Genomic DNA, 279,150 nt, shown 5'->3' with positions numbered 1-279,150 from the left:
AGTGTACCTCAGAGAGAGTCAGTGCCTGTGGAAGTTTACCCCATTCAGTGTCAGTGCCTGTGGAAGTGTACCACATTCAGATTCAGTGCCTGTAGAAGTGTACCCCAGTGAGAGTCAGTGCCAGCAGAAGTGTACCCAAGTGAGAGTCAGTGCCTGTGCAAGTTTACCCCTTTCAGACTCAGTGCCTGTGGAAGTTTACCCCATTCAGATTCAGTACCTATGGATGTTTACCCTATTCAGAGTCAGTGCCTGTGGAAGTGTACCCCATTCAGAGTCAGTGCCTTTGGAAGTTTACCTCATTCAGATTCAGTCCCTGTAGAAGTTTACCACATTCAGATTCAGTGCCTGTCGAAGTTTACCCCATTCAGAGTCAGTGCCTGTCGAAGTTTACCCCATTCAGAGTCAGTGCCTTTGGAAGTTTACCCCATTCGGAGTCAGTGCCAGTGGAAGTGTACCCCAGTGAGAGTCAGTGCCTGTGGAAGTTTACCCCATTCAGATTCAGTCCCTGTAGAAGTTTACCACATTCAGATTCAGTGCCTGTCGAAGTTTACCCCATTCAGAGTCAGTGCCTTTGGAAGTTTACCCCATTCGGAGTCAGTGCCAGTGGAAGTGTACCCCAGTGAGAGTCAGTGCCTGTGGAAGTTTACCCCATTCAGATTCAGTACCTGTAGAAGTTTACCACACTCATATTCAGTGCCTGTCTAAGTTTACCCCATTCAGAGTCAGTGCCTGTGGAAGTTTACCCCATTCAGATTCAGTGCCTGTGGAAGTTTACCCCATTCAGATTCAGTACCTGTAGAAGTTTACCACATTCATATTCAGTGCCTGTAGACGTTTACCCCATTCAGAGTCAGTGCCTGTGGAAGTGTACCCCATTCAGATTCAGTGCCTGTGGAAGTGTACCCCAGTGAGAGTCAGTGCCTGTGGTAGTTTACCCCATTCAGAGTCAGTGCCTGCGGAAGTGTGCCCCAGTGAGAGTCAGTGCCTGTGGAAATGTACCCCAGTGAGAGTCAGTGCCTGAAGAAGTGTACCCAAGTGAGAGTCAGTGCCTGTGGAAGTTTACACCATTCAGATTCAGTGCCTGTGGAAGTGTACCCCAGTGAGAGTCAGTGCCTGTGGTAGTTTATTCAGAGTCAGTGCCTGCGGAAGAGTGCCCCTGTGAGAGTCAGTGCCAGTGGAAATGTACCCCTGTGAGAGTCAGTGCCTTTAGAAGTGTACCCCAGTGAGATTCAGTGGCTGGGGAGCGGCTCTCCATTAGGAGTCACTGCCTATGGAAGTGTACCCCACTCAGAGTCAGTGCATGTCGAAATGTACCCCAGTGAGAGTCAGTGCCTGCAGAAGTATACCCAAGTGAGAGTCAGTGCCTGTAGAAGTGTACCCAAGTGAGAGTCAGTGCCTGAAGAAGTGATCCCAAGTGAGAGACGGTGCCTGTGGAAGTTTACCCCATTCAGATTCAGTGCCTGTGGAAGTGTACCCCAGTGAGAGTCAGTGCCTGTGGAAGTGTCCCCCAGTGAGAGTCATTGCCTCTGGAAGTTTACCGCATTCACAGTCAGTACCTGTGGATGTTTACGCCATTCAGATTCAGTGCCTGTGGAAGTGTCCCCCATTCAGAGTCAGTGCCTGTGGAAGTGCACCCCAGTGAGAGTCAGTCCCTGTGGAACTGGACCCGAGTGAGTGTCAATGCCTGTAGGAGTGTACCCCAGTGAGATTCAGTGGCTGGGAAGCGGCTCTCCATTAGGAGTCACTGCCGATGGAAGTGTACCCCACTCAGAGTCAGTGCATGTCGAAATGTACCCCAGTGAGAGTCAGTGCCTGTGGAAATGTACGCCAGTGAGAGTCAGTGCCTGTAGAAGTGCACCCAAGTGAGAGTCAGTGCCTGTGGAAATGCACCCCAGTGAGAGTCAGTGCCTGTGAAAATGTACCCCAGTGAGAGTCAGTGCCTGCAGAAGTGTACCCAAGTGAGGGTCAGTGCCTGTGGAAGTTTACCCCTTTCAGACTCAGTGCCTGTGGAGATTTACCCCATTCAGATTCAGTACCTGTGGAAATTTACCCCATTCAGAGTCAGTGCCTGTGGAAGAGTACCCCAGTGAGAGTCAGTGCCTGTGGAAGTTTACCGCATTCAGAGTCAGTGCCTGTGGAAGAGTACCCCAGTGAGAGTCATTGCCTCTGGAAGTTTACCGCATTCAGAGTCAGTACCTGTGGATGTTTACGCCATTCAGAGACAGTGCGAGTGGAAGTGCACCCCAGTGAGAGTCAGTTCCTGTGGAACTGGACCCGAGTGAGTGTCAGTGCCTGTAGGAGTGTACCCCAGTGAGATTCAGAGGCTGGGAAGCGGCTCTCCATTAGGAGACACTGCCTATGGAAGTGTACCCCACTCAGAGTCAGTGCCTGTGGAAATGTACGCCAGTGAGAGTCAGTGCCTGCAGATGTGCACCCAAGTGAGAGTCAGTGCCTGTGGAAATGCACCCCAGTGAGAGTCAGTGCCTGTGAAAATGTACCCCAGTGAGAGTCAGTGCCTGCACAAGTGTACCCAAGTGAGGGTCAGTGCCTGTGGACGTTTACCCCTTTCAGACTCAGTGCCTGTGGAAGTTTACCCCATTCAGATTCAGTACCTGTGGAAGTTTACCCCATTCAGAGTCAGTGCCTGTGGAAGTGTACCCCAGTGAGAGTCAGTGCCTGTGGAAGTTTACCCCATTCGGAGTCAGTGCCTATGGAAGTGTACACCAGTGAGAGTCAGTGCCTTTGGAAGTTTACCCCATTCAGAGTCAGTGCCAGTGGAAGTGTACCCCCGTGAGAGTCAGTGCCTGTAGACGTTTACCCCATTCAGATTCAGTACCTGTAGAAGTTTACCGCATTCAGATTCAGTGCCTGTCCAATTTTACCCCATTCAGAGTCAGTGCCTGTGGAAGTTTAACCCATTCAGAGTCAGTGCCTGTGGAAGTTTACCCCATTCAGAGTCAGTGCCTGTGGAAGTGTACCCCTTTCAGAGACAGTGCGAGTGGAAGTGCACCCCATTGAGAGTCAGTCCCTTTGGAACTGGACCCGAGTGAGTGTCAGTGCCTGTAGGAGTGTACCCCAGTGAGATTCAGTGGCTGGGAAGCGGCTCTCCATTAGGATTCACTGCCTATGGAAGTGTACCCCACTCAGAGTCAGTGCATGTGGAAATGTACCCCAGTGAGAGTCAGTGCCTGTGAAAATGTACCCCAGTGAGAGTCAGTGCCTGCAGAAGTGTACCCAAGTGAGGGTCAGTGCCTGTGGAAGTTTACCCCTTTCAGACTCATTGCCTGTGGAAGTTTACCCCATTCAGATTCAGTACCTGTGGAAGTTTACCCCATTCAGAGTCAGTGCCTGTGGAAGTGTACCCCAGTGAGAGTCAGTGCCTGTGGAAGTTTACCCCTTTCAGACTCAGTGCCTGTGGAAGTTTACCCCATTCAGATTCAGTACCTGTGGAAGTTTACCCAATTCAGAGTCAGTGCCTATGGAAGTGTACACCAGTGAGAGTCAGTGCCTTTGGAAGTTTACCCCATTCGGAGTCAGTGCCTATGGAAGTGTACACCAGTGAGAGTCAGTGCCTTTGGAAGTTTACCCCATTCGGAGTCAGTGCCAGTGGAAGTGTACCCCAGGGAGAGTCAGTGCCTGTGGAAGTTTACCCCATTCAGATTCAATACCTGTAGAAGTTTACCACATTCAGATTCAGTGCCTGTCGAAGTTTACCCCATTCAGAGTCAGTGCCTGTGGAAGTGTTCCCCATTCAGAGTCAGTGCCTGTGGAGGTTTACCCCATTCAGAGTGAGTGCCTGTGGAAGTGTACCCCATTCAGAGTCAGTGCGAGTGGAAGTGCACCCCAGTGAGAGTCAGTCCCTGTGGAACTGGACCCGAGTGAGTGTCAGTGCCTGTAGGAGTGTACCCCAGTGAGATTCAGTGGTTGGGAAGCGGCTCTCCATTAGGAGTCACTGCCTATGGAAGTGTACCCCACTCAGAGTCAGTGCATGTTGAAATGCACCCCAGTGAGAGTCAGTGCCTGTGGAAATGTACGCCAGTGAGAGTCAGTGCCTGTAGAAGTGTACCCAAGTGAGAGTCAGTGCCTGTGGAAATGCACCCCAGTGAGAGTCAGTGCCTGTGAAAATGTACCCCAGTGAGAGTCAGTGCCTGCAGAAGTGTACCCAAGTGAGGGTCAGTGCCTGTGGAAGTTTACCCCTTTCAGACTCATTGCCTGTGGAAGTTTACCCCATTCAGATTCAGTCCCTGTGGAAGTGTACCCCAGTGAGAGTCAGTGCCTGTGGAAGTTTACCCCATTCGGAGTCAGTGGCTATGGAAGTGTACACCAGTGAGAGTCAGTGCCTTTGGACGTTTACCCCATTCGGAGTCAGTGCCAGTGGAAGTGTACCCCAGGGAGAGTCAGTGCCTGTGGAGGTTTACCCCATTCAGATTCAGTACCTGTAGAAGTTTACCACATTCAGATTCAGTGCCTGTCGAAGTTTGCCCCATTCAGAGTCAGTGCCTGTGGAAGTTTACCCCATTCAGAGTCAGTGCCTGTGGAAGTTTTCCCCATTCAGAGTCAGTGCCTGTGGAAGTGTACCCCATTCAGAGACAGTGCGAGTGGAAGTGCACCCCACTGAGAGTCAGTCCCTTTGGAACTGGACCCGAGTGAGTGTCAGTGCCTGTAGGAGTGTACCCCAGTGAGATTCAGTGGCTGGGAAGCGGCTCTCCATTAGGATTCACTGCCTATGGAAGTGTACCCCACTCAGAGTCAGTGCATGTGGAAATGTACCCCAGTGAGAGTCAGTGCCTGTGGAAATGTACGCCAGTGAGAGTCAGTGCCTGTAGAAGTGTACCCAAGTGAGAGTCAGTGCCTGTGGAAATGCACCCCAGTGAGAGTCAGTGCCTGTGAAAATGTACCCCAGTGAGAGGCAGTGCCTGCAGAAGTGTACCCAAGTGAGGGTCAGTGCCTGTGGAAGTTTACCCCTTTCAGACTCATTTCCTGTGGAAGTTTACCCCATTCAGATTCAGTACCCGTGGAAGTTTACCCCATTCAGAGTCAGTGCCTGTGGAAGTGTACCCCAGTGAGAGTCAGTGCCTGTGGAAGTTTACGCCTTTCAGACTCAGTCCCTGTGGAAGTTTACCCCATTCAGATTCAGTACCTGTGGAAGTTTACCCAATTCAGAGTCAGTGCCTATGGAAGTGTACACCAGTGAGAGTCAGTGCCTGTCGAAGTTTACCCCATTCGGAGTCAGTGCCAGTGGAAGTGGACACCAGTGAGAGTCAGTGCCTTTGGAAGTTTACCCCATTCGGAGTCAGTGCCAGTGGAAGTGTACCCCAGGGAGAGTCAGTGCCTGTGGAAGTTTACCCCATTCAGATTCAGTACCTGTAGAAGTTTACCACATTCAGATTCAGTGCCTGTCGAAGTTTACCCCATTCAGAGTCAGTGCCTGTGGAAGTTTACCCCATTCAGAGTCAGTGCCTGTGGAAGTTTACCCCATTCAGAGTCAGTGCCTGTGGAAGTGTACCCCAGTGAGAGTCATTGCCTCTGGAAGTTTACCGCATTCAGAGTCAGTAACTGTGGATGTTTACGCCATTCAGATTCAGTGCCTGTGGAAGTGTACCCCATTCAGAGTCAGTGCGAGTGGAAGTGCACCCCAGTGAGAGTCAGTCCCTGTGGAACTGGACCCGAGTGAGTGTCAGTGCCTGTAGGAGTGTACCCCAGTGAGATTCAGTGGCTGGGAAGCGGCTCTCCATTAGGAGTCACTGCCTATGGAAGTGTACCCCACTCAGAGTCAGTGCATGTGGAAATGTACCCCAGTGAGAGTCAGTGCCTGTGGAAATGTACGCCAGTGAGAGTCAGTGCCTGTAGAAGTGTACCCAAGTGAGAGTCAGTGCCTGTGGAAATGCACCCCAGTGAGAGTCAGTGCCTGTGAAAATGTACCCCAGTGAGAGTCAGTGCCTGCAGAAGTGTACCCAAGTGAGGGTCAGTGCCTGTGGAAGATTACCCCTTTCAGACTCAGTGCCTGTGGAAGTTTAGTCCATTCAGATTCAGTACCTGTGGAAGTTTACCCCATTCAGAGTCAGTGCCTGTGGAAGTGTACCCCAGTGAGAGTCAGTGCCTGTGGAAGTTTACCCCTTTCAGACTCAGTTCCTGTGGAAGTTTACCCCATTCGGAGTCAGTGCCTATGGAAGTGTACACCAGTGAGAGTCAGTGCCTTTGGAAGTTTACCCCATTCGGAGTCAGTGCCAGTGGAAGTGTACCCCAGTGAGAGTCAGTGCCTGTGGAAGTTTACCCCATTCAGTTTCAGTAACTGTAGAAGTTTACCCCATTCATATTCAGTGCCTGCAGATGATTACCCCATTCAGAGTCAGTGCCTGTGGAAGTGTACCCCATTCAGAGTCAGTGCCTGTGGAAGTTTACCCCATTCAGAGTCAGTGCCTGTGGAAGTGTACCCCATTCAGAGTCAGTGCCTGTGGAAGTTTACCCCATACAGAGTCAGTGCCTGTGTAAGTGTAGCCCAGTGAGATTCAGTGCCTGTGGAAGTGTACCCCAGTGAGAGCCAGTGCCTGAAGACGTTTACCCCAGTGAGAGTCATTGCCTCTAGAAGTTTACGCCATTTAGAATCAGTGCCTGTGGAAGTTTACCCCATTCAGAGTCAGTGCCTGTGGAAGTGTCTCCCAGTGAGCGACAGTGCCTGTGGAAGTGTACCCCAGTGAGAGTTATTGCCTCTGGAAGTGCACCACAGTGAGAGTCACTGCCTGTGGAAGTTTACCCCATTCAGATTCAGTGCCTGTAGAAGTTTACCACATTCAGATTCAGTGCCTGTCGAAGTTTACCACATTCAGAGTCAGTGCCTGTCGAAGTTTACCCCATTCAGAGTCAGTGCCTGTGGAAGTGTACCCCAGTGAGAGTCAGTGCCTGTGGAAGTTTACCCCATTCGGATTCAGTACCTTTAGAAATTTACCACATTCAGATTCAGTGCTGGTCGAAGTTTACCCCATTCAGAGTCAGTGCCTGTGGAAGTTTACCCCATTCAGAGTCAGTGCCTGTGGAAGTGTACCCCAGTGAGAGTCAGTGCCTTTGGAAGTTTACCCCAGTGAGAGTCAGTGCCTGTCGAAGTGTACCCAAGTGAGAGTCAGTGCCTGTGGAACTTTACCCCATTCAGAGTCAGTGCCTGTGGAAGTTTACCCCAGTGAGAGTCAGTGCCTGTGGATGTTTACCCCATTCAACTTCAGTACCTGTAGATGTTAACCCCATTCAGATTCAGTGCCTGTCGAAGTGTACCCCAGTGAGAGTCAGTGCCAGTGGAAATGTACCCCTGTGAGAGTCAGTGCCTGCAGAAGTGTACCCCAGTGAGATTCAGTGGCTGGGGAGCTGCTCTCCATTCGGAGTCACTGCCTATAGAAGTGTATCCCATTCAGAGTCAGTGCATGTGGAAAGGTACACCAGTGAGAGTCAGTGCCAAAGGAAATGTACCCCAGTGAGAGTCAGTGCCTGTGGAAATGTACCCCAGTGAGAGTCAGCGCCTGAAGAAGTTTACCCAAGTGAGAGACAGTGCCTGTGGAAGTTTACCCCATTCAGATTCAGTGACTGTGGAAGTGTACCCCAGTGAGATTCAGTGCCTGTGGAAGAGTACCCCAGTGAGAGTCATTGCCTCTGGAAGTTTACCCCATTCAGATTCAGTGCCTGTGGAAGTGTCCCCCAGTGAGAGTCAGTGCCGGTGCAAGTTTACCCCATTCAGATTCAGTAACTGTAGAAGTTTACCCCATTCATATTCAGTGCCTGTAGACGATTACCCCATCCAGAGTCAGTGCTTGTGGAACTGTACCCCATTCAGAGTCAGTGCCTGTGGAAATGTACCCCAGTGAGAGTCAGTGCCTGTGGAAGTTTACCCCATTCAGTGTCAGTACATGTGGATGTTTATGCCATTCAGATTCAGTGCCTATTGAAGTGTACCCCATTCAGAGTCAGTGCCTGTGGAAGTTAACCCCATTCAGAGTCAGTGCCTGTTGAAGTGCACCCCAGTGAGAGTCAGTGCCTGTAGAAGTTTACCCAAGTGAGAGTCAGTGCCTGTAGAAGTGTACCCCAGTTCGAGTCAGTGCCTAGGGAACGGTATCCAAGTGACAGCTAGAGCCTGTGGGACTGCACCCCAGTGAGAGACAGTGTCTGTGGAAGTGTACCCCAGTCAGAGTCAGTGCCTGTCGAAGTGTACCCCACTGAGAGTTATTGCCTGTGGAACTGTAACCAATTCAGAGTCAGTGCCTGTGGAAGTTTACACATTCAGAGTCAGTGCCTGGGGAAGTTTACCCCATTCAGATTCAGTGCCTGTGGAAGTGTACCCCAGTGAGAGTAAGTGCCTGTGGAAGTTTACCCCATTCAGATTCAGTACCTGTGGAAGTTTACCCCATTCAGAGTCAGTGCCTGTGGAAGTGTACCCCAGTGAGAGTCAGTTCCTGTGGAAGTTTACCCCTTTCAGATTCAGTACCTGTGGAAGTTTACCCAATTCAGAATCAGTGTCTATGGAAGTGTACACCAGTGAGAGTCAGTGCCTTTGGAAGTTTACCCCATTCGGAGTCAGTGCCTATGGAAGTGTACACCAGTGAGAGTCTGTGCCTTTGGAAGTTTACCCCATTCGGAGTCAGTGCCATTGGAAGTGTACCCCAGGGAGAGTCAGTGCCTGTGGAAGTTTACCCCATTCAGATTCAGTACCTGTAAAAGTTTACCACATTCAGATTCAGTGCCTGTCGAAGTTTACCCCATTCAGAGTCAGTGCCTGTGGAAGTGTACCCCATTCAGAGTCAGTGCCTGTGGAAGTGTACCCCATTCAGAGTCAGTGCCTGTGGAAGTTTACCCCATTCAGAGTCAGTGCCTGTGGAAGTGTACCCCATTCAGAGTCAGTGCCTGTGGAAGTTTACCCCATACAGAGTCAGTGCCTGTGTAAGTGTAGCCCAGTGAGATTCAGTGCCTGTGGAAGTGTACCCCAGTGAGAGCCAGTGCCTGAAGACGTTTACCCCAGTGAGAGTCATTGCCTCTAGAAGTTTACGCCATTCAGAATCAGTGCCTGTGGAAGTTTACCCCATTCAGAGTCAGTGCCTGTGGAAGTGTCTCCCAGTGAGCGACAGTGCCTGTGGAAGTGTACCCCAGTGAGAGTTATTGCCTCTGAAAGTGCACCAAAGTGAGAGTCAGTGCCTGTGGAAGTTTACCCCATTCAGATTCAGTGCCTGTAGAAGTTTACCACATTCAGATTCAGTGCCTGTCGAAGTTTACCACATTCAGAGTCAGTGCCTGTCGAAGTTTACCCCATTCAGAGTCAGTGCCTGTGGAAGTGTACCCCAGTGTGAGTCAGTGCTTGTGGAAGTTTACCCCATTCGGATTCAGTACCTTTAGAAGTTTACCACATTCAGATTCAGTGCTGGTCGAATTTTACCCCATTCAGAGTCAGTGCCTGTGGAAGTTTACCCCATTCAGAGTCAGTTCCTGTGGAAGTGTACCCCAGTGAGAGTCAGTGCCTTTGGAAGTTTACCCCAGTGAGAGTCAGTGCCTGTCGAAGTGTACCCAAGTGAGAGTCAGTGCCTGTGGAACTTTACCCCATTCAGAGTCAGTGCCTGTGGAAGTTTACCCCAGTGAGAGTCAGTGCCTGTGGATGTTTACCCCATTCAGCTTCAGTACCTGTAGATGTTAACCCCATTCAGATTCAGTGCCTGTCGAAGTGTACCCCAGTGAGAGTCAGTGCCAGTGGAACTGTACCCCTGTGAGAGTCAGTGCCTGCAGAAGTGTACCCCAGTGAGATTCAGTGGCTGGGGAGCTGCTCTCCATTCGGAGTCACTGCCTATAGAAGTGTATCCCATTCAGAGTCAGTGCATGTGGAAAGGTACACCAGTGAGAGTCAGTGCCAAAGGAAATGTACCCCAGTGAGAGTCAGTGCCTGTGGAAATGTACCCCAGTGAGAGTCAGTGCCTGAAGAAGTTTACCCAAGTGAGAGACAGTGCCTGTGGAAGTTTACCCCATTCAGATTCAGTGCCTGTGGAAGTGTACCCCAGTGAGATTCATTGCCTGTGGAAGAGTACCCCAGTGAGAGTCATTGCCTCTGGAAGTTTACCCCATTCAGATTCAGTGCCTGTGGAAGTGTCCCCCAGTGAGAGTCAGTGCCTGTGCAAGTTTACCCCATTCATATTCAGTGCCTGTAGACGATTACCCCATCCAGAGTCAGTGCTTGTGGAACTGTACCCCATTCAGAGTCAGTGCCTGTGGAAATGTACCCCAGTGAGAGTCAGTGCCTGTGGAAGTTTACCCCATTCAGTGTCAGTACATGTGGATGTTTATGCCATTCAGATTCAGTGCCTGTTGAAGTGTACCCCATTCAGAGTCAGTGCCTGTGGAAGTTAACCCCATTCAGAGTCAGTGCCTGTGGAATTGCACCCCAGTGAGAGTCAGTGCCTATGGAAGTTTACCCCATTCAGTGTCAGTACATGTGGATGTTTATGCCATTCAGATTCAGTGCCTGTTGAAGTGTACCCCATTCAGAGTCAGTGCCTGTGGAAGTTAACCCCATTCAGAGTCAGTGCCTGTTGAAGTGCACCCCAGTGAGAGTCAGTGCCTGTAGAAGTGTACCCCAGTTCGAGTCAGTGCCTAGGGAACGGTATCCAAGTGACAGCTAGAGCCTGTGGGACTGCACCCCAGTGAGAGACAGTGTCTGTGGAAGTGTACCCCAGTCAGAGTCAGTGCCTGTCGAAGTGTACCCCACTGAGAGTTATTGCCTGTGGAACTGTAACCAATTCAGAGTCAGTGCCTGTGGAAGTTTACACATTCAGAGTCAGTGCCTGGGGAAGTTTACCCCATTCAGATTCAGTGCCTGTGGAAGTGTACCCCAGTGAGAGTAAGTGCCTGTGGAAGTTTACCCCATTCAGATTCAGTACCTGTGGAAGTTTACCCCATTCAGAGTCAGTGCCTGTGGAAGTGTACCCCAGTGAGAGTCAGTTCCTGTGGAAGTTTACCCCTTTCAGATTCAGTACCTGTGGAAGTTTACCCAATTCAGAATCAGTGTCTATGGAAGTGTACACCAGTGAGAGTCAGTGCCTTTGGAAGTTTACCCCATTCGGAGTCAGTGCCTATGGAAGTGTACAGCAGTGAGAGTCAGTGCCTTTGGAAGTTTACCCCATTCGGAGTCAGTGCCAGTGGAAGTGTACCCCAGGGAGAGTCAGTGCCTGTGGAAGTTTACCCCATTCAGATTCAGTACCTGTAAAAGTTTACCACATTCAGATTCAGTGCCTGTCGAAGTTTACCCCATTCAGAGTCATTGCCTGTGGAAGTTTACCCCATTCAGAGTCAGTGCCTGTGGAAGTGTACCCCAGTGAGAGTCAGTGCCTTTGGAAGTTTACCCCAGTGAGAGTCAGTGCCTGTCGAAGTGTACCCAAATGAGAGTCAGTGCCTGTGGAAGTTTACCCCATTCATAGTCAGTGCCTTTGGAAGTTTCCCCCAGGAATTGTCAGTGCCTATCGAAGTGTACCCCACTGAGAGTCATTGCCTGTGGATGATTACCCCATTTAGATTCAGTGCATGTGGAAGTGTACCCCAATCAGAGTCAGTGCGTGTGGAGGTTTACCCCATTCCGAGTCAGTACCTGTGGAAGTGTACCTCAGAGAGAGTCAGTGCCTGTGGAAGTTTACCCCATTCAGATTCAGTGCCTGTGGAAGGGTACCCCATTCAGAGACAGTGCGAGTGGAAGTGCACCCCAGTGAGAGTCAGTCCCTGTGGAACTGGACCCGAGTGAGTGTCAGTGCCTGTAGGAGTGTACCCCAGTGAGATTCAGAGGCTGGGAAGCGGCTCTCCATTAGGAGTCACTGCCTATGGAAGTGTACCCCACTCAGAGTCAGTGCCTGTGGAAATGTACGCCAGTGAGAGTCAGTGCCTGTAGAAGTGCACCCAAGTGAGAGTCAGTGCCAGTGGAAATGCACCCCAGTGAGAGTCAGTGCCTGTGAAAATGTACCCCAGTGAGAGTCAGTGCCTGCAGAAGTGTACCCAAGTGAGGGTCAGTGCCTGTGGAAGTTTACCCCATTCAGATTCAGTACCTGTGGAAGTTTACCCCATTCAGAGTCAGTGCCTGTGGAAGTGTACCCCAGTGAGAGTCAGTGCCTGTGGAAGTTTATCCCATTCGGAGTCAGTGGCTATGGAAGTGTACACCAGTGAGAGTCAGTGCCTTTGGACGTTTACCCCATTCGGAGTCAGTGCCTGTGGAAGTTTACCCCATTCAGATTCAGTACCTGTAGAAGTTTACCACATTCAGATTCAGTGCCTGTCGAAGTTTGCCCCATTCAGAGTCAGTGCCTGTGGAAGTTTACCCCATTCAGAGTCAGTGCCTGTGGAAGTTTTCCCCATTCAGAGTCAGTGCCTGTGGAAGTGTACCCCATTCAGAGACAGTGCGAGTGGAAGTGCACCCCACTGAGAGTCAGTCCCTTTGGAACTGGACCCGAGTGAGTGTCAGTGCCTGTAGGAGTGTACCCCAGTGAGATTCAGTGGCTGGGAAGCGGCTCTCCATTAGGATTCACTGCCTATGGAAGTGTACCCCACTCAGAGTCAGTGCATGTGGAAATGTACCCCAGTGAGAGTCAGTGCCTGTGGAAATGTACGCCAGTGAGAGTCAGTGCCTGTAGAAGTGTACCCAAGTGAGAGTCAGTGCCTGTGGAAATGCACCCCAGTGAGAGTCAGTGCCTGTGAAAATGTACCCCAGTGAGAGGCAGTGCCTGCAGAAGTGTACCCAAGTGAGGGTCAGTGCCTGTGGAAGTTTACCCCTTTCAGACTCATTTCCTGTGGAAGTTTACCCCATTCAGATTCAGTACCCGTGGAAGTTTACCCCATTCAGAGTCAGTGCCTGTGGAAGTGTACCCCAGTGAGAGTCAGTGCCTGTGGAAGTTTACGCCTTTCAGACTCAGTCCCTGTGGAAGTTTACCCCATTCAGATTCAGTACCTGTGGAAGTTTACCCAATTCAGAGTCAGTGCCTATGGAAGTGTACACCAGTGAGAGTCAGTGCCTGTCGAAGTTTACCCCATTCGGAGTCAGTGCCAGTGGAAGTGGACACCAGTGAGAGTCAGTGCCTTTGGAAGTTTACCCCATTCGGAGTCAGTGCCAGTGGAAGTGTACCCCAGGGAGAGTCAGTGCCTGTGGAAGTTTACCCCATTCAGATTCAGTACCTGTAGAAGTTTACCACATTCAGATTCAGTGCCTGTCGAAGTTTACCCCATTCAGAGTCAGTGCCTGTGGAAGTGTACCCCAGTGAGAGTCAGTGCCTGTGGAAGTTTACCCAATTCAGATTCAGTACCTTTAGAAGTTTACCACATTCAGATTCAGTGCTGGTCGAAGTTTACCCCATTCAGAGTCAGTGCCTGTGGAAGTTTACCCCATTCAGAGTCAGTGCCTGTGGAAGTGTACCCCAGTGAGAGTCAGTGCCTTTGGAAGTTTACCCCATTCAGATTCAGTACCTTTAGAAGTTTACCACATTCAGATTCAGTGCTGGTCGAAGTTTACCCCATTCAGAGTCAGTGCCTGTGGAAGTTTACCCCATTCAGAGTCAGTGCCTGTGGAAGTGTACCCAAGTGAGAGTCAGTGCCTGTGGAACTTTACCCCATTCAGAGTCAGTGCCTGTGGAAGTTTACCCCAGTGAGAGTCAGTGCCTGTGGATGTTTACCCCATTCAGCTTCAGTACCTGTAGATGTTAACCCCATTCAGATTCAGTGCCTGTCGAAGTGTACCCCAGTGAGAGTCAGTGCCAGTGGAAATGTACCCCTGTGAGAGTCAGTGCCTGCAGAAGTGTACCCCAGTGAGATTCAGTGGCTGGGGAGCTGCTCTCCATTCGGAGTCACTGCCTATAGAAGTGTATCCCATTCAGAGTCAGTGCATGTGGAAAGGTACACCAGTGAGTGTCAGTGCCAAAGGAAATGTACCCCAGTGAGAGTCAGTGCCTGTGGAAATGTACCCCAGTGAGAGTCAGTGCCTGAAGAAGTTTACCCAAGTGAGAGACAGTGCCTGTGGAAGTTTACCCCATTCAGATTCAGTGCCTGTGGAAGTGTACCCCAGTGAGATTCAGTGCCTGTGGAAGAGTACCCCAGTGAGAGTCATTGCCTCTGGAAGTTTACCCCATTCAGATTCAGTGCCTGTGGAAGTGTCCCCCAGTGAGAGTCAGTGCCTGTGCAAGTTTACCCCATTCAGATTCAGTAACTGTAGAAGTTTACCCCATTCATATTCAGTGCCTGTAGACGATTACCCCATCCAGAGTCAGTGCTTGTGGAACTGTACCCCATTCAGAGTCAGTGCCTGTGGAAATGTACCCCAGTGAGAGTCAGTGCCTGTGGAAGTTTACCCCATTCAGTGTCAGTACATGTGGATGTTTATGCCATTCAGATTCAGAGCCTGTTGAAGTGTACCCCATTCAGAGTCAGTGCCTGTGGAAGTTAACCCCATTCAGAGTCAGTGCCTGTGGAATTGCACCCCAGTGAGAGTCAGTGCCTATGGAAGTTTACCCCATTCAGTGTCAGTACATGTGGATGTTTATGCCATTCAGATTCAGTGCCTGTTGAAGTGTACCCCATTCAGAGTCAGTGCCTGTGGAAGTTAACCCCATTCAGAGTCAGTGCCTGTTGAAGTGCACCCCAGTGAGAGTCAGTGCCTGTAGAAGTTTACCCAAGTGAGAGTCAGTGCCTGTAGAAGTGTACCCCAGTTCGAGTCAGTGCCTAGGGAACGGTATCCAAGTGACAGCTAGAGCCTGTGGGACTGCACCCCAGTGAGAGACAGTGTCTGTGGAAGTGTACCCCAGTCAGAGTCAGTGCCTGTCGAAGTGTACCCCACTGAGAGTTATTGCCTGTGGAACTGTAACCAATTCAGAGTCAGTGCCTGTGGAAGTTTACACATTCAGAGTCAGTGCCTGGGGAAGTTTACCCCATTCAGATTCAGTGCCTGTGGAAGTGTACCCCAGTGAGAGTAAGTGCCTGTGGAAGTTTACCCCATTCAGATTCAGTGCCTGTGGAAGTGTACCCCAGTGAGAGTCAGTGCCTGTGGACGTTTACCCCAGTGAGTGTCATTGCCTCTAGAAGTTTACGCCATTCAGAATCAGTGCCTGTGGAAGTTTACCCCATTCAGATTCAGTGCCTGTGGAAGTTTACCCCATTCAGAGTCAGTGCCTGTGGAAGTTTACCCCATTCAGATTCAGTGCCTGTCGAGGTTTACCCCATTCAGAGTCAGTGCCTGTGGAAGTGTACCCCAGTGAGAGTCAGTGCCTGTGGAAGTTTACCCCATTCAGATTCAGTACCTTTAGAAGTTTACCACATTCAGATTCAGTGCTGGTCGAAGTTTACCCCATTCAGAGTCAGTGCCTGTGGAAGTTTACCCCATTCAGAGTCAGTGCCTGTGGAAGTGTACCCCAGTGAGAGTCAGTGCCTTTGGAAGTTTACCCCAGTGAGAGTCAGTGCCTGTCGAAGTGTACCCAAGTGAGAGTCAGTGCCTGTGGAACTTTACCCCATTCAGAGTCAGTGCCTGTGGAAGTTTACCCCAGTGAGTGTCAGTGCCTGTGGCTGTTTACCCCATTCAGCTTCAGTACCTGTAGATATTAACCCCATTCAGATTCAGTGCCTGTCGAAGTGTACCCCAGTGAGAGTCAGTGACAGTGGAAATGTACCCCTGTGAGAGTCAGTGCCTGCAGAAGTGTACCCCAGTGAGATTCAGTGGCTGGGGAGCTGCCCTCCATTCGGAGTCACTGCCTATAGAAGTGTATCCGATTCAGAGTCAGTGCATGTGGAAAGGTACACCAGTGAGAGTCAGTGCCAAAGGAAATGTACCCCAGTGAGAGTCAGTGCCTGTGGAAATGTACCCCAGTGAGAGTCAGTGCCTGAAGAAGTTTACCCAAGTGAGAGACAGTGCCTGTGGAAGTTTACCCCATTCAGATTCAGTGCCTGTGGAAGTGTACCCCAGTGAGATTCAGTGCCTGTGGAAGAGTACCCCAGTGAGAGTCATTGCCTCTGGAAGTTTACCCCATTCAGATTCAGTGCCTGTGGAAGTGTCCCCCTGTGAGAGTCAGTGCCTGTGCAAGTTTACCCCATTCAGATTCAGTAACTGTAGAAGTTTACCCCATTCATATTCAGTGCCTGTAGACGATTACCCCATCCAGAGTCAGTGCTTGTGGAACTGTACCCCATTCAGAGTCAGTGCCTGTGGAAATGTACCCCAGTGAGAGTCAGTGCCTGTGGAAGTTTACCCCATTCAGTGTCAGTACATGTGGATGTTTATGCCATTCAGATTCAGTGCCTGTTGAAGTGTACCCCATTCAGAGTCAGTGCCTGTGGAATTGCACCCCAGTGAGAGTCAGTGCCTATGGAAGTTTACCCCATTCAGTGTCAGTACATGTGGATGTTTATGCCATTCAGATTCAGTGCCTGTTGAAGTGTACCCCATTCAGAGTCAGTGCCTGTGGAAGTTAGCCCCATTCAGAGTCAGTGCCTGTTGAAGTGCACCCCAGTGAGAGTCAGTGCCTGTAGAAGTGTACCCCAGTTCGAGTCAGTTCTAGGGAACGGTATCCAAGTGACAGCTAGAGCCTGTGGGACTGCACCCCAGTGAGAGACAGTGTCTGTGGAAGTGTACCCCAGTCAGAGTCAGTGCCTGTCGAAGTGTACCCCACTGAGAGTTATTGCCTGTGGAACTGTACCCCAGTTCGAGTCAGTTCTAGGGAACGGTATCCAAGTGACAGCTAGAGCCTGTGGGACTGCACCCCAGTGAGAGACAGTGTCTGTGGAAGTTTACCCCATTCAGATTCAGTGCCTGTGGAAGTTTACCCCATTCAGAGTCAGTGCCTGTAGAAGTTTACCCCATTCAGATTCAGTGCCAGTGGAAGTGTCCCCCAGTGAGAGTCAGTGCCTGTGGAAGTTTACCCCATTCAGATTCAGTACCTGTAGAGGTTTACCCCATTCAGAGTCAGTGCCTGTAGAAGTTTACCCCATTCAGAGTCAGTGCCTTTGGAAGTTTAGCCCATTCAGAGTCAATACCTGTGGAAGGGTACCCCAGTTAGAGTCAGTGCCTTTGGAAGTTTACCCCATACAGAGTCAGTGCCTGTGTCAGTGTAGCCCAGTGAGAGTCAGTGCCTGTGGAAGTGTACCCCAGTGAGAGTCAGTGCCTGTGGAAGTTTACCCCATTCAGTTTCATTAACTGTAGAAGTTTACCCCATTCATATTCAGTGCCTGCAGATGATTACCCCATTCAGAGTCAGTGCCTGTGGAAGTGTACCCCATTCAGAGTCAGTGCCTGTGGACGTGTACCCCATTCAGAGTCAGTGCCTGTGGAAGTTTACCCCATTCAGAGTCAGTGCCTGTGGAAGTGTACCCCATTCAGAGTCAGTGCCTGTGGAAGTTTGACCCATTCAGAGTCAGTGCCTGTGGAAGTTTACCCCATACAGAGTCAGTGCCTGCGTAAGTGTAGCCCAGTGAGATTCAGTGCCTGTGGAAGTGTACCCCAGTGAGAGCCAGTGCCTGTGGACGTTTACCCCAGTGAGAGTCATTGCCTCTAGAAGTTTACGCCATTCAGAATCAGTGCCTGTGGAAGTTTACCCCATTCAGATTCAGTGCCTGTGGCAGTGTACCTCATTCAGACTCAGTGCCTGTGGAAGTTTAACCCATTCAGAGTCAGTGCCTGTGGAAGTTTACCCCATTCAGATTCAGTGCCTGTGGAAGTGTCCCCCAGTGAGCGACAGTGCCTCTGGAAGTGTACCCCAGTGAGAGTTATTGCCTCTGGAAGTGCACCACAGTGAGAGTCAGTGCCTGTGGAAGTTTACCCCATTCAGATTCAGTGCCTGTAGAAGTTTACTTCATTCAGATTCAGTGCCTGTCGAAGTTCACCACATTCAGAGTCAGTGCCTGTCGAAGTTTACCCCATTCAGAGTCAGTGCCTGTGGAAGTGTACCCCAGTGAGAGTCAGTGCCTGTGGAAGTTTACCCCATTCAGATTCAGTACCTTTCGAAGTTTACCACATTCAGATTCAGTGCTGGTCGAAGTTTACCCCATTCAGAGTTAGTGCCTGTGGAAGTTTACCCCATTCAGAGTCAGAGCCTGTGGAAGTGTACCTAAGTGAGAGTCAGTTCCTTTGGAAGTTTACCGCAGTGAGAGTCAGTGCCTGTCGAAGTGTACCCAAGTGAGAGTCAGTGCCTGTGGAACTTTACCCCATTCAGAGTCAGTGCCTGTGGAAGTGTACCCCAGTGACAGTCAGTGCGAGTGGAAGTTTATCCCATTCAGATTCAGTGCCTGTCGAAGTTTACCACATTCAGAGTCAGTGCCTGTCGAAGTTTACCCCATTCAGAGTCAGTGCCGGTGGAAGTGTACCCCAGTGAGAGTCAGTGCCTGTGGAAGTTTACCCCATTCAGAGTCAGTGCCTGTGGAAGTGTACCCCATTCAGATTCAGTGCCTGTCGAAGTTTACCACATTCAGAGTCAGTGCCTGTCGAAGTTTACCCCATTCAGAGTCAGTGCCGGTGGAAGTGTACCCCAGTGAGAGTCAGTGCCTGTGGAAGTTTACCCCATTCAGATTCAGTACCTTTAGAAGTTTACCACATTCAGATTCAGTGCTGGTCGAAGTTTACCCCATTCAGAGTCAGTGCCTGTGGAAGTTTACCCCATTCAGAGTCAGTGCCTGTGGAAGTGTACCCCAGTGAGAGTCAGTGCCTTTGGAAGTTTACCCCAGTGAGAGTCAGTGCCTGTCGAAGTGTACCCAAGTGAGAGTCAGTGCCTGTGGAACTTTACCCCATTCAGAGTCAGTGCCTGTGGAAGTTTACCCCAGTGAGAGTCAGTGCCTGTGGATGTTTACCCCATTCAGCTTCAGTACCTGTAGATGTTAACCCCATTCAGATTCAGTGCCTGTCGAAGTGTACCCCAGTGAGAGTCAGTGCCAGTGGAAATGTACCCCTGTGAGAGTCAGTGCCTGCAGAAGTGTACCCCAGTGATATTCAGTGGCTGGGGAGCTGCTCTCCATTCGGAGTCACTGCCTATAGAAGTGTATCCCATTCAGAGTCAGTGCATGTGGAAAGGTACACCAGTGAGAGTCAGTGCCAAAGGAAATGTACCCCAGTGAGAGTCAGTGCCTGTGGAAATGTACCCCAGTGAGAGTCAGTGCCTGAAGAAGTTTACCCAAGTGAGAGACAGTGCCTGTGGAAGTTTACCCCATTCAGATTCAGTGCCTGTGGAAGTGTACCCCAGTGAGATTCAGTGCCTGTGGAAGAGTACCCCAGTGAGAGTCATTGCCTCTGGAAGTTTACCCCATTCAGATTCAGTGCCTGTGGAAGTGTCCACCTTTGAGAGTCAGTGCCTGTGCAAGTTTACCCCATTCAGATTCAGTAACTGTAGAAGTTTACCCCATTCATATTCAGTGCCTGTAGACGATTACCCCATCCAGAGTCAGTGCTTGTGGAACTGGACCCCATTCAGAGTCAGTGCCTGTGGAAATGTACCCCAGTGAGAGTCAGTGCCTGTGGAAGTTTACCCCATTCAGTGTCAGTACATGTGGATGTTTATGCCATTCAGATTCAGTGCCTGTTGAAGTGTACCCCATTCAGAGTCAGTGCCTGTGGAATTGCACCCCAGTGAGAGTCAGTGCCTTTGGAAGTTTACCGCAGTGAGAGTTAGTGCCTGTCGAAGTGTACCCAAGTGAGAGTCAGTGCATGTGGAACTTTACCCCATTCAGAGTCAGTGCCTGTGGAAGTGTACCCCAGTGACAGTCAGTGCGAGTGGAAGTTTATCCCATTCAGATTCAGTGCCTGTGGAATTGTACCCCATTCAGACTCAGTGCCTGTGGAAGTGTACCCCATTCAGAGTCAGTGCCTGTGGAAGTTTACCCCATTCAGAGTCAGTGCCTGTGGAAGTGTACCCCATTCAGATTCAGTGCCTGTAGAAGTTTACCACATTCAGATTCAGTGCCTGTCGAAGTTTACCACATTCAGAGTCAGTGCCTGTCGAAGTTTACCCCATTCAGAGTCAGTGCCTGTGGAAGTGTACGGCAGTGAGAGTCAGTGCCTGTGGAAGTTTACCCCATTCAGATTCAGTACCTTTAGAAGTTTACCACATTCAGATTCAGTGCTGGTCGAAGTTTACCCCATTCAGAGTCAGTGCCTGTGGAAGTTTACCCCATTCAGAGTCAGTGCCTGTGGAAGTGTACCCCAGTGAGAGTCAGTGCCTTTGGAAGTTTACCCCAGTGAGAGTCAGTGCCTGTCGAAGTGTACCCAAGTGAGAGTCAGTGCCTGTGGAACTTTACCCCATTCAGAGTCAGTGCCTGTGGAAGTTTACCCCAGTGAGAGTCAGTGCCTGTGGATGTTTACCCCATTCAGCTTCAGTACCTGTAGATGTTAACCCCATTCAGATTCAGTGCCTGTCGAAGTGTACCCCAGTGAGAGTCAGTGCCAGTGGAAATGTACCCCTGTGAGAGTCAGTGCCTGCAGAAGTGTACCCCAGTGAGATTCAGTGGCTGGGGAGCTGCTCTCCATTCGGAGTCACTGCCTATAGAAGTGTATCCCATTCAGAGTCAGTGCATGTGGAAAGGTACACCAGTGAGAGTCAGTGCCAAAGGAAATGTACCCCAGTGAGAGTCAGTGCCTGTGGAAATGTACCCCAGTGAGAGTCAGTGCCTGAAGAAGTTTACCCAAGTGAGAGACAGTGCCTGTGGAAGTTTACCCCATTCAGATTCAGTGCCTGTGGAAGTGTACCCCAGTGAGATTCAGTGCCTGTGGAAGAGTACCCCAGTGAGAGTCATTGCCTCTGGAAGTTTACCCCATTCATTTTCAGTGCCTGTGGAAGTGTCCCCCTGTGAGAGTCAGTGCCTGTGCAAGTTTACCCCATTCAGATTCAGTAACTGTAGAAGTTTACCCCATTCATATTCAGTGCCTGTAGACGATTACCCCATCCAGAGTCAGTGCTTGTGGAACTGGACCCCATTCAGAGTCAGTGCCTGTGGAAATGTACCCCAGTGAGAGTCAGTGCCTGTGGAAGTTTACCCCATTCAGTGTCAGTACATGTGGATGTTTATGCCATTCAGATTCAGTGCCTGTTGAAGTGTACCCCATTCAGAGTCAGTGCCTGTGGAATTGCACCCCAGTGAGAGTCAGTGCCTATGGAAGTTTACCCCATTCAGTGTCAGTACATGTGGATGTTTATGCCATTCAGATTCAGTGCCTGTTGAAGTGTACCCCATTCAGAGTCAGTGCCTGTGGAAGTTAACCCCATTCAGAGTCAGTGCCTGTTGAAGTGCACCCCAGTGAGAGTCAGTGCCTGTAGAAGTTTACCCAAGTGAGAGTCAGTGCCTGTAGAAGTGTACCCCAGTTCGAGTCAGTGCCTAGGGAACGGTATCCAAGTGACAGCTAGAGCCTGCGGGACTGCACCCCAGTGAGAGACAGTGTCTGTGGAAGTGTACCCCAGTCAGAGTCAGTGCCTGTCGAAGTGTACCCCACTGAGAGTTATTGCCTGTGGAACTGTAACCAATTCAGAGTCAGTGCCTGTGGAAGTGTCCCCCAGTGAGTGTCAGTGCCTGTGGAAGTTTACCCCATTCAGATTCAGTACCTGTAGAGGTTTACCCCATTCAGATGCAGTGCCTGTAGAAGTTTACCCCATTCAGAGTCAGTGCCTGTGTCAGTGTAGCCCAGTGAGAGTCAGTGCCTGTGGAAGTGTAGCCCAGTGAGAGTCAGTGCCTGTGGAAGTTTACCCCATTCAGTTTCATTAACTGTAGAAGTTTACCCCATTCATATTCAGTGCCTGCAGATGATTACCCCATTCAGAGTCAGTGCCTGTGGAAGTGTACCCCATTCAGAGTCAGTGCCTGTGGAAGTTTACCCCATTCAGAGTCAGTGCCTGTGGAAGTGTACCCCATTCAGAGTCAGTGCCTGTGGAAGTTTACCCCATACAGAGTCAGTGCCTGCGTAAGTGTAGCCCAGTGAGATTCAGTGCCTGTGGAAGTGTACCCCAGTGAGAGCCAGTGCCTGTGGACGTTTTCCCCAGTGAGAGTCATTGCCTCTAGAAGTTTACGCCATTCAGAATCAGTGCCTGTGGAAGTTTAACCCATTCAGAGTCAGTGCCTGTGGAAGTTTACCCCATTCAGAGTCAGTGCCTGTGGAAGTGCCCCCCAGTGAGCGACAGTGCCTGTGGAAGTGTACCCCAGTGAGAGTTATTGCCTCTGGAAGTGCACCACAGTGAGAGTCAGTGCCTGTGGAAGTTTACCCCATTCAGATTCAGTGCCTGTAGAAGTTTACCTCATTCAGATTCAGTGCCTGTCGAAGTTTACCACATTCAGAGTCAGTGCCAGTCGAAGTTTACCCCATTCAGAGTCAGTGCCTGTGGAAGTGTACCCCAGTGAGAGTCAGTGCCTGTGGAAGTTTACTCCATTCAGATTCAGTACCTTTAGAAGTTTACCACATTCAGATTCAGTGCTGGTCGAAGTTTACCCCATTCAGAGTCAGTGCCTGTGGAAGTTTACCCCATTCAGAGTCAGAGCCTGTGGAAGTGTACCCCAGTGAGAGTCAGTGCCTTTGGAAGTTTACCGCAGTGAGAGTCAGTGCCTGTCGAAGTGTACCCAAGTGAGAGTCAGTGCCTGTGGAACTTTACCCCATTCAGAGTCAGTGCCTGTGGAAGTGTACCCCAGTGACAGTCAGTGCGAGTGGAAGTTTATCCCATTCAGACTCTGTGCCTGTGGAAGTTTACCCCAGTGAGAGTCAGTGCCTGTGGATGTTTACCCCATTCAGCTTCAGTACCTGTAGATGTTAACCCCATTCAGATTCAGTGCCTGTCGAAGTGTACCCCAGTGAGAGTCAGTGCCAGTGGAAATGTACCCCTGTGAGAGTCAGTGCCTGTAGAAGTGTACCCCAGTGAGATTCAGTGGCTGGGGAGCTGCTCTCCATTCGGAGTCACTGCCTATAGAAGTGTATCCCATTCAGAGTCAGTGCATGTGGAAAGGTACACCAGTGAGTGTCAGTGCCAATGGAAATGTACCCCAGTGAGAGTCAGTGCCTGTGGAAATGTACCCCAGTGAGAGTCAGTGCCTGAAGAAGTTTACCCAAGTGAGAGACAGTGCCTGTCGAAGTTTACCACATTCAGATTCAGTGCCTGTCGAAGAGCACCCCATTCAGAGTCAGTGTCTGTGGAAGTGTACCCCAGTGACAGTCAGTGCCTGTGGAAGTTTACCCCATTCAGAGTCAGTGCCTGTGGAAGTGCACCCAAGTGAGGGTCAGTGCCTGTGGATGTTTACCCCATTCAGATTCAGTGCCTGTGGAAGTGCACCCCAGTGAGAGTAAGTGCCTGTGGAAGTTTACCCCATTCGGATTCAGTGCCAGTGGAAGTGTACCCCAGTGAGAGTCAATGCCTGTGGATGTTTACCCCATTCAGAGTCAGTGCATGTGGAAGTATTCATCAAAGAGAGTCTTGGCCTGAGAAAGTTGACCCCGTTCAGTGTCATTGCCTGCGGAAGTGCATCCCAGTGAGGGTCAGTACCTGTGGAAGAGTACCACAGTGAGAGTCATTGCCTCTGGAAGTTTACCCCATTCAGATTCAGTGCATGTGGAAGTGTCCCCCAGTGAGAGTCAGTGCCTGTGGAAGTTTACCCCATTCAGATTCAGTACCTGTAGAGGTTTACCCCATTCAGATGCAGTGCCTATAGAAGTTTACCCCTTTCAGAGTCAATGCCTTTGGAAGTTTAGCCCATTCAGAGTCAGTACCTGTGGAAGGGTTCCCCAGTGAGAGTCAGTGCCTTTGGAAGTTTACCCCATCCAGAGTCAGTGCCTGTGTAAGTGTAGCCCAGTGAGAGTCAGTGCCTGTGGAAGTTTACCCCATTCAGATTCAGTAACTGTAGAAGTTTACCCCATTCATATTCAGTGCCTGTAGACGATTACCCCATCCTTAGTCAGTGCTTGTGGAACTGTACCCCATTCAGAGTCAGTGCCTGTGGAAATGTACCCCAGTGAGAGTCAGTGCCTGTGGAAATGTACCCCAGTGAGAGTCAGTGCCTGTAGAAGTGTACCCAAGTGAGAGTCAGTGCCTGTGGAAATGTACCCCAGTGAGAGTCAGTGCCTGTGGAAATGTACCCCAGTGAGAGTCAGTCACTGTGGAAATGTACCCCAGTGAGAGTCAATGCCTGTAGAAGTGGACCCCATTCAGAGTCAGTGCCTGTGGAACTTTAACCCATTCAGAGTCAATGCCTGTGGAATTGCACCCCAGTGAGAGTCAGTGCCGATGGAAGTTTACCCCATTCAGTGTCAGTACATGTGGATGTTTATGCCATTCAGATTCAGTGCCTGTTGAAGTGTACCCCATTCAGCGTCAGTGCCTGTGGAAGTTAACCCCATTCAGAGTCAGTGCCTGTGGAAGTTTACCCAAATGAGCGTCAGTGCCTGTAGAAGTGTACCCCAGTTCGAGTCAGTGCCTAGGGAACGGTATCCAAGTGACAGCTAGAGCCTGTGGGACTGCACCCCAGTGAGAGACAGTGTCTGTGGAAGTGTACCCCAGTCAGAGTTAGTGCCTGTCGAAGTGTACCCCACTGAGAGTTATTGCCTGTGGAACTGTAACCAATTCAGAGTCAGTGCCTGTGGAAGTTTACACATTCAGAGTCAGTGCCTGGGGAAGTTTACCCCATTCAGATTCAGTGCCTGTGGAAGTGTACCCCAGTGAGAGTAAGTGCCTGTGGAAGTTTACCCCATTCAGATTCAGTGCCTGTGGAAGTGTACCCCAGTGAGAGTCAGTGCCTGTGGACGTTTACCCCAGTGAGTGTCATTGCCTCTAGAAGTTTACGCCATTCAGAATCAGTGCCTGTGGAAGTTTACCCCATTCAGATTCAGTGCCTGTGGAAGTTTACCCCATTCAGAGTCAGTGCCTGTGGAAGTTTACCCCATTCAGATTCAGTGCCAGTGGAAGTGTCCCCCAGTGAGTGTCAGTGCCTGTGGAAGTTTACCCCATTCAGATTCAGTACCTGTAGTGGTTTACCCCATTCAGATGCAGTGCCTGTAGTAGTTTACCCCATTCAGAGTCAGTGCCTTTGGAAGTTTAGCCCATTCAGAGTCAATACCTGTGGAAGGGTACCCCAGTTAGAGTCAGTGCCTTTGTAAATTTACCCCATACAGAGTCAGTGCCAGTGTAAGTGTAGCCCAGTGAGAGTCAGTGCCTGTGGAAGTGTACCCCAGTGAGAGTCAGTGCCTGTGAAGTTTACCCCATACAGAGTCAGTGCCTGTGTAAGTGTAGCCCAGTGAGATTCAGTGCCTGTGGAAGAGTACCCCAGTGAGAGCCAGTGCCTGTGGACGTTTACCCCAGTGAGAGTCAGTGCCTGTGGAAGTTTACCCCATTCAGATTCAGTGCCTGTAGAAGTTTACCACATTCAGATTCAGTGCCTGTCGAAGTTTACCACATTCAGAGTCAATGCCTGTCGAAGTTTACCCCATTCAGAGTCAGTGCCTGTGGAAGTGTACTCCAGTGAGAGTCAGTGCCTGTGGAAGTTTACCCCATTCAGATTCAGTACCTTTAGAAGTTTACCACATTCAGATTCAGTGCTGGTCGAAGTTTACCCCATTCAGAGTCAGTGCCTGTGGAAGTTTACCCCATTCAGAGTCAGTGCCTGTGGAAGTGTACCCCAGTGAGAGTCAGTGCCTTTGGAAGTTTACCCCAGTGAGAGTCAGTGCCTGTGGAAGTGTACCCAAGTGAGAGTCAGTGCCTGTGGAACTTTACCCCATTCAGACTCTGTGCCTGTGGAAGTGTACCCCAGTGGCAGTCAGTGCCAGTGGAAGTTTATACCATTCAGATTCTGTGCCTGTGGAAGTTTACCCCAGTGAGAGTCAGTGCCTGTGGATGTTTACCCCATTCAGCTTCAGTACCTGTAGATGTTAACCCCACTCAGATTCAGTGCCTGTCGAAGTGTACCCCAGTGAGAGTCAGTGACAGTGGAAATGTACCCCTGTGAGAGTCAGTGCCTGTAGAAGTGTACCACAGTGAGATTCAGTGGCTGGGGAGCTGCTCTCCATTCGGAGTCACTGCCTATAGAAGTGTATCCCATTCAGAGTCAGTGCATGTGGAAAGGTACACCAGTGAGAGTCAGTGCCAATGGAAATGTACCCCAGTGAGAGTCAGTGCCTGTGGAAATGTACCCCAGTGAGAGTCAGTGCCTGAAGACGTTTACCCAAGTGAGAGACAGTGCCTGTGGAAGTTTACCCCATTCAGATTCAGTGCCTGTGGAAGTGCACCCCATTCAGAGTCAGTGGCTGTGGAAGTGTACCCCAGTGACAGTCAGTGCCTGTGGAAGTTTACCCCATTCAGAGTCAGTACCTGTGGAAGTGCACCCAAGTGAGGGTCAGTGCCTGTGGATGTTTACCCCATTCAGAGTCAGTGCCTGTGGAAGTGTACCCCAGTGAGAGTAAGTGCCTGTGGAAGTTTACCCCATTCGGATTCAGTGCCAGTGGAAGTGTACCCCAGTGAGAGTCAATGCCTGTGGATGTTTACCCCATTCAGAGTCAGTGCATGTGGAAGTGTTCACCAAAGAGAGTCTTGGCCTGAGAAAGTTGACCCCATTCAGTGTCATTGCCTGTGGAAGTGCATCCCAGTGAGGGTCAGTGCCTGTGGAAGTTTACCCCATTCAGAGTCAGTGCCTGTGGAAGTGTACCCCAGTGAGATTCAGTGCCTGTGGAAGAGTACCCCAGTGAGAGTCATTGCCTCTGGAAGTTTACCCCTTTCAGATTCAGTACCTGTAGAGGTTTACCCCATTTAGATGCAGTGCCTGTAGAAGTTTACCCCTATCCGAGTCAATGCCTTTGGAAGTTTAGCCCATTCAGAGTCAGTACCTGTGGAAGGGTATCCCAGTGAGAGTCAGTGCCTTTGGAAGTTTACCCCATCCAGAGTCAGTGCCTGTGTAAGTGTAGCCCAGTGAGAGTCAGTGCCTGTGGAAGTTTACCCCATTCAGATTCAGTAACTGTAGAAGTTTACCCCATTCATATTCAGTGCCTGTAGACGATTACCACATCCAGAGTCAGTGCTTGTGGAACTGTACCCCATTCAGAGTGAGTGCCTGTGGAAATATACCCCAGTGAGAGTCAGTGCCTGTGGAAATGTACCCCAGTGAGAGTCAGTGCCTGTAGAAGTGTACCCAAGTGAGAGTCAGTGCCTGTGGAAATGTACCCCAGTGAGAGTCAGTGCCTGTGGAAATGTACCCCAGTGAGAGTCAGTCACTGTGGAAATGTACCCCAGTGAGAGTCAATGCCTGTAGAAGTGGACCCCATTCAGAGTCAGTGCCTGTGGAACTTTACCCCATTCAGAGTCAGTGCCTGTGGAATTGCACCCCAGTGAGAGTCAGTGCCTATGGAAGTTTACCCCATTCAGTATCAGTACATGTGGATGTTTATGCCATTCAGCTTCAGTGCCTGTTGAAGTGTACCCCATTCAGAGTCAGTGCCTGTGGAAGTTAACCCCATTCAGAGTCAGTGCCTGTTGAAGTGCACCCAAGTGAGAGTCAGTGCCTGTGGAAGTTTACCCAAGTGAGAGTCAGTGCCTGTAGAAGTGTACCCCAGTTCGAGACAGTGCCTAGGGAACGGTATCCAAGTGACAGCTAGAGCCTGTGGGACTGCACCCCAGTGAGAGACAGTGTCTGTGGAAGTGTACCCCAGTCAGAGTCAGTGCCTGTCGAAGTGTACCCCACTGAGAGTTATTGCCTGTGGAACTGTAACCAATTCAGAGTCAGTGCCTGTGGAAGTGTACCCCAGTGAGATTCAGTGCCTGTGCAAGAGTACCCCAGTGAGAGTCATTGCCTCTGGAAGTTTACGCCATTCAGAGTCAGTGCCTGTGGAAGTTTACCCCATTCAGATTCAGTGCCTCTGGAACTGTACCCCAGTGAGAGTCATTGCCTGTGGACGCTTACCCCAGTGAGAGACATTGCCTCTAGAAGTTTACGCCATTCAGAATCAGTGCCTGTGGAAGTTTACCCCATTCAGATTCAGTGCCTGTGGAAGTTTACCCCATTCAGATTCAGTGCCTGCGGAAGTGTCCCCCAGTGAGAGTCAGTGCCTGTGGAAGTTTACCCCATTCAGATTCAGTACCTGTAGAGGTTTACCCCATTCAGATGCAGTGCCTGTAGAAGTTTACCCCATTCAGAGTCAATGCCTTTGGAAGTTTTGCCCATTCAGAGTCAGTACCTGTGGAAGGGTACCCCAGTGCGAGTCAGTGCCTTTGGAAGTTTACCCCATCCAGAGTCAGTGCCTGTGTAAGTGTAGCCCAGTGAGAGTCAGTGCCTGTGGAAGTTTACCCCATTCAGATTCAGTAACAGTAGAAGTTTACCCCATTCATATTCAGTGCCTGTAGACGATTACCCCATTCAGAGTCAGAGCTTGTGGAAGTGTACCCCATTCAGAGTCAATGCCTTTGGAAATGTACCCCAGTGAGAGTCAGTGCCTGTGGAAATGTACCCCAGTGAGAGTCAGAGCCTGCAGAAGTGTACCCAAGTGAGAGTCAGTGCCTGTCTAAATGTACCCCACTGAGAGTCAGTGCCTGTGGAAATGTACCCCAGTGAGAGTCAGTCACTGTGGAAATGTACCCCAGTGAGAGTCAATGCCTGTAGAAGTGAACCCCATTCAGAGTCAGTGCCTGTGGAATTTTACCCCATTCAGAGTCAGTGCATGTGGAATTGCACCCCAGTGAGAGTCAGTGCCTATGGAAGTTTACCCCATTCAGTGTCAGTACATGTGGATGTTTACGCCATTCAGAGTCAGTGCCTGTGGAAGTTAACCCCATTCAGAGTCAGTGCCTGTTGAAGTGCACCCCAGTGAGAGTCAGTGCCTGTGGAAGTTTACCCAAGTGAGAGTCAGTGCCTGTAGAAGTGTACCCCAGTTCGAGTCAGTGCCTAGGGAACGGTATCCAAGTGACAGCTAGAGCCTGTGGGACTGCACCCCAGTGAGAGACAGTGTCTGTGGAAGTGTACCCCAGTCAGAGTCAGTGCCTGTCGAAGTGTACCCCACTGAGAGTTATTGCCTGTGGAACTGTAACCAATTCAGAGTCAGTGCCTGGGGAAGTTTACCCCATTCAGATTCAGTGCCTGTGGAAGTGTACCCCAGTGAGAGTAAGTGCCTGTGGAAGTTTACCCCATTCGGATTCAGTGCCAGTCGAAGTGTACCCCAGTGAGAGTCAATGCCTGTGGATGTTTACCCCATTCAGAGTCAGTGCATGTGGAAGTGTTCACCAAAGAGAGTCTTTGCCTGTGGAAGTTGACCCCATTCAGTGTCATTGCCTGTGGAAGTGCATCCCAGTGAGGGTCAGTGCCTGTGGAAGTTTACCCCATTCAGAGTCAGTGCCTCTGGAACTGAACCCCACTGAGAGTCAGTGCCTGTGGACGTTTACCCCAGTGAGAGTCATTGCCTCTAGAAGTTTACGCCATTCAGAATCAGTGCCTGTGGAAGTTTACCCCATTCAGATTCAGTGCCTGTGGAAGATTACCCCATTCAGATTCAGTGCCTGTGGAAGTGTCCCCCAGTGAGAGTCAGTGCCTGTGGAAGTTTACCCCATTCAGATTCAGTACCTGGAGAGGTTTACCCCATTCAGATGCAGTGCCTGTAGAAGTTTACCCCATTCAGATTCAATGCCTTTGGAAGTTTAGCCCATTCAGAGTCAGTACCTGTGGAAGGGTACCCCAGTGAGAGTCAGTGCCTTTGGAAGTTTACCCCATCCAGAGTCAGTGCCTGTGTAAGTGTAGCACAGTGAGAGTCAGTGCCTGTGGAAGTTTACCCCATCCAGAGTCAGTGCCTGTGTAAGTGTAGCCCAGTGAGAGTCAGTGCCTGTGGAAGTTTACCCCATTCAGATTCAGTAACAGTAGAAGTTTACCCCATTCATATTCAGTGCCTGTAGACGATTACCCCATTCAGAGTCAGAGCTTGTGGAAGTGTACCCCATTCAGAGTCAATGCCTTTGGAAATGTACCCCAGTGAGAGTCAGTGCCTGTGGAAATGTACCCCAGTGAGAGTCAGAGCCTGCAGAAGTGTACCCAAGTGAGAGTCAGTGCCTGTCTAAATGTACCCCACTGAGAGTCAGTGCCTGTGGAAATGTACCCCAGTGAGTGTCAGTCACTGTGGAAATGTACCCCAGTGAGAGTCAATGCCTGTAGAAGTGAACCCCATTCAGAGTCAGTGCCTGTGGAATTTTACCCCATTCAGAGTCAGTGCATGTGGAATTGCACCCCAGTGAGAGTCAGTGCCTATGGAAGTTTACCCCATTCAGTGTCAGTACATGTGGATGTTTACGCCATTCAGATTCAGTGCCTGTTGAAGTGTACCCCATTCAGAGTCAGTGCCTGTGGAAGTTTACCCCATCCAGAGTCAGTGCCTGTGTAAGTGTAGCACAGTGAGAGTCAGTGCCTGTGGAAGTTTACCCCATTCAGATTCAGTAACTGTAGAAGTTTACCCCATTCATATTCAGTGCCTGTAGACGATTACCCCATTCAGAGTCAGTGCTTGTGGAAGTTTACCCCATTCAGAGTCAGTGCCTGTGGAAATGTACCCCAGTGAGAGTCAGTGCCTGTGGAAATGTACCCCAGTGAGAGTCAGTGCCTGTAGAAGTGTACACAAGTGAGAGTCAGTGCCTGTGGAAATGTACCCCAGTGAGAGTCAGTGCCTGTGGAAATGTACCCCAGTGAGAGTCAATGCCTGTAGAAGTGTACCCCATTCAGAGTCAGTGCCTGTGGAACTTTACCCCATTCAGAGTCAGTGCCTGTGGAATTGCACCCCAGTGAGAGTCAGTGCCTATAGAAGTTTATCCCATTCAGAGTCAGTGCCTGTGGAAGTGTGCCCCACTGTGAGTCAGTGCCTGTGGAAGTTTACCCCATTCAGATTCAGTACCTGTAGAAGTTTACCCCATTCAGATTCAGTGCCTGCAGAACTTTACACCATTCAGAGTCACTGCCTGTGGAAGTTTACCCCATTCAGAGTCACTACCTGTGGAAGTGTACCCCAGTGAGCGTCAGTGCCTGTATAAGTGTACCCAAGTGAGAGTCAGTCCCTGTAGAAGTTTACCCCAGTTCGAGTCAGTGCCTAGGGAACGCTACCCAAGTGACAGTTAGAGCCTGTGGGTCTGCACCCCAGTGCGAGTCAGTGTGGGTTGAATTGTAACCCAGAGAGAGTCAGTGCTGATAGAAGTGTACCCCAGTGAGAGTCTGTACCTGTGGAAGTGTACCCCAGTGAGAGTCAGTCCCTGTTGAAGTGTACCCCTGTGAGAGTCAGTCCCTGTTGAACTGGACCCGAGAGAGTGTCAGTGCCTGTGGAAGTTTACCCCATTCAGAGTCTGTGTAAGAGTACTCCAGTGAGATTCAGTGCCTGTGAAAGTTTACCCCATTCAGAGTCAGTGCCTGTATAAATGTACCCCAGTGAGAGACAGTGCCTGAGGAAGTGTACCCCAGTCAGAGTCAGTGCCTGTCGAAGTGTACCCCACTGAGAGTCATTGCCTGTGGAATTGTAACCAATTCAGAGTCAGTGCCTGTGGAAGTTTACCCATTCAGAGTCAGTGCCTGGGGAAGTTTAACACATTCAGATTCAGTGCCTGTGGAAGTGTACCCCAGTGAGAGTAAGTGCCTGTGGAAGTTTACCCCATTCGGATTCAGTGCCTGTGGAAGTGTACCACAGTGAGAGTCAATGCCTGTGGATGTTTACCCCATTCAGAGTCAGTGCATGTGGAAGTGTACCCAGGTGAGAGTCAGTGTCTGTGGAACTTTCCCCCATTCAGTGTCATTGCCTGTGGAAGTGCATCCCAGTGAGGGTCAGTGCCTGTGGAAGAGTACCCCAGTGTGAGTCATTGCCTCTGGAAGTTTACGCCATTCAGAGTCAGTGCCTGTGGAAGTTTACCCCATTCAGATTCAATGCCTGTGGAAGTGTACCCCAGTGAGGGTCAGTGCCTGTGGACGTTTACCCCAGTGAGAGTCATTGCCTCTCGAAGTTTCCGCCATTCAGAATCAGTGCCTGTGGAAGTTTACCCCATTCAGATTCATTGCCTGTGGCAGTGTACCTCATTCAGACTCAGTGCCTGGGGAAGTTTACCCCATTCAGAGTCAGTGCCTGTGGAACTTTACCCCATTCAGAGTCAGTGCCTGTGGAAGTGTCCCCCAGTGAGCGACAGTGCCTGTGTAAGTGTACCCCAGTGAGAGTTATTGCCTCTGGAAGTGTACCCCAGTGAGAGTCAGTGCCTGTGGAAGTTTACCCCATTCAGATTCAGTGCCTGTAGAAGTTTACCACATTCAGATTCAGTGCCTGTCGAAGTTTACCCCATTCAGATTCAGTGCCTGTCGAAGTTTACCCCATTCAGAGGCAGTGCCTGTCGATGTTTACCCCATTCAGAGTCAGTGCCTGTGGAAGTGTACCCCACTGAGAGTCAGTGCCTGTGGAAGTTTACCCCATTCAGATTCAGTACCTTTAGAAGTTTACCACATTCAGATTCAGTGCCTGTCGAAGTTTACCCCATTCAGAGTCAGTGCCTGTGGAAGTTTACCCCATTCAGAGTCAGTGCCTGTGGAAGTGTACCCCAGTGAGAGTCAGTGCCTTTGGAAGTTTACCTCAGTGAGAGTCAGTGCCTGTCAAAGTGTACCCAAGTGAGAGTCAGTGCCTGTGGAACATTCCCCCATTCAGAGTCAGTGCCTGTGGAAGTGTACCCCAGTGACAGTCAGTGCCAGTGGAAGTTTATCCCATTCAGAGTCAGTGCCTGTGGAAGTTTACCCCAGTGAGAGTCAGTGCCAGTGGAAATGTACCCCTGTGAGAGTCAGTGCCTGTAGAACTGTACCCCAGTGAGATTCAGTGGCTGGGGAGCGGCTCTCCATTAGGAGTCACTGCCGATAGAAGTGTATCCCATTCAGAGTTAGTGCATGTGGAGAGGTACACCAGTGAGTGTCAGTGCCTGCAGAAGTGTACCCAAGTGAGAGTCAGTGCCTGCAGAAGGGTACCCAAGTGAGAGTCAGTGCCAATGGAAATGTACCCCAGTGAGAGTCCTTGCCTGTGGAAATGTACCCCAGTGAGAGTCAGTGCAATGAAGAAGTTAACCCAAGTGAGAGACAGTGCCTGTGGAAGTTTACCCCATTCAGATTCAGTGCCTGTGGTAGTGTACCCCATTCAGAGTCAGTGCCTGTGGAAGTGCACCCAAGTGAGCGTCAGTGCCTGTGGATGTTTACCCCATTCAGATTCAGTGCCTGTTGAAGTGTACCCCATTCAGAGTCAGTGCCTGTGGAAGTTAACCCCATTCAGATTCAGTGCCTGTTGAAGTGCACCCCAGTGAGAGTCAGTGCCTGTGGAAGTTTACCCAAGTGAGAATCAGTGCCTGTAGAAGAGTACCCCAGTTCGAGTCAGTGCCTAGGGAACGGTATCCAAGTGACAGCTAGAGCCTGTGGGACTGCACCCCAGTGAGAGACAGTGTCTGTGGAAGTGTACCCCAGTCAGAGTCAGTGCCTGTCGAAGTGTACCCGACAGAGAGTTATTGCCTGTGGAACTGTAACCAATTCAGAGTCAGTGCCTGTGGAAGTTTATACATTCAGAGTCAGTGCCTGAGGAAGTTTACCACATTCAGATTCAGTGCCTGTGGAAGTGTACCCCAGTGAGAGTAAGTGCCTGTGGAAGTTTACCCCATTCGGATTCAGTGCCAGTCGAAGTGTACCCCAGTGAGAGTCAATGCCTGTGGATGTTTACACCATTCAGAGTCAGTGCATGCGGAAGTGTTCACCAAAGAGAGTCTTTGCCTGTGGAAGTTGACCCCATTCATTGTCATTGCCTGTGGAAGTGCATCCCAGTGAGGGTCAGTGCCTGTGGAAGTTTAACCCATTCAGATTCATTGCCTGTGGAATGTACCCCAGTGAGAGTAAGTGCCTGTGGAAGTTTACCCCATTCGGATTCAGTGCTAGTCGAAGTGTACCCCAGTGAGAGTCAATGCCTGTGCAAGTTGACGCCATTCAGTGTCATTGCCTGTGGAAGTGCATCCCAGTGAGGGTCAGTGCCTGTGGAAGTGTCCCCCAGTGAGATTCAGTGCCTGTGGAGGAGTACCCCAGTGAGAGTCATTGCCTCTGGACGTTTACGCCATTCAGAGTCAGTGCCTGTGGAAGTTTACCCCATTCAGATTCAGTGCCTCTGGAACTGTACCCCAGTGAGAGTCATTGCCTGTGGACCTTTACCCCAGTGAGAGGCATTGCCTCTAGAGGTTTACGCCATTCAGAATCAGTGCCTGTGGAAGTTTACCCCATTCAGATTCAGTGCCTGTGGAAGTTTACCCCATTCAGAGTCAGTGGCTGTGGAAGTTTACCCCATTCAGATTCAGTACCTGTAGAGGTTTACCCCATTCAGATGCAGTGCCTGTAGAAGTTTACCCCATTCAGAGTCAGTGCCTTTGGAAGATTAGCCCATTCAGAGTCAGTACCTGTGGAAGGGTACCCCAGTGAGAGTCAGTGCGTGTGCAAGTTTACCCCATCCAGAGTGAGTGCCTGTGGACGTGTAGCCCAGTGAGAGTCAGTGCCTGTGGAAGTGTACCCCAGTGAGAGTCAGTGCCTGTGGAAGTTTACCCCATTCAGATTCAGTAACTGTAGAAGTTTACCCCATTCATATTCTGTGCCTGCAGACGATTACCCCATTCAGAGACAGTGCTTGTGGAAGAGTACCCCATTCAGAGTCAGTGCTTGTGGAAATGTACCCCAGTGAGCGTCAGTGCCTGTCGAAGTGTCCCCAAGTGAGAGTCAGTGCCTGTAGAAGTGTACCCAAGTGAGAGTCAGTGCCTGTGGAAATTTACGCAAGTGAGAGTCAGTGCCTGTGGAACTGTTCCTCAGAGAGAGTCAGTGCCAGTAGAAATTTGCCCCATTCAGAGTCAGTGCCTGTGGAAGTGTACTCCAGTGAGAGTCAGTGCCTGTGGATGATTACCCCATTCAGAGTCAGTGCCTGTGGAAGTGTACCCCAGTGAGAGTCAGTGCCTGTGGAAGTTTATCCAGTCAGAGTCAGTGCCTGTCGAAGTTTACCCCACTGAGAGTCATTGCCCGTGGAACTGTAACCAATTCAGAGTCAGTGCCTGTGGAACTTTACCCCATTCAGATTCAGTGCCTGTGGATGTGTAGCCCAGTGAGAGTAAATGCCTGTGGAAGTTTCCCCCATTCAGATTCAGTGCCTGTGGAAGTGTGCCCCAGTGAGAGTCAGTGCCTGTGGAAGATTATGCCATTCAGATTCAGTGCCTGTGGAAGTGTACTCCTGTGAGAGTCAATGCCTGTGTAAGTTTACCACATTCAGAGTCAGTGAATGTGGAAATGTACCCCAGTGAGAGTCTTTGCCTGTGGAAATGTGCGCCAGTGAGAGTCAGTGCCTGTAGAAGTGTACCCAAGTGAGAATCAGTGCCTGTGGAAATGCACCCCAGTGAGTGTCAGTGCCTGTGAAAATGTTCCCCAGTGAGACTCAGTGCCTCTGGAAGTGTACCCCAGTGAGAGTCAGTGCCTGTGGAAGTTTACCCCATTCAGAGTAAGTGCCTCTGGAAGTGTACCCCTCTGAGAGTCAGTGCCTGTGGAAGTGCACCCAAGTGAGGGTCAATGACTGTGGAAGTGTACCCCATTCAGAGTCAGTGGCTGTGGAAGTGTCCCCCTTTGAGAGTCAGTGCCTGTGGGAGTGTCGCCCAGTTAGAGTCATTGCCTCTGGAAGATTTCCCCATTCAGAGTCAGTACCTGTGGATGTCTACCACATTCAGATTCAGTGCCTGTGGAAGTGTACCCCAGTGAGAGTCAGTGCCTGTGGAAGTTTACCCCATTCAGAGTCAGTGCCTGTGAAAGTGTACCCCAGTGAGATTCAGTGCCTGTGGAAGTTTACCCCATTCAGATTCAGTACCTGTCGAAGTTTACCCCATTCAGATTCAGAGCCTGTAGAAGTTAACACCATTCAGAGTCAGTGCCTGTGGACGTTTACACCATTCAGAGTCAGTGCCTGTGGAAGTGTACCCCAGTGAGAGTCAGTGCCTGTGGAAGTGTACCCCAGTGAGAGTCAGTGCCTGTGGAAGTTTAACCCATTCAGAGTCAGTGCCTGTGGAAATGTACCCCAGTGAAAGTCAGTGCCTGTGGAAGTTTAACCCATTCAGAGTCAGTGCCTGTGGAAGTTTAACCCATTCAGAGTCAGTGCCTGTGGAAGTGTACCCCAGTGAAAGTCAGTGCCTGTGGAAGTTTAACCCATTCAGAGTCAGTGCCTGTGGAAGTTTAACCCATTCAGAGTCAGTGCCTGTGGAAGTTTAACCCATTCAGAGTCAGTGCCTGTGGAAATGTACCCCAGTGAAAGTCAGTGCCTGTGGAAGTTTAACCCATTCAGAGTCAGTGCCTGTGGAAGTTTAACCCATTCAGAGTCAGTGCCTGTGGAAGTTTAACCCATTCAGAGTCAGTGCCTGTGGAAGTGTACCCCAGTGAAAGTCAGTGCCTGTGGAAGTTTACCCCATTCAGATTCAGTACCTGTAGAAGTTTACCACATTCAGATTCAGTGCCTGTCGAAGTGTACCCCAGTTAGAGTCAGTGCCTGTGGAAGTTTACCACATTCAGAGTCAGTGCCTGTGGAAATGTACCCCTCTGAGAGTCAGTGCCTGTAGAAGTGTACCCCAGTGAGATTCAGTGGCTGGGAAGCGGCTCACCATTAGGAGTCACTGCCTATGGAACTGTACCCCACTCATAGTCAGTGCATGTGGAAATGTACCCCAGTGAGAGTCTTTGCCTGTGGAAAAGTGCGCCAGTGAGAGTCAGTGCCTGTAGAAGTGTACCCAAGTGAGAGTCAGTGCCTGTGGAAATGCACCCCAGTGAGAGTCAGTGCCTGTGAAAATGTACCCCAGTGAGACTCAGTGCCTCTGGAAGTGTACCCCAGTGAGAGTCAATGCCTGTGGAAGTTTACCCCATTCAGAGTAAGTGCCTCTGGAAGTGTACCCCACTGAGAGTCAGTGCCTGTGGAAGTGCACCCAAGTGAGGGTCAATGCCTGTGGAAGAGTACCCCATTCAGAGTCAGTGGCTGTGGAAGTGTCCTCCTCTGAGAGTCAGTGCCTGTGGTAGTGTACCCCAGTTAGAGTCATTGCCTCTGGAAGATTTCCCCATTCAGATTCAGTACCTGTGGATGTTTACCCCACCGTAGTCAGTGCCTGTGGAAGTTTACCCCATTCAGATTCAGTGCCTGTGGAAGTGTGCCCCAGTGAGAGTCAGTGCCTGTGGAAGTTTACCCCATTCAGAGTCAGTGCCTGTGTAAGTGTACCCCAGTGAGATTCCGTGCCTGTGGAAGTTTACCCCATTCAGATTCAGTACCTGTAGAAGTTTACCCTATTCAGATTCAGAGCCTGTAGAAGTTAACCCCATTCAGAGTCAGTGCCTGTGGACGTTTACACCATTCAGAGTCAGTGCCTGTGTAAGTGTACCCCAGTGAGAGTCAGTGCATGTGGAAGTGTACCCCAGTGAGAGTCAGTGCCTGTGGAAGTTTAACCCATTCAGAGTCAGTGCCTGTGGAAATGTACCCCAGTGAAAGTCAGTGCCTGTGGAAGTTTACCCCATTCAGATTCAGTACCTGTAGAAGTTTACCACATTCAGATTCAGTGCCTGACGAAGTGTACCCCAGTTGGAGTCAGTGCCTGTGCAAGTTTACCCCATTCAGATTCAGTACCTCTAGATGTTTACACCATTCAGATTCAGTGCCTATACAAGTGTACCCCACTCAGAGTCAGTGCATTGTGAAATGTACACCAGTGATTGTCAGTGCCTGTGGAAATGCACCCCAGTGAGAGTCAGTGCCTGCAGAGGTGTACCCAAGTGAGAGTCAGTGCCTGCAGAAGTGTACCCAAGTGAGAGTCAGTGCTTGTGGAAATGTACCCCAGTGAGAGTCAGTGCCTGTGGAAATGTACCCCAGTGAGAGTCAGTGCCTGTGGAAGTGTACCCAAGTGAGAGTCAGTGCCTCTTGAAGTGTACCCAAGTGAGAGTCAGTGCCTGTGGAAATGTACCCCAGTGAGAGTCAGTGCCTGTAGAAGTGTACCCAAGTGAGAGTCAGTGCCTGTGGAAATGTACCCCAGTGAGAGTCAGTGCCTGTGGAAATGTACCCAAGTGAGAGACAGTGCCTGTAGAAGTGTACCCAAGTGAGAGACAGTGCCTGTAGAAGTGTACCCAAGTGAGAATTAGTGCCTGAAGAAGTGTACCCAAGTGAGAATCAGTGCCTGTCGAAGTTTACCCCATTCAGATTCAGTGCCTGTGGAAGTTTACCCCAGTGAGAGTCAGTGCCTGTGGAAGTTTACCACATTCAGAGTCAGTGCTTGTGGAAGTGTGCCCCAGTGAGAGTCAGTGCCTGTGGAAGTTTACCCCATTCAGAGTCAGTGCCTGTGTAAGTGTACCCCAGTGTATTTCAGTGCCTGTGGAAGTTTACCCCATTCAGATTCAGTACCTGTAGAAGTTTACCCCATTCAGATTCAGTGCCTGTGGAAGTTTACCCCATTCAGAGTCAGTGCCTGTGGAAGTGTACCCCAGTGAGAGTCAGTGCCTTTGGTAGTTTTCCCCATTCCGAGTCAGTGCCTGTGCAAGTGTTCCCCAGTGAGAGTCAGTGCCTGTGGAAGTGTACCACAGTGAGAGTCAGTGCCTGTGGAAGTTTAACCCATTCAGAGTCAGTGCCAGTGGAAATGTACCCCAGTGAAAGTCAGTGCCTGTGAAAGTTTTCCCCATTCAGATTCTGTACCTGTAGAAGTTGACCACATTCAGATTCAGTGCTTGTCGAAGTGTACCCCAGTTAGAGTCAGTGCCTGTGGATGTTTTTTCCCCCATTCAGAGTCAGTGCATGTGTAAATGTACCCCAGTGAGATTCAGTGCCTGTGGAAGTGTACCCCAGTGAGAGTCTGTGCCTGTGGAAGTTTACCCCATTCAGAGTCAGTGCCTGTGCAAGTTTACCCCATTCAGATTCATTGCCTACAGAAGTGTACCCCACTCAGAGTCAGTGCATGTGGAAATGTACACCAGTGAGAGTCAGTGCCTGTGGAAATGTTCCCCAGAGTGAGTCAGTTCCTGCAGAAGTGTACCCAAGTGAGAGTCAGTGCCTGTAGAAGTGTACCCAAGTGAGAGTCAGTGCCTGTGGAAATGTACCCCAGTGAGAGTCAGTGCCTGTGGAAATGTACCCCAGTGAGAGTCAGTGCCTGTAGAAGTGTACACAAGTGAGAGTCAGTGCCGGTAGAAGTGTACCCAAGTGAGAGTCAGTGCCTGTGGAAATGTACCCCAGTGAGAGTCAGTGCCTGTAGAAGTGTACCCAAGTGAGAATCAGTGCCTGTGGAAGTTTACCCCATTCAGATTCAGTGCCTGTGGAAGTGTACCCCAGTGAGAGTCAGTGCCTTTGGAAGTTTACGCCATTGAGAGTCAGTGCCTGTGTAAGTGTACCCCAGTGAGATTCAGTGCCTGTGGAAGTGTACCCCAGTGAGAGCCAGTGCCTGTGGAAGTTTACCCCAATCAGATTCAGTGCCTGTGGAAGTGATCCCTGTAAGAGTCAGTGCCTGTGGCATTTACCCCATTCAGAGACAGTGCCTGTCGAAGTTTACCCCATTCAGAGTCAGTGCCTGTGGAAGTTTACCCCATTCAGAGTCAGTGTATGTGGAAGTGTACCCCAGAGAGAGTCAGTGCCTGTGCAAGTTTCCCCCAGTGAGAGTCAGTGCCTGTGGAATTTTAACCCATTCAGAGTCAGTGCCTGTGGAAGTTTACCCCAGTGAGAGTCAGTGCCAGCGGATGTTTACCCCAGTGAGAGTCAGTGCCTGTGGAAGTTTACCCCAGTGAGAGTCAGTGCCTGTGGAAGTTTACCCCATTGAGAGTCAGTGCCGGTGGAAGTTTAACCCTTTCAGTGTCAGTGCCTGTGGAAGTTTACCCCAGTGAGAGTCAGTGCCTGTGGAAGTTTAACGCATTCAGAGTCAGTGCCTGTGGAAGTGTACCGCAGTGAGAGTCATTGCCTGTGGAAGTGCACTCCAGTGAGAGACAGTGCCTGTGGAATTTTATCCCATTCAGAGTCAGTGCCTGTGGAAGTTTACACCATTCAGATTCAGTGCCTGCAGTAGTTTACCCCATTCAGATTCAGTACCTGTAGAAGTTTACACCATTCAGATTCAGTACCTGTAGAAGTTTACCCCATTCAGAGTCAGTGCCTGTGGAAGTTTACCCCATTCAAAGTCAGTGCCTGTGGAAGTGTGCCCCAGTGAGAGTCAGTGCCTTTGGAAGTTTACCCCACTCAGAGTCAGTGCCTGTGTAATTGTACCACAGTGAGAGTCAGTGCCTGTGCAAGTGTACCCCAGTGAGAGTCAGTGCCTGTGGAAGTTTACCCCATTCAGAGTCAGTGCCTGTGGAAGTGTACCCCAGTGAGAGTCAGTGCCTGTGGAAGTTTACCCCATTCAGATTCAGTACCTGTGGATGTTTACCCCATTCAGAGTCAGTGCCTGTAGAAGTTTACACCATTCAGAGTCAGTGCCAGTGGAAGAGTACCCCAGTGAGAGTCAGTGCCTGTGGAAGTGTCCCCCAGTGAGAGTCAATGCCTGTGGAAGAGTACTCCAGTGAGTGAAATTGCCTGTGGAAGTTTACCCCATTCAGAGTCAGTGCCTGTGGAAGTGTAACCCAGTGAGAGTCAGTGCCTGTGGAAGTGTACCCCAGTGAGAGTCAGTGCCTGTGGAAGTTTACCCCAGTCAGTGTCAGTGCCTGTCGAAGTGTACCCCACTGAGAGTCATTGCCTGTGGAAGTTTACCCCATTCAGATTCAGTGCCTGTGGAAGTGTACCCCAGTGAGAGTCAGTGCCTGTGGAAGTTTACCCCATTCAGAGTCAGTGCCTGTGGAAGTTTACCCCATTCAGTGTCAGTGCCTGTGGAAGTGTACCCCACTGAGAGTCATTGCCTTTGGAACTGTAACCAATTCAGAGTCAGTGCCTGTGGAAGTTTACCCCATTCAGTGTCAGTGCCTGTGGAAGTGTACCCCACTGAGAGTCATTGCCTTTGGAACTGTAACCAATTCAGAGTCAGTGCCTGTGGAAGTTTACCCCATTCAGATTCAGTACCTGTAGAAGTTTACCCCATTCAGATTCAGTGCCTGCAGAACTTTACACCATTCAGAGTCACTGCCTGTGGAAGTTTACCCCATTCAGAGTCACTACCTGTGGAAGTGTACCCCAGTGAGCGTCAGTGCCTGTATAAGTGTACCCAAGTGAGAGTCAGTCCCTGTAGAAGTTTACCCCAGTTCGAGTCAGTGCCTAGGGAACGCTACCCAAGTGACAGTTAGAGCCTGTGGGTCTGCACCCCAGTGCGAGTCAGTGTGGGTTGAATTGTAACCCAGAGAGAGTCAGTGCTGATAGAAGTGTACCCCAGTGAGAGTCTGTACCTGTGGAAGTGTACCCCAGTGAGAGTCAGTCCCTGTTGAAGTGTACCCCTGTGAGAGTCAGTCCCTGTTGAACTGGACCCGAGAGAGTGTAAGTGCCTGTGGAAGTTTACCCCATTCAGAGTCTGTGTAAGAGTACTCCAGTGAGATTCAGTGCCTGTGAAAGTTTACCCCATTCAGAGTCAGTGCCTGTATAAATGTACCCCAGTGAGAGACAGTGCCTGAGGAAGTGTACCCCAGTCAGAGTCAGTGCCTGTCGAAGTGTACCCCACTGAGAGTCATTGCCTGTGGAATTGTAACCAATTCAGAGTCAGTGCCTGTGGAAGTTTACCCATTCAGAGTCAGTGCCTGGGGAAGTTTAACACATTCAGATTCAGTGCCTGTGGAAGTGTACCCCAGTGAGAGTAAGTGCCTGTGGAAGTTTACCCCATTCGGATTCAGTGCCTGTGGAAGTGTACCACAGTGAGAGTCAATGCCTGTGGATGTTTACCCCATTCAGAGTCAGTGCATGTGGAAGTGTACCCAGGTGAGAGTCAGTGTCTGTGGAACATTCCCCCATTCAGTGTCATTGCCTGTGGAAGTGCATCCCAGTGAGGGTCAGTGCCTGTGGAAGAGTACCCCAGTGTGAGTCATTGCCTCTGGAAGTTTACGCCATTCAGAGTCAGTGCCTGTGGAAGTTTACCCCATTCAGATTCAATGCCTGTGGAAGTGTACCCCAGTGAGGGTCAGTGCCTGTGGACGTTTACCCCAGTGAGAGTCATTGCCTCTCGAAGTTTCCGCCATTCAGAATCAGTGCCTGTGGAAGTTTACCCCATTCAGATTCATTGCCTGTGGCAGTGTACCTCATTCAGACTCAGTGCCTGGGGAAGTTTACCCCATTCAGAGTCAGTGCCTGTGGAACTTTACCCCATTCAGAGTCAGTGCCTGTGGAAGTGTCCCCCAGTGAGCGACAGTGCCTGTGTAAGTGTACCCCAGTGAGAGTTATTGCCTCTGGAAGTGTACCCCAGTGAGAGTCAGTGCCTGTGGAAGTTTACCCCATTCAGATTCAGTGCCTGTAGAAGTTTACCACATTCAGATTCAGTGCCTGTCGAAGTTTACCCCATTCAGATTCAGTGCCTGTCGAAGTTTACCCCATTCAGAGGCAGTGCCTGTCGATGTTTACCCCATTCAGAGTCAGTGCCTGTGGAAGTGTACCCCACTGAGAGTCAGTGCCTGTGGAAGTTTACCCCATTCAGATTCAGTACCTTTAGAAGTTTACCACATTCAGATTCAGTGCCTGTCGAAGTTTACCCCATTCAGAGTCAGTGCCTGTGGAAGTTTACCCCATTCAGAGTCAGTGCCTGTGGAAGTGTACCCCAGTGAGAGTCAGTGCCTTTGGAAGTTTACCTCAGTGAGAGTCAGTGCCTGTCAAAGTGTACCCAAGTGAGAGTCAGTGCCTGTGGAACTTTCCCCCATTCAGAGTCAGTGCCTGTGGAAGTGTACCCCAGTGACAGTCAGTGCCAGTGGAAGTTTATCCCATTCAGAGTCAGTGCCTGTGGAAGTTTACCCCAGTGAGAGTCAGTGCCAGTGGAAATGTACCCCTGTGAGAGTCAGTGCCTGTAGAACTGTACCCCAGTGAGATTCAGTGGCTGGGGAGCGGCTCTCCATTAGGAGTCACTGCCGATAGAAGTGTATCCCATTCAGAGTTAGTGCATGTGGAGAGGTACACCAGTGAGTGTCAGTGCCTGCAGAAGTGTACCCAAGTGAGAGTCAGTGCCTGCAGAAGGGTACCCAAGTGAGAGTCAGTGCCAATGGAAATGTACCCCAGTGAGAGTCCTTGCCTGTGGAAATGTACCCCAGTGAGAGTCAGTGCAATGAAGAAGTTAACCCAAGTGAGAGACAGTGCCTGTGGAAGTTTACCCCATTCAGATTCAGTGCCTGTGGTAGTGTACCCCATTCAGAGTCAGTGCCTGTGGAAGTGCACCCAAGTGAGCGTCAGTGCCTGTGGATGTTTACCCCATTCAGATTCAGTGCCTGTTGAAGTGTACCCCATTCAGAGTCAGTGCCTGTGGAAGTTAACCCCATTCAGATTCAGTGCCTGTTGAAGTGCACCCCAGTGAGAGTCAGTGCCTGTGGAAGTTTACCCAAGTGAGAATCAGTGCCTGTAGAAGAGTACCCCAGTTCGAGTCAGTGCCTAGGGAACGGTATCCAAGTGACAGCTAGAGCCTGTGGGACTGCACCCCAGTGAGAGACAGTGTCTGTGGAAGTGTACCCCAGTCAGAGTCAGTGCCTGTCGAAGTGTACCCGACAGAGAGTTATTGCCTGTGGAACTGTAACCAATTCAGAGTCAGTGCCTGTGGAAGTTTATACATTCAGAGTCAGTGCCTGAGGAAGTTTACCACATTCAGATTCAGTGCCTGTGGAAGTGTACCCCAGTGAGAGTAAGTGCCTGTGGAAGTTTACCCCATTCGGATTCAGTGCCAGTCGAAGTGCACCCCAGTGAGAGTCAATGCCTGTGGATGTTTACACCATTCAGAGTCAGTGCATGCGGAAGTGTTCACCAAAGAGAGTCTTTGCCTGTGGAAGTTGACCCCATTCATTGTCATTGCCTGTGGAAGTGCATCCCAGTGAGGGTCAGTGCCTGTGGAAGTTTAACCCATTCAGATTCATTGCCTGTGGAATGTACCCCAGTGAGAGTAAGTGCCTGTGGAAGTTTACCCCATTCGGATTCAGTGCCAGTCGAAGTGTACCCCAGTGAGAGTCAATGCCTGTGCAAGTTGACGCCATTCAGTGTCATTGCCTGTGGAAGTGCATCCCAGTGAGGGTCAGTGCCTGTGGAAGTGTCCCCCAGTGAGATTCAGTGCCTGTGGAGGAGTACCCCAGTGAGAGTCATTGCCTCTGGACGTTTACGCCATTCAGAGTCAGTGCCTGTGGAAGTTTACCCCATTCAGATTCAGTGCCTCTGGAACTGTACCCCAGTGAGAGTCATTGCCTGTGGACCTTTACCCCAGTGAGAGGCATTGCCTCTAGAAGTTTACGCCATTCAGAATCAGTGCCTGTGGAAGTTTACCCCATTCAGATTCAGTGCCTGTGGAAGTTTACCCCATTCAGAGTCAGTGGCTGTGGAAGTTTACCCCATTCAGATTCAGTACCTGTAGAGGTTTACCCCATTCAGATGCAGTGCCTGTAGAAGTTTACCCCATTCAGAGTCAGTGCCTTTGGAAGATTAGCCCATTCAGAGTCAGTACCTGTGGAAGGGTACCCCAGTGAGAGTCAGTGCGTGTGCAAGTTTACCCCATCCAGAGTGAGTGCCTGTGGACGTGTAGCCCAGTGAGAGTCAGTGCCTGTGGAAGTGTACCCCAGTGAGAGTCAGTGCCTGTGGAAGTTTACCCCATTCAGATTCAGTAACTGTAGAAGTTTACCCCATTCATATTCTGTGCCTGCAGACGATTACCCCATTCAGAGACAGTGCTTGTGGAAGAGTACCCCATTCAGAGTCAGTGCTTGTGGAAATGTACCCCAGTGAGCGTCAGTGCCTGTCGAAGTGTCCCCAAGTGAGAGTCAGTGCCTGTAGAAGTGTACCCAAGTGAGAGTCAGTGCCTGTGGAAATTTACGCAAGTGAGCTTCAGTGCCTGTGGAACTGTTCCTCAGAGAGAGTCAGTGCCAGTAGAAATTTGCCCCATTCAGAGTCAGTGCCTGTGGAAGTGTACTCCAGTGAGAGTCAGTGCCTGTGGATGATTACCCCATTCAGAGTCAGTGCCTGTGGAAGTGTACCCCAGTGAGAGTCAGTGCCTGTGGAAGTTTATCCAGTCAGAGTCAGTGCCTGTCGAAGTTTACCCCACTGAGAGTCATTGCCCGTGGAACTGTAACCAATTCAGAGTCAGTGCCTGTGGAACTTTACCCCATTCAGATTCAGTGCCTGTGGATGTGTAGCCCAGTGAGAGTAAATGCCTGTGGAAGTTTCCCCCATTCAGATTCAGTGCCTGTGGAAGTGTGCCCCAGTGAGAGTCAGTGCCTGTGGAAGATTATGCCATTCAGATTCAGTGCCTGTGGAAGTGTACTCCTGTGAGAGTCAATGCCTGTGTAAGTTTACCACATTCAGAGTCAGTGAATGTGGAAATGTACCCCAGTGAGAGTCTTTGCCTGTGGAAATGTGCGCCAGTGAGAGTCAGTGCCTGTAGAAGTGTACCCAAGTGAGAATCAGTGCCTGTGGAAATGCACCCCAGTGAGTGTCAGTGCCTGTGAAAATGTTCCCCAGTGAGACTCAGTGCCTCTGGAAGTGTACCCCAGTGAGAGTCAGTGCCTGTGGAAGTTTACCCCATTCAGAGTAAGTGCCTCTGGAAGTGTACCCCTCTGAGAGTCAGTGCCTGTGGAAGTGCACCCAAGTGAGGGTCAATGACTGTGGAAGTGTACCCCATTCAGAGTCAGTGGCTGTGGAAGTGTCCCCCTTTGAGAGTCAGTGCCTGTGGGAGTGTCGCCCAGTTAGAGTCATTGCCTCTGGAAGATTTCCCCATTCAGAGTCAGTACCTGTGGATGTCTACCACATTCAGATTCAGTGCCTGTGGAAGTGTACCCCAGTGAGAGTCAGTGCCTGTGGAAGTTTACCCCATTCAGAGTCAGTGCCTGTGAAAGTGTACCCCAGTGAGATTCAGTGCCTGTGGAAGTTTACCCCATTCAGATTCAGTACCTGTCGAAGTTTACCCCATTCAGATTCAGAGCCTGTAGAAGTTAACACCATTCAGAGTCAGTGCCTGTGGACGTTTACACCATTCAGAGTCAGTGCCTGTGGAAGTGTACCCCAGTGAGAGTCAGTGCCTGTGGAAGTGTACCCCAGTGAGAGTCAGTGCCTGTGGAAGTTTAACCCATTCAGAGTCAGTGCCTGTGGAAATGTACCCCAGTGAAAGTCAGTGCCTGTGGAAGTTTAACCCATTCAGAGTCAGTGCCTGTGGAAGTTTAACCCATTCAGAGTCAGTGCCTGTGGAAGTGTACCCCAGTGAAAGTCAGTGCCTGTGGAAGTTTAACCCATTCAGAGTCAGTGCCTGTGGAAGTTTAACCCATTCAGAGTCAGTGCCTGTGGAAGTTTAACCCATTCAGAGTCAGTGCCTGTGGAAATGTACCCCAGTGAAAGTCAGTGCCTGTGGAAGTTTAACCCATTCAGAGTCAGTGCCTGTGGAAGTTTAACCCATTCAGAGTCAGTGCCTGTGGAAGTTTAACCCATTCAGAGTCAGTGCCTGTGGAAGTGTACCCCAGTGAAAGTCAGTGCCTGTGGAAGTTTACCCCATTCAGATTCAGTACCTGTAGAAGTTTACCACATTCAGATTCAGTGCCTGTCGAAGTGTACCCCAGTTAGAGTCAGTGCCTGTGGATGTTTACCACATTCAGAGTCAGTGCCTGTGGAAATGTACCCCTCTGAGAGTCAGTGCCTGTAGAAGTGTACCCCAGTGAGATTCAGTGGCTGGGAAGCGGCTCACCATTAGGAGTCACTGCCTATGGAACTGTACCCCACTCATAGTCAGTGCATGTGGAAATGTACCCCAGTGAGAGTCTTTGCCTGTGGAAAAGTGCGCCAGTGAGAGTCAGTGCCTGTAGAAGTGTACCCAAGTGAGAGTCAGTGCCTGTGGAAATGCACCCCAGTGAGAGTCAGTGCCTGTGAAAATGTACCCCAGTGAGACTCAGTGCCTCTGGAAGTGTACCCCAGTGAGAGTCAATGCCTGTGGAAGTTTACCCCATTCAGAGTAAGTGCCTCTGGAAGTGTACCCCACTGAGAGTCAGTGCCTGTGGAAGTGCACCCAAGTGAGGGTCAATGCCTGTGGAAGAGTACCCCATTCAGAGTCAGTGGCTGTGGAAGTGTCCTCCTCTGAGAGTCAGTGCCTGTGGTAGTGTACCCCAGTTAGAGTCATTGCCTCTGGAAGATTTCCCCATTCAGATTCAGTACCTGTGGATGTTTACCCCACCGTAGTCAGTGCCTGTGGAAGTTTACCCCATTCAGATTCAGTGCCTGTGGAAGTGTGCCCCAGTGAGAGTCAGTGCCTGTGGAAGTTTACCCCATTCAGAGTCAGTGCCTGTGTAAGTGTACCCCAGTGAGATTCCGTGCCTGTGGAAGTTTACCCCATTCAGATTCAGTACCTGTAGAAGTTTACCCTATTCAGATTCAGAGCCTGTAGAAGTTAACCCCATTCAGAGTCAGTGCCTGTGGACGTTTACACCATTCAGAGTCAGTGCCTGTGTAAGTGTACCCCAGTGAGAGTCAGTGCATGTGGAAGTGTACCCCAGTGAGAGTCAGTGCCTGTGGAAGTTTAACCCATTCAGAGTCAGTGCCTGTGGAAATGTACCCCAGTGAAAGTCAGTGCCTGTGGAAGTTTACCCCATTCAGATTCAGTACCTGTAGAAGTTTACCACATTCAGATTCAGTGCCTGACGAAGTGTACCCCAGTTGGAGTCAGTGCCTGTGCAAGTTTACCCCATTCAGATTCAGTACCTCTAGATGTTTACACCATTCAGATTCAGTGCCTATACAAGTGTACCCCACTCAGAGTCAGTGCATTGTGAAATGTACACCAGTGATTGTCAGTGCCTGTGGAAATGCACCCCAGTGAGAGTCAGTGCCTGCAGAAGTGTACCCAAGTGAGAGTCAGTGCCTGCAGAAGTGTACCCAAGTGAGAGTCAGTGCTTGTGGAAATGTACCCCAGTGAGAGTCAGTGCCTGTGGAAATGTACCCCAGTGAGAGTCAGTGCCTGTGGAAGTGTACCCAAGTGAGAGTCAGTGCCTCTTGAAGTGTACCCAAGTGAGAGTCAGTGCCTGTGGAAATGTACCCCAGTGAGAGTCAGTGCCTGTAGAAGTGTACCCAAGTGAGAGTCAGTGCCTGTGGAAATGTACCCCAGTGAGAGTCAGTGCCTGTGGAAATGTACCCAAGTGAGAGACAGTGCCTGTAGAAGTGTACCCAAGTGAGAGACAGTGCCTGTAGAAGTGTACCCAAGTGAGAATTAGTGCCTGAAGAAGTGTACCCAAGTGAGAATCAGTGCCTGTCGAAGTTTACCCCATTCAGATTCAGTGCCTGTGGAAGTTTACCCCAGTGAGAGTCAGTGCCTGTGGAAGTTTACCACATTCAGAGTCAGTGCTTGTGGAAGTGTGCCCCAGTGAGAGTCAGTGCCTGTGGAAGTTTACCCCATTCAGAGTCAGTGCCTGTGTAAGTGTACCCCAGTGTATTTCAGTGCCTGTGGAAGTTTACCCCATTCAGATTCAGTACCTGTAGAAGTTTACCCCATTCAGATTCAGTGCCTGTGGAAGTTTACCCCATTCAGAGTCAGTGCCTGTGGAAGTGTACCCCAGTGAGAGTCAGTGCCTTTGGTAGTTTTCCCCATTCCGAGTCAGTGCCTGTGCAAGTGTTCCCCAGTGAGAGTCAGTGCCTGTGGAAGTGTACCACAGTGAGAGTCAGTGCCTGTGGAAGTTTAACCCATTCAGAGTCAGTGCCAGTGGAAATGTACCCCAGTGAAAGTCAGTGCCTGTGAAAGTTTTCCCCATTCAGATTCTGTACCTGTAGAAGTTGACCACATTCAGATTCAGTGCTTGTCGAAGTGTACCCCAGTTAGAGTCAGTGCCTGTGGATGTTTTTTCCCCCATTCAGAGTCAGTGCATGTGTAAATGTACCCCAGTGAGATTCAGTGCCTGTGGAAGTGTACCCCAGTGAGAGTCTGTGCCTGTGGAAGTTTACCCCATTCAGAGTCAGTGCCTGTGCAAGTTTACCCCATTCAGATTCATTGCCTACAGAAGTGTACCCCACTCAGAGTCAGTGCATGTGGAAATGTACACCAGTGAGAGTCAGTGCCTGTGGAAATGTTCCCCAGAGTGAGTCAGTTCCTGCAGAAGTGTACCCAAGTGAGAGTCAGTGCCTGTAGAAGTGTACCCAAGTGAGAGTCAGTGCCTGTGGAAATGTACCCCAGTGAGAGTCAGTGCCTGTGGAAATGTACCCCAGTGAGAGTCAGTGCCTGTAGAAGTGTACACAAGTGAGAGTCAGTGCCGGTAGAAGTGTACCCAAGTGAGAGTCAGTGCCTGTGGAAATGTACCCCAGTGAGAGTCAGTGCCTGTAGAAGTGTACCCAAGTGAGAATCAGTGCCTGTGGAAGTTTACCCCATTCAGATTCAGTGCCTGTGGAAGTGTACCCCAGTGAGAGTCAGTGCCTTTGGAAGTTTACGCCATTGAGAGTCAGTGCCTGTGTAAGTGTACCCCAGTGAGATTCAGTGCCTGTGGAAGTGTACCCCAGTGAGAGCCAGTGCCTGTGGAAGTTTACCCCAATCAGATTCAGTGCCTGTGGAAGTGATCCCTGTAAGAGTCAGTGCCTGTGGCATTTACCCCATTCAGAGACAGTGCCTGTCGAAGTTTACCCCATTCAGAGTCAGTGCCTGTGGAAGTTTACCCCATTCAGAGTCAGTGTATGTGGAAGTGTACCCCAGAGAGAGTCAGTGCCTGTGCAAGTTTCCCCCAGTGAGAGTCAGTGCCTGTGGAATTTTAACCCATTCAGAGTCAGTGCCTGTGGAAGTTTACCCCAGTGAGAGTCAGTGCCAGCGGATGTTTACCCCAGTGAGAGTCAGTGCCTGTGGAAGTTTACCCCAGTGAGAGTCAGTGCCTGTGGAAGTTTACCCCATTGAGAGTCAGTGCCGGTGGAAGTTTAACCCTTTCAGTGTCAGTGCCTGTGGAAGTTTACCCCAGTGAGAGTCAGTGCCTGTGGAAGTTTAACGCATTCAGAGTCAGTGCCTGTGGAAGTGTACCGCAGTGAGAGTCATTGCCTGTGGAAGTGCACTCCAGTGAGAGACAGTGCCTGTGGAATTTTATCCCATTCAGAGTCAGTGCCTGTGGAAGTTTACACCATTCAGATTCAGTGCCTGCAGTAGTTTACCCCATTCAGATTCAGTACCTGTAGAAGTTTACACCATTCAGATTCAGTACCTGTAGAAGTTTACCCCATTCAGAGTCAGTGCCTGTGGAAGTTTACCCCATTCAAAGTCAGTGCCTGTGGAAGTGTGCCCCAGTGAGAGTCAGTGCCTTTGGAAGTTTACCCCACTCAGAGTCAGTGCCTGTGTAATTGTACCACAGTGAGAGTCAGTGCCTGTGCAAGTGTACCCCAGTGAGAGTCAGTGCCTGTGGAAGTTTACCCCATTCAGAGTCAGTGCCTGTGGAAGTGTACCCCAGTGAGAGTCAGTGCCTGTGGAAGTTTACCCCATTCAGATTCAGTACCTGTGGATGTTTACCCCATTCAGAGTCAGTGCCTGTAGAAGTTTACACCATTCAGAGTCAGTGCCAGTGGAAGAGTACCCCAGTGAGAGTCAGTGCCTGTGGAAGTGTCCCCCAGTGAGAGTCAATGCCTGTGGAAGAGTACTCCAGTGAGTGAAATTGCCTGTGGAAGTTTACCCCATTCAGAGTCAGTGCCTGTGGAAGTGTAACCCAGTGAGAGTCAGTGCCTGTGGAAGTGTACCCCAGTGAGAGTCAGTGCCTGTGGAAGTTTACCCCAGTCAGTGTCAGTGCCTGTCGAAGTGTACCCCACTGAGAGTCATTGCCTGTGGAAGTTTACCCCATTCAGATTCAGTGCCTGTGGAAGTGTACCCCAGTGAGAGTCAGTGCCTGTGGAAGTTTACCCCATTCAGAGTCAGTGCCTGTGGAAGTTTACCCCATTCAGTGTCAGTGCCTGTGGAAGTGTACCCCACTGAGAGTCATTGCCTTTGGAACTGTAACCAATTCAGAGTCAGTGCCTGTGGAAGTTTACCCCATTCAGTGTCAGTGCCTGTGGAAGTGTACCCCACTGAGAGTCATTGCCTTTGGAACTGTAACCAATTCAGAGTCAGTGCCTGTGGAAGTTTACCCCATTCAGATTCAGTGCCTGTGGAAGTGTAACCCAGTGAGAGTCAGTGCCTGTGGAAGTGTACCCCAGTGAGAGTCAGTGCCTGTGGAAGTTTACCCCAGTCAGTGTCAGTGCCTGTCGAAGTGTACCCCACTGAGAGTCATTGCCTGTGGAAGTTTACCCCATTCAGATTCAGTGCCTGTGGAAGTGTACCCCAGTGAGAGTCAGTGCCTGTGGAAGTTTACCCCATTCAGAGTCAGTGCCTGTGGAAGTTTACCCCATTCAGTGTCAGTGCCTGTGGAAGTGTACCCCACTGAGAGTCATTGCCTTTGGAACTGTAACCAATTCAGAGTCAGTGCCTGTGGAAGTTTACCCCATTCAGTGTCAGTGCCTGTGGAAGTGTACCCCACTGAGAGTCATTGCCTTTGGAACTGTAACCAATTCAGAGTCAGTGCCTGTGGAAGTTTACCCCATTCAGATTCAGTGCCTGTGTAAGTGTACCCCAGTGAGATTCAGTGCCTGTGGAAGTGTACCCCAGTGAGAGCCAGTGCCTGTGGAATTTACGCCCATTCAGATTCAGTGCGTGTGGAAGTGATCCCGGTGAGAGTCAGTGCCTGTGGAATTTACCTCATTCAGAGACAGTGCCTGTCGAAGTTTACCCCATTCAGAGTCAGTGCCTGTGGAAGTTTACCCCATTCAGAGTCAGTGCCTGTGGAAGTGTACCCCAGTGAGAGTCAGTGCCTGTGGAAGTTTACCCCAGTGAGAGTCAGTGCCTGTGGAATTTTAACCCATTCAGAGTCAGTGCCTGTGGAAGTTTCCCCCAGTGAGAGTCAGTGCCTGCGGATGTTTACCCCAGTGAAAGTCAGTGCCTGTGGAAGTTTACCCCATTGAGAGGCAGTGCCGGTGGAAGTTTAATCCTTTCAGTGTCAGTGCCTGTGGAAGTTTACCCCAGTGAGAGTCATTGCCTGTGGAAGTGCACTCCAGTGAGAGACAGTGCCTGTGGAAGTTTATCCCATTCAGAGTCAGTGCCTGTGGAAGTTTACCCCATTAAATTCAGTACCTGTAGAAGTTTACCCCATTCAGATTCAGTACCTGTAGAAGTTTACCCCATTCAGATTCAGTACCTGTAGAAGTTTACACCATTCAGATTCAGTACCTGTAGAAGTTTACCCCATTCAGATTCAGTGCCTGTGGAAATGTGCCCCATTCAGATTCAGAGCCAGGAGAAGTTAACCCCATTCAGAGTCAGTGCCTGTGGAAGTTTACCCCATTCAAAGTCATTGCCTGTGGAAGTGTGCCCCAGTGAGAGTCAGTGCCTTTGGAAGTTTACCCCACTCAGAGTCAGTGCCTGTGTAATTGTAACCCAGTGAGAGTCAGTGCCTGTGCAAGCGTACCCCAGTGAGAGTCAGTGCCTGTGGATGTTTAACCCATTCAGGGACAGTGACTGTGGAAGTGTACCCCAGTGAGAGTCAGTGCCTGTGGATGTTTACCCCATTCAGAGTCAGTGACTGTGGAAGTGTACCCCAGTGAGAGTCAGTGCCTGTGGAAGTTTACCCCATTCAGATTCAGTACCTGTGGAAGTTTACCACATTCAGATTCAGTGCCTGTCGAAGTGTACCCCAGTTAGAGTCATTGCCTGTGGAAGTTTACCCCATTCAGAGTCAGTGCATGTGTAAATGTACCCCAGTGAGAGTCAGTGCCTGTGGAAGTTTACCCCATTCAGAGTCCGTGCCTGTGGAAGTTTACCCCATTCAGATTCAGTACCTCTAGAAGTTTACACCATTCAGATTCAGTGCCTATAGAAGTGTACCCAAGTGAGAGTCAGTGCATATGGAAATGCACCCCAGTGAGAGTCAGTGCCTGTGGAAGTGTACCCCAGTGAGTGTCATTGCCTCTGGAAGTGTACCCCAGTGAGAGTCAGTGCCTGTGGAAGTTTACCCCAGTGAGAGTCAGTGCCTGTGGAATTTTAACCCATTCAGAGTCAGTGCCTGTGGAAGTTTCCCCCAGTGAGAGTCAGTGCCTGTGGATGTTTACCCCAGTGAAAGACAGTGCCTGTGGAAGTTTACCCCAGTGAGAGTCAGTGCCTGTGGAAGTTTACCCCGTTGAGAGGCAGTGCCGGTGGAAGTTTAATCCTTTCAGTGTCAGTGCCTGTGGAAGTTTACCCCACTGAGAGTCAGTGCCTGTGGAAGTTTAACGCATTCAGAGTCATTGCCTGTGGAAGTGCACTCCAGTGAGAGACAGTGCCTGTGGAAGTTTATCCCATTCAGAGTCAGTGCCTGTGGAAGTTTACCCCATTAAATTCAGTACCTGTGGAAGTTTACCCCATTCAGATTCAGTACCTGTAGAAGTTTACACCATTCAGATTCAGTACCTGTAGAAGTTTACCCCATTCAGATTCAGTGCCTGTGGAAATGTACCCCATTCAGATTCAGAGCCAGGAGAAGTTAACCCCATTCAGAGTCAGTGCCTGTGGAAGTTTACCCCATTCAGAGTCATTGCCTGTGGAAGTGTGCCCCAGTGAGAGTCAGTGCCTTTGGAAGTTTACCCCACTCAGAGTCAATGCCTGTGTAATTGTAACCCAGTGAGAGTCAGTGCCTGTGCAAGTGTACCCCAGTGAGAGTCAGTGCCTGTGGATGTTTAACCCATTCAGAGACAGTGACTGTGGAAGTGTACCCCAGTGAGAGTCAGTGCCTGTGGATGTTTACCCCATTCAGAGTCAGTGCCTGTGGAAGTGTACCCCAGTGAGAGTCAGTGCCTGTGGAAGTTTACCCCATTCAGATTCAGTACCTGTGGAAGTTTACCACATTCAGATTCAGTGCCTGTCGAAGTGTACCCCAGTTAGAGTCATTGCCTGTGGAAGTTTACCCCATTCAGAGTCAGTGCATGTGTAAATGTACCCCAGTGAGAGTCAGTGCCTGTGGAAGTTTACCCCATTCAGAGTCCGTGCCTGTGCAACTTTACCCCATTCAGATTCAGTACCTCTAGAAGATTACGCCATTCAGATTCAGTGCCTATAGAAGTTTACCCAAGTGAGAGTCAGTGCATATGGAAATGTAACCAAGTGAGAGTAGTGCCTGTGGAAGTTTACCCCATTCAGATTCAGTACCTCTAGAAGTTTACATCATTCAGATTCAGTGCCGATAGAAGTGTACACAAGTGAGAGTCAGTGCATATGGAAATGTACCCCAGTGAGAGTCAGTGCCTGTGGAAGTGTACCCCAGTGAGTGTCATTGCCTCTGGAAGTGTACCCCAGTGAGAGTCAGTGCCTGTGGAAGTTTACCCCATTCAGAGTCAGTGCCTGTGGAAGTGTACCCCAGTGAGAGTCTGTGCCTTTGGAAGTTTACCCCATTTGGCGTCAGTGCCTGTGGAAGTGTACCCCAGTGAGAGTCAGTGCCTGTAGACGTTTACCCCATTCAGATTCAGTACCTGTGGAGGTTTACCACATTCAGATTCAGTGCCTGTGGAAGTTTACCCCATTCAGAGTCAGTGCCAGGGGAAGTGTACCCCAGTGAGAGTCAGTGCCTTTGGAAGTTTACCCCAGTGAGAGTCAGTGCCTGTCGAAGTGTACCCAAGTGAGAGTCAGTGCCTGTGGAAGTTTACCCCATTCAGAGTCAGTACCTTTGGAATTGTACCCCAGTGACAGTCAGTGCCAGTGGAAGTTTACCCCATTCAGCTTCAGTACCTGTTGATGTTAACCCCATTCAGATTCAGTATCTGTAGAAGTGTACCCCAGTGAGAGTCAGTGCCAGTGGAAATGTACCCCTGTGAGAGTCAGTGCCTGTAGAAGTGTACCCCAGTGAGATTCAGTGGCTGGGGGGCGGCTCTCCATTAGGAGTCAAAGCCTATAGAAGTGTATCCCATTCAGAGTCAGTGCATGTGGAAAGGTACAACAGCGAGAGTCAGTGCCTGCAGAAGTGTACCCAAGTGAGAGTCAGTGCCTGTGGAAGTTTACCCCATTCAGATTCAGTGCCTGCCGTAGTGTACCCAAGTGTGAGTCAGTGCCAATGGAAATGCACCCCAGTGAGAGTCAGTGCCTGTGGAAATGTACCCCAGTGAGAGTCAGTGCCTGAAGAAGTGTACCCAAGTGAGAGTCAGTGCCTCTGGAAGTTTACCCCATTCAGATTCAGTGCCTGTGGAAGTTTAACACATTCAGAGTCAGTGCCTGTGGAAGTGCACCCAAGTGAGGGTCTGTGCCTGTGGATGTTTACCCCATTCTAAGTCAGTGCCTGTGGAAGTGTACCCCAGTGAGAGTCAGTGCCTGTGGAACTGTACCCCGGTGAGAGTCATTGCCTCTGGAAGTTTACCCCATTCAGTGTCAGTACCTGTGGATGTTTACGCCATTCAGATTCAGTGCCTGTTGAAGTGTACCCCATTCAGTCAGTGCCTGTGGAAGTTAACCCCATTCAGAGTCAGTGCCTGTTGAAGTGCACCCCAGTGAGAGTCAGTGCCTGTGGAAGTTTACCCAAGTGAGAGTCAGTGCCTGTGGAAGTGTACCCCAGTTCGAGTCAGTGCCTAGGGAACGGTATCCAAGTGACAGCTAGAGCCTGTGGGACTGCACCCCAGTGAGAGACAGTGCCTGTGGATGTGTACCCCAGTCAGAGTCAGTGCCTGTCGAAGTGTACCCCACTGAGAGTTATTGCCTGTGGAACTGTAACCAATTCAGAGTCAGTGCCTGTGGAAGTGTACCCCAGTGAGAGTAAGTGCCTGTGGAAGTGTACCCCAGTGAGTTTCAGTGCCTGTGGAACTGTAACCAATTCAGAGTCAGTGCCTGTGGAAGTTTACCCCATTCAGAGTCAGTTCCTGGGGAAGTTTACCACATTCAGATTCAGTGCCTGTGGAAGTGTACCCCAGTGAGAGTCAGTGGCTGTGGAATTTACCCCATTCATATTGAGTGCATGTGGAAATGTCCCCCAGTGAGAGTTAGTGCCTGAAGATGTGTACCCAAGTGAGAATCAGTGCCTGTGGAAGTTTACCCCATTCAGAGTCAGTGCCTGTGGAAGTGTACCCCAGTGAAAGTCAGTGCCTTTGGAAGTTAACCCCATATTGAGTCACTGCCTGTGGTAGTGATCCCAGTGAGAGTCAGTGCCTGTGGAATTTCCCCTATTCAGAGACAGTGCCATTCGAAGTTAACCCCATTCAGAGTCAGTGCCTGTGGAAGTTTACCCCATTCAGAGTCAGTGCCTGTGGACGTGTACCCCAGTGAGAGTCAGTGGCTTTGGAAGTTTACCCCATTCAGAGTCAGCGCCTGTGGAAGTGTTCACCAGTGAGAGTCAGTGCCTGTGGAAGTGTACCCCAGTGAGAGCCAGTGCCTGTGGAAGTTTTCCCCAGTGAGAGTCAGTGCCTGTGGAAGTTTACCCCATTCAGATTCGGTACCTGTAGAAGTTTACCACATTCAGATTCAGTGCCTGTGGAAGTTTACCCCATTCAGAGTCATTGCCTTTGGAAGTTTACCCCAGGAAGTGTCAGTGCATATCGAAGTGTACCCCACTGACAGTCATTGCCTGTGGAAGTTTACCCCATTCAGAGTCAGTGCCTGTGGAAGTGTACCCCAGTCAGAGTCAATGCCTGTGGAAGTTTACCCCATTCAGAGTCAGTGCCTGTGGAAGTGTCCCCCAGTCAGAGTCAATGCCTGTGGAAGTTTACCCCATTCAGATTCAGTACCTGTAGAAGTTTACCACATTCAGATTCAGTGCTGTAGAAGTGTACCCCAGTGAGAGTCAGAGCCTGTGGACGATTACCCCATTCAGAGTCTGTGCCTGTGCAAGTATACCCCGGTGAAAGTCAGTGCCTGTGGAAGTTTACCCCATTCAGAGTCAGTGCCTGTGGAAGTATACCCCAGTTAGAGTCAGTGCCAGTGGAAGTGTACCCCAGTGAGAGTCAGTGCCTGTGCAAGTTTAACCCATTCAGAGTCAGTGCCTGTGGAAGTGTACCCCAGTGAGAGTAATTGCCTGTGGAAGTGTACCCCAGTCAGTGTCAGTGCCTGTGGAACTTTACCCCATTCAGATTCAGTACTTGTAGAAGTTTGCACCATTCAGATTCCGTGCCTGAATAAGTGTACCCCAGTGAGAGTCAGTACCTGTATAAATGTACCCCAGTGAGAGTCAGTGCCTGTGGAAATGTACCCCAGTGAGTGTCAGTGCCTGTAGAAGTGTACCCAAGTGAGAGTCAGTGCCTGTGGAAATGTACCCAAGTGAGAGTCAGTGCCTATAGAAGTGTACCCAAGTGAGACTCAGTGCCTGTGGAACTGTCTCTCAGAGAGAGTCAGTGCCAGTAGAAATTTGCCCCAGTTCGAGTCATTGCCCAGGGAACGGTACCCAAGTGATAGTTAGAGCCTGTGGGACTGCACCCCAATGCGAGTCAGTGTGGGTGGAATTTTAACCCAGAGTGAGTCAGTGCCAAAAGAAGTGTAGCCCAGTGAGAGTCTGTACCTGTGGAAGTGTACCCCAGTGAGAGTCAGTCCCTGTAGAAGCGTACCCCTGTGAGAGTCTGTTCCTGTAGAAGTGTACCCAACTGAGAGTCAGTGCCTGTGGAAGTGCACCCCAGTGAGGGTCAGTGCCTGTGGAAGTTTACCCCTTTCAGACTCAGTGCCTGTGGATGTTTACCCAATTCAGAGTCAGTGCCTGTGGAAATTTACCCCATTCAGATTCAGTACTTGTAGAAATTTACACCATTGAGATTCAGTGCCTGAATATATGTACCCCAGTGAGAGTCAGTGCCTGTGGAAATGTACCCCAGTGAGAGTCAGTGCCTGTGGAAATGTACCCCAGTGAGTGTCAGTGCCTGTAGAAGTGTACCCAAGTGAGAGTCAGTGCCTGTGGAAATGTACCCAAGTGAGAGTCAGTGCCTGTGGATCTGTCTCTCAGAGAGAGTCAGTGCCAGTAGAAATTTGCCCTAGTTCGAGTCATTGCCTCGGGAACGGTACCCAAGTGATAGTTGGAGCCTGTGGGACTGCACCCCAGTGCGAGTCAGTGTGGGTGGAATTTTAACCCAGAGTGAGTCAGTGCCTATAGAATTGTAGCCCAGTGAGAGTCTGTACCTGTAGAAAAGTACCCCAGTGAGAGTCAGTCCCTGTAGAAGCGTACCCCAGTCAGAGTCTGTTCCTGTAGAAGTGTACCCCAGTGAGAGTCAGTCCCTGTAGAAGAGCACGCCAGTGAGAGTCAGGGCCTGTGCAAGTTTAACCCATTCACAGTCAGTGCCTGTGGAAGTGTACCCCAGTGAGAGTCATTGCCTGTGGAAGTGTACCCCAGACAGAGTCAGTGCCGGTGGAAGTTTACCCCATTCAGAATCAGTGCCTGTGGAAGTTTCCCCCATTCAGAGTCACTGCTTGTAGAAGTTTACCCCATTCAGAGTCACTGCCTGTGGAAGTGTCACCCAGTGAGAGTCAGTGCCTGTGGAAGTGTACCCCAGTGAGAGTCAGTGCCTGTGGAAGTTTACCCCATTCAGATTCAGTGCCTGTGGAAGTTTACCCCAGTGCGAGTCAGTGCCTGTCGAAATGTACCCCAGTGAGAGTCAGTGCCTGTCGAAGTGTACCCCACTGAGAGTCATTGCCTGTGGAACTGTAACCAATTCAGAGTCAGTGCCTGTGGAAGTTTACCCCATTCAGAGTCAGTTCCTGGGGAAGTTTACCCCATTCAGATTCACTGCCTGTGGAAGTGTACCCCAGTGAGAGGCATTGGCTGTGGAATTTACCCCATTCAGATTCAGTGCATGTGGAAGTGTACCCCAGTGAGAGTCTTTGCCTGTGGAAGTTTACCACATTCAGAGTCAGTGCCTGTGGAAGTGCACCCCAGTGAGGGTCAGTGCCTGTGGAAGTTTACCCCTTTCAGACTCAGTGCCTGTGGATGTTTACCCCATTCAGAGTCAGTGCCTGTGGAAGTGTATCCCAGTGAGAGTCAGTGCCTGTGGAAGTTTACCCCATTCAGATTCAGTACAAGTAGAGGTTTTCCCCATTCAGATTCAGTGCCTGTCGAAGTTTACCCCATTCAGAGTCAGTGCCTGTGGAAGTTTCCCCGATTCAGAGACAGTGCCTGTGGAAGTGTACCCCAGTGAGAGTCAGTGCCTTTGGAAGTTTAGCCCATTCAGAGTCAGTGCCTGTGTAAGTGTACCCCAGTGAGAGTCAGTGCCTGTGGAAGTGTACCCCAGTGAGAGCCAGTGCCTGTGGAAGTTTACCCCATTCAATTCAGTGCCTGCGGAAGTGTACCCCAGTGAGAGTCTGTGCCTGTGGAAGTTTACACCATTCAGAGTCAGTGCCTGTGGAAGTTTACCCCATTCAGAGTCAGTGCCTGTGGAAGTGTCCCCCAGTGAGCGACAGTGCCTGTGGACGTGTACCCCAGTGAGAGCCGTTGCCTCTGGAAGTGTACCCCAGTGAGAGTCAGTGCCTGTGGAAGTTTACCCCATTCAGAGTCAGTGCCTGTGGAAGTGTACCCCAGTGAGAGTCTGTGCCTTTGGAAGTTTACCCCATTCGGAGTCAGTGCCTGTGGAAGTGTACCCCAGTGAGAGTCAGTGCCTGCAGACTTTTACCCCATTCAGATTCTGTACCTGTAGAAGTGTACCCAAGTGAGCGTCAGTGCCAATGGAAATGTACCCCAGTGAGAGTCAGTGCCTGTGGAAATGTACCCCTGTGAGAGTCAGTGCCTGAAGAAGTGTACCCAATTGAGAGTCAGTGCCTGTGGAAGTTTACCACATTCAGATTCAGTGCCTGTGGAAGTTTACCCCATTCAGAGTCAGTGTCTGTGGAAGTGTACCCCAGTGACAGTCAGTGCCTGTGGAAGTTTACCCCATTCAGAGTCAGTGCCTGTGGAAGAGCACCCAAGTGAGGGTCAGTGCCTGTGGATGTTTAAACCATTCTAAGTCAGTGCCTGTGGAAGTGTACCCCAGTGAGAGTCTGTGCCTGTGGAAGTGTACCCCGGTGAGAGTCATTGCCTCTGGAAGTTTACCCCATTCAGTGTCAGTACCTGTGGATGTTTACGCCATTCAGATTCAGTGCCTGTTGAAGTGTACCCCATTCAGAATCAGTGCCTGTGGAAGTTTACCCCATTCAGAGTCAGTGCCTGTTGAAGTGCACCCCAGAGAGAGTCAGTGCCTGTAGATGATTACCCAAGTGAGAGTCAGTGCCTGTAGAAGTGTACCCCAGTTCGAGTCAGTGCCGAGGGAACGGTATCCAAGTGACAGCTAGAGCCTGTGGGACTGCACCCCAGTGAGAGACAGTGTCTGTGGAAGTGTACCCCAGTCAGAGTCAGTGCCTGTCGAAGTGTACCCCACTGAGAGTTATTGCCTGTGGAACTGTAACCAATTCAGAGTCAGTGCCTGTGGAAGTTTACACATTCAGAGTCAGTGCCTGGGGAAGTTTACCCCATTCAGATTCAGTGCCTGTGGAAGTGTACCCCAGTGAGATTCAGGGCCTTTGGAAGTTTACCCCATACAGAGTCAGTGCCTGTGTAAGTTTACCCCAGAGAGAGTAAGTGCCTGTGGAAGTTTACCCCATTCAGAGTCAGTGCCTGTGGAAGAGCACCCAAGTGAGGGTCAGTGCCTGTGGATGTTTAAACCATTCTAAGTCAGTGCCTGTGGAAGTGTACCCCAGTGAGAGTCTGTGCCTGTGGAAGTGTACCCCGGTGAGAGTCATTGCCTCTGGAAGTTTACCCCATTCAGTGTCAGTACCTGTGGATGTTTACGCCATTCAGATTCAGTGCCTGTTGAAGTGTACCCCATTCAGAGTCAGTGCCTGTGGAAGTTTACCCCATTCAGAGTCAGTGCCTGTTGAAGTGCACCCCAGAGAGAGTCAGTGCCTGTGGAAGGGTACCCAAGTGAGAGTCAGTGCCTGTAGAAGTGTACCCCAGTTCGAGTCAGTGCCGAGGGAACGGTATCCAAGTGATAGCTAGAGCCTGTGGGAATGCACCCCAGTGAGAGACAGTGCCTGTGGAAGTGTACCCCAGTCAGAGTCAGTGCCTGTCGAAGTGTACCCCACTGAGAGTTATTGCCTGTGGAACTGTAACCAATTCAGAGTCAGTGCCTGTGGAAGTTTACACATTCAGAGTCAGTGCCTGGGGAAGTTTACCCCATTCAGATTCAGTGCCTGTGGAAGTGTACCCCAGTGAGAGTAAGTGCCTGTGGAAGTTTACCCCATTTGGAATCAGTGCCAGTGGAAGTGTACCCCTGTGAGAATCAATGACTGTGGATGTTTACCCCATTCAGAGTCAGTGCATGTGGAAGTGTGCACCAAAGAGAGTCTTTGCCTGTGGAAGTTGACCCCATTCAATGACATTGCCTGTGGAAGTGCATCCCAGTGAGGGTCAGTGCCTGTGGAAGTTTACCCCATTCAGAGTCAGTGCCTGTGGAAGTGTCCCCCAGAGAGATTCAGTGCCTGTGGAAGAGTGCCCCAGTGAGATTCAGTGCCTGTGGAAGTGTACCCCAGTGAGAGTCATTGCCTCTAGAAGTTTACGCCATTCAGAATCAGTGCCTGTGGATGTTTACCCCATTCAGATTCAGTGCCTGTGGAAGTTTACCCCATTCAGAGTCAGTGCCTGTGGAGGTTTACCCCATTCAGATTCAGTGCCTGTGGAAGTGTCCCCCAGTGAGAGTCAGGGCCTTTGGAAGTTTACCCGAAACAGAGTCAGTGCCTGTGTAAGTGCACCCCAGTGAGAGTAAGTGCCTGTGGAAGTGTACCCCAGTGAGAGTCAGTGCCTGTGGAAGTTTACCCCAGTCAGTGTCAGTGCCTGTCGAAGTGTACCCCTCTGAGAGTCATTGCCTGTGGAAGTTTACCCCATTCAGAGTCAGTGCCTGTGGAAGTGTACCCCAGTGAGAGTCAGTGCCTGTGGAAGTTTACACCATTCAGAGTCACTGCCTGTGGAAGAGCACTCCAGTGAGAGTCAGTGCCTGCGGACGTTTACTCCATTCAGTGTCAGTGCCTGTGGAAGTGTACCCCACTGAGAGTCAGTGCCTGTCGAAGTGTACCCCACTGAGAGTCATTGCCTGTGGAACTGTAACCAATTCAGAGTCAGTGCCTGTGGAAGTTTACCCCATTCAGAGTCAGTTCCTGGGGAAGTTTACCCCATTCAGATTCAGTGCCTGTGGAAGTGTACCCCAGTGAGAGACATTGGCTGTGGAATTTACCCCATTCATATTGAGTGCATTTGGAAGTGTACCTCAGTGAGAGTTAGTGCCAGAAGAAGTGTACCCAAGTGAGAATCAGTGCCTGTGGAAGATTACCCCAGTGAGAGTCAGCGCCTTTGGAAGTTTACCCCATTCAGAGTCAGTGCCTGTGTAAGTGTACCCCAGTGAGAGTCAGTGCCAGTGGAAGTGTACCCCAGTGAGAGTCAGTGCCTGTGTAAGTGTACCCCAGTGAGAGTCAGTGCCAGTGGAAGTGTAGCCCAGTGAGAGCCAGTGCCTGTGGAAGTTTACCCCATTCAGATTCAGTGCCTGTGGAAGTGATCCCAGTGAGAGTCAGTGCCTGTGGAATTTCCCCCATTCAGAGACAGGGCCTGTCGAAGTTTACCCCATTCAGAGCCAGTGCCTGTGGAAGTTTACCCCATTCAGAGTCAGTGCCTGTGGAAGTGTACCCCAGTAAGAGTCAGTGCCTTTGGAAGTTTACCCCATTCAGAGTCAGTGCCTGTGTAAGTGTACCCCAGTGAGAGTCAGTGCCTGTGGAAGTGCACCCCAGTGAGAGTCAGTGCCTTTGGAAGTTTACCCCTTTCAGATTCAGTACCTGTGGAAGTGTACCCCAGTGAGAGCCAGTGCCTGTGGAAGTTTACCCCATTCAGATTCAGTACATTTGGAAGTGTGCCCCAGTGAGAGTCAGTGCCTGTGGAAATTTACCCCATTCAGATTCAGTACCTGTAGAGGATTACCACATTCAGATTCAGTGCCTGTCGAAGTTTACCCCATTCAGAGTCAGTGCCTGTGGAAGTGTAACCCAGTGAGAATGAGTGCCTTTGGAAGTTTACCCCAGTGAGAGTCAGTGCCTGTCGAAGTGTACCCAAGTGAGAGTCAGTGCCTGTGGAAGTTTACCCCATTCAGAGTCATTGCCTTTGGAAGTTTACCCCAGGAAGTGTCAGTGCCTATCGAAGTGTACTCCACAGAGAGTCATTGCCTGTGGATGTTTACCCCATTTAGATTCTTTGCATGTGGAAGTGTACCCCAATCAGAGTCAGTGCGTGTGGAAGTTTACCCCATTCAGAGTCAGTACCTGTGGAATTGTACCTCAGTGAGAGTCAGTGCCTGTGGAAGTTTACCCCATTCAGATTCAGTACCTGCAGAAGTGTACCCCAGTGAGAGTCAGTGCCTGTGGAAGATTACCCCATTCAGAGTCTGTGCCTGTGGAAGTTTACCCCGGTGAGAGTCAGTGCCAGTGGAAGTGTACCCCAGTGAGAGTCAGTGCCTGTGCAAGTTTAACCCATTCAGAGTCAGTGCCTGTGGAAGTGTACCCAGTGAGAATCATTGCCTGTGGAAGTGTACCCCAGTCAGAGTCAGTGCCTGTGGAAGTTTACCCCATTCAGAGTCAGTGCCTGTGGAAGTTTACCCCATTCAGATTCAGTACCTGTAGAGGTTTACACCATTCAGATTCAGTGCCTGAATAAGTGTACCCCAGTGAGAGTCAGTGCCTGTGGAAATGTACCCCAGTGAGAGTCAGTGCCTGTGGAAATGTACCCCAGTGAGTGTCAGTGCCTGTAGAAGTGTACCCAAGTGAGAGTCAGTGCCTGTGGAAATGTACCCAAGTGAGAGTCAGTGCCTATAGAAGTGCACCCAAGTGAGAGTCAGTGCCTGTAGAATTGTACCCAAGTGAGAGTCAGTGCCTGTGGAACTGTACCTCAGAGAGAGTCAGTGCCAGTAGAAATTTGCCCTTGTTCGAGTCATTGCCTAGGGAACGATACCCAAGTGATAGTTAGAGCCTGTGGGACTGCACCCCAGTACAAGTCAGTGTGGGTGGAATTTTAACCCAGAGAGAGTCAGTGCCGATAGAAGTGTAGCCCAGTGAGAGTGTGTAACTGCAGAAGTGTACCCCAGTGACGGTCATTCCCTGTCGAAGCGTACCCCTGTGAGCGTCTGCACCTGTAGAGGTGTACCCCAGTGAGATTCAGTGCCTGTAGAAGTGTACCCCAGTGAGAGTCAGTGCCTGTGGAAGATTACCCCATTCAGAGACTGTGTCTGTGGAAGTTTACCCCGGTGAGAGTCAGTGCCAGTGGAAGTGTACCCCAGTGAGAGTCAGTGCCTGTGCAAGTTTAACCCATTCAGAGTCAGTGCCTGTGGAAGTGTACCCAGTGAGAATCATTGCCTGTGGAAGTGTACCCCAGTCAGAGTCAGTGCCTGTGGAAGTTTACCCCATTCAGAGTCAGTGCCTGTGGAAGTTTACCCCATTCAGATTCAGTACCTGTAGAGGTTTACACCATTCAGATTCAGTGCCTGAATAAGTGTACCCCAGTGAGAGTCAGTGCCTGTGGAAATGTACCCCAGTGAGAGTCAGTGCCTGTGGAAATGTACCCCAGTGAGTGTCAGTGCCTGTAGAAGTGTACCCAAGTGAGAGTCAGTGCCTGTGGAAATGTACCCAAGTGAGAGTCAGTGCCTGTGGAACTGTAGCTCAGAGAGAGTCAGTGCCAGTAGAAATTTGCCCTTGTTCGAGTCATTGCCTAGGGAACGATACCCAAGTGATAGTTAGAGCCTGTGGGACTGCACCCCAGTGCAAGTCAGTGTGGGTGGAATTTTAACCCAGAGAGAGTCAGTGCCGATAGAAGTGTAGCCCAGTGAGAGTGTGTAACTGCAGAAGTGTACCCCAGTGACAGTCATTCCCTGTAGAAGCGTACCCCTGTGAGCGTCTGCACCTGTAGAAGTGTACCCCAGTGAGAGTCAGTCCCTGTAGAAGTGTACCCCAGTGAGAGTCAGGGCCTGTGCAAGTTTAACCCATTCACAGTCAGTGCCTGTGGAAGTGTACCCCAGTGAGAGTCATTGCCTGTGGAAGTGTACCCCAGTCAGAGTCAGTGCCTGTGGAAGTTTACCCCATTCAGAGTCAGTGCCTGTGGAAGTTTACCCCATTCAGAGTCAGTGCCTGTAGAAGTTTACACCATTCAGAGTCAGTGCCTGTGGAAGTGTACCCCAGTGAGAGTCAGTGCCTGTGGAAGTGTCCCCCAGTGAGTGTCAGTGCCTGTGGAAGTGCACTCCAGTGAGAGACAGTGCCTGTGGAAGTTTACCCCTTTCAGAGCAAGTGCCTGTGGAAGTGTAACCCAGTGAGAGTCAGTGCCTGTGGAAGTGTACCCCAGTGAGAGTCAGTGCCTGTGGAATTTTACCCCATTCAGAGTCAGTGCCTGTGGAAGAGCAGTCCAGTGAGAGTCTGTGCCTGTGGAAGTTTACCCCATTCAGTGTCAGTGCCTGTGGAAGTGTACCCCAGTGAGAGTCAGTGCCTGTCGAAGTGTACCCCACGGAGAGTCATTGCCTGTGGAACTGTAACCAATTCAGACTCAGTGCCTGTGGAAGTGCACCCAAGTGAGGGTCAGTGCCTGTGGAACAAAAACAAGAAATGCTGGAATCACTTAGCAGGTCTGGCAGCATCTGTGGAAAGAGAAGCAGAGTTTACGTTTCGGGTCAGTGACCCTTCTTCGGAACTGACAAATATTAGAAAAGTCACAGATTATAAACAAGTGAGGTGGGTTGGGGCAAGAGATAACAAAGGAGAAGGTGCAGATTGGACCAGGCCACATAGCAGACCAAAAGGTCACGGAGAAAAGGCAAACAATATTGCTTTTTCTTTCAACACACCATTAACATATTGTTTGCCTTTTCTCCGTGAACTTTTGGTCAGCTATGAGGCCTGGTCCAATCTGCACCTTCTCCTTTGTTATCTCTTGCCCCACCCCCACCTCACTTGTTTATAATCTGTGACTTTTCTAATATTTGTCAGTTCCGAAGAAGGGTCACTGACCCGAAACGTTAACTCTGCTTCTCTTTCCACAGATGCTGCCAGACCTGCTGACTGATTCCAGTATTTCTTGTTTTTGTTTCAGATTTCCAGCATCCGCAGTATTTTGCTTTTATTTCAGTGCCTGTGGAAGTTTACCCCATTCAGAGTCAGTGCCTGTGGAAGTGTCCCCCAGTGGGAGTCAGTGCCTGTGGAAGTGCACCCCAGTGAGAGCCATTGCCTCTGGAAGTTTACCCCATTCAGAGTCAGTACCTGTGCATGTTTACGCCATTCAGATTCAGTGCCTGTGGAAGTGTACCCCAGTGAGAGTCAGTGCCTGTGGAAGTTTGCCCCATTCAGAGTCAGTGCCTGTGTAAGTGCACCCCAGTGAGAGCCAGGGCCTGTGGAAGTTTACCCCTTTCAGAGTCAGTGCCTGTGGAAGTGTCCCCCAGTGTGAGTGAGTGCCTGTGGAAGTTTACCCCATGCAGATTCAGTACCTGTAGAAGTTTACCCCATTCAGATTCAGTGTCTGTAGAAGATTACCCCTTTCAGAGTCACTGCCTGTGGACGTTTACCCCATTCACTGTCAGTATCTGTGGAAGTTTACCCCAGTGAGAGTCAGTGCCTGTGGAAGTTTAACCCATTCAGAGTCAGTGCGTGTGGAAGTGTACCCCAGTGAGAGTCATTGCCTGTGGAGGTGCACTCCAGTGAGAGACAGTGCCTGTGGAAGTTTACCCCATTCAGAGTCAGTGCCTGTGGACGTTTACCCCATTAAGATTCAGTACCTGTAGAAGTTGACACCATTCAGATTCAGTGCCTGTAGAAGTTTACCCCATTCAGATTCTGTACCTGTTGATGTTTACACCATTCAGATTCAGTACTTGTAGAAGTTAACCCCATTCAGAGTCAGTGCCTGTGGAAGTTTGCCCCATTCAGAGTCAGTGCCTGTGGAAGTGTCCCACAGTGAGAGTCAGTGCCTTTGGAAGTTTACCCCACTCTGAGTCAGTGCCTGTGTAAGTGTACCCCAGTAAGAGTCAGTGCCTGTGGAAGTGTACCCCAGTGAGAGTCAGTGCCTGTGGATGTTTAACCCATTCAGAGACAGTGCCTGTGGAAGTGTACCCCAGTGAGAGTCAGTGCCTGTGGAAGTGTACCCCAGTGAGAGTCAGTGCCTGTGGAAGTTTACCCCATTCAGATTCAGTACCTGCAGAGGTTTACCCCATTCAGATTCAGCGCCTGTGCAAGTGTACCCCATTCAGAGTCAATGCCTGTGGAAGTTTATCCCATTCAGAGTCAGTGCCTGTGGAAGTGTACCCCAGTGAGAGTCAGTTCCTGTGGAAGTTTAGCCCATTTAGAGTCAGTGCCTGTGGAACTTTACCCCAAAGAGAGTCAGTGCCTGTAGAAGTTTACCCCATTCAGCTTCAGTCCCTGTCGAAATTTACACCATTCAGATTCAGTGCCTGTAGAAGTGTACCCAGTGAGAGTCAGTGCCAGTGGAAATGTACCCCTGTGAGAGTCAGGGCCTGGAGAAGTGCACCCTAGTGAGATTCAGCGGTTGTGGAGCGGCTCTCCATTAGGTGCCACTGCCTACAGAAGTGTATCCCATTCAGAGTCAGTGCATGTGGAAAGGTACACCAGTGAGAGTCAGTGCCTGCAGAAGTGTACCCAAGTGAGAGTCAGTGCCTGGAGAAGTGTACCCAAGTGAGAGTCAGTGCCTGAAGAAGTGATCCAAAGTGAGAGTCGGTACCTGTAGAAGTTTGCCCCATTCAGATTCAGTGCCTGTGGAAATGTACCCCAGTGAGATTCAGTGCCTGTGGAAGAGTACCCCAGTGTGAGTCATTGCCTCTGGAAGTTTACGCCATTCAGAGTCAGTGCCTGTGGAAGTGTACCCCAGTGAGAGCCAGTGCCTGTGGACGTTTACCCCAGTAAGAGTCATTGCCTCTAGAAGTTTACGCCATTCAGATTCAGTGCCTGTGGCAGTGTACACCATTCAGACTCAGTGCCTGTGGAAGTTTACCCCATTCAGAGTCAGTGTCTGTGGAAGTTTACCCCAGTGATAGTCAGTGCCTGTGGAAGTTTACCCCATTCAGTGTCAGTGCCTGTGGAAGTTTATGCCAGTGAGAGTCAGTGCCTGTGGAAGTTTTCCCCATTCAGATTTAGTACCTGTATAAGTTTACCCCATTCAGATTCAGTGCCTGCAGAAGTGAACCCCAGTGAGATTCAGTGCCAGTGGAAATGAATCCCTGTGAGAGTCAGTGCCTGTGGAAATGCACTCCAGTGAGAGTCAGAGGCTGCAGAAGTTTACCCAAGTGAGAGTCAATGCCTGCAGAAGTGTACCCAAGTGAGAGTCAGTGCCTGTGGAAATGTACCCCAGTGAGAGTCAGTGCCTGTGGTAGTGTACACCAAAGAGAGTCTTTGCCTGTGGAAGTTGACCCCATTCAGTGTCATTGCCTGTGGAAGTGCATCCCAGTGAGGGTCAGTGCCTGTGGAAGTTTACCCCATTCAGAGTCAGTGCCTGTGGAAGTGTCCCCCAGTGAGATTCAGTGCCTGTGGAAGTGTACCCCAGTGTGAGTCATTGCCTCTGGAAGTTTACGCCATTCAGAGTCAGTGCCTGTGGAAGTTTACCCCATTCAGATTCAGTGCCTGTGGAAGTGTACCCCAGTGAGAGCCAGTGCCTGTGGACGTTTACTCCAGTGAGAGTCATTGCCTTTAGAATTTTACGCCATTCAGAATCAGTGCCTGTGGAAGTTTACCCCATTCAGATTCAGTGCCTGTGGCACTGAACCCCATTCAGACTCAGTGCCTGTGGAAGTTTACCCCATTCAGAGTCATTTCCAGTGGAAGTGTACCCCAGTGAGAGTCAGTGCCTGTGGATGTTTACCCCATTCAGAGTCAGCGCCTGTGGAAGTTTCCCCATTCAGATTCAGTACCTGTGGAAGTGTACCCCAGTGAGAGCCAGTGCCTGTGGACGTTTACTCCAGTGAGAGTCATGCCTTTAGAAGTTTACGCCATTCAGAGTCAGTGCCTGTGGAAGTGTCCCCCAGTGAGATTCAGTGCCTGTGGAAGTGTACCCCAGTGTGAGTCATTGCCTCTGGAAGTTTACGCCATTCAGAGTCAGTGCCTGTGGAAGTTTACCCCATTCAGATTCAGTGCCTGTGGAAGTGTACCCCAGTGAGAGTCAGTGCCTGTGGAAGTGTCCCCCAGTGAGTGTCAGTGCCTGTGGAAGTGCACTCCAGTGAGAGACAGTGCCTGTGGAAGTTTACCCCTTTCAGAGCAAGTGCCTGTGGAAGTGTAACCCAGTGAGAGTCAGTGCCTGTGGAAGTGTACCCCAGTGAGAGTCAGTGCCTGTGGAATTTTACCCCATTCAGAGTCAGTGCCTGTGGAAGAGCAGTCCAGTGAGAGTCTGTGCCTGTGGAAGTTTACCCCATTCAGTGTCAGTGCCTGTGGAAGTGTACCCCAGTGAGAGTCAGTGCCTGTCGAAGTGTACCCCACGGAGAGTCATTGCCTGTGGAACTGTAACCAATTCAGACTCAGTGCCTGTGGAAGTGCACCCAAGTGAGGGTCAGTGCCTGTGGAACAAAAACAAGAAATGCTGGAATCACTTAGCAGGTCTGGCAGCATCTGTGGAAAGAGAAGCAGAGTTTACGTTTCGGGTCAGTGACCCTTCTTCGGAACTGACAAATATTAGAAAAGTCACAGATTATAAACAAGTGAGGTGGGTTGGGGCAAGAGATAACAAAGGAGAAGGTGCAGATTGGACCAGGCCTCATAGCTGACCAAAAGTTCACGGAGAAAAGGCAAACAATATGTTAATGGTGTGTTGAAAGAAAAAGCAATATTGTTTGCCTTTTCTCCGTGACCTTTTGGTCTGCTATGTGGCCTGGTCCAATCTGCACCTTCTCCTTTGTTATCTCTTGCCCCACCCCCACCTCACTTGTTTATAATCTGTGACTTTTCTAATATTTGTCAGTTCCGAAGAAGGGTCGCTGACCCGAAACATTAACTCTGCTTTTCTTTCCACAGATGCTGCCAGACCTGCTGACTGATTCCAGTATTTCTTGTTTTTGTTTCAGATTTCCAGCATCCGCAGTATTTTGCTTTTATTTCAGTGCCTGTGGAAGTTTACCCCATTCAGAGTCAGTGCCTGTGGAAGTGTCCCCCAGTGGGAGTCAGTGCCTGTGGAAGTGCACCCCAGTGAGAGCCATTGCCTCTGGAAGTTTACCCCATTCAGAGTCAGTACCTGTGCATGTTTACGCCATTCAGATTCATTGCCTGTGGAAGTGTACCCCAGTGAGAGTCAGTGCCTGTGGAAGTTTGCCCCATTCAGAGTCAGTGCCTGTGTAAGTGCACCCCAGTGAGAGCCAGGGCCTGTGGAAGTTTACCCCTTTCAGAGTCAGTGCCTGTGGAAGTGTCCCCCAGTGTGAGTGAGTACCTGTGGAAGTTTACCCCATGCAGATTCAGTACCTGTAGAAGTTTACCCCATTCAGATTCAGTGTCTGTAGAAGATTACCCCTTTCAGAGTCACTGCCTGTGGACGTTTACCCCATTCACTTTCAGTATCTGTGGAAGTTTACCCCAGTGAGAGTCAGTGCCTGTGGAAGTTTAACCCATTCAGAGTCAGTGCGTGTGGAAGTGTACCCCAGTGAGAGTCATTGCCTGTGGAGGTGCACTCCAGTGAGAGACAGTGCCTGTGGAAGTTTACCCCATTCAGAGTCAGTGCCTGTGGACGTTTACCCCATTAAGATTCAGTACCTGTAGAAGTTGACAGCATTCAGATTCAGTGCCTGTAGAAGTTTACCCCATTCAGATTCTGTACCTGTTGATGTTTACACCATTCAGATTCAGTACTTGTAGAAGTTAACCCCATTCAGAGTCAGTGCCTGTGGAAGTTCGCCCCATTCAGAGTCAGTGCCTGTGGAAGTGTCCCACAGTGAGAGTCAGTGCCTTTGGAAGTTTGCCCCACTCTGAGTCAGTGCCTGTGTAAGTGTACCCCAGTAAGAGTCAGTGCCTGTGGAAGTGTACCCCAGTGAGAGTCAGTGCCTGTGGATGTTTAACCCATTCAGAGACAGTGCCTGTGGAAGTGTACCCCAGTGAGAGTCAGTGCCTGTGGAAGTTTCCCCCATTCAGAGTCAGTGCCTGTGGAAGTGCACCCCAGTGAGAGTCAGTGCCTGTGGAAGTTTACCCCATTCAGATTCAGTACCTGCAGAGGTTTACCCCATTCAGATTCAGCGCCTGTGCAAGTGTACCCCATTCAGAGTCAATGCCAGTGGAAGTTTATCCCATTCAGAGTCAGTGCCTGTGGAAGTGTACCCCAGTGAGAGTCAGTTCCTGTGGAAGTTTAGCCCATTTAGAGTCAGTGCCTGTGGAACTTTACCCCAAAGAGAGTCAGTGCCTGTAGAAGTTTACCCCATTCAGCTTCAGTCCCTGTCGAAGTTTACACCATTCAGATTCAGTGCCTGTAGAAGTGTACCCAGTGAGAGTCAGTGCCAGTGGAAATGTACCCCTGTGAGAGTCAGGGCCTGGAGAAGTGCACCCCAGTGAGATTCAGCGGTTGTGGAGCGGCTCTCCATTAGGTGCCACTGCCTACAGAAGTGTATCCCATTCAGAGTCAGTGCATGTGGAAAGGTAAACCAGTGAGAGTCAGTGCCTGCAGAAGTGTACCCAAGTGAGAGTCACTGCCTGGAGAAGTGATCCAAAGTGAGAGTCGGTACCTGTAGAAGTTTGCCCCATTCAGATTCAGTGCCTGTGGAAATGTACCCCAGTGAGATTCAGTGCCTGTGGAAGAGTACCCCAGTGTGAGTCATTGCCTCTGGAAGTTTACGCCATTCAGAGTCAGTGCCTGTGGAAGTGTACCCCAGTGAGAGCCAGTGCCTGTGGACGTTTACCCCAGTAAGAGTCATTGCCTCTAGAAGTTTACGCCATTCAGATTCAGTGCCTGTGGCAGAGTACACCATTCAGACTCAGTGCCTGTGGAAGTTTACCCCATTCAGAGTCAGTGTCTGTGGAAGTTTACCCCAGTGATAGTCAGTGCCTGTGGAAGTTTACCCCATTCAGTGTCAGTGCCTGTGGAAGTTTATGCCAGTGAGAGTCAGTGCCTGTGGAAGTTTTCCCCATTCAGATTTAGTACCTGTATAAGTTTACCCCATTCAGATTCAGTGCCTGCAGAAGTGAACCCCAGTGAGATTCAGTGCCAGTGGAAATGAATCCCTGTGAGAGTCAGTGCCTGTGGAAATGCACTCCAGTGAGAGTCAGAGGCTGCAGAAGTTTACCCAAGTGAGAGTCAATGCCTGCAGAAGTGTACCCAAGTGAGAGTCAGTGCCTGTGGAAATGTACCCCAGTGAGAGTCAGTGCCTGTGGTAGTGTACACCAAAGAGAGTCTTTGCCTGTGGAAGTTGACCCCATTCAGTGTCATTGCCTGTGGAAGTGCATCCCAGTGAGGGTCAGTGCCTGTGGAAGTTTACCCCATTCAGAGTCAGTGCCTGTGGAAGTGTCCCCCAGTGAGATTCAGTGCCTGTGGAAGTGTACCCCAGTGTGAGTCATTGCCTCTGGAAGTTTACGCCATTCAGAGTCAGTGCCTGTGGAAGTTTACCCCATTCAGATTCAGTGCCTGTGGAAGTGTACCCCAGTGAGAGCCAGTGCCTGTGGACGTTTACTCCAGTGAGAGTCATTGCCTTTAGAATTTTACGCCATTCAGAATCAGTGCCTGTGGAAGTTTACCCCATTCAGATTCAGTGCCTGTGGCACTGAACCCCATTCAGACTCAGTGCCTGTGGAAGTTTACCCCATTCAGAGTCAGTGATAGTGGAAGTGTACCCCAGTGAGAGTCAGTGCCTGTGGATGTTTACCCCATTCAGAGTCAGTGCCTGTGGAAGTTTTCCCCATTCAGATTCAGTACCTGTATAAGTTTACCCCATTCAGATTCAGTGCCTGTAGAAGTGAACCCCAGTGAGATTCAGTGCCAGTGGAAATGTATCCCTGTGAGAGTCAGTGCCTGTGGAAATGTACTCCAGTGAGAGTCAGAGGCTGCAGAAGTGTACCCAAGTGAGTGTCAATGCCTGCAGAAGTGCACCCAAGTGAGAGACAGTGCCTGTGGAAATGTACCCCAGTGAGAGTCAGTGCCAGTGGAAGTTTACGCCATTCAGATTCAGTGCCTGTGGAAGTGTACCCCAGTGAGAGCCAGTGCCTGTGGACGTTTACTCCAGTGAGAGTCATGCCTTTAGAAGTTTACGCCATTCAGAATCAGTGCCTGTGGAAGTTTACCCCATTCAGAGTCAGTGCCAGTGGAAGTGTACCCCATTGAGAGTCAGTGCCTGTGGAAGTTTACCCCATTCAGAGTCAGTGCCTGTGGAAGTTTACCCCAGTGAGATTCAGTGCCTGTGGATGTTTTCCCCATTCAGATTCAGTACCTGTATAAGTTTACCCCATTCAGATTCAGTGCCTGTAGAAGTGAACCCCAGTGAGATTCAGTGCCAGTGGAAATGTATCCCTGTGAGAGTCAGTGCCTGTGGAAGTTTACGCCATTCAGATTCAGTGCCTGTGGAAGTGTACCCCAGTGATAGCCAGTGCCTGTGAACGTTTACTCCAGTGAGAGTCATGCCTTTAGAAGTTTACGCCATTCAGAATCAGTGCCTGTGGAAGTTTACCCCATTCAGAGTCAGTGCCAGTGGAAGTGTACCCCAGTGAGAGTCAGTGCCTGTGGAAGTTTACCCCATTCAGAGTCAGTGCCTGTGGAAGTTTACCCCAGTGAGATTCAGTGCCTGTGGATGTTTTCCCCATTCAGATTCAGTACCTGTATAAGTTTACCCCATTCAGATTCAGTGCCTGCAGAAGTGAACCCCAGTGAGATTCAGTGCCAGTGGAAATTTATCCCTGTGAGAGTCAGTGCCTGTGGAAATGTACTCCAGTGAGAGTCAGAGGCTGCAGAAGTGTACCCAAGTGAGAGTCAATGCCTGCAGAAGTGCACCCAAGTGAGAGACAGTGCCTGTGGAAATGTACCCCAGTGAGAGTCAGTGCCTGTGGAAGTGTACACCAAAGAGAGTCTTTGCCTGTGGAAGTTGACCCCATTCAGTGTCATTGCCTGTGCAAGTGCATCCCAGTGAGGGTCAGTGCCTGTGGAAGTTTACCCCATTCAGAGTCAGTGCCTGTGGAAGTGTCCCCCAGTGAGATTCTGTGCCTGTGGAAGAGTACCCCAGTGTGAGTCATTGCCTCTGGAAGTTTACGCTATTCAGAGTCAGTGCCTGTGGAAGTTTACCCCATTCAGATTCAGTGCCTGTGGAAGTGTACCCCAGTGAGATTCTGTGCCTGTGGAAGAGTACCCCAGTGTGAGTCATTGCCTCTGGAAGTTTACGCCATTCAGAATCAGTGCCTGTGGAAGTTTACCCCATTCAGATTCATTGCCTATGGCAGTGTACCCCATTCAGACTCAGTGCCTGTGGAAGTTTACCCCATTCAGAGTCAGTGCCAGTGTAAGTGTACCCCAGTGAGAGTCAGTGCCTGTGGAAGTTTACCCCATTCAGAGTCAGTGCCTGTGGAAGTTTACCCCAGTGAGAGTCAGTGCCTGTGGAAGTTTTCCCCATTCAGATTCAGTACCTGTATAAGTTTACCCCATTCAGATTCAGTGCCTGAAGAAGTGAACCCCAGTGAGATTCAGTGCCAGTGGAAATGTATCCCTGTGAGAGTCAGTGCCTGTGGAAATGTACTCCAGTGAGAGTCAGAGGCTGCAGAAGTGTACCCAAGTGAGAGTCAATGCCTGCAGAAGTGCACCCAAGTGAGAGTCAGTGCCTGTGGAAATGTACCCCAGTGAGAGTCAGTGCCTGTGGAAATGTACCCCAGTGAGAGTCAGTGCCTGCAGAAGTGTACCCAAGTGAGAGTCAGTGCCTGTGGAAGTTTACCCCATTCAGATTCAGTGCCTGTGGAAGTTTGCCCCAGTGAGAGTCAGTACCTGTGGAAGTTTACCCCATTCAGATTCAGTACCTGTAGAAGTTTACCCCATTCAGATGCAGTGCCTGTGGAAGTTTGCCCCAGTGAGAGTCAGTACCTGTGGAAGTGTACCCCAGTGAGAGTCAGTGCCTTTGGATGTTTACCCCATACAGAGTCAGTGCCTTTGCAAGTGTACCCCAGTGAGAGTCAGTGCCTGTGGAAGTGTACCCCAGTGAGAGTCATTGCCTGTGGAAGTTTACCCCATTCAGATTCAGAAACTCTAGACGTGATCCCCATTCATATTCAGTGCCTGTAGAAGTTTACCCCATTCAGAGTCAATGCCTGTGGAAGTTTATCCCATTCAGAGTCAGTGCCTGTGGAAGTTTACCCCATTCAGATTCAGTGCCTGTGGAAGTGTACCCCAGTGAGAGCCAGTGCCTGTGGACGTTTACTCCAGTGAGAGTCATTGCCTTTAGAAGTTTACGCCATTCAGAATCAGTGCCTGTGGAAGTTTACCCCATTCAGATTCATTGCCTATGGCAGTGTACCCCATTCAGACTCAGTGCCTGTGGAAGTTTACCCCATTCAGAGTCAGTGCCAGTGTAAGTGTACCCCAGTGAGAGTCAGTGCCTGTGGAAGTTTACCCCATTCAGAGTCAGTGCCTGTGGAAGTTTACCCCAGTGAGAGTCAGTGCCTGTGGAAGTTTTCCCCATTCAGATTCAGTACCTGTATAAGTTTACCCCATTCAGATTCAGTGCCTGAAGAAGTGAACCCCAGTGAGATTCAGTGCCAGTGGAAATGTATCCCTGTGAGAGTCAGTGCCTGTGGAAATGTACTCCAGTGAGAGTCAGAGGCTGCAGAAGTGTACCCAAGTGAGAGTCAATGCCTGCAGAAGTGCACCCAAGTGAGAGTCAGTGCCTGTGGAAATGTACCCCAGTGAGAGTCAGTGCCTGTGGAAATGTACCCAAGTGAGAGTCAGTGCCTGCAGAAGTGTACCCAAGTGAGAATCAGTGCCTGTGGAAGTTTACCCCATTCAGATTCAGTGCTTGTGGAAGTTAGCCCCAGTGAGAGTCAGTAACTGTGGAAGTTTACCCCATTCAGATTCAGTACCTGTAGAAGTTTACCCCATTCAGATGCAGTGCCTGTGGAAGGTTGCCCCAGTGAGAGTCAGTACCTGTGGAAGTGTACCCCAGTGAGAGTCAGTGCCTTTGGATGTTTACCCCATACAGAGTCAGTGCCTGTGCAAGTGTACCCCAGTGAGAGTCAGTGCCTGTGGAAGTGTACCCCAGTGAGAGTCATTGCCTGTGGAAGTTTACCCCATTCAGATTCAGAAACTCTAGACGTTTTCCCCATTCATATTCAGTGCCTGTAGAAGTTTACCCCATTCAGAGTCAATGCCTGTGGAAGTTTATCCCATTCAGAGTCAGTGCCTGTGGAAGTGTACCCCAGTGAGAGTCAGTGCCTGTGGAAGTTTAGCCCATTTAGAGTCAGTGCCTGTGGAACTTTACCCCAAAGAGAGTCAGTGCCTGTAGAAGTTTACCCCATTCAGCTTCAGTCCCTGTCGAAGTTTACACCATTCAGATTCAGTGCCTGTAGAAGTGTACCCAGTGAGAGTCAGTGCCAGTGGAAATGTACCCCTGTGAGAGTCAGGGCCTGTAGAAGTGTACCCCAGTGAGATTCAGCGGTTGTGGAGCGGCTCTCCATTAGGTGCCACTGCCTACAGAAGTGTATCCCATTCAGAGTCAGTGCATGTGGAAAGGTACACCAGTGAGAGTCAGTGCCTGCAGAAGTGTACTCAAGTGAGAGTCAGTGCCTGGAGAAGTGTACCCAAGTGAGAGTCAGTGCCTCAAGAAGTGATCCAAAGTGAGAGTCGGTACCTGTAGAAGTTTACACCATTCAGATTCAGTACCTGTAGAAGTTTACACCATTCATATTCAGTGCCTGTAGAAGTTTACCCCATTCAGAGTCAGTGCCTGTGGAAGTTTACCCCATTCAGAGTCAGTGCCTGTGGAAGTGTCCCCCAGTGAGATTCAGTGCCTGTGGAAGAGTCCCCCAGTGTGAGTCATTGCCTCTGGAGGTTTACGCCATTCAGAGTCAGTGCCTGTGGAAGTGTACCCCAGTGAGAGCCAGTGCCTGTGGACGTTTACCCCAGTAAGAGTCATTGCCTCTAGAAGTTTACGCCATTCAGAATCAGTGCCTGTGGAAGTTTACCCCATTCAGAGTCAGTGTCTGTGGAAGTTTACCCCAGTGATAGTCAGTGCCTGTGGAAGTTTACCCCATTCAGTGTCAGTGCCTGTGGAAGTTTACCCCAGTGAGAGTCAGTGCCTGTGGAAGTTTTCCCCATTCAGATTTAGTACCTGTAGAAGTTTACCCCATTCAGATTCAGTGCCTGCAGAAGTGAACCCCAGTGAGATTCAGTGCCAGTGGAAATGAATCCCTGTGAGAGTCAGTGCCTGTGGAAATGCACTCCAGTGAGAGTCAGAGGCTGCAGAAGTTTACCCAAGTGAGAGTCAATGCCTGCAGAAGTGTACCCAAGTGAGAGTCAGTGCCTGTGGAAATGTACCCCAGTGAGAGTCAGTGCCTGTGGTAGTGTACACCAAAGAGAGTCTTTGCCTGTGGAAGTTGACCCCATTCAGTGTCATTGCCTGTGGAAGTGCATCACAGTGAGGGTCAGTGCCTGTGGAAGTTTACCCCATTCAGAGTCAGTGCCTGTGGAAGTGTCCCCCAGTGAGATTCAGTGCCTGTGGAAGAGTACCACAGTGTGAGTCATTCGCTCTGGAAGTTTACACCATTCAGAGTCAGTGCCTGTGGGAGTTTACCCCATTCAGATTCAGTGCCTGTGGAAGTGTACCCCAGTGAGAGCCAGTGCATGTGGACGTTTACTCCAGTGAGAGTCATTGCCTTTAGAATTTTACGCCATTCAGAATCAGTGCCTGTGGAAGTTTACCCCATTCAGATTCAGTGCCTGTGGCACTGAACCCCATTCAGACTCAGTGCCAGTGGAAGTTTACCCCATTCAGAGTCAGTGCCAGTGGAAGTGTACCCCAGTGAGAGTCAGTGCCTGTGGATGTTTACCCCATTCAGAGTCAGTGCCTGTGGAAGTTTTCCCCATTCAGATTCAGTACCTGTATAAGTTTACCCCATTCAGATTCAGTGCCTGTAGAAGTGAACCCCAGTGAGATTCAGTGCCAGTGGAAATGTATCCCTGTGAGAGTCAGTGCCTGTGGAAATGTACTCCAGTGAGAGTCAGAGGCTGCAGAAGTGTACCCAAGTGAGTGTCAATGCCTGCAGAAGTGCACCCAAGTGAGAGACAGTGCCTGTGGAAATGTACCCCAGTGAGAGTCAGTGCCAGTGGAAGTTTACGCCATTCAGATTCAGTGCCTGTGGAAGTGTACCCCAGTGAGAGCCAGTGCCTGTGGACGTTTACTCCAGTGAGAGTCATGCCTTTAGAGGTTTACGCCATTCAGAATCAGTGCCTGTGGAAGTTTACCCCATTCAGAGTCAGTGCCAGTGGAAGTGTACCCCATTGAGAGTCAGTGCCTGTGGAAGTTTACCCCATTCAGAGTCAGTGCCTGTGGAAGTTTACCCCAGTGAGATTCAGTGCCTGTGGATGTTTTCCCCATTCAGATTCAGTACCTGTATAAGTTTACCCCATTCAGATTCAGTGCCTGTAGAAGTGAACCCCAGTGAGATTCAGTGCCAGTGGAAATGTATCCCTGTGAGAGTCAGTGCCTGTGGAAATGTACTCCAGTGAGAGTCAGAGGCTGCAGAAGTGTACCCAAGTGAGTGTCAATGCCTGCAGAAGTGCACCCAAGTGAGAGACAGTGCCTGTGGAAATGTACCCCAGTGAGAGTCAGTGCCAGTGGAAGTTTACGCCATTCAGATTCAGTGCCTGTGGAAGTGTACCCCAGTGAGAGCCAGTGCCTGTGGACGTTTACTCCAGTGAGAGTCATGCCTTTAGAGGTTTACGCCATTCAGAATCAGTGCCTGTGGAAGTTTACCCCATTCAGAGTCAGTGCCAGTGGAAGTGTACCCCATTGAGAGTCAGTGCCTGTGGAAGTTTACCCCATTCAGAGTCAGTGCCTGTGGAAGTTTACCCCAGTGAGATTCAGTGCCTGTGGATGTTTTCCCCATTCAGATTCAGTACCTGTATAAGTTTACCCCATTCAGATTCAGTGCCTGTAGAAGTGAACCCCAGTGAGATTCAGTGCCAGTGGAAATGTATCCCTGTGAGAGTCAGTGCCTGTGGAAGTTTACGCCATTCAGATTCAGTGCCTGTGGAAGTGTACCCCAGTGAGAGCCAGTGCCTGTGAACGTTTACTCCAGTGAGAGTCATGCCTTTAGACGTTTACGCCATTCAGAATCAGTGCCTGTGGAAGTTTACCCCATTCAGAGTCAGTGCCAGTGGAAGTGTACCCCAGTGAGAGTCAGTGCCTGTGGAAGTTTACCCCATTCAGATTCAGTGCCTGCAGAAGTGAACCCCAGTGAGATTCAGTGCCAGTGGAAATTTATCCCTGTGAGAGTCAGTGCCTGTGGAAATGTACTCCAGTGAGAGTCAGAGGCTGCAGAAGTGTACCCAAGTGAGAGTCAATGCCTGCAGAAGTGCACCCAAGTGAGAGACAGTGCCTGTGGAAATGTACCCCAGTGAGAGTCAGTGCCTGTGGAAGTGTACACCAAAGAGAGTCTTTGCCTGTGGAAGTTGACCCCATTCATGTCATTGCCTGTGCAAGTGCATCCCAGTGAGGGTCAGTGCCTGTGGAAGTTTACCCCATTCAGAGTCAGTGCCTGTGGAAGTGTCCCCCAGTGAGATTCTGTGCCTGTGGAAGAGTACCCCAGTGTGAGTCATTGCCTCTGGAATTTTACGCTATTCAGAGTCAGTGCCTGTGGAAGTTTACCCCATTCAGATTCAGTGCCTGTGGAAGTGTACCCCAGTGAGATTCTGTGCCTGTGGAAGAGTACCCCAGTGTGAGTCATTGCCTCTGGAATTTTACGCCATTCAGAATCAGTGCCTGTGGAAGTTTACCCCAGTGAGATTCATTGCCTATGGCAGTGTACCCCATTCAGACTCAGTGCCTGTGGAAGTTTACCCCATTCAGAGTCAGTGCCAGTGGAAGTGTACCCCAGTGAGAGTCAGTGCCAGTGGAAATTTATCCCTGTGAGAGTCAGTGCCTGTGGAAATGTACTCCAGTGAGAGTCAGAGGCTGCAGAAGTGTACCCAAGTGAGAGTCAATGCCTGCAGAAGTGCACCCAAGTGAGAGACAGTGCCTGTGGAAATGTACCGCAGTGAGAGTCAGTGCCTGTGGAAGTGTACACCAAAGAGAGTCTTTGCCTGTGGAAGTTGACCCCATTCAGTGTCATTGCCTGTGCAAGTGCATCCCAGTGAGGGTCAGTGCCTGTGGAAGTTTACCCCATTCAGAGTCAGTGCCTGTGGAAGTGTCCCCCAGTGAGATTCTGTGCCTGTGGAAGAGTACCCCAGTGTGAGTCATTGCCTCTGGAATTTTACGCTATTCAGAGTCAGTGCCTGTGGAAGTTTACCCCATTCAGATTCAGTGCCTGTGGAAGTGTACCCCAGTGAGATTCTGTGCCTGTGGAAGAGTACCCCAGTGTGAGTCATTGCCTCTGGAAGTTTACGCCATTCAGAATCAGTGCCTGTGGAAGTTTACCCCATTCAGATTCATTGCCTATGGCAGTGTACCCCATTCAGACTCAGTGCCTGTGGAAGTTTACCCCATTCAGAGTCAGTGCCAGTGTAAGTGTACCCCAGTGAGAGTCAGTGCCTGTGGAAGTTTACCCCATTCAGAGTCAGTGCCTGTGGAAGTTTACCCCAGTGAGAGTCAGTGCCTGTGGAAGTTTTCCCCATTCAGATTCAGTACCTGTATAAGTTTACCCCATTCAGATTCAGTGCCTGAAGAAGTGAACCCCAGTGAGATTCAGTGCCAGTGGAAATGTATCCCTGTGAGAGTCAGTGCCTGTGGAAATGTACTCCAGTGAGAGTCAGAGGCTGCAGAAGTGTACCCAAGTGAGAGTCAATGCCTGCAGAAGTGCACCCAAGTGAGAGTCAGTGCCTGTGGAAATGTACCCCAGTGAGAGTCAGTGCCTGTGGAAATGTACCCCAGTGAGAGTCAGTGCCTGCAGAAGTGTACCCAAGTGAGAGTCAGTGCCTGTGGAAGTTTACCCCATTCAGATTCAGTGCCTGTGGAAGTTTGCCCCAGTGAGAGTCAGTACCTGTGGAAGTTTACCCCATTCAGATTCAGTACCTGTAGAAGTTTACCCCATTCAGATGCAGTGCCTGTGGAAGTTTGCCCCAGTGAGAGTCAGTACCTGTGGAAGTGTACCCCAGTGAGAGTCAGTGCCTGCAGAAGTGTACCCAAGTGAGAGTCAGTGCCTGTGGAAGTTTACCCCATTCAGATTCAGTGCCTGTGTAAGTGTACCCCAGTGAGAGTCAGTACCTGTGGAAGTTTACCCCATTCAGATTCAGTACCTGTAGAAGTTTACCCCATTCAGATGCAGTGCCTGTGGAAGTTTGCCCCAGTGAGAGTCAGTACCTGTGGAAGTGTACCCCAGTGAGAGTCAGTGCCTTTGGATGTTTACCCCATACAGAGTCAGTGCCTGTGCAAGTGTACCCCAGTGAGAGTCAGTGCCTGTGGAAGTGTACCCCAGTGAGAGTCATTGCCTGTGGAAGTTTACCCCATTCAGATTCAGAAACTCTAGACGTGATCCCCATTCATATTCAGTGCCTGTAGAAGTTTACCCCATTCAGAGTCAATGCCTGTGGAAGTTTATCCCATTCAGAGTCAGTGCCTGTGGAAGTTTACCCCATTCAGATTCAGTGCCTGTGGAAGTGTACCCCAGTGAGAGCCAGTGCCTGTGGACGTTTACTCCAGTGAGAGTCATTGCCTTTAGAAGTTTACGCCATTCAGAATCAGTGCCTGTGGAAGTTTACCCCATTCAGATTCATTGCCTATGGCAGTGTACCCCATTCAGACTCAGTGCCTGTGGAAGTTTACCCCATTCAGAGTCAGTGCCTGTGGAAGTTTACCCCAGTGAGAGTCAGTGCCTGTGGAAGTTTTCCCCATTCAGATTCAGTACCTGTATAAGTTTACCCCATTCAGATTCAGTGCCTGAAGAAGTGAACCCCAGTGAGATTCAGTGCCAGTGGAAATGTATCCCTGTGAGAGTCAGTGCCTGTGGAAATGTACTCCAGTGAGAGTCAGAGGCTGCAGAAGTGTACCCAAGTGAGAGTCAATGCCTGCAGAAGTGCACCCAAGTGAGAGTCAGTGCCTGTGGAAATGTACCCCAGTGAGAGTCAGTGCCTGTGGAAATGTACCCCAGTGAGAGTCAGTGCCTGCAGAAGTGTACCCAAGTGAGAGTCAGTGCCTGTGGAAGTTTACCCCATTCAGATTCAGTGCCTGTGGAAGTTTGCCCCAGTGAGAGTCAGTACCTGTGGAAGTTTACCCCATTCAGATTCAGTACCTGTAGAAGTTTACCCCATTCAGATGCAGTGCCTGTGGAAGTTTGCCCCAGTGAGAGTCAGTACCTGTGGAAGTGTACCCCAGTGAGAGTCAGTGCCTTTGGATGTTTACCCCATACAGAGTCAGTGCCTGTGCAAGTGTACCCCAGTGAGAGTCAGTGCCTGTGGAAGTGTACCCCAGTGAGAGTCATTGCCTGTGGAAGTTTACCCCATTCAGATTCAGAAACTCTAGACGTTTTCCCCATTCATATTCAGTGCCTGTAGAAGTTTACCCCATTCAGAGTCAATGCCTGTGGAAGTTTATCCCATTCAGAGTCAGTGCCTGTGGAAGTGTACCCCAGTGAGAGTCAGTGCCTGTGGAAGTTTAGCCCATTTAGAGTCAGTGCCTGTGGAACTTTACCCCAAAGAGAGTCAGTGCCTGTAGAAGTTTACCCCATTCAGCTTCAGTCCCTGTCGAAGTTTACACCATTCAGATTCAGTGCCTGTAGAAGTGTACCCAGTGAGAGTCAGTGCCAGTGGAAATGTACCCCTGTGAGAGTCAGGGCCTGTAGAAGTGTACCCCAGTGAGATTCAGCGGTTTGGAGCGGCTCTCCATTAGGTGCCACTGCCTACAGAAGTGTATCCCATTCAGAGTCAGTGCATGTGGAAAGGTACACCAGTGAGAGTCAGTGCCTGCAGAAGTGTACTCAAGTGAGAGTCAGTGCCTGGAGAAGTGTACCCAAGTGAGAGTCAGTGCCTGAAGAAGTGATCCAAAGTGAGAGTCGGTACCTGTAGAAGTTTACACCATTCAGATTCAGTACCTGTAGAAGTTTACACCATTCATATTCAGTGCCTGTAGAAGTTTACCCCATTCAGAGTCAGTGCCTGTGGAAGTTTACCCCATTCAGAGTCAGTGCCTGTGGAAGTGTCCCCCAGTGAGATTCAGTGCCTGTGGAAGAGTCCCCCAGTGTGAGTCATTGCCTCTGGAAGTTTACGCCATTCAGAGTCAGTGCCTGTGGAAGTGTACCCCAGTGAGAGCCAGTGCCTGTGGACGTTTACCCCAGTAAGAGTCATTGCCTCTAGAAGTTTACGCCATTCAGAATCAGTGCCTGTGGAAGTTTACCCCATTCAGAGTCAGTGTCTGTGGAAGTTTACCCCAGTGATAGTCAGTGCCTGTGGAAGTTTACCCCATTCAGTGTCAGTGCCTGTGGAAGTTTACCCCAGTGAGAGTCAGTGCCTGTGGAAGTTTTCCCCATTCAGATTTAGTACCTGTAGAAGTTTACCCCATTCAGATTCAGTGCCTGCAGAAGTGAACCGCAGTGAGATTCAGTGCCAGTGGAAATGAAACCCTGTGAGAGTCAGTGCTGGTGGAAATGCACTCCAGTGAGTGTCAGAGGCTGCAGAAGTTTACCCAAGTGAGAGTCAATGCCTGCAGAAGTGTACCCAAGTGAGAGTCAGTGCCTGTGGAAATGTACCCCAGTGAGAGTCAGTGCCTGTGGTAGTGTACACCAAAGAGAGTCTTTGCCTGTGGAAGTTGACCCCATTCAGTGTCATTGCCTGTGGAAGTGCATCACAGTGAGGGTCAGTGCCTGTGGAAGTTTACCCCATTCAGAGTCAGTGCCTGTGGAAGTGTCCCCCAGTGAGATTCAGTGCCTGTGGAAGTGTACCCCAGTGTGAGTCATTGCCTCTGGAAGTTTACGCCATTCAGAGTCAGTGCCTGTGGAAGTTTACCCCATTCAGATTCAGTGCCTGTGCAAGTGTACCCCAGTGAGAGCCAGTGCCTGTGGACGTTTACTCCAGTGAGAGTCATTGCCTTTAGAATTTTACGCCATTCAGAATCAGTGCCTGTGGAAGTTTACCCCATTCAGAGTCATTGCCAGTGGAAGTGTACCCCAGTGAGAGTCAGTGCCTGTGGAAGTTTCCCCATTCAGATTCAGTACCTGTGGAAGTGTACCCCAGTGAGAGCCAGTGCCTGTGGACGTTTACTCCAGTGAGAGTCATGCCTTTAGAAGTTTACGCCATTCAGAATCAGTGCCTGTGGAAGTTTACCCCATTCAGATTCATTGCCTATGGCAGTGTACCCCATTCAGACTCAGTGCCTGTGGAAGTTTACCCCATTCAGAGTCAGTGCCAGTGTAAGTGTACCCCAGTGAGAGTCAATGCCTGTGGAAGTTTACCCCATTCAGAGTCAGTGCCTGTGGAAGTTTACCCCAGTGAGAGTCAGTGCCTGTGGAAGTTTTCCCCATTCAGATTCAGTACCTGTATAAGTTTACCCCATTCAGATTCAGTGCCTGAAGAAGTGAACCCCAGTGAGATTCAGTGCCAGTGGAAATGTATCCCTGTGAGAGTCAGTGCCTGTGGAAATGTACTCCAGTGAGAGTCAGAGGCTGCAGAAGTGTACCCAAGTGAGAGTCAATGCCTGCAGAAGTGCACCCAAGTGAGAGTCAGTGCCTGTGGAAATGTACCCCAGTGAGAGTCAGTGCCTGTGGAAATGTACCCCAGTGAGAGTCAGTGCCTGCAGAAGTGTACCCAAGTGAGAGTCAGTGCCTGTGGAAGTTTACCCCATTCAGATTCAGTGCCTGTGGAAGTTTGCCCCAGTGAGAGTCAGTACCTGTGGAAGTTTACCCCATTCAGATTCAGTACCTGTAGAAGTTTACCCCATTCAGATGCAGTGCCTGTGGAAGTTTGCCCCAGTGAGAGTCAGTACCTGTGGAAGTGTACCCCAGTGAGAGTCAGTGCCTTTGGATGTTTACCCCATACAGAGTCAGTGCCTGTGCAAGTGTACCCCAGTGAGAGTAGTGCCTGTGGAAGTGTACCCCAGTGAGAGTCAGTGCCTGTGGAAGTTTACGCCATTCAGATTCAGTGCCTGTGGAAGTGTACCCCAGTGAGAGCCAGTGCCTGTGGACGTTTACTCCAGTGAGAGTCATGCCTTTAGAAGTTTACGCCATTCAGAATCAGTGCCTGAGGAAGTTTACCCCATTCAGAGTCAGTGCCAGTGGAAGTGCACCCCAGTGAGAGTCAGTGCCTGTGGAAGTTTACCCCGTTCAGAGTCAGTGCCTGTGGAAGTTTACCCCAGTGAGATTCAGTGCCTGTGGATGTTTTCCCCATTCAGATTCAGTACCTGTATAAGTTTACCCCATTCAGATTCAGTGCCTGTAGAAGTGAACCCCAGTGAGATTCAGTGCCAGTGGAAATGTATCCCTGTGAGAGTCAGTGCCTGTGGAAATGTACTCCAGTGAGAGTCAGAGGCTGCAGAAGTGTACCCAAGTGAGAGTCAATGCCTGCAGAAGTGCACCCAAGTGAGAGACAGTGCCTGTGGAAATGTACCCAGTGAGAGTCAGTGCCTGTGGAAGTGTACACCAAAGAGAGTCTTTGCCTGTGGAAGTTGACCCCATTCAGTGTCATTGTCTGTGCAAGTGCATCCCAGTGAGGGTCAGTGCCTGTGGAAGTTTACCCCATTCAGAGTCAGTGCCTGTGGAAGTGTCCCCCAGTGAGATTCAGAGCCTGTGGAAGAGTACCCCAGTGTGAGTCATTGCCTCTGGAAGTTTACGCTATTCAGAGTCAGTGCCTGTGGAAGTTTACCCCATTCAGATTCAGTGCCTGTGGAAGTGTACCCCAGTGAGAGCCAGTGCCTGTGAACGTTTACTCCAGTGAGAGTCAGTGCCAGTGTAAGTGCACCCCAGTGAGAGTCAGTGCCTGTGGAAGTTTACCCCATTCAGAGTCAGTGCCTGTGGAAGTTTACCCCAGTGCGAGTCAGTGCCTGTGGAAGTTTTCCCCATTCAGATTCAGTACCTGTATAAGTTTACCCCATTCAGATTCAGTGCCTGCAGAAGTGAACCCCAGTGAGATTCAGTGCCAGTGGAAATGTATCCCTGTGAGAGTCAGTGCCTGAGGAAATGTACTCCAGTGAGAGTCAGAGGCTGCAGAAGTGTACCCAAGTGAGAGTCAATGCCTGCAGAAGTGCACCCAAGTGAGAGTCAGTGCCTGTGGAAATGTACCCCAGTGAGAGTCAGTGCCTGTGGAAAAGTACCCCAGTGAGAGTCAGTGCCTGCAGAAGTGTACCCAAGTGAGAGTCAGTGCCTGTGGAAGTTTACCCCATTCAGATTCAGTGCCTGTGGATGTGTCCCCCAGTGAGAGTCAGTGCCTGTGGAAGTTTACCCCATTCAGATTCAGTACCTGTAGAAGTTTACCCCATTCAGATGCAGTGCCTGTGGAAGTTTGCCCCAGTGAGAGTCAGTACCTGTGGAAGTGTACCCCAGTGAGAGTCAGTGTCTTTGGATGTTTACCCCATACAGAGTCAGTGCCTGTGCAAGTGTACCCCAGTGAGAGTCAGTGCCTGTGGAAGTGTACCCCAGTGAGAGTCATTGCCTGTGGAAGTTTACCCCATTCAGATTCAGAAACCCTAGACGTTTTCCCCATTCATATTCAGTGCCTGTAGAAGTTTACCCCATTCAGAGTCAGTGCCTGTGTAAGTGTACCCCATTCAGAGTCAGTGCCTGTGGAAGTTTAACCCATTCAGACTCAGTGCCTGTGGAAGTGAAGCCCAGTGACAGTCAGTGCCTGCAGAAGTTATCCCAGTGAGATTCAGTGGCAGGGGAGCGGCTCTCCATTAGGAGTCACTGCCTATAGAAGTGTACCCCACTCAGAGTCAGTGCATGTGGAAATGTACACCAGTGTGAGTCAGTGCCTGTGGAAATGTACCCGAGTGAGAGTCAGGGCCGGTAGAAGTGTACCCAAGTGAGAGTCAGTGCCTGTAGAAGTGTACCCAATTGAGAGTCAGTGCCAGCAGAAGTGTACCCAAGTGAGAGTCAGTGCATGTGGTAATGTACCCCAGTGAGAGTCAGTGCCTGTGGAAACGTACCCCAGTAAGAGTCTGTGCCTGTAGACGTGTACCCAAGTGAGAGACAGTGCCTGTAGAAGTGTACCCAATTGAGAATCTGTGCCTGTGGAAATGTACACCAGTGAGAGTCAGTGACTGTGGAAATGTACCCCAGTGAGAGTCAATGCCTGCAGAAGTGTACCCAAGTGAGAGTCAGTGCCTCTGGAAGTTTATGCCTTTCAGATTCAGTACCTGTAGAAGTTTACCCCATTCAGTTTCAGTGCCTGTGGAAGTGTACCCCAGTGAGAGTCAGTGCCTGTGGAAGTGTACCCCAGTGAGAGTCAGTGCCTGTGGAAGTTTAACACATTCAGAGTCAGTGCCTGTGGAAGTGTACCCCAGTGAGAGTCATTGCCTGTGGAAGTGTACCCCAGTGAGAGTCAGTGCCTGTGGAAGTTTACACCATTCAGCTTCAGTCCCTGTAGAAGTTTACACCATTCAGATTCAGTGCCTGTAGAAGTGAACCCCAGTGAGATTCAGTGCCAGTGGAAATGTATCCCTGTGAGAGTCAGTGCCTGTAGAAGTGTACCCAAGTGAGATTCAGTGCCTGGGGAGCGGCTCTCCGTTCGGAGTCACTGCCTATAGAAGTGTACCCCATTCAGAGTCAGTGCATGTGGAAAGTTACACCAGTGAGAGTCAGTGCTGGCAGAAGTGTACCCAAGTGAGAGTCGGTGCCTGTGGAAGTTTACCTCATTCAGATTCAGTGCCTGTGGAAGTGCACCCAGTGAGAGTCAGTGCCTGTGGAAGTTTACCCCATTCAAAGTCAGTACCTGTGGAAGTGTCCCCCAGTGAGAGTCAGTGCCTGTGGAAGTTTGCCCCATTCAGAGTCAGTGCCAGTGGAAATGTACCCCTGTGAGAGTCAGTGCCTGTAGAAGTGTACCCCAGTGAGTTTCAGTGGCTGCGGAGCGGCTCTCCATTAGGAGTCACTGCCTATAGAAGTGTACCCCATTCAGAGTCAGTGCATGTGGAAAGTTGCACCAGTGAGAATCAGTGCCTGCAGAAGTGTACCCAGGTGAGAGTCAGTGCCTGCAGAAGTGTACCCCATTCAGAGATAGTGCCTGTGGAAGTTTACCCCATCCAGGGTCAGTACCTGTGGAAGTATCCCCCAGTGAGAATCAGTGCCTGTGGAAGTTTGCCCCATTCAAAGTCAGTGCCTGTGGAAGTGCACCCCAGTGAGAGTCAGTGCCTGTGGAAGTTTAACCCATTCAGAGTCAGTGCCTGTGGAAGTGTACCAGAGTGAGAGTCATTGCCTGTGGAAGTGTACCCCAGTGAGAGTCAGTGCCTGTGGAAGTTTACACCATTCAGCTTCAGTCCCTGTAGAAGTTTACACCATTCAGATTCAGTGCCTGTAGAAGTGTACCCAGTGAGAGTCAGTGCCAGTGGAAATGTACCCCTGTGAGAGTCAGTGCCTGTCGAAGTGTACCCCAGTGAGATTCAGTGGCTGGGGAGCGGCTCTCCATTAGGAGTCACTGCCGATAGAAGTGTACCCCATTCAGAGTCAGTGCATGTGGAAAGTTACACCAGTGAGAGTCAGTGCCTGCAGAAGTGTACCCAAGTGAGAGTCAGTGCCTGTAGAAGTGTACCCAAGTGAGAGTCAGTGCCTGAAGAAGAGATCCCAAGTGAGAGTCGGTGCCTGTGGAAGTTTACCTCATTCAGATTCAGTGCCTGTGGAAGTGTACCCCAGTGAGAGTCAGTGTCTGTGGAAGTTTACCCCATTCAGAGTCAGTACCTGTGGACGTGTCCCCCAGTGAGAGTCAGTGCCTCTAGAAGTTTACGCCATCCAGTGTCAGTACCTGTGGAAGTGTCCCCCAGTGAGAGTCAGTGCCTGTGGAAGTTTGCCCCATTCAGAGTCAGTGCCTGTGGAAGTGCACCCCAGTGAGAGACAGGGCCTGTGGAAGTTTACCCCATTCAGAGTCAGTGCCTGTGGAAGTCTTCCCCAATGTGAGTCAGTGCCTGTGGAAGTTTACCCCATGCAGATTCAGTACCTGTAGAAGTTTACCCCATTCAGATTCAGTGTCTGTAGAAGATAACCCCATTCAGAGTCACTGCCTGTGGAAGTTTACCCCATTCAGATTCAGTGCCTGTAGAAGTGAACCCCAGTGAGATTCAGTGCCAGTGGAAATGTATCCCTGTGAGAGTCAGTGCCTGTGGAAATGTACTCCAGTGAGAGTCAGAGGCTGCAGAAGTGTACCCAAGTGAGAGTCAATGCCTGCAGAAGTGCACCCAAGTGAGAGTCAGTGCCTGTGGAAATGTACCCCAGTGAGAGTCAGTGCCTGTGGAAATGTACCCCAGTGAGAGTCATTGCCTGCAGAAGTGTACCCAAGTGAGAGTCAGTGCCTGTGGAAGTTTACCCCATTCAGATTCAGTGCCTGTGGATGTGTCCCCCAGTGAGAGTCAGTGCCTGTGGAAGTTTACCCCATTCAGATTCAGTACCTGTGGAAGTTTACCCCATTCAGAGTCAGTGCCTGTGGAAGTTTGCCCCAGTGTGAGTCAGTACCTGTGGAAGTGTACCCCAGTGAGAGTCAGTGCCTTTGGATGTTTGCCCCATACAGAGTCAGTGCCTGTGTAAGTGTACCCCAGTGAGAGTCATTGCCTGTGGAAATTTACCCCATTCAGATTCAGAAACTCTAGACGTTGTCCCCATTCATATTCAGTGCCTGTAGAAGTTTACCCCATTCAGAGTCAGTGCCTGTGTAAGTGTACCCCATTCAGAGTCAGTGCCTGTGGAAGTTTAACCCATTCAGAGTCAGTGCCTGTGGAAGTGAAGCCCAGTGACAGTCAGTGCCTGCAGAAGTTACCCCAGTGAGATTCAGTGGCAGGGGAGCGGCTCTCCATTAGGAGTCACTGCCTATAGAAGTGTACCCCACTCAGAGTCAGTGCACGTGGAAATGTACACCAGTGTGAGTCAGTGCCTGTGGAAATGTACCCGAGTGAGAGTCAGGGCCTGCAGAAGTGTACCCAAGTGAGAGTCAGTGCCTGTAGAAGTGTACCCAATTGAGAGTCAGTGCCAGTAGAAGTGTACCCAATTGAGAATCTGTGCCTGTGGAAATGTACACCAGTGAGAGTCAGTGACTGTGGAAATGTACCCCAGTGAGTGTCAATGCCTGTAGAAGTGTACCCAAGTGAGAGTCAGTGCCTGTGGAAGTTTACCCCATTCAGATTCAGTACCTGTAGAAGTTTACCGCATTCAGATGCAGTGCCTGTGGAAGTTTGCCCCAGTGAGAGTCAGTACCTGTGGAAGTGTACCCCAGTGAGAGTCAGTGTCTTTGGATGTTTACCCCATACAGAGTCAGTGCCTGTGCAAGTGTACCCCAGTGAGAGTCAGTGCCTGTGGAAGTGTACCCCAGTGAGAGTCATTGCCTGTGGAAGTTTACCCCATTCAGATTCAGAAACTCTAGACGTTTTCCCCATTCATATTCAGTGCCTGTAGAAGTTTACCCCATTCAGAGTCAGTGCCTGTGTAAGTGTACCCCATTCAGAGTCAGTGCCTGTGGAAGTTTAACCCATTCAGACTCAGTGCCTGTGGAAGTGAAGCCCAGTGACAGTCAGTGCCTGCAGAAGTTATCCCAGTGAGATTCAGTGGCAGGGGAGCGGCTCTCCATTAGGAGTCACTGCCTATAGAAGTGTACCCCACTCAGAGTCAGTGCATGTGGAAATGTACACCAGTGTGAGTCAGTGCCTGTGGAAATGTACCCCAGTGAGAGTCAGGGCCGGTAGAAGTGTACCCAAGTGAGAGTCAGTGCCTGTAGAAGTGTACCCAATTGAGAGTCAGTGCCAGCAGAAGTGTACCCAAGTGAGAGTCAGTGCATGTGGTAATGTACCCCAGTGAGAGTCAGTGCCTGTGGAAACGTACCCCAGTAAGAGTCTGTGCCTGTAGACGTGTACCCAAGTGAGAGACAGTGCCTGTAGAAGTGTACCCAATTGAGAATCTGTGCCTGTGGAAATGTACACCAGTGAGAGTCAGTGACTGTGGAAATGTACCCCAGTGAGAGTCAATGCCTGCAGAAGTGTACCCAAGTGAGAGTCAGTGCCTCTGGAAGTTTATGCCTTTCAGATTCAGTACCTGTAAAAGTTTACCCCATTCAGTTTCAGTGCCTGTGGAAGTGTACCCCAGTGAGAGTCAGTGCCTGTGGAAGTGTACCCCAGTGAGAGTCAGTGCCTGTGGAAGTTTACACCATTCAGCTTCAGTCCCTGTATAAGTTTACCCCATTCAGATTCAGTGCCTGTAGAAGTGAACCCCAGTGAGATTCAGTGCCAGTGGAAATGTATCCCTGTGAGAGTCAGTGCCTGTGGAAATGTACTCCAGTGAGAGTCAGAGGCTGCAGAAGTGTACCCAAGTGAGAGTCAATGCCTGCAGAAGTGCACCCAAGTGAGAGACAGTGCCTGTGGAAATGTACCCAGTGAGAGTCAGTGCCTGTGGAAGTGTACACCAAAGAGAGTCTTTGCCTGTGGAAGTTGACCCCATTCAGTGTCATTGCCTGTGCAAGTGCATCCCAGTGAGGGTCAGTGCCTGTGGAAGTTTACCCCATTCAGAGTCAGTGCCTGTGGAAGTGTCCCCCAGTGAGATTCAGAGCCTGTGGAAGAGTACCCCAGTGTGAGTCATTGCCTCTGGAAGTTTACGCTATTCAGAGTCAGTGCCTGTGGAAGTTTACCCCATTCAGATTCAGTGCCTGTGGAAGTGTACCCCAGTGAGAGCCAGTGCCTGTGAACGTTTACTCCAGTGAGAGTCAGTGCCAGTGTAAGTGCACCCCAGTGAGAGTCAGTGCCTGTGGAAGTTTACCCCATTCAGAGTCAGTGCCTGTGGAAGTTTACCCCAGTGCGAGTCAGTGCCTGTGGAAGTTTTCCCCATTCAGATTCAGTACCTGTACAAGTTTACCCCATTCAGATTCAGTGCCTGCAGAAGTGAACCCCAGTGAGATTCAGTGCCAGTGGAAATGTATCCCTGTGAGAGTCAGTGCCTGAGGAAATGTACTCCAGTGAGAGTCAGAGGCTGCAGAAGTGTACCCAAGTGAGAGTCAATGCCTGCAGAAGTGCACCCAAGTGAGAGTCAGTGCCTGTGGAAATGTACCCCAGTGAGAGTCAGTGCCTGTGGAAAAGTACCCCAGTGAGAGTCAGTGCCTGCAGAAGTGTACCCAAGTGAGAGTCAGTGCCTGTGGAAGTTTACCCCATTCAGATTCAGTGCCTGTGGATGTGTCCCCCAGTGAGAGTCAGTGCCTGTGGAAGTTTACCCCATTCAGATTCAGTACCTGTAGAAGTTTACCCCATTCAGATGCAGTGCCTGTGGAAGTTTGCCCCAGTGAGAGTCAGTACCTGTGGAAGTGTACCCCAGTGAGAGTCAGTGTCTTTGGATGTTTACCCCATACAGAGTCAGTGCCTGTGCAAGTGTACCCCAGTGAGAGTCAGTGCCTGTGGAAGTGTACCCCAGTGAGAGTCATTGCCTGTGGAAGTTTACCCCATTCAGATTCAGAAACTCTAGACGTTTTCCCCATTCATATTCAGTGCCTGTAGAAGTTTACCCCATTCAGAGTCAGTGCCTGTGTAAGTGTACCCCATTCAGAGTCAGTGCCTGTGGAAGTTTAACCCATTCAGACTCAGTGCCTGTGGAAGTGAAGCCCAGTGACAGTCAGTGCCTGCAGAAGTTATCCCAGTGAGATTCAGTGGCAGGGGAGCGGCTCTCCATTAGGAGTCACTGCCTATAGAAGTGTACCCCACTCAGAGTCAGTGCATGTGGAAATGTACACCAGTGTGAGTCAGTGCCTGTGGAAATGTACCCGAGTGAGAGTCAGGGCCGGTAGAAGTGTACCCAAGTGAGAGTCAGTGCCTGTAGAAGTGTACCCAATTGAGAGTCAGTGCCAGCAGAAGTGTACCCAAGTGAGAGTCAGTGCATGTGGTAATGTACCCCAGTGAGAGTCAGTGCCTGTGGAAACGTACCCCAGTAAGAGTCTGTGCCTGTAGACGTGTACCCAAGTGAGAGACAGTGCCTGTAGAAGTGTACCCAATTGAGAATCTGTGCCTGTGGAAATGTACACCAGTGAGAGTCAGTGACTGTGGAAATGTACCCCAGTGAGAGTCAATGCCTGCAGAAGTGTACCCAAGTGAGAGTCAGTGCCTCTGGAAGTTTATGCCTTTCAGATTCAGTACCTGTAGAAGTTTACCCCATTCAGTTTCAGTGCCTGTGGAAGTGTACCCCAGTGAGAGTCAGTGCCTGTGGAAGTGTACCCCAGTGAGAGTCAGTGCCTGTGGAAGTTTAACACATTCAGAGTCAGTGCCTGTGGAAGTGTACCCCAGTGAGAGTCATTGCCTGTGGAAGTGTACCCCAGTGAGAGTCAGTGCCTGTGGAAGTTTACACCATTCAGCTTCAGTCCCTGGAGAAGTTTACACCATTCAGATTCAGTGCCTGTAGAAGTGAACCCCAGTGAGATTCAGTGCCAGTGGAAATGTATCCCTGTGAGAGTCAGTGCCTGTAGAAGTGTACCCAAGTGAGATTCAGTGCCTGGGGAGCGGCTCTCCGTTCGGAGTCACTGCCTATAGAAGTGTACCCCATTCAGAGTCAGTGCATGTGGAAAGTTACACCAGTGAGAGTCAGTGCCGGCAGAAGTGTACCCAAGTGAGAGTCAGTGCCTGTAGAAGTGTACACAAGTGAGAGTCAGTGCCTGAAGAAGAGATCCCAAGTGAGAGTCGGTGCCTGTGGAAGTTTACCTCATTCAGATTCAGTGCCTGTGGAAGTGCACCCCAGTGAGAGTCAGTGCCTGTGGAAGTTTACCCCATTCAAAGTCAGTACCTGTGGAAGTGTCCCCCAGTGAGAGTCAGTGCCTGTGGAAGTTTGCCCCATTCAGAGTCAGTGCCAGTGGAAATGTACCCCTGTGAGAGTCAGTGCCTGTAGAAGTGTACCCCAGTGAGTTTCAGTGGCTGCGGAGCGGCTCTCCATTAGGAGTCACTGCCTATAGAAGTGTACCCCATTCAGAGTCAGTGCATGTGGAAAGTTGCACCAGTGAGAATCAGTGCCTGCAGAAGTGTAGCCAAGTGAGAGTCAGTGCCTGCAGAAGTGTACCCCATTCAGAGATAGTGCCTGTGGAAGTTTACCCCATCCAGGGTCAGTACCTGTGGAAGTATCCCCCAGTGAGAATCAGTGCCTGTGGAAGTTTGCCCCATTCAAAGTCAGTGCCTGTGGAAGTGCACCCCAGTGAGAGTCAGTGCCTGTGGAAGTTTAACCCATTCAGAGTCAGTGCCTGTGGAAGTGTACCAGAGTGAGAGTCATTGCCTGTGGAAGTGTACCCCAGTGAGAGTCAGTGCCTGTGGAAGTTTACACCATTCAGCTTCAGTCCCTGTAGAAGTTTACACCATTCAGATTCAGTGCCTGTAGAAGTGTACCCAGTGAGAGTCAGTGCCAGTGGAAATGTACCCCTGTGAGAGTCAGTGCCTGTCGAAGTGTACCCCAGTGAGATTCAGTGGCTGGGGAGCGGCTCTCCATTAGGAGTCACTGCCGATAGAAGTGTACCCCATTCAGAGTCAGTGCATGTGGAAAGTTACACCTGTGAGAGACAGTGCCTGCAGAAGTGTACCCAAGTGAGAGTCAGTGCCTGTAGAAGTGTACCCAAGTGAGAGTCAGTGCCTGAAGAAGAGATCCCAAGTGAGAGTCGGTGCCTGTGGAAGTTTACCTCATTCAGATTCAGTGCCTGTGGAAGTGTACCCCAGTGAGAGTCAGTGCCTGTGGAAGTTTACCCCATTCAGAGTCAGTACCTGTGGACGTGTCCCCCAGTGAGAGTCAGTGCCTCTAGAAGTTTACGCCATCCAGTGTCAGTACCTGTGGAAGTGTCCCCCAGTGAGAGTCAGTGCCTGTGGAAGTTTGCCCCATTCAGAGTCAGTGCCTGTGGAAGTGCACCCCAGTGAGAGACAGGGCCTGTGGAAGTTTACCCCATTCAGAGTCAGTGCCTGTGGAAGTGTTCCCCAATGTGAGTCAGTGCCTGTGGAAGTTTACCCCACGCAGATTCAGTACCTGTAGAAGTTTACCCCATTCAGATTCAGTGTCTGTAGAAGATTACCCCTTTCAGAGTCACTGCCTGTGGAAGTTTACCCCATTCAGATTCAGTGCCTGCAGAAGTGAACCCCAGTGAGATTCAGTGCCTGTGGAAGTTTACCCCATTCAGATTCAGTGCCTGTGGATGTGTCCCCCAGTGAGAGTCAGTGCCTGTGGAAATGTACTCCAGTGAGAGTCAGAGGCTGCAGAAGTGTACCCAAGTGAGAGTCAATGCCTGCAGAAGTGCACCCAAGTGAGAGTCAGTGCCTGTGGAAATGTACCCCAGTGAGAGTCAGTGCCTGTGGAAATGTACCCCAGTGAGAGTCATTGCCTGCAGAAGTGTACCCAAGTGAGAGTCAGTGCCTGTGGAAGTTTACCCCATTCAGATTCAGTGCCTGTGGATCTGTCCCCCAGTGAGAGTCAGTGCCTGTGGAAGTTTACCCCATTCAGATTCAGTACCTGTGGAAGTTTACCCCATTCAGAGTCAGTGCCTGTGGAAGTTTGCCCCAGTGTGAGTCAGTACCTGTGGAATTGTACCCCAGTGAGAGTCAGTGCCTTTGGATGTTTGCCCCATACAGAGTCAGTGCCTGTGTAAGTGTACCCCTGTGAGAGTCATTGCCTGTAGAAGTTTACCCCATTCAGATTCAGAAACTCTAGACGTTGTCCCCATTCATATTCAGTGCCTGTAGAAGTTTACCCCATTCAGAGTCAGTGCCTGTGTAAGTGTACCCCATTCAGAGTCAGTGCCTGTGGAAGTTTAACCCATTCAGAGTCAGTGCCTGTGGAAGTGAAGCCCAGTGACAGTCAGTGCCTGCAGAAGTTACCCCAGTGAGATTCAGTGGCAGGGGAGCGGCTCTCCATTAGGAGTCACTGCCTATAGAAGTGTACCCCACTCAGAGTCAGTGCATGTGGAAATGTACACCAGTGTGAGTCAGTGCCTGTGGAAATGTACCCGAATGAGAGTCAGGGCCTGCAGAAGTGTACCCAAGTGAGAGTCAGTGCCTGCAGAAGTGTACCCAATTGAGAGTCAGTGCCAGTAGAAGTGTACCCAATTGAGAATCTGTGCCTGTGGAAATGTACACCAGTGAGAGTCAGTGACTGTGGAAATGTACCCCAGTGAGAGTCAATGCCTGTAGAAGTGTACCCAAGTGAGAGTCAGTGCCTCTGGAAGTTTATGCCTTTCAGATTCAGTACTGTAGAAGTTTACCCCATTCAGTTTCAGTGCCTGTGGAAGTGTACCCCAGTGAGAGTCAGTGCCTGTGGAAGTGTACCCCAGTGAGAGTCAGTGCCTGTGGAAGTTTAACACATTCAGAGTCAGTGCCTGTGGAAGTGTACCCCAGTGAGAGTCAGTGCATGTGGTAATGTACCCCAGTGAGAGTCAGTGCCTGTGGAAACGTACCCCAGTAAGAGTCTGTGCCTGTAGACGTGTACCCAAGTGAGAGACAGTGCCTGTAGAAGTGTACCCAATTGAGAATCTGTGCCTGTGGAAATGTACACCAGTGAGAGTCAGTGACTGTGGAAATGTACCCCAGTGAGAGTCAATGCCTGCAGAAGTGTACCCAAGTGAGAGTCAGTGCCTCTGGAAGTTTATGCCTTTCAGATTCAGTACCTGTAGAAGTTTACCCCATTCAGTTTCAGTGCCTGTGGAAGTGTACCCCAGTGAGAGTCAGTGCCTGTGGAAGTGTACCCCAGTGAGAGTCAGTGCCTGTGGAAGTTTAACACATTCAGAGTCAGTGCCTGTGGAAGTGTACCCCAGTGAGAGTCATTGCCTGTGGAAGTGTACCCCAGTGAGAGTCAGTGCCTGTGGAAGTTTACACCATTCAGCTTCAGTCCCTGTAGAAGTTTACACCATTCAGATTCAGTGCCTGTAGAAGTGAACCCCAGTGAGATTCAGTGCCAGTGGAAATGTATCCCTGTGAGAGTCAGTGCCTGTAGAAGTGTACCCAAGTGAGATTCAGTGCCTGGGGAGCGGCTCTCCGTTCGGAGTCACTGCCTATAGAAGTGTACCCCATTCAGAGTCAGTGCATGTGGAAAGTTACACCAGTGAGAGTCAGTGCCGGCAGAAGTGTACCCAAGTGAGAGTCAGTGCCTGTAGAAGTGTACACAAGTGAGAGTCAGTGCCTGAAGAAGAGATCCCAAGTGAGAGTCGGTGCCTGTGGAAGTTTACCTCATTCAGATTCAGTGCCTGTGGAAGTGCACCCCAGTGAGAGTCAGTGCCTGTGGAAGTTTACCCCATTCAAAGTCAGTACCTGTGGAAGTGTCCCCCAGTGAGAGTCAGTGCCTGTGGAAGTTTGCCCCATTCAGAGTCAGTGCCAGTGGAAATGTACCCCAGTGACAGTCAGTGCCTGCAGAAGTTACCCCAGTGAGATTCAGTGGCAGGGGAGCGGCTCTCCATTAGGAGTCACTGCCTATAGAAGTGTACCCCACTCAGAGTCAGTGCATGTGGAAATGTACACCAGTGTGAGTCAGTGCCTGTGGAAATGTACCCGAGTGAGAGTCAGGGCCTGCAGAAGTGTACCCAAGTGAGAGTCAGTGCCTGCAGAAGTGTACCCAATTGAGAGTCAGTGCCAGTAGAAGTGTACCCAATTGAGAATCTGTGCCTGTGGAAATGTACACCAGTGAGAGTCAGTGACTGTGGAAATGTACCCCAGTGAGAGTCAATGCCTGTAGAAGTGTACCCAAGTGAGAGTCAGTGCCTCTGGAAGTTTATGCCTTTCAGATTCAGTACTGTAGAAGTTTACCCCATTCAGTTTCAGTGCCTGTGGAAGTGTACCCCAGTGAGAGTCAGTGCCTGTGGAAGTGTACCCCAGTGAGAGTCAGTGCCTGTGGAATTTTAACACATTCAGAGTCAGTGCCTGTGGAAGTGTACCCCAGTGAGAGTCATTGCCTGTGGAAGTGTACCCCAGTGAGAGTCAGTGCCTGTGGAAGTTTACACCATTCAGCTTCAGTCCCTGTAGAAGTTTACACCATTCAGATTCAGTGCCTGTGGAAGAGTACCCAGTGAGAGTCAGTGCCAGTGGAAATGTACCCCTGTGAGAGTCAGTGCCTGTAGAAGTGTACCCCAGTGAGATTCAGTGGCTGGGGAGCGGCTCTCCGTTAGGAGTCGCTGCCTATAGAAGTGTACCCCATTCAGAGTCAGTGCATGTGGAAAGTTACACCAGTGAGAGTCAGTGCCTGCAGAAGTGTACCCAATTGAGAGTCAGTGCCTGTAGAAGTGTACCCAAGTGAGAGTCAATGCCTGAAGAAGAGATCCCAAGTGAGAGTCGGTGCCTGTGGAAGTTTACCTCATTCAGATTCAGTGCCTGTGGAAGTGTACCCCAGTGAGAGTCAGTGCCTGTGGAAGTTTACCCCATTCAGAGTCAGTACCTGTGGAAGTGTCCCCCAGTGAGAGTCAGTGCCTCTAGAAGTTTACGCCATCCAGAGTCAGTGCCTGTAGAAGTGTACCCCAGTGAGTTTCAGTGGCTGCGGTGCGGCTCTCCATTCGGAGTCACTGCCTATAGAAGTGTACCCCATTCAGAGTCAGTGCATGTGGAAAGTTGCACCAGTGAGAGTCAGTGCCTGCAGAAGTGAACCCAAGTGAGAGTCAGTGCCTGTAGAAGTGTACCCCATTCAGAGACAGTGCCTGTGGAAGTTTACCCAATCCAGGGTCAGTACCTGTGGAAGTATCCCCCAGTGAGAATCAGTGCCTGTGGTAGTTTGCCCCATTCAAAGTCAGTGCCTGTTGAAGTGAACCCCAGTGAGAGTCAGTGCCTGTGAAAATGTCCCCCAGTGAGAGTCAGTGCCTGTGGAAGTTTAACCCATTCAGAGTCAGTGCCTGTGGAAGTGTACCCCAGTGAGAGTCATTGCATATGGAAGTGTACCCAGTGAGAGTCAGTGCCAGTGGAAATGTACCCCTGTGAGAGTCAGTGCCTGTAGAAGTGTACCCCAGTGAGATTCAGTGGCTGGGGAGCGGCTCTCCATTAGGAGTCACTGCCGATAGAAGTGTACCCCATTCAGAGTCAGTGCATGTGGAAAGTTACACCAGTGAAAGTCAGTGCCTGCAGAGGTGTACCCAAGTGAGAGTCAGTGCCTGTAGAAGTGTACGCAAGTGAGAGTCAGAGCCTGCAGAAGAGATCCCAAGTGAGAGTCGGTGCCGGTGGAAGTTTACCTCATTCAAATTCAGTGCCTGTGGAAGTGTACCCCAGTGAGAGTCAGTGCCTGTGGAAGTTTACCCCATTCACAGTCAGTACCTGTGGAAGTGTCCCCCAGTGAGTGTCAGTGCCTCTAGAAGTTTACGCCATCCAGTGTCAGTACCTGTGGAAGTGTCCCCCAGTGAGAGTCAGTGCCTGTGGAAGTTTGCACTATTCAGAGTCCGTGCCTGTGGAAGTGCACCCCAGTGAGAGACAGGGCCTGTGGAAGTTTACCCCATTCAGAGTTAGTGCCTGTGGAAGTGTTCCCCAGAGTGAGTCAGTGCCTGTGGAAGTTTACCCCATGCAGATTCAGTACCTGTAGAAGTTTACCCCATTCAGATTCAGTGTCTGTAGAAGATTACCGCTTTCAGAGTCACTGCCAGTGGAAGTTTACCCCATTCAGTGTCAGTACCTGTGGAAGTGAACCCCAGAGAGACTCAGTGCCTGTGGAAGTTTACCCCAGTGAGAGTCAGTGCCTGTGGAAGTTTACCCCATTCAGAGTCAGTGCCTGTGGAAGTGTACCCCAGTGGGAGTCAGTGCCTGAGGAATTGTACCCCAGTGAGTATCATTGCCTCTGGAAGTTTACCCCATTCAGAGTCAGTACCTGTGGATGTTTACTCCATTCAGAGTCAGTGCATGTGGAAGTGCACCCCAATCAGAGTCAGTGCCTGTGGAAGTTTACCCCATTCAGAGTCAGTGCCTGTGGAAGTGTACCCCAGTGAGAGTCAGCGCCTGTGGAAATTTACCCCATTCAGAGTCAGTAACTGTAGAAGTTTACTACATTCAGATTCAGTGCCTGTGGAAGTGTACCCCAGTGAGAGTCAGTGCCAGTGGAAGATTACCCCATTCAGAGTCAGTGCCTGTGGAAGTGTACCCCGGTGAGAGTCAGTGCCTGTGGAAGTTTACCGCATTCAGAGTCAGTGCCTATGTAATTGTACCGCAGTGAGAGTCAGTGCCAGTGGAAGTGTATGCCGGTGAGATTCAGTGCATGTGCAAGTTTAACCCATTCAGAGTCAGTGCCTGTGGAAGTGTACCCCAGTGAGAGTCATTGCATATGGAAGTGTACCCCAGTGAGAGTCAGTGCCTGTGGAAGTTTGCACCATTCAGCTTCAGTCCCTGTAGACGTTTACACCATTCAGATTCAGTGCCTGTAGAAGTGTACCCAGTGAGAGTCAGTGCCAGTGGAAATGTACCCCTGTGAGAGTCAGTGCCTGTAGAAGTGTACCCCAGTGAGATTCAGTGGCTGGGGAGCGGCTCTCCATTAGGAGTCACTGCCGATAGAAGTGTACCCCATTCAGAGTCAGTGCATGTGGAAAGTTACACCAGTGAAAGTCAGTGCCTGCAGAGGTGTACCCAAGTGAGAGTCAGTGCCTGTAGAAGTGTACGCAAGTGAGAGTCAGAGCCTGCAGAAGAGATCCCAAGTGAGAGTCGGTGCCTGTGGAAGTTTACCTCATTCAAATTCAGTGCCTGTGGAAGTGTACCCCAGTGAGAGTCAGTGCCTGTGGAAGTTTACCCCATTCACAGTCAGTACCTGTGGAAGTGTCCCCCAGTGAGTGTCAGTGCCTCTAGAAGTTTACGCCATCCAGTGTCAGTACCTGTGGAAGTGTCCCCCAGTGAGAGTCAGTGCCTGTGGAAGTTTGCCCCATTCAGAGTCCGTGCCTGTGGAAGTGCACCCCAGTGAGAGACAGGGCCTGTGGAAGTTTACCCCATTCAGAGTTAGTGCCTGTGGAAGTGTTCCCCAGAGTGAGTCAGTGCCTGTGGAAGTTTACCCCATGCAGATTCAGTACCTGTAGAAGTTTACCCCATTCAGATTCAGTGTCTGTAGAAGATTACCGCTTTCAGAGTCACTGCCAGTGGAAGTTTACCCCATTCAGTGTCAGTACCTGTGGAAGTGAACCCCAGAGAGACTCAGTGCCTGTGGAAGTTTACCCCAGTGAGAGTCAGTGCCTGTGGAAGTTTACCCCATTCAGAGTCAGTGCCTGTGGAAGTGTACCCCAGTGGGAGTCAGTGCCTGAGGAATTGTACCCCAGTGAGTATCATTGCCTCTGGAAGTTTACCCCATTCAGAGTCAGTACCTGTGGATGTTTACTCCATTCAGAGTCAGTGCATGTGGAAGTGCACCCCAATCAGAGTCAGTGCCTGTGGAAGTTTACCCCATTCAGAGTCAGTGCCTGTGGAAGTGTACCCCAGTGAGAGTCAGCGCCTGTGGAAATTTACCCCATTCAGAGTCAGTAACTGTAGAAGTTTACCACATTCAGATTCAGTGCCTGTGGAAGTGTACCCCAGTGAGAGTCAGTGCCAGTGGAAGATTACCCCATTCAGAGTCAGTGCCTGTGGAAGTGTACCCCGGTGAGAGTCAGTGCCTGTGGAAGTTTACCGCATTCAGAGTCAGTGCCTATGTAATTGTACCACAGTGAGAGTCAGTGCCAGTGGAAGTGTATGCCGGTGAGATTCAGTGCATGTGCAAGTTTAACCCATTCAGAGTCAGTGCCTGTGGAAGTGTACCCCAGTGAGAGTCAGTGCCTGTGGAAGTGTACCCCAGTCAGAGTCAGTGCCTGTGGAATTTTACTCCATTCAGAGTCAGTGCCTGTGGATGTTTACCCCATTCAGATTCAGTACCTGTATAAATTTACACCATTCAGATTCAGTGCCTGAATAAGTGTACCCAAGTGAGAGTCAGTGCCTCTGGAAATGTACACCAGTGAGAGTCAGTGCCTGTGGAAATGTACCCCAGTGAGAGTCAGTGCCTGTGGAAATGTACCCAAGTGAGAGTCTGTGACTGTGGAAATGTACCACAGTGAGAGTCAGTGCCTGAATAAGTGTACCCAAGTGATAGTCAGTGCCTGTGGAAGTGTACCCAAGTGAGAGTCAGTGCCTGTGGATATGTACCCCAGTGAGAGTCAGTGCCTGTAGAAGTGTACCCAAGTGAGAGTCAGTACCTGTAGAAGTGTACCCAAGTGAGAGTCAGTGCCTATAGAAGTGTATCCGTGAGAGACAGTGCCTGTGGAACTGTACCCCATTGAGAGTCAATGCCTGTGGAACTGTCTCTCAGAGAGAGTCAGTGCCAGTAGAAATTTGCCCCAGTTCGAGACATTGCCTAGGGAACGGTACCCAAGTGATAGTCAGAGCCTGTGGGACTGCACCCCAATGCGAGTCAGTGTGGGTGGAATTTTAACCCAGAGAGAGTCATTGCTTACAGAAGTGTACCCCAGTGAGAGTCTGTACCTGTCGAAGTGTACCCCAGTGAAAGTCAGTCCCTGCAGAAGCGTACCCCTTTGAGAGTCTGTACCTGTAGATGTGTACACAAGTCAGAGTCAGTCCCTGTAGAAGTGTACCCCTGTGAGAGTCAGTCCCTGTGGAACTGGATCCGAGTGAGTGTCAGTGCCTGTGGAAGTTTAACCCTTTCAGAGTCAGTGCCTGTGGAAGTGCACCCCATTCAGAGTCAGTGCCTGTGGAAGTGTACTCCTGTCAGAGACAGTGCCTGTGGAAGTTTACCCCATTCAGAGTCAGTGCCTGAGGAAGTGTACCCCAGTGTGAGTCAGTGCCTGTGGAACTGTACTGCAGTGAGAGTCAGTGCCTGTGGAAGTTTACCACATTCAAACTCAGTGCCTGTGGAAGTGTACCCCATTCAGAGTCGGTGCCTGTGGAAGTGGACTCCAGTAAGAGTCAGTGCCTGTGGAAGTTTATCCCATTCAGTGTCATTGCCTGTGGACGTTTACCCCAGTAAGTGTCATGGCCTATCGAAGTGTACCCCACTGAGAGTCATTGCCTGTGGAAGTTTACCCCATTCAGGGTCATTGCCTTTGGAAGTTTACCCCAGGAAGTGTCAGTGCCTATCGAAGTGCACCCCACTGAGAGTCAGTGCCTGTGGATGTTTACCCCATTCAGATTCAGTGCTTGTGGAAGTGTACCCCAATCAGAGTCAGTGCGTGTGGAAGTTTACCCCATTCAGAGTCAGTACCTGTGGAAGTGTACCTCAGTGAGAGTCAGTGCCTGCGGAAGTTTACCCCATTCAGAGTCAGTGCCTGTGGAAGTATACCCCATTCAGATTCAGTACCTGTAGAAGTTTACCACATTCAGATTCAGTGCCTGTGGAAGTGTACCCCAGTGAGAGTCAGTGCCTGTGGAAGATTACCCCATTCAGAGTCTGTGTCTGTGGTAGTGTACCCCGGTGAGAGTCAGTGCCTGTGGAAGTTTACCCCATTCAGAGTCAGTGCCTATGTAAGTGTACCCCAGTTAGAGTCAGTGCCAGTGGAAGTCTACCCCAGTGAGAGTCAGTGCCTGTGCAAGATTAACCCATTCAGAGTCAGTGTCTGTGGAAGTGTACCCCAGTCAGAGTCAGTGCCATTGGAAGTTTACCCCATTTCGAGTCAGTGCCTGTGGAAATTTACCCCATTCAGATTTAGAGCCTGAATAAGTGTACCCCAGTGAGAGTCAGTGCCTGTGGAACTGTACCCCAGTGAGAGTCAGTGCCTGTGGAAATGTACCCCAGTGAGAGTCAGTGCCTGTAGAAATGTACCCAAAAGAGAGTCAGTGCCTGTGGAAATGTACCCAAGTGAGAGTCAGTGCCTACAGAAGTGTACCCAAGTGAGAGTCAGTGCCTGCAGAAGTGTACCCAAGTGAGAGTCAGTGCCTCTGGAACTGTACCTCAGAGAGAGTCAGTGCCAGTAGAAATTTGCCCCAGTTCGAGTCATTGCCTAGGGAACGGTACCCAAGTGATAGTTAGAGCTTGTGGGACTGCACCCCAGTGCGAGTCAGTGTGGGTGGAATTTTAACCCAGAGAGAGTCAGTGCCTATAGAAGTCTACCCCAGTGAGAGTCTGGACCTGTAGAAGTGTACCCCAGTGAGAGTCAGTCCCTGTAGAAGCATACCCCTGTGAGAGTCTGTACCTGTAGAAGTGTACCCCAGTGAGAGTCAGTCCCTGTAGAAGTGTACCCCAGTGAGAGTCAGGGTCTGTGCAAATTTAACCCATTCAGAGTCAGTGCCAGTGGAAGTGTACCCCAGTGAGAGTCATTGCCAGTGGAAGTGTACCCCAGTCAGAGTCAGTGCCTGTGGAAGTTTACCCCATTCAGAGTCAGTGCCTGTAGAAGGTTACACCATTCAGAGTCAGTGCCTGTGGAAGTGTACCCCAGTGAGAGTCAGTGCCTGTGGAAGTGTCCCCCAGTGAGAGTCAGTGCCTGTGGAAGTTTACCCCATTCAGAGTCAGTGCCTGTGGAAGTGTACCCCAGTGGGAGTCAGTGCCTGAGGAATTGTACCCCAGTGAGTATCATTGCCTCTGGAAGTTTACCCCATTCAGAGTCAGTACCTGTGGATGTTTACTCCATTCAGAGTCAGTGCATGTGGAAGTGCACCCCAATCAGAGTCAGTGCCTGTGGAAGTTTACCCCATTCAGAGTCAGTGCCTGTGGAAGTGTACCCCAGTGAGAGTCAGCGCCTGTGGAAATTTACCCCATTCAGAGTCAGTAACTGTAGAAGTTTACCACATTCAGATTCAGTGCCTGTGGAAGTGTACCCCAGTGAGAGTCAGTGCCAGTGGAAGATTACCCCATTCAGAGTCAGTGCCTGTGGAAGTGTACCCCGGTGAGAGTCAGTGCCTGTGGAAGTTTACCGCATTCAGAGTCAGTGCCTATGTAATTGTACCACAGTGAGAGTCAGTGCCAGTGGAAGTGTATGCCGGTGAGATTCAGTGCATGTGCAAGTTTAACCCATTCAGAGTCAGTGCCTGTGGAAGTGTACCCCAGTGAGAGTCAGTGCCTGTGGAAGTGTACCCCAGTCAGAGTCAGTGCCTGTGGAATTTTACTCCATTCAGAGTCAGTGCCTGTGGATGTTTACCCCATTCAGATTCAGTACCTGTATAAATTTACACCATTCAGATTCAGTGCCTGAATAAGTGTACCCAAGTGAGAGTCAGTGCCTCTGGAAATGTACACCAGTGAGAGTCAGTGCCTGTGGAAATGTACCCCAGTGAGAGTCAGTGCCTGTGGAAATGTACCCAAGTGAGAGTCTGTGACTGTGGAAATGTACCACAGTGAGAGTCAGTGCCTGAATAAGTGTACCCAAGTGATAGTCAGTGCCTGTGGAAGTGTACCCAAGTGAGAGTCAGTGCCTGTGGATATGTACCCCAGTGAGAGTCAGTGCCTGTAGAAGTGTACCCAAGTGAGAGTCAGTACCTGTAGAAGTGTACCCAAGTGAGAGTCAGTGCCTATAGAAGTGTATCCGTGAGAGACAGTGCCTGTGGAACTGTACCCCATTGAGAGTCAATGCCTGTGGAACTGTCTCTCAGAGAGAGTCAGTGCCAGTAGAAATTTGCCCCAGTTCGAGACATTGCCTAGGGAACGGTACCCAAGTGATAGTCAGAGCCTGTGGGACTGCACCCCAATGCGAGTCAGTGTGGGTGGAATTTTAACCCAGAGAGAGTCATTGCTTACAGAAGTGTACCCCAGTGAGAGTCTGTACCTGTCGAAGTGTACCCCAGTGAAAGTCAGTCCCTGCAGAAGCGTACCCCTTTGAGAGTCTGTACCTGTAGATGTGTACACAAGTCAGAGTCAGTCCCTGTAGAAGTGTACCCCTGTGAGAGTCAGTCCCTGTGGAACTGGATCCGAGTGAGTGTCAGTGCCTGTGGAAGTTTAACCCTTTCAGAGTCAGTGCCTGTGGAAGTGCACCCCATTCAGAGTCAGTGCCTGTGGAAGTGTACTCCTGTCAGAGACAGTGCCTGTGGAAGTTTACCCCATTCAGAGTCAGTGCCTGAGGAAGTGTACCCCAGTGTGAGTCAGTGCCTGTGGAACTGTACTGCAGTGAGAGTCAGTGCCTGTGGAAGTTTACCACATTCAAACTCAGTGCCTGTGGAAGTGTACCCCATTCAGAGTCGGTGCCTGTGGAAGTGGACTCCAGTAAGAGTCAGTGCCTGTGGAAGTTTATCCCATTCAGTGTCATTGCCTGTGGACGTTTACCCCAGTAAGTGTCATGGCCTATCGAAGTGTACCCCACTGAGAGTCATTGCCTGTGGAAGTTTACCCCATTCAGGGTCATTGCCTTTGGAAGTTTACCCCAGGAAGTGTCAGTGCCTATCGAAGTGCACCCCACTGAGAGTCAGTGCCTGTGGATGTTTACCCCATTCAGATTCAGTGCTTGTGGAAGTGCACCCCAATCAGAGTCAGTGCGTGTGGAAGTTTACCCCATTCAGAGTCAGTACCTGTGGAAGTGTACCTCAGTGAGAGTCAGTGCCTGCGGAAGTTTACCCCATTCAGAGTCAGTGCCTGTGGAAGTATACCCCATTCAGATTCAGTACCTGTAGAAGTTTACCACATTCAGATTCAGTGCCTGTGGAAGTGTACCCCAGTGAGAGTCAGTGCCTGTGGAAGATTACCCCATTCAGAGTCTGTGTCTGTGGTAGTGTACCCCGGTGAGAGTCAGTGCCTGTGGAAGTTTACCCCATTCAGAGTCAGTGCCTATGTAAGTGTACCCCAGTTAGAGTCAGTGCCAGTGGAAGTCTACCCCAGTGAGAGTCAGTGCCTGTGCAAGATTAACCCATTCAGAGTCAGTGTCTGTGGAAGTGTACCCCAGTCAGAGTCAGTGCCATTGGAAGTTTACCCCATTTCGAGTCAGTGCCTGTGGAAATTTACCCCATTCAGATTTAGAGCCTGAATAAGTGTACCCCAGTGAGAGTCAGTGCCTGTGGAACTGTACCCCAGTGAGAGTCAGTGCCTGTGGAAATGTACCCCAGTGAGAGTCAGTGCCTGTAGAAATGTACCCAAAAGAGAGTCAGTGCCTGTGGAAATGTACCCAAGTGAGAGTCAGTGCCTACAGAAGTGTACCCAAGTGAGAGTCAGTGCCTGCAGAAGTGTACCCAAGTGAGAGTCAGTGCCTCTGGAACTGTACCTCAGAGAGAGTCAGTGCCAGTAGAAATTTGCCCCAGTTCGAGTCATTGCCTAGGGAACGGTACCCAAGTGATAGTTAGAGCTTGTGGGACTGCACCCCAGTGCGAGTCAGTGTGGGTGGAATTTTAACCCAGAGAGAGTCAGTGCCTATAGAAGTCTACCCCAGTGAGAGTCTGGACCTGTAGAAGTGTACCCCAGTGAGAGTCAGTCCCTGTAGAAGCATACCCCTGTGAGAGTCTGTACCTGTAGAAGTGTACCCCAGTGAGAGTCAGTCCCTGTAGAAGTGTACCCCAGTGAGAGTCAGGGTCTGTGCAAATTTAACCCATTCAGAGTCAGTGCCAGTGGAAGTGTACCCCAGTGAGAGTCATTGCCAGTGGAAGTGTACCCCAGTCAGAGTCAGTGCCTGTGGAAGTTTACCCCATTCAGAGTCAGTGCCTGTAGAAGGTTACACCATTCAGAGTCAGTGCCTGTGGAAGTGTACCCCAGTGAGAGTCAGTGCCTGTGGAAGTGTCCCCCAGTGAGAGTCAGTGCCTGTGGAAGTTTACTCCAGTGAGAGACAGTGCCTGTGGAAGTTTACCCCATTCAGAGTCAGTGCCTGTGGAAGTGTAACCCAGTGAGAGTCAGTGCTTGTGGAAGTTTACCCCAGTGAGAGTCAGTGCCTGTGGAAGTTTACCCCAGTCAGTGTCAGTGCCTGTCGAAGTGTACCCCACTGAGAGTCAGGCCCTGTAGAAGTGTACCCCAGTGGGAGTCAGGGCCTGTGGAAGTGCACCCCAGTGAGAGTCAGTGCCTTTGGAAGTTTACCCCATTCAGAGTCAGAGCCTGTGGAAGTGCACTCCAGTGAGAGTCAGTGCCTGTGGAAGTTTACCCCATTCAGTGTCAGTGCCTGTGGAAGTGTACCCCAGAGAGAGTCAGTGCCTGTCGAAGTGTACCCCACTGAGAGTCATTGCCTGTGGAACTGTAACCAATTCAGAGTCAGTGCCTGTGGAAGTTTATCCCATTCAGAGTCAGTTCCTGGGGAAGTTTACCCCATTCAGATTCAGTGCCTGTGGAAGTGTACGCCAGTGAGAGTCAGTGGCTGTTGAATTTACCCCATTCATATTGAGTGCATGTGGAAGTGTACCCCAGTGAGAGTCAATGCCTGTGGAAGTTTACCCCATTCAGATTCAGTGCATGTGGAAGTGTACCCCAGTGAGAGTCTGTGCCTGTGGAAGTTTACCTCATTCAGAGTCAGTGCCTGTGGAAGTGTACCCCAGTGAGAATCAGTGCCTGTGGAAGTTTACCCCATTCAGACTCAGTGCCTGTGGAAGTGTACCCCAGTGAGAGTCAGTGCCTTTGGAAGTTTACCCCATTCAGATTCAGTGCCTTTGGAAGTGTACCCCAGTGAGTGTCAGTGCCTGTGGAAGTTTACCCCATTCAGATTCAGTACCTGTAGAAGTTTACCACATTCAGATTCAGTGCCTGTCGAAGTTTACCCCATTCAGAGTCAGTGCCTGTGGAAGTTTACCCCATTCAGAGTCAGTGCCTGTGGAAGTGTACCCCAGTGAGTGTCGGTGCCTTTGGAAGTTTGCCCCAGTGAGAGTCAGCGCCTGTCGATGTGTACGCAAGTGAGAGTCAGTGACTGTGGAAGTTTACCCCATTCAGAGTCAGTGCCTTTGGAAGTTTACCCCAGGAAGTGTCAGTGCCTATCGAGGTGTACCCCACTGAGAGTCATTGCCTGTGGATGCTTACCCCATTTAGATTCAGTGCATGTGGAACTGTACCCCAATCAGAGTCAGTGCGTGTGGAAGTTTACCCCATTCAGAGTCAGTACCTGTGGAAGAGTACCTCAGTGAGAGTCAGTGCCTGTGGATGTTTACCTCATTCAGAGTCAGTGTCTGTGGAAGTGTACCCCATGAGAGTCAGTGCCATTGGAAGTTTACCCCATTCAGATTCAGTACCTGTAGAAGTGTACCCCAGTGAGATTCAGTGCCTGTGGAAGATTACCCCATTCAGAGTCTGTGCCTGTGGAAGTGTACCCCGGTGAGAGTCAGTGCCTGTGGAAGTTTACCCCATTCAGAGTCAGTGCCTATGTAAGTGTACCCCAGTTAGAGTCAGTGCCCGTCGATGTGTACCCCAGTGAGAGTCAGTGCCAGTGCAAGTTTAACCCATTCAGAATCAGTGCCTGTGGAAGTGTACCCCAGTGAGAGTCATTGCCTGTGGAAGTGTACCCCAGTCAGAGTCAGTGCCAGTGGAAGTTTACCCCATTCAGAGTCAGTGCCTGTGGAAGTTTACCCCATTCAGATTCAGTACCTGTAGAATTTTACACCATTCAGATTCAGTGCCTGAATAAGTGTACCCCAGTGAGCGTCAGTGCCTGTGGAAATGTACCCCAGTGAGAGTCAGTGTCTGTGGAAATGTACCCCAGTGAGAGTCAGTGCCTGTAGAAGTGTACCCAAGTGAAATTCAGTGCCTATAGAAGTGTACCCAAGTGAGAGTCAGTGCCTGTAGAAGTGTACCCAAGTGAGAGTCAGTGCCTGTATAACTGTACCTCAGAGAGAGTCAGCGCCAGTAGAAATTTGACCTGGTTCGAGTCATTGCCTAGGGAACGGTACCCAAGTGATAGTTGGAGCCAGTGGGACTGCACCCCAGTGTGAGTCAGTGTGGGTGGAATTTTAACCCAGAGAGAGTCAGTGCCTATAGAAGTCTACCCCAGTGAGAGTCTGGACCTGTAGAAGTGTACCCCAGTGAGAGTCAGTCCCTGTAGAAGCGTACCCCAGTGAGAGTCTGTAGCTGTAGAAGTGTACCCCAGTGAGAGTCAGTCCCTGTAGAAGCGTACCCCTGTGAGAGTCTGTACCTGTAGAAGTGTACCCCAGTGAGAGTCAGTCCCTGTCGAAGTGTACCCCAGTGAGAGTTAGGGCCTGTGCAAGTTTAACCCATTCAGAGTCAGTGCCTGTGGAAGTGTACCCCAGTGAGAGTCATTTCCTGAGGAAGTGTACCCCAGTCAGAGTCAGTGCCTGTGGAAGTTTACCCCATTCAGAGTCAGTGCCTGTAGACCTTTACACCATTCAGAGTCAGTGCCTGTGGAAGTGTCCCCAGTGAGAGTCAGTGCCTGTGGAAGTGTACGCCAGTGAGAGACAGTGCCTGTGGAAGTTGACCCCATTCAGAGTCAGTGCCTGTGGAAGTGTAACCCAGTGAGAGTCAGTGCCTGTGGAAGTGTACCCCAGTGAGATTCAGTGCCTGTGGAAGTTTACCCCAGTCAGTGTCAGTGCCTGTCGAAGTGTACCCCAGTCAGAGTCAGTGCCTTTGGAAGTTTACCCCATTCAGAGTCAGTGCCTTTGGAAGTGTACCCCAGTGAGAGTCAGTGCCTCTGGAAGTTTACCCCATTCAGATTCAGTACCTGTAGAAGTTTACCACATTCAAATTCAGTGCCTGTCGAAGTTTACCCCATTCAGAGTCAGTGCCTGTGGAAGTTTACCCCATTCAGAGTCAGTGCCTGTGGAAGTGTAACCCAGTGAGTGTCGGTGCCTTTGGAAGTTTGCCCCAGTGAGAGTCAGCGCCTGTCGATGTGTACGCAAGTGAGAGTCAGTGACTGTGGAAGTTTACCCCATTCAGAGTCAGTGCCTTTGGAAGTTTACCCCAGGAAGTGTTAGTGCCTATCGAAGTGTACCCCACTGAGAGTCATTGCCTGTGGATGTTTACCCCATTTAGATTCAGTGCATGTGGAACTGTACCCCAATCAGAGTCAGTGCGTGTGGAAGTTTACCCCATTCAGAGTCAGTACCTGTGGAAGTGTACCTCAGTGAGAGTCAGTGCCTGTGGATGTTTACCCCATTCAGAGGCAGTGTCTGTGGAAGTGTACCCCATGAGAGTCAGTGCCTGTGGAAGTTTACCCCATTCAGATTCAGTACCTGTAGAAGTGTACCCCAGTGAAAGTCAGTGCCTGTGGAAGATTACCCCATTCAGAGTCTGTGCCTGTGGAAGTGTACCCCAGTGAGAGTCAGTGCCTGTGGATGTTTACCCCATTCAGAGTCAGTGCCGATGTAAGTGTACCCCAGTTAGAGTCAGTGCCCGTCGATGTGTACCCTGGTGAGAGTCAGTGCCAGTGCAAGTTTAACCCATTCAGAATCAGTGCCTGTGGAAGTGTACCCCAGTGAGAGTCATTGCCTGTGGAAGTGTACCCCAGTCAGAGTCTTTGCCAGTGGAAGTTTACCCTATTCAGAGTCAGTGCATGTGGAAGTTTATCCCATTCAGATTCAGTACCTGTAGAATTTTACACCATTCAGATTCAGTGCCTGAATAAGTGTACCCCAGTGACAGTCAGTGCTTGTGGAAATGTACACCAGTGAGAGTCAGTGCCTGTGGAAATGTACCCCAGTGAGAGTCAGTGCCTGTAGAAGTGTACCCAAGTGAGATTCAGTGCCTATAGAAGTGTACCCAAGTGAGAGTCAGTGCCTGTAGAAGTGTACCCAAGTGAGAGTCAGTGCCTGTATAACTGTACCTCAGAGAGAGTCAGTGCCAGTAGAAATTTGCCCTAGTTCGTGTCATTGCCGAGGGAACGGTACCCAAGTGATAGTTGGAGCCAGTGGGACTGCACGCCAGTGCGAGTCAGTGTGGGTGGAATTGTAACCCAGAGAGAGAGTCAGTGCCTGTAGAAGTGTACCCCAGTGAGAGTCTGTAGCTCTAGAAGTGTACCCCAGTGAGAGTCAGTCCCTGCAGAAGCGTACCCCTGTGAGAGTCTGTACCTGTAGTAGTGTACCCCAGTGAGAGTCAGTCCCTGTAGAAGTGTACCCCAGTGAGAGTTAGGGCCTGTGCAAGTTTAACCCATTCAGAGTCATTGCCTGTGGAAGTGTACCCCAGTCAGAGTCAGTGCCTGTGGAAGTTTACCCCATGCAGAGTCAGTGCCTGTGGAAGTTTACCCCATTCAGAGTCAGTGCCTGTGGACCTTTACACCATTCAGAGTCAGTGCCTGTGGAAGTGTACCCCAGTGAGAGTCAGTGCCTGTGGAAGTGTCCCCCAGTGAGAGTCAGTGCCTGTGGAAGTGTACTCCAGTGAGAGACAGTGCCTGTGGAAGTTGACCCCATTCAGAGTCAGTGCCTGTGGAAGTGTAACCCAGTGAGAGTCAGCGCCTCTGGAAGTGTACCCCAGTGAGAGTCAGTGCCTGTGGAAGTTTACCCCAGTCAGTGTCAGTGCCTGTCGAATTGTACCCCACTGAGAGTCATTGCCTGTGGAAGTTTACCCCATTCAGAGTCAGTGCCTGTGGAAGTGTACCCCAGTGAGAGTCAGTGCCTGTGGAAGTTTACCCCATTCAGAGTCAGTGCCTGTGCAAGAGCACCCCAGTGAGAGTCAGTGCCTGTGGAAGTTTACCCCATTCAGTGTCAGTGCCTGTGGAAGTGTACCCCAGTGACAGTCAGTGCCTGTCGAAGTGTACCGCACTGAGAGTCATTGCCTGTGGAACTGTAACCAATTCAGAGTCAGTGCCTGTGGAAGTTTACCCCAGTCAGAGTCAGTTCCTGGTGAAGTTTACCCCATTCAAATTCAGTGCCTGTGGAAGTGTACCCCAGTGAGAGTCAGTTTCTGTGGAATTTGCCCCATTCATATTGAGTGCATGTGGAAGTGTACCCCAGTGAGTGTCTGTGCCTGTGGAAGTTTACCTCAATCAGAGTCAGTGCCTGTGGAAGTGCACCCCAGTGAGGGTCAGTGCCTGTGGAAGTTTACCCCTTTCAGACTCAGTACCTGTAGAAGTTTAACACATTCAGATTCAGTGCCTGTCGAAGTTTACCCCATTCAGAGTCAGTGCCTGTGGAAGTTTACCCCATTCAGAGTCCGTGCCTGTGGAAGTGTACCCCAGTGAGAGTCAGTGCCTGTGGAAGTTTACCCCATTCAGATTCAGAACCTGTAGAAGTTTGCCACATTCAGATTCAGTGCCTGTCGAAGTTTACCCCATTCAGAGTCAGTGCCTGTGGAAGTTTACCCCATTCAGAGTCAGTGCCTGTGTAAGTGTACCCCAGTGAGAGTCAGTGCCTGTGGAAGTGTACCCCAGTGAGAGCCAATGCCTGTGGAAGTTTACGCCATTCAGATTCAGTGCCTGTGGAAGTGATCCCAGTGAGAGTCAGTGCCTGTGGAATTTACCCCATTCAGTGTCAGTGCCTGTGGAAGTGTACCCCAGTGAGAGTCTGTGCCTGTGGAAGTTTACACCATTCAGAGTCAGTGCCTGTGGAAGTTTACCCCATTCAGAGTCAGTGCCTGTGGAATTGTCCCCCAGTGAGCGACAGTGCCTGTGGAAGTGTACCCCAGTGAGAGTCATTGCATCTGGAAGTGTACCCCAGTGAGAGTCAGTGCCTGTGGAGGTTTACCCCATTCAGAGTCAGTGCCTGTGGAAGTGTTCCCAAGTGAAAGAATGTGCCTTTGGAAGTTTACCCCATTCGGAGTCAGTGCCTGTGGAAGTGTACCCCAGTGAGAGACAGTGCCTGTAGACGTTTAACCCATTCAGATTCAGTAGCTGTAGAAGTTTAACACATTCAGATTCAGTGCCTGTCGAAGTTTACCCCATTCAGAGTCAGTGCCTGTGGAAGTTTACACCATTCAGAGTCAGTGCCTGTGGAAGTGTACCCCAGTGAGAGACAGTGCCTTTGGAAGTTTACCCCAGTGAGAGTCAGTGCCTGTCGAAGTGTACCCAAGTGAGAGTCAGTGCCTGTGGAAGTTTACCCCAATCAGAGTCAGTGCCTGTGGAATTGTACCCCAGTGACAGTCAGTGCCTGTGGAAGATTATCCCATTCAGAGTCAGTGCCTGTGGAAGTTTACCCCAGTGAGAGTCAGTTCCTGTGGATGTTTACCCCATTCAGCTTCAGTACCTGTCGATGTTAACCCCATTCAGTTTCAGTGCCTGTAGAAGTGTACCCCAGTGAGAGTCAGTGCCAGTGGAAATGTACCCCTGTGAGAGTCAGTGCCTGTAGAAGTGTACCCCAGTGAGATTCAGTGGCTGGGGAGCGGCTCTCCATTAGGAGTCACTGCCTATAGAAGTGTATCCCATTCAGAGTCAGTGCATGTGGAAAGGTACACCAGCGAGAGTCAGTGCCTGCAGAAGTGTACCCAAGTGAGAGTCAGTGCCTGTAGAAGTGTTCCCAAGTGAGAGTCAGTGCCAATGGAAATGTACCCCAGTGAGAGTCATTGCCTGTGGAAATGTACCCCAGTGAGAGTCAGTGCCTGAAGAAGTGTACCCAAGTGAGAGTCAGTGCCTGTGGAAGTTTACCCCATTCAGATTCAGTGCCTGTCGAAGTGTACCCAAGTGATAGTCAGTGCCAATGGAAATGTACCCCAGTGAGAGTCAGTGCCTGTGGAAATGTACCCCAGTGAGAGTCAGTGCCTGAAGAAGTGTACCCAAGTGAGAGTCAGTGCCTGTGGAAGTTTACCCCATTCAGATTCAGTGCCTGTGGAAGTTTACCCCATTCAGAGTCAGTGTCTGTGGATGTGTACCCCAGTGACAGTCAGTGCCTGTGGAAGTTTACCCCATTCAGAGTCAGTGCCTGTGGAAGTGCACCCAAGTGAGGGTCAGTGCCTGTGGATGTTTACCCCATTCTAAGTCAGTGCCTCAGGAAGTGTACCCCAGTGAGAGTCTGTGCCTGTGGAAGTGTACCCCGGTGAGAGTCATTGCCTCTGGAAGTTTACCCCATTCAGTGTCAGAACCTGTGGATGTTTACACCATTCAGATACAGTGCCTGTTGAAGTGTACCCCATTCAGAGTCAGTGCCTGTGGAAGTTTAACCCAGTGAGAGTCATTGCATCTGGAAGTGTACCCCAGTGAGAGTCAGTGCCTGTGGAGGTTTACCCCATTCAGAGTCAGTGCCTGTGGAAGTTTTCCCAAGTGAAAGAATGTGCCTTTGGAAGTTTACCCCATTCGGAGTCAGTGCCTGTGGAAGTGTACCCCAGTGAGAGACAGTGCCTGTAGACGTTTAACCCATTCAGATTCAGTACCTGGAGAAGTTTAACACATTCAGATTCGGTGCCTGTCGAAGTTTACCCCATTCAGAGTCAGTGCCTGTGGAAGTTTACCCCATTCAGAGTCAGTGCCTGTGGAAGTGTACCCCAGTGAGAGTCAGTGCCTTTGGAAGTTTACCCCAGTGAGAGTCAGTGCCTGTCGAAGTGTACCCAAGTGAGAGTCAGTGCCTGTGGAAGTATACACCAATCAGAGTGAGTGTTATTGTGGAATTGTACCCCAGTGACAGTCAGTGCCTGTGGAAGATTATCCCATTCAGAGTCAGTGCCTGTGGAAGTTTACCCCAGTGAGAGTCAGTTCCTGTGGATGTTTACCCCATTCAGCTTCAGTACCTGTAGATGTTAACCCCATTCAGTTTCAGTGCCTGTAGAAGTGTACCCCAGTGAGAGTCAGTGCCAGTGGAAATGTACCCTGTGAGAGTCAGTGCCTGTAGAAGTTTACCCCATTGAGAGTCAGTGCCTGTTGAAGTGCACCCCAGCAAGAGTCAGTGCCTGTGGAAGTTTACCCAAGTGAGAGTCAGTGCCTGTAGAAGTTTACCCCAGTTCGAGTCAGAGCCGAGGGAACGGTATCCAAGAGACAGCTAGAGCCTGTGGGACTGCATCCCAGTGAGAGACAGTGCCTGTGGAAGTGTACCCCAGTCAGAGTCAATGCCTGTCGAAGTGTACCCCACTGAGAGTTATTGGCTGTGGAACTGTAACCAATTCAGAGTCAGTGCCTGTGGAAGTTTACACATTCAGAGTCAGTGCCTGTGGAAGTTGACACATTCAGAGTCAGTGCCTGGGGAAGTTAACCCCATTCAGATTCAGTGCCTGTGGAAGTGTAGCCCAGTGAGAGTCAATGCCGATGGATGTTTACCCCATTCAGAGTCAGTGCATGTGGAAGTGTGCACCAAAGAGAGTCTTTGCCTGTGGAAGTTGACCCCATTCAGTGTCATTGCCTGTGGAAGTGCATCCCAGTGAGGGTCAGTGCCTGTGGAAGTTTACCCCATTCAGAGTCAGTGCCTGTGTAAGTGTCCCCCAGTGAGATTCAGGGCCTATGGAAGACTACCCCAGTTAGAGTCATTGCGTCTGGAAGTTTACGCCATTCAGAGTCAGTGCCTGTGGAAGTTTACCCTATTCAGATTCAGTGCCTGTGGAAGTGTACCCCAGTGAGAGTCAGTGCCTGTGGAAGTTTACCCCATTCAGATTCAGTGCCTGTGGAAGTGTCCCAATGTGAGAGTCAGTGCCTGTGGAAGTTTACCCCATTCAGATTCAGTACCTGTAGAAGTTACCACATTCAGATGCAGTGCCTGCAGAAGTTTACCCCATTCAGAGTCAGTGCCTTTGGATGTTTACCCCATTCAGAGTCAGTACCTGTGGAAGGGTACCCCAGTGAGAGTCAGTGCCTTTGGATGTCTACCCCATACAGAGTCAGTGCCTGTGTAAGTGTACCCCAGTGAGAGTCAGTGCCTGTGGAAGTGTACCCGAGTGAGAGCCAGTGCCTGTGGAAGTTTACCCCATTCAGATTCAGTAACTGAAGAAGTTTACCCCATTCAGAGTCAGTACCTGTGGAAGGGTACCGCAGTGAGTGTCAGTGCCTGTGGAAGATTACCCCATTCAGAGTCAGTGCCTGTGGAATTGTCCCCCAGTGAGATTCAGGGCCTGTGGAAGACTACCCCAGTGAGTGTCATTGCCTCTGGAAGTTTACGCCATTCAGAGTCAGTGCCTGTGGAAGTTTACCCTATTCAGATTCAGTGCCTGTGGAAGTTTACCCCATTCAGAGTCAGTGCCTGTGAAAATGTACCCCAGTGAGAGTCAGTGCCTCTGGAAGTGTACCCCAGTGAGAGTCAGTGCCTGTGGAGGTTTACCCCATTCAGAGTCAGTGCCTCTGGAAGTGTACCCCAGTGAGAGTCAGTGCCTGTGGAAGTGCACCCAAGTGAGGGTCAATGCCTGTGGAGGTGTACCCCATTCAGAGTCAGTGGCTGTGGAAATGTCAGCCTGTGAGAGTCAGTGCCTGTGGGAGTGACCCCAGTTAGAGTCATTGCCTCTGGAAGATTTCCCCATTCAGAGTCATTACCTGTGGATGTTTACCCCATTCATAGTCAGTGCCTGTGGAAGTTTACCCCATTCAGATTCAGTGCCTGTGGAAGTGTACCCCTGTGAGAGTCAGTGCCTGTAGAAGTGTACCCCAGTGAGATTCAGTGGCTGGGAAGCGGCTCACCATTATGAGTCACTGCCTATGGAAGTGTACCCCATTCAGATTCAGTACCTGTAGAAGTTTACCCCAATCAGTGTCAGTGCCTGTGGAAGTTTACCCCATTCAGAGTCAGTGCCTGTGGAATTGTACCCCAGTGAGAGTCTGTGCCTTTGGAAGTTTTCCCCATTCGGAGTCAGTGCCTGTGGAAGTGTCCCCCTGTGAGAGTCAGTGCCTGTGGGAGTGTACCCCAGTTAGTGTCATTGCCTCTGTAAGATTACCCCATTCAGAGTCAGTACATGTGGATGTTTACCCCATTCAGTGTCAGTGCCTGTGGAGGTTTACCCCATTCAGAGTCAGTGCCTGTGGAAGTGTACCCCAGTGAGAGTCAGTGCCTGTGGAAGTTTACCCCATTCAGAGTCAGTTCCTGTGTAAGTGTACCCCAGTGAGATTCAGTGCCTGTGGAATTTTACCCCATTCAGATTCAGTACCTGTAGAAGTTTACCCCATTCAGATTCAGAGCCTGTAGAAGTTAACCCCATTCAGAGTCAGTGCCTGTGTAAGTTTACCCCATTCAGAGTCTGTGCCTGTGGAAGTGTACACCAGTGAGAGTCAGTGCCTTTGGAAGTTTTCCCCATTCCGAATCAGTGCCTGTGTACGTGTACCCCAGTGAGATTCAGTGCCTGTGGAAGTGTACCCCAGTGAAAGTCAGTGCCTGTGGAAGTTTACCCCATTCAGATTCAGTACCTGTCGAAGTTAACCCCATTCAGATTCAGTGCATGTCGAATTGTACCCCAGTTAGAGTCAGTGCCTGTGGAAGTTTACCCCATTCAGAGTCAGATGCATTTGTAAATGTCCCCCGAGGGAGAGTCAGTCCCTGTGGAAGTGTACCCCACTGAGAGTCAGTGCCTGTGGAAGTTTACCCCATTCAGAGTCAGTGCCTCTAGAAGTTTACACCATTCAGAGTCAGTGCCGATAGAACTGTACCCCACTCAGAGTCAGTGCATGTGGAATTGTACACCAATGAGAGTCAATGCCTGTGGAAATGTACCCCAGTGAGAGTCAGCGCCTGCAGAAGTGCACCCAAGTGAGAGTCAGTGCCTGTAGAAGTGTACCCAAGTGAGAGTCAGTGCCTGTGGAAATGTACCCCAGTGACAGTCAGTGCCTGTGGAAATGTACCCGAGTGAGAGTCATTGCCTGAAGAAGTGTAACCCAGTTCGTGTCATTGCCTCTGGAGGTTTACCCCATTCAGAGTCAGTACCTGTGGATGTTTACGCCATTCAGATTCAGTGCCTGTGGAAGTGCACCCCAGTGAGAGTCAGTGCCTGTGGAAGTTTGCCCCATGCAGATTCAGTACCTGTAGAAGTTTACCACATTCAGATTCAGTGTCTGCAGAAGATTAGTCACTGCCTGTGGAAGTTTACCCCATTCAGTGTCAGTACCTGTGGAAGTCTACCCAGTGATAGTCAGTGCCTGTCGAAGTTTACCCCAGTGAGAGTCAGTGCCTGTGGAAGTTTAACCCATTCAGAGTCAGTGCCTGTGGAAGTGTACCCCAGTGAGAGTCACTGCCTGTGGAAGTGCACTCCAGTGAGAGACAGTGTCTGTGGAAGTTTACCCCATTCAGAGTCAGTGCCTGTGGAAGTTTACCCCATTCAGAATCAGGACCTGTAGAAGTTTACACCATTCAGATTCAGTGCCTGTCGAAGATTACCCCATTCAGATTCAGTACCTGTAGAAGTTTACACCATTCAGATTCAGTACCTGTAGAAGTTTACCCCATTCAGATTCATTACCTGTAGAAGTTTACCCCATTCAGATTCAGTACCTGTAGAAGTTTACACCATTCAGATTCAGTACCTGTAGAAGTTTACCCCATTCAGATTCAGACCCAGTAGAAGTTAACCCCATTCAGAGTCAGTACCTGTGGAAGTGTACGCCAGTGAGAGTCAGTGCCTTTGGAAGTTGGCCCCACTCAGAGTCAGTGCCTGTGCAAGTGTACCCCAGTGAGAGTCAGTGCCTGTGGAAGTGTACCCCAGTGAGAGTCAGTGCCAGTGGATGTTTAACCCATTCAGAGACAGTGCCTGTGGAAATTTACCCCATTCAGAGTCAGTGCCTGTGGAAGTGTACCCCAGTGAGAGTCAGTGGCTGTGGAATTTACCCCATTCATATTGAGTGCATGTGGAAGTGTACACCAGTGAGAGTCAATGCCTGTGGAAGTTTACCCCATTCAGATTCAGTGCATGTGGAAGTGTACCCCAGTGAGAGTCTGTTCCTTTGGAAGTTTACCTCATTCAGAGTCAGTGCCTGTGGAAGTGCACCCCAGTGAGGGTCAGTGCCTGTGGAAGTTTACCCCTTTCAGACTCAGTGCCTGTGGAAGTTTACCCCATTCAGATTCAGTACCTGTGGAAGTTTACCCCATTCAGATTCATTACCTGCAGAAGTTTACCACATTCAAATTCAGTACCTGTGGAAGTGTACCCCAGTGAGAGTCAGTGCCTTTGGAAGTTTACCCCAGTGAGAGTCAGTGCCTGTCGAAGTGTACCCAAGTGAGAGTCAGTGCCTGTGGAAGTTTACCCCATTCAGAGTCAGTGCCTTTGGAAGTTTACCCCATGAAGTGTCAGTGCCTATCGAAGTGTACCCCACTGAGAGTCATTGCCTGTGGACGTTTACCCCATACTGAGTCAGTGCCTGTGGAAGTTTACCCCATTCAGAGTCAGTGCATTTGGAAGTTTACCCCAGGAAGTGTCAGTGCCTGTCACAGTGTACCCCACTGAAAGTCATTGCCTGTGGATGTTTACCCCATTCAGATTCAGTGCATGTGGAAATGTACCCCAATCAGAGTCAGTGCATGTGGAAGTTTACCCCATTCAGAGTCAGTACCTGTGGAAGTGTACCTCAGTGTGAGTCAGTGCCTGTGGAAGTTTACACCATTCAGAGTCAGTGTCTGTTCAAGTGTCCCCCAGTGAGCGACAATGCCTGTGGAAGTTTACCCCATTCAGATTCACTACCTGTAGAAGTTTACCACATTCAGATTCAGTGCCTGTCGAAGTTTACCCCAATCAGAGTCAGTGCCTGTGGAAGTTTACCCCATTCAGAGTCAGTGCCTGTGGAATTGTACCCCAGTGAGAGTCTGTGCCTTTGGAAGTTTTCCCCATTCGGAGTCAGTGCCTGTGGATGTGTCCCCCTGTGAGAGTCAGTGACTGTGGGAGTGTACCCCAGTTAGTGTCATTGCCTCTGTAAGATTACCCCATTCAGAGTCAGTACCTGTGGATGTTTACCCCATTCAGTGTCAGTGCCTGTGGAGGTTTACCCCATTCAGAGTCAGTGCCTGTGGAAGTGTACCCCAGTGAGAGTCAGTGCCTGTGGAAGTTTACCCCATTCAGAGTCAGTTCCTGTGTAAGTGTACCCCAGTGAGATTCAGTGCCTGTGGAATTTTACCCCATTCAGATTCAGTACCTGTAGAAGTTTACCCCATTCAGAGTCAGTGCCTGTGTAAGTTTACCCCATTCATAGTCAGTGCCTGTGGAAGTGTACCCCAGTGAGAGTCAGTGCCTTTGGAAGTTTTCCCCATTCCGAATCAGTGCCTGTGTTAGTGTACCCCAGTGAGATTCAGTGCCTGTGGAAGTGTACCCCAGTGAAAGTCAATGCCTGTGGAAGTTTACCCCATTCAGATTCAGTACCTATAGAAGTTAACCCCATTCAGAATCAGTGCATGTCGAAGTGTACCCCAGTTAGAGTCAGTGACTGTGGAAGTTTACCCCATTCAGAGTCAGATGCATTTGTAAATGTCCCCCGAGGAAGAGTCAGTCCCTGTGGAAGTGTACCCCAGTGAAAGTCAGTGCCTGTGGAAGTTTACCCCATTCAGAGTCAGTGCCTCTCGAAGTTTACACCATTCAGATTCAGTGCCTATGGAAGTGTACCCCACTCAGAGTCAGTGCATGTGGAAATGTAGACCAGTGAGAGTCAGTGCCTGCAGAAGTGCACCCAAGTGAGAGTCAGTGCCTGTGGAAATGTACCCCAGTGACAGTCAGTGCCTGTGGAAATGTACCCCAGTGAGAGTCAGTGCCTGAAGAAGTGTAACCCAGTTCGAGTCATTGCCTCTGGAAGTTTACCCCATTCAGAGTCAGTACCTGTGGATGTTTACACCATTCAGATTCAGTGCCTGTGTAAGTGCACCCCAGTGAGAGTCAGTGCCTGTGGAAGTTTCCCCCATACAGATTCAGTACCTGTAGAAGTTTACCCCATTCAGATTCAGTGTCTGTAGAAGATTACCCCTTTCAGAGTCACTGCCTGTGGAAGTTTACCCCATTCAGTGTCAGTACCTGTGGAAGTGTCCCCCAGTGTGAGTCAGTGCCTGAACAAGTTTACATCTTGCAGAATCTGTGCCTGTGGAAGTGTCCCCCAGTGTGAGGCAGTGCCTGTGGAAGTTTACCCCATGCAGATTCAGTACTTGTAGAAGTTTACCCCATTCAGATTCAGTGTCTGGAGAAGATTACCCCTTTCAGAGTCACTGCCTGTGGAAGTTTACCCCATTCAGTGTCAGTACCTGTGGAAGTCTACCCCAGTGATAGTCAGTGCCTGTCGAAGTTTACCCCAGTGAGAGTCAGTGCCTGTGGAAGTTTAACCCATTCAGAGTCAGTGCCTGTGGAAGTGTACCCCAGTGAGAGTCACTGCCTGTGGAAGTGCACTCCAGTGAGAGACAGTGTCTGTGGAAGTTTACCCCATTCAGAGTCAGTGCCTGTGGAAGTTTACCCCATTCAGAATCAGTACCTGTAGAAGTTTACACCATTCAGATTCAGTGCCTGTAGAAGTTTACCCCATTCAGATTCAGTACCTGTAGAAGTTTACACCATTCAGATTCAGTACCTGTAGAAGTTTACCCCATTCAGAGTCAGTGCATGTGGAAGTTTATCACATTCAGAATCAGTGCCTGTGGAAGTGTACCCCAGTGAGAGTCAGTGCCTTTGGAAGTTTACCCCACTCAGTGTCAGTGCCTGTGCAAGTGTCCCCCAGTGAGAGTCAGTGCATGTGGAAAGGTACACCAGTGAGAGTCAGTGCCTGTGGATGTTTACCCCATTCAGCTTCAGTACCTGTAGATGTTAACCCAATTCAGATTCAGTGCCTGTAGAAGTGTACCACAGTGAGAGTCAGTGCAAGTAGAAATGTACCCCTGTGAGAGTCAGTGCCTGTAGAAGTGTACCCCAGTGAGATTCAGTGGCTGGGGAGCGGCTCTCCATTCGGAGTCACTGCCTATAGAAGTGTATCGCATTCAGAGTCAGTGCATGTGGAAAGGTACACCAGTGAGAGTCAGTGCCTGCAGAAGTGTACCCAAGTGAGAGTCAGTGCCTGTCGAAGTGTACCCAAGTGAGAGTCAGTGCCAATGGAAATGTACCCCAGTGCCAGTCATTGCCTGTGAAAATGTACCCCAGTGAGAGTCAGTGCCTGTGGAAGTTTACCCCATTCAGATTCAGTGCCTGTGGAAGTGTACCCCATTCAGAGTCAGTGTCTGTGGAAGTGTACCCCAGTGACAGTCAGTGCCTGTGGAAGTTTACCCCATTCAGAGTCAGTGCCTGTGGAAGTACACCCAAGTGAGGGTCAGTGCCTGTGGTTGTTTACCCCATTCTAAGTCAGTCCCTGTGGAAGTGTACCCCAGTGAGAGTCAGTGCCTGTGGAAGTGTACCCCGGTGAGAGTCATTGCCTCTGGAGGTTTACCCCATTCAGTGTCAGTACCTGTGGATGTTTATGCCATTCAGATTCAGTGCCTGTTGAAGTGTACCCCATTCAGAGTCAGTGCCTGTGGAAGTTTACCCCATTGAGAGTCAGTGCCTGTTGAAGTGCACCCCAGTGAGAGTCAGTGCCTGTGGAAGTTTACCCAAGTGAGAGTCAGTGCCTGTAGAAGTGTACCCCTGTTCGAGTCAGTGCCTCGGGAACGGTATCCAAGTGACAGCTAGAGCCAGTGGGACTGCACCCCAGTGAGAGACAGTGCCTGTGGAAGTGTACCCCAGTCAGAGTCAGTGCCTGTCGAAGTGTACCCCACTGAGAGTTATTGCCTGTGGAACAGTAACCAATTCAGTGTCAGTGCCTGTGGAAGTTTACACATTCGGAGTCAGTGCCTGTGGAAGTTTACCTCATTCAGATTCAGTGCCTGTGGAAGTGTACCCCAGTGAGAGTCAGTGCCTGTGGAAGTTTACCCCATTCGGATTCAGTGCCAGTGGAAGTGGACCCCAGTGAGAGTCAATGCCTGTGGATTTTCACCCCATTCAGAGTCAGTGCATGTGGAAGTGTGCACCAAAGAGAGACTTTGCCTGTGGAAGTTGACCCCATTCAGTGTCATTGCCTGTGGAAGTGCATCCCAGTGAGGGTCAGTGCCTGTGGAAGTTTACCCCATTCAGATTCAGTGCCTGTGAAAGTGTACCGCAGTGAGAGTCAGTGCCTGTTGACGTTTACCCCAGTGAGAGTCATTGCCTCTCGAAGTTTACGCCTTTCAGAATCAGTGCCTGTGGAAGTTTACCCCATTCAGATTCAGTGCCTATGGAAGTTTACCCCATTCAGAGTCAGTGCCTATGGAAGTTTACCCCATTCAGATTCAGTGCCTGTTGAAGTGTCCCCCAGTGAGAGTCAGTGCCTGTGGAAGTTTACCCCATTCAGATTCAGTACCTGGAGAAGTTTACCCCATTCAGATGCCGTGCCTGTAGAAGTTTTCCCCATTCAGAGTCAGTGCCTTTGGAAGATTACCCCATTCAGAGTCAGTACCTGTGGAAGGGTACCCCAGTGAGAGTCAGTGCCTTTGGAAATCTACCCCATACAGAGTCAGTGCCTGTGTAAGTGTACCCCAGTGAGAGTCAGTGCCTGTGGAAGTTTACCCCATTCAGATTCAGTACCTGTAGAAGTTACCCCATTCAGAGTCAGTGCCTGTGGAAGTTTACCCCATTCATAGTCAGTGCCTGTGGAAGTGTACCCCAGTGAGAGTCAGTGCCTTTGGAAGTTTTCCCCATTCCGAATCAGTGCCTGTGTAAGTATACCCCAGTGAGATTCAGTGCCTGTGGAAGTGTACCCCACTGAGAGTCAGTGCCTGTGGAAGTTTAACCCATTCAGAGTCAGTGCCTGTGGAAATGTACCCCAGTGAGAGTCAGTGCCTGCAGAAGTGTACCCAAGTGAGACTCAGTGCCTGTAGAAGTGTACCCAAGTGCGAGTGAGTGCCTGTGGAAATGGACCCCAGTGAGTGTCAGTGCCTGTGGAAATGTACCCCAGTGAGAGTCTGTGCCTGAAGAAGTGTACCCAAGTGAGAATCAGTGTTTGTGGAAGTTTACCCCATTCAGATTCAGTACCTCTAGAAGTGTACCCCACTCAGAGTCAGTGCATGTGGAAATGTACACCAGTGAGATTCAGTGCCTGTGGAAATGTACCCCAGTGAGAGTCAGTGCCTGCAGAAGTGTACCCAAGTGAGAGTCAGTGCCTGTAGAAGTGTACCCAAGTGAGAGCCAGTGCCTGTGGAAATGTACCCAATTGAGAGTCAGTAACTTTGGAAATGTACCCCAGTGAGAGTCAGTGCCTGAAGAAGTGTACCCAAGTGAGAATCAGTGCCTGTGGAAGTTTACCCCATTCAGATACAGAGCCTGTGGAAGTGTACCCCAGTGAGAGTCATTGCCTGTGGAAGTTTACCCCATTCAGAGTCAGTGCCTGTGGAATTGTACCCCAGTGAGAGTCTGTGCCTTTGGAAGTTTTCCCCATTCGGAGTCAGTGCCTGTGGATGTGTCCCCCTGTGAGAGTCAGTGCCTGTGGGAGTGTACCCCAGTTAGTGTCATTGCCTCTGTAAGATTACCCCATTCAGAGTCAGTACCTGTGGATGTTTACCCCATTCAGTGTCAGTGCCTGTGGAGGTTTACCCCATTCAGAGTCAGTGCCTGTGGAAGTGTACCCCAGTGAGAGTCAGTGCCTGTGGAAGTTTACCCCATTCAGAGTCAGTTCCTGTGTAAGTGTACCCCAGTGAGATTCAGTGCCTGTGGAATTTTACCCCATTCAGATTCAGTACCTGTAGAAGTTTACCCCATTCAGAGTCAGTGCCTGTGTAAGTTTACCCCATTCATAGTCAGTGCCTGTGGAAGTGTACCCCAGTGAGAGTCAGTGCCTTTGGAAGTTTTCCCCATTCCGAATCAGTGCCTGTGTACGTGTACCCCATTGAGATTCAGTGCCTGTGGAAGTGTACCCCAGTGAAAGTCAATGCCTGTGGAAGTTTACCCCATTCAGATTCAGTACCTATAGAAGTTAACCCCATTCAGAATCAGTGCATTTCGAAGTGTACCCCAGTTAGAGTCAGTGACTGTGGAAGTTTACCCCATTCAGAGTCAGATGCATTTGTAAATGTCCCCCGAGGAAGAGTCAGTGCCTGTGGAAGTGTACCCCAGTGAGAGTCAGTGCCTGTGGAAGTTTACCCCATTCAGAGTCAGTGCCTCTCGAAGTTTACAGCATTCAGATTCAGTGCCTATAGAAGTGTACCCCACTCAGAGTCAGTGCATGTGGATATGTAGACCAGTGAGAGTAAGTGCCTGCAGAAGTGCACCCAAGTGAGAGTCAGTGCCTGTGGAAATGTACCCCAGTGACAGTCAGTGCCTGTGGAAATGTACCCCAGTGAGAGTCAGTGCCTGAAGAAGTGTAACCCAGTTCGAGTCATTGCCTCTGGAAGTTTACCCCATTCAGAGTCAGTACCTGTGGATGTTTACGCCATTCAGATTCAGTGCCTGTGGAAGTGCACCCCAGTGAGAGTCAGTGCCTGTGGAAGTTTCCCCCATACAGATTCAGTACCTGTAGAAGTTTACCCCATTCAGATTCAGTGTCTGTAGAAGATTACCCCTTTCAGAGTCACTGCCTGTGGAAGTTTACCCCATTCAGTGTCAGTACCTGTGGAAGTGTCCCCCAGTGTGAGTCAGTGCCTGAACAAGTTTACATCTTGCAGAATCAGTGCCTGTGGAAGTGTCGCCCAGTGTGAGTCAGTGCCTGTGGAAGTTTACCCCATGCAGATTCAGTACTTGTAGAAGTTTACCCCATTCAGATTCAGTGTCTGGAGAAGATTACCCCTTTCAGAGTCACTGCCTGTGGAAGCTTACCCCATTCAGTGTCAGTACCTGTGGAAGTCTACCCCAGTGATAGTCAGTGCCTGTCGAAGTTTACCCCAGTGAGAGTCAGTGCCTGTGGAAGTTTAACCCATTCAGAGTCAGTGCCTGTGGAAGTGTACCCCAGTGAGAGTCACTGCCTGTGGAAGTGCACTCCAGTGAGAGACAGTGTCTGTGGAAGTTTACCCCATTCAGAGTCAGTGCCTGTAGAAGTTTACACCATTCAGTTTCAGTGCCTGTAGAAGTTTACCCCATTCAGATTCAGTACCTGCAGAAGTTTACACCATTCAGATTCAGTACCTGTAGAAGTTTACCCCATTCAGAGTCAGTGCCTGTGGAAGTTTATCCCATTCAGAATCAGTGCCTGTGGAAGTGTACCCCAGTGAGAGTCAGTGCCTTTGGAAGTTTTCCCCACTCAGAGTCAGTGCCTGTGCAAGTGCACCCCAGTGAGAGTCAGTGCCTGTGTAAGTGTACCCCAGTGAGAGTCAATGCCTGTGGATGTTTAACCCATTCAGAGACAGTGCCTGTGGAAATTTACCCCATTCAGAGTCAGTGCCTGTGGAAGTTTACCCCATTCAGAGTCAGTGCCTGTGGAAGTGTCCCCCAGTGAGCGACAGTGCCTGTGAAAGTGTACCCCAGTGAGAGTCATTGCCTCTGGAAGTGTACCCCATTAAGAGTCAGAGCCTGTGGAAGTTTACCTCATTGAGACTCAGTGCCTGTGGAAGTGTACACCAGTGAGAGTCTGTGCCTTTGGAAGTTTACCCCATTCGGAGTCAGTGCCTGTCGAAGTGTACCCAAGTGAGATTCAGTGGCTGGGTAGCGGCTCTCCATTAGGAGTCACTGCCGATAGAAGTGTATCCCATTCAGAGTCAGTGCATGTGGAAAGGTACACCAGTGAGAGTCAGTGCCTGTGGATGTTTACCCCATTCAGCTTCAGTACCTGTAGATGTTAACCCAATTCAGATTCAGTGCCTGTAGAAGTGTACCACAGTGAGAGTCAGTGCAAGTAGAAATGTACCCCTATGAGAGTCAGTGCCTGTAGAAGTGTACCCCAGTGAGATTCAGTGGCTGGGGAGCGGCTCTCCATTCGGAGTCACTGCCTATAGAAGTGTATCGCATTCAGAGTCAGTGCATGTGGAAAGGTACACCAGTGAGAGTCAGTGCCTGCAGAAGTGTACCCAAGTGAGAGTCAGTGCCTGTCGAAGTGTACCCAAGTGAGAGTCAGTGCCAATGGAAATGTACCCCAGTGCCAGTCATTGCCTGTGGAAATGTACCCCAGTGAGAGTCAGTGCCTGTGGAAGTTTACCCCATTCAGATTCAGTGCCTGTGGAAGTGTACCCCATTCAGAGTCAGTGTCTGTGGAAGTGTACCCCAGTGACAGTCAGTGCCTGTGGAAGTTTACCCCATTCAGAGTCATTGCCTGTGGAAGTACACCCAAGTGAGGGTCAGTGCCTGTGGATGTTTACCCCATTCTAAGTCAGTCCCTGTGGAAGTGTACCCCAGTGAGAGTCAGTGCCTGTGGAAGTGTACCCCGGTGAGAGTCATTGCCTCTGGAGGTTTACCCCATTCAGTGTCAGTACCTGTGGATGTTTATGCCATTCAGATTCAGTGCCTGTTGAAGTGTACCCCATTCAGAGTCAGTGCCTGTGGAAGTTTACCCCATTGAGAGTCAGTGCCTGTTGAAGTGCACCCCAGTGAGAGTCAGTGCCTGTGGAAGTTTACCCAAGTGAGAGTCAGTGCCTGTAGAAGTGTACCCCTGTTCGAGTCAGTGCCTAGGGAACGGTATCCAAGTGACAGCTAGAGCCAGTGGGACTGCACCCCAGTGAGAGACAGTGCCTGTGGAAGTGTACCCCAGTCAGAGTCAGTGCCTGTCGAAGTGTACCCCACTGAGAGTTATTGCCTGTGGAACAGTAACCAATTCAGTGTCAGTGCCTGTGGAAGTTTACACATTCGGAGTCAGTGCCTGTGGAAGTTTACCTCATTCAGATTCAGTGCCTGTGGAAGTGTACCCCAGTGAGAGTAAGTGCCTGTGGAAGTTTACCCCATTCGGATTCAGTGCCAGTGGAAGTGGACCCCAGTGAGAGTCAATGCCTGTGGATTTTCACCCCATTCAGAGTCAGTGCATGTGGAAGTGTGCACCAAAGAGAGACTTTGCCTGTGGAAGTTGACCCCATTCAGTGTCATTGCCTGTGGAAGTGCATCCCAGTGAGGGTCAGTGCCTGTGGAAGTTTACCCCATTCAGATTCAGTGCCTGTGGAAGTGTACCCCAGTGAGAGTCAGTGCCTGTTGACGTTTACCCCAGTGAGAGTCATTGCCTCTCGAAGTTTACGCCTTTCAGAATCAGTGCCTGTGGAAGTTTACCCCATTCAGATTCAGTGCCTGTGGAAGTTTACCCCATTCAGAGTCAGTGCCTATGGAAGTTTACCCCATTCAGATTCAGTGCCTGTTGAAGTGTCCCCCAGTGAGAGTCAGTGCCTGTGGAAGTTTACCCCATTCAGATTCAGTACCTGGAGAAGTTTACCCCATTCAGATGCCGTGCCTGTAGAAGTTTTCCCCATTCAGAGTCAGTGCCTTTGGAAGATTACCCCATTCAGAGTCAGTACCTGTGGAAGGGTACCACAGTGAGAGTCAGTGCCTTTGGAAATCTACCCCATACAGAGTCAGTGCCTGTGTAAGTGTACCCCAGTGAGAGTCAGTGCCTGTGGAAGTTTACCCCATTCAGATTCAGTACCTGTAGAACTTAACCCCATTCAGAGTCAGTGCCTGTGGAAGTTTACCCCATTCATAGTCAGTGCCTGTGGAAGTGTACCCCAGTGAGAGTCAGTGCCTTTGGAAGTTTTCCCCATTCCGAATCAGTGCCTGTGTAAGTATACCCCAGTGAGATTCAGTGCCTGTGGAAGTGTACCCCACTGAGAGTCAGTGCCTGTGGAAGTTTAACCCATTCAGAGTCAGTGCCTGTGGAAATGTACCCCAGTGAGAGTCAGTGCCTGCAGAAGTGTACCCAAGTGAGAGTCAGTGCCTGTAGAAGTGTACCCAAGTGAGAGCCAGTGCCTGTGGAAATGTACCCAATTGAGAGTCAGTATCTTTGGAAATGTACCCCAGTGAGAGTCAGTGCCTGAAGAAGTGTACCCAAGTGAGAATCAGTGCCTGTGGAAGTTTACCCCATTCAGATACAGAGCCTGTGGAAGTGTACCCCAGTGAGAGTCATTGCCTGTGGAAGTTTACCCCATTCAGAGTCAGTCCCTGTTGAAGTGTGCCCCAGTGAGAGTCAGTGCCTGTGGAAGTATACCTCTTTCAGACTCAGTGTCTGTGGAAGTGCACCCAAGTGAGGGTCAGTGCCTGTGGTACAAAAACAAGAAATGCTGGAATCAGTAAGCAGGTCTGGCAGCATCTTTGGAAAGAGAAGCAGAGTTTACGTTTCGGGTCAGTGACCCTTCTTCGGAACTGACAAATATTGGAAAAGTCACAGATTATAAACAAGTGAGGTGGGGGTGGGGCAAGAGCTAACAAAGGAGCAGGTGCAGATTGGACCAGGCATCATAGCTGACCAAAAGTTCACGGAGAAAAGGCAAACAATATGTTAATGGTGTGTTGAAAGACAAAGCAATATTGTTTGCCTTTTCTCCTTGACCTTTTGGTCTGCTATGTGGCCTGGTCCAATCTGCACCTTCTCCTTTGTTATCTCTTGCCCCACCCCCACCTCACTTGTTTATAATCTGTGACTTTTCTAATATTTGTCACTTCCGAAGAAGGGTCACTGACCCGAAACGTTAACTCTGCTTCTCTTTCCACAGATGCTGCTAGACCTGCTGAGTGAATCCAGCATTTCTTGTTTTTGTTTCAGATTTCCAGCATCCGCAGTATTTTGCTTTTATTTCAGTGCCTGTGTAAGTTTACCCCATTCAGTGTCAGTGCCTGTGGAAGTGTCCCCCAGTGAGAGTCAGTGCCTGTGGTAGTGTACCCCAGTTCGAGTCATTGCCTCTGGAAGTTTACCCCATTCAGAGTCAGTACCTGTGGATGTTTACACCATTCAGATTCAGTCCCTGTGGAAGTGTACCCCAGTGAGAGTCAGTGCCTGTGGATGTTGGCCCCATTCAGAGTCAGTGCCTGTGGAAGTGCCCCCCAGTGAGAGCCAGGGCCGATGGAAGTTTACCCCTTTCAGAATCAGTGCCTGTGGAAATGTCCCCCAGTGTCAGTCAGTGCCTGTGGAAGTTTATCCCATGCAGATTCAGTACCTGTAGAAGTTTACCCCATTCAGATTCAGTGTCTGTAGAAGATTACTCCTTTCAGAGTCACTGCCTGTGGACGTTTACCCCATTCAGTGTCAGTACATGTGGAAGTGCACACCAGTGAGAGTCAGTGCCTGTGGAAGTTTACCCCATTGAGAGAAAGTGCCTGTGGAATTTCAACCCATTCAGAGACAGTGCCTGTGGAAGTTTACCCCAGTGAGAGTCAGTGCCTGTGAAAGTTTACACCATTCAGATTCAGTGCCTGTAGAAGTATACACCATTCAGATTCAGTACCTGTAGAAGTTTACCCCATTCAGATTCGGTGCCTGTGGAAATGTACCCCATTCAGATTCAGAGACAGTAGAAGTTAAACCCATTCAGAGTCAGTGCCTGTGGAATTTCAACCCATTCAGAGACAGTGCCTGTGGAGGTTTACCCCAGTGAGAGTCAGTGCCTGTGAAAGTTTACACCATTCAGATTCAGTGCCTGTAGAAGTTTACCCCATTCAGATTCAGGACGTGAAGAAGTATACACCATTCATATTCAGTACCTGTAGAAGTTTACCCCATTCAGATTCAGTGCCTGTGGAAATGTACCCCATTCAGATTCAGAGACAGTAGAAGTTAAACCCATTCAGAGTCAGTGCCTGTGGAAGTTTACCCCATTCAGAGTCAGTGCCTGTGGAAGTTTACCCCATTCAGAGTCAGTACCTGTGGATGTTTACACCATTCAGATTCAGTGCCTGTGGAAGTGTACCCCATTCAGATTCAGTACCTCTAGAAGTTTACACCATTCAGATTCAGTGCCTAAAGAAGTGTACCCCACTCAGAGTCAGTGCATGTGGAAATGTACACCAGTGAGAGTCAGTGCCTGTGGAAATGTACCCCAGTGAGTGTCAGTGCCTGTGGAAGTGTACCCCTGTGAGAGTCAGTGCCTGTGGAAGTTTACACCATTCAGAGTCAGTGCCTGTGCAAGTTTACCCCATTCAGATTCAGTACCTCTAGAAGTTTACACCATTCAGATTCAGTGCCTAAAGACGTGTACCCCACTCAGAGTCAGTGCATGTGGAAATGTACACCAGTGAGAGTCAGTGCCTGTGGAAATGTACCCCAGTGAGAGTCAGTGCCTGCAGAAGTGTACCCAAGTGATAGTCAGTGCCTGTAGAAGTGTACCCAAGTGAGAGTCAGTGCCTGTGTAAATGTACCCCAGTGAGAGTCAGTGCCTGTGGAAATGTACCCCAGTGATAGTCAGTGCCTGAAGAAGTGTACCCAAGTGAGAATCAGTGCCTGTGGATGTTTACCCCATTCAGATTCAGTGCCTGTGATAGTGTACCCCAGTGAGAGTCAGTGCCTGTGGAAGTTTACCCCATTCAGAGTCAGTGCCTGTGGAAGTGTGCCCCAGTGAGAGTCAGTGCCTGTGGAAGTTTACCCCATTCAGAGTCAGTGCCTGTGGAAGTGCACCCAAGTGAGGGTCAGTGCCTGTGGAACAAAAACAAGAAATGCTGGAATCACTCAGCAGGTCTGGCAGCATCTTTGGAAAGAGAAGCAGAGTTTACGTTTCGGGTCAGTGACCCTTCTTCGGAACTGACAAATATTAGAAAAGTCACAGATTATAAACAGGTGAGGTGGGGGTGAGGCAAGAGATAACAAATGAGCAGGTGCAGGTTGGACCAGGCCGCATAGCTGACCAAAAGTTCACGGAGAAAAGGCAAACAATATGTTAATGGTGTGTTGAAAGACAAAGCAATATTGTTTGCCTTTTCTCCGTGACCTTTTGGTCTGCTATGTGGCCTGGTCCAATCTGCACCTTCTCCATTGTTATCTCTTGCCCCACCCCCACCTCACTTGTTTATAATCTGTGACTTTTCTAATATTTGTCACTTCCGAAGAAGGGTCACTGACCCGAAACGTTAACTCTGCTTCTCTTTCCACAGATGCTGCCAGACCTGCTGAGTGAATCCAGCATTTCTTGTTTTTGTTTCAGATTTCCAGCATCCACAGTATTTTGCTTTTATTTCAGTGCCTGTGTAAGTTTACCCCATTCAGAGTCAGTGCCTGTGGAAGTGTCCCCCAGTGAGAGTCAGTGCCTGTGGTAGTTTACCCAAATCAGAGTCAGTACCTGTGGATGTTTACAACATTCAGATTCAGTCCCTGTGGAAGTGTACCCCAGTGAGAGTCAGTGCATGTGGAAGTTGGCCCCATTCAGTGTCAGTGCCTGTGGAAGTGCCCCCCAGTGAGAGCCAGGGCCGATGGAAGTTTACCCCTTTCAGAATCAGTGCCTGTGGAAATGTCCCCCAGTGTCAGTCAGTGCCTGTGGAAGTTTATCCCATTCAGATTCAGTGTCTGTAGAAGATTACTCCTTTCAGAGTCACTGCCTATGGACGTTTACCCCATTCAGTGTCAGTACCTGTGGAAGTGCACACCAGTGAGAGTCAGTGCCTGTGGAAGTTTACCCCATTGAGAGTCAATGCCTGTGGAATTTCAACCCATTCAGAGACAGTGCCTGTGGAAGTTTACCCCAGTGAGAGTCAGTGCCTGTGAAGGTTTACACCATTCAGATTCAGTGCCTGTAGAAGTTTACCCCATTCAGATTCAGTGCCTGTGGAAATGTACCCCATTCAGATTCAGAGACAGTAGAAGTTAAACCCATTCAGAGTCAGTGCCTGTGGAAGTTTACCCCATTCAGAGTCAGTACCTGTGGATGTTTACACCATTCAGATTCAGTGCCTGTGGAAGTGTACCCCAGTGAGAGTCATTGCCTCTGGAAGTTTACCCCATTCAGAGTCAGTACCTGTGGATGTTTACGCCATTCAGATTCAGTGCCTGTGGAAGTGTACCCCATTCAGATTCAGTACCTCGAGAGGTTTACACCATTCAGATTCAGTGCCTAAAGAAGTGTACCCCACTCAGAGTCAGTGCATGTGGAAATGTACACCAGTGAGAGTCAGTGCCTGTGGAAATGTACCCCAGTGAGTGTCAGTGCCTGTGGAAGTGTACCCCTGTGAGAGTCAGTGCCTGTGGAAGTATACACCACTCAGAGTCAGTGCCTGTGCAAGTTTACCCCATTCAGATTCAGTACCTCTAGAAGTTTACACCATTCAGATTCAGTGCCTGAAGAAGTGTCCCCCACTCAGAGTCAGTGCATGTGGAAATGTACACCAGTGAGAGTCAGTGCCTGTGGAAATGTACCCCAGTGAGAGTCAGTGCCTGCAGAAGTGTACCCAAGTGATAGTCAGTGCCTGTAGAAGTGTACCCAAGTGAGAGTCAGTGCCTGTGGAAATGGACGCCAGTGAGAGTCAGTGCCTGTGGAAATGTACCCCAGTGAGAGTCAGTGCCTGAAGAAGTGTACCCAAGTGAGAATCAGTGCCTGTGGATGTTTACCCCATTCAGATTTAGTGCCTGTGGAAGCGTACCCCAGTGAGAGTCAGTGCCTGTGGAAGTTTACCCCATTCAGAGTCAGTGCCTGTGGAAGTGTGCCCCAGTGAGAGTCAGTGCCTGTGGAAGTTTACCCCATTCAGAGTCAGTGCCTGTGGAAGTGCACCCAAGTGAGGGTCAGTGCCTGTGGAACAAAAACAAGAAATGCTGGAATCACTCAGCAGGTCTGGCAGCATCTTTGGAAAGAGAAGCAGAGTTTACGTTTCGGGTCAGTGACCCTTCTTCGGAACTGACAAATATTAGAAAAGTCACAGATTATAAACAAGTGAGGTGGGGGTGGGGCAAGAGATAACAAATGAGCAGGTGCAGGTTGGACCAGGCCGCATAGCTGACCAAAAGTTCACGGAGAAAAGGCAAACAAGATGTTAATGGTGTGTTGAAAGACAAAGCAATATTGTTTGCCTTTTCTCCGTGACCTTTTGGTCTGCTATGTGGCCTGGTCCAATCTGCACCTTCTCCTTTGTTTATCTCTTGCCCCACCCCCACCTCACTTGTTTATAATCTGTGACTTCTCTAATATTTGTCAGTTCCGAAGAAGGGTCACTGACCCGAAACGTTAACTCTGCTTCTCTTTCCACAGATGGTGCCAGACCTGCTGAGTGATTCCAGCATTTCTTGTTTTTGTTTCAGATTTCCAGCATCCGCAGCATTTTGCTTTTATTTCAGTGCCTGTGGAAGTTTACCCCATTCAGAGTCAGAGCCTGTGAAAGTGACCCCAGTGGGAGTCAGTGCCTGTGGAAGTGTACCCCAGTGAGAGTCATTGCCTCTGGAAGTTTACCCCATTCAGAGTCAGTACCTGTGGATGTTTACGTCATTCAGATTCAGTGCCTGTGGAAGTGTACCCCTGTGAGAGTCAGTGCCTGTGGAAGTTTGCCCCATTCAGAGTCAGTGCCTGTGGAAGTGCACCCCAGTGAGAGTCAGGGCCTGTGGAAGTTTAACCCTTTCAGAGTCAGTGCCTGTGGAAGTGTCCCCCAGTGTGAGTCAGTGCCTGTGGAAGTTTACCCCATGCAGATTCAGTACCTGGAGAAGTTTACCCCATTCAGATTCAGTATCTGTCGAAGATTAACCCTTTCAGAGTCACTGCCTGTGGACGTTTACCCCATTCAGTGTCAGTACCTGTAGAAGTGTACCCCAGTGCGAGTCAGTGCCTGTGGAAGTTTACCCCAGTGAGAGACAGTGCCTGTGGAAGTTTACCCCATTCAGCTTCAGTCCCTGCAGAAGTTTACACCATTCAGATTCAGTGCCTGTAGAAGTGTACCCCTGTGAGAGTCAGTGCCTGTAGAAGTGTACCCCAGTGAGATTCAGTGGCTGGGGAGCGGCTCTCCATTCGGAGTCACTGCCTATAGAAGTGCATCCCATTCAGAGTCAGTGCATGTGGAAAGGTACACCAGTGAGAGTCAGTGCCTGAAGAAGTGATCCCAAGTGAGAGTTGGTGCCTGTGGAAGTTTACCACATTCAGATTCAGTGCCTGTGGAAGTGTACCCCAGTGAGAGTCATTGCCTGTGGAAGTTTACCCCATTCAGAGTCAGTGCCTGTGGAAGTGTACCCCAGTGACAGTCAGTGCCTGTGGTAGTTTACCCCAGTGAGAGTCTGTGCCTGTGGAAGTGCACCCAAGTGAGGGTCAGTGCCTGTGGAAGTTTACACCATTCAGATTCAGTGCCTGTTGAAGTTTACCCCATTCAGATTCAGTACCTGTAGAAGTTTACTCCATTCAGATTCAGTACCTGTAGAAGTTTACCCCATTCAGATTCAGTACCTGCAGAAGTTTACCCCATTCAGATTCAGTGCCTGTGGAAATGTACCCCATTCAGATTCAGAGCCAGTAGAAGTTAACCCCATTCAGAGTCAGTGCCTGTGGAAGTTTACACCATTCAGAGTCAGTGCCTGTGGAAGTGTACCCCAGTGAGAGTCAGTGCCTTTGGAAGTTTACCCCACTCAGATTCAGTGCCTGTGTAAGTGTACCCCAGTGAGAGTCAGTGCCTGTGCAAGTGTACCCCAGTGAGAGTCAGTGCCTGAGAATGTTTAACCCATTCAGAGAGAGTGCCTGTGGAAGTGTACCCCAGTGAGAGTCTGTGCCTGTGGAAGTTTACCCCATTCAGAGTCAGTGCCTGTGGAAGTGTACCCCAGTGAGAGTCAGTGCCTGTGGAGGTTTACCACATTCAGATTCAGTACCTGTAGAAGTTTACCCCATTCAGATTCAGTGCGTGTGGAAGTGTACCCCATTCAGAGTCAGTGCCTGTGGAAGTTTACCCCATTCAGAGTCAGTGCCTGTGGATGTTTACCCCAGTGAGAGTCAGTGCCTGTGGAAGTTTACCCCATTCAGCTTCAGTCCCTGCAGAAGTTTACACCATTCAGATTCAGTGCCTGTAGAAGTGTACCCCTGTGAGAGTCAGTGCCTGTGGAAGTGTACCCCAGTGAGAGTCAGTGCCTGTGGAGGTTTACCACATTCAGATTCAGTACCTGTAGAAGTTTACCCCATCCAGATTCAGTGCGTGTGGAAGTGTACCCCATTCAGAGTCAGTGCCTGTGGAAGTTTACCCCATTCAGAGTCAGTGCCTGTGGAAGTGTACCCCAGTGAGTGTCATTGCCTGTGGAAGTTTACCCCATTTAGAGTCTGTGCCTGTGGAAGTTTACCCCAGTGAGAGTCAGTGCCTGTGGAAGTTTACCCCATTCAGCTTCAGTCCCTGCAGAAGTTTACACCATTCAGATTCAGTGCCTGTAGAAGTGTACCCCTGTGAGAGTCATTGCCTGTAGAAGTGTACCCCAGTGAGATTCAGTGGCTTGGGAGCAGCTCTGCATTCGGAGTCACTGCCTATAGAAGTGCATCCCATTCAGAGTCAGTGCATGTGGAAAGGTACACCAGTGAGAGTCAGTGCCTGAAGAAGTGATCCCAAGTGAGAGTTGGTGCCTGTGGAAGTTTACCACATTCAGATTCAGAGCCTGTGGAATTGTACCCCAGTGAGAGTCATTGCCTGTGGAAGTTTACCCCATTCAGATTCAGTGCCTGTGGAAGTGTACCCCAGTGACAGTCAGTGCCTGTGGAAGTTTACCCCAGTGAGAGTCTGTGCCTGTGGAAGTGCACCCAAGTGAGGGTCAGTGCCTGTGGAAGTTTACACCATTCAGATTCAGTGCCTGTTGAAGTTTACCCCATTCAGATTCAGTACCTGTAGAAGTTTACTCCATTCAGATTCAGTACCTGTAGAAGTTTACCCCATTCAGATTCAGTACCTGTAGAAGTTTACCCCATTCAGATTCAGTGCCTGTGGAAGTTTATCCCATTCAGATTCAGTGCCTCTGGAAGTGTACCCCAGTGAGAGTCAGTGCCTGTGGAAGCGCACCCAAGTGGGGGTCAATGCCGGCAGAAGTGTACCCCATTCGGAGTCAGTGGCAGTGGAAGTGTCCCCCTGTGACAGTCAGTGCCTGTGGGAGTGTTCGCCAGTTATTGTCATTGCCTCTGGAAGATTACCCCATTCAGAGTCAGTACCTGTGGATGTTTACCCCATTCAGTGTCAGTGCCTGTGGAAGTTTACCCCATTCAGAGTCAGTGCCTGTGTAAGTGTACCCCAGTGAGATTCAGTGCCTGTGGATGTTTACCCCATTCAGATTCAGTACCTGTAGAAGTTTACCCCATTCAGATTCAGAGCCTGAAGAAGTTAACCCCATTCAGAGTCAGTGCCTTTGGAAGTTTACCCCATTCATAGTCAGTGCCTGTGGAAGTGTACCCCAGTGAGATTCAGTGCCTGTGGAAGTGTACCCCAGTGAGAGTCAGTGCCTGTGGAATTTCAACCCATTCAGAGACAGTGCCTGTGGAAGTTTACCCCAGTGAGAGTCAGTACCTGTGAAAGTTTACACCATTCAGATTCAGTGCCTGTAGAAGTTTACCCCATTCAGATTCAGGACCTGTAGAAGTATACACCATTCAGATTCAGTACCTGTAGAAGTTTACCCCATTCAGATTCAGTGCCTGTGGAAATGTACCCCATTCAGATTCAGAGACAGTAGAAGTTAAACCCATTCAGAGTCAGTGCCTGTGGAAGTTTACCCCATTCAGAGTCAGTACCTGTGGATGTTTACACCATTCAGATTCAGTGCCTGTGGAAGTGCACCCCAGTGAGAGTCATTGCCTCTGGAAGTTTACCCCATTCAGAGTCAGTACCTGTGGATGTTTACACCATTCAGATTCAGTGCCTGTGGAAGTGTACAACAGTGAGAGTCAGTGCCTGTGGAAGTTTGCCCCATTCAGAGTCAGTGCCTGTGGAAGTGCACCCCAGTGAGAGTCAGGGCCTGTGGAAGGTTACCCCTTTCAGAGTCAGTGCCTGTGGAAGTGTCCCCCCGTGTGAGTCAGTGCCTGTGGAAGTTTACCCCATGCAGATTCAGTACCTGTAGAAGTTTACCCCATTCAGATTCAGTGTCTGTAGAAGATTACCCCTTTCAGAGTCACTGCCTGTGGACGTTTACCCCATTCAGTGTCAGTTCCATGTGGAAGTGTACCCCTGTGAGAGTCAGTGCCTGTGGAAGTTTACCCCAGTGAGAGTCAGTGCCTGTGGAAGTTTAACCCATTCAGAGTCAGTGCCTGTGGAAGTTTTCCCCAGTGAGAGTCAGTGCCTGTGGAAGTTTACACCATTCAGAGTCAGTGCCTGTGGAAGTTTACCCCATTCAGATTCAGTACCTGTAGAAGTTTACACCATTCAGATTCAGTCCCTGTAGAAGTTTACCCCATTCAGATTCAGTGCCTGTGGAAGTTTACCCCATTCAGAGACAGTGCCTATGGAAATGTACCCCATTCAGATTCAGAGACAGTAGAAGTTAAACCCATTCAGAGTCAGTGCCAGTGGAAGTTTACTCCATTCAGAGTCAGTACCTGTGGATGTTTACACCATTCAGATTCAGTGCCTGTGGAAGTGTACCCCAGTGAGAGTCATTGCCTCTGGAAGTTTACCCCATTCAGAGTCAGTACCTGTGGATGTTTACGCCATTCAGATTCAGTGCCTGTGGAAGTGTACCCCATTCAGATTCAGTACCTCTAGAAGTTTACACCATTCAGATTCAGTGCCTAAAGAAGTGTACCCCACTCAGAGTCAGTACATGTGGAAATGTACACCAGTGAGAGTCAGTGCCTGTGGAAATGTACCCCAGTGAGTGTCAGTGCCTGTGGAAGTGTACCCCTGTGAGAGTCAGTGCCTGTGGAAGTATACACCATTCAGAGTCAGTGCCTGTGCAAGTTTACCCCATTCAGATTCAGTACCTCTAGAAGTTTACACCATTCAGATTCAGTGCCTAAAGAAGTGTACCCCACTCAGAGTCAGTACATGTGGAAATGTACACCAGTGAGAGTCAGTGCCTGTGGAAATGTACCCCAGTGAGAGTCAGTGCCTGCAGAAGTGTACCCAAGTGATAGTCAGTGCCTGTAGAAGTGTACCCAAGTGAGAGTCAGTGCCTGTGGAAATGGACCCCAGTGAGAGTCAGTGCCTGTGGAAATGTACCCCAGTGAGAGTCAGTGCCTGAAGAAGTGTACCCAAGTGAGAATCAGTGCCTGTGGATGTTTACCCCATTCAGATTCAGTGCCTGTGGAAGCGTACCCCAGTGAGAGTCAGTGCCTGTGGAAGTTTACCCCATTCAGAGTCAGTGCCTGTGGAAGTGCACCCAAGTGAGGGTCAGTGCCTGTGGAACAAAAACAAGAAATGCTGGAATCACTCAGCAGGTCTGGCAGCATCTTTGGAAAGAGAAGCAGAGTTTACGTTTCAGGTCAGTGACCCTTCTTCGGAACTGACAAATATTAGAAAAGTCACAGATTATAAACAAGTGAGGTGGGGGTGGGGCAAGAGATAACAAATGAGCAGGTGCAGGTTGGACCAGGCCGCATAGCTGACCAAAAGTTCACGGAGAAAAGGCAAACAATATGTTAATGGTGTGTTGAAAGACAAAGCAATATTGTTTGCCTTTTCTCCGTGACCTTTTGGTCTGCTATGTGGCCTGGTCCAATCTGCACCTTCTCCATTGTTATCTCTTGCCCCACCCCCACCTCACTTGTTTATAATCTGTGACTTTTCTAATATTGGTCAGTTCCGAAGAAGGGTCACTGACCCGAAACGTTAACTCTGCTTCTCTTTCCACAGATGGTGCCAGACCTGCTGAGTGATTCCAGCATTTCTTGTTTTTGTTTCAGATTTCCAGCATCCGCAGCATTTTGCTTTTATTTCAGTGCCTGTGGAAGTTTACCCCATTCAGAGTCAGAGCCTGTGAAAGTGACCCCAGTGGGAGTCAGTGCCTGTGGAAGTGTACCCCAGTGAGAGTCATTGCCTCTGGAAGTTTACCCCATTCAGAGTCAGTACCTGTGGATGTTTACGTCTTTCAGATTCAGTGCCTGTGGAAGTGTACCCCTGTGAGAGTCAGTGCCTGTGGAAGTTTGCCCCATTCAGAGTCAGTGCCTGTGGAAGTGCACCCCAGTGAGAGTCAGGGCCTGTGGAAGTTTACCCCTTTCAGAGTCAGTGCCTGTGGAAGTGTACCCCAGTGTGAGTCAGTGCCTGTGGAAGTTTACCCCATGCAGATTCAGTACCTGTAGAAGTTTACCCCATTCAGATTCAGTATCTGTAGAAGAGTAACCCTTTCAGAGTCACTGCCTGTGGACGTTTACCCCATTCAGTGTCAGTACCTGTAGAAGTGTACCCCAGTGCGAGTCAGTGCTGTGGAAGTTTACCCCAGTGAGAGTCAGTGCCTGTGGAAGTTGAACCCATTCAGAGTCAGTGCCTGTGGAAGTTTACCCCAGTGAGAGTCAGTGCCTGTGGAAGTTTACACCATTCAGATTCAGTGCCTGTTGAAGTTTACCCCATTCAGATTCAGTACCTGTAGAAGTTTACTCCATTCAGATTCAGTACCTGTAGAAGTTTACCCCATTCAGATTCAGTACCTGCAGAAGTTTACCCCATTCAGATTCAGTGCTTGTGGAAATGTACGGCATTCAGATTCAGAGCCAGTAGAAGTTAACCCCATTCAGAGTCAGTGCCTGTGGAAGTTTACACCATTCAGAGTCAGTGCCTGTGGAAGTGTACCCCAGTGAGAGTCAGTGCCTTTGGAAGTTTACCCCAGTGAGAGTCATTGCCTCTGTAAGTGTACCCCAGTGAGAGTCAGTGCCTGTGGAAGTGTACCCCAGTGAGAGTCAGTGCCTGAGAATGTTTAACCCATTCAGAGAGAGTGCCTGTGGAAGTGTACCCCAGTGAGAGTCTGTGCCTGTGGAAGTTTACCCCATTCAGAGTCAGTGCCAGTGGAAGTGTACCCCAGTGAGAGTCAGTGCCTGTGGAGGTTTACCACATTCAGATTCAGTACCTGTAGAAGTTTACTCCATCCAGATTCAGTGCGTGTGGAAGTGTACCCCATTCAGAGTCAGTGCCTGTGGAAGTTTACCCCATTCAGAGTCAGTGCCTGTGGAAGTGTCCCCCAGTGAGTGTCATTGCCTGTGGAAGTTTACCCCATTTAGAGTCTGTGCCTGTGGAAGTTTACCCCAGTGAGAGTCAGTGCCTGTGGAATTTTACCCCATTCAGCTTCAGTCCCTGCAGAAGTTTACACCATTCAGATTCAGTGCCTGTAGAAGTGTACCCCTGTGAGAGTCAATGCCTGTAGTAGTGTACCCCAGTGAGATTCAGTGGCTGGGGAGCGGCTCTCCATTCGGAGTCACTGCCTATAGAAGTGCATCCCATTCAGAGTCAGTGCATGTGGAAAGGTACACCAGTGAGAGTCAGTGCCTGAAGAAGTGATCCCAAGTGAGTGTTGGTGCCTGTGGAAGTTTACCACATTCAGATTCAATGCCTGTGGAAGTGTACCCCAGTGAGAATCATTGCCTGTGGAAGTTTACCCCATTCAGAGTCAGTGCCTGTGGAAGTGTACCCCAGTGACAGTCAGTGCCTGTGGAAGTTTACCCCAGTGAGAGTCTGTGCCTGTGGAAGTGCACCCAAGTGAGGGTCAGTGCCTGTGGAAGTTTACACCATTCAGATTCAGTGCCTGTTGAAGTTTACCCCATTCAGATTCAGTACCTGTAGAAGTTTACTCCATTCAGATTCAGTGCCTGTAGAAGTTTACCCCATTCAGATTCAGGACCTGTAGAAGTTTACCCCATTCAGATTCAGTGCGTGTGGAAGTGTACCCTATTCAGAGTCAGTGCCTGTGGAAGTTTACCCCATTCAGAGTCAGTGCCTGTGGAAGTTTACCCCAGTGAGAGTCAGTGCCTGTGGAAGTTTACCCCATTCAGCTTCAGTCCCTGCAGAAGTTTACACCATTCAGATTCAGTGCCTGGAGAAGTGTACCCCTGTGAGAGTCAGTGCCTGTAGAAGTGTACCCCAGTGGGATTCAGTGACTGGGGAGCGGCTCTCCATTCGGAGTCACTGCCTATAGAAGTGCATCCCATTCAGAGTCAGTGCATGTGGAAAGGTACACCAGTGAGAGTCTTTGCCTGAAGAAGTGATCCCAAGTGAGAGTTGGTGCCTGTGGAAGTTTACCACATTCAGATTCAGTGCCTGTGGAAGTGTACCCCAGTGAGAGTCATTGCCTGTGGAAGTTTACCCCATTCAGAGTCAGTGCCTGTGGATGTGTACCCCAGTGACAGTCAGTGCCTGTGGAAGTTTACCACAATCAGCGTCAGTGCCTGTGGAAGTGCACCCAAGTGAGGGTCAGTGCCTGTGGAAATGCACCCCAGTGAGAGTCATTGCCTGTGAAAATGTACCCCAGTGAGTGTCAGTGCCTGCAGAAGTGTACCCAAGTGAGAGTCAGTGCCTGTGGAAGTTTATCCCATTCAGATTCAGTGCCTCTGGAAGTGTACCCCAGTGAGAGTCAGTGCCTGTGGAAGTATACCGCATTCAGAGTCAGTGTCTCTGGAAGTGTACCCCAGTGAGAGTGTGTGCCTGTGGAAGCGCACCCAAGTGGGGGTCAATGCCTGTGGAAGTGTACCCCATTCGGAGTCAGTGGCAGTGTAAGTGTCCCCCTGTGACAGTCAGTGCCTGTGGGAGTGTTCGCCAGTTATTGTCATTGCCTCTGGAAGATTACCCCATTCAGTGTCAGTGCCTGTGGAAGTTTACCGAATTCAGAGTCAGTGCCTGTGTAAGTGTACCCCAGTGAGAGTCAGTGCCTGTGGAAGTATACCGCATTCAGAGTCAGTGTCTCTGGAAGTGTACCCCAGTGAGAGTGTGTGCCTGTGGAAGCGCACCCAAGTGGGGGTCAATGCCTGTGGAAGTGTACCCCATTCGGAGTCAGTGGCAGTGTAAGTGTCCCCCTGTGACAGTCAGTGCCTGTGGGAGTGTTCGCCAGTTATTGTCATTGCCTCTGGAAGATTACCCCATTCAGAGTCAGTACCTGTGGATGTTTACCCCATTCAGTGTCAGTGCCTGTGGAAGTTTACCGAATTCAGAGTCAGTGCCTGTGTAAGTGTACCCCAGTGAGATTCAGTGCCTGTGGAAGTTTACCCCATTCAGATTCAGTACCTGTCGAAGTTTACCCCATTCAGATTCAGAGCCTGAAGATGTTAACCCCATTCAGAGTCAGTGCCTTTGGAAGTTTACCCCATTCATAGTCAGTGCCTGTGGAAGTGTACCCCAGTGAGAGTCAGTGCCTTTTGAAGTTTTCCCCATTCCGAATCAGTGCCTGTGTATGTATACCCCAGTGAGATTCAGTGCCTGTGGAAGTGTACCCCAGTGAGAGTCAGTGCCTGTGGAATTTCAACCCATTCAGAGACAGTGCCTGTGGAAGTTTACCCCAGTGAGAGTCAGTGCCTGTGAAAGTTTACACCATTCAGATTCAGTACCTGTAGAAGTTTACGCCATTCAGATCCAGAACCTGTAGAAGTTTACCCCATTCAGATTCAGTGCCTGTGGAAATGTACCCCATTCAGATTCAGAGACAGTAGAAGTTAAACCCATTCAGAGTCAGTGCCTGTGGAAGTTTACCCCATTCAGAGTCAGTACCTGTGGATGTTTACACCATTCAGATTCAGTGCCTGTGGAAGTGTACCCCAGTGAGAGTCAGTGCCTGTGGAAGTTTGCCCCATTCAGAGTCAGTGCCTGTGGAAGTGCACCCCAGTGAGAGTCAGGGCCTGTGGAAGGTTACCCCTTTCAGAGTCAGTGCCTGTGGAAGTGTCCCCCCGTGTGTGTCAGTGACTGTGGAAGTTTACCCCATGCAGATTCAGTACCTGTAGAAGTTTACCCCATTCAGATTCAGTGTCTGTAGAAGATTACCCCTTTCAGAGTCACTGCCTGTGGACGTTTACCCCATTCAGTGTCAGTTCCATTTGGAAGTGTACCCCTGTGAGAGTCAGTGCCTGTGGAAGTTTACCCCAGTGAGAGTCAGTGCCTGTGGAAGTTTAACCCATTCAGAGTCAGTGCCTGTGGAAGTTTACCCCAGTGAGAGCCAGTGCCTGTGGAAGTTTACACCATTCAGATTCAGTGCCTGTAGAAGTTTACCCCATTCAGATTCAGTACCTGTAGAAGTTTACACCATTCAGATTCAGTGCCTGTAGAAGTTTACCCCATTCAGATTCAGTACCTGTAGAAGTTTACCCCATTCAGATTCAGTGCCTGTAGAAGTTTACCCCATTCAGATTCAGTGCCTGTAGAAGTTTACCCCCTTCAGATTCAGTACCTGTAGAAGTTTACCCCATTCAGAGTCAGTGCCTGTGGAAGTTTACCCCATTCAGAGTCAGTGCCTGTGGAAGTGTACCCCAGTGAGAGTCACTGCATTTGGAAGTTTACCCCACTCAGAGTCAGTGCCTGTGTAAGTGTACCCCAGTGAGAGTCAGTGCCTGTGGAAGTGTACCCCAGTGAAAGTCAGTGCCTGTGGATGTTTAACCCATTCAGAGACAGTGCCTGTGGAAGTGTACCCCAGTGAGAGTCAGTGCCTGTGGAAGTTTACCCCATTCAGAGTCAGTGCCTGTGGAAGTGTACCCCAGTGAGAGTCATTGCCTGTGGAAGTTTACCCCATTTGGAGCCAGTGCCTGTGGAAGTTTACCCCAGTGAGAGTCAGTGCCTGTGGAAGTTTATCCCATTCAGCTTCAGTCCCTGTCGAAGTTTACACCATTCAGATTCTGTGCCTGTCAAAGTGCACCCAGTGAGAGTCAGTGCCAATGAAAATGTACCCCTGTGAGAGTCAGTGCCTGTAGAAGTGTACCCCAGTGAGATTCAGTGCCTGAAGAAGTGATCCCAAGTGAGAGTTGGTGCCTGTGGAAGTTTAGCCCATTCAGATTCAGTGCCTGTGGAAGTGTACCCCAGAGAGAGTCAGTGCCTGTAGAAGTGTACCCATTGAGAGTCAGTGCCAATGGAAATGCACCCCTGTGAGAGTCAGTGCCTGGAGAAGTGTACCCCAGTGAGATTCAGTGGCTGGGGAGCAGCTCTCCATTAGGAGTCACTGCCTATGGAAGTGCATCCCATTCAGATTCAGTGCATGTGGAAAGGTACACCAGTGAGAGTCAGTGCCTGTGGAAGTGTACCCAAGTGAGATTCAGTGCCTGCAGAAGTGTACCCAAGTGAGAGTCAGTGCCTGAAGAAGTGATCCCAAGTGACAGTTGGTGCCTGTGGAAGTTTACCCCATTCAGATTCAGTGCCTGTGGAAGTGTACCCCAGTGAGAGTCAGTGCCTGTGGAAGTTTACCCCATTCAGAGTCAGTGCCTGTGGAAGTGTACCCCAGTGACAGTCAGTGCCTGTGGAAGTTTACCCCATTCAGAGTCAGTGCCTGTGGGAGTGCACCCAAGTGAGGGTCAGTGCCTGTGGAAATGCACCCCAGTGAGAGTCAGTGCCTGTGAAAATGTACCCCAGTGAGAGTCATTGCCTGCAGAAGTGTACCCAAGTGAGAGTCAGTGCCTGTGGAAGTTTACCCCATTCAGATTCAGTGCCTGTGGAAGTGTACCCCAGTGAGAGTCAGTGCCTGTGGAAGTTTACCCCATTCAGAGTCATTGCGTCTGGAAGTGTACCCCAGTGAGAGTCAGTGCCTGTGGAAGTTTACCGCATTCAGAGACAGTGCCTCTGGAAGTGTACCCCAGTGAGAGTGTGTGCCTTTGGAAGTGCACAAATGTGAGAGTCAATGCCTGTGGAAGTGTACCCCATTCGGAGTCAGTGGCAGTGGAAGTGTCCCCCTTTGAGAGTCAGTGCCCGTGGGAGTGTACCCCAGTTAGTGTCATTGCCTCTGGAAGATTACCCCTTTCAGAGTCAGTACCTGTAGAATTTTACCCCATTCAGATTCAGAGCCTGTGGAAGTTAACCGCATTCAGAGTCAGTGCCTGTGGAAGTTTACCCCATTCATAGTCAGTGCCTGTGGAAGTGTACCCCAGTGAGTGTCATTGCCTTTGGAAGTTTTGCCCATTCCGAATCAGTGCCCGTGTAAGTGTACCCCAGTGAGAGTCAGTGCCTGTGGAAGTTTAACCCATTCAGAGTCAGTGCCTGTGGAAGTGTACCCCTGTGAGAGTCAGTGCCTGTAGAAGTGTACCCCAGTGAGATTCAGTGGCTGGGGAGCGGCTCTCCATTCGGAGTCACTGCCTATCGAAGTGCATCCCATTCAGAGTCAGTGCATGTGGAAAGGTACACCAGTGAGAGTCTTTGCCTGAAGAAGTGATCCCAAGTGAGAGTTGGTGCCTGTGGAAGTTTACCACATTCAGATTCAGTGCCTGTGGAAGTGTACCCCAGTGAGAGTCAATGCCTGTGGAAGTTTACCCCATTCAGAGTCAGTGCCTGTGGAAGTGTACCGCAGTGACAGTCATTGCCTGTGGAAGTTTACCACAATCAGAGTCAGTGCCTGTGGAAGTGCACCCAAGTGAGGGTCAGTGCCTGTGGAAATGCACCCCAGTGAGAGTCATTGCCTGTGAAAATGTACCCCAGTGAGAGTCAGTGCCTGCAGACGTGTACCCAAGTGAGAGTCAGTGCCTGTGGAAGTTTATCCCATTCAGATTCAGTGCCTCTGGAAGTGTACCCCAGTGAGAGTCAGTGCCTGTGGAAGTATACCGCATTCAGAGTCAGTGTCTCTGGAAGTGTACCCCAGTGAGAGTGTGTGCCTGTGGAAGCGCACCCAAGTGGGGGTCAATGCCTGTGGAAGTGTACCCCATTCGGAGTCAGTGGCAGTGGAAGTGTCCCCCTGTGACAGTCAGTGCCTGTGGGAGTGTTCGCCAGTTATTGCCATTGCCTCTGGAAGTGTACCCCAGTGAGAGTCAGTGCCTGTGGAGGTTTATCCCATTCAGAGTCAGTGCCTGTGGAAGTGTACCCCAGTGAGCGTCGGTGCCTTTGGAAGTTGACCCCATTCGGAGTCAGTGCCTGTGGAAGTGTACCCCAGTGAGAGTCAGTGCCTGTAGACGTTTACCCCATTCAGATTCAGTACCTGTAGAGGTTTACCACATTCCGATTCAGTGCATGTGGAAGTGTACCCCAGTGAGAGTCTGTGCCTGTGGAAGTTTACCTGATTCAGAGTCTGTGCCTGTGGAAGTGCACCCCAGTAAGGGTCAGTGCCTGAGGAAGTTTACCCCTTTCAGATTCAGTACCTGTGGAAGTTTACCCCATTCAGAGTCAGTGCCTGAGGAAGTTTACCCCATTCAGAGTCAGTACCTGTGGATGTTTACCCCATTCAGTGTCAGTGCCTGTGGAAGTTTACCCCATTCAGAGTCAGTGCCTGTGTAAGTGTACCCCAGTGAGATTCAGTGCCTGTGGAAGTTTACCCCATTCAGATTCAGTACCTGTAGAAGTTTACCCCATTCAGATTCAGAGCCTGAAGAAGTTAACCCCATTCAGAGTCAGTGCCTGTGGAAGTTTACCCCATTCATAGTCAGTGCCTGTGTATGTATACCCCAGTGAGATTCAGTGCCTGTGGAAGTGTACCCCAGTGAGAGTCAGTGCCTGTGGAATTTCAACCCATTCAGAGACAGTGCCTGTGGAAGTTTACCCCAGTGAGAGTCAGTGCCTGTGAAAGTTTACACCATTCAGATTCAGTGCCTGGAGAAGTTTACCCCATTCAGATTCAGGACCTGTAGAAGTATACACCATTCAGATTCAGTACCTGTAGAAGTTTACCCCATTCAGATTCAGTGCCTGTGGAAATGTACCCCATTCAGATTCAGAGACAGTAGAAGTTAAACCCATTCAGAGTCAGTGCCTGTGGAAGTTTACCCCATTCAGAGTCAGTACCTGTGGATGTTTACACCATTCAGATTCAGTGCCTGTGGAAGTGCACCCCAGTGAGAGTCATTGCCTCTGGAAGTTTACCCCATTCAGAGTCAGTACCTGTGGATGTTTACGCCATTCAGATTCAGTGCCTGTGGAAGTGTACCCCAGTGAGAGTCAGTGCCTGTGGAAGTTTGCCCCATTCATGTCAGTGCCTGTGGAAGTGCACCCCAGTGAGAGTCAGGGCCTGTGGAAGGTTACCCCTTTCAGAGTCAGTGCCTGTGGAAGTGTCCCCCCGTGTGAGTCAGTGCCTGTGGAAGTTTACCCCATGCAGATTCAGTACCTGTAGAAGTTTACCCCATTCAGATTCAGTGTCTGTCGAAGATTACCCCGATCAGAGTCACTGCCTGTGGACGTTTACCCCATTCAGTGTCAGTTCCATGTGGAAGTGTACCCCTGTGAGAGTCAGTGCCTGTGGAAGTTTACCCCAGTGAGAGTCAGTGCCTGTGGAAGTTTAACCCATTCAGAGTCAGTGCCTGTGGAAGTTTACCCCAGTGAGAGTCAGTGCCTGTGGAGGTTTGCACCATTCAGATTCAGTGCCTGTAGAAGTTTACCCCATTCAGATTCAGTACCTGTAGAAGTTTACACCATTCAGATTCAGTCCCTGTAGAAGTTTACCCCATTCAGAGTCAGTGCCTGTGGAAGTTTACCCCAGTGAGAGTCAGTGCCTGTGGAAGTTTACACCATTCAGATTCAGTGCCTGTAGAAGTTAACCCCATTCAGAGTCAGTGCCTGTGGAAGTTTACACCATTCAGAGTCAGTGCCTGTGGAAGTGTACCCCAGTGAGAGTCAGTGCCTTTGAAAGTTTACCCCACTCAGAGTCAGTGCCTGTGTAAGTGTACCCCAGTGAGAGTCAGTGCCTGTGGAAGTGTACCCCAGTGAAAGTCAGTGCCTGTGGATGTTTAACCCATTCAGAGACAGTGCCTGTGGAAGTGTACCCCAGTGAGAGTCAGTGCCTGTGGAGGTTTACCCCATTCAGAGTCAGTGCCTGTGGAAGTGTACCCCAGTGAGAGTCAGTGCCTTTGAAAGTTTACCCCAAGTGAGAGTTGGTGCCTGTGGAAGTTTAGCCCATTCAGATTCAGTGCCTGTGGAAGTGTACCCCAGAGAGAGTCAGTGCCTGTAGAAGTGTACCCATTGAGAGTCAGTGCCAATGGAAATGCACCCCTGTGAGAGTCAGTGCCTGGAGAAGTGTACCCCAGTGAGATTCAGTGGCTGGGGAGCAGCTCTCCATTCGGAGTCACTGCCTATAGAAGTGCATCCCATTCAGAGTCAGTGCATGTGGAAAGGTACACCAGTGAGAGTCAGTGCCTGAAGAAGTGATCCCAAGTGAGAGTTGGTGCCTGTGGAAGTTTACCACATTCAGATTCAGTGCCTGTGTAAGTGTACCCCAGTGAGAGTCAGTGCCTTTGGAAGTTTTCCCCATTCCGAATCAGTGCCTGTGTATGTAAACCCCAGTGAGATTCAATGCCTGTGGAAGTGTACCCCAGTGAGAGTCAGTGCCTGTGGAATTTCAACCCATTCAGAGACAGTGCCTGTGGAAGTTTACCCCAGTGAGAGTCAGTGCCTGTGAAAGTTTACACCATTCAGATTCAGTGCCTGTAGAAGTTTACCGCATTCAGATTCAGGACCTGTAGAAGTATACACCATTCAGATTCAGTGCCTGTGGAAATGTACCCCATTCAGATTCAGAGACAGTAGAAGTTAAACCCATTCAGAGTCAGTGCCTGTGGAAGTTTACCCCATTCAGAGTCAGTACCTGTGGATGTTTACACCATTCAGATTCAGTGCCTGTGGAAGTGCACCCCAGTGAGAGTCATTGCCTCTGGAAGTTTACCCCGTTCAGAGTCAGTACCTGTGGATGTTTACGCCATTCAGATTCAGTGCCTGTGGAAGTGTACCCCAGTGAGAGTCAGTGCCTGTGGAAGTTTGCCCCATTCAGAGTCAGTGCCTGTGGAAGTGCACCCCAGTGAGAGTCAGGGCCTGTGGAAGGTTACCCCTTTCAGAGTCAGTGCCTGTGGAAGTGTCCCCCCGTGTGAGTCAGTGCCTGTGGAAGTTTACCCCATGCAGATTCAGTACCTGTAGAAGTTTACCCCATTCAGATTCAGTGTCTGTAGAAGATTACCCCTATCAGTGTCACTGCCTGTGGACGTTTACCCCATTCAGTGTCAGTTCCATGTGGAAGTGTACCCCTGTGAGAGTCAGTGCCTGTGGAAGTTTACCCCAGTGAGAGTCAGTGCCTGTGGAAGTTTAACCCATTCAGAGTCAGTGCCTGTGGAAGTTTACCCCAGTGAGAGTCAGTGCCTGTGGAAGTTTACACCATTCAGATTCAGTGCCTGTAGAAGTTTACCCCATTCAGATTCAGTACCTGTAGAAGTTTACACCATTCAGATTCAGTACCTGTAGAAGTTTACCCCATTCAGATTCAGTGCCTGTGGAAATGTATCCCATTCAGATTCAGAGCCAGCAGAAGTTAACCCCATTCAGAGTCAGTGCCTGTGGAAGTTTACACCCTTCAGAGTCAGTGCCTGTGGAAGTGTACCCCAGTGAGAGTCAGTGCCTGTGGAAGTGTACCCCAGTGAAAGTCAGTGCCTGTGGATGTTTAACCCATTCAGAGACAGTGCCTGTGGAAGTGTACCCCAGTGAGAGTCAGTGCCTGTGGAAGTTTACCCCATTCGGATTCAGTACCTGTAGAGGTTTACCCCATTCAGATTCAGTGCGTGTGGAAGTGTACCCCATTCAGAGTCAGTGCCTGTGGAAGTTTACCCCATTCAGAGTCAGTGCCTGTGGAAGTGTACCCCAGTGAGAGTCATTGCCTGTGGAAGTTTACCCCATTTAGAGCCAGTGCCTGTGGAAGTTTACCCCAGTGAGAGTCAGTGCCTGTGGAAGTTTATCCCATTCAGCTTCAGTCCCTGTCGAAGTTTACACCATTCCGATTCTGTGCCTGTCAAAGTGTACCCAGTGAGAGTCAGTGCCTGTGGATGTTTACCCCATTCAGAGTCGGTTCCTGTGGGAGTGCACCCAAGTGAGGGTCAGTGCCTGTGGAAATGCACCCCAGTGAGAGTCAGTGCCTGTGAAAATGTACCCCAGTGAGAGTCATTGCCTGCAGAAGTGTACCCAAGTGAGAGTCAGTGCCTGTGGAAGTTTACCCCATTCAGATTCAGTGCCTGTGGAAGTGTACCCCAGTGAGAGTCAGTGCCTGTGGAAGTTTACCCCATTCAGAGTCATTGCGATTGGAAGTGTACCCCAGTGAGAGTCAGTGCCTGTGGAAGTTTACCGCATTCAGAGACAGTGCCTCTGGAAGTGTACCCCAGTGAGAGTGTGTGCCTGTGGAAGTGCACAAATGTGAGAGTCAATGCCTGTGGAAGTGTACCCCATTCGGAGTCAGTGGCAGTGGAAGTGTCCCCCTTTGAGAGTCAGTGCCCGTGGGAGTGTACCCCAGTTAGTGTCATTGCCTCTGGAAGATTACCCCTTTCAGAGTCAGTACCTGTAGAATTTTACCCCATTCAGATTCAGAGCCTGTGGAAGTTAACCGCATTCAGAGTCAGTGCCTGTGGAAGTTTACCCCATTCATAGTCAGTGCCTGTGGAAGTGTACCCCAGTGAGTGTCATTGCCTTTGGAAGTTTTGCCCATTCCGAATCAGTGCCCGTGTAAGTGTACCCCAGTGAGAGTCAGTGCCTGTGGAAGTTTAACCCATTCAGAGTCAGTGCCTGTGGAAGTGTACCCCTGTGAGAGTCAGTGCCTGTAGAAGTGTACCCCAGTGAGATTCAGTGGCTGGGGAGCGGCTCTCCATTCGGAGTCACTGCCTATCGAAGTGCATCCCATTCAGAGTCAGTGCATGTGGAAAGGTACACCAGTGAGAGTCAGTGCCTGAAGAAGTGATCCCAAGTGAGAGTTGGTGCCTGTGGAAGTTTACCACATTCAGATTCAGTGCCTGTGGAAGTGTACCCCAGTGAGAGTCATTGCCTGTGGAAGTTTACCCCATTCAGAGTCAGTGCCTGTGGAAGTTTACCACAATCAGAGTCAGTGCCTGTGGAAGTGCACCCAAGTGAGGGTCAGTGCCTGTGGAAATGCACCCCAGTGAGAGTCATTGCCTGTGAAAATGTACCCCAGTGAGAGTCAGTGCCTGCAGACGTGTACCCCAGTGAGAGTCAGTGCCTGTGGAAGTATACCGCATTCAGAGTCAGTGTCTCTGGAAGTGTACCCAGTGAGAGTGTGTGCCTGTGGAAGCGCACCCAAGTGGGGGTCAATGCCTGTGGAAGTGTACCCCATTCGGAGTCAGTGGCAGTGGAAGTGTCCCCCTGTGACAGTCAGTGCCTGTGGGAGTGTTCGCCAGTTATTGTCATTGCCTCTGGAAGATTACCCCATTCAGAGTCAGTACCTGTGGATGTTTACCCCATTCAGTGTCAGTGCCTGTGGAAGTTTACCCCATTCAGAGTCAGTGCCTGTGTAAGTGTACCCCAGTGAGATTCAGTGCCTGTGGAAGTTTACCCCATTCAGATTCAGTACCTGTAGAAGTTTACCCCATTCAGATTCAGAGCCTGAAGAAGTTAACCCCATTCAGAGTCAGTGCCTGTGGAAGTTTACCCCATTCATAGTCAGTGCCTGTGGAAGTTTACCCCATTCAGATTCAGTACCTGTAGAAGGTTACCCCATTCAGATTCAGAGCCTGAAGAAGTTAACCCCATTCAGAGTCAGTGCCTGTGGAAGTTTACCCCATTCATAGTCAGTGCCTGTGGAAGTGTACCCCAGTGAGCGTCAGTGACTTTGGAAGTTTTCCCCATTCCGAATCAGTGCCTGTGTATGTATACCCCAGTGAGATTCAGTGCCTGTGGAAGTGTACCCCAGTGAGAGTCAGTGCCTGTGGAATTTCAACCCATTCAGAGACAGTGCCTGTGGAAGTTTACCCCAGTGAGAGTCAGTGCCTGTGAAAGTTTACACCATTCAGATTCAGTGCCTGGAGAAGTTTACCCCATTCAGATTCAGGACCTGTAGAAGTATACACCATTCAGATTCAGTACCTGTAGAAGTTTACCCCATTCAGATTCAGTGCCTGTGGAAATGTACCCCATTCAGATTCAGAGACAGTAGAAGTTAAACCCATTCAGAGTCAGTGCCTGTGGAAGTTTACCCCATTCAGAGTCAGTACCTGTGGATGTTTACACCATTCAGATTCAGTGCCTGTGGAAGTGCACCCCAGTGAGAGTCATTGCCTCTGGAAGTTTACCCCATTCAGAGTCAGTACCTGTGGATGTTTACGCCATTCAGATTCAGTGCCTGTGGAAGTGTACCCCAGTGAGAGTCAGTGCCTGTGGAAGTATGCCCCATTCAGAGTCAGTGCCTGTGGAAGTGCACCCCAGTGAGAGTCAGGGCCTGTGGAAGGTTACCCCTTTCAGAGTCAGTGCCTGTGGAAGTGTCCCCCCGTGTGAGTCAGTGCCTGTGGAAGTTTACCCCATGCAGATTCAGTACCTGTAGAAGTTTACCCCATTCAGATTCAGTGTCTGTCGAAGATTACCCCGATCAGAGTCACTGCCTGTGGACGTTTACCCCATTCAGTGTCAGTTCCATGTGGAAGTGTACCCCTGTGAGAGTCAGTGCCTGTGGAAGTTTACCCCAGTGAGAGTCAGTGCCTGTGGAAGTTTAACCCATTCAGAGTCAGTGCCTGTGGAAGTTTACCCCAGTGAGAGTCAGTGCCTGTGGAGGTTTGCACCATTCAGATTCAGTGCCTGTAGAAGTTTACCCCATTCAGATTCAGTACCTGTAGAAGTTTACACCATTCAGATTCAGTCCCTGTAGAAGTTTACCCCATTCAGAGTCAGTGCCTGTGGAAGTTTACCCCAGTGAGAGTCAGTGCCTGTGGAAGTTTACACCATTCAGATTCAGTGCCTGTAGAAGTTAACCCCATTCAGAGTCAGTGCCTGTGGAAGTTTACACCATTCAGAGTCAGTGCCTGTGGAAGTGTACCCCAGTGAGAGTCAGTGCCTTTGAAAGTTTACCCCACTCTGAGTCAGTGCCTGTGTAAGTGTACCCCAGTGAGAGTCAGTGCCTGTGGAAGTGTACCCCAGTGAAAGTCAGTGCCTGTGGATGTTTAACCCATTCAGAGACAGTGCCTGTGGAAGTGTACCCCAGTGAGAGTCAGTGCCTGTGGAAGTTTACCCCATTCATAGTCAGTGCCTGTGGAAGTGTACCCCAGTGAGCGTCAGTGACTTTGGAAGTTTTCCCCATTCCGAATCAGTGCCTGTGTATGTATACCCCAGTGAGATTCAGTGCCTGTGGAAGTGTACCCCAGTGAGAGTCAGTGCCTGTGGAATTTCAACCCATTCAGAGACAGTGCCTGTGGAAGTTTACCCCAGTGAGAGTCAGTGCCTGTGAAAGTTTACACCATTCAGATTCAGTGCCTGGAGAAGTTTACCCCATTCAGATTCAGGACCTGTAGAAGTATACACCATTCAGATTCAGTACCTGTAGAAGTTTACCCCATTCAGATTCAGTGCCTGTGGAAATGTACCCCATTCAGATTCAGAGACAGTAGAAGTTAAACCCATTCAGAGTCAGTGCCTGTGGAAGTTTACCCCAGTGAGAGTCAGTGCCTGTGGAAGTTTATCCCATTCAGCTTCAGTCCCTGTCGAAGTTTACACCATTCAGATTCTGTGCCTGTCAAAGTGTACCCAGTGAGAGTCAGTGCCTGTGGATGTTTACCCCATTCAGAGTCGGTGCCTGTGGGAGTGCACCCAAGTGAGGGTCAGTGCCTGTGGAAATGCACCCCAGTGAGAGTCAGTGCCTGTGAAAATGTACCCCAGTGAGAGTCATTGCCTGCAGAAGTGTACCCAAGTGAGAGTCAGTGCCTGTGGAAGTTTACCCCATTCAGATTCAGTGCCTGTGGAAGTGTACCCCAGTGAGAGTCAGTGCCTGTGGAAGTTTACCCCATTCAGAGTCATTGCGTCTGGAAGTGTACCCCAGTGAGAGTCAGTGCCTGTGGAAGTTTACCGCATTCAGAGACAGTGCCTCTGGAAGTGTACCCCAGTGAGAGTGTGTGCCTGTGGAAGTGCACAAATGTGAGAGTCAATGCCTGTGGAAGTGTACCCCATTCGGAGTCAGTGGCAGTGGAAGTGTCCCCCTTTGAGAGTCAGTGCCCGTGGGAGTGTACCCCAGTTAGTGTCATTGCCTCTGGAAGATTACCCCTTTCAGAGTCAGTACCTGTAGAATTTTACCCCATTCAGATTCAGAGCCTGTGGAAGATAACCGCATTCAGAGTCAGTGCCTGTGGAAGTTTACCCCATTCATAGTCAGTGCCTGTGGAAGTGTACCCCAGTGAGTGTCATTGCCTTTGGAAGTTTTGCCCATTCCGAATCAGTGCCCGTGTAAGTGTACCCCAGTGAGAGTCAGTGCCTGTGGAAGTTTAACCCATTCAGAGTCAGTGCCTGTGGAAGTGTACCCCTGTGAGAGTCAGTGCCTGTAGAAGTGTACCCCAGTGAGATTCAGTGGCTGGGGAGCGGCTCTCCATTCGGAGTCACTGCCTATCGAAGTGCATCCCATTCAGAGTCAGTGCATGTGGAAAGGTACACCAGTGAGAGTCAGTGCCTGAAGAAGTGATCCCAAGTGAGAGTTGGTGCCTGTGGAAGTTTACCACATTCAGATTCAGTGCCTGTGGAAGTGTACCCCATTCAGATTCAGAGACAGTAGAAGTTAAACCCATTCAGAGTCAGTGCCTGTGGAAGTTTACCCCATTCAGAGTCAGTACCTGTGGATGTTTACACCATTCAGATTCAGTGCCTGTGGAAGTGCACCCCAGTGAGAGTCATTGCCTCTGGAAGTTTACCCCATTCAGAGTCAGTACCTGTGGATGTTTACGCCATTCAGATTCAGTGCCTGTGGAAGTGTACCCCAGTGAGAGTCAGTGCCTGTGGAAGTTTGCCCCATTCAGAGTCAGTGCCTGTGGAAGTGCACCCCAGTGAGAGTCAGGGCCTGTGGAAGGTTACCCCTTTCAGAGTCAGTGCCTGTGGAAGTGTCCCCCCGTGTGAGTCAGTGCCTGTGGAAGTTTACCCCATGCAGATTCAGTACCTGTAGAAGTTTACCCCATTCAGATTCAGTGTCTGTCGAAGATTACCCCGATCAGAGTCACTGCCTGTGGACGTTTACCCCATTCAGTGTCAGTTCCATGTGGAAGTGTACCCCTGTGAGAGTCAGTGCCTGTGGAAGTTTACCCCAGTGAGAGTCAGTGCCTGTGGAAGTTTAACCCATTCAGAGTCAGTGCCTGTGGAAGTTTACCCCAGTGAGAGTCAGTGCCTGTGGAGGTTTGCACCATTCAGATTCAGTGCCTGTAGAAGTTTACCCCATTCAGATTCAGTACCTGTAGAAGTTTACACCATTCAGATTCAGTCCCTGTAGAAGTTTACCCCATTCAGAGTCAGTGCCTGTGGAAGTTTACCCCAGTGAGAGTCAGTGCCTGTGGAAGTTTACACCATTCAGATTCAGTGCCTGTAGAAGTTAACCCCATTCAGAGTCAGTGCCTGTGGAAGTTTACACCATTCAGAGTCAGTGCCTGTGGAAGTGTACCCCAGTGAGAGTCAGTGCCTTTGAAAGTTTACCCCACTCAGAGTCAGTGCCTGTGTAAGTGTACCCCAGTGAGAGTCAGTGCCTGTGGAAGTGTACCCCAGTGAAAGTCAGTGCCTGTGGATGTTTAACCCATTCAGAGACAGTGCCTGTGGAAGTGTACCCCAGTGAGAGTCAGTGCCTGTGGAAGTTTACCCCATTCATAGTCAGTGCCTGTGGAAGTGTACCCCAGTGAGCGTCAGTGACTTTGGAAGTTTTCCCCATTCCGAATCAGTGCCTGTGTATGTATACCCCAGTGAGATTCAGTGCCTGTGGAAGTGTACCCCAGTGAGAGTCAGTGCCTGTGGAATTTCAACCCATTCAGAGACAGTGCCTGTGGAAGTTTACCCCAGTGAGAGTCAGTGCCTGTGAAAGTTTACACCATTCAGATTCAGTGCCTGGAGAAGTTTACCCCATTCAGATTCAGGACCTGTAGAAGTATACACCATTCAGATTCAGTACCTGTAGAAGTTTACCCCATTCAGATTCAGTGCCTGTGGAAATGTACCCCATTCAGATTCAGAGACAGTGGAAGTTAAACCCATTCAGAGTCAGTGCCTGTGGAAGTTTACCCCATTCAGAGTCAGTACCTGTGGATGTTTACACCATTCAGATTCAGTGCCTGTGGAAGTGCACCCCAGTGAGAGTCATTGCCTCTGGAAGTTTACCCCATTCAGAGTCAGTACCTGTGGATGTGTACCCCAGTGAGAGTCAGTGCCTGTGGAAGTTTGCCCCATTCAGAGTCAGTGCCTGTGGAAGTGCACCCCAGTGAGAGTCAGGGCCTGTGGAAGGTTACCCCTTTCAGAGTCAGTGCCTGTGGAAGTGTCCCCCCGTGTGAGTCAGTGCCTGTGGAAGTTTACCCCATGCAGATTCAGTACCTGTAGAAGTTTACCCCATTCAGATTCAGTGTCTGTCGAAGATTACCCCGATCAGAGTCACTGCCTGTGGACGTTTACCCCATTCAGTGTCAGTTCCATGTGGAAGTGTACCCCTGTGAGAGTCAGTGCCTGTGGAAGTTTACCCCAGTGAGAGTCAGTGCCTGTGGAAGTTTAACCCATTCAGAGTCAGTGCCTGTGGAAGTTTACCCCAGTGAGAGTCAGTGCCTGTGGACGTTTGCACCATTCAGATTCAGTGCCTGTAGACGTTTACCCCATTCAGATTCAGTACCTGTAGAAGTTTACACCATTCAGATTCAGTCCCTGTAGAAGTTTACCCCATTCAGAGTCAGTGCCTGTGAAAGTTTACCCCAGTGAGAGTCAGTGCCTGTGGAAGTTTACACCATTCAGATTCAGTGCCTGTAGAAGTTAACCCCATTCAGAGTCAGTGCCTGTGGAAGTTTACACCATTCAGAGTCAGTGCCTGTGGAAGTGTACCCCAGTGAGAGTCAGTGCCTTTGAAAGTTTACCCCACTCAGAGTCAGTGCCTGTGTAAGTGTACCCCAGTGAGAGTCAGTGCCTGTGGAAGTGTACCCCAGTGAAAGTCAGTGCCTGTGGATGTTTAACCCATTCAGAGACAGTGCCTGTGGAAGTGTACCCCAGTGAGAGTCAGTGCCTGTGGAGGTTTACCCCATTCAGAGTCAGTGCCTGTGGAAGTGTACCCCAGTGAGAGTCAGTGCCTTTGAAAGTTTACCCCAAGTGAGAGTTGGTGCCTGTGGAAGTTTAGCCCATTCAGATTCAGTGCCTGTGGAAGTGTACCCCAGAGAGAGTCAGTGCCTGTAGAAGTGTACCCATTGAGAGTCAGTGCCAATGGAAATGCACCCCTGTGAGAGTCAGTGCCTGGAGAAGTGTACCCCAGTGAGATTCAGTGGCTGGGGAGCAGCTCTCCATTAGGAGTCACTGCCTATAGAAGTGCATCCCATTCAGTGTCAGTGCATGTGGAAAGGTACACCAGTGAGAGTCAGTGCCTGAAGAAGTGATCCCAAGTGAGAGTTGGTGCCTGTGGAAGTTTACCACATTCAGATTCAGTGCCTGTGGAAGTGTACCCCAGTGAGAGTCAGTGCCTTTGGAAGTTTTCCCCATTCCGAATCAGTGCCTGTGTATGTAAACCCCAGTGAGATTCAATGCCTGTGGAAGTTTACCCCAGTGAGAGTCAGTGCTTGTGAAAGTTTACACCATTCAGATTCAGTGCCTGGAGAAGTTTACCCCATTCAGATTCAGGACCTGTAGAAGTATACACCATTCAGATTCAGTACCTGTAGAAGTTTACCCCATTCAGATTCAGTGCCTGTGGAAATGTACCCCATTCAGATTCAGAGACAGTAGAAGTTAAACCCATTCAGAGTCAGTGCCTGTGGAAGTTTACCCCATTCAGAGTCAGTACCTGTGGATGTTTACGCCATTCAGATTCAGTGCCTGTGGAAGTGTACCCCAGTGAGAGTCAGTGCCTGTGGAAGTTTGCCCCATTCAGAGTCAGTGCCTGTGGAAGTGCACCCCAGTGAGAGTCAGGGCCTGTGGAAGGTTACCCCTTTCAGAGTCAGTGCCTGTGGAAGTGTCCCCCCGTGTGAGTCAGTGCCTGTGGAAGTTTACCCCATGCAGATTCAGTACCTGTAGAAGTTTACCCCATTCAGATTCAGTGTCTGTAGAAGATTACCCCTATCAGAGTCACTGCCTGTGGACGTTTACCCCATTCAGTGTCAGTTCCATGTGGAAGTGTACCCCTGTGAGAGTCAGTGCCTGTGGAAGTTTACCCCAGTGAGAGTCAGTGCCTGTGGAAGTTTAACCCATTCAGAGTCAGTGCCTGTGGAAGTTTACCCCAGTGAGAGTCAGTGCCTGTGGAAGTTTACACCATTCAGATTCAGTGCCTGTAGAAGTTTACCCCATTCAGATTCAGTACCTGTAGAAGTTTACACCATTCAGATTCAGTACCTGTAGAAGTTTACCCCATTCAGATTCAGTGCCTGTGGAAATGTATCCCATTCAGATTCAGAGCCAGCAGAAGTTAACCCCATTCAGAGTCAGTGCCTGTGGAAGTTTACACCATTCAGAGTCAGTGCCTGTGGAAGTGTACCCCAGTGAGAGTCAGTGCCTTTGAAAGTTTACCCCACTCAGAGTCAGTGCCTGTGTAAGTGTACCCCAGTGAGAGTCAGTGCCTGTGGAAGTGTACCCCAGTGAAAGTCAGTGCCTGTGGATGTTTAACCCATTCAGAGACAGTGCCTGTGGAAGTTGACCCCAGTGAGAGTCAGTGCCTGTGGAAGTTTACCCCATTCGGATTCAGTACCTGTAGAAGTTTACCCCATTCAGATTCAGTGCGTGTGGAAGTGTACCCCATTCAGAGTCAGTGCCTGTGGAAGTTTACCCCATTCAGAGTCAGTGCCTGTGGAAGTGTACCCCAGTGAGAGTCATTGCCTGTGGAAGTTTACCCCATTTAGAGCCAGTGCCTGTGGAAGTTTACCCCAGTGAGAGTCAGTGCCTGTGGAAGTTTATCCCATTCAGCTTCAGTCCCTGTCGAAGTTTACACCATTCAGATTCTGTGCCTGTCAAAGTGTACCCAGTGAGAGTCAGTGCCAATGAAAATGTACCCCTGTGAGAGTCAGTGCCTGTAGAAGTGTACCCCAGTGAGATTCAGTGCCTGAAGAAGTGATCCCAAGTGAGAGTTGGTGCCTGTGGAAGTTTAGCCCATTCAGATTCAGTGCCTGTGGAAGTGTACCCCAGAGAGAGTCAGTGCCTGTAGAAGTGTACCCATTGAGAGTCAGTGCCAATGGAAATGCACCCCTGTGAGAGTCAGTGCCTGGAGAAGTGTACCCCAGTGAGATTCAGTGGCTGGGGAGCAGCTCTCCATTAGGAGTCACTGCCTATAGAAGTGCATCCCATTCAGAGTCAGTGCATGTGGAAAGGTACACCAGTGAGAGTCAGTGCCTGTGGAAGTGTACCCAAGTGAGATTCAGTGCCTGCAGAAGTGTACCCAAGTGAGAGTCAGTGCCTGAAGAAGTGATCCCAAGTGACAGTTGGTGCCTGTGGAAGTTTACCCCATTCAGATTCAGTGCCTGTGGAAGTGTACCCCAGTGAGAGTCAGTGCCTGTGGAAGTTTACCCCATTCAGAGTCAGTGCCTGTGGAAGTGTACCCCAGTGACAGTCAGTGCCTGTGGAAGTTTACCCCATTCAGAGTCAGTGCCTGTGGGAGTGCACCCAAGTGAGGGTCAGTGCCTGTGGAAATGCACCCCAGTGAGAGTCAGTGCCTGTGAAAATGTACCCCAGTGAGAGTCATTGCCTGCAGAAGTGTACCCAAGTGAGAGTCAGTGCCTGTGGAAGTTTACCCCATTCAGATTCAGTGCCTGTGGAAGTGTACCCCAGTGAGAGTCAGTGCCTGTGGAAGTTTACCCCATTCAGAGTCAGTGCGTCTGGAAGTGTACCCCAGTGAGAGTCAGTGCCTGTGGAAGTTTACCGCATTCAGAGACAGTGCCTCTGGAAGTGTACCCCAGTGAGAGTGTGTGCCTGTGGAAGTGCACAAATGTGAGAGTCAATGCCAGTGGAAGTGTACCCCATTCGGAGTCAGTGGCAGTAGAAGTGTCCCCCTTTGAGAGTCAGTGCCTGTGGGAGTGTACCCCAGTTAGTGTCATTGCCTCTGGAAGATTACCCCTTTCAGAGTAAGTACCTGTAGAATTTTACCCCATTGAGATTCAGAGCCTGTGGAAGTTAACCGCATTCAGAGTCAGTGCCTGTGGAAGTTTACCCCATTCATAGTCAGTGCCTGTGGAAGTGTACCCCAGTGAGTGTCATTGCCTTTGGAAGTTTTGCCCATTCCGAATCAGTGCCCGTGTAAGTATACCCCAGTGAGAGTCAGTGCCTGTGGAAGTTTAACCCATTCAGAGTCAGTGCCTGTGGAAATGTACCCCAGTGAAAGTCAGTGCCAGTGGAAGTTTAACCCATTCAGATTCAGTGTCTGTAGAAGATTACCCCTATCAGAGTCACTGCCTGTGGACGTTTACCCCATTCAGTGTCAGTTCCATGTGGAAGTGTACCCCTGTGAGAGTCAGTGCCTGTGGAAGTTTACCCCAGTGAGAGTCAGTGCCTGTGGAAGTTTAACCCATTCAGAGTCAGTGCCTGTGGAAGTTTACCCCAGTGAGAGTCAGTGCCTGTGGAAGTTTACACCATTCAGATTCAGTGCCTGTAGAAGTTTACCCCATTCAGATTCAGTACCTGTAGAAGTTTACACCATTCAGATTCAGTACCTGTAGAAGTTTACCCCATTCAGATTCAGTGCCTGTGGAAATGTATCCCATTCAGATTCAGAGCCAGCAGAAGTTAACCCCATTCAGAGTCAGTGCCTGTGGAAGTTTACACCATTCAGAGTCAGTGCCTGTGGAAGTGTACCCCAGTGAGAGTCAGTGCCTTTGAAAGTTTACCCCACTCAGAGTCAGTGCCTGTGTAAGTGTACCCCAGTGAGAGTCAGTGCCTGTGGAAGTGTACCCCAGTGAAAGTCAGTGCCTGTGGATGTTTAACCCATTCAGAGACAGTGCCTGTGGAAGTGTACCCCAGTGAGAGTCAGTGCCTGTGGAAGTTTACCCCATTCGGATTCAGTACCTGTAGAAGTTTACCCCATTCAGATTCAGTGCGTGTGGAAGTGTACCCCATTCAGAGTCAGTGCCTGTGGAAGTTTACCCCATTCAGAGTCAGTGCCTGTGGAAGTGTACCCCAGTGAGAGTCATTGCCTGTGGAAGTTTACCCCATTTAGAGCCAGTGCCTGTGGAAGTTTACCCCAGTGAGAGTCAGTGCCTGTGGAAGTTTATCCCATTCAGCTTCAGTCCCTGTCGAAGTTTACACCATTCAGATTCTGTGCCTGTCAAAGTGTACCCAGTGAGAGTCAGTGCCAATGAAAATGTACCCCTGTGAGAGTCAGTGCCTGTAGAAGTGTACCCCAGTGAGATTCAGTGCCTGAAGAAGTGATCCCAAGTGAGAGTTGGTGCCTGTGGAAGTTTAGCCCATTCAGATTCAGTGCCTGTGGAAGTGTACCCCAGAGAGAGTCAGTGCCTGTAGAAGTGTACCCATTGAGAGTCAGTGCCAATGGAAATGCACCCCTGTGAGAGTCAGTGCCTGGAGAAGTGTACCCCAGTGAGATTCAGTGGCTGGGGAGCAGCTCTCCATTAGGAGTCACTGCCTATAGAAGTGCATCCCATTCAGAGTCAGTGCATGTGGAAAGGTACACCAGTGAGAGTCAGTGCCTGTGGAAGTGTACCCAAGTGAGATTCAGTGCCTGCAGAAGTGTACCCAAGTGAGAGTCAGTGCCTGAAGAAGTGATCCCAAGTGACAGTTGGTGCCTGTGGAAGTTTACCCCATTCAGATTCAGTGCCTGTGGAAGTGTACCCCAGTGAGAGTCAGTGCCTGTGGAAGTTTACCCCATTCAGAGTCAGTGCCTGTGGAAGTGTACCCCAGTGACAGTCAGTGCCTGTGGAAGTTTACCCCATTCAGAGTCAGTGCCTGTGGGAGTGCACCCAAGTGAGGGTCAGTGCCTGTGGAAATGCACCCCAGTGAGAGTCAGTGCCTGTGAAAATGTACCCCAGTGAGAGTCATTGCCTGCAGAAGTGTACCCAAGTGAGAGTCAGTGCCTGTGGAAGTTTACCCCATTCAGATTCAGTGCCTGTGGAAGTGTACCCCAGTGAGAGTCAGTGCCTGTGGAAGTTTACCCCATTCAGAGTCAGTGCGTCTGGAAGTGTACCCCAGTGAGAGTCAGTGCCTGTGGAAGTTTACCGCATTCAGAGACAGTGCCTCTGGAAGTTTACCCCAGTGAGAGTGTGTGCCTGTGGAAGTGCACAAATGTGAGAGTCAATGCCTGTGGAAGTGTACCCCATTCGGAGTCAGTGGCAGTGGAAGTGTCCCCCTTTGAGAGTCAGTGCCTGTGGGAGTGTACCCCAGTTAGTGTCATTGCCTCTGGAAGATTACCCCTTTCAGAGTAAGTACCTGTAGAATTTTACCCCATTGAGATTCAGAGCCTGTGGAAGTTAACCGCATTCAGAGTCAGTGCCTGTGGAAGTTTACCCCATTCATAGTCAGTGCCTGTGGAAGTGTACCCCAGTGAGTGTCATTGCCTTTGGAAGTTTTGCCCATTCCGAATCAGTGCCCGTGTAAGTATACCCCAGTGAGAGTCAGTGCCTGTGGAAGTTTAACCCATTCAGAGTCAGTGCCTGTGGAAATGTACCCCAGTGAAAGTCAGTGCCAGTGGAAGTTTAACCCATTCTGATTCAGTACCTGTAGAAGTTAACCCCATTCAGATTCAGTGCATGTCGAGTTGTACCCCAGTTCGAGTCAGTGCCTGTGGAAGTTTACGGCATTCAGAGTCAGTGCATGTGTAAATGTACCCCAGTGAGAGTCAGTGCCTGTGGAAGTGTACCCCAGTGAGAGTCAGTGCCTGTGGAAGTTTTCCCCATTCAGATTCAGTGCCTCTGGAAGTGTACCCCAGTGAGAGTCAGTGCCTGTGGAAGTTTACCGCATTCAGAGACAGTGCCTCTGGAAGTGTACCCCAGTGAGAGTGTGTGCCTGTGGAAGTGCACCCATGTGAGAGTCAATGCCTGTGGAAGTGTACCCCATTCGGAGTCAGTGGCAGTGGAAGTGTCCCCCTTTGAGAGTCAGTGCCTGTGGGAGTGTACCCCAGTTTGTGTCATTGCCTCTGGAAGATTACCTCTTTCAGAGTCAGTACCTGTAGAATTTTACCCCATTCAGATTCAGAGCCTGTAGAAGTTAACCGCATTCAGAGTCAGTGCCTGTGGAAGTTTACCCCATTCATAGTCAGTGCCTGTGGAAGTGTACCCCAGTGAGTGTCATTGCCTTTGGAAGTTTTGCCCATTCCGAATCAGTGCCCGTGTAAGTGTACCCCAGTGAGATTCAGTGCCTGTGGAAGTGTACCCCATTGAGAGTCAGTGCCTGTGGAATTTTAACCCATTCAGAGTCAGTGCCTGTGGAAATGTACCCCAGTGAAAGTCAGTGCCAGTGGAAGTTTAACCCATTCTGATTCAGTACCTGTAGAAGTTAACCCCATTCAGATTCAGTGCATGTCGAAGTGTACCCCAGTTAGAGTCGGTGCCTGTGGAAGTTTACGGCATTCAGAATCAGTGCATGTGTAAGTGTCCCCCAGTGAGAGTCAGTGCCTGTGGAAGTTTACCCCATTCAGAGTCAGTGCCTCTAGAAGTTTACACCATTCAGATTCAGTGCCAATAGAAGTGTACCCCACTCAGAGTCAGTGCATGTGGAAATGTACACCAGTGAGAGTCAGTGCCTGTGGAAATGTACTCCATGTGAGAGTCAGTGCCTGCAGAAGTGTACCCAAGTGAGAGTCAGTGCCTGTGGAAATGTACCCCAGTGAGAGTCAGTGCCAATAGATATGTACCCAAGTGAGAGTCAGTGCCTGAAGAAGTGTACCCAAGTGAGAGTCAGTGCCTGTGGAAGTTTACCCCATTCAGATTCAGTGCCTGTGGAAGTGTACCCCAGTGAGAGTCAGTGCCTGTGTAAGTTTACCCCATTCAGAGTCAGTGCCTGTGGATGTGTGCCCCAGTGAGAGTCAGTGCCTGTGGAAGTTTACCTCATTCAGAGTCAGTGCCTGTGGAAGTGCAGCCAAGTGAGGGTCAGTGCCTGTGGAACAAAAACAAGAAATGCTGGAATCACTCAGCAGGTCTGGCAGCATCTGTGGAAAGAGAAGCAGAGTTAACGTTTCGGGTCAGTGATCCTTCTTCGGAACTGACAAATATTAGAGAAGTCACAGATTATAAACAAGTGAGGTGGGTGTGGGGCAAGAGATAACAAAGGAGAAGGTGCAGATTGGACCAGGCCACATAGCTGACCAAAAGTTCACGGAGAAAAGGCAAACAATATGTTAATGGTGTGTTGAAAGACAAAGCAATATTGTTTGCCTTTTCTCCTTGACCTTTTGGTCAGCTATGTGGCCTGGTCCAATCTGCACCTTCTCCTTTGTTATATCTTGCCCCACCCCCACCTCACTTGTTTATAATCTGTGACTTTTCTAATATTTGTCAGTTCCGAAGAAGGGTCACTGACCCGAAACGTTAACTCTGCTTCTCTTTCCACAGATGGTGCCAGACCTGCTGAGTGATTCCAGCATTTCTTGCTTTTGTTTCAGATTTCCAGCATCCACAGTATTTTGCTTTTATTTCAGTGCCTGTGGAAGTTTACCCCATTCAGAGTCGGTGCCTGTGAAAGTGACCCCAGTGGGAGTCAGTGCCTGTGGAAGTGTACCCCAGTGAGAGTCAGTGCCTGTGGATGTTTGCCCCATTCAGAGTCAGTGCCTGTGGAAGTGCCCCCAGTGAGAGTCAGTGCCTGTGGAAGTTTACCCCATGCAGATTCAGTACCTTTAGAAGTTTACCCCATTCAGATTCAGTGTCTGTAGAAGATTACCCCTTTCAGAGTCACTGCCTGTGGAAGTTTACCCCATTCAGTGTCAGTACCTGTGGAAGTGTACCCCAGTGAGAGTCAGTGCCTGTGGAAGTTTACCCCAGTGAGAGTCAGAGCCTGTGGAAGTTTAACCCATTCAGAGTCAGTGCCTGTGGAAGTGTACCCTAGTGAGAGTCATTGCCTGGGGAAGTGCACTCCAGTGAGAGACAGTGCCTGTGGAAGTTTACCCCATTCAGAGTCAGTGCCTGTGGAAGTTTACCCCATTCGGATTCAGTACCTGTAGAAGTTTACACCATTCAGATTCAGTGGCTGTCGAAGTTTACCTCATTCAGATTCAGTACCTGTAGAAGTTAACCCCATTCAGAGTCAGTGCCTGTGGAAGTTTACCCCATTCAGAGTCAGTGCCTGTGGAAGTGTATGCCAGTGAGAGTCAGTGCCTTTGGAAGTTTACCCCACTCAGAGTCAGTGCCTGTGTAAGTGTACCCCAGTGCGAGTCAGTGTCCGTGGAAGAGTAACCCAGTGAGAGTCAGTGCCTGTGGATGTTTAACCCATTCAGAGACAGTGCCTGTGGAAGTGTACCCCAGTGAGAGTCAGTGCCTGAAGAAGTTTACCCCATTCAGAGTCAGTGCCTGTGGAAGTGTACCCCAGTGAGAGTCAGTGCCTGTGGAAGTTTACCCCATTCAGAGTCAGTGCCTGTGGAAGTGTACCCCAGTGAGAGTCAGTGCCTGTGGAAGTTTACCCTATTCTGATTCAGTACCTGTAGAAGTTTACCCCATTCAGATTCAGTGCTTGTGGATGTGTACCCCATTCAGAGTCAGTGCCTGTGGAAGTTTACCCCATTCAGAGTCAGTGTCTGCGGCAGTGTACCCCAATGAGAGTCAGTGCCTGTGGAAGTTTACCCCAATTAGAGTCAGTGCCTGTGGAAGCTTACCCCAGTGAGAGTCAGTGCCTGTGGAAGTTTACCCTATTCAGCTTCAGTCCCTGTAGATGTTTACACCATTCAGATTCAGTGCCTGTAGAAGTGTACCCCAGTGAGATTCAGTGCCAGTGGAAATGTATCCCTGTGAGAGTCAGTGCCTGTGGAAATGTACTCCAGTGAGAGTCAATGCAGGTGGAAATGTACCCCAGTGGGAGTCAGTGCCTGTAGAAGTGTACCCAAGTGAGAGTCAGTGCCTGTGGAAGTTTACCCCATTCAGCTTCAGTCCCTGTAGAAGTTTACACCATTCAGGCTCAGTGCCTGTAGAAGTGTACCCCAGTGAGATTCAGTGCCAGTGGAAATGTATCCCTGTGAGAGTCAGTGCCTGTGGAAATGTACTCCAGTGAGAGTCAGAGGCTGCAGAAGTTACCCAAGTGAGAGTCAATGCCTGCAGAAGTGTACCCAAGTGAGAGTTAGTGCCTGTGGAAATGTACCCCAGTGAGAGTCAGTGCAGGTGTAAATGTACCCCAGTGGGAGTCAGTGCCTGTAGAAGTGTACCCAAGTGAGAGTCAGTACCTGTGGATGTTTACCCTATTCAGATTTAGTGCCTGTGGATGTGTCCCCCAGTGAGATTCAGTGCCTTTGGAAGTTTACCCCATTCAGATTCAGTACCTGTCGAAGTTTACCCCATTCAGATTCAGTGCGTGTGGAAGTTTACCCCATTCAGAGTCAGTGCCTGTGGAAGTGTACCCCATTCAGATTCAGTACCTGTAGAAGTTTACCCCATTCAGAGTCTGTGCCTGTGGAAGTTTACCCCATTTAGAGTCAGTGCCTGTGGAAGTTTACCCCCGTGAGAGTCAGTGCCTGTGGAAGATAACCCCATTCAGCTTCAGTCCCTGTAGAAGTTTACACGATTCAGATTCAGTGCCTGTATAAGTGTACCCCAGTGAGATTCAGTGCCAGTGGAAATGCATCCCTGTGAGAGTCAGTGCCTGTAGAAGTGTACCCAAGTGAGAGTCAGTGCCTGTGGAAATGTACCCCAGTGGGAGTCAGTGCCTGTAGAAGTGTACCCAAGTGAGATTCAGTGCCTTTGGAAGTTTACCCCATTCAGATTCAGTACCTGTCGAAGTTTACCCCATTCAGATTCAGTGCGTGTGGAAGTTTACCCCATTCAGAGTCAGTGCCTGTGGAAGTGTACCCCATTCAGATTCAGTACCTGTAGAAGTTTACCCCATTCAGAGTCTGTGCCTGTGGAGGTTTACCCCATTTAGAGTCAGTGCCTGTGGAAGTTTACCCCCGTGAGAGTCAGTGCCTGTGGAAGTTTACCCCATTCAGCTTCAGTCCCTGTAGAAGTTTACACCATTCAGATTCAGTGCCTGTATAAGTGTACCCCAGTGAGATTCAGTGCCAGTGGAAATGCATCCCTGTGAGAGTCAGTGCCTGTAGAAGTGTACCCAAGTGAGAGTCAGTGCCTGTGGAAATGTACCCCAGTGGGAGTCAGTGCCTGTAGAAGTGTACCCAAGTGAGAGTCAGTGCCTGTGGAAGTTTACCCCATTCAGATTCAGTACCTGTAGAAGTTTACCCCATTCAGATGCAGTGCCTGTAGAAGTTTACCCCATTCAGAGTCAGTGCCTGTGGAAGTTACCCCTTTCAGAGTCAGTACCTGTGGAAGTGTACCCCAGTGAGAGTCAGTGCCTTTGGAAGTTTACCCCATACAGAGTCAGTGCCTGTGGAAGTTTACCCCATTCAGATTCAGAAACTGTAGACGTTTTCCCCATTCATATTCAGTGCATGGAGAGGTTTACCCCATTCGGAGTCAGTGCCTGTGGAAGTGCACCCCAGTGACAGTCACTGCCTATAGAAGTGTACCCCACTCAGAGTCAGTGCATGTGGAAATTTACCCCAGTGAGAGTCATTGCCTTTGGAAATGTACCCGAGTGAGAGTCAGTGCCTGTGGAAATGTACCCCAGTGAGAGTCAGTGCCTGTAGAAGTGTACCCAAGTGAGAGACAGTGCCTGTAGAAGTGTACCCAATTGAGAATCTGTGCCTGTGGAAATGTACACCAGTGAGAGTCAGTCACTGTGGAAATGTATCCCAGTGAGTGTCAATGCCTGTAGAAGTGTACCCCATTCAGAGTCAGTGCCTGTGGAAGTTTACCCCATTCAGAGTCAGTGCCTGTGGAAGTGTCCCCCAGTGTGAGTCAGTGCCTGTGGAAGTTTACCCCATTCAGATTCAGTACCTGTAGAAGTTTACCCCATTCAGATTCAGTGCCTGCAGAAGTTTACACCATTCAGAGTCACTGCCTGTGGAAGTTTACCCCATTCAGAGTCAGTAATTGTGGAAGTGTACCCCAGTGAGCGTCAGTGCCTGTATAAGTGTACCCCAGTTCGAGTCAGTGCCTATGGAACGGTACCCAAGTGACAGTTAGAGCATGTGGGACTGCACCCCAGTGCGAGTCAGTGTGGGTTGAATTGTAACCCAGAGAGAGTCAGTGCCAATAGAAGTGTACACCAGTGAGAGTCTGTACCTGTGAAAGTGTACCCCAGTGAGAGTCATTCCCTGTGGAACTGGACCCGAGAGAGTGTCAGTGCCTGTGGAAGTTTACCCCATTCAGAGTCAGTGCCTGTGGAAATGTACCCCAGTGAGAGACAGTGCCTGTGGAAGTGTACCCCAGTCAGAGTCAGTGCCTGTCGAAGTGTACCCCACTGAGAGTCATTGCCTGTAGGAACTGTAACCAATTCAGAGTCAGTGCCTGTGGAAGTTTACCCATTCAGAGTCAGTGCCTGGGGAAGTTTAACATATTCAGATTCAGTGCCTGTGGAAGTTTACCCCATTCGGATTCAGTGCCTGTGGAAGTGTACCCCAGTGAGAGTCAATGCCTGTGGATCTTTACCCCATTCAGTGTCAGTGCATGTGGAAGTGTACACCAAAGGGAGTCTTTGCCTGTGGAAGTTGACCCCATTCAGTGTCATTGCCTGTGGAAGTGCATCCCAGAGAGGGTCAGTGCCTGTGGAAGTTTACCCCATTCAGAGTCAGTGCCTGTGGAAGTGTCCCCCAGTGAGATTCAGTGCCTGTGGAAGAGTACCCCAGTGTGAGTCATTGCCTCTGGAAGTTTACGCCATTCAGAGTCAGTGCCTGTGGAAGTTTACCCCATTCAGATTCAGTGCCTGTGGAAGTGTACCCCAGTGAGAGCCAGTGCCTGTGGACGTTTACCCCAGTGAGAGTCATTGCCTCTCGAAGTTTACCCCATTCAGATTCAGGGCCTGTGGCAGTGTACCTGATTCAGACGCAGTGCCTGTGGAAGATTAACCCATTCAGAGTCAGTGCCTGTGGAAGTGTACCCCAGTGAGAGTCAGTGCCTGTGGAAGTTTACACCATTCAGATTCAGTGCCTGTGGAAGTGTACCCCAGTAGAGTCAGTGCCTGTGGAAGTTTACCCCATTCAGAGTCAGTGCCTGTGGAAGTGGAACGCAGTGAGAGTCAGTGCCTTTGGAAGTGTACCCCAGTGAGAGTAAGTGCCTGTGGAAGTGTACCCCAGTCAGAGTCAGTGCCTGTCGATGTGTACCCCACTGAGAGTCATTGCCTGTAGGAACTGTAACCAATTCAGAGTCAGTGCCTGTGGAAGTTTACCCATTCAGAGTCAGTGCCTGGGGAAGTTTAACACATTCAGATTCAGTGCCTGTGGAAGTTTACCCCATTCGGATTCAGTGCCTGTGGAAGTGTACCCCAGTGAGAGTCAATGCCTGTGGATGTTTACCCCATTCAGTGTCAGTGCATGTGGAAGTGTACACCAAAGGGAGTCTTTGCCTGTGGAAGTTGACCCCATTCAGTGTCATTGCCTGTGGAAGTGCATCCCAGAGAGGGTCAGTGCCTGTGGAAGTTTACCCCATTCAGAGTCAGTGCCTGTGGAAGTGTCCCCCAGTGAGATTCTGTGCCTGTGGAAGAGTACCCCAGTGTGAGTCATTGCCTCTGGAAGTTTACGCCATTCAGAGTCAGTGCCTGTGGAAGTTTACCCCATTCAGATTCAGTGCCTGTGGAAGTGTACCCCAGTGAGAGCCAGTGCCTGTGGACGTTTACCCCAGTGAGAGTCATTGCCTCTCGAAGTTTACCCCATTCAGATTCAGGGCCTGTGGCAGTGTACCTGATTCAGACGCAGTGCCTGTGGAAGATTAACCCATTCAGAGTCAGTGCCTGTGGAAGTGTACCCCAGTGAGAGTCAGTGCCTGTGGAAGTTTACCCCATTCAGATTCAGTGCCTGTGGAAGTGTACCCCAGTAGAGTCAGTGCCTGTGGAAGTTTACCCCATTCAGAGTCAGTGCCTGTGGAAGTGGAACGCAGTGAGAGTCAGTGCCTTTGGAAGTGTACCCCAGTGAGAGTAAGTGCCTGTGGAAGTTTACCCCAGTCAGTGTCAGTGCCTGTCGAAGTGTACCCCACTGAGAGTCATTGCCTGTGGAAGTTTACCCCATTCAGAGTCATTGCCTGTGGAAGTGTACCCCAGTGAGGGTCAGTGCCTGTGGAACAAAAAAAAGAAATGCTGGAATCACTCAGCAGGTCTGGCAGCATCTGTGGAAAGAGAAGCAGAGTTAACGGTTCGGGTCAGTGACCCTTCTTTGGAACTGACATATATTAGAGAAGTCACAGATTATAAACAAGTGAGGTGGGGGTGGGGCAAGAGATAACAAAGGAGAAGGTGCAGATTGGACCAGGCCACATAGCTGACCAAAAGTTCACGGAGAAAAGGCCAACAATATGTTAATGGTGTGTTGAAAGACAAAGCAATATTGTTTGCCTTTTCTCCTTGACCTTTTGGTGAGCTATGTGGCCTGGTCCAATCTGCACCTTCTCCTTTGTTTATCTCTTGCCCCACCCCCACCTCACTTGTTTATAATCTGTGACTTCTCTAATATTTGTCAGTTCCGAAGAAGGGTCACTGACCCGAAACGTTAACTCTGCTTCTCTTTCCACAGATGCTGCCAGACCTGCTGAGTGATTCCAGCATTTCTTGTTTTTGTTTCAGATTTCCAGCATCCGCAGCATTTTGCTTTTATTTCAGTGCCTGTGGAAGTTTAACCCATTCAGAGTCAGTGCCTGTGGAAGTGTTCCCCAGTGGGAGTCAGTGCCTGTGGAAGTGTACCCCAGTTCGAGTCATTGCCTCTGGAAGTTTACCCCATTCAGCGTCAGTAATTATGGATGTTTACGCCATTCAGATTCAGTACCTTTGGAAGTGTACCCCAGTGAGAGTCAGTGCCTGTGGATGTTTACCCCAGTGAGAGTCAGTGCCTGTGGAAGTTTAACCCATTCAGAGTCAGTGCCTGTGGAAGTGTTCCCCAGTGGGAGTCAGTGCCAGTGGAAGTGTACCCCAGTGAGAGTCAGTGCCTGTGGAGGTTTACCCCAGTGAGAGTCAGTGCCTGTGGATGTTTAACCCATTCAGAGTCAGTGCCTGTGGAAGTGTACTCCAGTGAGAGTCAGTGCCTGTGGAAGTTTACCCCAGTGAGAGTCAGTGCCTGTGGAAGTTTAACCCATTCAGAGTCAGTGCCCGTGGAAATTTACCCCAGTGAGACAGTGCCTGTGGAAGTTTACCCCATTCAGAGTCAGTGCCTGTGGAAGTTTACACCATTCAGATTCAGTGCCTGTGGAAATGTACCCCATTCAGATTCAGTACCTGTAGAAGTTTACACCATTCAGATTCAGTACCTGTAGAAGTTTACCCCATTCAGATTCAGTGCCTGTGGAAATGTACCCCATTCAGATTCAGTACCTGCAGAAGTTTACACCATTCAGATTCAGTACCTGTAGAAGTTTACCCCATTCAGATTCAGAGCCAGTAGAAGTTAACCCCATTCAGTGTCTGTGCCTGTGGAAGTTCACCACGTTCAGAGTCAGTGCCTGTGGAAGTTTACCCCATTCAGCTTCAGTCCCTGTAGAAGTTTACACCATTCAGATTCAGTGCCTGTATAAGTGTACCCCAGTGAGATTCAGTGCCAGTGGAAATGCATCCCTGTGAGAGTCAGTGCCTGTAGAAGTGGACCCAAGTGAGAGTCAGTGCCTGTGGAAATGTACCCCAGTGGGAGTCAGTGCCTGTAGAAGTGTACCCCAGTTCGAGTCATTGCCTCTGGAAGTTTACCCCATTCAGAGTCAGTAATTATGGATGTTTACGCCATTCAGATTCAGTACCTTTGGAAGTGTACCCCAGTGAGAGTCAGTGCCTGTGGATGTTTACCCCAGTGAGAGTCAGTGCCTGTGGAAGTTTACCCCATTCAGAGTCAGTGCCTGTGGAAGTGTTCCCCAGTGGGAGTCAGTGCCAGTGGAAGTGTACCCCAGTGAGAGTCAGTGCCTGTGGAGGTTTACCCCAGTGAGAGTCAGTGCCTGTGGAAGTTTAACCCATTCAGAGTCAGTGCCTGTGGAAGTGTACTCCAGTGAGAGTCAGTGCCTGTGGAAGTTTACCCCAGTGAGAGTCAGTGCCTGTGGAAGTTTAACCCATTCAGAGTCAGTGCCTGTGGAAGTTTACCCCAGTGAGACAGTGCCTGTGGAAGTTTACCCCATTCAGAGTCAGTGCCTGTGGAAGTTTACACCATTCAGATTCAGTGCCTGTGGAAATGTACCCCATTCAGATTCAGTACCTGTAGAAGTTTACACCATTCAGATTCAGTACCTGTAGAAGTTTACCCCATTCAGATTCAGTGCCTGTGGAAATGTACCCCATTCAGATTCAGTACCTGCAGAAGTTTACACCATTCAGATTCAGTACCTGTAGAAGTTTACCCCATTCAGATTCAGAGCCAGTAGAAGTTAACCCCATTCAGTGTCTGTGCCTGTGGAAGTTCACCACGTTCAGAGTCAGTGCCTGTGGAAGTGTACCCCAGTGAGAGTCAGTGCATTTGGAAGTTTACCCCACTCAGAGTCAGTGCCTGTGGAAGTTTACCCCCGTGAGAGTCAGTGCCTGTGGAAGTTTACCCCATTCAGCTTCAGTCCCTGTAGAAGTTTACACCATTCAGATTCAGTGCCTGTATAAGTGTACCCCAGAGAGATTCAGTGCCAGTGGAAATGCATCCCTGTGAGAGTCAGTGCCTGTAGAAGTGGACCCAAGTGAGAGTCAGTGCCTGTGGAAATGTACCCCAGTGGGAGTCAGTGCCTGTAGAAGTGTAACCAAGTGAGAGTCAGTGCCTGTGGAAGTTTACCCCATTCAGATTCAGTTCCTGTAGAAGTTTACCCCATTCAGATGCAGTGCCTGTAGAAGTTTACCCCATTCAGAGTCAGTGCCTGTGGAAGTTACCCCTTTCAGAGTCAGTACCTGTGGAAGTGTACCCCAGTGGGAGTCAGTGCCTTTGGAAGTTTACCCCATACAGAGTCAGTGCCTGTGGAAGTTTACCCCATTCAGATTCAGAAACTGTAGATGTTTTCCCCATTCATATTCAGTGCCTGGAGAGGTTTACCCCATTCGGAGTCAGTGCCTGTGGAAGTGTACCCCAGTGACAGTCACTGCCTATAGAAGTGGACCCCACTCAGAGACAGTGCATGTGGAAATTTACCCCAGTGAGAGTCATTGCCTTTGGAAATGTACCCGAGTGAGAGTCAGTGCCTGTGGAAATGTACCCCAGTGAGAGTCAGTGCCTGTAGAAGTGTACCCAAGTGAGAGACAGTGCCTGTAGAAGTGTACCCAATTGAGAATCTGTGCCTGTGGAAATGTACACCAGTGAGAGTCAGTCACTGTGGAAATGTATCCCAGTGAGTGTCAATGCCTGTAGAAGTGTACCCCATTCAGAGTCAGTGCCTGTGGAAGTTTACCCCATTCAGAGTCAGTGCCTGTGGAAGTGTCCCCCAGTGTGAGTCAGTGCCTGTGGAAGTTTACCCCATTCAGATTCAGTACCTGTAGAAGTTTACCCCATTCAGATTCAGTGCCTGCAGAAGTTTACACCATTCAGAGTCACTGCCTGTGGAAGTTTACCCCATTCAGAGTCAGTAATTGTGGAAGTGTACCCCAGTGAGCGTCAGTGCCTGTATAAGTGTACCCCAGTTCGAGTCAGTGCCTATGGAACGGTACCCATGTGACAGTTAGAGCATGTGGGACTGCACCCCAGTGCGAGTCAGTGTGGGTTGAATTGTAACCCAGAGAGAGTCAGTGCCAATAGAAGTGTACACCAGTGAGAGTCTGTACCTGTGAAAGTGTACCCCAGTGAGAGTCATTCCCTGTGGAACTGGACCCGAGAGAGTGTCAGTGCCTGTGGAAGTTTACCCCATTCAGAGTCAGTGCCTGTGGAAATGTACCCCAGTGAGAGACAGTGCCTGTGGAAGTGTACCCCAGTCAGAGTCAGTGCCTGTCGAAGTGTACCCCACTGAGAGTCATTGCCTGTAGGAACTGTAACCAATTCAGAGTCAGTGCCTGTGGAAGTTTACCCATTCAGAGTCAGTGCCTGGGGAAGTTTAACACATTCAGATTCAGTGCCTGTGGAAGTTTACCCCATTCGGATTCAGTGCCTGTGGAAGTGTACCCCAGTGAGAGTCAATGCCTGTGGATGTTTACCCCATTCAGTGTCAGTGCATGTGGAAGTGTACACCAAAGGGAGTCTTTGCCTGTGGAAGTTGACCCCATTCAGTGTCATTGCCTGTGGAAGTGCATCCCAGTGAGGGTCAGTGACTGTGGAAGTTTACCCCATTCAGAGTCAGTGCCTGTGGAAGTGTCCCCCAGTGAGATTCAGTGCCTGTGGAAGAGTACCCCAGTGTGAGTCATTGCCTCTGGAAGTTTACGCCATTCAGAGTCAGTGCCTGTGGAAGTTTACCCCATTCAGATTCAGTGCCTGTGGAAGTGTACCCCAGTGAGAGCCAGTGCCTGTGGACGTTTACCCCAGTGAGAGTCATTGCCTCTCGAAGTTTACCCCATTCAGATTCAGGGCCTGTGGCAGTGTACCTGATTCAGACGCAGTGCCTGTGGAAGATTAACCCATTCAGAGTCAGTGCCTGTGGAAGTGTACCCCAGTGAGAGTCAGTGCCTGTGGAAGTTTACCCCATTCAGATTCAGTGCCTGTGGAAGTGTACCCCAGTAGAGTCAGTGCCTGTGGAAGTTTACCCCATTCAGAGTCAGTGCCTGTGGAAGTGGAACGCAGTGAGAGTCAGTGCCTTTGGAAGTGTACCCCAGTGAGAGTAAGTGCCTGTGGAAGTTTACCCCAGTCAGTGTCAGTGCCTGTCGAAGTTTACCCCACTGAGAGTCATTGCCTGTGGAAGTTTACCCCATTCAGAGTCATTGCCTGTGGAAGTGTACCCCAGTGAGGGTCAGTGCCTGTGGAACAAAAACAAGAAATGCTGGAATCACTCAGCAGGTCTGGCAGCATCTGTGGAAAGAGAAGCAGAGTTAACGGTTCGGGTCAGTGACCCTTCTTTGGAACTGACAAATATTAGAGAAGTCACAGATTATAAACAAGTGAGGTGGGGGTGGGGCAAGAGATAACAAAGGAGAAGGTGCAGATTGGACCAGGCCACATAGCTGACCAAAAGTTCACGGAGAAAAGGCCAACAATATGTTAATGGTGTGTTGAAAGACAAAGCAATATTGTTTGCCTTTTCTCCTTGACCTTTTGGTCAGCTATGTGGCCTGGTCCAATCTGCACCTTCTCCTTTGTTTATCTCTTGCCCCACCCCCACCTCACTTGTTTATAATCTGTGCCTTCTCTAATATTTGTCAGTTCCGAAGAAGGGTCACTGACCCGAAACGTTAACTCTGCTTCTCTTTCCACAGATGCTGCCAGACCTGCTGAGTGATTCCAGCATTTCTTGTTTTAGTTTCAGATTTCCAGCATCCGCAGCATTTTGCTTTTATTTCAGTGCCTGTGGAAGTGTTCCCCAGTGGGAGTCAGTGCCTGTGGAAGTGTACCCAAGTTCGAGTCATTGCCTCTGGAAGTTTACCCCATTCAGAGTCAGTAATTATGGATGTTTACGCCATTCAGATTCAGTACCTTTGGAAGTGTACACCAGTGAGAGTCAGTGCCTGTGGATGTTTACCCCAGTGAGAGTCAGTGCCTGTGGAAGTTTACCCCATTCAGAGTCAGTGCCTGTGGAAGTGTTCCCCAGTGGGAGTCAGTGCCAGTGGAAGTGTACCCCAGTGAGAGTCAGTGCCTGTGGAGGTTTACCCCAGTGAGAGTCAGTGCCTGTGGAAGTTTAACCCATTCAGAGTCAGTGCCTGTGGAAGTGTACCCCAGTGAGAGTCAGTGCCTGTGGAAGTTTACCACAGTGAGAGTCAGTGCCTGTGGAAGTTTAACCCATTCAGAGTCAGTGCCTGTGGAAGTTTACCCCAGTGAGACAGTGCCTGTGGAAGTTTACCCCATTCAGAGTCAGTGCCTGTGGAAGTTTACCCCATTCAGATTCAGTGCCTGTGGAAATGTACCCCATTCAGATTCAGTACCTGTAGAAGTTTACAAGTTTACACCATTCAGATTCAGTACCTGTAGAAGTTTACCCCATTCAGATTCAGTGCCTGTGGAAATGTACCCCATTCAGATTCAGTACCTGTAGAAGTTTACACCATTCAGATTCAGTACCTGTAGAAGTTTACCCCATTCAGATTCAGAGCCAGTAGAAGTTAACCACGTTCAGAGTCAGTGCCTGTGGAAGTGTACCCCAGTGAGAGTCAGTGCCTTTGGAAGTTTACCCCACTCAGAGTCAGTGCCTGCGTAAGTTTACCCCAGTGAGAGTCAGTGCCTGTGGAAGTGTACCCCAGTGAGAGTCAGTGCCTTTGGATGTTTAACCCATTCAGAGACAGTGCCTGTGGAAGTGTACCACATTCAGAGTCAGTGCCTGTGGAAGTTTAACCCATTCAGTGTCAGTGCCTGTGGAAGTGTCCCCCAGTGTGCGACAGTGCCCGTGGAAGAGTACCCCAGTGAGTGTCAGTGCCTGTGGAAGTTTACCACATTCAGATTCAGTACCTGTGGAAGTTTACCCCATTCGGTGTCAGTGCCTGTCGAAGTTTACACCATTCGGTGCCAGTGCCTGTGGAAGTTTACCCCATTCAGAGTCAGTGCCTGTGGAAGTGTACCCCAGTGAGAGTCAGTGCCTTTGGAAGTTTACCCCAGTGAGAGTCAGTGCCTGTCGAAGTGTACCCAAGTGAGAGTCAGTGCCTGTGGAAGTGTATCCCATTCAGAGTCAGTGCCTGTGGAAGTGTACCCCATTGACTGTCAGTGCCAGTGGAAGTTTATCCCATTCAGAGTCAGTGCCTGTGGAAGTTTACCCCAGTGAGAGTCAGTGCCTGTGGATGTTTACCCCATTCAGCTTCAGTACCTGTAGATGTTAACCCCATTCAGATTCAGTGCCTGTCGAAGTGTACCCCAGTGAGAGTCAGTGCCAGTGGAAATGTCCCCCTGTGAGAGTCTTTGCCTGTAGAAGTGTACCCCAGTGAGATTCAGTGGCTGGGGAGCGGCTCTCCATTAGGAGTCACTGCCTATAGAAGTGTATCCCATTCAGAGTCAGTGCATGTGGAAAGTCACACCAGCGAGAGTCAGTACCCGTCGAAGTGTACCCATGTGAGAGTCAGTGCCTGTGGAAGTGTACCCCAGTGAGAGTCAGTACCTGTGGAAGTTTACCACAGTGAGAGTCAGTGCCTGTGGAAGTTTAACCCATTCAGAGTCAGTGCCTGTGGAAGTTTACCCCAGTGAGACAGTGCCTGTGGAAGTTTACCCCATTCAGAGTCAGTGCCTGTGGAAGTTGACCCCATTCAGATTCAGTGCCTGTGGAAATGTACCCCATTCAGATTCAGTACCTGTAGAAGTTTACACCATTCAGATTCAGTACCTGTAGAAGTTTACCCCATTCAGATTCAGTGCCTGTGGAAATGTACCCCATTCAGATTCAGAGCCAGTAGAAGTTAACCCCATTCAGAGTCTGTGCCTGTGGAAGTTCACCACGTTCAGAGTCAGTGCCTGTGGAAGTGTACCCCAGTGAGAGTCAGTGCCTTTGGAAGTTTACCCCACTCAGAGTCAGTGCCTGCGTAAGTTTACCCCATTCAGAGACAGTGCCTGTGGAAGTGTACCACATTCAGAGTCAGTGCCTGTGGAAGTTTAACCCATTCAGTGTCAGTGCCTGTGGAAGTGTCCCCCAGTGAGCGACAGTGCCCGTGGAAGAGTGCCCCAGTGAGAGTCATTGCCTCTGGAAGTGTACCCCAGTGAGTGTCAGTGCCTGTGGAAGTTTACCATATTCAGATTCAGTACCTGTAGAAGTTTACCACATTCAGATTCAGTGCTGTCGAAGTTTACCCCAATCAGAGTCAGTGCCTGTGGAAGTTTACCACATTCAGATTCAGTACCTGTGGAAGTTTACCCCATTGGGTGTCAGTGCCTGTCGAAGTTTACCCCATTCAGTGTCAGTGCCTGTGGAAGTTTACCCCATTCAGAGTCAGTGCCTGTGGAAGTGTACCCCAGTGAGAGTCAGTGCCTTTGGACGTTTACCCCAGTGAGAGTCAGTGCCTGTGGATGTTTACCCCATTCAGCTTCAGTACCTGTAGATGTTAACCCCATTCAGATTCAGTGCCTGTCGAAGTGTACCCCAGTGAGAGTCAGTGCCAGTGGAAATGTACCCCTGTGAGAGTCTTTGCCTGTAGAAGTGTACCCCAGTGTGATTCAGTGGCTGGGGAGCGGCTCTCCATTAGGAGTCACTGCCTATAGAAGTGTATCCCATTCAGAGTCAGTGCATGTGGAAAGTCACACCAGCGAGAGTCAGTGCCTGCAGAAGTGTACCCAAGTGAGAGTCAGTGCCTGCAGAAGTGTACCCAAGTGAGAGTCTGTGCCAATGGAAATGTACCCCAGTGAGAGTCAGTGCCTGTGATAATGTACCCCAGTGAGAGTCAGTGCCTGAAGAAGTTTATCCAAGTGAGAGTCAGTACCTGTGGAAGTTTACCCCATTCAGATTCAGTGCCTGTGGAAGTGTACCCCATTCAGAGGCAGTGTCTGTGGAAGTGCACCCCAGTGACAGTCATTGCCTGTGGAAGTTTACCCCATTCAGAGTCAGTGCCTGTGGAATTGCACCCAAGTGAGGGTCAGTGCCTGTGGATGTTTCCCCCATTCTAAGTCAGTGCCTGTGGAAGAGTACCCCAGTGAGAGTCAGTGCCTGTGGAAGTGTACCCCGGTGAGAGTCATTGCCTCTGGAAGTTTACCCCATTCAGTGTCAGTACCTGTGGATGTTTACACCATTCAGATTCAGTGCCTGTTGAAGTGTACCCCATTCAGACTCAGTGCCTGTGGAAGTTAACCCCATTCAGAGTCAGTGCCTGTTGAAGTGCACCCCAGTGAGAGTCAGAGCCTGTGGAAGTTTGCGCAAGTGAGAGTCAGTGCCTGTAGAAGTGTACCCCAGTTCGAGTCAGTGCCTAGGGAACGGTATCCAAGTGACAGCTAGAGCCTGTGGGACTGCACCCCAGTGAGAGACAGTGTCTGTGGAAGTGTACCCAAGTCAGAGTCAGTGCCTGTCGAAGTGTGCCCCACTGAGAGTTATTGCCTGTGGAACTGTAACCAATTCAGAGTCAGTGCCTGTGGAAGTTTACACATTCAGAGTCAGTGCCTGGGGAAGATTACCCCATTCAGATTCAGTGCCTGTGGAAGTGTACCCCAGTGAGAGTAAGTGCCTGTGGAAGTTTACCCCATTCGGGTTCAGTGCCAGTCGAAGTGTACCCCAGTGAGAGTCAATGCCTGTGGATGTTTACCCCATTCAGAGTCAGTGCCTGTGGAAGTTTACCCCAGTGAGAGACAGTGCCTGTGGAAGTTTAACCCATTCAGAGTCAGTGCCTGTGGAAGTGTCCCCCAGTGAGAGTCAGTGCCTGTGGAAGTTTACCCCAGTGAGAGTCACTGCCTGTGGAAGTTTAACCCATTCAGAGTCAGTGCCTGTGGAAGTTTACCCCAGTGAGAGACAGTGCCTGTGGAAGTTTACCCCATTAAGATTCAGTGCCTGTGGAAGTTTACCCCATTCAGATTCAGTGCCTGTGGAAATGTACCCCATTCAGATTCAGTACCTGTAGAAGCCTACCCCATTCAGATTCAGTGCCTGTGGAAGTTTACCCCATTCAGATTCAGTGCCTGTGGAAATGTACCATTTCAGATTCATAGCCAGTAGAAGTTAACCCCATTCAGAGTCAGTGCCTGTGGAAGTGTACCCCAGTGAGAGTCAGTGCCTTTGGAAGTTTACCCCAGTGAGAGTCAGTGCCTGTCGAAGTGTACCCAAGTGAGAGTCAGTGCCTGTGGAAGTGTATCCCATTCAGAGTCAGTGCCTGTGGAAGTGTACCCCATTGACTGTCAGTGCCAGTGGAAGTTTATCCCATTCAGAGTCAGTGCCTGTGGAAGTTTACCCCAGTGAGAGTCAGTGCCTGTGGATGTTTACCCCATTCAGCTTCAGTACCTGTAGATGTTAACCCCATTCAGATTCAGTGCCTGTCGAAGTGTACCCCAGTGAGAGTCAGTGCCAGTGGAAATGTCCCCCTGTGAGAGTCTTTGCCTGTAGAAGTGTACCCCAGTGAGATTCAGTGGCTGGGGAGCGGCTCTCCATTAGGAGTCACTGCCTATAGAAGTGTATCCCATTCAGAGTCAGTGCATGTGGAAAGTCACACCAGCGAGAGTCAGTACCCGTCGAAGTGTACCCATGTGAGAGTCAGTGCCTGTGGAAGTGTACCCCAGTGAGAGTCAGTACCTGTGGAAGTTTACCACAGTGAGAGTCAGTGCCTGTGGAAGTTTAACCCATTCAGAGTCAGTGCCTGTGGAAGTTTACCCCAGTGAGACAGTGCCTGTGGAAGTTTACCCCATTCAGAGTCAGTGCCTGTGGAAGTTGACCCCATTCAGATTCAGTGCCTGTGGAAATGTACCCCATTCAGATTCAGTACCTGTAGAAGTTTACACCATTCAGATTCAGTACCTGTAGAAGTTTACCCCATTCAGATTCAGTGCCTGTGGAAATGTACCCCATTCAGATTCAGAGCCAGTAGAAGTTAACCCCATTCAGAGTCTGTGCCTGTGGAAGTTCACCACGTTCAGAGTCAGTGCCTGTGGAAGTGTACCCCAGTGAGAGTCAGTGCCTTTGGAAGTTTACCCCACTCAGAGTCAGTGCCTGCGTAAGTTTACCCCATTCAGAGACAGTGCCTGTGGAAGTGTACCACATTCAGAGTCAGTGCCTGTGGAAGTTTAACCCATTCAGTGTCAGTGCCTGTGGAAGTGTCCCCCAGTGAGCGACAGTGCCCGTGGAAGAGTGCCCCAGTGAGAGTCATTGCCTCTGGAAGTGTACCCCAGTGAGTGTCAGTGCCTGTGGAAGTTTACCATATTCAGATTCAGTACCTGTAGAAGTTTACCACATTCAGATTCAGTGCTGTCGAAGTTTACCCCAATCAGAGTCAGTGCCTGTGGAAGTTTACCACATTCAGATTCAGTACCTGTGGAAGTTTACCCCATTGGGTGTCAGTGCCTGTCGAAGTTTACCCCATTCAGTGTCAGTGCCTGTGGAAGTTTACCCCATTCAGAGTCAGTGCCTGTGGAAGTGTACCCCAGTGAGAGTCAGTGCCTTTGGACGTTTACCCCAGTGAGAGTCAGTGCCTGTGGATGTTTACCCCATTCAGCTTCAGTACCTGTAGATGTTAACCCCATTCAGATTCAGTGCCTGTCGAAGTGTACCCCAGTGAGAGTCAGTGCCAGTGGAAATGTACCCCTGTGAGAGTCTTTGCCTGTAGAAGTGTACCCCAGTGTGATTCAGTGGCTGGGGAGCGGCTCTCCATTAGGAGTCACTGCCTATAGAAGTGTATCCCATTCAGAGTCAGTGCATGTGGAAAGTCACACCAGCGAGAGTCAGTGCCTGCAGAAGTGTACCCAAGTGAGAGTCAGTGCCTGCAGAAGTGTACCCAAGTGAGAGTCTGTGCCAATGGAAATGTACCCCAGTGAGAGTCAGTGCCTGTGATAATGTACCCCAGTGAGAGTCAGTGCCTGAAGAAGTTTATCCAAGTGAGAGTCAGTACCTGTGGAAGTTTACCCCATTCAGATTCAGTGCCTGTGGAAGTGTACCCCATTCAGAGGCAGTGTCTGTGGAAGTGCACCCCAGTGACAGTCATTGCCTGTGGAAGTTTACCCCATTCAGAGTCAGTGCCTGTGGAATTGCACCCAAGTGAGGGTCAGTGCCTGTGGATGTTTCCCCCATTCTAAGTCAGTGCCTGTGGAAGAGTACCCCAGTGAGAGTCAGTGCCTGTGGAAGTGTACCCCGGTGAGAGTCATTGCCTCTGGAAGTTTACCCCATTCAGTGTCAGTACCTGTGGATGTTTACACCATTCAGATTCAGTGCCTGTTGAAGTGTACCCCATTCAGACTCAGTGCCTGTGGAAGTTAACCCCATTCAGAGTCAGTGCCTGTTGAAGTGCACCCCAGTGAGAGTCAGAGCCTGTGGAAGTTTGCGCAAGTGAGAGTCAGTGCCTGTAGAAGTGTACCCCAGTTCGAGTCAGTGCCTAGGGAACGGTATCCAAGTGACAGCTAGAGCCTGTGGGACTGCACCCCAGTGAGAGACAGTGTCTGTGGAAGTGTACCCAAGTCAGAGTCAGTGCCTGTCGAAGTGTGCCCCACTGAGAGTTATTGCCTGTGGAACTGTAACCAATTCAGAGTCAGTGCCTGTGGAAGTTTACACATTCAGAGTCAGTGCCTGGGGAAGATTACCCCATTCAGATTCAGTGCCTGTGGAAGTGTACCCCAGTGAGAGTAAGTGCCTGTGGAAGTTTACCCCATTCGGGTTCAGTGCCAGTCGAAGTGTACCCCAGTGAGAGTCAATGCCTGTGGATGTTTACCCCATTCAGAGTCAGTGCCTGTGGAAGTTTACCCCAGTGAGAGACAGTGCCTGTGGAAGTTTAACCCATTCAGAGTCAGTGCCTGTGGAAGTGTCCCCCAGTGAGAGTCAGTGCCTGTGGAAGTTTACCCCAGTGAGAGTCACTGCCTGTGGAAGTTTAACCCATTCAGAGTCAGTGCCTGTGGAAGTTTACCCCAGTGAGAGACAGTGCCTGTGGAAGTTTACCCCATTAAGATTCAGTGCCTGTGGAAGTTTACCCCATTCAGATTCAGTGCCTGTGGAAATGTACCCCATTCAGATTCAGTACCTGTAGAAGCCTACCCCATTCAGATTCAGTGCCTGTGGAAGTTTACCCCATTCAGATTCAGTGCCTGTGGAAATGTACCATTTCAGATTCATAGCCAGTAGAAGTTAACCCCATTCAGAGTCAGTGCCTGTGGAAGTGTACCCCAGTGAGAGTCAGTGCCTTTGGAAGTTTACCCCACTCAGAGTCAGTGCCTGTGTAAGTGTACCCCAGTGAGAGTCAGTGCCTGTGGAAGTGTACCCCAGTGAGAGTCAGTGCCTGTGGATGTTTAACCCATTCAGAGACAGTGCCTGTGGATGTGTCCCCCAGTGAGCGACAGTGCCCGTGGAAGAGTGCCCCAGTGAGGGTCATTGCCTCTGGAAGTGTACCCCAGTGAGTGTCAGTGCCTGTGGAAGTTTACCCCATTCAGATTCAGTACCTGTAGAAGTTTACCACATTCAGATTCAGTGCCTGTCGAAGTTTACCCCATTCGGAGACAGTGCCTGTCGAAGTTTACCCCATTTTGACTCAGTGCCTGTTGAAGTGTACCCCAGTGAGAGTCAGTGCCTTTGGAAGTTTACCCCACTCAGAGTCAGTGCCTGTGTATGTTTAACCCATTCAGAGACAGTGCCTGTGGAAGGCTACGAGGCTAGATGGGATTGAGGTTCACAAGGAGGAGGTGCTAGCAATTTTGGAATGTGTGAAAATAGATAACTCCCCTGGGCCAGATGGGATTTATCCTAGGATTCTCTGGGAAGCTGGGGAGGAGATTGCAGAGCCTTTGTCCTTGATCTTTATGTCGTCATTGTCGACAGGAATAGTGCCGGAAGACTGGAGGATTGCAAATGTTGTCCTCTTGTTCAAGAACGGGAGTAGAGACAGCCCTGGTAATTATAGACCTGTGAGCCTTACCTCGGTTGTGGGTAAAATGTTGGAAAAGGTTATAAGAGACAGGATTTATAATCATCTTGAAAAGAATAAGTACATTAGAGATAGTCAGCACGGTTTTGTGACGGGTAGGTCGTGCCTCAGAAACCTTATTGAGTTTTTCGAGAAGGTGACCAAACAGGTGGATGAGGGTAAAGCAGTGGATGTGGTGTATATGGATTTCAGTAAGGCGTTTGATAAGGTTCCCCACGGTAGGCTATTGCAGAAAATATGCAAGTATGGGGTTGAAGGTGATTTCGAGCTTTGGATCAGAAATTGGCTAGCTGAAAGAAGACAGAGGGTGGTGGTTGATGGCAAATGTTCATCCTGGAGTTTAGTTACTAGTGGTGTACCGCAAGGATCTGTTTTGGGGCCACTGCTGTTTGTCATTTTTCTAAATGACCTGGAAGAGGGTGTAGAAGGGTGGGTTAGTAAATTTGCAGATGACACTAAGGTTGGTGGAGTTGTGGATAGTGCCGAAGGATGTTGTCGGGTACAGAGAGACATAGATAGGCTGCAGAGCTGGGCTGAGAGATGGCAAATGGAGTTTAATGCGGAAAAGTGTGAGGTGATTCACTTTGGAAGGAGTAACAGGAATGCAGAGTACTGGGCTAATGGGAGGATTCTTGGTACTGTAGATGAACAGAGAGATCTTGGTGTCCAGGTGCATAAATCCCTGAAGGTTGCTAACCAGGTTAATAGGGCTGTTAAGAAGGCATATGGTGTGTTAGCTTTTATTAGTAGGGGGGTCGAGTTTTGGAGCCACGAGGTCATGCTGCAGCTGTACAAAACTCTGGTGAGACCGCACCTGGAGTATTGCGTGCAGTTCTGGTCACCGCATTATAGGAAGGATGTGGAAGCTATGGAAAGGGTGCAGAGGAGATTTACTAGGATGTTGCCTGGTATGGAGGGAAGGTCTTACGAGGAAAGGCTGAGGGACTTGAGGTTGTTTTCGTTGGAGAGAAGGAGGAGGAGAGGTGATTTAATAGAGACATATAAGATAATCAGAGGGTTAGATAGGGTGGATAGTGAGCGTCTATTTCCTCGGATGATGATGACAAACACGAGGGGACATCGCTTCAAGTTGAGGGGTGATAGATATCGGACAGATGTGAGAGGTAGTTTCTTTACTCAGAGAGTAGTAAGGGCGTGGAATGCCCTGCCTGCAGCAGTAGTAGATTCGCCAACTTTAAGGGCATTTAAGTGGACATTGGATAGACACATGGATGAAAATGGAATAGCGTAGGTCAGATGGTTTCACAGGTCGGCGCAACATCGAGGGCCGAAGGGCCTGTACTGCGCTGTAATGTTCTAAAAATTCTAAACTGTAACCAATTCAGAGTCAGTGCCTGTGGAAGTTTGCACATTCAGAGTCAGTGCCTGGGGAAGTGTAGCCCAGTGAGAGTAAGTGCCTGTGGAAGTTTACCCCATTCGGTGTCAGTGCCTGTGGAAGTGTACCCCACTGAGAGTCAGTGCCTGTGAAAGTTTACCCCATTCAGAGTCAGTGCATGTGGAAGTGTTCACCAAAGAGAGTCTTTGCCTGTGGAAGTTGACCCCATTCAGTGTCATTGCCTGCGGAAGTGCATCCCAGTGAGGGTCAGTGCCTGTGGAAGTTTACCCCATTCAGAGTCAGTGCCTGTGGAGGAGTCCCCCAGTGAGATTCAGTGCCTGTGGAAGAGTACCTCAGTGAGAATCATTGCCTCTGGAATTTTACGCCATTCAGAGTCAGTGCCTGTGGAAGTTTACCCCATTCAGAGTCAGTGCCTGTGGAAGTTTACCCCATTCAGATTCAGTGCCTGTGGAAGTGTCCCCCAGTGAGAGTCAGTGCCTGTGGAAGTTTACCCCATTCAGATTCAGTACCTGTAGAGGTTTACCCCATTCAGATGCAGTGCCTGTAGAAGTTTACCCCATTCAGAGTCAGTGCCTTTGGAAGTTTACCCCATACAGAGTCAATGCCTGTGTAAGTGTAGCCCAGTGAGAGTCAGTGCCTGTGGAAGTGTACCCCAGTGAGAGTCAGTGCCTGTGGAAGTTTACCCCATTCAGATTCATTAACTGTAGAAGTTTACCCCATTCATATTCAGTGCCTGCAGACGATTACCCCATTCAGAGTCAGTGCATGTGGAAGTGTTCACCAAAGAGAGTATTTGCCTGTGGACGTTGACCCCATTCAGTGTCATTGCCTGTGGAAGTGTCCCCCAGTGAGATTCAGTGCCTGTGGAAGAGTACCCCAGTGAGAATCATTGCCTCTGGAAGTTTACGCCATTCAGAGTCAGTGCCTGTGGAAGTTTACCCCATTCAGATTCAGTGCCTGTGGAAGTGTACCCCAGTGAGAGTCAGCGCCTGTGGACGTTTACCCCAGTGAGAGTCATTCCCTCGAGAAGTTTACGCCATTCAGAATCAGTGCCTGTGGAAGTTTACCCCATTCAGATTCGTTGCCTGTGGAAGTGTCCCCCAGTGAGATTCAGTGCCTGTGGAAGTTTTCCCCATTCAGATTCAGTACCTGTAGAGGTTTACCCCATTCAGATGCAGTGCCTGTAGAATTTTACCCCGTTCAGAGTCAGTGCCTTTGAAAGTTTAGCCCATTCAGAGTCAGTACCTGTGGAAGGGTACCCCAGTTAGAGTCAGTGCCTTTGGAAGTTTACCCCAGTGAGAGTCAGTGCCTGTGGAAGTTTACCCCATTCAGATTCAGTAACTGTAGAAGTTTACCCCATTCATATTCAGTGCTTGTAGATGATTACACCATTCAGAGTCAGTCCCTGTGGAAGTGTAACCCACACAGAGTCAGTGCCTGTGGAAGTTTACCCCATTCAGAGTCAGTGCCTGTTGAAATGTACCCCAGTGAGAGTCAGTGCCTGCAGAAGTGTACCCAAGTGAGAGTCAGTGCCTGCAGAAGTGTACCCAAGTGAGAGTCTGTGCCTGTGGAACTGTTCCTCAGAGAGAGTCTGTGCCAGTAGAAATTTGCCCCATTCAGAGTCAGTGCCTGTGGAAGTGTACTCCAGTGAGAGTCAGTGCCGGTGGAGGTTTACCCCATTCAGAGTCAGTGCCTGTGGAAGTGTACCCCAGTGAGAGTCAGTGCCTGTGGAAATTTACCCAGTCTTAGTCAGTGCCTGTGGAACTTTACCACATTCAGATTCAGTGCCTGTGGAAGTGTACCCCAGTGAGAGTAAATGCCTGTGGAAGTTTACCCCATTCAGAATCAGTGCCTGTGGAAGTGTACTGCTGTGAGAGTCAGTGCCTGTGGAAGTTTCCCCCATTCAGATTCAGTGCCTTTGGAAGTGTACCCCAGTGAGAGTCAGTGCCTGTGGAAGATTACGCCATTCAGATTCAGTGCCTGTGGAAGTGTACTCCTGTGAGAGTCAATGCCTGTGGAAGTTTACCACATTCAGAGTCAGTGCCTGTGGAAATGTACCCCTGTGAGAGTCAGTGCCTGTAGAAGTGTACCCCAGTGAGATTCAGTGGCTGGGAAGCTGCTCACCATTAGGAGTCACTGCCGATGGAAGTGTACCCCACTCAGCGTCAGTGCATGTGGAAATGTACCCCAGTGAGAGTCTTTGCCTGTGGAAATGTGCGCCAGTGAGAGTCAGTCCCTGTAGAAGTGTACCCAAGTGAGAGTCAGTGCCTGTGGAAATGCACCCCAGTGAGAGTCAGTGCCTGTGAAAATGTACCCCAGTGAGAGTCAGTGCCTCTGGAAGTGTACCCCAGTGAGAATCAGTGCCTGTGGAAGTTTACCCCATTCAGAGTCAGTGCCTCTGGAAGTGTACCCCACATAGAGTCAGTGCCTGTGGAAGTGCACCCAAGTGAGGGTCAATGCCTGTGGAAGTTTACCCCATTCAGAGTCAGTGCCTGTGTAAGTGTACCCCAGTGAGATTCAGTGCCTGTGGCGGTTTACCCCATTCAGAGTCAGTGCCTGTGGAAGTGTACTTCAGTGAGAGTCATTGCCTTTGGAAGTTTTCCCCATTCCGAGTCAGTGCCTGTGCAAGTGTACCCCAGTGAGAGTCAGTGCCTGTGGAAGTGTACCACAGTGAGAGTCAGTGCCTGTGGAAGTTTAACCCATTCAGAGTCAGTGCCTGTGGAAATGTACCCCAGTGAAAGTCAGTGCCTTTGCAAGTTTACCCCTTTCAGATTCAGTTCCTGTAGAAGTTTACCACATTCAGATTCAGTGCCTGTCGAAGTGTACCCCAGTGAGAGTCAGTGCCTGCAGAATTGTACCCAAGTGAGAGTCAGTGCCTGTGGAAATGTACCCCAGTGTGAGTCAGTGCCTGTGGAAGTGCAACCCAGTGAGAGTCAGTGCCTGTGGAAGTTTACCCCATTCAGAGTCAGTGCCTGTGCAAGTTTACCCCATTCAGAATCAGTACCTCCAGAAGTTTACACCATTCAGATTCAGTGCCTATAGAAGTGTACCCCACTTCGAGTCAGTGCATGTGGAAATGTACACCAGTGAGTGTCAGTGCCTGTGGAAATGTACACCAGTGAGAGTCAGTGCCTGCAGAAGTGTACCCAAGTGAGAGTCAGTGCCTGTAGAAGTGTTCCCCAGTGAGAGTCAGTGCCTGTGGAAATGTACCCCAGTGTGAGTCTTTGCCTGTAGAAGTGTACCCAAGCGAGAGTCAGTGCCTGTCGAAGTGTACCCAAGTGAGAGTCAGTGCCTGTGGAAATGTACCCCAGTGTGAGTCAGTGCCTGCAGAAGTGTGCCCAAGTGAGAGTCAGTGCCTGTGGAAATGTAGCCCAAAGAGAGTCAGCGCCTGTGGAAATGTACCCCAGTGAGAGTCAGTGCCTGTAGAAGTGTACCCAAGTGAGAGTCAGTGCCTGTAGAAGTTTACCCAAGTGAGAATTAGTGCCTGAAGAAGTGTAGCCAAGTGAGAATCAGCGCCTGTCGAAGTTTACCCCATTCAGATGCAGTGCCTGTGTACGTGTCCCCCAGTGAGAGTCAGTGCCTGTGGAAGTTTACCACATTCAGAGTCAGTGCCTATGGAAGTGTGCCCCAGTGAGAGTCAGTGCCTGTGGAAGTTTACCCCATTCAGAGTCAGTGCCTGTGTAAGTGTACCCCAGTGTGATTCAGTGCCTGTGGAAGTTTACCCCATTCAGATTCAGTACCTGTAGAAGTTTACCCCATTCAGATTCAAAGCCTGTAGAAGTTAACCCCATTCAGAGTCAGTGCCTGTGGAAGTTTACCCCATTCAGGGTCAGTGCCTGTGGAAGTGTACCCCAGTGAGAGTCAGTGCCTTTGGAAGTTTTCCCCATTCCGAGTCAGTGCCTGTGGAAGTGCACCCAAGTGAGGGTCAGTGCCTGTGGGAGTGTACCCCATTCAGAGTCAGTGGCTGTGGAAGTGCCCCCCTGTGAGAGTCAGTGCCTGTGGGAGTGTACCCCAGTTAGAGTCATTGCCTCTGGAAGATTTCGCCATTCAGAGTCAGTACCTGTGGATGTTTACCCCATTCATTGTCAGTGCCTGTGGAAGTTTACCCCATTCAGATTCAGTTCCTGTGGAAGTGTACCCCAGTGACAGTCAGTGCCTGTGGAAGTTTACCCCATTCAGAGTCAGTGCCTGTGTAAGTGTACCCCAGTGAGATTCAGTGCCTGTGGAAGTTTACCCCATTCAGAGTCAGTGCCTGTGGAAGTGTACTTCAGTGAGAGTCATTGCCTTTGGAAGTTTTCCCCATTCCGAGTCAGTGCCTGTGGAAGTGTACCACAGTGAGAGTCAGTGCCTGTGGAAGTTTAACCCATTCAGAGTCAGTGCCTGTGGAAATGTACCCCAGTGAAAGTCAGTGCCTTTGCAAGTTTACCCCATTCAGATTCAGTACCTGTAGAAGTTTACCACATTCAGATTCAGTGCCTGTCGAAGTGTACCCCAGTGAGAGTCAGTGGCTGCGGAAGTGCAACCCAGTGAGAGTCAGTGCCTGTGGAAGTTTACCCCATTCAGAGTCAGTGCCTGTGCAAGTTTACCCCATTCAGAATCAGTACCTCTGGAAGTTTACACCATTCAGATTCAGTGCCTATAGAAGTGTACCCCACTTCGAGTCAGTGCATGTGGAAATGTACACCAGTGAGTGTCAGTGCCTGTGGAAATGTACCCCAGTGAGAGTCAGTGCCTGCAGAAGTGTACCCAAGTGAGAGTCAGTGCCTGTAGAAGTGTACCCAAGTGAGAGTCAGTGCCTGTGGAAATGTTCCCCAGTGAGAGTCAGTGCCTGTGGAAATGTACCCCAGTGTGAGTCTTTGCCTGTAGAAGTGTACCCAAGCGAGAGTCAGTGCCTGTAGAAGTGTACCCAAGTGAGAGTCAGTGCCTGTGGAAATGTACCCCAGTGTGAGTCAGTGCCTGTAGAAGTGTGCCCAAGTGAGAGTCAGTGCCTGTGGAAATGTAGCCCAGTGGGAGTCAGCGCCTGTGGAAATGTACCCCAGTGAGAGTCAGTGCCTGTAGAAGTGTACCCAAGTGAGAGTCAGTGCCTGTAGAAGTTAACCCAAGTGAGAATTAGTGCCTGAAGAAATGTAGACAAGTGAGAATCAGCGCCTGTCGAGGTTTACCCCATTCAGATGCAGTGCCTGTGGACGTGTCCCCCAGTGACAGTCAGTGCCTGTGGAAGTTTACCACATTCAGAGTCAGTGCCTGTGGAAGTGTGCCCCAGTGAGAGTCAGTGCCTGTGGAAGTTTACCCCATTCAGAGTCAGTGCCTGTATAAGTGTACCCCAGTGTGATTCAGTGCCTGTGGAAGTTTACCCCATTCAGATTCAGTACCTGTAGAAGTTTACCCCATTCAGATTCAGAGCCTGTAGAAGTTAACCCCATTCAGAGTCAGTGCCTGTGGAAGTTTACCCCATTCATGGTCAGTGCCTGTGGAAGTGTACCCCAGTGAGAGTCAGTGCCTTTGGAAGTTTTCCCCATTCCGAGTCAGTGCCTGTGGAAGTGTACCCCAGTGAGAGTCAGTGCCTGTGGAAGTGTACCCGAGTGAGAGTCAGTGCCTGTGGATGTTTAACCCATTCAGAGTCAGTGCCTGTGGAAATGTACCCCAGTGAATTTCAGTGCCTGTGGAAGTTTACCCCATTCAGATTCAGTACCCGTAGAAGTTTACCACATTCAGATTCAGTGCCTGTCGAAGTGTACCCCAGTTAGATTCAGTGACTGTGGATGTTTACCCCATCCAGAGTCAGTGCATGTGGAAATGTACACCAGTGAGAGTCAGTGCCTGTGGAAATGTACCCCAGTGAGAGTCAGTTCCTGCAGAAGTGTCCCCAAGTGAGAGTCAGTGCCTGCAGATGTGTACCCAAGTGAGAGTCAGTGCCTGTGGAAATGTACCCCAGTGAGAGTCAGTGCCTGTGGAAATGTACCCCAGTGAGAGTCAGTGCCTGTAGAAGGGTACCCAAGTGAGAGTCAGTGCCGGTAGAAGTGTACCCAAGTGAGAGTCAGTGCCTGTGGAAATGTGCCCCAGTGAGAGTCAGTGCCTGAAGAAGTGTACCAAAGTGAGAGTCAGTGCCTGTGGAAATGTACCCCAGTGAGAGTCAGTGCCTGTGGAAATGTACCCCAGTGAGAGTCAGTGCCTGTAGAAGTGTACCCAAGTGAGAGTCAGTGCCTGTCGAAGGTCCCGGAGAAAAGGCAAACAATATGTTAATGGTGTGTCGAAAGACATTGTTTGCCTTTTCTCTGTGACCTTTTGGTCAGCTATGTGGCCTGGTCCAATCTGCACCTTCTCCTTTGTTATCACTTGCCCCACCCCCACCTCACTTGTTTATAATCTGTGACTTTTCTAATATTTGTCAGTTCCGAAGAAGGGTCACTGACCCGAAACGTTAAATCTGCTTCTCTTTCCACAGATGCTGCCAGACCTGCTGAGTGATTCCAGCATTTCTTGTTTTTGTTTCAGATTCCCAGCATCCGCAGTATTTTGCTTTTATGTCAGTGCCTGTGGAAGTTTAACCCATTCAGAGTCTGTGCCTGTGGAAGTGTCCCCCAGTGGGAGTCAGTGCCTGTGGAAGTGTACCCCAGTGAGATTCATTGCCTCTGGAAGTTTACCCTATTCAGAGTCAGTACCTGTGGATGTTTATGCCATTCAGATTCAGTGCCTGTGGAAGTGTACCCCAGTGAGAGTCAGAGCCTGTGGAAGTTTGCCCCATTCAGAGTCAGTGCCTATGGAAGTGCACCCCAGTGAGAGTCTGGGCCTGTGGAATTTTACCCCTTTCAGAGTCAGTGCCTGTGGAAGTGTCACCCAGTGTGAGTCAGTGCCTGTAGAAGTTTACCCCATTCAGATTCAGTGTCTGTAGAAGATTACCACTTTCAGAGTCACTGCCTGTGGACGTTTACCCCATTCAGTGTCAGTACCTGTGGAAGTGTACCCCAGTGAGAGTCAGTGCCTGTGGAAGTTTACCCCAGTGAGAGTCAGTGCCTGTGGAAGTTTAACCCATCCAGAGTCAGTGCCTGTGGAAGTGTTCCCCAGTGAGAGTCATTGCCTGTGGAAGTGCACTCCAGTGAGAGACAGTGCCTGTGGAAGTTTACCCCATTCTGAGTCAGTGCCTGTGGAAGTTTACCCCATTCAGATTCAGTACCTGTAGAAGTTTACACCATTCAGATTCAGTGCCTGTAGAAATTTACCCCATTCAGATCCAGTACCTGTAGAAGTTTACCCCATTCAGAGTCAGTGCCTGTGGAAGTTTACCCCATTCAGATTCAGTACCTGTAGAAGTTTACACCATTCAGATTCAGTGCCTGTAGAAATTTACCCCATTCAGATCCAGTACCTGTAGAAGTTTACCCCATTCAGAGTCAGTGCCTGTGGAAGTGTTCCACAGTGAGTGTCAGTGCCTTTGGAAGTTTACCCCACTCAGAGTCAGTGCCTGTGTAAGTGTCCCCCAGTGAGAGTCAGTGCCTTTGGAAGTGTACCCCAGTGAGAGTCAGTGCCTGAAGAAGTTTTCCCCATTCAGATTCAGTAACTGTAGAAGTTTACCCCATTCATATTCAGTGCTTGTAGACGATTATCCCATTCAGAGTCAGTGCCTGTGGAAGTTTACCCCATTCAGAGTCAGTGCCTGTGGAAGTGTACCACATTCAGAGTCAGTGCCTGTGGTAGTTTACCCCATTCAGAGTCAGTGCCTGTGGAAATGTACCCCAGTGAGAGTCAGTGCCTGTAGAAGTGTACCCAAGTGAGAGTCAGTGCCTGTAGAAGTGTACCCAAGTGAGAGTCAGTGCCAGTGTAAATTTACCCATGTGAGAGTCAGTGCCTGTAGAACTGTTCCTCAGAGAGAGTCAGTGCCAGTAGAAATTTGCCCCATTCAGAGTCAGTGCCTGTGGAACTTACCCCATTCAGATTCAGTGCCTGTGGAAGTGTACCACAGTGAGAGTAAATGCCTGTGGAAGTTTACCCCATTCAGAATCAGTACCTGTGGAAGTGTACTGCTGTGAGAGTCAGTGCCTGTGGACGTATACCCCATTCAGATTCAGTGCCTGTGGAAGTGTACCCCAGTGAGAGTCAGTGCCTGTGGAAGTTTACGCCATTCAGATTCAGTGCCTGTGGAAGTGTACTCCTGTGAGAGTCAATGCCTGTGGAAGTTTACCACATTCAGAGTCAGTGCCTGTGGAAATGTGCCCCTGTGAGAGTCAGTGCATGTGGAAATGTACCCCAGTGAGAGTCTTTGCCTGTGGAAATGTGCGGCAGTGAGAGTCAGTGCCTGTAGAAGTGTACCCAAGTGAGAGTCAGTGCCTGTGGAAATGCACCCCAGTGAGAGTCAGTGCCTGTGAAAATGTACCCCAGTGAGAGTCAGTGCCTCTGGAAGTGTACCCCAGTGAGAGTCAGTGCCTGTGGAGGTTTACCCCATTCAGAGTCAGTGACTCTGGAAGTGTACCCCAGTGAGAGTCAGTGCCTGTGAAAGTGCACCCAAGTGAGGGTCAATGCCTGAGGAAGTGTACCCCATTCAGAGTCAGTGGCTGTGGAAGTGTCCCCCTGTGAGAGTCAGTGCCTGTGGGAGTGTACCCCAGTTAGAGTCATTGCCTCTGAGAGATTTCCCCATTCAGAGTCATTACCTGTGGATGTTTACCCCATTCAGAGTCAGTGCCTGTGGAAGTTTACCCCATTCAGATTCAGTGCCTGTGGAAGTGTAGCCCATTGAGAGTCAGTGCCTGTGGAGGTTTCCCCCATTCAGAGTCAGTGCCTGTGTAAGTGTACCCCAGTGAGATTCAGTGCCTGTGGAAGTTTACCCCATTCAGATTCAGTACCTGTAGAAGTTTACCCCATTCAGATTCAGAGCCTGTAGATGTTAACCCCATTCAGAGTCAGTGCCTGTGGAAGTTTACCCCATTCAGAGACAGTGCCTGTGTAAGTGTACCCCAGTGAGAGTCAGTGCCTGTGGAAGTGTACCCCAATGAGAGTCAGTGCCTGTGGAAGTTTAACCCATTCAGAGTCAGTGCCTGTGGAAATGTACCCCAGTGAAAGTCAGTGCCTGTGGAACTTTACCCCATTCAGATTCAGTACCTGCAGAGGTGTACCACAATCAGATTCAGTGCCTGTCGAAGTGTACCCCAGTTAGAGTCAGTGCCTTTGGAAGTTTACCCCATTCAGAGTCAGTGCATGTGTAAATGTACCCCAGTGAGAGTCAGTGCCTGTGGAAGTGTACCCCAGTGAGAGTCAGTGCCTGTGGAAGTTTACCCCATTCAGAGTCAGTACCTCTAGAAGTTTACACCATTCAGATTTAGTGCCTATAGAAGTTTACCCAAGTGAGAGTCAGTGCCTGTGGAAATGTACCCCAGTGAGAGTCAGTGCCTGTAGAAGTGTACCCAAGTGAGAGTCAGTGCCTGCAGAAGTGTACCCAAGTGAGAGTCAGTGCCTGTGGAAATGTACCCCAGTGAGAGTCAGTGCCTGTGGAAATATACCCCAGTGAGAGTCAGTGCCTGTAGAAGTGTACCCAAGTGAGAGTCAGTGCCTGTAGAAGTGTACCCAAGTGAGAGTCAGTGCCTGTGGAAATGTACGCCAGTGAGAGTCAGTGCCTGTGGAAATGTACCCCAGTGAGAGTCAGTCACTGTGGAAATGTACCCCAGTGAGAGTCAATGCCTGTAGAAGTGTACCCCATTCAGGGTCAGTGCCTGTGGATCTTTAAACCATTCAGAGTCAGTGCCTGTGGAATTGCACCCCAGTGAGAGTCAGTGACTGTGGAAGTTTACCCCATTCAGAGTCAGTGCCTGTGGAAGTGTCCCCCAGTGTGAGTCATTGCCTGTGGAAGTTTACCCCATTCAGATTCAGTACCTGTAGAAGTTTACCCCATTCAGATTCAGTGACTGCAGAACTTTACACCATTCAGAGTCACTGCCTGTGGAAGTTTGCCCCATTCAGAGTCTGTACCTGTGGAAGTGTACCCCAGTGAGCGTCAGTGCCTGTATAAGTGTACCCAAGTGAGAGTCAGTGCCTGTAGAAGTGTACCCCAGTTCGAGTCAGTGCCTAGGGAACGGTACCCAAGTGACAGTTAGAGCGTGTGGGACTGCACCCCAGTGCGAGTCAATGTGGGTTGAATTGTATCCCAGAGAGAGTCAGTGCCGATAGAAGTGTACCCCAGTGAGAGTCTGTACCTGTGGAAGTGTACCCCAGGGAGAGTCAGTCCCTGTAGAAGTGTACCCCTGTGAGAGTCAGTCCCTGTTGAACTGGTCCCCAGAGAGTGTCAGTGCCTGTGGAAGTTTACCCCATTCAGAGTCAGTGCCTGTGTAAGAGTACTCCAGTGAGATTCCGTGCCTATGGAAGTTTACGCCATTCAGAATCAGTGCCTGTGGAAGTTTACCCCATTCAGATTCAGTGCCTGTGGCAGTGTACGTCATTCAGACTCAGTGCCTGTGGAAGTTTACCTCATTCAGAGTCAGTGCCTGTGGAAGTGTACCCCAGTGAGAGTCAGTGCCTGTGGAAGTTTACACCATTCAGAGTCAGTGCCTGTGGAAGTGTGCCCCAGTGAGAGTCAGTGCCTGTGGAAGTTTCCCCCATTCAGAGTCAGTGCCTGTGGAAGTGCACCCAAGTGAGGCTCAGTGCCGGTGGAACAAAAACAAGAAATGCTGGAATCACTCAGCAGGTCTTCCAGCATCTGTGGAAAGGGAAGCTGAGTTTACGTTTCGGGTCAGTGACCCTTCTTCGGAAATGACAAATATTAGAAAAGTCACAGATTATAAGCAAGTGAGGTGAGGGTGGGGCACGAGATTACAAAGGAGCAGGTGCAGATTGGACCAGGCCTCATAGCTAACCAAAAGTTCACGGAGAAAAGGCAAACAATATGTTAATGGTGTGTTGAAAGACAAAGCAATATTGTTTGCCTTTTCTCCGTGACCTTTTGGTCCGCGATGTGGCCTGGTCAAATCTGCACCTTCTCCTTTTTTATTTCTTGCCCCACCCCCATGTCACTTGTTTATAATCTGTGACTTTTCTAATATTTGTCAGTTCCGAAGAAGGGTCACTGACCCGAAACGTTAACTCTGCTTCTCTTTCCACAGATGCTGCCAGACCTGCTGAGTGATTCCAGCATTTCTTGTTTTTGTTTCAGATTTCCAGCATCCGCAGTATTTTGCTTTTATTTCAGTGCCTGTGGAAGTTTACCCCATTCAGAGTCAGTGCCTGTGGAAGTGTCCCCCAGTGGGAGTCAGTGCCTGTGGAAGTGTACCCCAGTGTGAGTCATTGCCTCTGGAAGTTTACCCCATTCAGAGTCAGTACCTGTGGATGTTTACGCCATTCAGATTCAGTGCCTGTGGAAGTGTACCCCAGTGAGAGTCAGTGCCTGTGGAAGTTTGCACCATTCAGAGTCAGTGCCTGTGGAAGTGCACCCCAGTGAGAGTCAGGGCCTGTGGAAGTTTACCCCTTTCAGAGTCAGTGCCTGTGGAAGTGTCCCCCAGTGTGAGTCAGTACCTGCAGAAGTTTACCCCATTCAGATTCAGTGTCTGTAGAAGATTACCAATTTCAGAGTCACTGCTTGTGGACGTTTACCCCATTCAGTGTCAGTACCTGTGGAAGTGTACCCCAGTGAGAGTCAGTGCATGTGGAAATGTACACCAGTGAGAGTCAGTGCCTGTGGAATTGTACCCCAGTGAGAGTCAGTGCCTGCAGAAGTGTACCCAAGTGAGAGTCAGTGCCTGTGGAAATGTACCCCAATGAGAGTCAGTGCCTGCGGAAATGTACCCCAGTGAGAGTCAGTGCCTGTAGAAATGTACCCCAGTGAGAGTCAGGACCTGTGAAAGTTTAACCCTTTCAGAGTCAGTGCCTGTGGAAGTTTACCCCAGTGAGAGTCATTGCCTGTGGAAGTGTTCACCAGTCAGAGTCAGGGCCTGTCGAAGTTTACACCATTCAGAGTCAGTGCCTGTGGAGGTGTATCGGAGTGAGAGTCAGTGCCTGTGGATGTGTCCCCCAGTGAGAGTCAAAGACTGTGGAAGTGTACTCCAGTGAGAGAAATTGCCTGTGGAATGTACCCCATTCAGGGTCAGTGCCTGTGGAAGTGTAACCCAGTGAGAGTCAGTGCCTGTGGAAGTGTACCCCACTGAGAGTCATTGCCTGTGGATGTTTACCCCATTCAGAGTCAGTCCCTGTGGAAGTGTACCTCAGTGAGAGTCAATGTCTGTGGAAGTTTACCCCATTCAGAGTCAGTGCCTGTGGAAGAGCACTCCAGTGAGAGTCAGTGCCTGTGGAAGTTTACCCCATTCAGTGTCAGTGCCTGTGGAAGTGTACCCAAGTGAGAGTCAGTGCCAGTCGAAGTGTACCCCACTGAGATTCATTGCCTTTGGAACAGTAACCAATTCAGAGTCAGTGCCTGTGGAAGATTACCCCATTCAGAGTCAGTTCCTGGGGAAGTTTACCCCATTCAGATTCAGTGCCTGTGGAAGTGTACCCCAGTGAGAGACATTGCCTGAAGAAGTGTACCCAAGTGAGAATCAGTGCCTGTGGAAGTTTACCCCATTCAGATTCAATGCCTGTTGAAGTGTACCCAAGTGAGAGTCAGTGACTTTGGAAGTTTACCCCATTCAGAGTCAGTGCCTGTGTCAGTGTACCCCAGTGAGATTCAGTGCCTGTGGAGGTCTACCCCAGTGAGAGCCAGTGCCTGTGGAAGTTTACCCCATTCAGATTCAGTGCCTGTGGAAGTGATCCCGGTGAGAGTCAGTGCCTGTGGAATTTACCCCATTCAGAGACAGTGCCTGTCGAAGTTTACCCCATTCAGAGTCAGTGCCTGTGGAAGTTTACCCCATTCAGAGTCAGTGCCTGTGGAAGTGTACCCCAGTGAGAGTCAGTGCCTGTGGAAGTATACCCCAGTGAGAGTCAGTGCCTGTGGAAGCTTAACCCGTTCAGAGCCACTGCCTGTGGAAGTTTACCCCAGTGAGAGTCAGTGCCTGCGGATGTTTACCCCAGTGAGAGTCAGTGCCTGTGGAAGTTTACCCCAGTGAGAGTCAGTGCCTGTGGAAGTTTACCCCATTGAGAGTCAGTGCCTGTGGAAGTTTAACCCTTTCAGAGTCAGTGCCTGTGGAAGTTTACCCCAGTGAGAGTCAGTGCCTGTGGAAGTTTAACCCATTCAGAGTCAGTGCCCTTGGAAGTGTACCCCAGTGAGAGTCATCGCCTGTGGAAGTGCACTCCAGTGAGAGACAGTGCCTGTGGAAGTATATCCCATTCAGAGTCAGTGCCTGTGGAAGTTTTCCCCATTAAGATTCAGTACCTGTAGTAGTTTACACCATTCAGATTCAGTACCTGTAGATGTTTACCCCATTCAGATTCATAGCCAGTAGAAGTTAACCCCATTCAGAATCAGTGCCTGTGGAAGTTTACCCCACTCAGAGTCAGTGCCTGTGTAATTGTACCCCAGTGAGAGTCAGTGCCTGTGGCAGTTTACCCCATTCAGAGTCAGTGCCTGTGCAAGTTTACCCCATTCAGATTCAGTACCTCCAGAAGTTTACAACATTCAGATTCAGTGCCTATAGAAGTGTACCCAAGTGAGAGTCAGTGCATGTGGAAATGTACCCCAGTGAGAGTCAGTGCCGGTGGAAGTGTACCCCAGTGAGAGTCATTGCCTCTGGAAGTGTACCCCAGTGAGAGTCAGTGCCTGTGGAAGTTTACCCCATTCAGAGTCAGTGCCTGTGGAAGTGTACCCCAGTGAGAGTCTGTGCCTTTGGAAGTTTACCCCTTTCAGAGTCAGTGCCTGTGGAAGTGTACCCCAGTGAGAGTCAGTGCCTGTAGACGTTTACCCCATTCAGATTCAGTACCTGTAGAAGTTTACCACATTCAGATTCAGTGCCTGTCGAAGTTTACCCCATTCAGAGTCAGTGCCTGTGGAAGTTTACCACATTCAGATTCAGTGCCAGTGGAAGTGTACCCCAGTGAGAGTCAGTGCCTGTGGAAATGTACCCCAGTGAGAGTCAGTGCCTGAAGAAGTGTACCCAAGTGAGAATCAGTGCCTGTGGAAGATTACCCCATTCAGATTCAGTGCCTGTGGAAGTTTTCCCCAGTGAGAGTCAGTGCCTGTGGAAGTTTACCCCATTCAGCTTCAGTCCCTGTCGAAGTTTACACCATTCAGATTCAGTGCCTGCAGAAGTGTACCCAGTGAGAGTCAGTGCCAATGTAAATGTACCCCTGTGAGAGTCAGTGCCGGTAGAAGTCTACCCAAGTGAGAGTCAGTGCCTGTGGAAATGTACCCCAGTGAGAGTCAGTGCCTGAAGAAGTGTACCCAAGTGAGAATCAGTGCCTGTGGAAGTTTACCCCATTTAGAGTCAGTGCCTGTGGAAGTTTACCCCAGTGAGAGTCAGTGCCTGTGGAAGTTTACCCCATTCAGCTTCAGTCCCTGTCGAAGTTTACACCATTCAGATTCAGTGCCTGCAGAAGTGTACCCAGTGAGAGTCAGTGCCAATGGAAATGTACCCCTGTGAGAGTCAGTGCCGGGAGAAGTGTACCCCAGTGAGATTCAGTGGCTGGGGAGCGGCTCTCCATTAGGAGTCACTGCCTATAGAAGTGTATCCCATTCAGTGTCAGTGCATGTGGAAAGGTACACCAGTGAGAGTCAGTGCCTGCAGAAGTGTACCCAAGTGAGAGTCAGTGCCTGTAGAAGTGTACACAAGTGAGAGTCAGTGCCTGTGGAAATGTACCCCAGTGAGAGTCAGTGCCTGTGGAAATGTACCCCCGTGAGAGTCAGTGCCTGCAGAAGTGCACCCAAGTGAGAGTCAGTGCCTGCAGAAGTGTACCCAAGTGAGAGGCAGTGCCTGTGGAAATGTACCCCAGTGAGAGTCAGTGCCTGTGGAAATGTACCCCAGTGAGAGTCAGTGCCTGAAAAAGTGCACCCAATTGAGAATCAGTGCCTGTGGAAGTTTACCCCATTCAGATTCAGTGCCTCAGGAAGTGTGCCCCAGTAAGAGTCAGTGCCTGTGGAAGTTTACCCCATTCAGAGTCAGTGCCTGTGGAAGCATGCCCCAGTGAGATTCAGTGCCTGTGGAAGTTTACCCCATTCAGAATCAGTGCCTGTGGAAGTGCACCCAAGTGAGGGTCAGTGCCTGTGGAGAAAAACAAGAAATGCTGGAATCACTCAGCAGGTCTGGCAGCATCTTTGGAAAGAGAAGCAGAGTTTACGTTTCGGGTCAGTGACCCTTCTTCGGAACTGACAAATATTAGAAAAGTCACAGACTATAAACAAGTGAGGTGGGGGTGGGGCAAGAGACAACAAAGGAGCAGGTGCAGATTGGACCAGGCCTCATAGCTGACCAAAAGTTCACGGAGAAAAGGCAAACAATATGTTAATGGTGTGTTGAAAGACAAAGCAATATTGTTTGCCTTTTCTCCGTCAACTTTTGGTCAGCTTTGAGGCCTGGTCCAATCTGCACCTGCTCCTTTGTTATCTCTTGCCCCACCCCCACCTCACTTGTTTATAATCTGTGACTTTTCCAATATTTGTCAGTTCCGAAGAAGGGTCACAGACCCGAAACGTTAACTCTGCTTCTCTTTCCAAAGATGCTGCCAGACCTGCTGAGTGATTCCAGCATTTCTTGTTTTTGTTTCAGATTTCCAGCATCCGCAGTATTTTGCTTTTATTTCAGTGCCTGTGGAAGTTTACCCCATTCAGAGTCAGTGCCTGTGGAAGTGTCCCCCAGTGGGAGTCAGTGCCTGTGGAAGTGTACCCCAGTGAGTGTCATTGCCTCTGGAAGTTTACCCCATTCAGAGTCAGTACCTGTAGAAGTTTACCCCATTCAGATTCAGTGTCTGTGGAAGTGTACCCCAGTGAGAGTCAGTGCCTGTGGAAGTTTGCCCCATTCAGAGTCAGTGCCTGTGGATGTTTACCCCAGTGAGAGTCAGGGCCTGTCGAAGTTTATCCCTTTCAGAGTCAGTGCCTGTGGAAGTGTCCCCCAGTGTGAGTCAGTGCCTGTGGAAGTTTACCCCATGCAGATTCAGTACCTGTAGAAGTTTACCCCATTCAGATTCAGTGTCTGTAGAAGATTACCACTTTCAGAGTCACTGCCTGTGGACGTTTACCCCATTCAGTGTCAGTACCTGTGGAAGTGTACCCCAGTGAGAGTCAGTGCCTGTGGAAGTTTACCCCAGTGAGAGTCAGTGCCTGTGGAAGTTTAACCCATTCAGAATCAGTGCCTGTGGATGTTTACCCCAGTGCGAGTCAGTGCCTTTGGACGTTTAACCCATTCAGAGTCAGTGCCTGTGGAAGTGTACCCCAGTTTGAGTCATTGCCTGTGGAAGTGCACTCCAGTGAGAGACAGTGCCTGTGGAAGTTTACCCCATTTAGAGACAGTGCCTGTAGAAGTTTACCCCATTAAGATTCAGTACCTGTAGAAGTTTACACCATTCAGATTCAGTGCCTGTAGAAGTTTACCCCATTCAGATTCAGTACCTGTAGAAGTTTACACCATTCAGATTCAGTACCTGTAGAAGTTTACACCATTCAGATTCAGTGCCTGTGGAAATGTACCCCATTCAGATTCAGAACCAGTAGAAGTTAACCCCATTCAGAGTCAGTGCCTGTGGAAATTTTCCCCATTCAGTGTCTGTGCCTGTGGAAGTGTACCCCAGTGAGAGTCAGTGCCTTTGGAAGTTTACCCAACTCAGATTCCGTGCCTGTGTCAGTGTACCCCAGTGAGATTCAGTGCCTGTGGAAGTGTACCCCAGTGAGAGTCAGTGCCTGTGGATGTTTAACCCATTCAGAGACAGTGCCTGTGGAATTGTACCCCAGTGAGAGTCAGTGCCTGTGGAAGTTTACCCCATTCAGAGTCAGTGCCTGCAGAAGTGTACCCAAGTGAGAGTCAGTGCCTGTAGAAGTGTACCCAAGTGAGAGTCTGTGCCTGTGGAAATGTACCCAAGTGAGAGTCAGTAACTGTGGAAATGTACCCCAGTGAGAGTCAGTGCCTGAAGAAGTGTACCCAAGTGGGAATCACTGCCTGTGAACGTTTACCCCATTCAGTGTCAGTTCCATGTGGAAATGTACCCCAGTGAGAGTCAGTGCCTGTGGAAATGTACCCCAGTGAGAGTCAGTGCCTGTAGAAGTGTACCCAAGTGAGAGTCAGTGCCTGTCGAAGGTCCCGGAGAAAAGGCAAACAATATGTTAATGGTGTGTCGAAAGACATTGTTTGCCTTTTCTCTGTGACCTTTTGGTCAGCTATGTGGCCTGGTCCAATCTGCACCTTCTCCTTTGTTATCACTTGCCCCACCCCCACCTCACTTGTTTATAATCTGTGACTTTTCTAATATTTGTCAGTTCCGAAGAAGGGTCACTGACCCGAAACGTTAAATCTGCTTCTCTTTCCACAGATGCTGCCAGACCTGCTGAGTGATTCCAGCATTTCTTGTTTTTGTTTCAGATTCCCAGCATCCGCAGTATTTTGCTTTTATGTCAGTGCCTGTGGAAGTTTAACCCATTCAGAGTCTGTGCCTGTGGAAGTGTCCCCCAGTGGGAGTCAGTGCCTGTGGAAGTGTACCCCAGTGAGAGTCATTGCCTCTGGAAGTTTACCCTATTCAGAGTCAGTACCTGTGGATGTTTATGCCATTCAGATTCAGTGCCTGTGGAAGTGTACCCCAGTGAGAGTCAGTGCCTGTGGAAGTTTGCCCCATTCAGAGTCAGTGCCTATGGAAGTGCACCCCAGTGAGAGTCTGGGCCTGTGGAATTTTACCCCTTTCGGAGTCAGTGCCTGTGGAAGTGTCACCCAGTGTGAGTCAGTGCCTGTAGAAGTTTACCCCATTCAGATTCAGTGTCTGTAGAAGATTACCACTTTCAGAGTCACTGCCTGTGGACGTTTACCCCATTCAGTGTCAGTACCTGTGGAAGTGTACCCCAGTGAGAGTCATTGCCTGTGGAAGTGCACTCCAGTGAGAGACAGTGCCTGTGGAAGTTTACCCCATTCAGAGTCAGTGCCTGTGGAAGTTTACCCCATTCAGATTCAGTACCTGTAGAAGTTTACACCATTCAGATTCAGTGCCTGTAGAAATTTACCCCATTCAGATCCAGTACCTGTAGAAGTTTACCCCATTCAGAGTCAGTGCCTGTGGAAGTTTACCCCATTCAGATTCAGTACCTGTAGAAGTTTACACCATTCAGATTCAGTGCCTGTAGAAATTTACCCCATTCAGATCCAGTACCTGTAGAAGTTTACCCCATTCAGAGTCAGTGCCTGTGGAAGTGTTCCACAGTGAGTGTCAGTGCCTTTGGAAGTTTACCCCACTCAGAGTCAGTGCCTGTGTAAGTGTCCCCCAGTGAGAGTCAGTGCCTTTGGAAGTGTACCCCAGTGAGAGTCAGTGCCTGAAGAAGTTTTCCCCATTCAGATTCAGTAACTGTAGAAGTTTACCCCATTCATATTCAGTGCTTGTAAACGATTATCCTATTCAGAGTCAGTGCCTGTGGAAGTTTACCCCATTCAGAGTCAGTGCCTGTGGAAGTGTACCCCATTCAGAGTCAGTGCCTGTGGTAGTTTACCCCATTCAGAGTCAGTGCCTGTGGAAATGTACCCCAGTGAGAGTCAGTGCCTGTAGAAGTGTACCCAAGTGAGAGTCAGTGCCTGTAGAAGTGTACCCAAGTGAGAGTCAGTGCCAGTGTAAATGTACCCCCGTGAGAGTCAGTGCCTGCAGAAGTGCACCCAAGTGAGAGTCAGTGCCTGCAGAAGTGTACCCAAGTGAGAGGCAGTGCCTGTGGAAATGTACCCCAGTGAGAGTCAGTGCCTGTGGAAATGTACCCCAGTGAGAGTCAGTGCCTGAAAAAGTGCACCCAATTGAGAATCAGTGCCTGTGGAAGTTTACCCCATTCAGATTCAGTGCCTCAGGAAGTGTGCCCCAGTAAGAGTCAGTGCCTGTGGAAGTTTACCCCATTCAGAGTCAGTGCCTGTGGAAGCATGCCCCAGTGAGATTCAGTGCCTGTGGAAGTTTACCCCATTCAGAATCAGTGCCTGTGGAAGTGCACCCAAGTGAGGGTCAGTGCCTGTGGAGAAAAACAAGAAATGCTGGAATCACTCAGCAGGTCTGGCAGCATCTTTGGAAAGAGAAGCAGAGTTTACGTTTCGGGTCAGTGACCCTTCTTCGGAACTGACAAATATTAGAAAAGTCACAGACTATAAACAAGTGAGGTGAGGGTGGGGCAAGAGACAACAAAGGAGCAGGTGCAGATTGGACCAGGCCTCATAGCTGACCAAAAGTTCACGGAGAAAAGGCAAACAATATGTTAATGGTGTGTTGAAAGACAAAGCAATATTGTTTGCCTTTTCTCCGTCAACTTTTGGTCAGCTTTGAGGCCTGGTCCAATCTGCACCTGCTCCTTTGTTATCTCTTGCCCCACCACCACCTCACTTGTTTATAATCTGTGACTTTTCTAATATTTGTCAGTTCCGAAGAAGGGTCACAGACCCGAAACGTGAACTCTGCTTCTCTTTCCAAAGATGCTGCCAGACCTGCTGAGTGATTCCAGCATTTCTTGTTTTTGTTTCAGATTTCCAGCATCCGCAGTATTTTGCTTTTATTTCAGTGCCTGTGGAAGTTTACCCCATTCAGAGTCAGTGCCTGTGGAAGTGTCCCCCAGTGGGAGTCAGTGCCTGTGGAAGTGTACCCCAGTGAGTGTCATTGCCTCTGGAAGTTTACCCCATTCAGAGTCAGTACCTATGGATGTTTACCCCAGTGAGAGTCAGGGCCTGTCGAAGTTTATCCCTTTCAGAGTCAGTGCCTGTGGATGTTTACCCCAGTGAGAGTCAGGGCCTGTCGAAGTTTATCCCTTTCAGAGTCAGTGCCTGTGGAAGTGTACCCCAGTGAGAGTCAGTGCCTGTGGAAGTTTGCTCCATTCAGAGTCAGTGCCTGTGGATGTTTACCCCAGTGAGAGTCAGGGCCTGTCGAAGTTTATCCCTTTCAGAGTCAGTGCCTGTGGAAGTGTCCCCCAGTGTGAGTCAGTGCCTGTGGAAGTTTACCCCATGCAGATTCAGTACCTGTAGAAGTTTACCCCATTCAGATTCAGTGTCTGTAGAAGATTACCACTTTCAGAGTCACTGCCTGTGGACGTTTACCCCATTCAGTGTCAGTACCTGTGGAAGTGTACCCCAGTGAGAGTCAGTGCCTGTGGAAGTTTACCCCAGTGAGAGTCAGTGCCTGTGGAAGTTTAACCCATTCAGAATCAGTGCCTGTGGATGTTTACCCCAGTGCGAGTCAGTGCCTTTGGACGTTTAACCCATTCAGAGTCAGTGCCTGTGGAAGTGTACCCCAGTTTGAGTCATTGCCTGTGGAAGTGCACTCCAGTGAGAGACAGTGCCTGTGGAAGTTTCCCCCATTTAGAGACAGTGCCTGTAGAAGTTTACCCCATTAAGATTCAGTACCTGTAGAAGTTTACACCATTCAGATTCAGTGCCTGTAGAAGTTTACCCCATTCAGATTCAGTACCTGTAGAAGTTTACACCATTCAGATTCAGTACCTGTAGAAGTTTACACCATTCAGATTCAGTGCCTGTGGAAATGTACCCCATTCAGATTCAGAACCAGTAGAAGTTAACCCCATTCAGAGTCAGTGCCTGTGGAAATTTTCCCCATTCAGTGTCTGTGCCTGTGGAAGTGTACCCCAGTGAGAGTCAGTGCCTTTGGAAGTTTACCCAACTCAGAGTCCGTGCCTGTGTCAGTGTACCCCAGTGAGATTCAGTGCCTGTGGAAGTGTACCCCAGTGAGAGTCAGTGCCTGTGGATGTTTAACCCATTCAGAGACAGTGCCTGTGGAATTGTACCCCAGTGAGAGTCAGTGCCTGTGGAAGTTTACCCCATTCAGAGTCAGTGCCTGCAGAAGTGTACCCAAGTGAGAGTCAGTGCCTGTAGAAGTGTACCCAAGTGAGAGTCTGTGCCTGTGGAAATGTACCCAAGTGAGAGTCAGTAACTGTGGAAATGTACCCCAGTGAGAGTCAGTGCCTGAAGAAGTGTACCCAAGTGGGAATCACTGCCTGTGGACGTTTACCCCATTCAGTGTCAGTTCCATGTGGAAATGTACCCCAGTGAGAGTCAGTGCCTGTGGAAATGTACCCCAGTGAGAGTCAGTGCCTGTAGAAGTGTACCCAAGTGAGAGTCAGTGCCTGTCGAAGGTCCCGGAGAAAAGGCAAACAATATGTTAATGGTGTGTCGAAAGACATTGTTTGCCTTTTCTCTGTGACCTTTTGGTCAGCTATGTGGCCTGGTCCAATCTGCACCTTCTCCTTTGTTATCACTTGCACCACCCCCACCTCACTTGTTTATAATCTGTGACTTTTCTAATATTTGTCAGTTCCGAAGAAGGGTCACTGACCCGAAACGTTAAATCTGCTTCTCTTTCCACAGATGCTGCCAGACCTGCTGAGTGATTCCTGCAATTCTTGTTCTTGTTTCAGATTTCCAGCATCCGCAGTATTTTGCTTTTATTTCAGTGCCTGTGGAAGTTTACCCCATTCAGAGTCAGTGCCTGTGGAAGTTTACACCAGTGAGAGTCATTGCCTCTGGAGGTTTACCCCATTCAGAGACAGTACTTGTGGACGTTTACGCCATTCAGATTCAGTGCCTGTGGAAGTGCACCCCATTCAGAGTCAGTACCTGTGGAAGGGTACCCCAGTGAGAGTCAGTGCCTTTGGAAGTTTAAGCCATACAGAGTCAGTGCCTGTGTAAGTGTACCCCAGTGAGAGTCAGTGCCTGTGGAAGTTTACCCCAGTGAGAGTCAGTGCCTGTGGAGGTTTAACCCATTCAGAGTCAGTGCCTGTGGAAGTTTACCCCAGTGAGAGTCATTGCCTGTGGAAGTGCACTCCAGTGAGAGACAGTGCCTGTGGAAGTTTACCCCATTCAGAGTCAGTGCCTGTGGAAGTTTACCCCATTCAGATTCAGTACCTGTAGAAGTTTACACCATTCAGATTCAGTGCCTGTAGAAATTTACCCCATTCAGATCCAGTACCTGTAGAAGTTTACCCCATTCAGAGTCAGTGCCTGTGGAAGTTTACCCCATTCAGATTCAGTACCTGTAGAAGTTTACACCATTCAGATTCAGTGCCTGTAGAAATTTACCCCATTCAGATCCAGTACCTGTAGAAGTTTACCCCATTCAGAGTCAGTGCCTGTGGAAGTGTTCCACAGTGAGTGTCAGTGCCTTTGGAAGTTTACCCCACTCAGAGTCAGTGCCTGTGTAAGTGTCCCCCAGTGAGAGTCAGTGCCTTTGGAAGTGTACCCCAGTGAGAGTCAGTGCCTGAAGAAGTTTTCCCCATTCAGATTCAGTAACTGTAGAAGTTTACCCCAATCATATTCAGTGCTTGTAGACGATTAACCCATTCAGAGTCAGTGCCTGTGGAAGTTTACCCCATTCAGAGTCAGTGCCTGTGGAAGTGTACCCCATTCAGAGTCAGTGCCTGTGGTAGTTTACCCCATTCAGAGTCAGTGCCTGTGGAAATGTACCCCAGTGAGAGTCAGTGCCTGTAGAAGTGTACCCAAGTGAGAGTCAGTGCCTGTAGAAGTGTACCCAAGTGAGAGTCAGTGCCAGTGTAAATGTACCCCCGTGAGAGTCAGTGCCTGCAGAAGTGCACCCAAGTGAGAGTCAGTGCCTGCAGAAGTGTACCCAAGTGAGAGGCAGTGCCTGTGGAAATGTACCCCAGTGAGAGTCAGTGCCTGAAAAAGTGCTCCCAATTGAGAATCAGTGCCTGTGGAAGTTTACCCCATTCAGATTCAGTGCCTCAGGAAGTGTGCCCCAGTAAGAGTCAGTGCCTGTGGAAGTTTACCCCATTCAGAGTCAGTGCCTGTGGAAGCATGCCCCAGTGAGATTCAGTGCCTGTGGAAGTTTACCCCATTCAGAATCAGTGCCTGTGGAAGTGCACCCAAGTGAGGGTCAGTGCCTGTGGAGAAAAACAAGAAATGCTGGAATCACTCAGCAGGTCTGGCAGCATCTTTGGAAAGAGAAGCAGAGTTTACGTTTCGGGTCAGTGACCCTTCTTCGGAACTGACAAATATTAGAAAAGTCACAGACTATAAACAAGTGAGGTGGGGGTGGGGCAAGAGACAACAAAGGAGCAGGTGCAGATTGGACCAGGCCTCATAGCTGACCAAAAGTTCACGGAGAAAAGGCAAACAATATGTTAATGGTGTGTTGAAAGACAAAGCAATATTGTTTGCCTTTTCTCCGTCAACTTTTGGTCAGCTTTGAGGCCTGGTCCAATCTGCACCTGCTCCTTTGTTATCTCTTGCCCCACCCCCACCTCACTTGTTTATAATCTGTGACTTTTCTAATATTTGTCAGTTCCGAAGAAGGGTCACAGACCCGAAACGTTAACTCTGCTTCTCTTTCCAAAGATGCTGCCAGACCTGCTGAGTGATTCCAGCATTTCTTGTTTTTGTTTCAGATTTCCAGCATCCGCAGTATTTTGCTTTTATTTCAGTGCCTGTGGAAGTTTACCCCATTCAGAGTCAGTGCCTGTGGAAGTGTCCCCCAGTGGGAGTCAGTGCCTGTGGAAGTGTACCCCAGTGAGAGTCATTGCCTCTGGAAGTTTACCCTATTCAGAGTCAGTACCTGTGGATGTTTATGCCATTCAGATTCAGTGCCTGTGGAAGTGTACCCCAGTGAGAGTCAGTGCCTGTGGAAGTTTGCCCCATTCAGAGACAGTGCTTATGGAAGTGCACCCCAGTGAGAGTCTGGGCCTGTGGAATTTTACCCCTTTCGGAGTCAGTGCCTGTGGAAGTGTCACCCAGTGTGAGTCAGTGCCTGTAGAAGTTTACCCCATTCAGATTCAGTGTCTGTAGAAGATTACCACTTTCAGAGTCACTGCCTGTGGACGTTTACCCCATTCAGTGTCAGTACCTGTGGAAGTGTACCCCAGTGAGAGTCAGTGCCTGTGGAAGTTTACCCCAGTGAGAGTCAGTGCCTGTGGAGGTTTAACCCATTCAGAGTCATTGCCTGTGGAAGTGCACTCCAGTGAGAGACAGTGCCTGTGGAAGTTTACCCCATTCAGAGTCAGTGCCTGTGGAAGTTTACCCCATTCAGATTCAGTACCTGTAGAAGTTTACACCATTCAGATTCAGTGCCTGTAGAAATTTACCCCATTCAGATCCAGTACCTGTAGAAGTTTACCCCATTCAGAGTCAGTGCCTGTGGAAGTTTACCCCATTCAGATTCAGTACCTGTAGAAGTTTACACCATTCAGATTCAGTGCCTGTAGAAATTTACCCCATTCAGATCCAGTACCTGTAGAAGTTTACCCCATTCAGAGTCAGTGCCTGTGGAAGTGTTCCACAGTGAGTGTCAGTGCCTTTGGAAGTTTACCCCACTCAGAGTCAGTGCCTGTGTAAGTGTCCCCCAGTGAGAGTCAGTGCCTTTGGAAGTGTACCCCAGTGAGAGTCAGTGCCTGAAGAAGTTTTCCCCATTCAGATTCAGTAACTGTAGAAGTTTACCCCATTCATATTCAGTGCTTGTAGACGATTATCCCATTCAGAATCAGTGCCTGTGGAAGTTTACCCCATTCAGAGTCAGTGCCTGTGGAAGTGTACCCCATTCAGAGTCAGTGCCTGTGGTAGTTTACCCCATTCAGAGTCAGTGCCTGTGGAAATGTACCCCAGTGAGAGTCACTGCCTGTAGAAGTGTACCCAAGTGAGAGTCAGTGCCTGTAGAAGTGTACCCAAGTGAGAGTCAGTGCCAGTGTAAATTTACCCATGTGAGAGTCAGTGCCTGTGGAACTGTTCCTCAGAGAGAGTCAGTGCCAGTAGAAATTTGCCCCATTCAGAGTCAGTGCCTGTGGAACTTACCCCATTCAGATTCAGTGCCTGTGGAAGTGTACCACAGTGAGAGTAAATGCCTGTGGAAGTTTACCCCATTCAGAATCAGTACCTGTGGAAGTGTACTGCTGTGAGAGTCAGTGCCTGTGGACGTATACCCCATTCAGATTCAGTGCCTGTGGAAGTGTACCCCAGTGAGAGTCAGTGCCTGTGGAAGTTTACGCCATTCAGATTCAGTGCCTGTGGAAGTGTACTCCTGTGAGAGTCAATGCCTGTGGAAGTTTACCACATTCAGAGTCAGTGCCTGTGGAAATGTGCCCCTGTGAGAGTCAGTGCCTGTAGAAGTGTACCCCAGTGAGATTCAGTGGCTGGGAAGCCGCTCACCATTAGGAGTCACTGCCTATGGAAGTGTACCTCACTCAGAGTCAGTGCATGTGGAAATGTACCCCAGTGAGAGTCTTTGCCTGTGGAAATGTGCGCCAGTGAGAGTCAGTGCCTGTAGAAGTGTACCCAAGTGAGAGTCAGTGCCTGTGGAAATGCACCCCAGTGAGAGTCAGTGCCTGTGAAAATGTACCCCAGTGAGAGTCAGTGCCTCTGGAAGTGTACCCCAGTGAGAGTCAGTGCCTGTGAAAGTGCACCCAAGTGAGGGTCAATGCCTGAGGAAGTGTACCCCATTCAGAGTCAGTGGCTGTGGAAGTGTCCCCCTGTGAGAGTCAGTGCCTGTGGGAGTGTACCCCAGTTAGAGTCATTGCCTCTGGAAGATTTCCCCATTCAGAGTCATTACCTGTGGATGTTTACCCCATTCAGAGTCAGTGTCTGTGGAAGTTTACCCCATTCAGATTCAGTGCCTGTGGAAGTGTAGCCCATTGAGAGTCAGTGCCTGTGGAGGTTTCCCCCATTCAGAGTCAGTGCCTGTGTAAGTGTACCCCAGTGAGATTCAGTGCCTGTGGAAGTTTACCCCATTCAGATTCAGTACCTGTAGAAGTTTACCCCATTCAGATTCAGAGCCTGTAGAAGTTAACCCCATTCAGAGTCAGTGCGTGTGAAGTTTACCCCATTCAGAGACAGTGCCTGTGTAAGTGTACCCCAGTGAGAGTCAGTGCCTGTGGAAGTGTACCCCAATGAGAGTCAGTGCCTGTGGAAGTTTAACCCATTCAGAGTCAGTGCATGTGGAAATGTACCCCAGTGAGAGTCTTTGCCTGTGGAAATGTGCGCCAGTGAGAGTCAGTGCCTGTAGAAGTGGACCCAAGTGAGAGTCAGTGCCTGTGGAAATGCACCCCAGTGAGAGTCAGTGCCTGTGAAAATGTACCCCAGTGAGAGTCAGTGCCTCTGGAAGTGTACCCCAGTGAGAGTCAGTGCCTGTGGAGGTTTACCCCATTCAGAGTCAGTGACTCTGGAAGTGTACCCCAGTGAGAGTCAGTGCCTGTGAAAGTGCACCCAAGTGAGGGTCAATGCCTGAGGAAGTGTACCCCATTCAGAGTCAGTGGCTGTTGAAGTGTCCCCCTGTGAGAGTCAGTGCCTGTGGGAGTGTACCCCAGTTAGAGTCATTGCCTCTGGAAGATTTCCCCATTCAGAGTCATTACCTGTGGATGTTTACCCCATTCAGAGTCAGTGTCTGTGGAAGTTTACCCCATTCAGATTCAGTGCCTGTGGAAGTGTAGCCCATTGAGAGTCAGTGCCTGTGGAGGTTTCCCCCATTCAGAGTCAGTGCCTGTGTAAGTGTACCCCAGTGAGATTCAGTGCCTGTGGAAGTTTACCCCATTCAGATTCAGTACCTGTAGAAGTTTACCCCATTCAGATTCAGAGCCTGTAGAAGTTAACCCCATTCAGAGTCAGTGCGTGTGAAGTTTACCCCATTCAGAGACAGTGCCTGTGTAAGTGTACCCCAGTGAGAGTCAGTGCCTGTGGAAGTGTACCCCAATGAGAGTCAGTGCCTGTGCAAGTTTAACCCATTCAGAGTCAGTGCCTGTGGAAATGTACCCCAGTGAAAGTCAGTGCCTGTGGAACTTTACCCCATTCAGATTCAGTACCTGCAGAGGTGTACCACAATCAGATTCAGTGCCTGTCGAAGTGTACCCCAGTTAGAGTCAGTGCCTTTGGAAGTTTACCCCATTCAGAGTCAGTGCATGTGTAAATGTACCCCAGTGAGAGTCAGTGCCTGTGGAAGTGTACCCCAGTGAGAGTCAGTGCCTGTGGAAGTTTACCCCATTCAGAGTCAGTACCTCTAGAAGTTTACACCATTCAGATTTAGTGCCTATAGAAGTGTACCCAAGTGAGAGTCAGTGCCTGTGGAAATGTACCCCAGTGAGAGTCAGTGCCTGTAGAAGTGTACCCAAGTGAGAGTCAGTGCCTGCAGAAGTGTACCCAAGTGAGAGTCAGTGCCTGTGGAAATGTACCCCAGTGAGAGTCAGTGCCTGTGGAAATATACCCCAGTGAGAGTCAGTGCCTGCAGAAGTGTACCCAAGTGAGAGTCAGTGCCTGTAGAAGTGTACCCAAGTGAGAGTCAGTGCCTGTGGAAATGTACGCCAGTGAGAGTCAGTGCCTGTGGAAATGTGCCCCAGTGAGAGTCAGTCACTGTGAAATGTACCCCAGTGAGAGTCAATGCCTGTAGAAGTGTACCCCATTCAGAGTCAGTGCCTGTGGATCTTTAAACCATTCAGAGTCAGTGCCTGTGGAATTGCACCCCAGTGAGAGTCAGTGACTGTGGAAGTTTACCCCATTCAGAGTCAGTGCCTGTGGAAGTGTCACCCAGTGTGAGTCATTGCCTGTGGAAGTTTACCCCATTCAGATTCAGTACCTGTAGAAGTTTACCCCATTCAGATTCAGTGACTGCAGAATTTTACACCATTCAGAGTCACTGCCTGTGGAAGTTTGCCCCATTCAGAGTCTGTACCTGTGGAAGTGTACCCCAGTGAGCGTCAGTGCCTGTATAAGTGTACCCAAGTGAGAGTCAGTGCCTGTAGAAGTGTACCCCAGTTCGAGTCAGTGCCTAGGGAACGGTACCCAAGTGACAGTTAGAGCGTGTGGGACTGCACCCCAGTGCGAGTCAATGTGGGTTGAATTGTATCCCAGAGAGAGTCAGTGCCGATAGAAGTGTACCCCAGTGAGAGTCTGTACCTGTGGAAGTGTACCCCAGGGAGAGTCTGTCCCTGTAGAAGTGTACCCCTGTGAGAGTCAGTCCCTGTTGAACTGGTCCCGAGAGAGTGTCAGTGCCTGTGGAAGTTTACCCCATTCAGAGTCAGTGCCTCAGTAAGAGTACTCCAGTGAGATTCCGTGCCTGTGGAAGTTTACGCCATTCAGAATCAGTGCCTGTGGAAGTTTACCCCATTCAGATTCAGTGCCTGTGGCAGTGTACGTCATTCAGACTCAGTGCCTGTGGAAGTTTACCTCATTCAGAGTCAGTGCCTGTGGAAGTGTACCCCAGTGAGAGTCAGTGCCTGTGGAAGTTTACACCATTCAGATTCAGTGCCTGTGGAAGTGTACCCCAGTGAGAGTCAGTGTCTGTGGAAGTTTACCCCATTCAGAGTCAGTGCCTGTGGAAGTGTGCCCCAGTGAGAGTCAGTGCCTGTGGAAGTTTACCCCATTCAGAGTCAGTGCCTGTGGAAGTGCACCCAAGTGAGGCTCAGTGCCGGTGGAACAAAAACAAGAAATGCTGGAATCACTCAGCAGGTCTTCCAGCATCTGTGGAAATGGAAGCTGAGTTTACGTTTCGGGTCAGTGACCCTTCTTCGGAAATGACAAATATTAGAAAAGTCACAGATTATAAGCAAGTGAGGTGAGGGTGGGGCACGAGATAACAAAGGAGCAGGTGCAGATTGGACCAGGCCTCATAGCTAACCAAAAGTTCACGGAGAAAAGGCAAACAATATGTTAATGGTGTGTTGAAAGACAAAGCAATATTGTTTGCCTTTTCTCCGTGACCTTTTGGTCCGCGATGTGGCCTGGTCAAATCTGCACCTTCTCCTTTTTTATTTCTTGCCCCACCCCCATGTCACTTGTTTATAATCTGTGACTTTTCTAATATTTGTCAGTTCCGAAGAAGGGTCACTGACCCGAAACGTTAACTCTGCTTCTCTTTCCACAGATGCTGCCAGACCTGCTGAGTGATTCCAGCATTTCTTGTTTTTGTTTCAGATTTCCAGCATCCGCAGTATTTTGCTTTTATTTCAGTGCCTGTGGAAGTTTACCCCATTCAGAGTCAGTGCCTGTGGAAGTGTCCCCCAGTGGGAGTCAGTGCCTGTGGAAGTGTACCCCAGTGTGAGTCATTGCCTCTGGAGGTTTACCCCATTCAGAGTCAGTACCTGTGGATGTTTACGCCATTCAGATTCAGTGCCTGTGGAAGTGTACCCCAGTGAGAGTCAGTGCCTGTGGAAGTTTGCACCATTCAGAGTCAGTGCCTGTGGAAGTGCAGCCCAGTGAGAGTCAGGGCCTGTGGAAGTTTACCCCTTTCAGAGTCAGTGCCTGTGGAAGTGTCCCCCAGTGTGAGTCAGTACCTGCAGAAGTTTACCCATTCAGATTCAGTGTCTGTAGAAGATTACCAATTTCAGAGTCACTGCTTGTGGACGTTTACCCCATTCAGTGTCAGTACCTGTGGAAGTGTACCCCAGTGAGAGTCAGTGCATGTGGAAATGTACACCAGTGAGAGTCAGTGCCTGTGGAATTGTACCCCAGTGAGAGTCAGTGCCTGCAGAAGTGTACCCAAGTGAGAGTCAGTGCCTGTAGAAGTGTACCCAAGTGAGAGTCAGTGCCTGTGGAAATGTACCCCAATGAGAGTCAGTGCCTGCGGAAATGTACCCCAGTGAGAGTCAGTGCCTGAAGAAGTGTACCCAAGTGAGAATCAGTGCCTGTGGAAGTTTACCCCATTCAGATTCAGTGCCTGTAGAAGTGTACCCCAGTGAGAGTCAGTCCCTGTAGAAATGTACCCCAGTGAGAGTCAGGACCTGTGAAAGTTTAACCCATTCAGAGTCAGTGCCTGTGGAAGTTTACCCCAGTGAGAGTCATTGCCTGTGGAAGTGTTCACCAGTCAGAGTCAGGGCCTGTCGAAGTTTACACCATTCAGAGTCAGTGCCTGTGGAGGTGTATTGGAGTGAGAGTCAGTGCCTGTGGATGTGTCCCCCAGTGAGAGTCAAAGACTGTGGAAGTGTATCCCAGTGAGAGAAATTGCCTGTGGAATGTACCCCATTCAGGGTCAGTGCCTGTGGAAGTGTAACCCAGTGAGAGTCAGTGCCTGTGGAAGTGTACCCCACTGAGAGTCATTGCCTGTGGATGTTTACCCCATTCAGAGTCAGTCCCTGTGGAAGTGTACCCCAGTGAGAGTCAATGTCTGTGGAAGTTTACCCCATTCAGAGTCAGTGCCTGTGGAAGTGTACCCCAGTGAGAGTCAGTGCCTGTGGAAATGTACCCCAATGAGAGTCAGTGCCTGCGGAAATGTACCCCAGTGAGAGTCAGTGCCTGAAGAAGTGTACCCAAGTGAGAATCAGTGCCTGTGGAAGTTTACCCCATTCAGATTCAGTGCCTGTAGAAGTGTACCCCAGTGAGAGTCAGTCCCTGTAGAAATGTACCCCAGTGAGAGTCAGGACCTGTGAAAGTTTAACCCATTCAGAGTCAGTGCCTGTGGAAGAGCACTCCAGTGAGAGTCAGTGCCTGTGGAAGTTTACCCCATTCAGTGTCAGTGCCTGTGGAAGTGTACCCAAGTGAGAGTCAGTGCCAGTCGAAGTGTACCCCACTGAGATTCATTGCCTTTGGAACAGTAACCAATTCAGAGTCAGTGCCTGTGGAAGATTACCCCATTCAGAGTCAGTTCCTGGGGAAGTTTACCCCATTCAGATTCAGTGCCTGTGGAAGTGTACCCCAGTGAGAGACATTGCCTGAAGAAGTGTACCCAAGTGAGAATCAGTGCCTGTGGAAGTTTACCCCATTCAGATTCAATGCCTGTTGAAGTGTACCCAAGTGAGAGTCAGTGACTTTGGAAGTTTACCCCATTCAGAGTCAGTGCCTGTGTCAGTGTACCCCAGTGAGATTCAGTGCCTGTGGAGGTGTACCCCAGTGAGAGCCAGTGCCTGTGGAAGTTTACCCCATTCAGATTCAGTGCCTGTGGAAGTGATCCCGGTGAGAGTCAGTGCCTGTGGAATTTACCCCATTCAGAGACAGTGCCTGTCGAAGTTTACCCCATTCAGAGTCAGTGCCTGTGGAAGTTTACCCCATTCAGAGTCAGTGCCTTTGGAAGTGTACCCCAGTGAGAGTCAGTGCCTGTGGAAGTATACCCCAGTGAGAGTCAGTGCCTGTGGAAGCTTAACCCGTTCAGAGTCACTGCCTGTGGATGTTTACCCCAGTGAGAGTCAGTGCCTGCGGATGTTTACCCCAGTGAGAGTCAGTGCCTGTGGAAGTTTACCCCAGTGAGAGTCAGTGCCTGTGGAAGTTTGCCCCATTGAGAGTCAGTGCCTGTGGAAGTTTAACCCTTTCAGAGTCAGTGCCTGTGGAAGTTTACCCCAGTGAGAGTCAGTGCCTGTGGAAGTTTACCCCAGTGAGAGTCAGTGCCTGTGGAAGTTTAACCCATTCAGAGTCAGTGCCCTTGGAAGTGTACCCCAGTGAGAGTCATTGCCTGTGGAAGTGCACTCCAGTGAGAGACAGTGCCTGTGGAAGTATATCCCATTCAGAGTCAGTGCCTGTGGAAGTTTTCCCCATTAAGATTCAGTACCTGTAGAAGTTTACACCATTCATATTCAGTGCCTGTAGTAGTTTACACCATTCAGATTCAGAGCCAGTAGAAGTTAACCCCATTCAGAGTCAGTGCCTGTGGAAGTTTACCCCACTCAGAGTCAGTGCCTGTGTAATTGTACCCCAGTGAGAGTCAGTGCCTGTGGCAGTTTACCCCATTCAGAGTCAGTGCCTGTGCAAGTTTACCCCATTCAGATTCAGTACCTCCAGAAGTTTACACCATTCAGATTCAGTGCCTATAGAAGTGTACCCAAGTGAGAGTCAGTGCATGTGGAAATGTACCCCAGTGAGAGTCAGTGCCGGTGGAAGTGTACCCCAGTGAGAGTCATTGCCTCTGGAAGTGTACCCCAGTGAGAGTCTGTGCCTTTGGAAGTTTACCCCTTTCAGAGTCAGTGCCTGTGGAAGTGTACCCCAGTGAGAGTCAGTGCCTGTAGACGTTTACCCCATTCAGATTCAGTACCTGTAGAAGTTTACCACATTCAGAATCAGTGCCTGTCGAAGTTTACCCCATTCAGAGTCAGTGCCTGTGGAAGTTTACCACATTCAGATTCAGTGCCAGTGGAAGTGTACCCCAGTGAGAGTCAGTGCCTTTGGAAGTTTACCACTTTCAGAGTCAGTGCCTGTGGAAGTGTACCCAAGTGAGAGTCAGTGCCTGTGGAAATGTACCCCAGTGAGAGTCAGTGCCTGAAGAAGTGTACCCAAGTGAGAATCAGTGCCTGTGGAAGTTTACCCCATTCAGATTCAGTGCCTGTGGAAGTTTACCCCAGTGAGAGTCAGTGCCTGTGGAAGTTTACCCCATTCAGCTTCAGTCCCTGTCGAAGTTTACACCATTCAGATTCAGTGCCTGCAGAAGTGTACCCAGTGAGAGTCAGTGCCAATGTAAATGTACCCCTGTGAGAGTCAGTGCCGGTAGAAGTCTACCCAAGTGAGAGTCAGTGCCTGTGGAAATGTACCCCAGTGAGCGTCAGTGCCTGTGGAAATGTACCCCAGTGAGAGTCAGTGCCTGAAGAAGTGTACCCAAGTGAGAATCAGTGCCTGTGGAAGTTTACCCCATTTAGAGTCAGTGCCTGTGGAAGTTTACCCCAGTGAGAGTCAGTGCCTGTGGAAGTTTACCCCATTCAGCTTCAGTCCCTGTCGAAGTTTACACCATTCAGATTCAGTGCCTGCAGAAGTGTACCCAGTGAGAGTCAGTGCCAATGGAAATGTACCCCTGTGAGAGTCAGTGCCGGTAGAAGTGCACCCCAGTGAGATTCAGTGGCTGGGGAGCGGCTCTCCATTAGGAGTCACTGCCTATAGAAGTGTATCCCATTCAGTGTCAGTGCATGTGGAAAGGTACACCAGTGAGAGTCAGTGCCTGCAGAAGTGTACCCAAGTGAGAGTCAGTGCCTGTAGAAGTGTACACAAGTGAGAGTCAGTGCCTGTGGAAATGTACCCCAGTGAGAGTCAGTGCCTGTGGAAATGTACCCCCGTGAGAGTCAGTGCCTGCAGAAGTGCACCCAAGTGAGAGTCAGTGCCTGCAGAAGTGTACCCAAGTGAGAGTCAGTGCCTGTGGAAATGTACCCCAGTGAGAGTCAGTGCCTGTGGAAATGTACCCCAGTGAGAGTCAGTGCCTGAAAAAGTGCACCCAATTGAGAATCAGTGCCTGTGGAAGTTTACCCCATTCAGATTCAGTGCCTCAGGAAGTGTGCCCCAGTAAGAGTCAGTGCCTGTGGAAGTTTACCCCATTCAGAGTCAGTGCCTGTGGAAGCATGCCCCAGTGAGATTCAGTGCCTGTGGAAGTTTACCCCATTCAGAATCAGTGCCTGTGGAAGTGCACCCAAGTGAGGGTCAGTGCCTGTGGAGAAAAACAAGAAATGCTGGAATCACTCAGCAGGTCTGGCAGCATCTTTGGAAAGAGAAGCAGAGTTTACGTTTCGGGTCAGTGACCCTTCTTCGGAACTGACAAATATTAGAAAAGTCACAGATTATAAACAAGTGAGGTGGGGGTGGGGCAAGAGACAACAAAGGAGCAGGTGCAGATTGGACCAGGCCTCAAAGCTGACCAAAAGTTTACGGAGAAAAGGCAAACAATATTGCTTTGTCTTTCAACACACCATTAACATATTGTTTGCCTTTTCTCCGTGAACTTTTGGTCAGCTTTGAGGCCTGGTCCAATCTGCACCTGCTCCTTTGTTATCTCTTGCTCCACCCTCACCTCACTTGTTTATAATCTGTGACTTTTCTAATATTTGTCAGTTCCGAAGAAGGGTCACTGACCCGAAACGTTAACTCTGCTTCTCTTTCCAAAGATGCTGCCAGACCTGCTGAGTGATTCCAGCATTTCTTGTTTTTGTTTCAGATTTCCAGCATCCGCAGTATTTTGCTTTTATTTCAGTGCCTGTGGAAGTGTCCCCCAGTGGGAGTCAGTGCGTGTGGAAGTGTACCCCAGTGAGTGTCATTGCCTCTGGAAGATTACCCCATTCAGAGTCAGTACCTATGGATGTTTACGCCATTCAGATTCAGTGCCTGTGGAAGTGTACCCCAGTGAGAGTCAGTGCCTGTGGATGTTTACCCCAGTGAGAGTCAGGGCCTGTCGAAGTTTATCCCTTTCAGAGTCAGTGGCTGTGGAAGTGTCCCCCAGTGTGAGTCAGTGCCTGTGGAAGTTTACCCCATGCAGATTCAGGACCTGTAGACGTTTACCCCATTCAGATTCAGTGTCTGTAGAAGATTACCACTTTCAGAGTCACTGCCTGTGGACGTTTACCCCATTCAGTGTCAGTACCTGTGGAAGTGTACCCCAGTGAGAGTCAGTGCCTGTGGAAGTTTACCCCAGTGAGAGTCAGTGCCTGTGGAAGTTTAACCCATTCAGAATCAGTGCCTGTGGAAGTTTACCCCAGTGAGAGTCAGTGCCTTTGGACGTTTAACCCATTCAGAGTCAGTGCCTGTGGAAGTGTACCCCAGTTTGAGTCATTGCCTGTGGAAGTGCACTCCAGTGAGAGACAGTGCCTGTGGAAGTTTACCCCATTTAGAGACAGTGCCTGTAGAAGTTTACCCCATTAAGATTCAGTACCTGTAGAAGTTTACACCATTCAGATTCAGTGCCTGTAGAAGTTTACCCCATTCAGATTCAGTACCTGTAGAAGTTTACACCATTCAGATTCAGTACCTGTAGAAGTTTACACCATTCAGATTCAGTGCCTGTGGAAATGTACCCCATTCAGATTCAGAACCAGTAGAAGTTAACCCCATTCAGAGTCAGTGCCTGTGGAAATTTTCCCCATTCAGAGTCTGTGCCTGTGGAAGTGTACCCCAGTGAGAGTCAGTGCCTTTGGAAGTTTACCCAACTCAGAGTCCGTGCCTGTGTAAGTGTACCCCAGTGAGATTCAGTGCCTGTGGAAGTGTACCCCAGTGAGAGTCAGTGCCTGTGGATGTTTAATCCATTCAGAGACAGTGCCTGTGGAAGTGTACCCCAGTGAGAGTCAGTGCCTGTGGAAGTTTATCCCATTCAGAGTCAGTGCCTGCAGAAGTGTACCCAAGTGAGAGTCAGTGCCTGTAGAAGTGTACCCAAGTGAGAGTCTGTGCCTGTGGAAATGTACCCAAGTGAGAGTCAGTAACTGTGGAAATGTACCCCAGTGAGAGTCAGTGCCTGAAGAAGAGTACCCAAGTGAGAATCACTGCCTGTGGAAGTTTACCCCATTCGGATTCAGTGCCTGTGGAAGTGTACCCCAGTGAGAGTCAGTGCCTCTGGAAGTTTACCCCATTCAGAGTCAGTGCCTGTGGAAGTTTACCCCATTCAGAGTCAGTGCCTGTGGAAGTGCACCCAAGTGAGGGTAGGTGCCTGTGGAACAAAAACAAGAAATGCTGGAATAACTCAGCAGGTCTGGCAGCATCTTTGGAAAGAGAAGCAGAGTTTACGTTTCGGGTCAGTGACCCTTCTTTGGAACTGACCAGTATTAGAAAAGTCACAGATTATAAACAAGTGAGGTGGGGGTGGGGCAAGAGATAACAAAGGAGCAGGTGCAGATTGGACCAGGCCTCATAGCTAACCAAAAGTTCACGGAGAAAAGGCAAACAATATGTTAATGGTGTGTTGAAAGACAAAGCAATATTGTTTGCCTTTTCTCCTTGACCTTTTGGTCAGCTATGTGGCCTGGTCCAATCAGCACCTTCTCCTTTGTTATCTCTTGCCCCAACCCCACCTCACTTGTTTATAATCTGTGACTTTTCTATTATTTGTCAGTTCCGAAGAAGGGTCACTGACCCGAAACGTTAACTCTGCTTCTCTTTCCACAGATGCTGCCAGACCTGCTGAGTGATTCCAGCATTTCTTGTTTTTGTTTCAGATTTCCAGCATCCGCAGTATTTTGCTTTTATTTCAGTGCCTGTGGAAGTTTACCCCATTCAGAGTCAGTGCCTGTGGAAGTGTCCCCCAGTGGGAGTCAGTGCCTGTGGAAGTTTACCCCAGTGTGAGTCATTGCCTCTGGAAGTTTACCCCATTCAGAGTCAGTACCTGTGGATGTTTACGCCATTTAGATTCAGTGCCTGTGGAAGTGTACCCCAGTGAGAGTCAGTGCCTGTGGAAGTTTGCCCCATTCAGAGTCAGTGCCTGTGGAAGTGCACCCAAGTGAGAGTCATGGCCTGTGGAAGGTTACCCCTTTCAGAGTCAGTGCCTGTGGAAGTGTCCCCCCGTGTGAGTCAGTGCCTGTGGAAGTTTACCCATGCAGATTCAGTACCTGTAGAAGTTTACCCCATTCAGATTCAGTGTCTGCAGAAGATTACCCCTTTCAGAGTCACTGCCTGTGGGCATTTACCCCATTCAGTGTCAGTTCCATGTGGAAGTGTACCCTGTGAGAGTCAGTGCCTGTGGAAGTTTAACCCAGTGAGAGTCAGTGCCTGTGGAAGTTTAACCCATTCAGAGTCAGTGCCTGTGGAAGTTTACCCCAGTGAGAGTCAGTGCCTGTGGAAGTTTACACCATTCAGATTCAGTGCCTGTAGAAGTTTACCCCATTCAGATTCAGTACCTGTAGAAGTTTACACCATTCAGATTCAGTACCTGTAGAAGTTTACCCCATTCAGATTCAGTGCCTGTGGAAATGTATCCCATTCAGAATCAGAGCCAGTAGAAGTTAACCCCATTCAGAGTCAGTGCCTGTGGAAGTTTACCCCATTCAGAGTCAGTGCCTGTGCAAGTGTACCCCAGTGAGAGTCAGTGCCTTTGGAAGTTTACCCCACTCAGAGTCAGTGCCTGTGTAAGTGTACCCCAGTGAGAGTCAGTGCCTGTGGAAGTGTACCCCAGTGAAAGTCAATGCCTGTGGATGTTTAACCCATTCAGAGACAGTGCCTGTGGAAGTGTACCCCTGTGAGAGTCAGTGCCTGTGGAGGTTTACCCCATTCAGAGTCACTGCCTGTGGAAGTGTTCCCCAGTGAGAGTCAGTGCCTGTGGAAGTTTACCCCATTCGGATTCAGTACCTGTAGAAGTTTACCCCATTCAGATTCAGTGCGTGTGGAAGTGTACCCCATGCAGAGTCAGTGCCTGTGGAAGTTTACCCCATTCAGAGTCTGTGCCTGTGGAAGTGTACCCCAGTGAGAGTCATTGCCTGTGGAAGTTTACCACATTTAGAGTCAGTGCCTGTGGAAGTTTACCCCAGTGAGAGTCAGTGCCTGTTGAAGTTTATCCCATTCAGCTTCAGTCCCTGTCGAAGTTTACACCATTCAGATTCTGTGCCTGTCGAAGTGTACACAGTGAGAGTCAGTGCCAATGGAAATGTACCCCTGTGAGAGTCAGTGCCTGTAGAAGTGTACCCCAGTGAGATTCAGTGCCTGAAGAAGTGATCCCAAGTGAGAGTTGGTGCCTGTGGAAGTTTAGCCCATTCAGATTCAGTGCCTGTGGAAGTGTACCCCAGAGAGAGTCAGTGCCTGTAGAAGTGTACCCATTGAGAGTCAGTGCCAATGGAAATGTCCCCCTGTGAGAGTCAGTGCCTGGAGAAGTGTACCCCAGTGAGATTCAGTGGCTGGGGAGCAGCTCTCCATTAGGAGTCACTGCCTATATAAGTGCATCACTTTCAGAGTCAGTGCATGTGGAAAGGTACACCAGTGAGTGTCAGTGCCTGTGGAAGTGTACCCAAGTGAGATTCAGTACCTGTAGAAGTGTACCCCAGTGAGAGTCATTGCCTGTGGAAGTTTACCCCATTTAGAGTCAGTGCCTGTGGAAGTTTACCCCAGTGAGAGTCAGTGCCTGTGGAAGTTTATCCCATTCAGCTTCAGTCCCTGTCGAAGTTTACACCATTCAGATTCTGTGCCTGTCGAAGTGTACACAGTGAGAGTCAGTGCCAATGGAAATGTACCCCTGTGAGAGTCAGTGCCTGTAGAAGTGTACCCCAGTGAGATTCAGTGCCTGAAGAAGTGATCCCAAGTGAGAGTTGGTGCCTGTGGAAGTTTAGCCCATTCAGATTCAGTGCCTGTGGAAGTGTACCCCAGAGAGAGTCAGTGCCTGTAGAAGTGTACCCATTGAGAGTCAGTGCCAATGGAAATGTCCCCCTGTGAGAGTCAGTGCCTGGAGAAGTGTACCCCAGTGAGATTCAGTGGCTGGGGAGCAGCTCTCCATTAGGAGTCACTGCCTATATAAGTGCATCACTTTCAGAGTCAGTGCATGTGGAAAGGTACACCAGTGAGTGTCAGTGCCTGTGTAAGTGTACCCAAGTGAGATTCAGTACCTGTAGAAGTGTACCCAAGTGAGAGTCAGTGCCTGAAGAAGTGATCCCAAGTGAGAGTTGGTGCCTGTGGAAGTTTACACCATTCAGATTCAGTGCCTATCGAAGTGTACCCCACTCAGAGTCAGTGCATGTGGAAATGTACACCAGTGAGAGTCAGTGCCTGTGGAAATGTACTCCATGTGAGAGTCAGTGCCTGCAGAAGTGTACCCAAGTGAGAGTCAGTGCCTGTGGAAATGTACCCCAGTGAGAGTCAGTGCCTGCAGATATATACCCAAGTGAGAGTCAGTGCCTGTGGAAATGTACCCCAGTGTGAGTCAGTGCCTGTGGAAATGTACCCCAGTGAGAGTCAGTGCATGAAGAAGTGTACCCAAGTGAGAGTCAGTGCCTGTGGAAGTTTACCCCATTCAGATTCAGTGCCTGTGGAAGTGTACCCCAGTGAGAGTCAGTGCCTGAAGAAGTGTACCCAAGTGAGAGTCAGTGCCTGTGGAAGTTTACCCCATTCAGAGTCAGTGCCTGTTAAAGTTTACCCCATTCATAGTCAGTGCCTGTGGAAGTGTACCCCAGTGAGTGTCATTGCCTTTGGAAGTTTTGCCCATTCCGAATCAGTGCCCGTGTAAGTGTACCCCAGTGAGATTCAGTGCCTGTGGAAGTGTACCCCAGTGAGAGTCAGTGCCTGTGGAAGTTTAACCCATTCAGAGTCAGTGCCTGTGGAAATGTACCCCAGTGAAAGTCAGTGCCAGTGGAAGTTTAACCCATTCTGATTCAGTACCTGTAGAAGTTAACCCCATTCAGATTCAGTGCATGTCGAGGTGTACCCCAGTTAGAGTCAGTGCCTGTGGAAGTTTACGGCATTCAGAGTCAGTGCATGTGTAAATGTACCCCAGTGAGAGTCAGTGCCTGTGGAAGTGTACCCCAGTGAGAGTCAGTGCCTGTGGAAGTTTACCCCATTCAGAGTCAGTGCCTCTAGAAGTTTACACCATTCAGATTCAGTGCCTATCGAAGTGTACCCCACTCAGAGTCAGTGCATGTGGAAATGTACACCAGTGAGAGTCAGTGCCTGTGGAAATGTACTCCATGTGAGAGTCAGTGCCTGCAGAAGTGTACCCAAGTGAGAGTCAGTGCCTGTGGAATTGTACCCCAGTGAGAGTCAGTGCCTGTAGATATGTACCCAAGTGAGAGTCAGTGCCTGTGGAAATGTACCCCAGTGTGAGTCAGTGCCTGTGGAAATGTACCCCAGTGAGAGTCAGTGCCTGAAGAAGTGTACCCAAGTGAGAGTCAGTGCCTGTGGAAGTTTACCCCATTCAGATTCAGTGCCTGTGGAAGTGTACCCCAGTGAGAGTCAGTGCCTGTGGAAGTTTACCCCATTCAGAGTCAGTGCCTGTGGAAGTGTACCCCAGTGAGAGTCAGTGCCTGTGGAAGTTTACCCCATTCAGAGTCAGTGCCTGTGGGAGTGCACCCAAGTGAGGGTCAGTGCCTGTGGAAATGCACCCCAGTGAGAGTTAGTGCCTATGAAAATGTACCCCAGTGAGAGTCATTGCCTGCAGAAGTGTACCCCAGTGAGAGTCAGTGCCTGTGGAAGTTTACCGCATTCAGAGACAGTGCCTCTGGAAGTGTACCCCAGTGAGAGTGTGTGCCTGAGGAAGTGCACCCAAGTGAGAGTCAATGCCTGTGGAAGTGTACCCCATTCGGAGTCAGTGGCAGTGGAAGTGCCCCACTTTGAGAGTCAGTGCCTGTGGGAGTGTACCCCAGTTAGTGTCATTGCCTCTGGAAGATTACCCCTTTCAGAGTCAGTACCTGTAGAATTTTACCCCATTCAGATTCAGAGCCTGTGGAAGTTAACCCCATTCAGAGTCAGGGCCTGTGGAAGTTTACCCCATTCATAGTCAGTGCCTGTGGAAGTGTACCCCAGTGAGTGTCATTGCCTTTGGAAGTTTTGCCCATCCTTAATCAGTGCCCGTGTAAGTGTACCCCAGTGAGATTCAGTGCCTGTGGAAGTGTACCCCAGTGAGAGTCAGTGCCTGTGGATGTTTAACCCATTCAGAGTCAGTGCCTGTGGAAATGTACCCCAGTGAAAGTCAGTGTCAGTGGAAGTTTAACCCATTCTGATTCAGTACCTGTAGAAGTTAACCCCATTCAGATTCAGTGCATGTCGAGGTGTACCCCAGTTAGAGTCAGTGCCTGTGGAAGTTTACGGCATTCAGAGTCAGTGCATGTGTAAATGTACACCAGTGAGAGTCAGTGCCTGTGGAAGTTTACCCCATTCAGAGTCAGTGCCTCTAGAAGTTTACACCATTCAGATTCAGTGCCTATAGAAGTGTACCCCACTCAGAGTCAGTGCATGTGGAAATGTACACCAGTGAGAGTCAGTGCCTGTGGAAATGTACTCCATGTGAGAGTCATTGCCTGCAGAAGTGTACCCAAGTGAGAGTCAGTGCCTGTGGAAATGTACCCCAGTGAGAGTCAGTGCCTGTAGATATGTCCCCAAGTGAGAGTCAGTGCCTGTGGAAATGTACCCCAGTGTGAGTCAGTGCCTGTGGAAATGTACCCCAGTGAGAGTCAGTGCCTGAAGAAGTGTACCCAAGTGAGAGTCAGTGCCTGTGGAAGTTTACCCCATTCAGATTCAGTGCCTGTGGAAGTGTACCCCAGTGAGAGTCAGTGCCTGTGGAAGTTTACCCCATTCAGAGTCAGTGCCTGTGGAGGTGTTCCCCAGTGAGAGTCAGTGCCTGTGGAAGTTTACCTCATTCAGAGTCAGTGCCTGTGGAAGTGCAGCCAAGTGAGGGTCAGTGCCTGTGGAACAAAAACAAGAAATGCTGGAATCACTCAGCAGGTCTGGCAGCATCTGTGGAATGAGAAGCAGAGTTTACGTTTCGGGTCAGTGACCCTACTTCGGAACTGACCAATATTAGAGAAGTCACAGATTATAAACAAGTGAGGTGGGGGTGGGGCAAGAGATAACAAAGGAGCAGGTGCAGATTGGACCAGGCCTCATAGCTAACCAAAAGTTTACGGAGAAAAGGCAAACAATATGTTAATGGTGTGTTGAAAGACAAAGCAATATTGTTTGCCTTTTCTCCTTGACCTTTTGGTCAGCTATGTGGCCTGGTCCAATCTGCACCTTCTCCTTTGTTATATCTTGCCCCACCCCCACCTCACTTGTTTATAATCTGTGACTTTTCTAATATCTGTCAGTTCCGAAGAAGGGTCACTGACCCGAAACGTTAACTCTGCTTCTCTTTCCACAGATGCTGCCAGACCTGCTGAGTGATTCCAGCATTTCTTGCTTTTGTTTCAGATTTCCAGCATCCGCAGTATTTTGCTTTTATTTCAGTGCCTGTGGAAGTTTACCCCATTCAGAGTCAGTGCCTGTGGAAGTGTCCCCCAGTGAGAGTCAGTGCCTGTGGAAGTGTACCCCAGTTCGAGTCATTGCCTCTGGAAGTTTACCCCATTCAGAGTCAGCACGTGTGGATGTTTACGCTATTCAGATTCAGTGCCTGTGGAAGTGTACCCCAGTGAGAGTCAGTGCCTGTGGATGTTTGCCCCATTCAGAGACAGTGCCTGTGAAATGTCCCCCAGTGAGAGTCAGTGCCTGTGGAAGTTTACCCCATGCAGATTCAGTACCTTTAGAAGTTTACCCCATTCAGATTCAGTGTCTGTAGAAGATTACCCCTTTCAGAGTCACTGCCTGTGGAAGTTTACCCCATTCAGTGTCAGCACCTGTGGAAGTGTACCCCAGTGAGAGTCAGGGCCTGTGGAAGGTTACCCCTTTCAGAATCAGTGCCTGTGGAAGTGTCCCCCAGTGTGAGTCAGTGCCTGTGGAAGTTTACCCCATGCAGATTCAGTACCTTTAGAAGTTTACCCCATTCAGATTCAGTGTCTGTAGAAGATTACCCCTTTCAGAGTCACTGCCTGTGGAAGTTTACCCCATTCAGTGTCAGCACCTGTGGAAGTGTACCCCAGTGAGAGTCAGAGCCTGTGGAAGTTTAACCCATTCAGAGTCAGTGCCTGTTGAAGTTTACCCCAGTGAGAGTCAGTGCCTGTGGAAGTGTAACCGAGTGAGAGTCATTGCCTGTGGAAGTGCACTCCAGTGAGAGACAGTGCCTGTGGAAGTTTACCCCATTCAGAGTCAGTGCCTGGGGAAGTGTACCCCAGTGAGAGTCAGTGCCTGTGGAAGTTTACCCCATATAGAGTCAGTGCCTGTGGAAGTTTACCCCATTCCGATTCAGTACCTGTAGAAGTTTACACCATTCAGATTCAGTGCCTGTCGAAGTTTACCCCATTCAGATTCAGTACCTGTAGAAGTTTACACCATTCAGATTCAGTGCCTGTGGAAATATACCCCATTCAGATTCAGAGCCAGTAGAAGTTAACCCCATTCAGAGTCAGTGCCTGTGGAAGTTTACCCCATTCAGAGTCAGTGCCCGTGGAAGTGTACCCCAGTGAGAGTCAGTGCCTTTGGAAGTTTACCCCACTCAGAGTCACTGCCTGTGTAAGTGTACCCCAGTGAGAGTCAGTGTCCGTGGAAGTGTAACCCAGTGAGAGTCAGTGCCTGTGGATGTTTAACCCATTCAGAGATAGTGCCTGTGGAAGTTGTCCCCAGTGAGAGTCAGTGCCTGAAGAAGTTTACCCCATTCAGAGTCAGTGCCGGTGGAAGTGTACCCCAGTGAGAGTCAGTGCCTGTGGAAGTTTACCCCATTCAGAGTCAGTGCCTGTGGAAGTGTACCCCATTCAGAGTCAGTGCCTGTGGAAGTTTACCCCATTCAGAGTCAGTGTCTGTGGAAGTGTACCCCAGTGAGAGTCAGTGCCTGTGGAAGTTTACCCCATATAGAGTCAGTGCCTGTGGAAGTTTACCCCAGTGAGAGTCAGTGCCTGTGGAAGTTTACCCCATTCAGCTTCAGTCCCTGTAGAAGTTTACACCATTCAGATTCAGTGCCTGTAGAAGTGTACCCCAGTGAGATTCAGTGCCAGTGGAAATGTATCCCTGTGAGAGTCAGTGCCTGTGGAAATGTACTCCAGTGAGAGTCAGAGGCTGCAGAAGTTACCCAAGTGAGAGTCAATGCCTGCAGAAGTGAACCCAAGTGAGAGTTAGTGCCTGTGGAAATGTACCCCAGTGAGAGTCAGTGCAGGTGGAAATGTACCCCAGTGGGAGTCAGTGCCTGTAGAAGTGTACCCCAGTGAGAGTCAGTGCCTGTGGATGTTTACCCCATTCAGATTCAGTGCCTGTGGATGTGTCCCCCAGTGAGAGTCAGTGCCTTTGGAAGTTTACCCCATTCAGATTCAGTACTTGTAGAAGTTTACCCCATTCAGATTCAGTGCGTAAGGAAGTTTACCCCATTCAGAGTCAGTGACTGTGGAAGTTTACCCCATTCAGAGTCAGTGCCTGTGGAAGTGTACCCCAGTGAGAGTCTGTGCCTGTGGAAGTTTACCCCATTTAGAGTCAGTGCTTGTGGAAGTTTACCCCCGTGAGAGTCAGTGCCTGTGGAAGTTTACCCCATTCAGCTTCAGTCCCTGTAGAAGTTTACACCATTCAGATTCAGTGCCTGCAGCAGTGTACCCCAGTGAGATTCAGTGCCAGTGGAAATGTATCCCTGTGAGAGTCAGTGCCTGTGGAAATGTACTCCAGTGAGAGTCAGAGGCTGCAGAAGTGTACCCAAGTGAGAGTCAATGCCTGCAGAAGTGTACCCAAGTGAGAGTCAGTGCCTGTGGAAATGTACCCCAGTGAGTCAGTGCAGGTGGAAATGTACCCCAGTGGGAGTCAGTGCCTGTAGAAGAGTACCCAAGTGAGAGTCAGTGCCTGTGGAAGTTTACCCCATTCAGATTCAGTACCTGTAGAAGTTTACCCCATTCAGATGCAGTGCCTGTTGAAGTTTACCCCATTCAGAGTCAGTGCCTGTGGAAGTTACCCCTTTCAGAGTCAGTGCCTGTGGAAGTGTACCCCAGTGAGAGTCAGTGCCTTTGGAAGTTTACCCCATACAGAGTCAGTGCCTGTGGAAGTTTACCCCATTCAGATTCAGAAACTGTAGACGTTTTCCCCATTCATATTCAGTGCCTGGAGAGGTTTACCCCATTCAGAGTCAGTGCCTGTGGAAGTGTACCCCAGTGACAGTCAGTGCCTGTGGAAGTGTACCCAAGTGAGAGTCAGTGCCTGTAGAAGTGTACCCAATTGAGAGTCAGTGCCAGTAGAAGTGTGCCCAAGTGAGAGTCAGTGCATGTGGTAATGTACCGCAGTGAGAGTCAGTGCCTGTGGAAATGTACCCCAGTGAGAGTCAGTGCCTGTAGAAGTGTACCCAAGTGAGAGACAGTGCCTGTAGAAGTGGACCCAATTGAGAATCTGTGCCTGTGGAAATGTACACCAGTGAGAGTCAGTCACTGTGGAAATGTACCCCAGTGAGTGTCAATGCCTGTAGAAGTGTACCCCATTCAGAGTCAGTGCCTGTGGAACTTTACCCCATTCAGAGTCAGTGCCTGTGGAATTGCACCCCAGTGAGAGTCAGTGCCTGTGGAAGTTTACCCCATTCAGAGTCAGTGCCTGTGGAAGTGTCCCCCAGTGTGAGTCAGTGCCTGTGGAAGTTTACCCCATTCAGATTCAGTACCTGTGGAAGTTTACCCCATTTAGATACAGTGCCTGCAGAAGTTTACACCATTCAGAGTCACTGCCTGTGGAAGTTTACCCCATTCAGAGTCAGTAATTGTGGAAGTGTACCCCAGTGAGCGTCAGTGCCGGTATAAGTGTACCCCAGTTCGAGTCAGTGCCGATGGAACGGTACCCAAGTGACAGTTAGAGCATGTGGGACTGCACCCCAGTGCGAGTCAGTGTGGGTTGAATTGTAACCCAGAGAGAGTCTGTGCCGATAGAAGTGTACCCCAGTGATAGTCTGTACCTGTGGAAGTGTACCCCAGTGAGAGTCATTCCCTGTGGAACTGGACCCGAGAGAGTGTCAGTGCCTGTGGAAGTTTACCCCATTCAGAGTCAGTGCCTGTGGAAATGTATCCCAGTGAGAGCGAGTGCCTGTGGAAGTGTACCCCAGTCAGAGTCAGTGCCTGTCGAAGTGTACCCCAGTGAGAGTCAATGCCTGTGGATGTTTACCCCATTCAGTGTCAGTGCATGTGGAAGTGTACACCAAAGGGTGTCTTTGCCTGTGGAAGTTGACCCCATTCAGTGTCAGTGCCTGTGGAAGTGCATCCCAGTGAGGGTCAGTGCCTGTGGAAGTTTACCCCATTCAGAGTCAGTGCCTGTGGAAGTGTCCCCCAGTGAGATTCAGTGCCTGTGGAAGAGTACCCCAGTGTGAGTCATTGCCTCTGGAAGTTTACGCCATTCGGAGTCAGTGCCTGTGGAAGTGTACGCCAATGAGAGCCAGTGCCTGTGGACGTTTACCCCAGTGAGAGTCATTGCCTCTCGAAGTTTACCCCATTCAGATTCAGTGCCTGTGGCAGTGTACCTAATTCAGACGCAGTGCCTGTGGAAGATTAACCCATTCAGAGTCAGTGCCTGTGGAATTGTACCCCAGTGAGAGTCAGTGCCTGTGGAAGTTTACCCCATTCAGATTCAGTGCCTGTGGAAGTGTACCCCAGCAGAGTCTGTGCCTGTGGATGTTTACCCCATTCAGAGTCAGTGCCTGTGGAAGTGGAACGCAGTGAGAGTCAGTGCCTGTGGAAGTGTACCCCAGTGAGAGTAAGTGCCTGTGGAAGATTACCCCAGTCAGTGTCAGTGCCTGTCGAAGTGTACCCCAGTGAGGGTCAGTGCCTGTGGAACAAAAACAAGAAATGCTGGAATCATTCAGCAGGTCTGGCAGCATCTGTGGAAAGAGAAGCAGAGTTTACGTTTCGGGTCAGTGACCCTTCTTCGGAACTGACAAATATTAGAAAAGTCACAGATTATAAACAAGTGAGGTGGGGGTGGGGCAAGAGATAACAAGTGAGCAGGTGCAGATTGGACCAGGCCTCATAGCTGACCAAAAGTTCACGGAGAAAAGGCAAACAATATGTTAATGTTGTGTTGAAAGAGAAAGCAATATTGTTTGCCTTTTCTCCGTGACCTTTTGGTCTGCGATGTGGCCTGGTCCAATCTGCACCTTCTCCATTGTTATCTCTTGCCCCACCCCCACCTCACTTGTTTATAATCTGTGACTTTTCTAATATTGGTCAGTTTTGAAGAAGGGTCACTGACCCGAAACATTAACTCTGCTTCTCTTTCCACAGATGCTGCCAGACCTGCTGAGTGATTCCAGCATTTCTTGTTTTTGTTTCAGATTTCCAGCATCCGCAGTATTTTGCTTTTATTTCAGTGCCTGTGGAAGTTTACCCCATTCAGAGTCAGTGCCTGTGAAAGTGTCCCCCAGTGGGAGTCAGTGCCTGTGGAAGTGTACACCAGTGAGAGTCATTGCCTCTGGAAGTTTACTCCATTCAGAGTCAGGACCTGTGGATGTTTACGCCATTCAGTTTCAGTGCCTGTGGAAGTGTACCCCAGTGAGAGTCAGTGCCTTTGGAAGTTTACCCCACTCAGAGTCAGTGCCTGCGTAAGTTTACCCCAGTGAGAGTCAGTGCCTGTGGAAGTGTACCCCAGTGAGAGTCAGTGCCTGTGGAAGTTTACCCCATTCAGATTCAGTGCCTGTCGAAGTGTACCCCAGTGAGGGTCAGTGCCTGTGGAACAAAAACAAGAAATGCTGGAATCATTCAGCAGGTCTGGCAGCATCTGTGGAAAGAGAAGCAGAGTTTACGTTTCGGGTCAGTGACCCTTCTTCGGAACTGACAAATATTAGAAAAGTCACAGATTATAAACAAGTGAGGTGGGGGTGGGGCAAGAGATAACAAGTGAGCAGGTGCAGATTGGACCAGGCCTCATAGCTGACCAAAAGTTCACGGAGAAAAGGCAAACAATATGTTAATGTTGTGTTGAAAGAGAAAGCAATATTGTTTGCCTTTTCTCCGTGACCTTTTGGTCTGCGATGTGGCCTGGTCCAATCTGCACCTTCTCCATTGTTATCTCTTGCCCCACCCCCACCTCACTTGTTTATAATCTGTGACTTTTCTAATATTGGTCAGTTTTGAAGAAGGGTCACTGACCCGAAACATTAACTCTGCTTCTCTTTCCACAGATGCTGCCAGACCTGCTGAGTGATTCCAGCATTTCTTGTTTTTGTTTCAGATTTCCAGCATCCGCAGTATTTTGCTTTTATTTCAGTGCCTGTGGAAGTTTACCCCATTCAGAGTCAGTGCCTGTGAAAGTGTCCCCCAGTGGGAGTCAGTGCCTGTGGAAGTGTACACCAGTGAGAGTCATTGCCTCTGGAAGTTTACCCCATTCAGAGTCAGGACCTGTGGATGTTTACGCCATTCAGTTTCAGTGCCTGTGGAAGTGTACCCCAGTGAGAGTCAGTGCCTTTGGAAGTTTACCCCACTCAGAGTCAGTGCCTGCGTAAGTTTACCCCAGTGAGAGTCAGTGCCTGTGGAAGTGTACCCCAGTGAGAGTCAGTGCCTGTGGATGTTTAACCCATTCAGAGACAGTGCCTGTGGAAGTGTACCACATTCAGAGTCAGTGCCTGTGGAAGTTTAACCGATTCACTGTCAGTGCCTGTGGAAGTGTCCCCCAGTGAGCGACAGTGCCCGTGGAAGAGTGCCCCAGTGAGAGTCATTGCCTCTGGAAGTGTACCCCAGTGAGTGTCAGTGCCTGTGGAAGTTTACCCCATTCAGATTCAGTACCTGTAGAAGTTTACCACATTCAGATTCAGTGCCTGTCGAAGTTTACCCCAATCAGAGTCAGTGCCTGTGGAAGTTTACCACATTCGGTGTCAGTGCCTGTGGAAGTTTACCCCATTCGGTGTCAGTGCCTGTCGAAGTTTACCCCATTCGGTGTCAGTGCCTGTGGAAGTGTACCCCAGTGAGAGTCAGTGCCTGTGAAAGTTTACCCCATTCAGATTCAGTACCTGGAGAAGTTTACCACATTCAGATTCAGTGCCTGTCGAATTTTACTCCATTCAGAGTCAGTGCCTGTGGAAGTGTACCCCAGTGAGAGTCAGTGCCTTTGGAAGTTTACCCCAGTGAGAGTCAGTGCCTGTCGAAGTGTACCCAAGTGAGAGTCAGTGCCTGTGGAAGTGTATCCCATTCAGAGTCAGTGCCTGTTGAAGTGTATCCCAGTGACAGTCAGTGCCAGTGGAAGTTTATCCCATTCAGAGTCTGTGCCTGTGGAAGTTTACCCCAGTGAGAGTCAGTGCCTGTGGATGTTTACCCCATTCAGCTTCAGTACCTGTAGATGTTAACCCCATTCAGATTCAGTGCCTGTCGAAGTGTACCCCAGTGAGAGTCAGTGCCAGTGGAAATGTACCCCTGTGAGAGTCAGTGCCTGCAGAAGTGTACCCCAGTGAGATTCAGTGGCTGGGGAGCGGCTCTCCATTAGGAGTCACTGCCTATAGAAGTGTTTCCCATTCAGAGTCAGTGCATGTGGAAAGTCACACCAGCGAGAGTCAGTGCCTGCAGAAGTGTACCCAAGTGAGAGTCAGTGCCTGTAGAAGTGTACCCAAGTGAGAATCTGTGCCAATGAAAATGTACCCCAGTGAGAGTCAGTGCCTGTGGAAATGTACCCCAGTGAGAGTCAGTGCGTGAAGAAGTTTACCCAAGTGAGAGTCAGTGCCTGTGGAAGTTTACCCCATTCAGATTCAGTGCCTGTGGAAGTGTACCCCATTCAGAGGCAGTGTCTGTGGAAGTGTACCCCAGTGACAGTCAGTGCCTGTGGAAGTTTCCCCCATTCAGAGTCAGTGCCTGTGGAAGTGCACCCAAGTGGGGGTCAGTGCCTGTGGATGTTTACCCCATTCTAAGTCAGTGCCTGTGGAAGTGTACCCCAGTGAGAGTCAGTGCCAGTGGAAGTGTACCCCGGTGAGAGTCATTGCCTCTGGAAGTTTACCCCATTCAGTGTCAGTACCTGTGGATGTTTCCGCCATTCAGATTCAGTGCCTGTTGAAGTGTACCCCATTCAGACTCAGTGCCTGTGGAAGTTAACCCCATTCAGAGTCAGTGCCTGTTGAAGTGCACCCCAGTGAGAGTCAGAGCCTGTGGAAGTTTACCCAAGTGAGAGTCAGTGCCTGTAGAAGTGTACCCCCGTTCGAGTCAGTGCCTAGGGAACGGTATCCAAGTGACAGCTAGAGCCTGTGGGACTGCACCCCAGTGAGAGACAGTGTCTGTGGAAGTGTTCCCCAGTCAGAGTCAGTGCCTGTCGAAGTGTGCCCCACTGAGAGTTATTGCCTGTGGAACTGTAACCAATTCAGAGTCAGTGCCTGTGGAAGTTTACACATTCAGAGTCAGTGCCTGGGGAAGATTACCCCATTCAGATTCAGTGCCTGTGGCAGTTTACCCCATTCGGGTTCAGGGCCAGTCGAAGTGTACCCCAGTGAGAGTCAATGCCTGTGGATGTTTACCCCATTCAGAGTCAGTGCCTGTGGAAGTTTACCCCAGTGAGAGACAGTGCCTGTGGAAGTTTAACCCATTCAGAGTCAGTGCCTGTGGAAGTGTACCCCATTGAGAGTCAGTGCCTGTGGAAGTTTACCCCAGTGAGAGACAGTGCCTGTGGAGGTTTACCCCATTCAGAGTCAGTGCCTGTGGAAGTTTACCCCATTCAGATTCAGTGCCTGTGGAAATGTACCCCATTCAGATTCAGTACCTGTAGAAGTTTACACCATTCAGATTCAGTACCTGTGGAAGCTTACCCCATTCAGATTCAGTGCCTGTGGAAATGTACCCCATTCAGATTCAGAGCCAGTAGAAGTTAACCCCATTCAGAGTCAGTGCCTGTGTAAGTGTACCCCAGTGAGAGTCAGTGCCTGTGGAAGTGTACCCCAGTGAGAGTCAGTGCCTGTGGATGTTTAACCCATTCAGAGACAGTGCCTGTGGACGTGTCCCCCAGTGAGCGACAGTGCCTGTGGAAGTTTACCCCATTCAGATTCAGTACCTGTAGAAGTTTACCACATTCAGATTCAGTGCCTGTCGAAGTTTACCCCATTCGGAGACATTGCCTGTCGAAGTTTACCCCATTCAGAGTCAGTGCCTGTGGAAGTGTACCCCAGTGAGAGTCAGTGCCTTTGGAAGTTTACCCCACTCAGAGTCAGTGCCTGTGTATGTTTAACCCATTCAGAGACAGTGCCTGTGGAAGGCTACGAGGCTAGATGGGATTGAGGTTCACAAGGAGGAGGTGTTAGCAATTTTGGAAAGTGTGAAAATAGATAAGTCCCCTGGGCCAGATGGGATTTATCCTAGGAGTCTCTGGGAAGCTGGGGAGGAGATTGCAGAGCCTTTGTCCTTGATCTTTATGTCGTCATTGTCGACAGGAATAGTGCCGGAAGACTGGAGGATTGCAAATGTTGTCCTCTTGTTCAAGAAGGGGAGTAGAGACAGCCCTGGTAATTATAGACCTGTGAGCCTTACCTCGGTTGTGGGTAAAATGTTGGAAAAGGTTATAAGAGACAGGATTTATAATCATCTTGAAAAGAATAAGTACATTAGAGATAGTCAGCACGGTTTTGTGACGGGTAGGTCGTGCCTCACAAACCTTATTGAGTTTTTCGAGAAGGTGACCAAACAGGTGGATGAGGGTAAAGCAGTGGATGTGGTGTATATGGATTTCAGTAAGGCGTTTGATAAGGTTCCCCACGGTAGGCTATTGCAGAAAATACGCAAGTATGGGGTTGAAGGTGATTTCGAGCTTTGGATCAGAAATTGGCTAGCTGAAAGAAGACAGAGGGTGGTGGTTGATGGCAAATGTTCATCCTGGAGTTTAGTTACTAGTGGTGTACCGCAAGGATCTGTTTTGGGGCCACTGCTGTTTGTCATTTTTCTAAATGACCTGGAAGAGGGTGTAGAAGGGTGGGTTAGTAAATTTGAAGATGACACTAAGGTCGGTGGAGTTGTGGATAGTGCCGAAGGATGTTGTCGGGTACAGAGAGACATAGATAGGCTGCAGAGCTGGGCTGAGAGATGGCAAATGGAGTTTAATGCGGAAAAGTGTGTGGTGATTCACTTTGGAAGGAGTAACAGGAATGCAGAGTACTGGGCTAATGGGAGGATTCTTGGTACTGTAGATGAACAGAGAGATCTTGGTGTCCAGGTGCATAAATCCCTGAAGGTTGCTAACCAGGTTAATAGGGCTGTTAAGAAGGCATATGGTGTGTTAGCTTTTATTAGTAGGGGGGTCGAGTTTCGGAGCCACGAGGTCATGCTGCAGCTGTACAAAACTCTGGTGAGACCGCACCTGGAGTATTGCGTGCAGTTCTGGTCACCGCATTATAGGAAGGATGTGGAAGCTATGGAAAGGGTGCAGAGGAGATTTACTAGGATGTTGCCTGGTATGGAGGGAAGGTCTTACGAGGAAAGGCTGAGGGACTTGAGGTTGTTTTCGTTGGAGAGAAGGAGGAGGAGAGGTGACTTAATAGAGACATATAAGAATATCAGAGGGTTAGATAGGGGGGATGGTGAGCGTCTTTTTCCTCGGATGGTGATGGCAAACACGAGGGGACATCACTTCAAGTTGAGGGGTGATAGATATCGGACAGATGTGAGAGGTAGTTTCTTTACTCAGAGAGTAGTAAGGGCGTGGAACGCCCTGCCTGCAGCAGTAGTAGATTCGCCAACTTTAAGGGCATTTAAGTGGACATTGGATAGACACATGGACGAAAATGGAATAGTGTAGGTCAGATGGTTTCACAGGTCGGCGCAACATCGAGGGCCAAAGGGCCTGCACTGCGCTGTAATGTTCCAAAAATTCTAAACTGTAGCCAAATTAGAGTCAGTGCCTGTGGAAGTTTACACATTCAGAGTCAGTGCCTGGGGAAGTTTAGCCCATTCAGAGTCAGTACCTGTGGAAGGGTACCCCAGTTAGAGTCAGTGCCTTTGGAAGTTTACCCCATACAGAGTCAATGCCTGTGTAAGTGTAGCCCAGTGAGAGTCAGTGCCTGTGGAAGTGTACCCCAGTGAGAGTCAGTGCCTGTGGAAGTTTACCCCATTCAGATTCATTAACTGTAGAAGTTTACCCCACTCATATTCACGCCTGTAGACGATTACCCCATTCAGAGTCAGTGCATGTGGAAGTGTTCACCAAAGAGAGTCTTTGCCTGTGGAAGTTGACCCCATTCAGTGTCATTGCCTGTGGAAGATTCCCCCAGTGAGATTTAGTGCCTGTGGAAGAGTACCCCAGTGAGAATCATTGCCTCTGGAAGTTTACGCCATTCAGAGTCAGTGCCTGTGGAAGTTTACCCCATTCAGATTCAGTGCCTGTGGAAGTGTACCCCAGTGAGAGTCAGTGCATGTGGACGTTTACCGCAGTGAGAGTCATTGCCTCTAGAAGTTTACGCCATTCAGAATCAGTGCCGGTGTAAGTTTACCCCATTCAGATTCAGTGCCTGTGGAAGTTTGCCCCATTCAGAGTCAGTGCCAGTGGAAGTTTACCCCATTCAGATTCATTGCCTGTGGAAGTGTCCCCCAGTGAGAGTCAGTGCCTGTGGAAGTTTTCCCCATTCAGATTCAGTACCTGTAGAGGTTTACCCCATTCAGATGCAGTGCCTGTAGAATTTTACCCCATTCAGAGTCAGTGCCTTTGGAAGTTTAGCCCATTCAGAGTCAGTACCTGTGGAAGGGTACCCCAGTTAGAGTCAGTGCCTTTGTAAGTTTACCCCAGTGAGAGTCAGTGCCTGTGGAAGTTTACCCCATTCAGATTCAGTAACTGTAGAAGTTTACCCCATTCATATTCAGTGCTTGTAGATGATTACCCCATTCAGAGTCAGTGCCTGTGGAAGTGTAACCCACACAGTCAGTGCCTGTGGAAGTTTACCCCATTCAGAGTCAGTGCCTGTTGAAATGTACCCCAGTGAGAGTCAGTGCCTGTAGAAGTGTACCCAAGTGAGAGTCAGTGCCTGAAGAAGTGTACCCAAGTGAGAGTCTGTGCCTGTGGAAATTTACCCAAGTGAGAGTCAGTGCCTGTGGAACTGTTCCTCAGTGAGAGTCAGTGCCAGTAGAAATTTGCCCCATTCAGAGTCAGTGCCTTTGGAAGTGCACCCCAGTGAGAGTCAGTGCCTGTCGAAGTGTACCCCACTGAGAGCCATTGCCTGTAGAACTGTAACCAATTCAGAGTCAGTGCCTGTGGAACTTTACCCCATTCAGAATCAGTGCCTGTGGAAGTGTAACCCAGTGAGAGTAAATGCCTGTGGAAGTTTACCCCATTCAGAATCAGTGCCTGTGGAAGTGTACTGCTGTGAGAGTCAGTGACTGTGGAAGTTTACCACATTCAGAGTCAGTGCCTGTGGAAATGTCCCCCTGTGAGAGTCAGTGCCTGTAGAAGTGTACCCCAGTGAGATTCAGTGGCTGGGAAGCGGCTCACCATTAGGAGTCACTGCCGATGGAAGTGTACCCCAATCAGAGTCAGTGCATGTGGAAATGTACCCCAGTGAGAGTCTTTGCCTGTGGAAATGTGCGCCAGTGAGAGTCAGTCCCTGTAGAAGTGTACCCAAGTGAGAGTCAGTGCCTGTGGAAATGCACCCCAGTGAGAGTCAGTGCCTGTGAAAATGTACCCCAGTGAGAGTCAGTGCCTCTGGAAGTGTACCCCAGTGAGAATCAGTGCCTGTGGAAGTTTACCCCATTCAGAGTCAGTGCCTCTGGAAGTGTACCCCACTTAGAGTCAGTGCCTGTGGAAGTGCACCCAAGTGAGGGTCAATGACTGTGGAAGTGTACCTCATTCAGAGTCAGTGGCTGTGGAAGTGCCCCCCTGTGAGAGTCAGTGCCTGTGGGAGCGTACCCCAGTTTGAGTCATTGCCTCTGGAAGATTTCGCCATTCAGAGTCAGTACCTGTGGATGTTTACCCCATTCATTGTCAGTGCCTGTGGAAGTTTACCCCATTCAGATTCAGTTCCTGTGGAAGTGTACCCCAGTGACAGTCAGTGCCTGTGGAAGTTTTCCCCATTCAGAGTCAGTGCCTGTGTAAGTGTACCCCAGTGAGATTCAGTGCCAGTGGAAGTTTACCCCATTCAGAGTCAGTGCCTGTGGAAGTGTACTTCAGTGAGAGTCATTGCCTTTGGAAGTTTTCCCCATTCCGAGTCAGTGCCTGTGCAAGTGTACCCCAGTGAGAGTCAGTGCCTGTGGAAGTGTACCACAGTGAGAGTCAGTGCCTGTGGACGTTTAACCCATTCAGAGTCAGTGCCTGTGGAAATGTACCCCAATGAAAGTCAGTGCCTTTGGAAGTTTACCCCATTCAGATTCAGTACCTGTAGAAGTTTACCACATTCAGTTTCAGTGCCTGTCGAAGTGTACCCAAGTGAGAGTCAGTGCCTGTGGATGTTTACCCCATCCAGAGTCAGTGCATGTGTAAATGTACCCCAGTGAGAGTCAGTGCCTGTGGAAGTGCAACCCAGTGAGAGTCAGTGCCTGTGGAAGTTTACCCCATTCAGAGTCAGTGCCTGTGCAAGTTTACCCCATTCAGAATCAGTACCTCTAGAAGTTTACACCATTCAGATTCAGTGCATATAGAAGTGTACCCCACTTAGAGTCAGTGCATGTGGAAATGTACAGCAGTGAGTGTCAGTGCCTGTGGAAATGTACCCCAGTGAGAGTCAGTGCCTGCAGAAGTGTACCCAAGTGAGAGTCAGTGCCTGTAGAAGTGTACCCAAGTGAGAGTCAGTGCCTGTGGAAATGTACCCCAGTGAGAGTCAGTGCCTGTGGAAATGTACCCCAGTGAGAGTCTTTGCCTGTAGAAGTGTACCCAAGTGAGAGTCAGTGCCTGTAGAAGTGTACCCAAGTGAGAGACAGTGCCTGTGGAAATGTACCCCAGTGTGAGTCAGTGCCTGTAGAAGTGTATCCAAGTGAGAGTCAGAGCCTGTGGAAATGTAGCCCAGTGGGAGTCAGCGCCTGTGGAAATGTACCCCAGTGAGAGTCAGTGCCTGTAGAAGTGTACCCAAGTGAGAGTCAGTGCCTGTAGAAGTTTACCCAAGTGAGAATTAGTGCCTGAAGAAGTGTAGCCAAGTGAGAATCAGCGCCTGTCGAAGTTTACCCCATTCAGATGCAGTGCCTGTGGACGTGTACCCCAGTGAGAGTCAGTGCCTGTGGAAGTTTACCACATTCAGAGTCAGTGGCTGTGGAAGTGTGCCCCAGTGAGAGTCAGTGCCTGTGGAAGTTTACCACATTCAGAGTCAGTGCCTGTGTAAGTGTACCCCAGTGTGATTCAGTGCCTGTGGAAGTTTACCCCATTCAGATTCAGTACCTGTAGAAGTTTACCCCATTCAGATTCAGAGCCTGTAGAAGTTAACCCCATTCAGAGTCAGTGCCTGTGGAAGTTTCCCCCATTCAGTGTCAGTGCCTGTGGAAGTGTACCCCAGTGAGAGTCAGTGACTGTGGAAGTGTACCCGAGTTAGAGTCAGTGCCTGTGGATGTTTAACCCATTCAGAGTCAGTGCCTGTGGAAATGTACCCCAGTGAAAGTCAGTGCCTGTGGAAGTTTACCCCATTCAGATTCAGTACCCGTAGAAGTTTACCACATTCATATTCAGTGCCTGTCGAAGTGTATCCCAGTTAGGGTCGGTGCCTGTGGATGTTTACCCCATCCAGAGTCAGTGCATGTGTAAATGTACCCCAGTGAGAGTCAGTGCCTGTGGAAGAGTACCCCAGTGAGAGTCAGTGCCTGTGGAAGTTTAACCCGTTCAGAGTCAGTGCCTGTGCAAGTTTACCCCATTCAGATTCAGTACTTATAAAGGTTTACCACATTCAGATTCAGCTCCTGTCGAAGTGTACCACAGTTAGAGTCAGTGACTGTGGATGTTTACCCCATCCAGAGTCAGTGCATGTGGAAATGTACACCAGTGAGAAAAAGTGCCTGTGGAAATGTACCCCAGTGAGAGTCAGTTCCTGCAGAAGTGTCCCCAAGTGAGAGTCAGTGCCTGCAGAAGTGTACCCAAGTGAGAGTCAGTGCCTGTGGAAATGTACCCCAGTGAGAGTCAGTGCCTGTGGAAATGTACCCCAGTGAGAGTCATTGCCTGTCGAAGGGTACCCAAGTGAGAGTCAGTGCCGGTAGAAGTGTACCCAAGTGAGAGTCAGTGCCTGTGGAAATGTATCCCAGTGAGAGTCAGTGCCTGTAGAAGTGTACCAAAGTGAGTGTCAGTGCCTGTGGAAATGCACCCCAGTGAGAGTCAGTGCCTGTGGAAATGTACCCCAGTGAGAGTCAGTGCCTGTAGAAGTGTACCCAAGTGAGAGTCAGTGCCTGTCAAAGTTTACCCCATTCAGATTCAGTGCCTGTGGAAGTGTACCCCAGTGAGAGTCAGTGCCTGTGGAAGTTTACCCTATTCAGAGTCAGTGCCTGTGGAAGTGTGCCCCAGTGAGAGTCAGTGCCTGTGGAAGTTTACCCCATTCAGAGTCAGTGCCTGTGGAAGTGCACCCAAGTGAGGGTCAGTGCTTGTGGAACAAAAACAAGAAATGCTGGAATCACTCAGCAGGTCTGGCAGCATCTTTGGAAAGAGAAGCAGAGTTTACGTTTCGGGTCAGTGACCCTTCTTCGGAACTGACAAATATTAGAAAAGTCACTGATTATAAACAAGTGAGGTGGGGGTGGGGCAAGAGATAACAAAGGAGCAGGTGCAGATTTGACCAGGCCTCATAGCTGACCAAAAGTTCCCGGAGAAAAGGCAAACAATATGTTAATGGTGTGTCGAAAGACATTGTTTGCCTTTTCTCTGTGACCTTTTGGTCAGCTATGAGGCCTGGTCCAATCTGCACCTTCTCCTTTGTTATCACTTGCCCCACCCCCATGTCACTTGTTTATAATCTGTGACTTTTCTAATATTTGTCAGTTCCGAAGAAGGGTCACTGACCCGAAACTTTAAATCTGCTTCTCTTTCCACAGATGCTGCCAGACCTGCTGAGTGATTCCAGCATTTCTTGTTTTTGTTTCAGATTTCCAGCATCCGCAGTATTTTGCTTTTATGTCAGTGCCTGTGGAAGTTTAACCCATTCAGAGTCTGTGCCTGTGGAAGTGTCCCCCAGTGGGAGTCAGTGCCTGTGGAAGTGTACCCCAGTGAGAGTCATTGCCTCTGGAAGTTTACCCTATTCAGAGTCAGTACCTGTGGATGTTTACGCCATTCAGATTCAGTGCCTGTGGAAGTGTACCCCAGTGAGAGTCAGTGCCTGTGGAAGATTGCCCCATTCAGAGTCAGTGCCTATGGAAGTGCACCCCAGTGAGAGTCTGGGCCTGTGGAAGTTTACCCCTTTCTGAGTCAGTGCCTGTAGAAGTTTACCCCATTCAGATTCAGTGTCTGTAGAAGATTAGCCCTTTCAGAGTCACTGCCTGTGGACGTTTACCCCATTCAGTGTCAGTACCTGTGGAAGTGTACCCCAGTGAGAGTCAGTGCCTGTGGAAGTTTACCCCAGTGAGAGTCAGTGCCTCTGGAAGTTTACCCTATTCAGAGTCAGTACCTGTGGATGTTTACGCCATTCAGATTCAGTGCCTGTGGAAGTGTACCCCAGTGAGAGTCAGTGCCTGTGGAAGATTGCCCCATTCAGAGTCAGTGCCTATGGAAGTGCACCCCAGTGAGAGTCTGGGCCTGTGGAAGTTTACCCCTTTCTGAGTCAGTGCCTGTAGAAGTTTACCCCATTCAGATTCAGTGTCTGTAGAAGATTAGCCCTTTCAGAGTCACTGCCTGTGGACGTTTACCCCATTCAGTGTCAGTACCTGTGGAAGTGTACCCCAGTGAGAGTCAGTGCCTGTGGAAGTTTACCCCAGTGAGAGTCAGTGCCTCTGGAAGTTTAACCCATTCAGAGTCAGTGCCTGTGGAAGTGTACCCCAGTGAGAGTCATTGCCTGTGGAAGTGCACTCCAGTGAGAGACAGTGCCTGTGGAAGTTTACCCCATTCAGAGTCAGTGCCTGTGGAGGTTTACCCCATTCAGATTCAGTACCTGTAGAAGTTTACACCATTCAGATTCAGTGCCTGTAGAAATTTACCCCATTCAGATCCAGTACCTGTAGAAGTTTACCCCATTCAGATTCAGTGCCTGTGGAAATGTACCCCATTCAGATTCAGAGACAGTAGAAGTTAACCCCATTCAGAGTCAGTGCCTGTGGAAGTTTACCCCATTCAGAGTCAGTGCCTGTGGAAGTGTACCCCAGTGAGAGTCAGTGCCTTTGGAAGTTTACCCCACTCAGAGTCAGCGCCTGTGTAAGTGTCCCCCAGTGAAAGTCAGTGCCTTTGGAAGTATACCCCAGTGAGAGTCAGTGCCTGAAGAAGTTTACCCCATTCAGATTCAGTAACTGTAGAAGTTTACCCCATTCATATTCAGTGCTTGTAGACGATTATCCCATTCAGAGTCAGTGCCTATGGAAGTTTACCCCATTCAGAGTCAGTGCCTGTGGAAATGTACCCCAGTGAGAGTCAGTGCCTGTAGAAGTGTACCCAAGTGAGAGTCAGTGCCTGTAGAAGTGTACCCAAGTGAGAGTCAGTGCCAGTGGAAATTTACCCATGTGAGAGTCAGTGCCTGTGGAACTGTTCCTCAGAGAGAGTCAGTGCCAGTAGAAATTTGCCCCATTCAGAGTCAGTGCCTGTGGAACTTACCCCATTCAGATTCAGTGCCTGTGGAAGTGTACTACAGTGAGAGTAAATGCCTGTGGAAGTTTACCCCATTCAGAATCAGTACCTGTGGAAGTGTACTGCTGTGAGAGTCAGTGCCTGTGGAAGTATACCCCATTCAGATTCAGTGCCTGTGGAAGTGTACCCCAGTGAGAGTCAGTGCCTGTGGAAGATTACGCCATGCAGATTGAGTGCCTGTGGAAGTGTACTCCTGTGAGAGTCAATGCCTGTGGAAGTTTACCACATTCAGAGTCAGTGCCTGTGGAAATGTTCCCCTGTGAGAGTCAGTGCCTGTAGAAGTGTACCCCAGTGAGATTCAGTGGCTGGGAAGCGGCTCACCATTAGGAGTCACTGCCGATAGAAGTGTACCCCACTCAGAGTCAGTGCATGTGGAAATGTACCCCAGTGAGAGTCTTTGCCTGTGGAAATGTGCGCCAGTGAGAGTCAGTCCCTGTAGAAGTGTACCCAAGTGAGAGTCAGTGCCTGTGGAAATGCACCCCAGTGAGAGTCAGTGCCTGTGAAAATGTACCCCAGTGAGAGTCAGTGCCTCTGGAAGTGTACCCCAGTGAGAATCAGTGCCTGTGGAAGTTTACCCCATTCAGAGTCAGTGCCTCTGGAAGTTTACCCCAATCAGATTCAGTTCCTGTGGAAGTGTACCCCAGTGACAGTCAGTGCCTGTGGAAGTTTACCCCATTCAGAGTCAGTGGCTGTGGAAGTGTACCCCAGTGAGATTCAGTGCCTGTGGAAGTTTACCCCATTCAGAGTCAGTGCATGTGGAAGTGAACTTCAGTGAGAGTCATTGCCTTTGGAAATTTTCCCCATTCCGAGTCAGTGCCTGTGCAAGTGCACCCCAGTGAGAGTCAGTGCCTGTGGAAGTGTACCACAGTGAGAGTCAGTGCCTGTGGAAGTTTAACCCATTCAGAGTCAGTGCCTGTGGAAATGTACCCCAGTGAAAGTCAGTGCCTTTGGAAGTTTACCCCATTCAGATTCAGTACCTGTAGATGTTTACCACATTCAGATTCAGTGCCTGCCGAAGTGTACCCCAGTTCGTGTCAGTGCCTGTGGATGTTTACCCCATCCAGAGTCAGTGCATGTGTAAATGTACCCCAGTGAGAGTCAGTGCCTGTGGAAGTGCAACCCAGTGAGAGTCAGTGCCTGTGGAAGTTTACCCCATTCAGAGTCAGTGCCTGTGCAGGTTTACCCCATTCAGAATCAGTACCTCTAGAAGTTTACACCATTCAGATTCAGTGCCTATAGAAGAGTACCCCACTTAGAGTCAGTGCATGTGGAAATGTACCCCAGTGAGAGTCAGTGCCTGTGGAAATGTACCCCAGTGAGAGTCAGTGCCTGTGGAAATGTACCCCAGTGAGAGTCACTGCATGTGGAAATGTACCCCAGTGAGAGTCTTTGCCTGTGGAAATGTGCGCCAGTGAGAGTCAGTCCCTGTAGAAGTGTACCCAAGTGAGAGTCAGTGCCTGTGGAAATGCTCCCCAGTGAGAGTCAGTGCCTGTGAAAATGTACCCCAGTGAGAGTCAGTGCCTCTGGAAGTGTACCCCAGTGAGAATCAGTGCCTGTGGAAGTTTACCCCATTCAGAGTCAGTGCCTCTGGAAGTTTACCCCAATCAGATTCAGTGCCTGTGGAAGTGCAACCCAGTGAGAGTCAGTGCCTGTGGAAGTTTACCCCATTCAGATTCAGTACCTCTAGAAGTTTACACCATTCAGATTCAGTGCCTATAGAAGTGTACCCCACTTAGAGTCAGTGCATGTGGAAATGTACCCCAGTGAGAGTCAGTGCCTGTGGAAATGTACCCCTGTGAGAGTCAGTGCCTGTGGAAATGTACCCCAGTGAGAGTCACTGCATGTGGAAATGTACCCCAGTGAGAGTCAGTGCCTGAGTAAGAGTACCCCAGTCAGAGTCATTGCCTGTGGAACTGTAACCAATTCAGAGTCAGTGCCTGGGGAAGTGTACCACAGTGAGAGTCAGTGCCTGTGGAAGTTTGCCCCATTCAGAGTCAGTGCCTATGGAAGTGCACCCCAGTGAGAGTCTGGGCCTGTGGAAGTTTACCCCATTCAGAGTCAGTGCCTGTGGAAGTGTGCCCCAGTGTGAGTCAGTGCCTGTGGAAGTTTACCCCATTCAGAGTCAGTGCCTGTGGAAGTGCACCCAAGTAAGGGTCAGTGCCTGTGGAACAAAAACAAGAAATGCTGGAATCACTCAGCAGGTGTGGCAGCATCTTTGGAAAGAGAAGCAGAGTTTACGTTTCGGGTCAGTGACCCTGCTTCGGAACTGACAAATATTAGAAAAGTCTCAGATTATAAACAAGTGAGGTGGGGGTGGGGCAAGAGATAACAAAGGAGCAGGTGCAGATTTGACCAGGCCACATAGCTGAAAAAGGTTCCCGGAGAAAAGGCAAACAATATGTTAATGGTGTGTCGAAAGACATTGTTTGCCTTTTCTCTGTGACCTTTTGGTCAGCTATGAGGCCTGGTCCAATCTGCACCTTCTCCTTTGTTATCACTTGCCCCACCCCCATGTCACTTGTTTATAATCTGTGACTTTTCTAATATTTGTCAGTTCCGAAGAAGGGTCACTGACCCGAAACGTTAAATCTGCTTCTCTTTCCACAGATGCTGCCAGACCTGCTGAGTGATTCCAGCATTTCTGGTTTTTGTTTCAGATTTCCAGCATCCGCAGTATTTTGCTTTTATGTCAGTGCCTGTGGAAGTTTAACCCATTCAGAGTCTGTGCCTGTGGAAGTGTCCCCCAATGGGAGTCAGTGCCTGTGGAAGTGTACCCCAGTGAGAGTCATTGCCTCTGGAAGTTTACCCTATTCAGATTCAGTACCTGTGGATGTTTACGCCATTCAGATTCAGTGCCTGTGGAAGAGTACCCCAGTGAGAGTCAGTGCCTGTGGAAGTTTGCCCCATTCAGAGTCAGTGCCTATGGAAGTGCACCCCAGTGAGAGTCTGGGCCTGTGGAAGTTTACCCCTTTCAGAGTCAGTGCCTGTGGAAGTGTCACCCAGTGTGAGTCAGTGCCTGTAGAAGTTTACCCCATTCAGATTCAGTGCCTGTAGAAATTTACCCCATTCAGATCCAGTACCTGTAGAAGTTTACCCCGTTCAGATTCAGTGCCTGTGCAAATGTCCCCCATTCAGATTCAGAGACAGGAGAAGTTAACCCCATTCAGAGTCAGTGCCTGTGGAAGTTTAACCCATTCAGAGTCAGTGCCTGTGGAAGTGTACCCTAGTGAGAGTCAGTGCCTTTGGAAGTTTACCCCACTCAGAGTCAGTGCCTGTGTAAGTGTCCCCCAGTGAGAGTCAGTGCCTGTGGAAGTATACCCCAGTGAGAGTCAGTGCCTGAAGAAGTTTACCCCATTCAGATTCAGTAACTGTAGAAGTTTACCCCATTTATATTCAGTGCTTGTAGACGATTATCCCATTCAGAGTCAGTGCCTGTGGAAGTTTACCCCATTCAGAGTCAGTGCCTGTGGAAATGTACCCCAGTGAGAGTCAGTGCCTGTAGAAGTGCACCCAAGTGAGAGTCAGTGCCTGTAGAAGTGTACCCAAGTGAGAGTCAGTGCCAGTGGAAATTTACCCATGTGAGAGTCAGTGCCTGTGGAACTGTTCCTCAGAGAGAGTCAGTGCCAGTAGAAATTTGCCCCATTCAGAGTCAGTGCCTGTGGAACTTACCCCATTCAGATTCAGTGCCTGTGGTAGTGTACCACAGTGAGAGTAAATGCCTGTGGAAGTTTACCCCATTCAGAATCAGTACCTGTGGAAGTGTACTGCTGTGAGATTCAGTGCCTGTGGAAGTATACCCCATTCAGATTCAGTGCCTGTGGAAGTGTACCCCAGTGAGAGTCAGTGCCTGTGGAAGTTTACGCCATTCAGAGTCAGTACCTGTGGAAATGTGCCGCTGTGAGAGTCAGTGCCTGTAGAAGTGTACCCCAGTGAGATTCAGTGGCTGGGAATCCGCTCACCATTATGAGTCACTGCCTATGTAAGTGTACCTCACTCAGAGTCAGTGCATGTGGAAATGTACCCCAGTGAGAGTCTTTGCCTGTGGAAATGTGCGCCAGTGAGAGTCAGTGCCTGTAGATGTTTACCCAAGTGAGAGTCAGTGCCTGTGGAAATGCACCCCAGTGAGAGTCAGTGCCTGTGAAAATGTACCCCAGTGAGAGTCAGTGCCTCTGGAAGTGTACCCCAGTGAGAGTCAGTGCCTGTGGAGGTTTACCCCATTCAGAGTCAGTGCCTCTGGAAGTGGACCCCAGTGAGAGTCAGTGCCTGTGAAAGTGCACCCAAGTGAGGGTCAATGCCTGTGGAAGTTTACCCCATTCAGAGTCAGTGGCTGTGGAAGTGTCACCCTGTGAGAGTCAGTGCCTGTGGGAGAGTACCCCAGTTAGAGTCATTGCCTCTGGAAGATTTCCCCATTCAGAGTCAGTACCTGTGGATGTTTACCCCATTCATCGTCAGTGCCTGTGGAAGTTTACCCCATTCAGATTCAGTGCCTGTGGAAGTGTACCCCAGTGAGAGTCAGTGCCTGTGGAGGTTTCCCCCATTCAGAGTCAGTGCCTGTGTAAGTGTACCCCAGTGAGATTCAGTGCCTGTGGAAGTTTACCCCATTCAGATTCAGTACCTGTAGAAGTTTACCCCATTCAGATTCAGAGCCTGTAGAAGTTAACCCCATTCAGAGTCAGTGCCTGTGGAAGTTTACCCCATTCAGAGACAGTGCCTGTGGAAGTGTACCCCAGTGAGAGTCAGTGCCTGTGGATGTGTACCCCAGTGAGAGTCAGTGCCTGTGGAAGTTTAACCCATTCAGAGTCAGTGCCTGTGGAAATGTACCCCAGTGAAAGTCAGTGCCTGTGGAACTTAACCCCATTCAGATTCAGTACCTGCAGAGGTGTGCCACATTCAGATTCAGTGCCTGTCGAAGTGTACCACAGTTAGAGTCAGTGCCTTTGGAAGTTTACCCCATTCAGAGTCAGTGCATGTGTAAATGTACCCCAGTGAGAGTCAGTGCCTGTGGAAGTGTACCCCAGTGAGAGTCAGTGCCTGTGGAAGTTTACCCCATTCAGAGTCAGAGCCTGTGCAAGTTTACCCCATTCAGATTCAATACCTCTAGAAGTTTACACCATTCAGATTTAGTGCCTTTTGAAGTGTACCCAAGTGAGAGTCAGTGCCTGTGGAAATGTACCCCAGTGAGAGTCAGTGCCTGGAGAAGTGTACCCAAGTGAGAGTCAGTGCCTGCAGAAGTGTACCCAAGTGAGAGTCAGTGCCTGTGGAAATGTACCCCAGTGAGAGTCAGTGCCTGTGGAAATATACCCCAGTGAGAGTCAGTGCCTGTAGAAGTGTACCCAAGTGAGAGTCAGTGCCTGTAGAAGTGTACCCAAGTGAGAGGCAGTCACTGTGGAAATGTACCCCAGTGAGAGTCAATGCCTGTAGAAGTGTACCCCATTCAGAGTCAGTGCCTGTGGATCTTTACCCCATTCAGAGTCAGTGCCTGTGGAATTGCACCCCAGTGAGAGTCAGTACCTGTGGAAGTTTACCCCATTCAGAGTCAGTGCCAGTGGAATTGTCCCCCAGTGTGAGTCATTGCCTGTGGAAGTTTACCCCATTCAGATTCAGTACCTGTAGAAGTTTACCGCATTCAGATTCAGTACCTGTAGAAGTTTACCCCATTCAGATTCAGTGCCTGTGGAATTTTACCCCATTCAGATTCAGTACCTGTAGAAGTTTACCCCATTCAGATTCAGTGCCTGCAGAACTTTACACCATTCCGAGTCACTGCCTGTGGAAGTTTACCCCATTCAGAGTCTGTACCTGTGGAATTGTACCCCAGTGAGCATCAGTGCCTGTATAAGTGTACCCAAATGAGAGTCAATGCCTGTCGAAGTGTACCCCAGTTCGAGTCAGTGCCTAAGGAACGGTACCCAAGTGACAGTTAGAGCCTGTGGGACTGCACCCCAGTGCGAGTCAGTGTGGGTTGAATTGTAACCCAGAGAGAGTCAGTGCTGATAGAAGTGTCCCACAGTGAGAGTCTGTACCTGTTGAAGTGTACCCCAGTGAGAGTCAGTCCCTGTAGAAGCGTACCCCTGTGAGAGTCAGTCCCTGTTGAACTGGTCCCGAGAGAGTGTCAGTGCCTGTGGAAGTTTACCCCATTCAGAGTCAGTGCGTGTGTAAGAGTACTCCAGTGAGATTCAGTGCCTGTGGAAGTTTACCCCATTCAGAGTCAGTGCCTGTGGAAATGTATCCCAGTGAGGGACAGTGCCTGAGTAAGTGTACCCCAGTCAGAGTCATTGCCTGTGGAACTGTAACCAATTCAGAGTCAGTGCCTGGGGAAGTGTACCACAGTGAGAGTCAGTGCCTGTGGAAGTTTGCCCCATTCAGAGTCAGTGCCTATGGAAGTGCACCCCAGTGAGAGTCTGGGCCTGTGGAAGTTTACCCCTTTCAGAGTCAGTGCCTGTGGAAGTGTCACCCAGTGTGAGTCAGTGCCTGTAGAAGTTTACCCCATTCAGATTCAGTGTCTGTAGAAGATTACACCTTTCAGAGTCACTGCCTGTGGACGTTTACCCCATTCAGTGTCAGTACCTGTGGAAGTGTACCCCAGTGAGAGTCAGTGCCTGTGGAAGTTTACCCCAGTGAGAGTCAGTGCCTGTGGAAGTTTAACCCATTCAGAGTCACTGCCTGTGGAAGTGTACCCCAATGAGAGTCATTGCCTGTGGAAGTGCACTCCAGTGAGAGACAGTGCCTGTGGAAGTTTACCCCATTCAGAGTCAGTGCCTGTGGAAGTTTACCCCATTCAGATTCAGCGCCTGTGGAAGTTTACCCCATTCAGATTCAGTACCTGTAGAAGTTTACACCATTCAGATTCAGTGCCTGTAGAAATTTACCCCATTCAGATCCAGTACCTGTCGAAGTTTACCCCATTCAGAGTCAGTGCCTGTGGAAGTTTACCCCAGTGAGAGTCAGTGCGTTTGGAATTTTACCCCACTCATATTCAGTGCCTGTGTAAGTGTCCCCCAGTGAGAGTCAGTGCCTGTGGAAGTGTACCCAAGTGAGAGTGAGTGCCAGTGGAAGTTTACCCCAGTGAGAGTCAGTGCCTGAAGAGGTTTTCCCCATTCAGATTCAGTAACTGTAGAAGTTTACCCCATTCATATTCAGTGCTTGCAGACGACTATCCCATTCAGAGTCAGTGCCTGTGGAAGTTTACCCCATTCAGTGTCAGTGCCTGTGGAAATGTACCCCAGTGAGAGTCATTGCCTGTAGAAGTGTCCCCAAGTGAGAGTCAGTGCCTGTAGAAGTGTACCCAAGTGAGAGTCAGTGCCAGTGGAAATTTACCCATGTGAGAGTCAGTGCCTGTGGAACTGTTCCTCAGAGAGAGTCAGTGCCAGTAGAAATTTGCCCCATTCAGAGTCAGTGCCTGTGGAAGTGTACCACAGTGAGAGTAAATGCCTGTGGAAGTTTACCCCATTCAGAATCAGTACCTGTGGAAGTGTACTGCTGTGAGAGTCAGTGCCTGTGGACGTATACCCCATTCAGATTCAGTGCCTGTGGAAGTGTACCCCAGTGAGAGTCAGTGCCTGTGGAAGTTTACGCCATTCAGATTCAGTGCCTGTGGAAGTGTACTCCTGTGAGATTCAATGCCTGTGGAAGTTTACCACATTCAGAGTTAGTGCCAGTGGAAATGTGCCCCTGTGAGAGTCAGTGCCTGTTGAAGTGTACCCCAGTGAGATTCAGTGGCTGGGAAGCCGCTCACCATTAGGAGTCACTGCCTATGGAAGTGTACCTCACTCAGAGTCAGTGCATGTGGAAATGTACCCCAGTGAGAGTCTTTGCCTGTGGAAATGTGCGCCAGTGAGAGTCAGTGCCTGTAGAAGTGTACCCAAGTGAGAGTCAGTGCCTGTGGAAATGCACCTCAGTGAGAGTCAGTGCCTCTGGAAGTGTACCCCAGTGAGAGTCAGTGCCTGTGTAAGTGCACCCAAGTGAGGGTCAATGCCTGTGGAAGTGTACCCCATTCAGAGTCTGTGGCTGTGGAAGTGTCCCCCTTTGAGAGTCAGTCCCTGTGGGAGTGTACCCCAGTTAGAGTCATTGCCTCTGGAAGACGTCCCCATTCAGAGTCAGTACCTGTGGATGTTTACCCCATTCATAGTCAGTGCCTGTGGAAGTTTACCCCATTCAGATTCAGTGCCTGTGGAAGTGTACCCCATTGAGAGTCAGTGCCTGTGGAGGTTTCCCCCATTCAGAGTCAGTGCCTGTGTAAGTGTACCCCAGTGAGATTCAGTGCCTGTGGAAGTTTACCCCATTCAGATTCAGTACCTGTAGAAGTTTACCCCATTCAGATTCAGAGCCTGTCGAAGTTAACCCCATTCAGAGTCAGTGCCTGTGGAAGTTTACCCCATTCAGAGACAGTGCCTGTGGAAGTGTACCCCAGTGGGAGTCAGTGCCTTTGGAAGTTATGCCCATTCCGAGTCAGTGCCTGTGTAAGTGTACCCCAGTGAGCGTCAGTGCCTGTGGATGTGTACCCCAGTGAGAGTCAGTGCCTGTGGAAGTTGAACCCATTCAGAGTCAGTGCCTGTGGAAATGTACCCCAGTGAAAGTCAGTGCCTGTGGAACTTTACACCATTCAGATTCAGTACCTGCAGAGGTGTACCACAATCAGATTCAGTGCCTGTCGAAGTGTACCCCAGTTAGAGTCAGTGCCTTTGGAAGTTTACCCCATTCAGAGTCAGTGCATGTGTAAATGTACCCCAGTGAGAGTCAGTGCCTGTGGAAGTGTACCCCAGTGAGAGTCAGTGCCTGTGGAAGTTTACCCCATTCAGAGTCAGTACCTCTAGATGTTTACACCATTCAAATTTCGTGCCTATAGAAGTGTACCCAAGTGAGAGTCAGTGCCTGTGGAAATGTACCCCAGTGAGAGTCAGTGCCTGTAGAAGTGTACCCAAGTGAGAGTCAGTGCCTGCAGAAGTGTACTCAAGTGAGAGTCAGTGCCTGTGGAAATGTACCCCAGTGAGAGTCAGTGCCTGTGGAAATATACCCCAGTGAGAGTCAGTGCCTGTAGAAGTGTACCCAAGTGAGAGTCAGTGCCTGCAGAAGTGTACCCAAGTGAGAGTCAGTGCCTGTGGAAATGTACCCCAGTGAGAGTCAGTCACTGTGGAAATGTACCCCAGTGAGAGTCAATGCCTGTCGAAGTGTACCCCATTCAGAGTCAGTGCCTGTGGATCTTTACCCCATTCAGAGTCAGTGCCTGTGGAATTGCACCCCAGTGAGAGTCAGTGCCTGTGGAAGTTTACTCCATTCAGAGTCAGTGCCTGTGGAAGTGTCCCCCAGTGTGAGTCATTGCCTGTGGAAGTTTACCCCATTCAGATTCAGTACCTGTTGAAGTTTACCGCATTCAGATTCAGTGCCTGCAGAACTTTACACCATTCTGAGTCACTGCCTTTGTAAGTTTGCCCCATTCAGAGTCTGTACCTGTGGAAGTGTACCCCAGTGAGCGTCAGTGCCTGTATAACTGTACCCAAGTGAGAGTCAGTGCCTGTAGAAGTGTACCCCAGTTCGAGTCAGTACCTAGGGAACGGTACCCAAGTGACAGTTAGAGCGTGTGGGACTGCACCCCAGTGCGAGTCAGTGTGGGTTGAATTGTAACCCAGAGAGAGTCAGTGCCGATAGAAGTGTACCCCAGTGAGAGTCTGTACCTGTGGAAGTGTACCCCAGTGAGAGTCAGTCCCTGTAGAAGTGTACCCCTGTGAGAGTCAGTCCCTGTTGAACTGGTCCCGGGAGAGTGTCAGTGCCTGTGGAAGTTTACCCCATTCAGAGTCAGTGCCTGTGTAAGAGTACTCCAGTGAGATTCCGTGCCTGTGGAAGTTTACGCCATTCAGAATCAGTGCCTGTGGAAGTTTACCCCATTCAGATTCAGTGCCTGTGGCAGTGTACGTCATTCAGACTCAGTGCCTGTGGAAGTTTACCCCATTCAGAGTCAGTGCCTGTGGAAGTGTACCCCAGTGAGAGTCAGTGCCTGTGGAAGTTTACGCCATTCAGAATCAGTGCCTGTGGAAGTTTACCCCATTCAGATTCAGTGCCTGTGGCAGTGTACGTCATTCAGACTCAGTGCCTGTGGAAGTTTACCCCATTCAGAGTCAGTGCCTGTGGAAGTGTACCCCAGTGAGAGTCAGTGCCTGTGGAAATGTACCCCAGTGAGTGTCAGTGCCTGTGGAAGTGTCGCCCAGTGTGAGTCAGTACCTGTGGAAATGTCCCCAAGTGAGAGTCAGTGCCTATAGAAGTGTACTCAAGTGAGAGTCAGTGGCTGCAGAAGTGTACCCAAGTGAGAGTCAGTGCCTGTGGAACTGTACCTCAGAGAGAGTCAGTGCCAGTAGAAATTTGCCCTCGTTCGAGTCATTGCCTAGGGAACGGTACCCAAGTGATAGTTAGAGCCTGTGGGACTGCACCCCAGTGCGAGTCAGTGTGGGTGGAATTTTATCCCAGAGAGAGTCAGTGCCTATAGAGGTGTAGCCCAGTGAGAGTCTGTACCTGTAGAAGTGTACCCCAGTGAGAGTCAGTCCCTGTAGAAGCGTACCCAAGTGAGAGTCAGTGCCAATGGAAATGTACCCCAGCGAGAGTCAGTGCCTGCAGAAGTGCACCCAAGTGAGAGTCAGTGCCTGCAGAAGTGTACCCAAGTGAGAGTCAGTGCCTGCAGAAGTGTACTCAAGTGAGAGTCAGTGCCTGTGGAAATGTACCCCAGTGAGAGTCAGTGCCTGTAGAAGTGTACCCAAGTGAGAGTCAGTGCCTGCAGAAGTGTACCCAAGTGAGAGTCAGTGCCTGTGGAAATTTACCCCAGTGAGAGTCAGTGCCTGTGGAAATGTACCCCAGTGAGAGTCAGTCACTGTGGAAATGTACCCCAGTGAGAGTCAATGCCTGTCGAAGTGTACCCCATTCAGAGTCAGTGCCTGCGAATCTTTACCCCATTCAGAGTCAGTGCCTGTGGAATTGCACCCCAGTGAGAGTCAGTGCCTGTGGAAGTTTACTCCATTCAGAGTCAGTGCCTGTGGAAGTGTCCCCCAGTGTGAGTCGTTGCCTGTGGAAGTTTACCCCATTCAGATTCAGTACCTGTTGAAGTTTACCGCATTCAGATTCAGTGCCTGCAGAACTTTACACCATTCTGAGTCACTGCCTGTGGAAGTTTGCCCCATTCAGAGTCTGTACCTGTGGAAGTGTACCCCAGTGAGCGTCAGTGCCTGTATAAGTGTACCCAAGTGAGAGTCAGTGCCTGTAGAAGTGTACCCCAGTTCGAGTCAGTGCCTAGGGAACGGTACCCAAGTGACAGTTAGAGCGTGTGGGACTGCACCCCAGTGCGAGTCAGTGTGGGTTGAATTGTAACCCAGAGAGAGTCAGTGCCGATAGAAGTGTACCCCAGTGAGAGTCTGTACCTGTGGAAGTGTACCCCAGTGAGAGTCAGTCCCTGTAGAAGTGTACCCCTGTGAGAGTCAGTCCCTGTTGAACTGGTCCCGAGAGAGTGTCAGTGCCTGTGGAAGTTTACCCCATTCAGAGTCAGTGCCTGTGTAAGAGTACTCCAGTGAGATTCCGTGCCTGTGGAAGTTTACGCCATTCAGAATCAGTGCCTGTGGAAGTTTACCCCATTCAGATTCAGTGCCTGTGGCAGTGTACGTCATTCAGACTCAGTGCCTGTGGAAGTTTACCCCATTCAGAGTCAGTGCCTGTGGAAGTGTACCCCAGTGAGAGTCAGTGCCTGTGGAAGTTTACACCATTCAGATTCAGTGCCTGTGGAAGTGTGCCCCAGTGAGAGTCAGTGCCTGTGGAAGTGTACCCCAGTTTGAGTCATTGCCTCTGGAAGTTTACCCCATTCAGAGTCAGTACCTGTGGATGTTTACCCCAGTGAGATTCCGTGCCTGTGGAAGTTTACGCCATTCAGAATCAGTGCCTGTGGAAGTTTACCCCATTCAGATTCAGTGCCTGTGGCAGTGTACGTCATTCAGACTCAGTGCCTGTGGAAGTTTACCCCATTCAGAGTCAGTGCCTGTGGAAGTGTACCCCAGTGAGAGTCAGTGCCTGTGGAAATGTACCCCAGTGAGTGTCAGTGCCTGTGGAAGTGTCGCCCAGTGTGAGTCAGTACCTGTGGAAATGTACCCAAGTGAGAGTCAGTGCCTATAGAAGTGTACCCAAGTGAGAGTCAGTGGCTGCAGAAGTGTACCCAAGTGAGAGTCAGTGCCTGTGGAACTGTACCTCAGAGAGAGTCAGTGCCAGTAGAAATTTGCCCTCGTTCGAGTCATTGCCTTGGGAACGGTACCCAAGTGATAGTTAGAGCCTGTGGGACTGCACCCCAGTGGGAGTCAGTGTGGGTGGAATTTTATCCCAGAGAGAGTCAGTGCCTATAGAGGTGTAGCCCAGTGAGAGTCTGTACCTGTAGAAGTGTACCCCAGTGAGAGTCAGACCCTGTAGAAGCGTACCCAAGTGAGAGTCAGTGCCAATGGAAATGTACCCCAGCGCGAGTCAGTGACTGCAGAAGTGCACCCAAGTGAGAGTCTGTGCCTGCAGAAGTGTACCCAAGTGAGAGTCAGTGCCAATGGAAATGTACCCCAGTGAGAGTCAGTGCCTGTGGAAATGTACCCCAGTGAGAGTCAGTGCCTGAAGAAGTGTACCCAAGTGAGAGTCAGTGCCTGTGGAAGTTTACCCCATTCAAATTCAGTGCCTGTAGAAGTGTACCCAAGTGAGAGTCAGTGCCAATGGAAATGCACCCCAGTGAGAGTCAGTGCCTGAAGAAGTGTACCCAAGTGAGAATCAGTGCCTGTGGAAGTTTACCCCATTCAGAGTCAGTGCATGTGGAAGTGTTCCCCAGTGAGAGTCAGTGCCTGTGGAAGTGTACGCCAGTGAGAGTTAGTGCCTGAAGAAGTGTACCCAAGTGAGAATCAGTGCCTGTGGAAGTTTACCCCATTCAGAGTCAGAGCATGTGGAAGTGTACCCGAGTGAGAGTCAGTGCCTGTGGAAGTTTACCCCATTCAGAGTCAGTGCCTGTGGAAGAGCACTCCAGTGAGAGTCAGTGCCTGTGGAAGTTTACCCCAATCAGTGTCAGTGCCTGTCGAAGTGTACCCCACTGAGAGTCATTGCCTGTGGAAATGTAACCAATTCAGAGTCAGTGCCTGTGGAAGTTTGCCCCATTCAGAGTCAGTTCCTGGGGAAGGTTACCCCATTCAGATTCAATGCCTGTGGAAGTGTACCCCAGTGAGAGTCAGTGGCTGTGGAATTTACCCCATTCATATTGAGTGCAAATGGAAGTGTACCCCAGTGAGATTTAGTGCCTGAAGAAGTGTACCCAATTGAGAATCAGTGCCTGTGGAAGTTTACCCCATTCAGTGTCAGTGCCTGTGGAAGTGTACCCCAGTGAGAGTCAGTGCCTTTGGAAGTTTACACCATTTAGAGTCACTGCCTGTGGAAGAGATCCCAGTGAGAGTCAGTGCCTGTGGAATTTCCGCCATTCAGAGACAGTGCCTTTCGAAGTTTACCCCATTCTGAGTCAGTGCCTGTGGAAGTTTACCCCATTCAGAGTCAGTGCCTGTGGAAGTGTACCCCAGTGAGAGTCAGTGCCTTTGGAAGTTTACCCCATTCAGAGTCAGTGCCTGTTTAAGTGTACCCCAGTGAGAGTCAGTGCCTGTGGAAGTGTACCCCAGAGAGAGTCAGTGCCTTTGGAATTTTACACCATTCGGAGTCAGTGCCTGTGGAAGTGTACCCCAGTGAGAGTCAGTGCCTGTGGAAGTTTACCCCATTCAGATTCAGTACCTGTAGAAGTTTACCACATTCAGATTCAGTGCCTGTGGAAGTTTACCCCATTCAGTGTCAGTGCCTGTGGAAGTTTACCCCATTCAGAGTCAGTGCCTGTGGAAGTGTACCCCAGTGAGTGTCAGTGCCTTTGGAAGTGTTCCCAAGTGAGTGTCAGTGCCTGTGGAAGTTTACCCCATTCAGAGTCATTGCTTTTGGAAGTTTCCCCCAGGAAGTGTCAGTGCCTATCGAAGATTACCCCACTGAGAGTCATTGCCTGTGGATGTTTACCCCATTTAGATTCAGTGCATGTGGAAGTGTACCCCAATCAGAGTCAGTGCGTGTGGAAGTTTACCCCATTCAGAGTCAGTACCTGTGGAATCGTACCTCAGTGAGTGTCAGTGCCTGTGGAAGTTTACCCCATTCAGAGTCAGTGCCTGTGGAAGTGTACCCCAGACAGAGTCAATGCCTGTGGAAGTTTACACATTCAGATTCAGTACCTGTAGAAGTTTACACATTCAGATTCAGTGCCTGTCGAAGTGTACCCCAGTGAGAGTCAGTGCCTGTGGAAGTTTACCCCATTCAGAGTCAGTGCCTATGTAAGTGTACCCCAGTTAGAGTCAGTGCCAGTGGAAGTGTACCCCAGTGCGAGTCAGTGCCTGTGCAAGTTTAACCCATTCAGAGTCAGTGCCTGTGGAAGTGTACCCGAGTGAGAGTCATTGCCTGTGGAAGTGTACCCCAGTCAGAGTCAGTGCCTGTGGAAGTTTACCCCATTCAGAGTCAGTGCCTATGGAAGTTTACCCCATTCAGCGTCAGTGCCTGTGGAAGTGTACCCCATTCAGAGTCAGTGCCTTTGGATGTTTACCCTATTCAGAGTCAGTGCCTGTGTAAGTGTACCCCAGTGAGAGTCAGTGCCTCTGGAAGTTTACTCCATTCAGATTCAGTACCTGTGGAAGTTTACCCCATTCAGTGTCAGTGCCTGTGGAAGTTTACCCCATTCAGAGTCAGTGCCTGTGGAAGTGTACCCCAGTGAGAGTCAGTGCCTTTGGAAGTGTTCCCAAGTGAGTGTGAGTGCCTTTGGAAGTTTACCGCATTCAGAGTCATTGCTTTTGGAAGTTTCCCCCAGGAAGTGTCAGTGCCTATCGAAGAGTACCCCACTGAGAGTCAGTGCCTGTGGAAGTGTACCCCATTCAGAGTCAGTGCCTGTCGAAGTGTACCCCACTGAGAGCCATTGCCTGTGGAAATGTAACCAATTCAGAGTCAGTGCCTGTGGAAGTTTTCCCCATTCAGAGTCAGTTCCTGGGGAAGTTTACCCCATTCAGATTCAGTGCCTGTGGAAGTGTACCCCAGTGAGAGTCAGTGGCTGTGGAATTTACCCCATTCATATTGAGTGCATGTGGAAGTGTACCCCAGTGAGAGTTAGTGCCTGAAGAAGTGTCCCCAAGTGAGAATCAGTGCCTGTGTAAGTTTACCCCATTCAGTGTCAGTGCCTGTGGAAGTGTACCCCAGTGAGAGTCAGTGCCTTTGGAAGTTTACCCCATTTAGAGTCACTGCCTGTGGAAGAGATCCCAGTGAGTGTCAGTGCCTGTGGAATTTCCGCCATTCAGAGACAGTGCCTTTCGAAGTTTACCCCATTCAGAGTCAGTGCCTGTGGAAGTTTACCCCATTCAGAGTCAGTGCCTGTGGAAGTGTACCCCAGTGAGAGTCAGTGCCTTTGGAAGTTTACCCGATTCAGAGTCAGTGCCTGTGTAAGTGTACCCCAGTGAGAGTCAGTGCCTGTGGAAGTGTACCCCAGTGAGAGTCAGTGCCTTTGGAATTTTACCCCGTTCGGAGTCAGTTCCTGTGGAAGTGTACCCCAGTGAGAGTCAGTGCCTGTGGAAGTTTACCCCATTCAGATTCAGTACCTGTAGAAGTTTACCACATTCAGATTCAGTGCCTGTGGAAGTTTACCCCATTCAGTGTCAGTGCCTGTGGAAGTTTACCCCATTCAGAGTCAGTGCCTGTGGAAGTGTACCCCAGTGAGAGTCAGTGCCTTTGGAAGTGTTCCCAAGTGAGTGTCAGTGCCTGTGGATGTTTACCCCATTCAGAGTCATTGCTTTTGGAAGTTTCCCCCAGGAAGTGTCAGTGCCTATCGAAGAGTACCCCACTGAGAGTCAGTGCCTGTGGAAGTTTACCCCATTCAGAGTCAGTGCCTGTGGAAGTGTACCCCAGTCAGAGTTAATGCCTGTGGAAGTTTACCCCATTAAGATTCAGTACCTGTAGAAGTTTACACATTCAGATTCAGTGCCTGTCGAAGTGCACCCCAGTGAGAGTCAGTGCCTGTGGAAGTTTACCCCATTCAGAGTCAGTGCCTATGTAAGTGTACCCCAGTTAGAGTCAGTGCCAGTGGAAGTGTACCCCAGTGCGAGTCAGAGCCTGTGCAAGTTTAACCCAATCAGAGTCAGTGCCTGTGGAGGTGTACCCGAGTGAGAGTCATTGCCTGTGGAAGTGTACCCCAGTCAGAGTCAGTGCCTGTGGAAGTTTACCCCAATCAGAGTCAGTGCTTGTGCAAGTTTACCCCATTCAGATTCAGTACCTGTAGAAGTTTACAAAATTCAGATTCAGTGCCTGAATAAGTGTACCCCAGTGAGAGTCAGTGCCTGTGGAAATGTACCCCAGTGACAGTCAGTGCCTTTGGAAATGTACCCCAGTGAGTGTCAGTGCCTGTAGAAGTATACCCAAGTGAGAGTCAGTGCCTGTGGAAATGTACCCAAGTGAGAGTCAGTGCCTATAGAAGTGTACCCAAGTGAGAGTCAGTGGCTGCAGAAGTTTACCCAAGTGAGAGTCAGTGCCTGTGGAACTGTACCTCAGAGAGAGTCAGTGCCAGTAGAAATTTGCCCTCGTTCGAGTCATTGCCTAGGGAACGGTACCCAAGTGATAGTTAGAGCCTGTGGGACTGCACCCCAGTGCGAGTCAGTGTGGGTGGAATTTTAACCCAGAGAGAGTCGGTGCCTATAGAGGTGTAGCCCAGTGATAGTCTGTACCTGTAGAAGTGTACCCCAGTGAGAGTCAGTCCCTGTAGAAGCGTACCCAAGTGGGAGTCAGTGCCAATGGAAATGTACCCCAGCGAGAGTCAGTGACTGCAGAAGTGCACCCAAGTGAGAGTCAGTGCCTGCAGAAGTGTACCCAAGTGAGAGTCAGTGCCAATGGAAATGTACCCCAGTGAGAGTCAGTGCCTGTGGAAATGTACCCCAGTGAGAGTCAGTGCCTGAAGAAGTGTACCCAAGTGAGAGTCAGTGCCTGTGGAAGTTTACCCCATTCAAATTCAGTGCCTGTAGAAGTGTACCCCAGTGAGAGTCAGTGCCTGTGGAAGTTTACCCCATTCAGATTCAGTACCTGTAGAAGTTTACCACATTCAGATTCAGTGCCTGTGGAAGTTTACCCCATTCAGTGTCAGTGCCTGTGGAAGTTTACCCCATTCAGATTCAATGCCTGTGGAAGTGTACCCCAGTGAGAGTCAGTGGCTGTGGAATTTACCCCATTCATATTGAGTGCATGTGGAAGTGTACCCCAGTGAGAGTTAGTGCCTGAGGAAGTGTACCCAAGTGAGAATCAGTGCCTGTGGAAGTTTACCCAATTCAGTGTCAGTGCGTGTGGAAGTGTACCCCAGTGAGATTCAGTGCCTTTGGAAGTTTACCCCATTTAGAGTCACTGCCTGTGGAAGAGATCCCAGTGAGAGTCAGTGCCTGTGGAATTTCCGCCATTCAGAGACAGTGCCTTTCGAAGTTTACCCCATTCAGAGTCAGTGCCTGTGGAAGTTTACCCCATTCAGAGTCAGTGCCTGAGGAAGTGTACCCCAGTGAGAGTCAGTGCCTTTGGAAGTTTACCCCATTCAGAGTCAGTGCCTGTGTAAGTGTACCCCAGTGAGAGTCAGTGCCTGTGGAAGTGTACCCCAGAGAGAGTCAGTGCCTTTGGAATTTTACCCCATTCGGAGTCAGTGCCTGTGGAAGTGTACCCCAGTGAGAGTCAGTGCCTGTGGAAGTTTACCCCATTCAGATTCAGTACCTGTAGAAGTTTACCACATTCAGATTCAGTGCCTGTGGAAGTTTACCCCATTCAGTGTCAGTGCCTGTGGAAGTTTACCCCATTCAGAGTCAGTGCCTGTGGAAGTGTACCCCAGTGAGTGTCAGTGCCTTTGGAAGTGTTCCCAAGTGAGTGTCAGTGCCTGTGGAAGTTTACCCCATTCAGAGTCATTGCTTTTGGAAGTTTCCCCCAGGAAGTGTCAGTGCCTATCGAAGATTACCCCACTGAGAGTCATTGCCTGTGGATGTTTACCCCATTTAGATTCAGTGCATGTGGAAGTGTACCCGAATCAGAGTCAGTGCGTTTGGAAGTTTACCCCATTCAGAGTCAGTCCCTGTGGAATTGTACCTCAGTGAGAGTCAGTGCCTGTGGAAGTTTACCCCATTCAGAGTCAGTGCCTGTGGAAGTGTACCCCAGTCAGAGTCAATGCCTGTGGAAGTTTACACATTCAGATTCAGTACCTGTAGAAGTTTACACATTCAGAATCAGTGCCTGTCGAAGTGTACCCCAGTGAGAGTTAGTGCCTGTGGAAGTTTACCCCATTCAGAGTCAGTGCCTATGTAAGTGTACCCCAGTTAGAGTCAGTGCCAGTGGAAGTGTACCCCAGTGCGAGTCAGTGCCTGTGCAAGTTTAACCCATTCAGAGTCAGTGCCTGTGGAAGTGTACCCGAGTGAGAGTCATTGCCTGTGCAAGTGTACCCCAGTCAGAGTCAGTGCCTGTGGAAGTTTACCCCATTCAGAGTCAGTGCCTGTGGAAGTTTACCCCATTCAGATTCAGTACCGGTAGAAGTTTACAAAATTCAGATTCAGTGCCTGAATATGTGTACCCCAGTGAGAGTCAGTGCCTGTGGAAATGTACCCCAGTGAGAGTCAGTGCCTGTGGAAATGTACCCCAGTGAGTGTCAGTGCCTGTAGAAGTATTCCCAAGTGAGAGTCAGTGCCTGTGGAAATGTACCCAAGTGAGAGTCAGTGCCTATAGAAGTGTACCCAAGTGAGAGTCAGTGGCTGTTGAAGTGTACCCAAGTGAGAGTCAGTGCCTGTGGAACTGTACCTCAGAGAGAGTCAGTGCCAGTAGAAATTTGCCCTAGTTCGAGTCTTTGCCTAGGGAACGGTACCCAAGTGATAGTTAGAGCCTGTGGGACTGCACCCCAGTGCGAGTCAGTGTGGGTGGAATCTTAACCCAGAGAGAGTCAGTGCCTATAGAGGTGTAGCCCAGTGAGAGTCTGTACCGGTAGAAGTGTACCCCAGTGAGAGTCAGTCCCTGTAGAAGCGTACCCAAGTGAGAGTCAGTGCCAATGGAAATGTACCCCAGCGAGAGTCAGTGCCTGCAGAAGTGCACCCAAGTGAGAGTCAGTGCCTGCAGAAGTGTACCCAAGTGAGAGTCAGTGCCAATGGAAATGTACCCCAGTGAGAGTCAGTGCCTGTGGAAATGTACCCCAGTGAGAGTCAGTGCCTGAAGAAGTGTACCCAAGTGAGAGTCAGTGCCTGCGGAAGTTTACCCCATTCAAATTCAGTGCCTGTAGAAGTGTACCCAAGTGAGAGTCAGTGCCAATGGAAATGCACCCCAGTGAGAGTCAGTGCCTGTGGAAATGTACCCCAGTGAGAGTCAGTGCCTGAAGAAGTGTACCCAAGTGAGAGTCAGTGCCTGTGGAGGTTTACCCCATTCAGAGTCAGTGCCTGTGGAAGTGCACCCAAGTGAGGGTCTGTGCCTGTGGATGATTACTCCATTCTAAGTCAGTGCCTGTGGAAGTGTACCCCAGTGAGAGTCAGTGCCTGTGGAAGTGTACCCCGGTGAGAGTCATGGCCTCTGGAAGTTTACCCCATTCAGTGTCAGTACCTGTGGATGTTTACGCCATTCAGATTCAGTGCCTGTTGAAGTGTACCCCATTCAGAGTCAGTGCCTGTGGAAGTTTACCCCATTCAGAGTCAGTGCCTGTTGAAGTTCACCCCAGTGAGAGTCAGTGCCTGTGGACGTTTACCCAAGTGAGAGTCAGTGCCTGTGGAAGTGTACCCCAGTTCGAGTCAGTGCCTAGGGAACGGAATCCAAGTGACAGCTAGAGCCTGTGGGACTGCACCCCAGTGAGAGACAGTGCCTGTGGAACTGTAGCCCAGTCAGAGTCATTGCCTGTCGAAGTGTACCCCACTGAGAGTTATTGCCTGTGGAACTGAAACCAATTCAGAGTCAGTGCCTGTGGAAGTTAACACATTCAGAGTCAGTGCCTGGGGAAGTTTACCCCATTCAGATTCAGTGCCTGTGGAAGTGTACCCCAGTGAGAGTAAGTGCCTGTGGAAGTTTACCCCATTCGGATTCAGTGCCAGTGGAAGTGTACCCCAGTGAGAGTCAATGCCTGTGGATGTTTACCCCATTCAGAGTCAGAGCATGTGGAAGTGTGCACCAAAGAGAGTATTTGCCTGTGGAAGTTGATTCCATTCAGTGTCATTGCCTGTGGAAGTGCATCCCAGTGAGGGTCAGTGCCTGTGGAAGTTTACCCCATTCAGAGTCAGTGCCTGTGGAATTGTCCCCCAGTGAGATTCAGTGCCTGTGGAAGAGTACCCCAGTGAGAGTCATTGCCTCTGGAAGTTTACGCCATTCAGAGTCAGTGCCTGTGGAAGTTTACCCCATTCAGATTCAGTGCCTGAGGAAGTGTACCCCAGTGAGAGTCAGTGCCTGTGGCCGTTTACCCCAGTGAGAGTCATTGCCTCTAGAAGTTTATGCCATTCAGAATCAGTGCCTGTGGAAGTTAACCCATTCAGATTCAGTGCCTGTGGAAGTTTACCCCATTCAGATTCAGTGCCTGTGGAAGTGTCCCCCAGTGAGAGTCAGTGCCTGTGGATGTTTTCCCCATTCAGATGCAGTGCCTGCAGAAGTTTACCCCATTCAGAGTCAGTGCCTTTGGAAGTTTACCCCATAAAGAGTCAGTGCCTGTGTAAGTGTACCCCAGTGAGAGTAAGTGCCTGTGGAAGTGTACCCCAGTGAGAGTCAGTGCCTGTGGAATTTTCCCCCAGTCAGTGTCAGTGCCTGTCGAAGTGTACCCCACTGAGAGACATTGCATGAAGAAGTGTACCCAAGTGAGAATCAGTGCCTGTGGAAGGATACCCCACTCATAGTCAGTGCATGTGGAAGTGTACCCCAGTGAGAGACAGTGCCTGTGGAAGTGTACCCTACTGAGAGTCATTGCCTGAAGAAGTGTACCCAAGTGAGAATCAGTGCCTGTGGAAGTATACCCCATTCAGAGTCAGTGCATGTGGAAGTGTACCCCACTGAGAGTCAGTTCCTGTCGAAGTGTACCCCACTGAGAGTCATTGACTGTGGAACTGTAACCAATTCAGAGTCATTGCCTGTGGAAGTTTACCCCATTCAGAGTCAGTGCCTGTGGAAGTGTCCCCCAGTGAGATTCACTGCCTGTGGAAGAGTACCCCAGTGAGAGTCATTGCCTCTGGAAGTTTACGCCATTCAGAGTCAGTGCCTGTGGAAGTTTACCCCATTCAGATTCAGTGCCTGAGGAAGTGTACCCCAGTGAGAGTCAGTGCCTGTGGACGTTTACCCCAGTGAGAGTCATTGCCTCTAGAAGTTTATGCCATTCAGAATCAGTGCCTGTGGAAGTTTACCATTCAGATTCAGTGCATGTGGAAGTTTACCCCATTCAGAGTCAGTGCCTGTGGAGGTTTACCCCATTCAGATTCGGTGCCTGTGGAAGTGTCCCCCAGTGAGAGTCAGTGCCTGTGGATGTTTACCCCATTCAGATTCAGTACCTATAGAAGTTTACCCCATTCAGATGCAGTGCCTGTAGAAGTTTACCCCATTCAGAGTCAGTGCCTTTGGAGGTTTACCCCATAAAGAGTCAGTGCCTGTGTAAGTGTACCCCAGTGAGAGTAAGTGCCTGTGGAAGTGTACCCCAGTGAGAGTCAGTGCCTGTGGAATTTTCCCCCAGTCAGTGTCAGTGCCTGTCGAAGTGTACCCCACTGAGAGTCATTGCCTGAAGAAGTGTACCCAAGTGAGAATCAGTGCCTGTGGAAGGATACCCCACTCAGAGTCAGTGCATGTGGAAGTGTACCCCAGTGAGAGACAGTGCCTGTGGAAGTGTACCCCACTGAGAGTCATTGCCTGAAGAAGTGTACCCAAGTGAGCATCAGTGCCTGTGGAAGTATACCCCATTCAGAGTCAGTGCATGTGGAAGTGTACCCCACTGAGAGTCAGTTCCTGTCGAAGTGTACCCCACTGAGAGTCATTGCCTGTGGAACTGTAACCAATTCAGAGTCATTGCCTGTGGAAGTTTACCCCATTCAGAGTCAGTTCCTGGGGAAGTTTACCCCATTCAGATTCAGTGCCTGTGGAAGTGTACCCCAGTGAGAGTCAGTGCCTTTCGAAGTTTACCCCATTTAGTGTCACTGCCTGTGGAGGTGATCCCAGTGAGAGTCAGTGCCTGTGGAATTTCCCCCATTCAGAGACAGTGCCTTTCGAAGTTTACCCCATTCAGAGTCAGTGCTTGTGGAAGTGTACCCCAGTGAGACTCAGTGCCTTTGGAATTTTACCCCATTCGGAGTCAGTGCCTGTGGAAGTGTACCCCAGTGAGTGTCAGTGCCTTTGGAAGTTTACCCCATTCAGAGTCAGTGCCTGTGGAAGTGCACCCCAGTGAGAGTCAGTGCCTTTCGAAGTTTACCCCATTTAGAGTCACTGCCTGTGGAAGTGATCCCAGTGAGAGTCAGTGCCTGTGGAATTTCCCCCATTCAGAGACAGTGCCTTTCGAAGTTTACCCCATTCAGAGTTAGTGCCTGTGGAAGTATACCCCATTCAGAGTCAGTGCTTGTGGAAGTGTACCACAGTGAGAGTCAGTGCCTTTGGAATTTTACCCCATTCGGAGTCAGTGCCTGTGGAAGTGTACCCCAGTGAGTGTCAGTGCCTTTGGAAGTTTACCCCATTCAGATTCAGTCCCTGCAGAAGTTTAAGACATTCAGATTCAGTGCCTGTGGAAGTTTACCCCATTCAGTGTCAGTGCCTGTGGAAGATTACCCCATTCAGAGTCAGTGCCTGTGGAAGTGTACCACAGTGAGAGTCAGTGCCTTTGGAAGTGTACCCAAGTGAGAGTCGGTGCCTGTGGAAGTTTACCCCATTCACAGTCATTGCCTTTGGAAGTTTCCCCCAGGAAGTGTCAGTGCCTATTGAAGAGTACCCCACAGAGAGTCATTGCCTGTGGATGTTTGCCCCATTTAGATTCAGTGCATGTGGAAGTGTACCCCAATCAGAGTCAGTGCCTGTGGAAGTTTACCCCATTCAGAGTCAGTACCTGTGGAATTGTACCTCAGTGAGAGTCAGTGCCTGTGGAAGTTTATCCCATTCAGAGTCAGGGCCTGTGGAAGTGTACCCCAGTCAGAGTCAATGCCTGTGGAAGTTTACCCCATTCAGATTCAGTACCTGTAGAAGTTTACACATTCAGATTCGGTGCCTGTCGAAGTGCACGCCAGTGAGAGTCAGTGCCTGTGGAAGTTTACCCCATTCAGAGTCAGTTCCTATGTAAGTGTACCCCAGTTAGAGTCAGTGCCAGTGGAAGTGTACCCCAGTGAGAGTCAGTGCCTGTGCAAGTTTAACCCATTCAGAGTGAGTGCCTGTGGAAGTGTACCCCAGTGAGAGTCATTGCCTGTGGAACTGTACCCCAGTCAGAGTCAGTGCCTGTGGAAGTTTACACCATACAGAGTCAGTGCCTGTGGAAGTTTACCCCATTCAGATTCAGTACCTGTAGAAGTTTACACCATTCAGATTCAGTGCCTGAATAAGTGTACCCCAGTGAGAGTCAGTGCCTGTGGAAATGTTCCCCAGTGAGAGTCAGTGCCAGTGGAAATGTACCCCAGTGAGTGTCAGTGCCTGTAGAAGTTTATCCCATTCAGAGTCAGGGCCTGTGGAAGTGTACCCCAATCATAATCAGTGCGTGTGGAAGTTTACCCCATTCAGAGTCAGTACCTGTGGAATTGCACCTCAGTGAGAGTCAGTGCCTGTGGAAGTTTATCCCATTCAGAGTCAGGGCCTGTGGAAGTGTACCCCAGTCAGAGTCAATGCCTGTGGAAGTTTACCCCATTCAGATTCAGTACCTGTAGAAGTTTACACATTCAGATTCAGTGCCTGTCGAAGTGCACGCCAGTGAGAGTCAGTGCCTGTGGAAGTTTACCCCATTCAGAGTCAGTTGCTATGTAAGTGTACCCCAGTTAGAGTCAGTGCCAGTGGAAGTGTACCCCAGTGAGAGTCAGTGCCTGTGCAAGTTTAACCCATTCAGAGTGAGTGCCTGTGGAAGTGTACCCCAGTGAGAATCATTGCCTGTGGAAGTGTACCCCAGTCAGAGTCAGTGCCTGTGGAAGTTTACCCCATTCAGAGTCAGTGCCTGTGGAAGTTTACCCCATTCAGATTCAGTACCTGTAGAAGTTTACACCATTCAGATTCAGTGCCTGAATAAGTGTACCCCAGTGAGAGTCAGTGCCTGTGGAAATGTACCCCAGTGAGAGTCAGTGCCAGTGGAAATGTACCCAAGTGAGAGTCAGTGCCTGTAGAAGTGTACCCAAGTGAGAGTCAGTGGCTGTAGAAGTGTACCCAAGTGAGAGTCAGTGCCTGTGGAACTGTACCTCAGAGAGAGTCAGTGCCAGTAGAAATTTGCCCCAGTTCGAGTCATTGCCTAGGGAACGGTACCCAAGTGATAGTTCGAGCCTGTGGGACTGCACCCCAGTGCGAGTCAGTGTGGGTGGAATTTTAACCCAGTGAGAGACAGTGCCTGTGGAAGTGTACCCCAGTGAGAGTCTGTGCCTTTGGAAGTTTACCCCATTCAGTGTCAGTGCCTGTGGAAGTTTACCCCATTCAGAGTCAGTGCCTGTGGAAGTGTACCCCAGTGAGAGTCAGTGCCTTTGGAAGTGTACCCAAGTGAGAGTCGGTGCCTGTGGAAGTTTACCCCATTCACAGTCATTGCCTTTGGAAGTTTCCCCCAGGAAGTGTCAGTGCCAATTGAAGAGTACCCCACAGAGAGTCATTGCCTGTGGATGTTTGCCCCATTTAGATTCAGTGCATGTGGAAGTGTACCCCAATCAGAGTCAGTGCGTGTGGAAGTTTACCCCATTCAGAGTCAGTACCAGTGGAATTGTACCTCAGTGAGAGTCAGTGCCTGTGGAAGTTTACCCCATTCAGAGACAGGGCCTGTGGAAGTGTACCCCAGTCAGAGTCAATGCCTGTGGAAGTTTATCCCATTCAGATTCAGTACCTGTAGAAGTTTACACATTCAGATTCAGTGCATGTCGAAGTGCACGCCAGTGAGAGTCAGTGCCTGTGGAAGTTTACCCCATTCAGAGTCAGTTCCTCTGTAAGTGTACCCCAGTTAGAGTCAGTGCCAGTGGAAGTGTACCCCAGTGAGAGTCAGTGCCTGTGCAAGTTTAACCCATTCAGAGTGAGTGCCTGTGGAAATGTACCCCAGTGAGAGTCATTGCCTGTGGAAGTGTACCCCAGTCAGAGTCAGTGCCTGTGGAAGTTTACCCCATTCAGAGTCAGTGCCTGTGGAAGTTTACCCCATTCAGATTCAGTACCTGTAGAAGTTTACACCATTCAGATTCAGTGCCTGAATAAGTGTACCCCAGTGAGATTCAGTGCCTGTGGAAATGTACCCCAGTGAGAGTCAGTGCCAGTGGAAATGTACCCCAGTGAGTGTCAGTGCCTGTAGAAGTATACCCAAGTGAGAGTCAGTGCCTGTGGAAATGTACCCAAGTGAGAGTCAGTGCCTATAGAAGTGTACCCAAGTGAGAGTCAGTTGCTGTAGATGTGTACCCAAGTGAGAGTCAGTGCCTGTAGAAATTTGCCCCAGTTCGAGTCATTGCCTAGGGAACGGTACCCAAGTGATAGTTAGAGCCTGTGGGACTGCACCCCAGTGCGAGTCAGTGTGGGTGGGATTTTAACCCAGAGAGAGTCAGTGCCTATAGAGGTGTAGCCCAGTGAGTGTCTGTACCTGCAGAAGTGTACCCCAGTGAGAGTCAGTGCCTGTGGAAGTTTACCCCATTCAGAGACAGGGCCTGTGGAGGTGTACCCCAGTCAGAGTCAATGCCTGTGGAAGTTTACCCCATTCAGATTCAGTACCTGTAGAAGTTTACACATTCAGATTCAGTGCATGTCGAAGTGCACGCCAGTGAGAGTCAGTGCCTGTGGAAGTTTACCCCATTCAGAGTCAGTTCCTATGTAAGTGTACCCCAGTTAGAGTCAGTGCCAGTGGAAGTGTACCCCAGTGAGAGTCAGTGCCTGTGCAAGTTTAACCCATTCAGAGTGAGTGCCTGTGGAAATGTACCCCAGTGAGAGTCATTGCCTGTGGAAGTGTACCCCAGTCAGAGTCAGTGCCTGTGGAAGTTTACCCCATTCAGAGTCAGTGCCTGTGGAAGTTTACCCCATTCAGATTCAGTACCTGCAGAAGTTTACACCATTCAGATTCAGTGCCTGAATAAGTGTACCCCAGTGAGAGTCAGTGCCTGTGGAAATGTACCCCAGTGAGAGTCAGTGCCAGTGGAAATGTACCACAGTGAGTGTCAGTGCCTGTAGAAGTATACCCAAGTGAGAGTCAGTGCCTGTGGAAATGTACCCAAGTGAGAGTCAGTGCCTATAGAAGTGTACCCAAGTGAGAGTCAGTTGCTGTAGATGTGTACCCAAGTGAGAGTCAGTGCCTGTAGAAATTTGCCCCAGTTCGAGTCATTGCCTAGGGAACGGTACCCAAGTGATAGTTAGAGCCTGTGGGACTGCACCCCAGTGCGAGTCAGTGTGGGTGGGATTTTAACCCAGAGAGACTCAGTGCCTATAGAGGTGTAGCCCAGTGAGTGTCTGTACCTGCAGAAGTGTACCCCAGTGAGAGTCAGTCCCTGTGGAAGCCTACCCCTGTGAGAGTCTGTACCTGTAGAAGTGTACCCCAATGAGAGTCAGTCCCTGTCGAAGTGTACCCCAGTGAGAGTCAGTGCCTGTGGAAGTTTACCCCATTCAGAGTCAGTGCCTGTGGAAGTTTACCCCATTCAGAGTCAGTGCCTGTAAAAGTTTACACCATTCAGAGTCAGTGCCTGCGGAAGTGTCCCCCAGTGAGAGTCAGTGCCTTTGGAAGTTTAACCCATTCAGAGTCAGTGCCTGTGGAAGTGTACCCCAGTGAGAGTCATTGCCTGTGGCAGTGCACTCCAGTGAGAGACAGTGCCTGTGGAAGTTTACCCCATTCAGAGTCAGTGCCTGTGGAAGTTTACCCCATTCAGATTCAGTACCTGTAGAAGTTTACACCATTCAGATTCAGTGCCTGTAGAAATTTACCCCATTCAGATCCAGTACCTGTAGAAGTTTACCCCATTCAGAGTCAGTGCCTGTGCAAATGTACCCCATTCAGATTCAGAGACAGTAGAAGTTAACCCCATTCAGAGTCAGTGCCTGTGGAAGTTAACCCCATTCAGAATCAGTGCCTGTGGAAGTGTACCCCAGTGAGAGTCAGTGCCTTTGGAAGTTTACCCCACTCAGAGTCAGTGCCTGTGTAAGTGTCCCCCAGTGAGAGTCAGTGCCTGTGGAAGTATACCCCATTCAGAGTCAGTGCCTGTGGAACTGTACACCAGTGAGAGTCAGTGCCTGTAGAAGTGTACCCAAGTGAGAGTCAGTGCCTGTAGAAGTGTACCCAAGTGAGTGTCAGTGCCAGTGGAAATTTACCCATGTGAGAGTCAGTGCCTGTGGAACTGTTCCTCCGAGAGAGTCAGTGCCAGTAGAAATTTGCCCCATTCAGAGTCAGTGCCTGTGGAACTGTAACCAATTCAGAGTCAGTGCCTGTGGAACTTACCCCATTCAGATTCAGTGCCTGTGGAAGTGTACCCCAGTGTGAGTCAGTGCCTGTGGAAGTTTACACCATTCAGATTCAGTGCCTGTGGAAGTGTACTCCTGTGAGTGTCAATGCCTGTGGAAGTTTACCATATTAAGAGTCAGTGCCTGTGGAAATGTACCCCTGTGAGAGTCAGTGCCTGTAGAAGTGTACCCCAGTGAGATTCAGTGGCTGGGAAACCGCTCACCATTAGGAGTCACTGCCTATGGAAGTGTACCTCACTCAGAGTCAGTGCATGTGGAAATGTACCCCAGTGATAGTCTTTGCCTGTGGAAATGTGCGCCAGTGAGAGTCAGTGCCTGTAGAAGTGTACCCAAGTGAGAGTCAGTGCCTGTGGAAATGCACCCCAGTGAGAGTCAGCGCCTGTGAAAATGTACCCCAGTGAGAGTCAGTGCCTCTGGAAGTGTACCCCAGTGAGAGTCAGTGCCTGTGGAAGTTTACCCCATTCAGAGTCAGTGCCTCTGGAAGTGTACCCCAGTGAGATTCAGTACCTGTGAAAGTGCACCCAAGTGAGCGTCAATGCCTGTGGAAGTGTACCCCATTCAGAGTCAGTGGCTGTGGAAGTGTCCCCCTGTGAGAGTCAGTGCCTGTGGGAGTGTACCCCAGTTAGAGTCATTGCCTCTGGAAGATTTCCCCATTCAGAGTCAGTACCTGTGGATGTTTACCCCATTCATAGTCAGTGCCTGTGGAAGTTTACCCCATTCAGGTTCAGTGCCTGTGGAAGTGTACCCCAGTGAGAGTCAGTGCCTGTGGAAGATTACCCCATTCAGAGTCAGTGGTTGTGTAAGTGTACCCAGTGAGATTCAGTGCCTGTGGAAGTTTACCCCATTCAGATTCAGTACCTGTAGAAGTTTACCCCATTCAGATTCAGAGCCTGTAGAAGTTAACCCCATTCAGAGTCAGTGCCTGTCGAAGTTTACCCCATTCAGAGTCAGTGCCTGTGGAAGTGTACCCCAGTGAGAGTCAGTGCCTGTGGATGTGTACCCCAGTGAGAGTCAGTGCCTGTGGAAGTTTAACCCATTCAGAGTCAGTGCCTGTGGAAATGTACCCCAGTGAAAGTCATTGCCTCTGGAAGTTTACCCCATTCAGATTCAGTACCTGCAGAGGTGTACCACATTCAGATTCAGTGCCTGTCGAAGTGTACCCCAGTTAGAGTCAGTGCCTATGGAAGTTTACCCCATTCAGAGTCAGTGCATGTGTAAATGTACCCCAGTGAGAGTCAGTGCCTGTGGAAGTGTACCCCAGTGAGAGTCAGTGCCTGTGGAAGTTTACCCCATTCAGAGTCAGTGCCTGTGCAAGTTTACCCCATTCAGATTCAGTAACTGTAGAAGTTTACACCATTCAGATTTAGTGCCCATAGAAGTGTACCCAAGTGTGAGTCAGTGCATGTGGAAATGTACCCCAGTGAGAGTCAGTGCCTGTAGAAGTGTACCCAAGTGAGAGTCAGTGCCTGTAGAAGTGTACCCAAGTGAGAGTCAGTGCCTGTGGAAATGTACCACAGTGAGAGTCAGTGCCTGTGGAAATGTACCCCAGTGAGAGTCAGTGCCTGTAGAAGTGTACCCAAGTGAGAGTCAGTGCCTGTGGAAATGTACCCCAGTGAGAGTCAGTCACTGTGGAAATGTACCCCAGTGAGAGTCAATGCCTGTATAAGTGTACCCCATTCAGAGTCAGTGCCTGTGGATCTTTACCCCATTCAGAGTCAGTGCCTGTGGAATTGCACCCCAGTGAGAGTCAGTGACTGTGGAAGTTTACCCCATCAGAGTCAGTGCCTGTGGAAGTGTCCCCCAGTGTGAGTCATTGCCTGTGGAAGTTTACCCCATTCAGATTCAGTACCTGTAGAAGTTTACTGCATTCAGATTCAGTGCCTGTGGAAGTGATCCCAGTGAGAGTCAGTGCCTGTGGAATTTCCTCCATTCAGAGACAGTGCCTTTCGAAGTTTACCCCATTCAGAGTCAGTGCCTGTGGAAGTTTACCCCATTCAGAGTCAGTGCCTGTGGAAGTGTATCCCAGTGAGAGTCAGTGCCTTTGGAAGTTTACCCCATTCAGATTCAGTCCCTGCAGAAGTTTAAGACATTCAGTTTCAGTGCCTGTCGAAGTTTACCCCATTCAGTGTCAGTGCCTGTGGAAGTTTACCCCATTCAGAGTCAGTGCCTGTGGAAGTGTACCCCAGTGAGAGCCAGTGCCTTTGGAAGGGTACCCAAGTGAGAGTCAGTGCCTGTGGAAGTTTACCCCATTCAGAGTCAGTGCCTCTGGAAGTGTACCCCAGTGAGATTCAGCACCTGTGAAAGTGCACCCAAGTGAGGGTCAATGCCTGTGGAGGTTTACCCCATTCAGAGTCAGTGCCTGTGTAAGTGTACCCCAGTGAGATTCAGTGCCTGTGGAAGTTTACCCCATTCAGATTCAGTACCTGTAGAAGTTTACCCCATTCAGAGTCAGTGCCTGTGGAAGTGTACCCCAGTGAGAGTCAGTGCCTGTGGATGTGTACCCCAGTGAGAGTCAGTGCCTGTGGAAGTTTAACCCATTCAGAGTCAGTGCCTGTGGAAATGTACCCCAGTGAAAGTCAGTGCCTCTGGAAGTTTACCCCATTCAGATTCAGTACCTGCAGAGGTGTACCACATTCAGATTCAGTGCCTGTCGAAGTGTACCCCAGTTAGAGTCAGTGCCTTTGGAAGTTTACCCCATTCAGAGTCAGTGCATGTGTAAATGTACCCCAGTGAGAGTCAGTGCCTGTGGAAATGTACCCAAGTGAGAGTCAGTGCCTATAGAAGTGTACCCAAGTGAGAGTCAGTTGCTGTAGATGTGTACCCAAGTGAGAGTCAGTGCCTGTAGAAATTTGCCCCAGTTCGAGTCATTGCCTAGGGAACGGTACCCAAGTGATAGTTAGAGCCTGTGGGACTGCACCCCAGTGCGAGTCAGTGTGGGTGGGATTTTAACCCAGAGAGACTCAGTGCCTATAGAGGTGTAGCCCAGTGAGTGTCTGTACCTGCAGAAGTGTACTCCAGTGAGAGTCAGTCCCTGTGGAAGCCTACCCCTGTGAGAGTCTGTACCTGTAGAAGTGTACCCCAATGAGAGTCAGTCCCTGTCGAAGTGTACCCCAGTGAGAGTCAGTGCCTGTGGAAGTTTACCCCATTCAGAGTCAGTGCCTGTGGAAGTTTACCCCATTCAGAGTCAGTGCCTGTAAAAGTTTACACCATTCAGAGTCAGTGCCTGCGGAAGTGTCCCCCAGTGAGAGTCAGTGCCTTTGGAAGTTTAACCCATTCAGAGTCAGTGCCTGTGGAAGTGTACCCCAGTGAGAGTCATTGCCTGTGGCAGTGCACTCCAGTGAGAGACAGTGCCTGTGGAAGTTTACCCCATTCAGAGTCAGTGCCTGTGGAAGTTTACCCCATTCAGATTCAGTACCTGTAGAAGTTTACACCATTCAGATTCAGTGCCTGTAGAAATTTACCCCATTCAGATCCAGTACCTGTAGAAGTTTACCCCATTCAGAGTCAGTGCCTGTGGAAGTTAACCCCATTCAGAATCAGTGCCTGTGGAAGTGTACCCCAGTGAGAGTCAGTGCCTTTGGAAGTTTACCCCACTCAGAGTCAGTGCCTGTGTAAGTGTCCCCCAGTGAGAGTCAGTGCCTGTGGAAGTATACCCCATTCAGAGTCAGTGCCTGTGGAACTGTACACCAGTGAGAGTCAGTGCCTGTAGAAGTGTACCCAAGTGAGTGTCAGTGCCAGTGGAAATTTACCCATGTGAGAGTCAGTGCCTGTGGAACTGTTCCTCCGAGAGAGTCACTGCCAGTAGAAATTTGCCCCATTCAGAGTCAGTGCCTGTGGAACTGTAACCAATTCAGAGTCAGTGCCTGTGGAACTTACCCCATTCAGATTCAGTGCCTGTGGAAGTGTACTCCTGTGAGAGTCAATGCCTGTGGAAGTTTACCATATTAAGAGTCAGTGCCTGTGGAAATGTACCCCTGTGAGAGTCAGTGCCTGTAGAAGTTTACACCATTCAGATTCAGTGCCTGTGGAAGTGTACTCCTGTGAGAGTCAATGCCTGTGGAAGTTTACCATATTAAGAGTCAGTGCCTGTGGAAATGTACCCCAGTGTGAGTCAGTGCCTGTGGAAGTTTACACCATTCAGATTCAGTGCCTGTGGAAGTGTACTCCTGTGAGAGTCAATGCCTGTGGAAGTTTACCATATTAAGAGTCAGTGCCTGTGGAAATGTACCCCTGTGAGAGTCAGTGCCTGTAGAAGTGTACCCCAGTGAGATTCAGTGGCTGGGAAACCGCTCACCATTAGGAGTCACTGCCTATGGAAGTGTACCTCACTCAGAGTCAGTGCATGTGGAAATGTACCCCAGTGATAGTCTTTGCCTGTGGAAATGTGCGCCAGTGAGAGTCAGTGCCTGTAGAAGTGTACCCAAGTGAGAGTCAGTGCCTGTGGAAATGCACCCCAGTGAGAGTCAGCGCCTGTGAAAATGTACCCCAGTGAGAGTCAGTGCCTCTGGAAGTGTACCCCAGTGAGAGTCAGTGCCTGTGGAAGTTTACCCCATTCAGAGTCAGTGCCTCTGGAAGTGTACCCCGGTGAGATTCAGTACCTGTGAAAGTGCACCCAAGTGAGCGTCAATGCCTGTGGAAGTGTACCCCATTCAGAGTCAGTGGCTGTGGAAGTGTCCCCCTGTGAGAGTCAGTGCCTGTGGGAGTGTACCCCAGTTAGAGTCATTGCCTCTGGAAGATTTCCCCATTCAGAGTCAGTACCTGTGGATGTTTACCCCATTCATAGTCAGTGCCTGTGGAAGTTTACCCCATTCAGATTCAGTGCCTGTGGAAGTGTACCCCAGTGAGAGTCAGTGCCTGTGGAAGATTACCCCATTCAGAGTCAGTGGTTGTGTAAGTGTACCCCAGTGAGATTCAGTGCCTGTGGAAGTTTACCCCATTCAGATTCAGTACCTGTAGAAGTTTACCCCATTCAGATTCAGAGCCTGTAGAAGTTAACCCCATTCAGAGTCAGTGCCTGTCGAAGTTTACCCCATTCAGAGTCAGTGCCTGTGGAAGTGTACCCCAGTGAGAGTCAGTGCCTGTGGATGTGTACCCCAGTGAGAGTCAGTGCCTGTGGAAGTTTAACCCATTCAGAGTCAGTGCCTGTGGAAATGTACCCCAGTGAAAGTCATTGCCTCTGGAAGTTTACCCCATTCAGATTCAGTACCTGCAGAGGTGTACCACATTCAGATTCAGTGCCTGTCGAAGTGTACCCCAGTTAGAGTCAGTGCCTTTGGAAGTTTACCCCATTCAGAGTCAGTGCATGTGTAAATGTACCCCAGTGAGAGTCAGTGCCTGTGGAAGTGTACCCCAGTGAGAGTCAGTGCCTGTGGAAGTTTACCCCATTCAGAGTCAGTGCCTGTGCAAGTTTACCCCATTCAGATTCAGTACCTGTAGAAGTTTACACCATTCAGATTTATTGCCCATAGAAGTGTACCCAAGTGAGAGTCAGTGCATGTGGAAATGTACCCCAGTGAGAGTCAGTGCCTGTAGAAGTGTACCCAAGTGAGAGTCAGTGCCTGTAGAAGTGTACCCAAGTGAGAGTCAGTGCCTGTGGAAATGTACCACAGTGAGAGTCAGTGCCTGTGGAAATGTACCCCAGTGAGAGTCAGTGCCTGTAGAAGTGTACCCAAGTGAGAGTCAGTGCCTGTGGAAATGTACTCCAGTGAGAGTCAGTCACTGTGGAAATGTACCCCAGTGAGAGTCAATGCCTGTATAAGTGTACCCCATTCAGAGTCAGTGCCTGTGGATCTTTACCCCATTCAGAGTCAGTGCCTGTGGAATTGCACCCCAGTGAGAGTCAGTGACTGTGGAAGTTTACCCCATCAGAGTCAGTGCCTGTGGAAGTGTCCCCCAGTGTGAGTCATTGCCTGTGGAAGTTTACCCCATTCAGATTCAGTACCTGTAGAAGTTTACCGCATTCAGATTCAGTGCCTGTGGAAGTGATCCCAGTGAGAGTCAGTGCCTGTGGAATTTCCTCCATTCAGAGACAGTGCCTTTCGAAGTTTACCCCATTCAGAGTCAGTGCCTGTGGAAGTTTACCCCATTCAGAGTCAGTGCCTGTGGAAGTGTATCCCAGTGAGAGTCAGTGCCTTTGGAAGTTTACCCCATTCAGATTCAGTCCCTGCAGAAGTTTAAG

Source organism: Heterodontus francisci, chromosome 33, assembly GCF_036365525.1.
Source record: "Heterodontus francisci isolate sHetFra1 chromosome 33, sHetFra1.hap1, whole genome shotgun sequence".
Classification (NCBI taxonomy): Eukaryota; Metazoa; Chordata; class Chondrichthyes; order Heterodontiformes; family Heterodontidae; genus Heterodontus; species Heterodontus francisci.
This window is presented reverse-complemented; position numbering follows the sequence as displayed.